The 288,358-nt window shown below is 41.5% G+C and overlaps 2 protein-coding genes and 1 long non-coding RNA gene across 10 annotated transcripts; all 3 read right to left on the bottom strand.

The window, feature by feature from the left end:
- Window positions 1-471: 471 nt before the first annotated feature.
- MOB3B (MOB kinase activator 3B) lies at window positions 472-146,506 on the bottom strand. Of its 3 annotated transcripts, none has more exons than XM_038403658.2 (4): window positions 145,340-146,506; window positions 92,418-92,996; window positions 27,820-28,022; window positions 472-3,853 (listed from the first exon to the last, which is right to left on the bottom strand). In XM_038403658.2, the coding sequence occupies exons 2-4, from the start codon at window positions 92,833-92,835 to the stop codon at window positions 3,824-3,826; spliced, it is 651 nt and encodes a 216-aa protein (XP_038259586.1). In that variant the 5' UTR covers window positions 92,836-92,996; window positions 145,340-146,506; the 3' UTR covers window positions 472-3,823. The 3 variants fall into 3 exon arrangements, with proteins under 3 accessions (XP_038259586.1, XP_043370873.1, XP_038259587.1); XM_043514938.1 differs by lacking the exon at window positions 145,340-146,506 and adding an exon at window positions 144,891-144,985; XM_038403659.2 differs by lacking the exon at window positions 145,340-146,506 and adding an exon at window positions 108,152-108,235.
- A 31,092-nt stretch (window positions 146,507-177,598) lies between these two features.
- C9orf72 (C9orf72-SMCR8 complex subunit) lies at window positions 177,599-206,323 on the bottom strand. Of its 6 annotated transcripts, none has more exons than XM_038403382.2 (11): window positions 206,157-206,323; window positions 200,414-200,900; window positions 195,429-195,488; window positions 194,373-194,468; window positions 193,624-193,688; window positions 190,534-190,606; window positions 185,521-185,637; window positions 180,875-181,110; window positions 180,268-180,325; window positions 179,548-179,657; window positions 177,599-179,450 (listed from the first exon to the last, which is right to left on the bottom strand). In XM_038403382.2, the coding sequence occupies exons 2-11, from the start codon at window positions 200,855-200,857 to the stop codon at window positions 179,264-179,266; spliced, it is 1,446 nt and encodes a 481-aa protein (XP_038259310.1). In that variant the 5' UTR covers window positions 200,858-200,900; window positions 206,157-206,323; the 3' UTR covers window positions 177,599-179,263. The 6 variants fall into 6 exon arrangements, 5 of the variants coding, with proteins under 5 accessions (XP_038259310.1, XP_043370613.1, XP_043370614.1 ...); XM_043514678.1 differs by having other exon boundaries at window positions 200,414-200,911; window positions 206,157-206,283; XM_043514679.1 differs by lacking the exon at window positions 206,157-206,323 and adding an exon at window positions 201,423-202,845 and having other exon boundaries at window positions 200,414-200,911.
- Window positions 206,324-241,292: 34,969 nt separating this feature from the next.
- Window positions 241,293-280,455, bottom strand: LOC122460371. The gene is made up of 3 exons (XR_006281635.1): window positions 280,305-280,455; window positions 277,629-277,744; window positions 241,293-241,367 (listed from the first exon to the last, which is right to left on the bottom strand). It is a non-coding gene; the product is annotated as an uncharacterized LOC122460371 (long non-coding RNA).
- Between the last annotated feature and the right edge of the window lie 7,903 nt (window positions 280,456-288,358).

Raw genomic sequence — 288,358 nt, forward strand, 5'->3', positions numbered from 1 at the left:
ACGTTAGCATTTGGCCCCATTGTCATTATATGCATCAAGGAGTAGTGCATGTATTACACCCAAAAGAAAAGACCTTCCCAAAATTCCTCATCACTTTGTGTTTTGGGCTGTTTTGGTCACACAGCAGCATCCCAAATCCTGGCATAAAGCCAGCAATGCTCTTGATCAACAAAAGCAGGTTCCTTTTCTTGGATTCCCCTGAAACTGTCTGTTATCTTTAGCATTAAGATAAGGGAAGCACTGGAATAAAGGTGAATCCTTTTTTAGAAGGCAAGAAATGGAAGACACAATGGCTAAAACCTGATTGAAGGATTTAGGGAGTTAATGGCAAAAGAACAGAAGCACACACATATTTGAAGTTGAGTTATGCCACAGCCCAGAAGAAAGTTAAGAATTCTGCATATCAGTGAAGTCTAGTGGGTGGACTTCCCCTCTTAGGATAAGTGGATTAGTTAGATTTTCATCCACTGAAGTTTTAGCTATTCTCTTGTTAAGTGTGCCCATGAAACTGTGTAAAACAGGGCCTGTGATGAACAACTGAAATAAGATTATATTTATCTCTGATGCTAAGTGGATTATCAAGGGTGAAATTAGAATCTCCTGGACTAATGTTTACAGCACCCTGACTCTCTGCTCTCTAATGGAAGGATTAATTTAAAACTTGTAAATCTGACAATACTCCACACTACACCCATTGCTGTTGTTGGGCTGTTAAACATCACAGAGATGGAAAGAGAAGAAAATGAGTCACGCCACATTGTTTGAGGCACCCAGGCCAGGGATGAATTAAACACTTATACTATCTGCAGAAAGATATAGAGGACTCTTGTTGGCAATAATCCACCAAGTCAAACCCCAGAAATGACGGGTACATCCAAAGTGGTCATGCAATAACATGCACTTCATTATTTTCTAGCATTGTTAGCTTTGGGGATGAAGGTTTGCATGGACTTTTTGTAATAACAAACTTAATTGGGCTGCTGTGAGATGCTGTGAGATTTCATAACTGCGCTTTGGGCCAAAATGCGCTTAGCCTTGCGCATGAGAACAAAGAAGAGGGAACTCAAAGAGCCGTTCCTTACCTCTGGTACCCCTTATACAGGGTTCAGGCACAATCCAGTCCTGGTGTTCCCGCAGCACAAGGATAAGACTAGTATTAGCAGCAGCAGGACTGTGCCTAAAGAGGATGGGCCAAGTGTAAGGTCTATGTCTGCATCTTTTTTCTACATGGGCCAGTGTAGGAAGCAAGCACACACTTGCTGGTGCCGCTTCTGTTCTGCAGTGGACTCTCCTAGTGCCACCCCATAGCCATTCTGGCTGAGACAGCCATGATGTCTCTGGGGTCTCTCTGCTGCAGAATCTATAACAGCCATTAGGGAGAGCACAATAGTTATTAAACTGAACTAAAACCCAATTTAAAAACAAACCAACCATTAAAAAAACAGTTTTTCAAGTTCCATGAAATTATCACAATCACAAAAAAGTTAATCAAAACAACAGGGAACAAATCCTGCACATTTTAGAATTGCACTATGTTAATTAGACCCAGACAGTATATAGTAAGTGGCTTTAGTGAAAGCTAGAATAAAAATGACTTTGTAGATAAAATATTAGGCTTTTCAATTTTATCTAGTCATGGTTTGATTTTCTGCCTAAAGATTCCACAGATTCGCATCTTCATATAAACTTTCATTGCATAATGCAAAGCTGTGGAAATATTGCAAGTGAACTGCCATTTATTTTACCCCTTCGAAACACTAGAAATTAAGAATACAGGGTTTGCCATACCAAACCAGCAGTTCTGTCGCTGACAGTGGCTAGAACTAGATGCTTCAGAGGAAGGTACAAGAAACCATGTGATGGGTAATTGTTAATATTCTCTCTAACCATATAACTATTTTTTTTTTAACAATCCTACTAAGCTCTTGGCCTCAGTGATATCTTGTGGCAATGAGTTCCATAATTACGCAGTGGGTAAGCACCAGCCAAATGAATATTAAGAAGATTGTGTGTAACATAGTCCCTGTAGTGCATTCAAGAGGTAACTTGATTGCAAAAGAGCAGTGAAAGAAGAAGGAGTACTTTAGTTCAATGTAACAAACTGAAAGTTGAACATTCCTTGAAGGCCAGGGTTAACGCTATTTGCATAATTCTAAAGATACGGAAAAACTTCCAACATAGCAACATTGAATTTTCATAAATCAAACCCTTTGTCCCTGCATATATGTAATCATTGACTTCCGCACCTCTGCTGCAGAGCCTATTAAATCAAGCAGGGGAATAAGACATTATGTGCAACAATATGAGCTCAGATGTTTGTTGTTGTTCTTTAGTGTCTGCTATATTTCAGTCTATTATATATCATCTTTAGTACTCCATCATTAGATACTCTGTGGATACTCTGAGGTATTACTGGAGCTTCCAATACTACCTCAGAAGAAGCAGAGACGGTTAAAATCACTTTGGTGGGAACAGATGCTTAGGGGCAGCAGGAATCAGCACATGATCTGAAAGTATCATCTTTATTATATAACAAAAGGTCTATGCCAAATTCCTTAGAAGGCACAGAATATATGGGATGATTCTATATATTTTCCACTTGTTAAAATGTGTCTCTAGAGACCTTCTCTGAGTAAATACTATTACAAATATTTCTTATGGGCCCATCACCATGGCACCTCGCACATTGTACATAAGTTAATGAGTTTACAATGAATATCTTAGGCCAGATATTGAGGTCACTGATTTAAATTATACTGTATACTGGGAACTGTTATATTATATCTTTCTAGTGTGGAAGACAGACTGACTGTCTTATTAGACACTATTTACAGACAATGCAGTCATGCATTATGGTTTTGACCTCACCTTCTCCCTAATCATCTTTGTTAATTTACAACCCCTTTTCCCTCACAAAAGGTATATCCTCACTTTGAAAAGAATGACGTGGGGGAGAAAAAGAAACAGGACAGAACATGTATTACATGCATGTACCAAACCACTGTGGTCACTGGTACATAGGGCATTTTGTTCAACTCTCATTACCACCACCCTTCTTTGTACAGATACTGGGCCAGACTGTGTTGTCAGTCACACTGGTGTAACTCCAGAGCAACTCCATGGAAATCACTGAGGTTACTCTGGGTTTACACTGATGTAGCTGAGATCAGAATCTGGCCCAGTGTCACCTAACTGAGAATTGAACCAAGAAAACAAGCAAAGTACACCCTGTCAGATCTGCTGGGGAAAGCAGCTGTGTTCCTATGGACGTTGAGGCTCAGTGGCATTTTGGAATATTTACCCACAAACCTTTGCTGGCATCTAAAGTCCTAAGCAGACACGGAAGGCTCCATCTGAAAATCTTGCTGAAGTTCCAGAATTCTTAATACTGTGCTGAACTTGGAAAACAAAGTACACACAATCAAAGTATACAAAATATTTTCAACTAACGATACAGGTTCATTTCAAAAGTACAAATACACAGGCCAGCCTAAAAACTTGAATTCCAGTAAAGCTTGAACAGCAGGACCATGGAACGTCATTGTGACCGAAGAACTCCTCCTCAATAATTCAGGAACCAGAAAAAAATTCCAAATCAATTTTTTCTCACTTGGTAATCCACATCGTTCAGAGGAGGATCCTAGCAGCATTTTCAGGGTTAAGAGCACACAATGTTGGGAAGCATCTGTGAAAGTAACCTTCTGTCCCCGACTTTCCCACCCGTGGGAATGAACAAGCTGGTTCAGCCCTGGAGGTCTCTCATGACCTCTCGCTTTGCAATGAGGAGGAAACTGGATTTCTCTTCTGTTCGACAGGTGGCTCTTTAGTGACACATCCTGGTTGTCATCTCTTTCTGTAAAACAAAGGAGGGAATTAAAAATCAAAAGGTCACTGGTTTTACAATATGCTCACAGCTTCTGCACATCTATTTGCACATTTCATCACACCAGAAACAGCTGTGTAGCTTCATAAGTCATGTATCTGTGCTATTCTTTGTTATCTTCAAGGTCAGTGCACGTAATTGGCAATTAGCATAAAATCTTTTATCATTTCTGACATCTTTAATACCATCTTAATTCCCTAACTATGCCAGCTAAATGGCACTGTGTCCTACATAAAAGAGATAAATCAACTGCAAAAGTCCTCTTCAGCTACACGCTTGAAGCATTTTAAGTTAATGTAAGAAATGGGATTCCAATTTGTCATTGAAATTGAAGGCAAGAGGAATAATCCTCAATTCTGAAATATAAAGGTAAATATTTTTGCTAGTTACACACACAGACACACAAATGTTAGATCCTCTCTAGATTTAGGCCAGAGCTGCAGAGTTTGAATTCAGAATTGGATCTGGGAAATTTTCCAAACTTCAGCAGTGTTCTGATGTGGGATTTGGCTCAGTCCATTATAAAGGTGGATCCAAGCCATGAAGTCTGAATCTTGACTTTAGTGGTATTCTGGTACATGGTTGTGGTGTGGAGCTACCTCTAATTCTATTCAATATATCAGAAGAAGAACATTTTACATTTAGATGGCACCTTTCATCCTGAAGGATCACAGAGCATCAGTCTTATCCTGCAAACTCTTGCTGCCAGGTATAGCTATTACTACTATGAATAGCCTCCTTGACATCAACGTACTAACATCCATGCAGTGTACTGCAGGGACACTGACTATAGTGGGGTTACTACTCACGACAGTAAGCAGTAAATAATGTTTGCAAGGTCAGGCTCTACTGAGGGCCAGCACTAGTGAAATGCAGCCAGATGGAGGGTGGCAGTCACCTTATATAACAAATTACAGTGAAAGACAAACTATTACCCATTAAAATTGCTGCAGGATCTTCAGCACCCATACAGAGCACACAGGATCTCAGATTATAAGGTTGCATCCAAAAAAAGATTCCACATGTGATTACAGGTACTTTTTATTATACAGCTAAATCATAATACATACATTAATAAACCAAGTGTATGGTCCTCAATTAATCTACCTCTGAAATATCAAGGGCTGAGAACTGAACTTGAGTGGCCAGAGAAGCTAGCTGTTCCAAAGCTGAGGCTCAGATCACTAGCTATCCACGCTGGCCTGCAGTTTTTAATGACTCGTGATATGATTGGTTTATACATGTGTAACTAGGAATCTAAGTGTTCATGCATGCTAAAGTATACTGTGCAATGCATAGATACAGATTAAAGAATATAAACTAATTCTACATGGGATTAAATAACACTGCTGAAACGTAAACGTAACATCTCACTTGCAACCATGTCAATTTAACACCTGATTGGGGAAGTGGATAGTTTAGGGTTTGGGAATGAATTATGGCATCTCATCTCCAGAGCACTGCTTCATATCCAGTCCACTGTGGTAGCACCCACTAACACATGACCACTCTTTGGGGTCTGTCTGAAAGGAGTTTGGTAGTCTCAGTTCAATTCCTAGAAGGCCAGATTCTAGGCACTAGCAGTGTTAGCAAAAAGGCCAAGGATTGACTAGGTTTGGAGATTAAGTTGCCCTCTCAGCCCTAACAGGGCTCTCTCTGGGTCAGGGCTGAGGCACATTGGTACAGTCACTGCCTTTATGTATCTCGTCTCTGGATAAGTAGCGGACTATAATCTATCACTACAGCACCTTTCACAGCATGCGCTAAATTCACTTAATAAAACTGGACCAACTAGTAACCTTGTTACCTTGTTTGGATCAGGGACACTAGCCCTTAATTTGCATGGGTGGATTTTAGCATTTAAATAATATCTAAGGGACACATCTTCTATGTCTATCTGAAAAGTGGAACCTGCACCCTCCTGATACAGGGAGTTCCAGAGCTGTGACATGTTCCACCTTCCTCCTCAAACTTGCAGATGCCCTTGCACAGTTTCCAGCTCCATCAAGCCATCTGGGCCCCTGCAGATTCTCCTCCCAACCTGTGGAGGACTAATTTTGCAAGTAAATAGAGCCTGATATCATAGTAACTCTTCTTGCTTCCCCCTCTGAATTGTGGAACACATCAAACTCCTTGGAAATGTGGCTGAGCTGTGTTTCCAAGGGTTAGCAGGAGCTGTGGGAGCAGCACAGTGGTGCCAAGAGGTATTTGTGCAGATGCCATGTAGATGACTCTAATCATAATGTAAAGAAACTGAAATGTAAACAAAGGTTATCCAATCCATTTTAAGGCGCTGTTGGAAAGCTGTGCTGAATTCAGTGATATTTCTATATGGATAAGCTAAATTCAAGGCACCCCAACTCTGCTAAGGGACCTCACAATCTAAAGATTTTAGGTTGAGAACCTTCCTCCATGGTGGAATTTTCTTTCTTCTTTACTTCCCTCTGTAAAAACGACCCAGCTGAGGAGTCACCTCCACAATGAGAAACCTGGGGGTCCATGTTCAGAAGGCTCCTCCACACATGGATTGAGGGGACATGATCATTCCTATTGTTTTTATTCATGTCCAACTCTCAATCAGCAAATACCCATCAAATTAAAATTCTGGAATGTAGTCAAGAGATTATTTAAATCAGCCTCCTAAATCCACCCATTTTCTGGAAAATGTAAGTTACATTAAAATAAAAAAAAGCTTCTTATGAGTTCTTAAAATTCACCTTATTTTATAATTTGTTTAATAACATTAACATGCTGATTACTTCCCAAAATAAAGGGTTTCCTGACAATCCTGTAACTGAAAATTATCCTGTACTTTTACAGCTTATTCCTTCAGGATGCTTCTGTGTTCTGTAGCACTGCACAGATTTTATTCCACATCTGTAATCAGCTTCTAAATCAGCTTGTTTTGGAATTTCTATAGCATCCTATATATTGCTCTGAATCAAAATGTTGGATGATAAAAGTAACAGTACAGAAGCTGGTCCAACAACAGATATTACCTCATCTTTCGTCTCTAGTATCCTGGGACCAACACAGCTACAACTACACTGCATAAAGTATGGAATGCTGTTATTTGGGGCTCCTTAAAAGCAAATCATAATTAGCAGAGAATAAGAATGGAGTAAGCTGTTTTGCTATCGATATTAGAGCTGGTTAAAAAACCAGGATGAATGTTTCATGAAAATTTTCATGAAAAAAACCTGCAATTTTTCAACTACCTCTAATCAATCCACAGGTTTTTCCTCCAGAACAATGAAAACTAAAAAGCCACATTCAATGTAATTCACTACACAGCTGTTTGCTTTCTCGTACACAAGTATGATCCCTGTAATCTTACGACCTTGGAAGGTCAACAGAAATTTCTACCAGCAGACACACAAACAATCTTAAGTAATTTATAGCATATTAAAATCACTCTCTTGCTGCACATTTGTTTCCTGAAAGAACAGATTTTAGGACTTGAGGGGAATTCAGCAGCATCAGGGTTTTTTTATTTTAAAGGATCACAAAGCACCAATTCTTGGTGGGGACAGTCAAAAGGAGTTGAAAATACTGATCAGCTTTGCTAACTCTCAGAAGTCTACTAGGAAGAGCAATCAGAGTTCATAAAACTCGATTTTTCCAGACAACACAGTGGCTCAGTGCAGCTACAGGCCCTTCCAGGCCACTTTGTATTCTGTGTCATCTCCACTGAGTGGAGCCAAACACACTGATATTAAACTAGCAGAGTAAATTCTAGAACTTAGCTTTTCCATCTGTACATTATCATCATCCTGTGAAAACCTTCCACATTCAGAAATTCACCCACAGGCACTCAGGAAAAACAGTCTACTGAATAACTTGTTGGCAGCTTATTGCTGCAACGTCAATGTCTTCATCCAGCCCTGATGGTGCTTCCCCCGTCAGCAAACTGTTGATGCTTCCAGAAGCAGTGTTAATCGCTGCAGATGCTTAATTTATGAATTTGGAGTCTAGATACCATAGTGATGGGTTCTCTGTAAGCCTGATAAATGGACAGGCAGACAGATACCTCTCCTTCTTCCACTGCTTCCACACAGCTGCTAGACGAATTAGCCAACAGTCTGTGTCTTTTAGGAAGACAAGAAAGTGGTTGTGCAGAAGCCGAGAATTGGTGTCAGTAAATCCGCCCATTTTGCAGGATGAGAGGGAGGCAAACTCTTCCCTCCCAGATCAGCAACCATTTGAAACTCAAACTTCCTGTTCCCTACTCAAGAAAAAACAGAGCTCAGATACTACAGTGAGGGGCTCATTAGAAACAGCTCAAGAGGCAGCGAGGAGACCTATGAGATATGGAGTTCATGCACAGTGTGTCCACTGAAGGTTTTGAAAACACTTCCCACATTAATGCCTGAAATATAGCATTTGCAAAGCACAACTGTGAATGCTTCATCTCTAAAGTATTCATGGAGTGTAAGCCTGCATTACAACATCTCAGGTTTTTGCTGAGGCAGAATTTTTCCTCTACACTAATGAAAAAATATCTCATCTTGTATCATAAAATATGTAGGGTTTTGTCTGGCTGCATAATTATTTTCATGGTCCCATCCATCCTGTGCCTTTCCTCCATCCTCCACTTGGCTGTGTTGCTGCAAGCTGCTCTGCAGTTCCATCCCTAGCTTCACACTCCTATTTAAATGGCCTTCTGTCCTAACACCTGTTTGGCTTTGGAAATGTTTGTGGGAGTCAGAGATTCAGAAAACGACACTTTGGCTGACAATATCATCATTGCTGAAGCAGAGAAGAAGCCGTTTCTAAATGGCTACACACTGTTCCCCGCAAGTTAACAACAGAGAAATGGTCAAAGACAAGCAGGGCTAAATTTAATCCTATGCGTAAGTACAGGTTTTATTGACTTCAGCTGACCTTCAAGTGATATCAACAAATGGAAGATATAGATTATTTTCTTTAAAGGGGTGAGTGTGAACTTGTGTGTGTGTGTGTGTGTGTGTGCGCCTGCGTGTGAGAAAGAGGCGGGAACCTTATTTTCTATTTCTAGTTGTTTCCCTTAAAGGAAATTTACAATAGGGAAGAAAAATAACCAGGAAATGGTTTCTAAAATAGAAATGATTATGAAGAAGGCAAAATATGTTATCCTCAGTCACATTTTTGATGGGGTGTTTTTGGGGAGGAAGGGCTGCACAAAAGGAATGTGACTAGAGATGACTTCTTGTAGGAGCAATGTGGAGTATTCCATTATAAAATGTGTAAACAATTAAAGCCTTTTGTTTGGTGCTTTCCACAACAGTCAGCTTTTTCTTGTCAAATTCATAGCACTGTCTTCAAAAAAGCAATATGATTATCCTTCCTTCAAATATTTTAACACAGTGGTTTTAAATCTTTTTTCGTTTATGGACACCTAAAAAATTTCGAATGGCAGTGTAGACGCCTTTGGAAATCTTAGACATAGTCTGCAAACCCCCAGGGGTCTGTGGACCACAGGCTGAAAGTCACAGTCCTATAGAAACCGCAACCTTTCACAGACTCCTTAGACAGATTGCGGATTCCCAGCGGTCCGCGGACCACAGATTAAAAACCACCGTTTTAACACAAGAAACTGTCTTGCCAACTCTGGTAGACACTAAGAAATATAAAGCCAAAGCCCGGTTCCATTTAGGTCAATGCAAAAATCCCATCTAACTGTGGGAGATTATGCCTCTATAATCTCAATGATGCACGGAAAATTTACACAGGAAGCTGCCATTAGCACAAATTGGAGTCTAAATCCTCCCAAACTTTGAGAATAAACTCCATAGTCTTCATAGTACCGTACTTATCTAGAAACTTAAGTGTTCATTTTAGCTGGGGGACAAGGGTTGGGGAACATTCTTGACAAGTAAAACCTATCATAGACAAGGGAGGTATAAGAGGGAGGAAGCCTAACTGTGAAGAGAGTCAATCTGCTGGCTAAGAACTCCTTCTAAAGAACAGTAACACAGGAATTTGCTGGTTTCAGAGTAGCAGCCGTGTTAGTCTGGACTCCCCGATCTGTGGTGCTATAATCTTGAGCCCCAGTTGGGAATTAATAGATATGCAGATAGACTACCTAGTCAGACAAATTAGAGTCAGGTAGACAGAGGAATAGAAAGTGAGAGACTAAAACCAATTTTAAAATATATTAAAGCTTATTCCTGTGCCAAATAAATGCTCCCACAGCCTACTTAGTGGGGACAGTTAATAATGAAGTCTGGATTTAACTCAATTTTTATTTTGGTTTTGCAGTTCCCCTTCAACAGCGATTGCAAGCAGTGATAGAGTATTGACTTGCAATCACTGTGTGGCCAATGCATCAAGAATTGTTGCTGCCCATGCTGTTGGATTATATAATTAACTCAACAGCTGATGGCAGAAATGATTGGTGGTGTTTAAAGATGCCATGCAGAGCAAAACCAGAAATTGATTCAAGATTTAATTGCCGAATACGCCTAGGGACCAGGCTGTTGGGGCATTTAAACCGAACTAATTTGTAACTAACTTTTTAAAAAAAATCCTTTGTTCTGCCCTGTCAAATCATTTTGGCACTTCCTGGTTTGCTGGGAACATCCCAGAATGCAATTTCACAAACACCAGAAGTCTCACTGCAGTCCCTGGTTTCGTGATGTTGCAGAACAATGCCTTATAGGCTATTTTTCATGAAATACTAAAATGATTTTCCAGATGGGACACACACATTTCTAAAAGGTTAGTTCATCTTTACCTCTCTGATGAATGCCTTCTCCTCCCTCCAACATTAAGCACATACATCTAGACTTAAACCAATTTTTATTTTTGCTTCTCAGTTCACCTGTAAAGAAAGCAAAAAACCCAAAGAAAAATCGAGCAGTTTATTGAGTCTGTGAGGACATCAAGAGCTTCCAGCAATTCCCTTTGGGGAAGTTCCAGAGCAGCCTGAACAGAGTTACTCCAAGGAACAACATGGTCCCACCAATATGGCTTGGCTGCCCCAGTAAATAATCTTCTTCTCCAAAGGAAACTCTGTTTCTATCCTCACATGAATCAAATGTAGAGCATGCAAAACATCAGGAATGATCATTGAGATCTTAGCTCAATCTGGGTACTTGATGGAGGCATGGATCTATGTTTGTCTTAGAAGGGAGCTAACGGGAAACTAGGCTAAGTGTCAGAGATGATTGAAAAAAAAAAGATGGCAATGCTATAAAATCTCACAGGAAAAACAATTAAAAAATAATCCCTTCAGAAATACTGGAACTCCTGCAGAGATTCAAATCCTCATTCACTCCCCTTGTAATTTCACAATCATGTCAGACCCAGCACAGAGATGAGTTGGCCATGTTTTCCCATTACATGATGCTACAGCTGCTAGTTAAATCATGGGGCAAATTGCTCCTTTTCACTATCCTTTGATAACTGCCCTGGCTCTGGAAAGGACAAGAAGAGACAATTATGGCTGCCCCAGCGTAGGGGTGCTACTGAGGGAAGGGAGGAAAGAGCACTGGAAAAAAATGGTTACTCACCTTCTCGTAACTGTTGTTCTTCGAGATGTGTTCTTCATGTCCATTCCAATCAGGTGACTCACAAGCCCAAGTTCAGGAGGTGGGGTCGGAGTCATCCACTGATTGGAGCACTGCTCTGGCCTGCTGGGTGATTGCATAGTGTATGGCGAAAGTGTGGATGGAGGACCACGTTGCCGCCCTGCAGATTTCCTGGGTGGGAACCTGAGTCAGGAACACTGTTGATGAAGCCTGTGCCCTGGTGGAATGTGCAGTGATCGAAGGAGCAGGCACCCCTGCCAGGTTGTAGCACTGCCGGATGTAGGATGTGATCCACAGCGAAATCCATTGAGAAGAGACAGGAAGATCTTTCATTCTGTCCGCCACTGCCACGAATAACTGGACCGAGTTTCGGAATGGTTTCGTTCTCTCGATGTAAAAGGCTTGTACTCTGCGGACATCCAGAGAGTGCAGCCTCTGCTCTCTGCCGCTTGGAGTGCAGCTTAGGATAGAATACCAGGAGGAAGATGTCCTGGTTGATGTGAAACTGAGATACAACCTTGGGGAAGAAAGCCAAGTGAGGTCTGAGCTGGACCTTGTCCTTATGGAACACAGTGTAAGGGGGCTCTGATGTCAGGACCCTCATCTCAGGCACCCTCCTGGCTGGGGTTATTGCTACCAGAAACACTGCCTGGTATGAGAGATGGAGCAGGGACCATGTCACCAAAGGTTCAAAGGGTGGTCCCATGAGTCTGGGAAGGACCAGATTGAGGTCCCAAGCCAGGACAGGCTGCTGGATATGCAGATGTAGCCTGTCGAGCCCTTTAAGGAAACGGCTGACCATAGCGTTGGCAAAGACCGAGCAGCCATCTGAACCTGGATGAACCCTTATTGATGATATGGACAGCCCCTGCTGCTTGAGATGGAGGAGATTGTGCCACTTATATAAGACTGAGGCAGGCGTCAAGGATGAAGGATGTTGTATCGACCAGACTGAAAAACTTTTCCACTTACTAAGGTAGGTAGCCTGGTGGGTTCAGCCATGGAGCTTCCACGCTGTGAGGTGCAGCAACTCTAGGTTTGAATGTTGTAGACGGCCATGATCCTGAGTTAGTAAGTCTGGGAAGAGCTGCAGGGTGACTGGAGCTTCCACGGACATTTCTGGGAGTGATGTGTACCAATGCTGGCGGGGCCAGGATGGAGCTATCAGAATCACTGAAGCTTCTTCTCTCCGTATCTTGAGGAGCACCTCATGAATGAGAGGGACGAGCAGGAACGTGTACAGGAGATGGCCTCCCAATGGGAGGAGGAATGTGTCTGTGATGGAGCCTTGGCTGTGACTCAGGAAGAAGCAAAACTGCTGACACTACCGGTTGTGTCATGTGGCGAACAAATCTATCTGGGGAAAAACCCACTGATGGAAGATTGAGTTCACGATATCCGGGTGAAGGGACCACTCGTGGCCATGGAACGACCTGTACCTGTACGTGTCAGGGAGGTACAATGTTTACAGGTGTATCGAGTGCTCTACACAGAAGTCCCACAGCATGGGGGCTTCCTGGCACAGGGGAGAGGATCGCACACCCCCATTTGTTGATATAAAACATTGCCATGGTGTTGTCTGTCATGACTTATACATATCTCCCTGCTAGATATGCTCGGAAAGTCTGGCACGCCAGGCACACCACTCTCAGCTCTCTGACACTGATGTGTAGAGTGAGATCCGCCTGAGACCAGAGGCCTTGTGTTCTGAGGTCTCCCAAATGTGCCCCCCAGCCAAAGTCTGATGCGTCCATCACTAACAAGAAGGATGGCTAGGGGCTGGTGAAAGGGACCCCTGCAAATACTACCTGTGGTCGAACCTCCACAGGAGGAAGTAGAGTACCAGGTGAGACGGGGTTACAATCCTGTCCAAACTGTCCCAGGCTGGCCGATACACTGACGCCAGCCGTGACTGAAGAGGTTGAAGTCTGAGTCTGGCATGCTATACTACATAGGTACAAGCTGCCATGTGTCCTAGAAGTTTCAGGCAGTTCCATGCTGTGGTAGTGGGGAACTGTCTGAGACCTCGAATAACGTTGCCCAGGGCTCGAAATCTCGCTTCGGGAAGGAATGCCCTGGCATGTGTCAAGCCCCTACAAATTCTATCCTCTGAACCGGGGACAGCGTTGATTTCCCCTTGTTCAGTAGCTGGCCCAGTTTGCTAAAAGAAGCTCTTATGAAGGCGACCTGCATCTCTACTTCAGTCCAAGATCAGCCCTTGATCAGCCAGTTGTCGAGGTACAGGAACACTTGTACCTGCACCTGTACCTGCCACTTGTGTAGGAACGCGGCCATGACTGCCATACACTTGGTGAATACCTGAGGTGCCACTGACAGGCCAAATGGGAGGTCTGTGAACTGGTAGTGGGTGCTGTTCACCACAAACTTGAGATATTTTCGGTGGGACTGAGTTACTGTTATGTGAAAGTATGCGTCCTTCAAGTCGAGGGCAGCGTACCAGTCTCCTGGATCCAATGAAGGGATGATGGAGGCCAAAGAGACCATGTGGAAATTGAGCTTCTGCACTAACTTGTTGAGTTCTTGCAGATCTAGGATGGGCCTGAGCCCACCTTTGGCTTTCGGTATTAGGAAATACCGATGGGAAAAAAAACCATTGCCCTTCTGCTCCTAAGGAACCTCTTCCACTGCCCCTAGTGAAAGGAGTGAGTTCACCTCGTGAGAGGGGCCCCTGAAGAGGGACGGGGAAGGGGATGGAAGAGCACAAAATTGGATGGAGTATCCCTTCTCTACCATGCGGAGCAACCAGTGGGCCAAAGTGATTGGGGACCGAACACAGTAGAAAGGGGACAGTTGGGACAAAAAGATAAGGCGAGGTAGATTCAGCTTTTGTTCTGGTGTGCCGTCCTCGACCGCACTTTCAAAAGGCCTGTTTTGGGCCAGAAGGTGGCTTGGATTGGCCAGAGCCCTGGTCTGATGACAGGTGTGGCCTTTTCCTGACACTCCCGTTCCTCCTCCAGGAACCGTCCTGACGGTTCTGCTGATAGAAGTGCGGGGGAGGTTGTGGTTTAAAATGCTTCTGCGGTGTAGCGGGAGTATGGAGGCCAAATGATTTGAGAGTGGCTCTTAAGTCCTTTAGGCTATGCAGTCTTTTGTCTGTTTTCTCAGAAAAGAGAGCCCAACCCTCGAATGGGAGGTCCTGAATAGTCTGTTGGACCTCACACGGCAGGCCCGAGACCTGAAGCCAAGAGCCCCTTCTCAGGGCTATGCCCATAGCCATCACGTGGGTAGCCGTATCCACTCCATCTAGTGTGGCTTGTAGCAAAGCTTGCGAAATGAGCTTCCCCTCCTCCACCAGAGCGGAAAACTTAGCACAGGAGTCCTGCGGCATCAGCTCCGCAAACTTTGCCACTGCCCCACACATTTTGTAGCAGTACCTGCTGATTAGAGATGTGGCGCTGCAATCCACCAGTGGAATAGACCTTTCTCCCATAAAGGTTGAGTCATTTTGTTTCCCAATTCTTCGGGGAGGGTCCCTGGAAGCCCTGGCGTTCACCTTGGTTGGCAGCATCAACCACGAGAGAATCAGGTGGGGGATGGGTATACAAATACTCATAGCCCCTGGATGGCACAAAGTAGCGCCTTTTGTTGCAATTAGCCATAGGGGGCAATGAGGCTGGGGTCTGCCACCAAGGTTTCGTGCTGTCACACATGGACTTTATAAAAAACAGGGAAATACGTGCAGATCCGGAAGGGGTAAGGATGTCTACCACTGGATCTGTGTCCTCCACTACCTCCTCTGCCTGAATGCCCAGGCCCTGAATGCCCTGGGCAACCTGATGCAGCAATTGCTGTAGCACCCTGCTGTCCTCCAGGGCTAGGGCTGTAGCCTTGCTCACCAGCACCTCATCCGGTGAGGATGCGGAAGAGACCCTCATAAGGATAGATGAAGTTTTTGTTGTTGTTTTCTTTTTCAAGACTTCAATGTTCATAAAGGGCACACAACCATTTAGTGAACAAAGCCCTTAGTATCTTGGTGACAAAGAACAGGCTGTTCACTGAGGAACACGAAGAAGAAAGAAGAGCACCAGAATACGGACCCTGGACTTCAGAAAAGCAGATTTTGACTCCCTCGGGGAACTGATGGGCAGGATCCCGTGGGAGAATAACATGAGGGGGAAAGAAGTCCAGGAGAGCTGGCTGTATTTTAAAGAATCCTTATTGAGGTTACAGGGACAAACCATCCCGATGTGTAGAAAGAATAGTAAATACGGCAAGCGACCAGCTTGGCTTAACAGTGAAATCCTTGCTGATCTTAAACACAAAAAAGAAGCTTACAAGAAGTGGAAGATTGGACAAATGACCAGGGAAGAGTATAAAAATATTGCTCGGGCTTGCAGGAGTGAAATCAGGAAGGACAAATCACACCTGGAGTTGCAGCTAGCAAGAGATGTTAAGAGTAACAAGAAGGGTTTCTTCAGGTATGTTAGCAACAAGAAGAAAGTCAAGGAAAATGTGGGCCCCTTACTGAATAAGGGAGGCAACATAATGACAGAGGATGTGGAAAAAGCTAATGTACTCAATGCTTTTTTTGCCTCTGTCTTCATGAACTAAGTAAGCTCCCAGACTACTGCACTGGGCAGCACAGCATGGGGAGGAGGTGACCAACCCTCTGTGGAGAAAGTAGTGGTTCGGGACTATTTAGAAAAGCTGGACGAGCACAAGTCCACGGGGCCGGATGCGCTGCATCCGAGAGTGCTAAAGGAGTTGGCAGATGTGATTGCTGAGCCATTGGCCATTATCTTTGAAAACTCATGGTGATCGGGAGAAGTCCCGGACAACTGGAAAAAGGCTAATGTAGTGCCCATCTTTAAAAAAGGGAAGGAGGAGGATCCTGGGAAATACAGGCCAGTCAGCTTCACCTCAGTCCCTGGAAAAATCATGGAGCAAGTCCTCAAGGAATCAATTCTGAAGCACTTAGAGGAGAGGAAAGTGATCAGGAACAGTCAGCATGGATTCACCAAGGGCAAGTCATGCCTGACTAATCTAATTGCCTTCTATGATGAGATAACTGGCTCTGTGGATGAGGGGAAAGCATTGGACATGTTGTTCCTTGACTTTAGCAAAGCTTTTGACACAGTCTCCCATAGTATTCTTGCCAGCAAGTTAAAGTAGTATGGGCTGGATGAATGGACTATAAGGTGGATAGAAAGCTGGCTAGATTGTCGGGTTCAACAGGTAGTGATCAATGGCTCCATGTCTAGTTGGCAGCTGGTATCAAGTGGAGTGCCCTAAGGGTCGGTCTTCGGGCCAGTTTTGTTCAATATCTTCATTAATGATCTGGAGGATGGCGTGGATTGCACCCTCAGCAAGTTTGCAGATGACACTAAACTGGGAGGAGTGGTAGATACGCTGGAGGGTAGGGATAGGATACAGAGGGACCTAGACAAATTAGAGGGCCAAAATAAATCTGAGGTTCAACAAGGACAAATGCAGAGTCCTGCACTTAGGACGGAAGAATCCCATGCAGCGCTACAGACTAGGGACCGAATGGCTAGGCAGCAGTTCTGCAGAAAAGGAACTAGAGGTTACAGTGGACGAGAAGCTGGATATGAGTCAACTGTGTGCCCTTGTTGCCAAGAAGGCCAATGGCATTTTGGGCTGTATAAGTAGGGGCATTGCCAGCAGATCGAGGGACATGATCGTTCCCCTCTATTCGACATTGGTGAGTCCTCATCTGGAGTACTGTGTCCAGTTTTGGGCCCCACACTACAAGGAGGATGTGGAAAAATTGGAAAACGTCCAGCGGAGGGCAACAAAAACGATTAGGGGACTGGAACACATGACTTATGAGGGGAGGCTGAGGGAACTGGGATTGTTCAGTCTGTGGAAGAGAAGAATAAGGGAGGATTTGATAGCTGCTTTCAACTACCTGAAAGGGGGTTCCAAAGAGGATGGATCTAGACTGTTCTCAGTGGTAGCAGATGACAGAATGAGGAGTAATGGTGCACTGGATCACAGCACCACTCAGGTCTGGCCAGATGCCCCTCTGTCATGACCTGAGTGGGAAGCTGGGCCAAGTCCTGCAGGACAGGAACGGATGCTGCAGGGTGAGTGCAGGCAGGGTGAGCCTGCTCTCCAACCCCATTCCCCCCAGGGCCTCCCCTCAGCACTGGGCTGGGATTATGGTTGTGCTGTTGGGGAGGAGTGTGCATATGTGTAATGCAGGGGTCTCAAAAGGGGTTACCTTAGTAAAAGATTAGGAACAACTGCTCTAGACAGCACCAGAGATATACAGATCCAGACAAAACAATAAAACATCTACACATACTTCCCTGCCTCTGTTCCCTCACCCCTTCTGACCATTCTTTGGGCTTAGGTCAGAATCCTATAGGGGGTCCAGATCCTCTCCTTTCTTCTCCTGCACAGCCTTGCCTTCTGCTTCTAGTCCCTTCTCCTTCCCACTAAATTGGCTCGGCTAGTGAGAGTCTCCTCCTTTTATAAAGTTGCAGGCCTCATTATCAGGTGACCTCAATCAACCTCATCAGGTGATCCATTGCTCAGTTACAACCCTACCTGGCTGGACTAGTTTTCCTGGTCTGGCCACCTTCTTTGACTAAGGGGGCTTCCATTTCAATAGAAGACTGTCAAGGATTAATGACCCTCCATTGTTAGCCCTGTATTGCCAAGCCTTGAAATTTTATCCCTAGTTAAGTAAAAAGTCACCAGAGCTGGCAGGCTAGTCTTACAGTCAAAATGGAGTTTGCAGTTTGATAAAAAGATCAATGCAGAGAATCAATGCATAATCTCAAACTGGAAGTCATAAATTGTACACAGATTCCCCAAATCAATATTAGGCTAGATGAAACAACTGGAGGCAAAAAAAAGTTTCAGACAGAGGTGCTATATTTAATATGACTGTGCCCCGTTAAAGCTCTTCAGCATTTTATGTATTTGGAGGAATAAAATACCTGCAGATTTGTCTGAAGTTTCCCACTGATTCCTACTGCCTTTAGTTTATCTTCATTAGACTGGGAAATTGTAACTCTTGTTTTTATCATGTCTTAATGATTGCCTTTGAAGCAGATATATTTATTTTTTAACAATTTGTGAAACATGGACTCATTTAAAAGGAGGACAAGTTGCACAGTAGCCTGTAATTCAAATGTTAATGGAGCAAGCTTTAAGGCAGGACCTATTTAGTACGCTCCCCACAAGCAACTGAAACATACATTTATGCACCCACAAGAGAGACAACTGCATCACAGCTTAATACAAGTCAGCTTTGTTGTTAGTTCAAAACATTATCAAAATCACAAATTGAACAACCCAAAACCTGGCCTGATTTAATTAGACAAAGGAGATCATCTACAGGAACATTCTTGATGTTTCCTGTCCTTACCATTATATATTTGGACACTGAGCAATCAAAGCATCAGATGCACTAACAATAATCAATAAAATATGTATGCAGAAAATGACAATTTTGAAAACTCTGGCACCATTCCATAGCTCGGGCCTTGCCTTTTCTGTTCATCACAGTTGAGAGTAAAATTTTTCAGCCACACAAATCCTTTAATGATAATTTTTGTTCATTTTTTTAATACATAGGATGGAGAAAATTGTAACTGTCAAATTCTGGTCACTTTGACAATATGTAAAATAAAATATTGGTCAATATGACTAATGCTCACAAAAGATGAACTCTAATCGAAAAAGATTTTTAAGAAGGAGATTCTTCGAAAAAGAAAAGAAGTACTTGTGGCACCTTAGAGTAACAAATTTATTTGAGCATAAGCTTTCGTGAGCTACAGTTCACTTCATCGGATGCATTTGGTGGAAAATACAGAGGGGAGATTTATATACACACACAGAGAACAACAAGATATATAAATCTCCCCTCTGTATTTTCCACCAAATGCATCCGATGAAGTCAGCTACAGCTCACGAAAGCTTATGCTCAAATAAATGTGTTAGTCTCTAAGGTGCCACAAGTACTCCTTTTCTTTTTGCGAATACAGACTAACACGGCTGCTACTTCGAAAAAGAAGAACAGCTGGGTTAACAGCAAGGGGTCTAGTACTGAATGAAAACGTGAAATTTACACATAAAAACATTTAGTCATTTATATTCTCTTGATATTATTTCAGACTAGCAATATTCTGTTCTTCCACTTTTGTATTTGGACTTATATCCACAATATGCAACAGGCACTAAGAGGAACACTTTTGAGAGATCAGTACTGTAAGCTTGCATAGTAACATTGTAGCATATGTGCCTAACTTTTAACAAGTTACAAATGCAAGTAGATGTCTAATTTATATGCCCAATAGTAGTCAAATAACCATTATTATCCAGTTGTACAAACAATTAAAATATCTGCATGCTAAAGTACTATAATGGTGCATGCAAATTAGGTGTGTAATTGTATATACATTTTGCATACTCAAAATACATAGCAAATTTGTTCTAAAAAGAAGTGGACTTTAGTGGACCAACTTTAGTGGACCAATCTGAAATGATCAGCTTGTGGATGATGCATTCCATCCAGTAGAGGTACCCAATTTTGTGAGAGGGTAGACAGAGATTATTAGAGAGAGGCCAAGGAATCAAGATTTCAGTTTTTCAAAAATAACTAGTTGGATGTTGGTTTGGCATACCCCCAACCAGGGCACTTTGGATTCTGTTTCCTTTTTATCTGAACGACCAAAGCTTGAGCATTAGGGAAGGAATTAGAGAAAAGTTTCCAGTTTCTTGAACAGATTTTAGTTAGAAGTTGTTGACTGTAAATACTGATCATCATTCATCACCATCATCATGTTTCCATTTTGCCTGTGGCATTTAAGGCAGCGATGAAGCTTCTCCACTCCTGTCTGTTTCTGGCAAATCTTTCAACAGTTCACCAGCTGTGCCTCAGTTTTTTCAGCTTGGCTTCCACAGCTTTTTGCCATGTTGTTTTCGGACAGCCTCGTTTTCGCTTGCCTTCAGGTGTCCATCTTATTGCTACTCTGGTGAAGGAATCAATTTCCATCCGAAGCACATGGCCAATCCATCTCCATCTCCTGGCAATGATGATGCTCATATCTTCTTGGCTAATTGTGTCAATAGATCTTGGTTTGAGATTGTTCTGGGCCAAAAGGTACGGAGGATTTTTCTGAGGCAGGTTATGGAATGAAGACAGCTTTGTACATATCATTTATCATCATTAAGCACCAACAATGTACTTGGACCCATACAACACCAAAATACAGGCTGTCTCTCCCCCAAACAGCTTACAGGCTAAACAAAGCAGAGAGTGTACAGGATATTTTTTAAAACAGTATGTTACTGTTATTGTTGACTCACTTCTTGTGGGCAGAGCAGGAGGAATGAGTCTTCAGGGAGGATATAAGTGAGGACACGGAGATACCATGGTGGTTTTATAACATCAAAATATACAGAGAGAGGGGATAGGAGATATAGATATATAGTTATATAAAGGATTTGGATAATGACAGCATGGTGGCTTCAGCGAAATGAAGTGGCTTTCTCACCCTGCAGGCCAGATTCCCCTACAGCTGCACTGGCAGTGCAAAAATATTTCTGGTTTTTTGATCTCTCAGTCTATTGCTCTAGCGATGACCATCCCTGGTATATATGTAGTACCATTACTTCACAGTGGAATGCAGTACTGTCAAGAGAAACAATGGACGGGGAAGGTGCAAATCTTGTTTCAGCAAAAACTTCAATAAGAACGACCAAAGACGATCAAAAAATCGAGTGAATTATAAATGGATTTATATTTTAAGCTAAGTTTGAAAACTCCCCAGGATGACAATCTTGTTTAATCATTGATTTTAACCAACATACCTTTCAGTTCAATGTAACTGGACAAATGTAACAAACTTCGCTGGTTGGGACTGGTTTTTTTTTAAAACATAAACAAAGCAAATAAAAAACTTCAAAAGCTTGCTGGTGCAAATTTCAGATGGGGCTAACAACAGACCAGCAGAGGAGATATATTTTTAGGATTTCTGAATAGTAGCAGTCTGTTAGTAAGCTGCATGATTAATAAACACTTTATGTTACATAGATAAACATGGAGCAAAACTGCCAATTGTTTTGTGAAAGGAAGAACTGTTCGCAAACTGGAGAGTAACAGTAGCTGCTTGTGGCTTAGGCATAGCGACGATAGCGTTGTGTGATATAAAAGCAAAGTGATACTTGGTATGCACCACTGCGGTCTGGGGATCATGCTAGTCATGCCATGGGTAAGCCAACAATAGGAGAAGAGAAATGTTAGTGTTTAATGTGCATTGTTTGCCCTGAATACCTCTCTAATTAATACACCCTAATAAACATGAGCTGGCATCAAAAGTACAGTTGAACTGACAAAGATATGTGGAGAAATACTGACTCAGTGTAAGGAGGATGTTGGCCTGACAGCCCTGGATACTGAAATACTCTGTCCACAGAACAAGGTATGCAACTCCTGCTTCCTGTCTAGGAGCTGCAACCCTGCTGGAGGACATGGAGAGAACATTTCTTCAGTTTCCCTGTCTGTTCAAATCTCTGGCTGCATCTCCAAAAAGCCTACCAATTAAGGGCTAATTAGCATGCATTGGACAAAGCACACTTTACAAAGGAATACACAATAGTGCATGATTTTTTATTAGCATTATTTGAGAAATGATCGCATACTTCAAAACCAGTGAGGCTAGACTTCACTAAGTTACATCTGTGTAAATCTAAAGTAATGACATTGACTACAAGAGAAATACTCTGGATTCACATCAATGTAAAGATGAATAAAATCTGGCTCTATGTCATCACATACAAGGGACAGAGATAAGGCCAAGTTACGCAATCTGAACGGTGGAACTTCCTGACTTAAGTGCACACAACTATAGGTGCTGGGGGTGCTGTTGCACCCCCTGACTTGAAGTGGTTTCCATTATATACATGGTTTATGGTTTGGTTCACTGGCTCTCAGCACCCCCACTATACAAACTGTTCCAGCACCCGTGTGCAACTGGGAAAACATTAATGCTGCTCAGTATAGTATAAGTTTTTCTATGTAGTATATAGCATTGCTTACTGTAAATCAACAGGACATACAGAGATTCTGATTAGGTTAATGTAATAAAAAGCCATTGCCTTACTCTTTGGTTTGTCTAGTCAAACTCTTAGACTTGTATTCAGCAAATAGCGTTTTCTATAGAAAAATGTAAAACCATTTTCTTTCAGCAATTTTAGATGCTTATTTTTTAATTGCATCAAAAATTAAGTGAAAATTTATTGGAGCCCCTGCCTGTTTTGAAATCAATGGCAGTTTTAATACTGAATATAATGGAGCGGATAAGGACATTTGATATTTGATCACTGGGGGACAAATTTAGTCCTAGCATAAGATGGTACCAACTCCACTGGATTCATTCCATTAATTCAACTCCACTAATTCTACTGGAGTAGCTATTGCTTACACTAAGGCTGAATGTGTGCCTGTATCTTTAAATGAGAAACTGTTTTTAATACATATGGTAAGTAGACACTTAGAAAATATCTTGCTTTAATTTGCTTCATCTACACCCCATTTTATTACTTTTTGTTCTCATAAAACAAAGTAATTGTAAGAAATGACATCTGGGAGAAAGCACAGATTTCCCAAGGGAGGAAGAGAAGCAGAAGCCACATCAGGATGAAAAGAGAGCCAAATTCTGCTATCACTTACACCAATGCAAATCAGGAGTAACTCCACTGATGCCAGTGAAGTTACACCAGTGTAACAGATCAGAATCAGACCCATAGTTTGTAAGGCACTTTAGGGTCTTTCTGTGGGCTAGTCTACCCTAAAAAGGCATTGTTACTATAGCTATATTGGCAGAGTTATACTGGTAGAGCCCCCTATCCTGCAACTTATGCTGACCTAAGGAGATCTTTTGCTGGCCTAGTTAAAGCAATTCCCTGAACAACATAAGCTCAAGGACTCTTTTGCCAATATAGCTGTGTCTATCTACAGGGTTTTGCTGGCATAACTATGTTGGCTAAGAGGTGTGGATTTTTCACACCCGAGGGACATAGTCATGCCACCAAAAATTGTAGCATAGTCCTGGCTGTATGAAAAGCATTATGTAAAACATTACTGTGCTTATTAAAACAGAAGAATATATGCACATTGAAATATACTGCTACCTATGGCCAATAAGTTGCCCAGCACTGGCATAGGTATGTTTACAGTTCAAAAGAATTGTATCGAGATTTGAATATAAGCTCATGTGTGTGCTGGGATTTCCCAGCTCCTAGCACATGATGGGAGAATCAGAGATAGCAGGGTGGAAGAATCACTTTGTTCATCCCCTGGCATTTTGCAGGACTGCCCCATCCACCACTCCCATGAACCTCAAGTGTAACTTTTAATGGAGGAACTCATGGGAGCCCTGGATCTAGTAATAGCTCAATGACATTGTGCCAATGGAAAGCTTGAGTGGTTTTGCTCAGGTAACCTGAACCTTTAGATTAAAAACACTGGTTTCAAAGTACGCTTTGGGTACCCAATCGCAGCATATGTTCTTACCATCTCTGTGACCTTGCACAGGGTTCCAGAGCAAGGAGACTGGACGTATTTTTTGATTCATCTCTCCTCTTAATGAAATATATTGTTACTGCATGTTAATCAGTAAAGTTCAGTAACCAAAAAGTGTACTTTTAAAAACTCTTCTGCCTTTGAGGTCCTTGTTCCTTCAAATGAACTCCACCATATTCTGAAACTAAATTTAGCCTCAAAATTCCACCATTTAAAACAAATTCCTTTTAAAATGCTAATAAATCTAAAGAACAGGAGACAGCCCTGCCTGTAAGTTTCAGGCCAGCTCAATGCATTGAGTTAAAAAAAAACAAAAACAAACAATGACAACAAAACAAACACTGCAGTGCATCAAAGATTGTGCTCAAGACGTCACAAGACGGCTTTTCAGGAACAGATTTTATTGCACGCCCAAGTCACTGTTATCCAACAAAATGCAACGTACTGGGAACAGACCCTCAAAGCTCACAGCATCTATCTATGACAGCTAGAAAGTAACTGAACTGACACTGTTGCTACAGCTCACCATTTTATGGTGTACTTACCATGTGCAACTGCCACTGTCCTTCAAGGGAAAAAATCTTGAGGTACAGGGCTGGCATTAAATATAATTCTTGTAGGCGGCCATCTAGAGCACTAATTTTTTTTTTCAGGAGACCCTGATCCAGCCACACCAATCCCCAGACAGGGGAGTTTTCAGGAGCAAAAGTGAGAAGCTCTCCTGCCAACACAGCACTGTCCACAGTGGGGCTTATATCCGTGTAACTTACATCGCTCAGGTATTCAGACCCCTGAGTGACACAAGTTATGCTGACATAAGCTGTAGTAAAGACATAGTCTAAGATGTTTATACATTTGAATTTGATACTGGCGGAAGCACCTAAACTGGCTGGAAAGCAAATCCAAAAAGGCCTCGCTAAAAGGCCAACAGTTTTTTGTTTTGGATATCAACACAGCTAACTTGAGCTGAAGGCTCAAGTGCAGTGTGCCAGTTTCAGGGTCTCCTCCGTGGAGGAAGAGGTGATAATCGTCATATAACCACCACTACGGGCATTTTGCACTTCTAGAATACCTTCCATTTAAGGATCACAAAACATTTTGCAAGCATTTATTAATTTAGCCTCACAACCCCCCTGTAAAGCTGGTATTATTATATCGGTTTTATAGATGAGGAACTGAGGATAGAGATGTTAATTGGCTTGTCCAATGTCACACAGGAAATCTGTGGCAACAGAGTGCAATTCACTTAACAAGTTTGGGCTTGAACCACAAGACCATGAATGACTCAAATTAACGGTTGTAAGTCACTCTAAAGATGTAACGCGCTATACAGTTACCTGTTATTTATTATGAATGGCACTTGGTTCGCTGCAGGAAAAGAGAACAAGTGCCAGGAGCGAGGCATTATATATATAGCAGGGCTGTCATTTGGTCATATTGCAATCTCTCTGGAGCCACATTAGAATTTTTACGAAGAATCAAATTTAAATTTCAAAATATTTACAGTAAGTCTCAGGGCATCCTGCTTATCAGCTGTTCTGAAGGGCATATTTTCAAAGACTTTCCCTATGATTCAATCATCCGTCCTTGTATTTCTCCGTAGAACTGTCCCCAGTGCTAGCAAGTGAGTCAGCTCTACCTTTTGCCACACGGGACAAAGAACTTTTAGAACTCTGTCAAAATAACCAGGTCTCGGGAGTGGAGGGGAATGACCCACTAATCAGCAGGGCTTAAAAATACAGCCCATCTTTTGGTTGACTCAAAGAGCTAATCAGGTAACCACCTAAAGGAAATGAGCTATGTACAACCCCAGTTTGCTCTTTGATTTTACAATTGCTGTACTGGGATTTAAAAGTCGGGTAAACCCCATTTTAAAAAGCCAGCATCCTGCCTCCAGACTAGTATTTGTCAGCTTTATTATTATTAATCCACTACCAGCATTTGGAGTTGCTTCCCTTTTTCAAAAAAATTTTGATTCATCAGTTGGCTTTTGGTTTATAGAGCGCATGGCAATCTGTTTATTTAATCAGAGCTTGGCCCATTTTCTAATTTAGTGGGATAATTTTGGCTCATTTCCTGCAACGGTGAACTTGCGGGGGCACAACTCATCCTTAGCGGTTGCATTAATGTTTAAGATGATTTGTCACGTCTGTGTTCACTTTGGCAATCAGTTCCCTCCTCTCTGCCCAGAAGAAAAGGAAGATACAGACATATGTTTTTATGCATTTCCATGCTGTGGTCTAGGCTGATAGTTGCCAAGAAGATTCTGGAAGAGAGGCAGCAAGAGCAGGTGAGGCTCCATCAGCCTGCTGACATGGTACTTCCTGATGCAGGTCAGGGACATAACCTCTTTGAAGCTGCTGTATTCCATCAGAATTCTAAACAGAATTTCCATTCCCAGGAACAGATTGCTGGAATGCAAGAGGATTTGCACACAATGGACATATCACCAGCTGGATTACATTCCTCGCTCTGCAACTGACTCACTCTGGACTTGGGCAAGCTCCTTCGTCACTCTGGCCGAATTCAGGAATAAGGGAGTTTTACAACTAAAACTGCCTTTACTCTCTCTCTATTCTGCAGCCAGCACAGACCTCAGGACTGCTCTAACTTGTGGAGCAGTGTTCTCCAAACACGCTCTGGTCTACCTCTCATATCTCTTGCCTCTGATATGTCCCCCATGCTGGGCATAGAGATGGGGGATGAGGTGGAGCTGCTTTAGCATCTCTATGCCAGTGGGAAAGCCCTCTCTTCTGTAGCTGTATCCTCAAGGGCCTGTTTTCACCCCTTTAAGGCCCATTTATGCTGCCAGTATGGTGTAAAGGAGTCACAGGGCAACAGAGAATCATCCCCTCTGTGCTTAAGCTTTCCCATCTGTAACACTGGCATAACAGGTACCTACAACGCAGGGATGTTGTGGATTACTTAATATCGTAAAGGGAAATTTCTTAACTGGTCATTCCTTTCTGGGGACCATTGGGAAACTTGCGTCTCCTTTGTCTCACGCCACATTTCCTGCTCCAGTCAACATAAACACATAACCCTTCCTTGACACACAAACAGAGGCATCTACTTTACACACAAATACACACAAAGGCTTCTACTTTTTGCACATGTGCATACATGCACACAGAGACACAGACACACATGCAAGCATCTGCTTTCTACACACACAGGGTCACATTTCTGGTCAGCCATGCTCGTAATGTGCATTTAACCATTAAAAAAGCAGAACAGTGCTAACACTTATTAATAACTTATAGGATACAGAATTGCAACTTCTGACTTGTGGAGAACCCTGAGCCCCATCCATTCTAAACGTGCCCACGGGCCCAGTGCTAACATTTGCACAGAGAACCCCTTTCCAAATTGAACCTTCCCTCTTCTCTCTTTCTAAGATGTTTTTAAACCTTCAGGAAATAGTGAAAGTGTTTCCCATTTCTGGAATCTAATGTTTGGAAACAATAAATTAAACACTGATCTATCTAGAGCCAAGTCTCCTAAGTCAAGGGAAGTGTCTGGTTTTGTTGTGCTTCAAGTGTCTGAACCTCTGACTGAAAGTGAATAAATCCAAGTGCAGCACACCCACTACTTTCACAAACACCTACATAATTATTACAAAGGAAATCCAAAGTTCACCATTATACAGGTCACCTCTGCCCTCCCCTCCCAGTCCCCCCGCACACACTGCACTCTATTCTTACTACTTCCCCAACTGTAAATGCTGCAGCAAAGGGAACTGGCCCATTGACAGAGGCACGAGTTCATTTATTTAAATGGTCTGTCTTGAAACACAGACATTTCATTCCTAATGGAAATCAACTGTGACAGGTTTGGAAAAGGCTCAATGAAGGGAGAGGAAAAGGAGAATTCTCCACAACGTTAGGCTGTATATTACCACTTACCAAAGGCTCTAGTTCCTTGCGGTCTATGACGTTGAGCTCTGTTACAAAGTAATAAAAGTGCTTGTAACAGGTATTGACATGGGCCTCAGCTCCCATGATGATGATGCGGTCGAAGTGATGAATGTAGACATGAACGAATACCCGGAACAGTCTGCACAGGATCTTCTTGCAGATCTGAAGGAAGTTCTTTGGAAAGGGAACACCTGTGAACAAAGAAGGGAGGATAATTGCTTTCTGAAAGGGAGTTCTGAAGATTCAGACATAGGCGCCAATCTAGCAAAGCACTTACACCTAGAGCTCTGAGCACATACAAAATTTCTATCCACATCCGATCCGCAAACACGGTCTGTGGATATAAAGCGGATATCCGCAGATTTTCAGGGCTCTAGATATAACATTTGGATCCTCATCCATCCACGGTCCATGGAGATCTACATCTACAGATCCAAAGTGGATATCTGCAGATTTGCAGGGCTCTATTTATGCCTGTGCTTACCTTTTTACCTCAGGTACTGTGATTACTCACATGTTTAAAAGTGACCATGAGCTTAAGTGTTTTGCTGGATCAAGATCATAGGTACTGGGACTGGTCCCACAGACAACTACAAGGGCTTTGCCATTTACTTTAATGGGGGCAGAGCCAGACTCGTAATGTGTACGAGTATGAATCTGATTCCCAAGCGTACTATCTTGCTTACACAAATCATTTTCAGCTCCAGGACACGGTTCTTTGTGCAATGAGATTAAGCCCATGATACATGTGATGAGTTTGGTTCCAGGGGATGGATCTTATTGACTGTGTTGCCATCTTTATACAAAGTCGAAGGTGGAAGAGACTGCTCCAGTCACTTTTCAACCTTCATCCCTATTCTATGCACCTTTTACAACTGTTATTTTAATAGAATGTCTCTTATAAAGTTGGGACAGCTGTCCCAGTGTCCCATGCACTATAATGAATAGGCGCACACTCCAAAGCAAGTATTGCTGCTGCAGCTACTGGCAAGGGAACAGCCAAACATCCATAACACAGTACTGAAAAGCACCTCAAAATTCTCTTAAACGAAACCTGATCTTGCAAGGTGCTCTGTATCTTCAGTTGTCATTGGACTTCAGTAAAAGCTGAAGGCATTCAGCTCTTCACAGGATCAGGTCCCTAATGAGCAGATGTAGAGATAAAGCAATTTTCCAGCACCCCATCTAAAAATCTGACCTAGAGCCAGCCTTGCGAAGTATATTAGTGTGAACTTTATCACATAGTCACTTTGCATGGCTTTGCGCGCCCTCCTGATTTTTGCTTGGATTCTGGGGTTTGATCAGATCCAACAGCAAAAGTTATATTCACTGTGTTTTGCAGAGATATCACGCAATGGCCAGGTTCATTTCAAACGTGGCCGGGCTCATCTGAAACTTGGTAGTTTCCCTCTAAAGGTTCACAAATGCCTGGTCTAAGTTTCAGGTTCAGAATGAATGTCAACACCAGGGGTATACTCACCTGGGCTTGGGGTTGTGTCATGAAAGTTTTGCACAGCTGTAATTAGAAACTCTGCAGCTCCCCTCACAGACTTTTGTTCCAACTGCGCTAGAGTTTTCCTTACTATTCCTTTATACCCCTTCTGAAGTGCTTTACGGTTACATTTGCACTTATACAATACAGCAATTGATGTGAAGGCAGCCGCTGTGTACGTTTCGAATTATTTCAAAAGGGAGAAAACACTAATTTTTTTTCCTTTGCTTGATTTATTACCAAATGATTCATCTGGGCACCGAGAAACAAACCAGGCATTTATATAAGGAGATTTACTCCTTTTTAAATATTTGGTGATACAAAATATATCTTCTCTATAAGTAACTCAAACACAAGGCTGACAAAACCAAATAGGGAAAAGCCCATGTTCAGGATCTCCTTCCTCCACTTCTAAACACAAGTGTCCAGACAGCACTCTCAGTAATGTTGCCACTTATTTACATTTAATTTTAGTTGAAAGCATCTGTTCTTCTCCTTTAAAATATTATTCAATCCTCACATCATCCTTGTGAGAGTGCTATAGGAAAGTATATTATCCCAATTTTACAGATGAGTAAACTGAAGCACACAGAGGCTAAGGACTGCCAAATAAATAAGCATGGAAGAGTATGAAAGAGGCAAAAGAACATATGCAAATCCAGAAAGCAGAAACCACTTCTGCAAGAGCAAGTTCCAAGCTCGTGGAGGGAGAAGGGACATGGCCACATAAACCCACTGAACAGATGGGAAAAATATAGACATCCTGCAGGAAACCTGTGAAGGCACATTGCCAGCCGATCCACTGTTTGAAAAGAGAAAGGGGTGGACTAATTCCCCTTCTGATGGAGCTCATGTTGGCGGCTGGTCTGTTGCAACTCATCAAGACATACTGAGACTCCAGAACAACTGGAGCCATTTTCAAATGCTTGAATCCCAATGCACAGGCTGCTCCACGTTAGTTAATGCTGCTGTGGTCAGCATTAATTATAGGGAAAATCGCACCTCACTTCTACTACCTTGGAAAACAGCATAAAGTGGCTGATCCCCAAGTCCTTCTTCATTTCTGCCAGATACACAGCATAGTGTTTGCAGCATTTCTCATTAATGTAAATGGAAAGGAGTTGGTGGCAGCTGTTACAAAAGAGCTCTATCTTGGTGTATGTGTAAATAGTTAATAGATACAGTGACATTAGATGGTGCTCAAGAATATGCAGTATAGCTCCAAGGTTTTGCAGAACTCAAAAAACCTGGTGTATGCAGTTATTTATATGAAGCTCTTAACAGTGGCGATGTAGTCTATGTTATGGTTGCATAGCTCCATTTTCCCTCCACAGCCACCTTCCCTGGTCCTTTGCTGTGTAAATTAATGCCCATCTGTTATCCTGCATGTCACATGAACAAGGGGAGCAGATAGGTTTAAGTAACTTGTACAAGGGCACAGAATGGGGCCTATATCCAGGACTCTCAGGAATAGAACCTAGAAGGGATCTTGATCCCTAATCCACTGCTCTGACCACTAGAACATGTCCCCTTCCTACCATATGCATTGATGACCTACACTCAGAAATGGTTAATCCAAATCATTTGTCAAAATGTCATGTCTGTTCAAATTTAAATGGAACAAAACCTTTCAGATTAACGACTCAGTAATACACATGTGATATGAAGCTGATAACTTCAGAAAGCTTTTGGATCCCCAGGCTGTGGCTAAACCTGGATTAACAAGATTGGGCTCCATTAAATCAATGGGAAACAAGACCACTGGTGAGGTCCTCTCTATTTTGTCTCATGCTTCCACCCACCGATCACAAAATCTGGCAAGACAGGAATGGTTCATATCAATGTTCATGAAAAAAAACATCACTACAAGTGAGAGAGCTAGGGATTGGGAACGAGAGAGAAAGCCGGATTCTGCAAGATGGTGGAGGTGGAGAGCTCCCTTACCTCCCATTATAATTTTCCATGCACCTAACTGAAATGTACCCATACTGCTCAATCCTTAGCTGTCCTGAGTTTACAGCTGGCACAGCTGAGAAGGGGGTTCCACATCACCTTTCCATTTGCCTCCACCATCCCAGACCAGTTGAAAGCCCAAACACGTGCTGATTAGGGATGTAAATAATGTTTAAAAAAGACCAGCAGCCTGTAGCAGTTGCCAAGAATCACAGTCCTTTACTCCACTTCTGGCACACGTGGACACGCACGCGCGCACACACACACACTCTCTCTCTCTGGGTGCCAAAGGCAGGGGGTTCAGAGCTGGCTACCATAGGCTTATCAACTCATAACTGCCATCCTTCTGTAAAAAGTGCTGGACTCCGAATGCACAGAGCATGCAGTGTTGGAGCTGTGAATTCTGACCCCACAAAACTGAGATTTTGAGGAAATGGCACTGTATCGGACTGCCTCAGCAATATCTGAATCAAAATGGGTAGAAAGAAAAGGAGTACTTGTGGCACCTTAGAGACTAACAAATTTATTTGAACATAAGCTTTCGTGAGCTACAGCTCACTTCATTGGATGCAAGTGAGCTGTAGCTCACGAAAGCTTATGTTCAAATAAATTTGTTAGTCTCTAAGGTGCCAAAAGTATGCCTTTTCTTTTTGCGGATACAGACTAACATGGCTGCTACTCTGAAACCTGTCAAAATGGGTAGAATTATCCAAGGGCCCTTAAGAACAGCCATGATTATTTCAAATGATCCCAATTACTTATCTTCTCAGGCCAAGTGAATACAATGAATCAGGAAATGAGAGGGACATCAATTAGCCACTTGCTAATAAGGTGGATCAAATTTCAGCCTTTGGAGTGTTGCCTAACTCCATGAATGACTGCCCCACTACTGTACTCCAAAAATTAAAAAAAACCACACAGATCTCCAAAAGAAAATGTTGTAAAATATATTTATGAAACATTAAGGTCTGAACAGGAAATCACCTAGGATTGACTTGTGTTATGACAGGTTTGCTCGGATGGATTAAGCGTGAATTCTCCATGGCCCCGTATTCTGTTGTTTCGACATGCTCCATAATAGAGAGTAATTAGTTCCCTTTCCTGTGGGATTGAGTGTTACGTCATTGCTAGCATACTGTCAAAATGAAGGAAGAAACTCATAGGCCATTATTAATTAGCTACCATTAGTTTAATAAATCAAACCAACAAAGGCAAAGGGCCTGATTCGCTACTGCCTTGCACCCTGTGTGCCGATTTACAGATGTGCGTGTATAACCCTACCGCTGGTGTGAGTGGAGAATTCCTGTTGGTGGCATTTTACATGCACTTTGCACTCGTTTTGTAGAGGTGTAAAGGACAATCAAGGGGTAGAGCAATAGAGAAGTAGGCCATAAGGTCGCACACGTTCAGTGTTACCATAAAACTACCTACATGAGGCCAATTTTCACAGCCCTAAGACACCTGCAGCTCCTCTGGACTTCAGTTGTGGATGCTCAGTACCTCTGGAAATCAGGTTGCCTACAAAATCCATTGCACTTACTGTAGATGTAAAATGGACTAAGGCATCTAATTTCCATCACAGATTAACACATTGGTATTATTCATCCATTTCTAGAGCGTCAGGGAATTCACAACACTGTATATTAGAAAGTGAAATCATTTGAATTCCACTTGCCAAGCCACAGGTCTGTGTTTTGGTTTGCAGTGTATGATCAGATCACTGGCTTAAGCTTGCTTTTATCTAGTGGCTTTATGGCTATACTCCCTCCCACTAAATCCTTTTCATGTTAACATGCAATACTAGCATGTTAAATATATTTCTTCCTACTTCATGGGCCATTAATTGTGGTCTTAGTCCTGAGGTCCTTACTCCTTGGGATTTTGCCTGACTGAGGGCTGATCAATTGAGTAGGACCTCAGGATTTGGCACATACCAATGTAAACACTCAGTGGATAGAGGTGGCTGCAGCTTTACACTGAACAAATGTCAACCGCCTTCCTGCTCTGTTTTATCCGAATCAGCAAAAAAATGAATGCTCCCAGGTTTCAGCGTCTGCCTAAATTTGAAGATTGAGTAGAGTAACTCCACTAACATCAACATTAAAAAGCCAGTGGAGTTACTCCAGATTTAAATTGGGATGTGCAAGCACAGAATTTGGCCAGATGTTTTGATCCCATTGCAGCATCCGTTTGTTTAGACTTAAACCAGCTGTGGAACACTATCAGTTATCAGGAGTCACTTGTACTGATTTCACTTAGATCTCTGACTTGGTAAATCACCATTTGTCACTAACTTGGCTTATCAACAACACTATTTACCTTCCTCTCCTTCACAATCCTCTATCTGACACACAGCCCAAATTCAATCATTCCTTTTCTGGCAGTTTGTAGTAAAAAAACCCCCAAAAACAACAACAACAACAACAAAAAAGTATTTAAACAGTTGGACACTATTTTTTAATATAATAAATTCCAAAAGAGGAGATTACGATCTTAATATAAGTGAAAGGATATTGGAGGCAGAGGAAGCACAAAGGCACTGGATTAAATTGTTGAACTATGGATATTAAAAAGCAGAACAACAAAAAGACGACAGTGGAACTTCTGAGCTAGCTGCTACTTGCTGAAGAAAAAAAAAAGGATTTTTGGATGAGCTAACTGGCTTCAATTCAGCTGCAAACTGAGCCAGGGCTCAGTGCTGTGTGAGAAGGGGAGCAACAGAAAGATTCTCTCTCTTAACCTAGAGTTCAGAGTCCCAGGGCTCCCGATTATGTCCCAAGAATATGCCAAGTTATGCAAACGGCTCTCAAACATTCCAGCCACGCAGTTCAAGCTCCTTTGGTTCTATCCTTGCACGGATACACACAAAACCCATAAACAATTCTCTGGGGATACAAAGGTCAAGTATATCAGAGGCGCTTGGCTACCTCGGTGGTGGGTGCAGTATAAAAACAAGATAGTTTTATTTTATATCCACTCTCTCTTGTCCATACTCCCCCGTTTTTCTGTTGCTGTTTGCTTGCACTGAGAAGGGCCTGATCTGAAAAGCTCCCATTAACTTCAGAGAGGCTTTGTAAGAACTTCAGAGCCTGATTTACTGAAGAACAGAGTAAGAGCACTACTTCTCTCTTTTTTTGAATTTGAAAAAAGTTTTCTTCTTCTTTGCAAACACAGCCTCATCTCTCCTTATCTCTACAGGTTTTATCCAAAACAGGACACAACTTCACGGTTTGCACAAAGTTACTTTGATCTTGTAGCCAGGCTGGGTGAGTGCACCTACACCTGACCCCCAGATTATTTAATACACTGGTAAAGTGAGTGACACATTCCCTTCTAATAGCTGGTATTCAGGTTTTTCCAAATCATGACCTAATGTTACAACAACACAAATTTCAGTACACTTTTCCCATTTAATCATAAAGACTAGAGGATAACAGTCTAGTACTGCTACCAGCTAATGAGATAAGTGGTACCTCAGATTATATATTTCAATGGAAAAGTGTGTAACACATCCCTTGCCGGGGAAGGGTCAACTAGAGGATAGCAGCCTATTACTCCCACCAATTAATGGTCTGTTAGCTCACATGATAGAGGTATGTGCTGTGGTGAGGAAGAGCCTGGGTTCAAACACTGCTGGTGTCCCCCAAGTACCACAGGACCAAATGTAGCCAGGGTGAATAGAGGCCCTGAGCTGAATGGGAAGGGGTTCCATTTTAAAAACTCAGACTAGACCTTCTGATGCCTCTCCCTATCTCAACTTCTGCAGAACTCCCAAAGGGCCTGCAAAATGTCAAGTCCAAAGGTCTACAAAGTCCTTAGTCTACATGGGAAAAAGAGCCACCCTCCATACGGTCTGACATTTTTGTTTTTGAGGAAACCGGCTGTACATTTCAGACTTGTTACATAGATGGTAAGTCTGTGTAAGGTTCCTGAATGATGTACACCTGCCACATGACATGGAATGAAAATAAATCCCCATTCCAGGATCCCCATTCTGGGATCCTAATAGTATGTTTGCAATGATCAAAAATGTCTGTTTCTGTGTTTGTTGTTTTGTTTTCATTCTAGTTCTATCTGGGAGAGTTTGGCGAGTCCCTTGGTGATTGTGCACAGAAATAACACTGCATAAGTGAAAATCCTTCCACAAGTTGTAGAAATCATTCATTCATTCTCAATACTTCACTTAAAAATATACATAGGAAAAGAAAGACGCCCCTTGTCAAAGAGACTGAGAACATGCCATTTCAAAATGCTCAGCTTTGTAACGAGGAGCAAGGAATAATATTCCCGTTCCCCTCCTTCCCTTTCCTCCTACCACCAGCCCCAAACAAGAGTCTTGTGAAAGATGCCCTAAGCTATTGCTCCTGGAAACTCTTCTGTGAAGCATCAGACCTTCCAAGCAGATGTTTCATGTTATCTCTGTGTGTTACTCAAGGAAGCGTCTGCCCCAAGTGCCAAGGAAAACAACCCCAGTGTTGCGGGACTTTGTTCCTCCCCAAAATGAGCTGACAGCTGCAAGTGGTTAGAGATAAACCAGGCTACTATGTACTTGCATCCTTCTCGATGTTGCCCTCTTGCCTGTTATCACAGCAGCTGGGCCAGAAGAAAGAAAAACAGACTAATCTGTGATCACCATTTCTAAACAGATCAATAATTACTACTACTTATTTTTACAGGAATGCCATTAGCAGGCAGATGAAAATGCTGCTGCTCTCAAATTACATCTGATGTGCCTTCAATGAATGAAATCACTAGTTGGGCTATTGTTTACTCCCGTACGCTAATGATGCTCAGATACCATACTGATGGGCTACAGAAACGTAAGTACATTAGACAGATGGATTCTGTTCTCCTGTTGCAGATAGAAGAACAAAAGGTCAGAGTTCCATTAAATGAAACCCGTCTATATCCAACCAGCAAGCATCTTCTCTGGTTGGTCTTACAGTAGATTTGAAGACAACTCTGCCGCCACAAGTCAGGAAGAGGATGATGTACTTTTCTTTCGCTTGTTCAACTAGCTTAACAACAATCTAGTCAGATGTGTCTTCTGGGTAAAACCTAAAAACACAAATCCCACTGAAGTAAGTGGAATCAGGGCTTAAATCCTCTCGCCTGTGTGTGGACTCTGAAGATTCCCTGGCTGTTTTCCTAAGCAAATTTAACCTGGTGTCCTTGGCCAAGATTTCACCTTCTCCCAGTTGCACTGTGTGCCAGTTGGTTGCTGCCCTCTCAAATGAGAGCGGGCTACATTTCAATGGATGCTGTATATATATAGGAAGGGATCTTCAAAAGCTTGTAGCAAGGGGGGCGGCAGGGTCCTAGCTGAGCCTGTAGCCACTGTGGAAGCAGAAAAACTGAAGGGAACTTGAGAAGGAAGGGCATTTCCAGGCTACCAGTGACTGACAGCTCTGGTTCAAGGCTGTAAACAGGCTTAAGTACCCATTGTAATGGATCTGTGGACCTTAGCACAGTAAAGGCACTGGGTGCAATGAAAAGGAAGGACAGAGCCATGTATCCATGTCACTGCAAATCATAACACACTAGCCCCCACAAGCAGCTCTAGATGCATATTAACTAAGCAGGGTGACATGATGGAACTCTGTGGCACTCCGCATTTGAGCGCCTTTATACAGCATTAATATATTATTCCTCTTATTCCAATTGGTCCCAAAATATTTCACACACACACACACACACACACCCCCACCCTGAATCACTCACTACTGAAATGCAGCCACCTGGGGGAGGAATGCAGTAACCATTTAGCAGCACCCAGCATAAGAGAAGCGCATGAAGCGCATGAAGAGAAGAACAGCATCTTCAGATGAACCTGCAGGGGGAATTTAGGTAAACAGAATGTAATTGCCCCACGAAGGACTTTGGGCAAGACATCAAGATTAACATCCCCACTGCATGAGGAGCCATAGGTTCATTAAATAACTTTGTCCTCAAAATGCTTCTTCTGGCACTGTGAGCAGTAACACTGCCTCGACGTTCCTCTGTGGTTGTATCCTTTGTCAGCAGAGTCTTTATTTTTGTTAGTAACACCCAGTATATTTAGAAACAAACATTCTGGTTTTCCATTTAGTGCACACGCAGACTAGAAAATGAAGCCATTTCAACAGCCCTTTAAAAAAAAAGCATATCATAATTTTAAATCAACATGTTTATTTTCATAAACTTGTCTCTTTCCTGGTACCACATTGAGATTTGTGACGGTACAGCTGTCAGTATGAATTCGATGGCTCCAGACTGGGAGTGATACAAGATAAATCTCAGAAGTAGCTGTCTGGGGGCAGGGAGCTGGGAAGGATTACCTCAGGCCCTGATGCGATACCAGATTGTGCTAACTACTCTGAAACAGCTTTCTGAGGGAGCCTGCAGGTACCATACTGTTCAAACAATGGATGGAGGAATAAGTCTTTAGGAAGCCATTCCCCTCCTCTCTTTTTTATCTGTCAGAACCAATCCCTGAAGAATTCACCACACTGACACACCCTGTCAAAGGATATAAAACGTGTCCAACACAGCCACTTCTAGTGTTTATAAGACAGTCATAACAGGGAGTGAATCTATAATCTTCATCCACAGGGTGGTTGGGACCAGTGCCCAAACATGAACTCACTCAGTCAGCAGCATCTTGGAATTGGTCTCATTTTGAGAAAGTTAAAGGGAGGGGAAACGGTCAGATGGAAGACCAAAGTTTCATGTGTCCTCTTGGACTGTCCTGTCTCGCTCCCAACACGTGACTGGGGAAGTTCACTCACACAAGAGGCTTTGTGTTTGGGGACACCTCAGAGTACAGCATTTACACCACAGAACTTTAACTACTAAGACAGGAGTACCCAAACTTCCATGACACTAAGAGATGCTGTAGTAACTTACCTGTCAGTACTCTGTTACCATGGTGACGAGCACAATTTCCACCAAATGCATCCGATGAAGTGAGCTGTAGCTCACGAAAGCTTATGCTCTAATAAATTTGTTAGTCTCTAAGGTGCCACGGGTACTCCTTTTCTTTTCACACAAAGAGGGAAAGGGCTACACTTTTGCAAATCAATAAATATTATATATATATATATATATATAAATATAAAAGCTGCACACATGCACGTATGTAGCCTTAACATTTGTTTGTACTTGTATCTGCCTTAACAGAAGAAAAGAAATTGCTTGAGTTCCCCAGTGTTAAAAACACACTATTAATCAGCTATTTTCATCCTGCAGCTAGAGGAAAGGGGCCCACATCTAGCCTCTGAGTGGCGTTTTCAGAAGGCAAACCTATTGTGATGCCAACTCCTTTGAGTGTAAAAAAACAAACTTTAAAACGCATAGAGAAGAGCAAACCTCAGCAGTCCAGGATGGAGCTGCCGTAAAAGGGGATTAACCTTCTAAAAGATACAGTAGACTAATATTTAGCCTTTTAATGTGTTTACATCATTTATCTAGCCTATTTCTAGTGCAGCCATCACCACAATATTTACATACTAAACAGAAAATTAAAGGTATACCTATACTGCAAAGAAAAAGCAACTGCACCAAGTCTCAGAGCCCAAGTCAGCTGACTTGAGCTTTGCATTGCAGGGCTTAAAAAAGCAATGCAGATGTTCCCACTCAGACTGGATCCTGGGTCCCCCGTGCTGGATTTCAGGGCATGGGCTCCAGCCCAAACATCAACACAGCCCTGCAAGACTGACTCAGTTTTCCCGGGCTCTCAGACTCAACGCTGTGGGTTGTTCTTTGCAGCGTACACATACCTGAGGAGTCACTTTAGTAATATTTGTTAAGTCAGGGGTTCTCAACCTTTTTCTTTCAGAGCTGCCCTCCTCCCCCCATATGTTATAAATCTCCATCGCCCACCTGTGCCACCACAACTGGTTTTCTGCATATAAAAGCCAGGGCCGGCGTTAGGGGGTAGAAAGCAGGGCAATTGCCTGGGGTCCCCATGCCACAGCAGGCCCCTGCAAAGTTAAGTTGTTCAGGCTTCAACTTCATCCCCAGGTGCCAGAGCTCAGGGCCCCAGGCTTCAACTCTGCACAGCGGGGCTTTGGCTTTCTGCCCTGGGCTCCAGTGAGTCTAACACTGGCCCTGCTTGGTGGATCCCCTGCAACCTGCTTGTTGCCCCCCAGGAGGCGCCAGACCCCTGGTTGAGAACTGCTGTGTTAAGTGATGACACTGTGTTTGGCCATGTACAAGACAGAAGACAGACCGTCTGTTCACTTATAATCTAAACAAGACACACTGTTATCAGATCACTTGGAAACCCAGAGTTGGGAATAATTAGGATTTTTCTTTCACCATTATTATTATGCTATTAACTGTCTGTTAAGAAAGGGGCAGATAGTCAGCTAGCATAAACAGCACTACTAAAATCTACAGGCATGAGGTGAGGATCTGGCTCTTTGTCTTCGGAGAGAGGGTTGGGCCAAAACTGGGAACCAACAATCAAGAAAAAATCCTGCGCTGTCCATACGTTGTTTCTTTCTCTCCCACTATCACAGTTTCATAGATTATTAAGGCCAGAAAGGGACCATTCTGATCATCTAATCTGACTTCCTCCATAATTCAAGGTATAGCATTTCACCCAGGGATTTCTGTATCAAGCACATAACTTGAGACAATAAACAAGTGTCATAGGTCCAGTACTGATGGGCCTAGGGCTAGATGAGTTACATCAATCATTAAACCCCAAAGTCTTGCTGGGTGGACAACCTTAGCCTAAATCACAAGACCGGACTATGATCAGCTACTGTTACTTGTTTCCATCCAGTGTCCCCCATCTTCAGTCTTCATCACTGCACAGGGGTGCTTCTATTTTCCTGTTTTGCATTTTCCTCTCCCCCAGGAAGGAGTTCCACCTTCCAAGCAGAATGCTTTGTGTCCCTTCCCCTCTGAGATTTTCACCATGGGCACAACCACTAGACGTTACATCATTAGTCCTGTTACATCATTAGATATAAACATCCTAGGCTTTGCTAATCAGAGCACCATAAATATTAAGACCATGCCATATGAATCTATACTGAGCTTATTAAGTGGGCATAAATCAAGCTCCACATCAGAGAATGGTGATATCTTCTCATGTTTGGTATGAATTATCACTTTGCACAGTGGGACATTTTCCACATGTAGAAGGACTTTTTGTTTTGTACATAGGCTTTCTAAAAACAAACAAACAAAAATTGACTATTATGTAACTTTTTTATGGTGCATTGAGCAGTTTCCCTCCAGCTGATCTGTGCAGGTCATGGTCGACTCAGATAAACCCCAGGTCCCCTAAAGGCAGCAGAATATATCCTGTTATATAGATCCCAACCTGAAAGCACACAACCCCAGCCAACTACTCATCTTTCATTTTATTTTCTGCAGTATTCCTACATTTAAGCAGATTCTCTCAGTTGAATTCATTTCTATCCTTATTTCTATCCTTATCCCTTAGGTCATGCTTGACATCTGTGACTGAGTTAGAATACTAGATTTTCTAGCAGCTTGTTCTGGAGGTTTTTCGCCTTCCTCTGTAGCATGGGGCACGGATCACTTGCTGGAGGATTCTCTGCTCCTTGAAGTCTTTAAACCACAATTTGAGGACTTCAATAGCTCAGACAAAGGTGAGAGGTTTTTCGCAGGAGTGGGTGGGTGAGATTCTGTGGCCTGCGTTGTACAGGAGGTTGGACTAGATGATCATAATGGTCCCTTCTGACCTTAGTATCTAAGAATCTATCCACTTCACATTACAGTACAGCATCACCACCAAGGAAGCACGGGGATATCTATACAAAGAGAGCTCTCCACTTAATATAGATGGTTCCATATGTGAAACCCTCCTATATCAGAGGGATATTAAACCTCTAAGGCCATAAACAGAACCACAAGACAAATATAAATCCTGGCACGACTCAACAGGTCCTCATTTTTTATTTATTACCCATTAAACTACTAGATCCATGTGGCAAAAGGCAGCTCCAGTGCTGCTCCGCTTGTCAGATTATGCTGCGTTTGCACTGCTAATGACCCACTGGAATAATAACTTTTAAAGAGCAGCACTAAACATCAGTAATTCACGTGGGCTGTGTTATTTTTCATCATCACAGAAAGGATTAAAATATGCTCCTGCTACAGATGACTTTTGCTTTGCTCAGTTATATTCTATCCATCCACCCATAATTATCCCCTGAGAGTGGAAATAGCAAACATTTTTATTAGGGCAGTTGAAAAAATTTGTCTAGTTTCCCCCTACATTTTGCATGAACCTGTGCCCCCCCTTGGCTGCACTGGTGAGTTTAACTGTTCATTGGTCTCCATCTAGTTCAGTGGTTCTCAAACTTTTGTACTGGTGACCCCTTTCACAGAGCAAGCCTGTGTGTCTGGCCCCCACCCCTTTAAATTAAAAACACTTCTTTACATATTTAAACCATTATAAACGCTGGAGGCAAAAGGGGGTTTGGGGTGGAGGCTCACAGCTTGCACCCCCTATGTAATAACCTTGAGACCCCCCTGATAGATCCCAACCCCCAGTTTGAGAACTCCTGATCTAGTTCCCAGGGGACCTGGGCTCACAGCATTATCACAAGTGGCAGTCTAAGCAGAGGCCAAAGAATGAATGGGGATGGAGATTGATCTTCCCTCTCATTCCTGGAGGTTCTTTCCAGACGAGGGGTAAAGCAGTGAAGCACAGAGACAGTTTCACTGCAGCTGCCCCTGCTGCATCTGCTTCTGTGGATAAACAGAGGACTTTAATCTTCAGGGCTATATGGCCAAACCCTTTCACCAGCACTAAATTTGTACAGTTTGTTTGCAAAATTAACTGCCCCTGGACATACTTCTCATGGCATCACAAGAGACATGCCTATGTTTCTGACAGCAAGGGCTGGCCTTACCATGAGGCAAATTGAGGAGGCCACCTCAGGTGCCAGACAGGGCACCACTAGGACCCAGAGTGTAGAAAAATGTGTCTGCTGCTGGTGCATATGGATTCTCTCTGCTCGAGATGCACAGAGATGGGGGAGAGCTGGGCTGGAGGAAGGAGGGCACAAGACACATAACAGGCAGGCAGGAGGAAGGTGAGAGGGAGTAACAGAAAGCAGCAGGAGCTGCAGGGAGAGAGAGGAGGAGGAGCCTCTTATGTACCTCCTAGCACCCCCAGGAGCCTGGACTGATTAACACCAGCTTCTCAGGGAGCTTCCTGTTTCCTGCTGCTTCCCTGAACCCACTTGAGGAGAACAGGCCGTCAACTGAAGTAGTAGGAGCCAGTTAGGCCCTTAAGACGCTGATATCTTCCCTCACTTAGGCCCTGCTACTAGCCTGCTTATTTGTCCCCTTCAACTGAGTGTTGAGAGCCACTATAGCTGGCACAGAACAGCAGTCATGAGTGAAAGAAGAAAACGCCCTGGGGGGGCAGCATTAGAAAAAGAAAGCAAGCAAAGGAAGCTTTTCTGTCTAAGCAGGAAGGAGCTCTCCTGAGATACATGGACACAAATGTTCACGGGGAGCCTTCTAGCCCCAGTGAGGATGTGAGTGGTGCGGAGATGCCTGATCTTCCAGTTAGTCAGAGTGCAGGTGGCCTGGCAGCTACTGCAGCATCCATATCTGCCTCTCAAACGGATATAACCATGCACATTCCTGAAGTATAATTCCACTACTATAATGCAGGTGCTATTCCCATGGATTTCAAAGGGAGCCACACCAGAGCAATATCGTCTGCAGTTATTTTATCAAGTAAGGGTATGTCTACACTGCAATAAAAGACACACAGCAGTGAGTCTCAAAGCCCAGGTCAACTGAGTTGGCTTGCAGGGCTCCGGCTGTGGTACTAAAAACAGCAGTGTAGATATGCGGGCTCAGGCTGGGGCTCTGAAACCCAGCGAGGACAGAGGGTGTCTTAGAGCCTGGGTTCCAGTCCAAGCCCAAACATTTACACTGCAATTTTATAGCCCCCCAGCCTGTGAGCTCAAGTCAGCTGACCCAGGATCTGAGACTATGCTGAGGGCTTTTTTTTTAGCCCCGGATACACACACCCAATGTGTCATCTTTAACAGAGGTGGAGGGGGGCATATGACAAATCAGGGGAAGTAGCCGAGTACGAGCATGGAAGGAGAACTACTCACTACACAAGCTCCAGGGTAACTGCATGTTATTTTAGGCTTCTTTTTTTAAAAGCTATTCTGCAATTCTTTTCAGAGTAGCAGCCGTGTTAGTCTGTATTCGCAAAAAGAAAAGGAGTACTTTGAGCTGTAGCTCACGAAAGCTTATGCTCTAATAAATTTGTTAGTCTCTGCAATTCTTGTGGCTGAGAGAGTCGTGGGTTAACAACTGTAGTCAGTTTGTCAGAATCTGCTATGTGCATTATGGGGGTATTATGCATCAGCTGATAGCTGCAGGACATTGCCTTTAATGAACCAATGATCTGATCTAGTAAATCCTTTGTTCATATATAACTTGATTCAGAGAGAGATCAGCTAAAGCAAACAAGTTAAAGATTGCATACAAAAGTTAATGATTCATACAAATCTTCTCCCCTGTTCTCTCCCGTCCCATTCCCCCCATAGCCAGTTTGCTGCAAAAGCAAATATTCTTAACAGCTTATTTGGGATTACTTCTCACTGCAGTTATGAAGGAGATACAGATCTGTCATCGGAAACAGTGTTTCATTTATTTTTCTAAAGCCATCTCAGGCCTAAGGGTTGACAGTAACCTCTGGAATTGTTTTTACAATTTATCAGATGTTCCCTGACATATTTTATTAGCTCGTTGTGGCACCTAATGAAGTCTTTAAAAGCTGTCTGGCATGATAGACTAAAGGAACTTCCAGAATGATCATTCACCGTGGAAGTAGCAGCCACGGGGCCTTCAGAGAGAAAGCCAAATTGGACTATGGTTTAAGTGGCGATCATCTCAGAAAAGTCATGCCAGGTTTGAATTCGACCCAACCAATGTTCTCTGACGCTTTCCTCTATCACAACCACATGAGTGCATGCCTCCAGTATGCAGAAAGTAAAAAAAGGGAGGTGATGTAGTGACGTATTTTGCTGAAGTAGTCTCTAATTTTGAATCCATCATTTACTGCAAGTGCAAATGGCAGTATTTAGATACATGAAAGGGCAGAAAAAGAGGACACGTGTTATCAAATCTTCACTGTGGACTAAAGCCCAAGAGAAATTTCTAGTATGCGTGAACAGTATATTGGTTATTCAAGTGCTTGGTTTGTCTTGTCTTCTGTATGGAGTATTCCGATCAATTTCCTTTTCCAAACCAGTGGCATCTCTAGCTACTACTAATGGGAAAAAAAGCAGCTTTGATTTTGATTTACTGTGTGCAGTATTTGCTACACACGGATTTTCTTCTTATGGTCATAAAAAACAATGGAGACATTTCATTGCTGGGTAATGGAGATGCTTTTAGATACATTCTGCTGGAAGCAACTCTACCAACTTTCACATAAAATATTTTTATTACGTTTTATGGCAGCAATACGAAAGAATCAGACAAGCTGTATGCAGAGGTTTTCTCCTCCCGAAATATCCATATGGTGATTATTTCATTTATGGGCATGCTGTAAGAGTGGATTCATCAGTCTCCTATAATGCTCTGCGTTACAGATAGAATTCATAAGGAATGCTGTATTTACTTTAATAGGATATTTTCTTTTTTGCTCTCCAAGGCTGATCCTACCCATAAGTGCTGCTGTCACAGGGTGCTGTAGTATTAAGGATAAACAGTGTGAAAATTAATTAAGTAGCATGAGCTCTCCACTCTCTCATGGAGCAATGGGGCTCAAAGACATAAATCAGTGGGGAAAAAAAATTACTACTGTAGCCCAGCTAAATTACACCTAAATACGTTAGATGGCCGTGCAGCTATGGTCAGTCACCTTTCTCGCTGACTCAATTGCATGAATTATTAAATTATGTTACTTACTCACATCTCATTTTAGCTGCATAGTAAATTTTATGATCTGCCATATTAGTCTCTAAATAGATATGATTTTTCTAGGTCTCTAGTTTACAATGAAAAAGTAGAAAACCCTTAGCAACAAATTGCTATTTACTAATGAGATTTAAAAAAAAAAAGATTTACTTATCTTGCCAATGTTACCTTACAGAATGATATATTATAACCCATCAGAGCCTGGCTGCGTGCACGTACACACACACACACACACAAACATAAACAATCAAACCTTGCTTATCAGAAGACAACTACAAAAATAATTTTAGGTCTGGAAAATATGTCCCACAATGAGAGACTTAAGGAGCTCAACCAATTTAGCCTATCAAAGAGAAGATGAGGCAGGGAGCAGAGCCATGGCTGGGGCCGGGAGCAGAGCCATGGCCAGAAACTGGGCTGGAGCTGGAGCTGAGCAGAGCTCAGGGCAGAGCAAGGCTGGGTGGCACTCCCCTCTCAACCCTCACATGGGGGTGGCCAGGGCTCCGCCCCACCCCGAACATTCCTCTGTGGCCCCCTACGTGGGCATGCCCCACAGTTTGGGGATCACTAATCTGTAATATCTACACAGGAAGAAGATATCTTACATTCTTGGATCCTTTAATCTAGGCTGTATCTAGTACAAGAGCCATAACTTGATCCTATGGCTAGAAGCTGAAGTTGGAAAAAATCCAGTTGGAAATAAGATGAAAATTCTTACCAGTTAGAGTAACTAGTCATTGGAAAAGCGTACCAAGGAAAGTGGTAAACTCATCATCACTTGGTGTCTTTTCAAATTGGTATTGGATACCTTTCTGGAAGATATGCTCAAATTCAGCCATACATTACTAAATTTGATAGTGGCCACTTACAGGGCGGGGAAGAACACTCCAAACATACTGGCCAAGATTCTATGGCCTGTGCCATGAAGGAGGTCAGACTGGATGATCACAGTGGTCCCTTTTAGCCTTAAAAATTTAAGACTTGTTGTTATCCCATTAGTTCTTGAGATTTTTTAGAATACATATAACCCTGTGATTAAGGAGGAGTTGTAAGAGAGGTGAAAACAGATCTCTTTACCTTATCCACACAGCCTGGAGGAAAATGGGTGAGAGAAAATGATGATCGGGGCATCTCCTGGCTTCTGAGCTGTGGTCATATGTCAGACATTTGCAAATAAACTGAAAGGTCCCTTGCTTATCCCAAATATCTGAATTACTTTCACGTTCCCTATCTCATTGAGATGAACAAACTTTGATTTATATGTGAGGTGTGTGTAGAATTTTACACTCTGAAGTGTGTCTCAGTGTTTTAGGGGGAAAAGACTGGAGGAGGGCAGAGGAATCAGATGCAAAAGAGGATATATATGTAGCTTGTCATACAGGAGTTGAAAATCAATCAAGACGATGCCTTAGCTGACAGGGAGCTGACTGGACAATACAGTGTTCCTACTTTATTTACTTCATTAACATGGTTTACTTCCAACAATCTTGTGCCCAAAGCAGTGACAAAATAGAGTGTGCTCTGAGTGATCTCCTTTGAGGGCCTTGTTAAAACTCTGACACCAAACTGAAGGGACGGTTGGGGTGACTTTCACACCTTTGGTATTTTTCCTGCCTCTTTAGATACAGCTCAATCATCTCGACCTCCAGGGCCCATCAAAAAGCTTCCGGAAAGAATCAGATTACATCCAACAACAGCTGTACCAAAACAAAAAAAATCTTGTTCTGTTTATGAGGTCTTCACCCTTGTTTCAAAATTACAAAAGCGGAATACTGCACCATACTGTCAATATGCTCAGAAACTTCTCCAGATGACACACAGTTTAATAACTATTATCCTCTTGTTTGGTTATGGGGAAGAGGTTTCGTTTAAATAGTTCCCCATTCTTCCACTCTGCAGACATTCATGCCCCTAGAATGTGGGGTTTAGTCACACATTAAAGTAGAATGATTTTGCTGGGAACCCTTGTTAAAATAGGTGAAAATCACTTCCCCAAAGTGAACTGCAGGGCAAGAATAAAGGGTAGATGGCAAAGACCTGATCCTAAGCCCACTGAAATCATTGGAAAGATTCCCATTCACTTCAACAGGCTTCCAATCAAGCTCTTGCATGTTTTCACGACACCTTACCAGAAACCCATTATTTGTGGGATGAAAAGGCCAAAGAACCATTTGAGTGGTTGAGAAATGTCACCACTTTCCAAATTATCTCCCAAAATAATGGGTGACATTACTAAACTTTCACAGTCTCACTGTCTCTTGGGACTATCCCAGCTGGAGAGAAACAATATCAGAGGAAACAAGTTGGTACCTGCACCATTAAATGACTGCAGATGTGCTCAAAGCCAGGAAAAACATTTTGCTGTCTCTGAGATGCACTTAGCTGGTAATTAACAATAAGTATCTCGATTCTTACACCAGCCAAAATCCATTCTGTGACATTAATACTGGCAATTTCATTTAGATTCTTAATTTCACAAAAGCAATTAAAAATACAGGTCACGGAACAGGAAAAAGGAGATATCCCTACTGAAGAAATTAAATGTTCCCAACACTCGATTTTTACTCTTAGGATACATACTTGATTTAGGTTGATTTTCAGTAAGCAATTATGAAATATGTCCAAATAGTTTTAGTTACTGATTCAGTATCATAGCTCAGGTGTCCCCCTTGTGGTGAGTCTAGCTCCAATTACTCCTTTAGTTTCTCTGTTAAGTTCCACAGACTCTTATATGTATAAAAATAACATCTTAGGTCTACATGGGCAATTTCTCAGGACCGATCACAAGGCACGTTGCAAATTATAGAGGAATCAATTCACTCTCCCATGAAATGCAGCCACTTCCTGAAGTGGAAGAGACAGCTGTTTAACAGTACCCAGGAAGTTTAGAACCAAGAGCAGGATTAATCCAAATATACACCAGTGGAAATGAGAGAAGAATCTGGGTCATTGATTTTGGTGGATTTAATTGGCACAACTGAGACCATCATCTGGCCCATGGGTTTGTCATTATGTCGTCTGATGGCAGAGAATTCTACAGACTGCCTCAGGCCTGAAGGGTGAGGGCTACTAAAGGCTTTTAAAACTTTATATTATCTGTTTAACTCTCTGTGTTTTTATAGTAGCCTGATAATAGCATTGGGATTAGGTGTAACACAATGAATGTTTTCTGTAAAAGAAAAGCATTAAAAAACATCCAGTGGAAGAGACCATAAAACTGAATGAATCCACCAGCTGAAGACCAAAAAACCCCTAAAATATCAGACAACTGTCTTTAAATTGTATTCAAGTGAACAGTAATTCTATTTATATTTAAAGACCTCCTCCTTGCTGCAAATGCATTATCCCCATATGATTATTTGGGGTGCTAGCCTACCTGTTTCTCGTGATGCCTCTGGTGCATAGACTGAGGGTCAGATAAAGTCCTGATGCAACCAAACTAGCTGGAGGAAGAGAAGGTGCTGTGAACTGTTTCATTGTATCAGACATTTCTAGCACCATCCACAACACTAAGAAAACACCATTGCAAACGTACAGGGGTCTCCAAGTGGACCACTTGAGCTTGAAGAACTAAGGGCTTGATCCAAAGCATAGAGAAGTCAATGGAAAGACTCCCATTGACACTAAGAGGCTTTGGATCGGGTTAAAATGCTGAGAGACAAAATGTAGGAGCTAAATAAGGTGTAAATAAGATGATATAACAAGTGAAAAATGATCTTAAGTGTTAAGTGTATATTTCTGAGCATATGCTGAGATCACTCAGTTCTGTTTTCAGTTCCGATAGCTATCGAAAATCACTTTCAGATTTGTAAGATTTCCCTACTGATTCCTTACCAACTTAGGCTAAGTCAGCATAGGGCACTCAAACCGATTTAAGAGTGCCCACTCAAAGGGGTGGTGACAATTTTGATACATTTGTGCGACATATGTCTAAAAGGAAAGCCTCTAACTTAAAATACTAAGGGCTCCTGAAAGTCAACAAAAGCTTTGAAACTGATTTAATGGGAAGCAGGCCCTGAAAGTCATCAAGCAACAGACCATCACCTTTATGGCCACGGGGTAAAATATAATGGCTCTGAGTGGAATTTCTTCATATTCAAATCTCTAGAAAAAGGAAAAATGCAACTAATCTCCAACGTTGTATTAGCCTGACCTTAACCAATGATTTTTACTAGATAAATAACTCTACACTCTATTTAAGGGTAGCTGAATAAAGGGGTCGCCCAGCTGAGTTAGATGCTCCACAGGTCAAGTGAATTTCAACAGCAGTAAACAATATATGTAAATAAATACAATTATAATTATCCAAAAACAAGTTACCTGCCTGTAGCACCCAATTATTATAGAATTTTGAGCCTCAGAGCCAAAGTGAGCCCTGAAAGAAATGGAGTTGTCCCTGCTTAATTCAAGGTAAGAAACTCATCCTTAAAGTTCTTTTAGTACTAGATGTGAACATGAAAATACTTCTTTTCTGCCTTTCCTTCAACAACCTACCCAGCAACAAGGAAAAGATTTTTGAAGAATCATTGGGATTATCTAACAAAGGCAGAAAAGTCTACCGTATGTGGAATGTGCCTGGTGCTGAAAAGTCATTCAATAGCACATCTAAATGGAAAATTCCTCCGTAATAATAAGGAGAATAATTTCTGGCTTCCACAAAAACATAAATACCATTTAATTGCCTGGGGACCTTGGAATTCCTGAGAGCCTTGATTACTGATTTTTAAGTAGAAATTCCTTGGCCTGTTCTAAATGGAGGTGGCTCAGCAGCATCAAAACATGGGTCATGTCATCACAAGTTATTTTAATTATTAAGAAAAAAATATTTCTGCATGGCAACAGTTATGAAAGAGATTCAGTTGCTTGACATCTCTCCACTCAAGTTCTCAGAAAACGCACTTAGAAACCTTTATTGTAATTCCTACCAAACTTGGCAGATCTCCAGGGAAAAGAAGGGAGGGGGAGAGGTTGCTTTTAAGCCCCGTCTTCTTAGTCTAAAAGGTTTCAGAGTAGCAGCCGTGTTAGTCTGTATTCTCAAAAAGAAAAGGAGTACTTGTGGCACCTTAGAGACTATAAGTCTCTAAGGTGCCACAAGTACTCCTTTTCTTTTTTAGTCTAAAAGTTATCTCTTCAAGTAATTGGTGTTTTCTAAAAGCCCCAGCTCCTGGAGTCACAAGATTACACGAGAAACTCCGTTTTCATTAAAAGCAAAACAAAGTGAAGTTTCTAGCCCTCGTGGCTGCAGATGTAACCCACATACCTCCTGGGTGTGGTGCTCTGTCCCATCTAGTGGCACCGAGACCACTTAAAGAGAGAGATTAATGAATCTGCTAACAGCAGCTCATGCACTTAGCTCCAGAAGCTCCAGGTTTGATCCCGACCACCGACGACCGGAGTCTGTTGAGGTTACAGAGATAAGCTTGAAAACATGAACCCAAAGGACTCAAAGAGCAGAAAACAAGAAAGAAGAAATCAACATTTTTTTTTAATCTCTCATAATTTGGGGGGGCCTGATTCACAATTTTGAATGGTGATAGTACTGTAAACCCTCACTACAATGCAGTGGGCAAAGAACAGCTGTTTGAAATTTAAACAAACGGTAATGAGAGAAACCTTCTCTCACTTGGTCACCGGAGTCAGAGGTGACTAGAGCCAGCAAGGCATCCCCAAATCCTTAATGATGAGTGGCAATATTGTAATAGCTTGGATTTTTTTCCTTACCTCCACACCCACATACATTCACTAGCCTGACAGCTTTTTCTCTTCACTTTTAACTAACACTGATATCACACCAAAAGAGCAGAGCAGGTTGAAAAGTTCCCTTTGAAATTTCTCAATGGAAAATTAGGTTTTTGACTAACCAGAAATGTCTAGGTAAAGTGTTTGATTTTCCTTAGGATATTTTTGGTCAGCATAATTAAAGGGTTGTTTTGTTGTTGTCTGGTGGGGTCTTGTTTTGTTTTTTGCTTTTTCAGCACAATTTGTTTTTGATGAAAATTCAAAATTTGAGGCTGAAAATCTGATTTCTTTTAATATTTGCCATAATTTTCTGTGGGGGGGGGGGAATCCAGTCAGCTCTAGACAAAGTAGCTGTATTTTTTTTCCTCTACGTTTCTATCATGTAACATATTCCCACCCTTGCAGACAACCAGAGACATTTTGCCAGCTTGCCACCATCATCCCAATCCCCTTTCCTGAAATCTTAAATGGAAACCTTCTTTCCAGCATACCATTTTAAAAATTACTCCAGGGCAACTTTATTTACAGTGCTGCAGGAAGGTGTTCTTTGTTCCTTACCAGGTCTGTTTACTACTACACTGTTTGAGACCTACAGTCTAGCTAAATGCACCACTACACTAGAGATGACATTGCTTCAATTCAGCAATAGTCTGAAGCACATGCTTAAATACTTGTTGAACAGGGATTGATTTAAACCTCTGCTTAATGTTACACAGATGGTTAAGTGTTTTGCTGGGTCAGCGCCCATATTATGAGCAACAACATGGCTTCCTTGTGAGATTATGTGCTAGATATTATTAATCATTATTGGTTTAATGAAGTTTAATGTTTCAATAAGGAAAATCCAGACCTGCTAACATACTTTGAATTCTTACCCTAACCCTTCACTATTGCAGCCCTGAATCTCTCCTGTACAAAGACAGCCAAATATGCGGAATTATGTGATAAATAACAAGCATGGATTTGAACAAGTCTTCACTGTAGATCAGAGTGAGACCTATTAATCCTGTTTCATGTGTATTCTAAACTAGACTGGAACTGAGGCAAAGACAAAAAATGACAAGTGTCTTGACTAGCTGAGTCACAGAGAACTCTTTCTGTTTGTTATAACAAAACTTAATCCCTAATGCAGTGAAGGCAACATAGAGTGCAGCTATGGTGCACTAATACCCTTACCAGAAGGAGCTGGCAGCTGTGTCTAACACTGCTGAAGGAGGAACGAGATCCTATGGTGGTATTATCTGATATACCGTAGAAAAGGAAGACAACTCAAGGAGCTCAAACTATTTAGCTTAAGAAAGAGAAGGTTGAGGGGTGACTTGATCTGTCTATAAGTACCTATACATGGGAACAAATATTTGATAATGGACTCTTCAGTCTAGCAGAGAAAGGTATAACATGATTCAATGGCTAGAAGTTAAAGATAGAAAAATTCAGAGTTGAAAATAAGGTGTACATTTTTAACAGTGAGGGTGATTAACCACTGGAACCATTTAGCAAAGGTCATGGTGGTATCGACAATTTTTAAGTCAAGATTAGATGTTTTGCTAAAAGATCTCCTGCAGGAATTATTGTGGGGGGAATCCTGTGTTAGACAGAGGTCACACTAGATGATCACAGTGGTCCCTTTGGTCCTTGGAATCTAGGAATCAGTGACTTATTGTTATACAATACAAACGGAAAGATTTGAGTAACTAAAATCACTGCTAGAAGAGAAATGCCAATTTAGAGCCAAAGTTTCGAAAGGCTACCCACAAACAGGGGCCAGAGTTTCAGGGGCATCCATTTCCTACTTTTCAAAAGTAGGACTCTGCTGAAAACCTGGCCCTTCATTCCCAAGAGCAAGCAAATGTAAGTAAATCCTCAAGGAAACAGGATCTGTTACTTTTGATTGCTTTGCCACAATAAGATAAGATGCCTTTTTGCGCAAACCACAGCCCCCCTGCTCATTCCCAGATATAATTTGCTAAAATCTTCATCGCAGGATAATTAGGAACTAGGGTCTCTTAACCCCTTTACCTTCCAAATGTTCTCAGTTTAACCTGCTAGAAAACATTAGATCTCCCTGACAATAAAGACCTCAACCTGACACACATTTCCTCTAGCCGAACACCATTGAAATAATGCCTAATGAGGTGTAATGTGCTACAAATGTGTTTTCAAAGGAGAACTCCACCGAAGATGCAAGATGTAGAGAAACTCCAAAGCACACATGCCCATGATATGCTCTCGTCTTCCTGTTTGAGAGCTATAAGCAACAGTAGCTGTAGTTCTGTTAGCAAAAGTAAAGGACAGAGCGGGCTTGTTCAAAAAGAGTGATTTCAATAACTGTTTAGATTTTTGCATCAAGAAATTGCATCAAGTAATTCCTACATCAAGCCCGTGATGTCTGGGATGGTGCTGTTAGTCATTCGCTCACTGATCAAAAGCAAACTTCCCCTTTGTAACAAGGTTGAAAAATAACCCAATACTACAGCGCTCCAGCAGCAACAACACATCTACATGGACAATACAGTCTCATCACACAGGTAAATGTCCTCCAGACATTCTAGTTGAAGAAAGTGAGCCGAATTCAATCTAAGTTAATTAACTCTATTGCCTTCAATGGACTTGTGACCGCTTACCACTTCAGGGCTAAAATTAGGCTAGTGTATTTCTCTTTGAATAAATAACAATGGTTAGATTCTGTAACCCTAACTCATGATGGTGAGCACTTATTCACACAATAGTCACAACTACTCATGTGAGTATGTGCTCACCTTTAACACCTGTACAAGCTTGTGCTAGCAGTGTAAAGTCTGCACAAACATTTCACAATGATTGAATATTCCCAAGACCCCTCTGAGGTAGTTAAATAGGTGATATTATTTCCATCTTAAAGATGAGGAAGTTGAGGTACAGTGGTGAAAAAACCTGTGCAAAGATACAGAACAGAGGTTGAATTAGAAATTGAGATGGTGGGGGGGATGGAGCAGGGGTGACTCCCAACCCTGTGCATATTGGACAATGCTGTTTCAGTGCCCATCCAGTGTTTCCAACTCTCACAAATTTTATCCAGTCTTGTGATATTTGGTGTTTTTCTTGAAAAGCCCCAGCCTCTGGAGTCATGTGATTGTGACAATCTCAGCTTTTTTTTTAAAAGTAAGGTTCTAGATCTCATAATTGCAGATGAAAGCTTTAAAACGTGAACCAGAAACCAGAAGATCCCAGAAAGAACCCAAATGTTACTTTTTAAAAAGCTCATTATTTTTAAGCCAATCTCATGATTCTGAGCACTTAGAGTGTACTGCCATATTGCAAACTCTCTCACTGTTGGTAGCACACATTTTGGGGGTTGTTCCTATCACAGATTTATGATGACTGAAGGAACTTTTTATGCTGTGCCTCCAGATGCGCACAAAGTGCAAAATCATTGTAAGATATCAGTCCTCCTATATTGTGTTTATTGATCTGCGGAATCTCTAGGATCATCCTTTTTCAAAACATTTGCTATATTTTCACAGAGATCGTGCAGGTCATCCATAATCCTCATTAAAGTGTTCACAATGCTCCAACCTCAGCAGCGTGGCTATTGTGGGGGGGATGTCTCTTCACACCCAGGAAAAGAGAAGGACTAATATAAAAAAGCCCATGCTGTTGGAGATGATGGAACAGTGTGTATAGTTTGCAACACTTTCACTTCCTTCCTAGCAGGAAACTTTGGATTAAAATGAAAACTGCACCAATCCCTGAACCATGAGACATCCGTGGCACCTCGCCAATCTCACTGACCGGTCTACAGCTCAGATGTTTTTCAGGATGTTTTGCTACGTCACGACTCCAGCCAGCAGCCCTGCTAGCTCCACAGAGAGCTGCATGCTGCAGAAATGACTATATGAGGCATCTCCAAACACAGCTTAGAATTATATATATATTAAAAAAAAACCCACAACAACTAAGGGCAAATGCACAGCCTGATTATTTAATACACAAATCTTCCCTTGCCAAAACACACAACCAAAAATGACCTTCCAAAAGCAATTGTCCTTTCTGAACAGCTCAAATAATGATCACCTCCTACTATACTTGAACTATCCTAGTTGAAGTCACACACCTAAAAGATTTTCCTTAATTTCACTGACAAAAAAATTCTGCATTGCAGGAAAGGTTTAATATCTTACCTGTTAACTTAGTTTTTCTGCCTCTCTGAGCTAAAATTTGAACCTGAAGTTTCTCTGGCCAAATCATAATTCCACGCCCTTATCTGCAAGAACCTACTCAGCTTAGGTCCCGATTCAGCAAAGCACTTAAACATATGCTTAACTCCACCCATTTCAAGCAACGCATTTAAGACGTCCTAGGTCCCACTGACATTAATAGAATGCTTAAAGGCCTGATTAAAATCTCTCTGAAGTCAATGGAGAGATTTCCATGGACTTCAGTGGGTTTTGGTTTAGGTCTGGTTCTGAACAGGGATGGATTTCAGCATATGCTTAACTTCAAGCACATGCTTCAGTGCGTTGCAGAAACAGAGGTTTAGCTCCTGCCTACCTCTCTGCTTTCACTTCTTTTCACTTTCCTCCTCCATGTTTTTGCTCTGCTCTCTTTGCTTCCTTCTCAGCTCTCACCTCCAGACCTTACTTCACATGGCCCTGGAACTCCCTTACTGACCTGCTCTGCCATCCTGTTTTCTTTCAAGTTGGCCCTTCTCCCATGAAGCCCACTCCTCCATTTTTCTTGAAAAAGAACTTTAGAGACAAAGTGCCCCAACATGGCGATTTGTTTGATGTGGGACCGACAGTATTGCAACGTCTTGCGATTTTATTATAAGTCTTGCAATATTTGGTGTTTCTCTTAAGGCCCCAGCTCCTGGAGTCATGTTAGTGTGTGAGAATCTCTGCTTTCTTCTCTCTCTCTCTCTTTTTTAAGTAAATTTTTAGCCTTGTATAGTTAACAAGCAAAGCCTGCAAATATGAACACTAAAGGATCAAAAACCAGAAGGCAAATAAAAACATTTGTTATTTCTCACAATTTTGGGGCCTGACTCATGGTTTCTGAATGTTTGGAATTGGCAATACTGCGAACTAATTTAATAAAACTATCCCTAGAATCTTCCTGACCTACAAGGGGCCTGAATCAGTTATCGCTACACATCCTGAATTTGTTAGTGCTGTCTAAAGAAAGCATGAAGTTTTTTTATTTCTACTGAAGTCAAGTGACCATAGAACGTCTCTTGTTTTCAGGACAACCTGCTTAAATGAATGAACACTGCTCCAAACTGGAAGTGGGAAAATGAGGTGGCTCTAACAAAGCATTTGGAAAAAGAACAATGGATTTCTGGTTCAGAACTTGCCAAAGACAGACAGACTGAACATCCTGCCAGACTGTCTAGCTAGAGGGCCTAGCTAGAGATCGATCCAGGTGATATTCAATCTGCGAGGAGGTTGCATCCATTTGGGATGCGTCATGAGGAGGAGGAGGAAGAGCTTGGAATGGGATAAGCAGTTCCAAAAAATTAAGAACACAGAGTTTTTGTTTAAAAAGTTTTCACCAAGCCTTTGTAGAATGTTGGTTCTAGTACTTCAGGAAGCACTTGGGAGAAACCTTTTTCTCCTGCCCCAAAAGGATGAGAGTTTGTCTAGTGACTACATTAGAATGTAACAAGCAGAGGACAAAGATTGCATCACACACCGTGTCTGCAGACCAGACTCCCCAGCACCTCCTCAGGGTGTCCTGGAAAGTGTCTGAACATCAAAAGAGAACTACTTTGCTCTCTTCATCCGTCAGATATAGTCTGGTAAAACCCAACACCTGGTATAATACTTCCAGTGAGGCAGCAGATGCCTCAAAAGATTTTCAGAGTAAAGCTTCAATGCTTCAGTGCTTCTCTTCTTTAGCTGTCACATTGCCTCCTGCAGAATAGGAGGAACAACTAGGCAGGCAGTGACTGCCATGCAGCTACCTCTCTCATCCATTCCAGAACTATAAAGTCTCTGAAAAGATCTCAGTGCATGTAGTAGGGCAGCTTGAGAAATGAGAAAATTTCCACTCCTTGAGAAAAGGGCTGGAACAGGCAAGAGAGGCTGCACAGACCAGCAGCCAATCAGCAAAGGCCTGTGGAGAACCAATGAGGGCAAAGGAAGAGGCAGCCAATCAGGGCCGGGCTGGGCTCTATATAAAGGCTGCCTAGCAAAGAAGAGGGCAGTGTCTCCCTAACTAGCAAGGGAGGGGGACTGGCTTCTGAGGTAAGGAGGCAGCACCTTGGACAGAGCAGTGCTGGGCAGGCTCAAGGGAGCAGAGGAGAGCTCCAGCCCAGCTACCTGCCAGGCTGCGGCCCCTGTTAAAAAGGGTCGAGAAGGTGCACAGGGCCAAAGGGGAAGTGGCCCAGGGAAGATAGGCAGTCAAGAGGGGAGTGAAGGAGGGCAGAGAGAGAGGCTGCCATTAGAGGGTCCCTGGGTCGGGACAGAGAGTAGTGGGTGGGCCTGGGTCCCCCCTCTTACACACTACACCTGCCCACTGAGGAGCATGGCTGAGACAGACTGCAACCTGCTCCTGAGGTGAGGGGCTAGACTTTGGAGTTGTGGTTGGCCACTGAGGCAAGTACAAGCTACTACAGAATGGAGTAGTGGGCACTGCCGGAGGTCAGCGTCCTGAAGAAGACGCCTCTGCGCAGAGTAGCAACGCGAGTCCAAAACCAGCAGAGCAGATGACAGGCAAGCCACCACGCACAGGGGGTGCCTCACAGCTGACAAGAGCTAATTCCTGGAACAACCAGCGGGAGGCGCCAGCGGTGGTGAGTTGTGACCCTGTTACAGTGCACAACAACTAGAGACCAGCATAACTCAAGCAGGACCTCTGGTGTTGCTGACATATCTCACAAGGGTGTTGTGGGGATCTGTTATCTATTGGGGTAATTCTTTGAAGATATAAAATAAGCACTATTATCATCATCTACATTGCAGAGAGAAGGGGGGAAATGGCCAATATGTGGTCCAGATTAGTAATTACACCAATAACTTGAGAGGTGTAATAATAGGTTTCCTAACACGGTCTCTCAGTTTGAAGCCCATGACCAAAATTCTCTTACCTGAATCTTATCTAGAAATGAGACGCATCCTGTCCTCAGGACTTGCTGAGAGATTTTCTTAACCTGCACCAATTTGGTTCTATAGCTTTGCAACACTAGCCTTTAAATTTGCTTGAGTGCATCCATCTGACTCCACAGAGGTTGAAAATCAAGGGGACAATTTTACAGGAGGGACCAATCACAATCAGGGGCAAGAAGTGGAAAGGTGAAAGCCTTTGTGCACTATGCTTGGCAGGCATTCATTTGCTTTGGACTCCTCAATGGTCTTATTTTTTTTTTTTAAAAAAAGGGGGGGGGGCAATCAAGTCAGGAGGTAAATCAACACAATGAGCACAAGGCCAGGAAAGAGAGGCATGGAATCAAATATCCCTCAGGCAAACCTTCCAAAGGAAGAGGGGTGGATGTGCAGTGGGAGCAAAATGACCCCAAGGGAGACTAGGCACAATCTGGGTATTCTGCCCTTTCAAACCCCCCGTTAGCCATAAAAATAACCATGTCATCAAGAAAAATTATTCTGGAGATGGTCAGAAGGCAATCAGATGTCTGAGGAAGAAATCCAATGGGGAGACAAGAGTTGGAGACAAGGCATGAAACAATGTGCAGTTAATATTTACAGTATTTGTACAGCCACAAGTGCAATACTGGAGAGAGCGTGGGCCTGATTTTCCTTTGCATTGCACCACATTCAGTCATTTGTACCTGTGCAAATGTATGAAAATCAGGGCCCTTTAAAAAGGTTTCACAACTGGGCACCCAAAAACTGTAGCACCCAAATCACTAATCACTTTTGAAAATTTTGGCCAAAATGATTACAATTGGAGATTTTAAAAGCTACAATAGATACAAAAGTTGAGCCCTTCTTTTTCTCTGAGATTAAAGCTAAAGACAATTTCTCAACGTATGCGTCTCTGCACTCTAATTTAGTTATGAAAAACATTAAATACTAAAACAAATATGCAATGTTCAAGACAAAGTAGACGACTGGAAACGTGAACTTGGAGCTCTTTATGCTCGTCTCTCTTGTGGTAATAATCCTGTTGGTATGTGGCAGTAAACTGATTTCAAATGTGGTAAGCAGATGGAAAGCTTTATAGGTATCTTTAAATATCTTCAGATGACTTTACAGTTGATTGTCCCTGGTAGGGGAGGGGAAGTAGCTCATTAAAGACCCAGTGCTAAAAAGAAGAAACATCTGCTGAAGCCAACAGAGGTCTGTTGGCAGAATTCAGCAGCTGGAGTCTGCAGCTAATAGTCTTTATGTTCTGTTCTTAGTCTGTCTTCAGTCACTGGGAATCACTATGGAGAGTTTAAAAGAAAGCAGTGCCCCTTGACTTAGCAGAGTATCCTGGAAAATCATATGGAAAGATAAACTTGCCTCTCAGTGCATATAAACTGACAAATAGGTTACAAATAAAATATTTCAGTCAGGGAGAATGGGATTTGTAACAGGATATGGAGCACTGTGCCTCTGATTTGCTGGTTTAAATCTGCTCCAGGTGAATGTGAATGCTTGTCAACTCTCAAACAAATGTGTGCAAGACCTAGCACCCTAAGAGAATTCGGAGCTGATCAAGAAAAGAACTGACTCCACAGCCAGAGGCTGGAAACATTTTTCCATTTAACTTTTAAGGATAAAATACTATTGAACCATAAATATTTGCTGTAGATTAATTTTCAACATATCCACTGATGTGGAGAAAAAAAATCAGCAAAAAATGATCAACAGCCATTGGGCCTGATCTCCATTGCCCTGCATTTTGTGTAGTCACTCACACCAGTGCAAAGTCATGTAAACTAACATTATTCTGATTAAGTGGCATTTGATATCATTTTCCACTGGTGTAATGACTACACAGGGCTCAGTGCAACAGAGAAACTGACACAGGATTTCTGGCAAAAGGGAAGCAGCAGAACACCCCAACAGAGGGAGGCTGAGAACATGAAAATGATTTATAGAGCATGTGTAGTTGACCTCTTTTGTACTAAAATATAAAATGCTACAGAATGAATTTCTGGGTCCTGGACTCTGCTCAAACTCTATCGGTTTAAATTAAAATGGACCTTACTGTTGCTGTCAGCTAGTGCTAATGGTGAAGAACTGTTGGCTTCAATGATTTGTGATCTGTTGTCACTGTTCCAATACATAGTTACAGAGCATTGATCTACCAGGAGTTTAGTTACATCAAGATACATTTCATTTGTCTTCATCCTGCCTTTTTCTCTTTGTTTCCAAGACATGGGCCTATCAGCTGAGGTACACTTCCTGTCCCCTTAATTTTTCACTGGAGGGATTTTATATATCCTTATACTCTTATCATGTACCTGTGACACCCTGGCACTCTAATATTCACCACTGTCATGTAATAAGGATACGTCTTGTACAAAGTATGTCTTGTGAGGTATCATTCTAAAAGTCTTGATCTGCAAGACAGTAATATATCATTGGATGGTATGTGCTACCATCGTATGTGAAGTGATGAAGTTTGGCTATGATGTATGTGTGACTGAAACATGTTGTGAGGTTGAAAACACCCACAAGCAGCCTTTGGGGTACAACAGTAAAAAGGCCAAACAATGTTAATGGCTTATTGAGGACATGCACACAAGCACAAGGATTAACCCAGGGACTGGGTACAACAGAAACCACTCAGAGAGAGCCCTACACCATGGGAACTGTTTGACCCAGGTCACAGCACAAGAGCTTTCCAGCAAGTGGGAAGAAAATATAAAAGGGAGAAATGACATCGTGATGGTACCTCACTCTCCCTGCAACAACACACCTGGAAACACCTGAGGGGCAAGTGATGGTCCCAGGCTAAAGGGATTTTTAGCCTGTGTATGAAAACCTGGGAAAGCCAAGGCAGCTTGTGTCTTAAGAATCTGCCAGCCTGTTTATCTCTCAGGGTGAGAATTTGCTCATTCATATCCTACCTATTTAGTGTGTTAAACTCAGTTTGCGGTTTTGTTTATTTATTAAGGTAATCTGCTTTGATCTGTTTGCGATCACTATAATCACTTCAAATCTATACTTTTGTAGTTAATAAACGTGTTTTTTTTTTTTTTTTTTTTTGCTCTAAAACCAGTGTGGAAATCATACTTGGGGCAGAAAGCTGTTGCATATCTTCCTCCAGATTGAGGGACGGGGTGAATTTCATAAGCATGCACAGAGAACTGTACAGTGTAGCGCAAGACAGTACAATTTTGGGTTTACATTCCAGAGGGGGTTCCATGCCTTAGCAACTTGGAGGTGCCTTAGCTGAGCCTTCCCAGGCAGATCTGATCTCAGCATCTGTGTGTGAAGCTGCAGCTGGTTGTCCCTATCTATGTGTATGCTAGTGAAAGAGCAAGCTTAGAGAGCTTGGCAACTTATCACAGCACTACTGTGTGAAAGGGAGCCCAAGCTGGTGGGTCAGGTGGGCTCAGTGGTACCCCAGTTCCAAGTGGCACCCTGGAGGGAACCCATCAAGTACCCTGCCAATGAGTCACATGACTGTACCTCCTAACAACGCTCATAGCCTTTCTGCCTCACTATCCAGTACATCTGGAATTAAAATGAACAACATTCTAGAAGACTTAAATTCCCGTACAGTGGTTGTGCCATGTAATAACACTGGCTTTTAACTGGACAGTGGCATTAGCAGGCTAGTTTACCAGATAAGATTACACTGTTCTACTGGCAAAAAAAAATCATTAAAGAGAAGTAACTATAATCACAGTAGTGACTATAATACTAGTTTTAAGTGAAGGTATCATAGGACTCAATCCTGCAAGGTGCTGACACTCCAGCCCTGATCCAACAAAACACTTAAGCATGTGCTTAACTTTGAGCACAGGAGTGCTTTGCTGGATTAGTGCCAGAATGCTCAATACCTGGCAGAATCAAGCCCATGGTCCCTAATGAAAATGTTTTTACCCTACCTGGTGCTGGTAGAAAGGCATTACTCACTATCCTTTGTGACACAGAGACCCCGCTACATATTAACTGGAGACGTTGTTCACCGTATCTGCTTAAAAGTTTTTAAAAACATATTTTTCTTTTCAGAACTAGCCCCTCCAGACAATTACGGGCACAGGAGCTATTGCCGGCTCAGCAAAGATGGATCTAGGTGCATGAGCAGGTTGAGAGAGAAAACACACACAGTGCACATACTTCCACTGCAGAAACTCAGTTTGTACAGCAGGAGTGGAAGCAGGTTCAAGCATGGGGGGCCTGGTTTTATGGCCTACTCTGAAGCAGCAGTGGGAGCTGGTTAGTAGAAGGGGTAAAATATCTTCTCATGGGGAAAGATAAGGTGGGAGATATAGCCTCTCACCCATCCCAGGGCGTGGTAGGAATCATTAGGCTAACACCCAGCTAAAATCATGGATCTTACCAGAATAAGAGACATAGCCTCAAAAGGAAGCAAGCAAACAAAAGCTTAGACCCAAATGCTAACCTCAGACCTGTGCATAAACCTCACCATGAGCTCAGGGAGAGCTGTGCCTGACCAAGGGCAGAATTTGACTCTTGGACTGTACAGTTTCTTTAAGGCCAATCTGACAATCGGAAAATGAAGATGGACGTCAACTGACACTGCGGACTTTTTGAAAGGCTCTGAAAGCAAGTCCTGCTCAATCCTCTTGGGCCAACAGCATGGCAAGTAGTGAAGACATAGGTTCCATTCCCACAACACAGCACAGGGTTTTTAGCACCGTAGTTCCCCAGAGGCATTGCCCAGCTAAAACGCCACTTTGAAAGTGTACCCCAAAGACCACAATGTGGGATAAGGAAGACTCTACCCTGGGGAAAAAATAATAGCACAGTGCAATCTCTGATATAGAAATACTAACTAGATCACTAACTGCACAAATAACCTCAACAGCAGCTCCTCTCTCTGGCATGAGAGTATTACAAAGGAACTGTCAGGTTTATTAAAGGGTCTAAAATGGCCCCCAGGGCTGCTCTAATTTATGGCAACTTCCTCAGGGCTACCTACGACCCAGAATGCTCAGCAGAGCTAAGTGATGCAGCTAATCTCTGTTCCTCTGACACGGTCTCATAAGACAGAGTCTGCAAGGGGGCAGTGTAGTGCCACTTTTGTCGGCCCTACATAACTCATGCATTGGGGAAATTTTCTCTGGTGTCCTACATTTCATTGCCCAAGGCATAGAGATTGGGGAGGGGGCAAAACCAACCATATTTTTGAGACATATATGTATGCTGTCCAATTGCTCCTGGCACTTTGCTCCCATATTCTGAGATTCTTGAAAGAACAGACTTCATTATTAGCTCACCTCTCCCCAGATTATGAGACGCAGAATACTTGTTTTTAGGGGAAATTTTCTAAAGTGCCCAAGGGGTTTAGGTGCTCTAGCCCCCACAGAAATTCAATGAGTCCCGCGCTCTTAAATCCCCCTCTCCCCCATATTTTTTTATCCCGACTAAGAAGCCCATGTGATTCTGACAATAAATAGCAAAAGAAATAGAGAGGAGAGAAAATAAAAGCAACAAAATCCAAATGGAATGAATACATCTTTTGTAAATAACCCCTACAGGAACAATGGGTGTACATCAAAGTCTGCTTAAACACTTAAAAAAAAGCATCATTCTCACTCATGTTAGCTTTGATAATGGAAGGACAGAGATTTTTGGTTTTGTTTTAGAAGCAGAACTGGCAAGACACGTATTAATAAAAAAGAATGAAAGGAAGTTTTGTCTCTGTTAACAGCTGAGATCCCATAATAGGAGGCATGCTAGGATCAGCTCAGGCAGATGACAGGAGAGATAACAAGTATATCCTTCATTTCAGCCGAAGGCTACATTCCACAGGAAGATTTTTTCAGCCTGAACATTTATGTCATCACTTATTTCACTGTAAGGCTTCCCAGCTCTTGTTCAGGGCAGCTGCTTCTTCAAAGGGAAGTCCCGAGCGCTCTGTGATCCAACTGCACAAGGCATGGAACCTGCAAAGCCAAAGTCTTACTGTGGTTCTGCTGACAAATATTTTACTTTACACAAAGTGACTGATTCTTTAGTGTCTACAAGCTGCAACTTATTTGTTTTCCGTTTTCTTCTCAGAAAACAATTAAATGGACTGCAAAATTCACTTCAGGGTTGTCTCCGCCAGAGATTTTGGTCATGCTGAAACTCAGAATGCGAATGTGTGTTGAACATCTACGTTGGAATTCACAGATGTGTTAGTTAGCTCGAGTTATTGGCGGTCTATTAGCTTGAGTTGCAGCATAACCAAAAACTCTAATGTACCTGTTTATTGCAGCCTCTTCATGTGTCTCACCACCTGGAAATGATAGGCATGGTTATCTTAAGAGCCTTAAAAGCTCCACCGTCAAAGTAAGCCAATTTATGAAGAACACAAAGGGCCTGTATCTCCCCTCATTATGCTAGTTTTACACCCATAACATGCCACTTACATCAATGGAGTTTGCTGTTCACTTACAGTCCTGTAAAGAAGAGCAGAACTGGGGCCAAAGCCTTGAAATCGTTGTCGTTCAGTTGAAGAAGAAAAGAGGAACTGACTTGTTCCAAATAGGAAGCTGTCCATTTCAAATTGGTTCCAGTCTAGTGCGCTATGTCTGACTGCCTCCAACACACTCCTTCCTCATCAGCATTATTTACAGGGAAGCATCTGGGTAGAGACACTCATTGCAAAAAAAAAAAAAAGATGAAACTAAACCAGCTGAAAACTGAGCTTCCTAAAACACTAAGAGGGTTTTGTCAGGGTAAGGAAGCAGCATGCTCTAGCAGAGAGGTCATGGGACTGCAAGACAAGACACCTTAGTCCTGTTCTGTATTTCCAACCCCAAGCATTCAAAAATCATGAATCTGGCACCAAAAATCATGAGAGGTGTATATGAGTGTGGGTTTTTCAAAAAAAAAAAAAAAAAGAAGAAGAAGAATACAGGTGGGTTTCTTTTTATTTATCTTCAGTTTTCTCTCTGCAACCAGGGCTAGAATCCTATAGTTTTATTTTAAATGAAAGTTGAAACCCTCACATATTCACATGGCTCCAGGAGCCAGGGCTTTAAATAATACCAAACATTATGAGGTTTGGTAACCATTTATTCCTGGCTCTGCCACTGACTTACTGTGTGACTATGAGCAATGGCTTAGGCCCATATTTCCAAGAGAGGCTGGATACCCAAAATTAAGGCAGAGCATTTTGGCCTTATAAATTATCTCTGTCTCCATTTCCCCATCTGTGACACAAGGATAATCATACTTACCTTCATTTGCAGAGCACACTTTGAGAACCACAGTTTAAAAAAAACCCAACCCATATATGACTTCAGTTTAAGTATAAAGACAGCCTGGGATGCAACTTAAAAATGTATAAATTTTAAATTGCCTTATTGTTCTAATACCTAAAAATTTGCTGACACTTTATAAAAGGCCTGACCTCATCCATACATGTGGTTTGGATCTTCCTCAATTGCTATGCATTATAGCTCCAAGCTTTACAGATTTGTCTATTACCGGGCAAATTTCTTTATGTTATAGCTTTTTAGGGTTAACAGTATATGAACATTATTTCCCATTATTACACTAAACTAACATTGGTATAAACGTTTTATGGTAAACTATATAATACAGTATCTGGACTCGGGGGACCATCTGGATATTGAAATAGGACATTTTTCCCTTACCGATGCTGCAGTTTGGCCTTTAAAGAAAGCAAGATGAACTGTTTTTTAAAACTTCCATCTATTGTCAAACATTAGATTTCTCTCATCCTGGATGTTTCTGACTTCATATGTCAGTGCTGGGTCTACTTCCCTTGCCCCAATTCTAAGTGCTGCTGATTCATGTTATGGGAAGAAGGGGCTGAAAACTTCTGCTGTAGCTTTGTAAACAGCCATGACTGCTGGTGCTCCTGAGGCACGCGGCTAATTGTGAGTCACGAGGAGGAAGAAACAGTGCGTGTCAGAGGTGGGGTAAACCTGACTCATAACAAGCTGCAGGTACGTTTGGCTTTTTTTTTTTTGGGTCATCCCTTTTTCCCCACTTGGAAAGTGGGTTCTCATCCAAAGTCACATCCAACAGTCATCAGGCAGTCACATCAGCCATTCATTTGTTCATTCCAGAGATTTTAAATATGCCCAGAGGATCAGCCAAGTAAATGATGATGCCTTTGAAAAAGGAGACACTTTTATTCTTACAAGGGTCTGTGTTCGAAGAAACTCCCATCACTTATTTGAGAGTGGAGGAACTGACTCTTGTGGTTTGGAGCGTGCCTTCTATAAGCCCTTTGGGAAACAGAAGCAGTCACAGCTTGGCTTCATGGTCTCCTTCCCCTAAAAGGTTCAATTCATAACCACAAGACTTTTGGTCTCACCTCAAGTGCATCTGAAACGAGGAAAGTGATTTGATATTTCCCTACTCTTGCTGTATAAGTAAGCTTTGTGGTGGAAAAGAAAACCCACAATAATCAGAAGGTTCAGGGGTCTCTCTCTTGTGAGGGATGCCCGCTCAGTTCCTTTTTGTGGTACCCGAGTTATCAGTCCAGCTCAACAGTGACTGTGTCAGACTCTCTAGCTCTTCTCCTGGAAGTGAGACAGCAACATGGGCTGCAGCCTATTAGCACCTGGCTTACTTCTAACTCTGCTCTGGCATGTGGAGGCAACTTTGCCCAGCAATAGCGGGAAGGGAAAGTCTGGTGCTTGAATGGGCACACCTAAAGAAGGTTAACCTAGGTTGCAGCAGGATGGGGAAAATAAAGATAATCCTAATACAGGGGGAAAGCCTTCTGGCACTTAAGAAACGGGAGAGGATTATTTCATTTTGACAGCATGACAGCCAAACAGTATTTCAGCAACCCATCAGCTCTCTTCCTCAATTAAATGGGCTTGCTTCGTCACAGCCATACAGCTGTGATTGGAAGCCTGCAGATGGAACACAACAACAAGCTGCATAGGCGGAACACAGATTCTGGTTCTCGTCTCACATTGTTCTGTGCTTCTCCATTGTTGGCTGGTGGGTTTCAGTCACAGCTGCCCAAGCACAAAAGCGCTCCCAGGAGCTGTGTCAATTCAGAGATGCTTACAAACACAATCATGTGCAACCACAACGCAAGGGAACATTCAGCCAAATCACAGCCCTAGTTACACTTGTGCAACCCCATTGCAGTCACTGGGTTTTGTGGGTGTTAACAAGTTGCACAGATGTAACCAAGGACACATCCTGGTGTTCTCTTTGGGGAACTGAGCGTTGTGAAGGTGAGAAGTAGTTCAAAGGGCTGTGTATATTTGTCATGGTCATATTTTCTATAAGGCCCAAGTCATACAGTAACAAGAGATGCAAAAGGCTTGTATTCAGCAGTGAACTGAAGAAATATGGCACACAAGTATCAAAGGAAAAACAACCCTTTTGCTCATTACTGGTTGTCTATCTCCACGGCGCTGCTCCATATAGTGGACATTTTTAAGAGGTATTTGCATCACTGCTTTCAAATGCTGACAGCCAGCTGTGCAAAACAGGACCCCATATGAAGACTATGGTGCCGTGAGCTGCAGGACATTAGTGAAGACAGATGGAAGAACCTTTTCCCAGAGGTCAGCCTTCTTACTCAGCAGACAGTGCTGTCCAGTGAAGACTTCATCATCAAGAGACAGAACAGGAGGGTGGTGAGAGAAAGGAACTGATGGGAAAGGAGTCCCCGAACAGAGGGCTAACGTTTATCTATCGTTGGTTTATCTATCGCTGATGCCCATCACCACAGTGCCTGAGCACCTACTATGAAACACCAACAGCAGTAGAATTTACGAAGACGGATGCTTGGACATAGCAGTCAGTGATTTACCAGGACCATGGAGTGGATGGAGCAGAATTTAGCGAGTGTAATGCACAGGAGATGGCAGGCCTGATTATAGCAGATTTATTGCAATATGAAACCACTGAAATCAACGGAGTCAGCGTTCATGTTGCGCTCCCCGTCAGTACCCGGACCAGGCCAGGGAAGCTAATGATCCAACCAGCAGACCAAATTTGGTGATGAATCCTGGTCATGTGCCACCTGAGGCATGTTGCACATATGCTAAGAAGAACAGAGTCACTCCTATGGCAAACTAGTATAACAGAGAGGAGAATCAGGCCCTAACGTCATAAAAACTTAGGGCCAGATCCACAACTGGTGTGCATCGAAATAGCTCCATTAACTTCATAGGAGCTGGGCCTACTTACCCCCACTGAGGATCTGACTGCTGGATGTTAGAGATGGACTGGACCTAGTAACAGGTTTCAGAGTAGCAGCCGTGTTAGTCTGTATTCGCAAAAAGAAAAGGAGTACTTGTGGCACCTTAGAGACTAACAAATTTATTAGAGCATAAGCTTTCGTGAGCTACAGCTCACTTCATCGGATGCATCCGATGAAGTGAGCTGTAGCTCACGAAAGCTTATGCTCTAATAAATTTGTTAGTCTCTAAGGTGCCACAAGTACTCCTTTTCTTTTTGAACCTAGTAAGGGTCAGCTAGTCCTCCCTGGAAACACAGACTCTCTCTCTAATCTAGTTGCTATGTTAGTTTAAAACACCTCTCGAGATGGTGCTTATACCCCTTCCACAGCACAGCCTAATAGGGGATTCATCATTAGGAAGTTTTTCCTGATATTCAGCCCACATTTTCCTCTTTCATCCCATCACAATTCTAATGACCCCAAAGAATTCATTTCTCTTTGTGATGTTCAGGCCCATCAGACAGTGACTATCCTCCACCCCCTTAACTGTAATTCGGCCACAGGTGATAATAGTTCAACCATCAAACACCGACAAAAAGTTAGTGGCCAGCTTTAAAAATGTTTAATTGTTTTGGCCGATATTAAATCATAAATGTGAGATAACTTTTATAACATTGAGCTATATGGAGTTGGGGAAATCAGTTATCTTGGAAAAAGCCAGGAATTTAATGCTTCTAAAACTCATATCTACAATGTTTGCTCCAGGGAGATGAGCGGAGGACACACTGGCTGCAGGAAGTGCAAATGTCTTTAAAATGTTTTCCCCCTAGAAAAGGTCAAAGAAGCCAAGAAATTCCCATTAAATCGTACAAAACAACAACAGTCAAGAAATACGAGAACATATTGTTGGGAAGGAGACCACTAAACACACAGTTCAACCAGCGTCCTTTTCATTCCGTACACCACACACCATCATCTCGGGCATTCCAATACTATTGTCATGGGCACGAGGAAAGAACCAAAGCAGAACAGGGGGGGGGAAAAAGACAAACAGAATAAATAAGTGTCGTTCATGTGTGCCGGATTTGTCTTAGGACAAAAGTAAATATTATTGAAAAGCAAATATGTTGACAAGGAGGAAGGATGGTCTTGTGGTCAATGAACTGGGATTCAGGAAACTGGATTCAATTCCTCTATCACAAACTCCCTGTACGATCATGGGATGTCAAATCTCTCTACCTTGGTTCCCTGTCCATAAAATGAAGATGATAGCACTTCCTTTCTCTTACACTTTGTCTGCCTTGTCTGTTTGGATTGTTAGCTCCTCACGGCAGGGATCCTTACTAAGTGTGTGTACATCAACTGGGCCTCGATTTCTGTTGGGGTTTCCAGGACCCCACTGTTATACAAACTACAAATAAATAATCATGTACTGAAATCCTTTGAAAAATGGCCAGATATTATATTTACACTGATGCTGCCCATTGCTCTACCTATGATTCTGGATTGCTATCGAGATATCTGGTGAGAACCCACAGAATATTAAAGCACCCAGAGCAAGGGCTGTGATGTTACACCCCATATTCTTAAAAATATGGTTCTGATATGAATATGAAATAACTAAGATATACTTTATACAAGATGGCTCATAGAAGGTATCATTGGAAAAGTTATGATTTACTGAATGTGATTATCCAATTTGTATGCCTGTATCATTTCTGTATGTGATGTGAGGAATATTGACTATGTAACAATTACAACTGGGTGTGTATTTGGGAGAGACCCATCAGACAACAGGCCACCAGCCTTGATGAGCCGCTAGGAAGAAACAGGTTTCAGAGTAGCAGCCGTGTTAGTCTGTATTCGCAAAAAGAAAAGGAGTACTTGTGGCACCTTAGAGACTAACAAATTTATTAGAGCATAAGCTTTCATGAGCTACAGCTCACTTCATCGGATGCATTAGGTGGAAAAAACAGAGGAGAGATTTATATACACACACACAGAGAACATGAAACAATGGGTTTATCATACACACTGAATTGGAATTAATTTGCAAACTGGATACAATTAACTTAGGCTTGAATAGAGACTGGGAATGGATGAGTCATTACACAAAGTAAAACTATTTCCCCATGGTATTTCTCCCTCCCACCCCACCCCCCACTGTTCCTCTGATATTCTTGTTAACTGCTGGAATTAACCTACCTGCTTGTCACCATGAAAGGTTTTCCTCCTCCCCCCCCCCCCCGCTGTTGGTGATGGCTTATCTTAAGTGATCACTCTCCTTACAGTGTGTATGATAAACCCATTGTTTCATGTTCTCTGTGTGTGTGTATATAAATCTCTCCTCTGTTTTTTCCACCAAATGCATCCGATGAAGTGAGCTGTAGCTCACGAAAGCTTATGCTCTAATAAATTTGTTAGTCTCTAAGGTGCCACAAGTACTCCTGTTCTTTTTAGGAAGAAACAGTAAGAATTTGAAGATACTAATCTCTCTCCTTCCTGAGAGGCATCTTGGGACGTAGTTGTGACACTACTAGGTCAGGTGGTCCTGTCACCTGGTACTAAACACTACTTTGGACTTCTCGTAATTTTCCACTAAAAGGAGGGGGAGGTCAAGACTGGGAAACAAAAGATTCCCACCTCAGGTAAATCTTATTTAAGGCTGGGGAGTAAGGTAAATAGGACTCTCTCCTCCATTGCCTGCCCAAGAAGACAGATTACTGAAAATACCTGAAGAGACAAAGGAACTAATGGGAGGGAAAAGGTGGAGTGAGTCCAGACTGAGACAGTGGTCCAGTCTATAAGGAGAGATAACTGGAACTCTTAGCTACAGAAACTCTACAACTTGCCTAAAATAACATTTAGGGTGAAAAATTACTTCTTGAAACCAGTCTCTTTAAGATTTTAAGTTTAGTATGCATGTTTTGTTTTATTTTATTTGTTTAGTGATCTGCTTTGTTGTGTTTGCTATCTCTTATAATCACTTAAAATTTACCTTTTATAGTTAATAAACTTATTTCTTGTTTATAACATAACCCAGCTTGTTCAATTTAAACTGGGGGAGCAAAGGGGGAGAGAGGGAAGAAGTTGTGCATATCTCTTCACATTGAGGGAGAGGGCGAGTTTTTATGAGCTTGCATTGTGTAGATCTTTCTATACAGCGCAAGACAATATTATCTTGGGTGTATTTTGCAGAGGGAAGCTGCACTTGATTGCTGGGCAATTTCCTAGCTGAACCTTCCCATAGAGAGCTGTTTGCAGCCTCTGTCTGATTCTACAGCTGGTGTTCCCTACCTGTGTGTATGCTGCCAGAGGCCGGAGAGCCTGATTCAGGAAAACAGAGAGAGGGAGCCCAGGCTGGTGGAGCAGGCAGGCTCAGTGAAATCCCAGTACATCAGGTGACATCCCAGAAGGGGGTTCCAACTCATCATAGGGGGCATAGACATCAATGATAATTTAAAACAACAGAAGTTAGAGATGTGAAAGACCTAGCAGGTCTAGTCCAGGCAGCTATCATACCAAGACTGTTCCTTTTAGTATATTTTTTCATGCTGCTTTGTTCATTCTAGTTTATCATGGCGAAGGGTGATAAATGGTGTGTATTGAGAGTATCACAAAAAATGAATAACGCCCTCTCCCCCCACCAGACTTTATCAAGGGAATGAAAAGCTCAAAAATCAAGGGCTTCTCAATTTCTTAGGTTGAGATTATTTCACTTGGAAACTGAAAAACTGACTGACCATGAGACTGGAAGGTGTTAACCCTCTCTGTACTGCAAAATGCCATCACATTTGGTTGCTGCCGATACTTGTGTTGGGAAACTGGAAATGTCAGATTGGAAGAGGTTGGTGAGTGGGTGAGGGGCAGGGGGACAGGAAAGGAGCTAATATTAAGTATTTCACTGCAATCTGTGAAAGGCTCCTAAATCTTACCTTTGCCCTCTATTCCATACATGCTGCATTTTTCTCTAGAGTGGGGAGAAAGATATTTCATGCTGACAAAATTTAAGACCAAATATCACTACAATTCTCTAGCCAGCCCTAAAGATCTCTGGTGACATTTCAAAATCAAAATATTATGTTTTTCAGCAGAAATGTTTGTTTGGGGCCAAATCTGGGGACAGATTTATATTTTTCAGTGGTTAGTTTTTCAACAAACAATAAAAAAATGATTTTTCCCACAGAAAGCAGATACTTTTAGTGAAAAAATTCACTTAACCGAAAACTTAATTTTCTATAGAAAAACAGTTTTGATAGACAATTTTCAGCCAGCCCAATAGTACAGTATTATACTTAATTTACATAGTGTTTTCCATGTTTGGAGCTAAGATACATTACAAATATTCATTAGTTGAGCATCAGAGGACCCCATGAATTACGTAAGTATAATTATGCCCATTTTATAGATGAGTGGATTTGTGATCTCTGTATAAACCAACACAAATTTTAATCTTTATTAGTTTCTGGTTTACGTGCTGAATTATCCAGTGTTGTCACTGATTTTATCATGAGTTTTAGTACATTTGCTATTTTTCTTAATGCCCCAGCTGCTAGAATAAGATTATTCTGCAAAAATCTTAGCTTTCATTTAAAAATAAACTTCTAGCCCTCTTGGTTTCAGTGAAAACCAAGGATCCTGAAGGAAAATAAAAAGAACCCAAAATTATTTATTAAATCTCATGATTTTTAAGCCAATCTCCTGACTTTTAGGGCCTGGCCCATGATTTTTGATTGCTTGCGGTTAGCAATTCTGATGACCTCATACATAATAACTAACAGAATTTTGCCTGTGTTATGACCTTAGTTATATTGACCAAGAGAGATCTGCTCTGTTTATAGAATGGACAGACATTCATTTGAAATGGCACCAAGGCTTTTGGGGAAAGTAAACTTTCCAAATCACCGAGATGGAAAGCACCAAACAGTTCATTTAAAAATGGCATGGGTTAAAAAGCAGTGAAATCAGTCAGCCAAATCAACTTGATCCTCATCCCTAAACATAGAATCCTCAGGATATATCTGTTCAATTTGAGGACTGTAAGGATTACGCATTCATGTGGCCAGACAGTTTGCAAGCACCAGCATCGCATGGTTTAATGACTAATAACACTAAGAATTCAAACAGTCACTCAGCTGTAACAGCACTGAGTTCCCCTTCTACATTGTTCAGCCATCGCACCACACATCTCTTTTCATCATCCCCAAGGTGTGCAAAGCTAAATTCTTTCTCCTTTTCTGGAGCAAAAAGCCAAAGCTATATTCAGACAGCAGACATGGGAGGCAACTGCTCTGCTCAGCATTGGAGTATTGGGACCAGTTTAGAGCACCAAACTTTAAGAAAGATTTGAACAAATTGGAGAGAATCCAGAAGAGAGCAACTAACATAGTAACAGGTTTAGAAAACATGACCTAAGAGTAAATGTTGAAAGAACTGGGCAGTTTAAATACTACAGCACTGCAAGTTATTGTGATTGACAAAGCATAACTTTTTAATGGCCATTTTGAGATTTCTGAACTGATCATTTTACCCTCACTAGCAACATACAATGAAAATGCATATTTCATTAGTTAGAGGTGACCCAGCTCATTTAGTGGAGTGCTCCTCACTCTAATACTGCTTTGTCCGACATGCTGCTGGTGAACACACACTGCTTGTTAATTTGACTTCATGAGCAACAAAAACCCAGGCATTAACTGGGTGACATTTAATGGCCTGTAATATTCAGTAGGTCATATTAGATGATCTAAGGATCTCTTCTGGTTTTAAACTCTATGATTCAGAAACCAGAAGTCAATTGGCTAGACCCAAACAGAGCAGTTACAGGCACGTTAGGGCCCCGTTTGTCTCTCAAGACCACATCTCTGTATTCCAGCCTATTTTCAGCAATCTGTGTGCCCTGTATCAAAGCTCTCAGTGATAAACAGGTCGAGGCTCCAATAAGAAGGGTCGGCATGGTTTCCCCCTTATTTCAGCATTTGCCAGATGACTCTGTGCTTTGTGTTGCTGCTGAACAAAGAACAGCGGTGGATGATCAGTTAAAAGCTAATGAAAATAACTTGTCTGCTACAGAGTTTCTATTGTTTTTGTTCTAACAGCTGGCATCTACGAAACCTCCGATATCTGGTTCCCCCTTCCAACTGGGACTTAGATACAGCAACTTGAGACAAGTGCCTATTAAAATTACATAGGCACAGGTAAAAGTGATCCCAATGCACAAGCCGACAGCAGGCACACTTTCCTTCCGCCATCTCACATATGGCATTAGTCTCTCCAAACGTCTTTTCTTTTCTCTTAATAAATTTGAGTGCAAGATTGTTCCGCTGCCTGCCAGAAATCTGTGTGTCCAAGTCTGATCATCTTTTAGGCTTCTGAATGGTGCTTTAATTTTGATCTCCATCAAATAATATCCAACCTGGCACAGCATACCCTAACAAGAGGGAATCTTACATCAACACTAGGATATTAGGCCAAAGTCCGTTCTCAGTTACACTGGTATTTCTCTAGTAAGTGGAAGTGGCGTTACTCTAGAATTATACCTGTGTAACACAGCAGAATTTGATCCACTAATTTTAGGAAGGTTTAATATGTGATATGCTGTTAATTATTATAAATAAATTATAATTTATTTTTCAGAGTGTCACATCTGAACCCAGAATTTTTGCAGATGAGTATTCACTACTTTTTAAAAAAGTTACTGATCTGTGGCTGAATTTAGGGCCCGATGCTGAGCATCTAACACATTCTTAATGAAGTCAATGGGAGTTACACATGCTCGTCACTTCCCAGGATCAGGCCTCTCCCATTCATCAGGGGCTGACAAGAAGTGACCTGAGCCTGAGTGCAAAGCAGGCAGGCTCTGGTGTTAACTGTCTTAAATGCTGTAGCATTGCCCATGAATTTCAGTTCAGACCTGCAATAACTTTGGCTGTTCCGGTGCCGGGCTTCTGTTGAACAGATACTGCCTTCTGTGATGCACAAGTGCTAAGCTGTGCAATAGTTCTGTGACGTGTCAAAAAGGCACTACACACTCATTTTCATTTGTGCACCAAAAGGCCACCTAGGTGTCACTAAATGTAAAAGTGCACTCAGCCTCACGCTCTCCACTTTAGTTACTGGCTGACATGTCTAGCACAGGAAATACAATCTCACAGAACAGAAACTACGTCTAGAACCACTGACCAGATGAGAGTGACTGAGAGTACATCTCTGGTATACAAGAGTTATTCCTATGAAATGACTGTCACAAAGGACATGCTCTTCTTCGTTTTCTCTTTTGCTGCATTCCCTAACCAGTGTTTCCTTAACCTAACTCCGTGTTTAATATAACACTCGGTGTTATGCTTTTACATTTGGGTCTGCAACTCAACTGCGTATCGAGCAGACAAATACAGGCAACACGGCTCCTTCAGTACTTCATACTTACATCAATTAAGCTATAGATTCATAGATACTAAGGTCAGACGGGACCATTATGATCATCTAGTCTGACCTCCTGCACAACGCAGGCCACAGAATCTCACCCACCCACTCCTGCGAAAAACCTCACCTATGTCTGAGCTATTGAAGTCCTCAAATCATGGTTTAAAGACTTCAAGGTGCAGAGAATCCTCCAGCAAGTGACCCATGCCCCACGCTACAGAGGAAGGCGAAAAAGCTCCAGGGCCTGAGCATATGGGCAAGATTCACTAGTCAGATACTACAGAAAATTCTTTCCTGGGTAACTCAGATCCCACCCATCTAATATCCCATCAAAGGCCATTAGGCCCATTTACCATGAATATTTAAAGATCAGTTAATTACCAGAATCACATTATCCCATCATACCATCTCCTCCATAAACGTATCGAGTTTAATCTTAAAGCCAGATAGATCTTTTGCTCCCATTGCTTCCCTTGGAAAGCTATTCCAAAACCTCACTCTTCTGACGGTTAGAAACCTTCGTCTAATTTCAAATCTAAACTTCCTGGTTGCCAGTTTATATCCATTTGTTCTTGTGTCCACATTGGTACTGAGCTTAAATAATTCCTCTCCCTCTCTGGTATTTATCCCTCTGATATATTTACAGAGAACAATCATATCTCCCCTCAACCTTCTTTTAGTTAGGCTAAACAAGGCAAGCTCCATTAGACTGTCATACACATTTGGAAATTTCCAAAGTGATGCATAGCGATTGAATTGCACTGCTCCACTCAAGTCAAGTTCAAGGTCATGGTCCTTATCTTCAAGCCAGGGCCCAGTATACCTAAAAGATCACCTAAAGCTCTGGGATGAACACTGCAAACAATAACTCCACTCATCAGGCACAATGGAATTTTCTAGCACCAAGATAAAGCTAATCTGTGCAGGAGACGGAGCTTTCTCGGGGAACTAGTCCAAGACTACGGAACTCCCACAGGAACTAAGGATCCACCATCACAAACCTCACTCCCTTCCACTCCAACTGCAAGGCTCACTGCTTCAAGCTGTCTTCTCTAATATAAACATACAGCATCGTACACACTGAACTACAGTCTACCAGTAAAACACTACATTGCATACACAATTCTCCCCGAGGGAAGAGGATTAAAGAATAAGCCACACGTGACAGATGTTAGTCACATCACTCAATGCACTACCGGAAGGTGCTCAGACACACTGGGAATTACGATGATAGAAGAACCTATACAGAATCATTCTCTGCAGCACCGAGGAATCCAAGAGTAGTGTGAACTAATGTTTTAAACTATCCGAGTATATGGTTCCTGATATTTTTTTTAAAGCATAAGGGAGCACACATGGCTTTTATGATCAGAAGTGGTGTTTAACCAGTTACTTTTTAAGCACATACTTGAATTAAGTCCAAAAATGTCTATAAAGACATGTGGGTTGCCTTTAAAGTAAGCCAATAATGACTTTTGTCTGTTTGATTTCTAATTCTACCATTCCGTTTGCAAAACAACCCAATAAACAAACCAGGTGCAAGTTCAGACCTGGTGTAGCTGGTGCAACTGTGGTGTAAACAGGCGCAATGAAGTTATACCTACTTACAAAGCTTTGGAATTTGATCTGTAGTGCATATGACAGAGGCACCCAAGCAGCTCCATGGGGAAGAGTGTACCGAGACTTGCACCAAACACCGGATTAAAATTCCTTTATTCCTTAATGATTACATTGTATTATGACTATTATTAGCGCATGACTGTAGCATCTGAAGGCCCATTTACGATCAGGGCCCCACTGGGATAGGTTCTGCACAAACACAAAAAGACAAGGTCACTGCTCTCAAAAGCTTGTATCCTAATGTAACAATAAATAATTCCGCCAAGTACAACTGAATTTTCCACAATATTTGTATGGCAAAATATTTACTAACCTTTGCAGAGGAAACATGGGAAAATGAACCCTGTTTGAAAATTTTCTCTGCGAGTTTTACTTTCTTTGGGTCTTTGTTGCTAAACAACCAGAGACACCCCAAATCCAAAATGTCACAGACATCTGAAGTCTCATAACATCTCAGACACAAGCCACTTCTCAAAGGTTTCACACAAAGAGTTATTCCCCTTATTCATAATAATGTCATTCAGCTCTGCAAAAGAAAGTCACTCACAGAAACTTCAGCTCACTAGCAAACTTGCTTTCCATTCTTATAAATAACCAACCCCCACGTAAGCATCTAGTTCCTCACACTCAAAACAGACCATGTGAACTCCAGCACCATGTACAAGCAATACTCTGCTGACTTTACCCGTGCTGTACTAATGTACAGCAATAGATCCCAGTCTAGGTGAGTTTAGAGTTCAGGTTGTGAGTGTGATTCTGAGTCCTCCATGTGACTAGCCCTAGTTAATGCAAGAGACATCTGACCCTATGTGATCAGAACCTGTACGGCAGCTACTTCCCGCTGGAACAGTTGAACTGGCAAGCTCAAGAGTGAAGACCTATGTATTCAGGAGACAAAGCTCTTCTTGTGACTGGCCCACAAATCTGCATCTTGCTCCCAGGAGAGATCAGATTGAGCACAAGTCTGAGCCCCTTTGGAATGAAATAGAAAACCCACTTACTGGCCGTAACCCTGAGCTTTCCCTCATTAATCCCACCATTAACAAAATATCCCTGCAGCATGGAAAAAATGCTGAAACCTTCTTAGTTCATTGTAATAAACTCTCTCAGATACCATGGTGATGGCCATGATATAAAGGAATTAGACAGATGGGAAGCCAGTCCTGTAATATACACTCTCCAGTTGAGAAACAATTCCACCCTCATGCCAACTGAGCGAAGGATTCCCTTGTGAAATAATGCCAAAGAACTGACCGTTGTTTTCTGCTGTAGATTCTTGTCAACAGAGGATTGAGATAAGGTGTAATTTACATGTCTGAACTGGAAGCAGACTTTGTCCTCCAGTAAACTGCACACATGGCAACAAGCCAGCAGCATTTACTGGGGAAGAGGACTCTGGTGAGCCACAAACCCTTTTGTCAATGCGGAGTTTGCACTTGAAAAAGGTTCTCCTCAGCTAGATCATTAGGCCTTACATGCTATACCACTAAATGTGCTTATTTGAGGTTTACTACATTTGTACTTACAGTGAGGGGAACATGAGACCTTTTGATTCCTAATTTTGGGCAACATGGTCGTTTTCCAATCTGCTCTATGCAAGTGGAGGGTGCGGGGGGCTTGCCAGTCCACCCCAGAGGCAGCATAGGGAAGGAATCATGCTGCACAGAGGTACTATTCCTTCCCTCCTTCCACTTTACTCCAACACACTGCCTCTCAACAACAGCAAATTACTGCCTTGAGCCCAAATCAGCTCATCTGGGGACTACAGCAAGCACTGCTGCTGATGGATTGTTGATGGTCACGATTTAAGAAGTGGGAAGTAGAGTCTGCTTTTCAAATTTCAGGTTGAGTGTATATGGCTGGCAGTTCAAAAACACCTTTTGATTTAGAAATGGTGCAAAGCTGCTATGAATGCCACTGAGAAAGAATAAATCTGGGACTCCACAATGTCATTTATAGAAAGCTCCAATGATGATGACAATGGCACTTGAAAGTATTGAAGACTCCTCCAAAGGACCATTTTACACTGAGCGTCCAAGTGACAATTTCTGCTCTCAGTAACTCCAGAGCAGTCCCACTGAAGTCAATAGAGTTACACTGGTCAACTTGACAGCAACAGTTGGTCAAAGCTGTCCTGTTTCTGACCATAACTTGCAGCTGTACACGAGCTAGTCACTTAAAACTCACAATATCCAATCCCTAAAGAACACTGTTTCCATACTGGATACTTACAAACTCAGCATTAGCCAGTGTTTTGAGTCTTGGTATTAGTCTACTAACTAAAAGAGCAGTGCAATTGCTCCTGATTAAAATGGCATGACAGATGGGATGGTGATAGTAAGGAGCTGTGGTGATCACTATTACCCCAAAGTAATTAAGAGTGATTGGGCCTGGAGCTTGTCTAGACTACTTCTACATTTTGGCCCTTATTCTTTCATAGGCCTGAGGTAGTTAAGGCATGCTATGAAACACATAAAAACAAGGACCCAAATTGCTCCCAGGAATAATCAGCTATACAAGACAGGCATTAGAGTGGTGAAAAGGCCAGGCTTCTAATTATCCTGTAAACTGCATTGTTCACTATCCAGAGGGGGCTAGTGGGATGCTTCTCAGCCCTGCTGGAGGAGGCGGCAACTGTCTTTTTTTTTTTTTTAAGTTTGTGAGTTGATTTATCTTCTGGCCCAGTTTATGCAGAGACATCTGTTAGCTCCTGAACAATAGGAACAAAAAACAGGGTGGTGGTGGAGGAGACTTTGACATATAACCTAGGTCAGCAGGGCCTTAAAATCTTTCTTGAAAGCGGAAATGTTCTGCAATTTTCACACACACACACACACACACACAGAGTGGTTTAATGACTGGAGAGATACAATGACCATACACCTGTTCGTGCCCGGTTGATTTCTTCACTCATGCAGGGCAAAGAATGCAGAAGGAACCTCCCTCTTTTAACCTATCTCACTTCCCAAACAGAGAAGGAGAAACCTATGTTTTCCTGGATCAGAGAGTTAGGATACTCTCCTGCCTTATAGAACTGGTTTCCCCAAGTGGTCCACCAGAGTCCAGGGCACTCAGGTCTTTAATTAATAACCAGTACCAGGACAGGATGAGAGCCTATAAGAAGGGAGACACGGACGTACAATATGTTTTATGCCTTTAGTTATAGTTATCCTTTATAGCCAAATGGAAATTGTTAAATTAATAAATTCTATTTAAAGAAGCCAATTCTTCCTAAATGGAAATTCCCATGTAATTTAATAGGGATTAAACTGATAAAGCATTAATGAAATTTAACAGGACTAAAGCTCTCTTACTCAATCCTGAGGCACACTGGAAAGAATCCTGGGATAAGCGAACGTCTCAAACAAGCACCTGATTGCCAGCCTGACAAAAGACCTTCCAGGCTTCAGCCTACCCTGGAAACAATGGTCCATATTGAACCATTTCAGAACATTGCGTGGCAGATGCTATCATCTCGTATACCCTCGGAAGATGAGAGATAACCCACAATATGACTGTGGACATTACTAGGAAACTATGGACTACACCATAAATTAGTGTTTGCTTTGATTGTTTGCCAGTGGTGTCAGATTTACACCAAGCCTCTTCTGAAGCTACTTATAGGCTGACCAATTTGGACTTGGTTATTTGAACGCTGCTAATCCCCTCTCTTGCCATCCTAAAGAAGAAAAAAACTGGCTTCTATAGAAATTACTCTTAAAACCTGACAAATTTAATAGAAAATTAAATCCTTGCTATTTTGAGGTTTTTTTAGGATTCAATAGTAGAGTTACAATTCTCTATTAAACTGTATAGGGCAGCCACAAAACAAATATTTTTATATTAATTCTATAGGATTTTCTCAAAAAGTTGTTACTGGAGCCAATTGATTATTTGGGTCACTACTCTTTTTAACATTACCCAACAGCCTTAACAGTGTTGTCACTTCCATGACAACAAATGTGCTGTCCCAAAGGCCAAAAAGAAAAGGTATGTGCGAGTGAAGGTGTAGGGGTTGTAGTGGGAAGAAGAACGTGTGAGGAGGAAATGGATTATGAAACATAAAGCTCTTCTTTAAACCAAATCCAGCCTTGGCATAAGCAGATGAGGAGCTAAAATACAAGGGACCTGCTTTAACTTACACTCTCTTGTTAGTTGCTTTCCTGCCCATTTGGAAAAGTCTTATACCACTACTGGAAAAGTAAATAGACAACTGTAACTATTTATAGACTTTTTGAACCATTCTATGCAACTTAATAGAGAATCACATCCCTGTCTTAAAATGCTCCTCAGTGATCCCTCAAGGTCGAGGATGATCTCTTTCACAGGTTTTATTTTCCATGGGTCCTTTGGTGATGGAGGAGTCTGATCCTTGAGCCACAGGCTCATTGGCAGATGTTGTAGGTGTCGTTGGAAGACAGGGTTGGACACGACTGCTGCGTGACAACTGTCTTTCCTTTCTTCCCTTGCGTTTTTCTGCGACCAGAGCAAGGTGATTTTCCTCAAAAGTGGATGTTCCTTCTCTGACAAGTCTTCACCGGTTATCCCTGTCCTGGGCTGCTATCTCCCAGTGTGTGGTGTCGATGACACACCCTTTTATGTTTATCTCGAGGGTGTCTTTAAAGTGTTTCTTTTTACCTCCCCATTTCCTTTCTCCTTTGGTGAGTTGGGCATACAGCAGTTGTTTTTGGTAAATGTACATCAGGCGTGTGCACACAATGCCCACTCTACCTGAGCCGTTGCTGGATAATCAGGGCCTCAACACTGAAGATGTTGACCTCTGTGAGGACACTGACATTAGTACGATGATCCTCCCATTTTATGTTGAGGATCTTCCATAGAACGTGCTGGTGGTCCAGGTTTTTCAGGTGTTTTCTGTAGGTCACGCAAGTCCTACAGCCACAGAAGAGAATTGGGATTACCCTTGCTTTATAAACTAAAAGTCTACTGTGTGTTTTGATGTTGTGATTGTTGAACACCCTCCTGGCGAGACAGTCTGCAACAGGCAAGGCTGGCACAGCAGATTCTGTGCTGAATCTTGTCGGCTATGTCTATCCTCTGTGAGAGATGGCTGCCAAGATAGGCAAAGTAGTCTACATTTTCCAGTTTCTCCTTTTTTGAAAAAGTAACAGACTTTTTAGATAAAGGAAATGCAGTGGATCTAATTTACCTAGATTTCAGTAAGGCATTTGATACCGTGCCACATGGGGAATTATTAGTTAAATTGGAGAAGATGGGGATCAATATGAACATCAAAAGGTGGATAAGGAATTGGTTAAAGGGGAGACTGCAACGGGTCCTACTGAAAGGCGAACTGTCAGGTTGGAGGGAGGTTACCAGTGGAGTTCCTCAGGGATCGGTTTTGGGACCAATCTTATTTAATCTTTTTATTACTGACCTTGGCACAAAAAGTGGGAGTGTGCTAATAAAGTTTGCAGATGATACAAAGCTGGGAGATATTGCCAATTCGGAGAAGGATCGGGATATTATACAGGAGGATCTGGATTACCTTGTAAACTGGAGTAATAGTAATAGAATGAAATTTAATAGTGAGAAGTGTAAGGTTATGCATTTAGGGATTAATAACAAGAATTTTAGCTATAAGTTGGGGACGCATCAATTAGAAGTAACGGAAGAGGAGAAGGACCTTGGAGTATTGGTTGATCATAGGATGACTATGAGCTGCCAATGTGATATGGCTGTGAAAAAAGCTAATGCGGTTTTGGGATGCATCAGGAGAGGCATTTCCAGTAGGGATAAGGAGGTTTTAGTATAGGTTTTAGTTATACAAGGCACTGGTGAGACCTCACCTAGAATACTGTGTGCAGTTCTGGTCTCCCATGTTTAAAAAGGATGAATTCAAACTGGAGCAGGTACAGAGAAGGGCTACTACGATGATCCGAGGAATGGAAAACTTGTCTTATGAAAGGAGACTTAAGGAGCTTGGCTTGTTTAGCCTAACTAAAAGAAGGTTGAGGGGAGATATGATTGCTCTCTGTAAATATATCAGAGGGATAAATACCAGAGAGGGAGAGGAATTATTTAAGCTCAGCACCAATGTGGACACAAGAACAAATGGGTATAAACTGGCCACCAGGAAGTTTAGACTTGAAATCAGACGAAGGTTTTTAACCATCAGAGGAGTGAAGTTTTGGAATAGCCTTCCAAGGGAAGCAGTGGGGGCAAAAGATCTATCTGGTTTTAAGATTCTACTCGATAAGTTTATGGAGGAGATGGTATGATGGGATAATGGGATTTTGGTAAGTAATTGATCTTTAAATATTCAGGGTAAATAGGCCAAATCCCCTGAGATGGGATATTAGATGGATGGGATCTGAGTTACTATAGAAAATTCTTTCCTGGGTATCTGGCTGGTAAATCTTGCCCATATGCTCAGGGTTTAGCTGATTGCCATATTTGGGGTCGGGAAGGAATTTTCCTCCAGGGCAGATTGGAGAGGCCCTGGAGGTTTTTCGCCTTCCTCTGTAGCATGGGGCATGGTTGACTTGAGGGAGGCTTCTCTGCTCCTTGAAGTCTTTGAACCATGATTTAAGGACTTCAATAGCTCAGACATGGGTGAGGTTTTTCATAGGAGTGGGTGGGTGAGATTCTGTGGCCTGCGCTGTGCAGGAGGTCGGACTAGATGATCAGAATGGTCCCTTCTGACCTTAATATCTATGAATAAACATCTATGAATAAACAGTTCTTCTTTATCAATGTAGATCTTCCTTGCTGGGTCTCATGATTGAGCAGGGACTGGCTGGTGGAGAACTTTTGTTTTGCTGATGTTCAGAGTTAGCCTTGGGCTTTTGTAAGCTTCAGAGAAGCAATTAAGGGTTGTTTGTAGAGCCTCCTTTGAGTGTGCAACCAGAGCACTATCATCTGCCTACTGGAGTCCGGTTATTGTTGCCGACATTACTTTAATTCTGGCACGGAAACGAGAAAGGTTGAAGAGGCTGCCGTCAGTCCGATATTGGATGCCAGTGCCCTGTGGTAGACAGTCTTGGGATAATGTTTTCATAGCTGCTAAGAAAATGGAGAAAAAGGTGGGTGACAGTACACAGCCTTGTTTTACGCCAGTTCGGATGACAAAGGGCTCAGAGGTGGAGCCACTGCACTGGATGGAGGCAGTCATCTGGTCCTGGAGGAGTCTTACATTGGTGATAAATTTGCTTGGGCAGCCAAACTTTGACATGATTTTCCACAGAGCCTCATGGTTGACAGAGTTGAAGGCTTTGGTCAGATCGATAAAGACCATATACAGCTCCTGTTGTTGGTTAAAAAAAAAACCAATACAAACCCTATTGAATGTCTGTTAGGATCCCTGGTTTCATCCATATGACATTCTATAGAACTTTTCCCATAGGATACTATACAACTACCTCAACTCTCAGGCCTTATTGACGTTAGGATCTGGAAGGTGTTAGCTACCACGCATTAACACCCTACTATACACAGGGCAGTACATCTTTTAAGATGTGTTAAACTGGTCAAGTGAAAGCCTACGTAGGACCCTCAGTTTTAACAGTGCATTGGCTACACTAGACCGTTCACATGTGTTAGCTAACACCTTCCAAATCCTACTTTAGACAGGCCGAGAGCATAAGTAACTTTCCACTTCCACTGAATGCCAAATTGGTGCTCCTTTAGTACTTATCCAGTTTCTGATCAATTTATACCCAAGGAACAACTCACACCACCACTTAAATAACTTATTAGTGCTGGAACTACAAAGCAGAAGTTCTTGGCTCCCAGCCCATGTTCAATCTACCAGAACATACTGTCTCTCACATGGAATTCTCATTGCAAGTTACGTACTTGATGCTAAGTCACTTGGTGAAGTTCTCTGGGTTTTGTTATGCAGGAGGGTCCTTTCTGGCCTTAAAAATACATGACTCTGAATCTTTTTTTCAGTGACTCTTCAAAGAGAAACATTTCCCCAGTAAAATCTAAATGAAAAATAATTATGCCCAATGTAAGTCTCCAGCGGGATGTGGGAGTGCGGGGGAGAGAAGAACCATTAGTAATTTAATTCATTTTGTGCAGGAGTCGGGGCACACAATGAGCACATCATCAAATTGCAGTTAGATCACCCAGTTCCCCTCAGCACTGTCTACACACAGCATGTTGTAATTAATCGCTCTCAAAGATGAAAACTGCAACTCACCAAATACAGCAATTGTTCCCAGGATCTACTATTTCCTGATCCTCAAATATAAAGATCTACAACCTATCCTGAAGGACGACCCATCACTCTCACAGATCTTGGGAAACAGGCCAGTCCTTGCTTACAGACAAATATTCAGCAAATATTCACCAGCAACCACACACCACACAACAAAAACACTAACCCAGGAACCTATCCTGGCAACGAAGCCCATTGCCAACTGTACCCACAAATCTATTCAGGGGACACTATCATAGGGCCTAATCACATCAGCCACACTATCAAAGGCTCATTCACCTGCACATCTACCAATGCCCCTCTGCCATGTACATTGGCCAAACCGGACAGTCTCTACGTAAAAGAATAAATGGACACAAATCAGATGTCAAGAATTATAACATTCAAAAACCAGTCAGAGAACACTTCAATCTCCCCGGTCACTCAATTACAGACCTAAAAGTCGCAATACTACAACAACAAAAAAAAACCTTCGAAAACAGACTCCAACGAGAGACTGCTGAATTGGATTTAATTTGCAAACTGGACACCATTAAATTAGGCTAGAATAAAAATGGAATGTATGGGTCATTACACACAGTAAAACTATTTCCCCATGCTTATTCCATCCCCCCCCCCACTGTTACTCTCACCTTCTTGTCAATTGTTGGAAATGGGCCATCCTGATTATCACTACAAAAGTTTTTTTCTTCTGCTGATAATAGCTCACCTTAATTGATCACTCTCATTATAGTGTGTACAGCAACACCCATTTTTTCATGCTCTCTCTGTGTGTATATCTATATCTAGATCTTCCTACTGTATTTTCTACTGCATGCATCTGATGAAGTGGATTTTAGCCCATGAAAGCTTATGCTCAAATACATTTGTTAGTCTCTAAAGTGCCACAAACACGCCTCGTTCTTTTTGTTTTTCAGACTAACACAGCTACCACTCTGAAACCTATTTTATTACTGTTATTCCCACCCTAACATGTTATGTTTATGGTGTCTGGCTTTGTGTTGCTTGGCCTTGCAGCTTTGACAAGTTGTAAAATTGCATCATTCTATAATTCTGCTGGCGATCCCATGCAGCGTATGGTATTTGGAAAAGTATAGAAGTTGAAAGCCATTTAGCTTTTTGTACTTTTTGTTGTCTGGTTTTTTTTTAGGAAAATCATTAAAAAATTAATTACAAAAAAAAAATACCCCCGCCAACAAAACCAGGGTTGATGGTCTCAACACAGTAGCCTCGAGTGGGCATGGAGACGGAACTATCTTTCACACTACAGATATAAATCCTATAAACCAGGATTGAGGTATATAATTAGAGGAATGCAGGGAGCTTGAAGTTTGTGGCTATATAATTTCAGTCTCTAGAACTGTTAGCTTCGGACATGCTATAATCTCACTTCACAAAAATTCAAACTGAGAACAGTGGGGAAAAATTAAGGAAACCACTCCTCACTGCAAGAGGCTATCAGAACAAGAGACCCTTTAAGGCTTTATATTGTCAGAAAGAAGTGCGCAAGTGGTTTGGTTAGTCACTCACCACTCTGCTATCAGCACCTCAATTCCCATACCAGGTCCTGCTCTCATCCTCCAGTCATTCCTGTGTATTAGCAACAGCAGATGCTAGCAGGAGACGGAGATCAGCAAATGAACGGCTCAGAATGATTGCAAAAAGTACAGAAGGAAATGGCCATAGACCACAGGAAACACACAGACTGACCCTGATAGGGGGCCCAGGGATGACAGTACAGTGTAAATATATACAGATGTCCATGTTATAAATTGGTAACAATCTCATTTTAACTCACCCAGTTCCTAGTTACAGTTTTTTAACCACAAAGGAAAGGAAAGGAAAACAAAAACAAAAAAACCCCCAAAACCAAAACAAAAAGAAACCCAATAGGACTGGCCCTTCTGAAACTATTTTTCGACCCCTTCAAGTAGCTCCTCAGTAAAAGCTGTGTTTAATAGCAATTATGGAAATTCTACTCTAAATAGTCTGCATGATGTACATAAAATTAAAGAGGGCGTTATTTAATAGGATTAGTTTTGGAAATGTGTACAGTTTCTGTGGATTGCCATTACAAATTCCTCCCTGAATTCCCTTAAGTAAATTCATTTGCTAATGGAAATGGCAGCTCAAATCCTGTAAAAAGGACACAAACTTTTTTTTAAAGGAATCTATGGGGGACTCACTGCAGAGATGCACAGCAGTAAATTAATCCTTCCATTAATAACCAGATTTTTATGATGCAGAGTTTCTTTTTGCAGACCTTTTTTTGATCACAGAGGTAGCTGCAGCCTAAAAAGAGGTAAAATAATGCTCGCTGTGCTTTAAAACTACTGTGGTAGCAACAACAGTGCATAGCACAAGACAAACTTCTTTTGGTCAGATATCCATTTGTAATCAAGTTCAGTTGCTTCAAAGAATGAGCATTTGCCATTTCACTGTGATTAATTTTTCTGAATGAAAATAAGGTTACTCGAAATAATAGAAAGGAGAACGTGCACAGATCCCTTAGGGGAGCTGTGACTCAGACAGCAGCAACCAGGGCCAGATTTAGGGTCAGGCGACCCAGGTGACCCGCCTGGGGTGCTGTACAGTATTAAAAAGTTTAACAAATGGAGTGGGGAGGTGCCAAACACACTCCTTGCCTGGGGCACAATTTGGTCCAGGGCCAGCCCTGGCAGCAACCATGGCACACCACAGTCCCAAAGCTTCTGTCTCGTGCAGTGGGGACAGTGAAAGGTGGAACATGGATGGAATGTGCCAGCTAAGCACAGCTATTATTCTAAGAGTTTTCCAAGCAATACCTTAATCGTTGGGTGGCAATTATCTCGATTTTACATATGCAGAAACTGAAGCACAGAAAAGTTATATAACTTGCTCAAAGTTTCCCAAGGAGTCACTATTTGATCCTGGAATGTAACCTAGAAGTTCTAATGCCTGGGCATCCACTCTAACCACTAAGGGAAAACTGACTCTCATGGTAACATTTAGGTCCAAACTTTCACTGGGCTACGAACCTGGGGTACCTAACTTGGGATGCGTAGGGCCTGATTTGCAGAGGTGGCAAGCATCCGTAACTCTAGCCCAAGTCAACTGATGCTCCGCATCTCTAAATGTCAGCACCTAAGGTCACTCAAGTTGGGCATTCAAAATCTGAGCCTTAATAACCAATCCAAAACAGAAACTAGTGCCTGCAGTAGATACTGCTTGGTCCTCGTGTACAGACGTACTCAGAGCAGGAGATATTTCTGGTAAGCTAAGAAAAAGGCATTATTACGCAATAATGCTTCATTAGGCTATCCATAAAATCTCCTCCTGAAGTGCCTATGTCTCAGAGAAGTGTAACCACATGTAGGAGCAGAAGAGAATCAACTATGTGAACAAGTGATGGACATTAGTCTGGGAATTGGTACCGTGCCCTTATAACTCACCCCACAAGTGATCTGCATTCCTGGCCAAATTAACAAGATCCAGGTAGCATGGAGCTGCTCCACCGTTACCTGAAATTCCATGCCCGGTGCTATGGGGCAAGTGGCAGGTCAGGTCCCCCAGCTCATGTTATTGATAAAAATTCTAGGCTGCACAAGCGCAATGATGTCAGCCTCATTCCACCATCCTTACTTCTGACAATCATCAACCAAAAAGCTTCTCCCTCCAGTCCTGACCAACCGTCTCTTTCCTCACCTCCCTGTGGTGCGGAGGAGCTACTTACTGCCATCACTCCCTTCTCCCTCTCATCACCACTGCCTCCTGCCCTCAACTTTCATACTTGGCCAAAGTGCAGACCCACCAGAGGAGCAGCAGCACTACGTGTTAAATCCTCATTGACTTTCATCACCCCACTCCGTCAATAGCTGGGAGTGCTTGCGAAGCGAACAGGTGCATTGTGTGCTGTGCTCCCATGATGCCACTAGGACTAAGAGAGGGATGAACATCGGTGGTCTGATCCTAAGCCAACAAGAATACGTACATTTCGAGACTTTTCTCCACTATCGTTAACATTTTTCTCCTGCGTCCACCTCAGAATACAACATGGTCTGGATGAACGAGCACAGAACTGGTTCTCTATACTAATCCTGGTCCTGCTAGTGACTCCCTGTGTGACCTTGGGAAAGTCATTTTACCCCACCTCAGTTTCCCCATTGGTAAAGCGTGGACAGTACCTATCTGCGTATTTCACAGGGATGCTATGAAAATTAAATTAGCCAGTAATTGCACAGCTCTTTGAACATGTAAAGTATTATTATTGACCTTCTTTTGCCTCTTTTCTCCTCTCAGTCTGCCATTGGCTGCAACTGCACTGATCCCATGGTTGCTCCAGTCCCAGCACATTGTGCCCACACAGCAGGGAAATTAAGTGAAACTTAATGATAATAAGTCTCACCTTGCCTTGGAACTGGTGCAAGAGTACAGAGAAGAGAAGCAAGGATCCAGCTGTATTTCCACTCCCGCAGGGTAAGGGCAACAATTAGGGCAGCATAAGAACCCTATGTTGTTGGGGTGAAAGAAGGCATACATGGGAGTGGAACTCTCTGGTCTCAGGCATGAGTTTTCACAACCTCTGCTATTGCATCCCTGTTCTCACAACATATGTGCACTTTGACCAGAGAGGAGAACAGTCACGCCAGGCCCAGAAGCGTTTGGCTCAAGTATTATAGAATGCAAAGCTATTTTACAGATGAACCAGAAGGCTGAGACCCAAGTTTGGGGTTCTGCGGGCTTCCTGCAGCCATGGATTGTGTCTCTTGACCCACAAATGTGAAGGGAGATACATTTGCATTTCTGCTTTATGGGCTCAGTTTTACCTGCCTGGGGAAATACTCATAGATGGCAACAACTGCTCCAGAGAACTGTGTGGAGTTCACCTCAGAGATTCCTTTGTAACTAACCCAATAGAGGAGGTTGCTGTGCAGGCCCAAGGATAAAGTATGTCTGTCTGAGTCTATCTTCCACCCATGGTGCCTAGGGATCCAGGAGAAAGGAAACTCCCAGTCCAACGGCAGCTCAGGCTCCAGCTGTGCTGCTACTCTGTTCTCTCAACACCCCATGCTGGAGCAAAACCCTCCTCGAAGGAGTGCAGTGCAGGACTACCTTGGCTGTGGTTACTCCCTCAGCTCGCACTGGAGGGCAGGCACAAAGCTTGATTTGCAGAGGCGCTGAGCACTGGCGGGTCTCATTTACATCAGAGTTGTGCTTGGCACCTCAGACTTTCAGAGCCACGTGATAAGCAGCAGCCTCTTTCCTCTCCCAGAATGTTGTCTTCCCCAGTGCAAGACACAAACTGGAGCTGGTTGCTGGGAGGAGGAAGCTGGCTGGGGGGTATTATGGATCCCCTTGTTTGTTTGACTTTCATCCTGGAATGGACTGAAAATGATAGGACTTGGCACTGTCCCACAGAGCTCTGAGAGGTTTGCCCTGGACTAGGCAGTGGGGAATCCATCTCCCAGACACCGCTAACGGCTTTTATTAACAAGGAGGTGGCTCTGGAAATTTAACTACGTAGATGAGGATAACGAGAAGATTCCTCTCATCGGACCAACAAATAATTCATAATCCACAAGCTTTCAGGACAAAAAGTTCCTCCGGTCACTTCTTCCAAAGAAGGAGATTATTAGCACTGAAAGTTTGGGTATTATAGACTATTTCTTGGTTCAATAAAAGCTGTCAACATGTTATCTGCCTCTCCCAAAGCCACAGAATTGACCATAAATATTTTCTGCACATATAAACAAAGTCACTGATATTACCAAAGGGAAGTGAAACACTGGAACGAGCCATCACACAACCACGGTACAACAAAGCCCACATACATTTCAGTGAAAGTTCAAAAATCAAGGAGACCTGGAGAAATCAAAGCCACTTCCCACTGCTCATAAAATGAGGCACAGCTTCCTTTGAAACCTGCCTTCTTCCTGCTGTGCGATAAACTAGAGGAGTTTAGATTACAGCCTGTAACCTCCATCTTTCATACCGATATGCAATGAGAGGAAAGGAAGAGGGACAAGCCTCTGGAACACAAACCCACAACAAGTCTGCCCACCCACATGATGATCAGAGCTGGACAGTCGGCAATCCAAAGGTCAGCAGAGCTTACTGATATTTGCAATCTTGCTACATGCTCTCACCTCCCAACAAACCCTTCTAAACTAAGCCAGCCTGCGTAATCTTCTAACCACTTGATTTCAGTATCGCCCTCCCCTTGCTACTCCTTACCTCACTTAAGCCAGATCTTTTCTGAACCTCACGCTGATAAACACGACGTTCCCTTATCCCTTAGGATAATCACACAGCTTTGCGATTTGCAAGAAGTTAGAAATAATAAAAAGAAATTGTTAAATCAAACTTCCTCTAAAGTGCAGTTCTACCTTGAAAAGTGACTAAGGAAAAATGTCGCATCCACAGTTAGCAGCATCAGTAGCCATCATAAAGACTTGGGCACAGATAAGATTTGGATTTTTTTTTCCCTCCAGAGGATAGCTGCTCACTTTCCTCACTCTTCGTCTTTTCATGGGGGGGGACAGGAGCGGGGGCAAAGGGACCATGGGTAACAGTCCACACTGTGATCCTGATTCTCCACTGCCTTGTACTATGCACAGCCATTAGAGAAGTGGATGTAAAATGCCACCATCCTGATTAGGTAGCTTTTTATGCCCACTTTGTATAGGTGTCAATGGCTACTTAAGGTGCAAGGGAGTGAAGGTTCAGACCTGATTGGCCTCAGATAGGCTACTATGCTATTATTGCCCTTGCTGTTGCCACCCCTAAATAATTAAGCTAAATGGCTTACCAGGGCTGAGTGGCTGGGCTGAAAAGATTTTAATTTTTTTTTTTTTTAAAGCAAGCAATCATTTCATCTTTTGACGTGCTACTCCTGTGGAATGCCTGACATCTCCCCAGCAGCACTCCAGAGTCTAACACTCTGAGTTCAAGAGCCATTACTATTAGGAAAAGAAGTGGAGCATTCCAGGCATACAGAGTGAAATACGGTTTATGGCTCTAGGCTTTGCTTGGACTCACCCACACTAGTAGGAAATATGTCCTCATTGTTGATCTGCACCTCGATCCAGTCCATGAGAAGGTTCATATACTGGGGTGCTGGCAATGCAGTGGGCTTCTTGTACTTCAAGTCATCCTGCCACCGGTACTCATACTTAGGGCCCCCAGACATCACCGGGCAGGTCCTCTCTGTGCAGAACTCACAGATAGTTCCATAGATCAGGTTGATCCTGTTGAAAAAGTCAACCACGTGAACTGCCACCCAGTCATTTAGGTCTTCTCCACTGGGCAGCTGCACAGCTGCTTTCAGGTCCACTCCCGAGTTCAGTGAGGCCTGTGCTCGTTTATGGAGCTCAAACCTCTGGGTCCCAGGTTCAAATTTGCGTTTGGGACGGAAGGTCTTGTCCTTATTAAAAACTTGCTTGAGGGCTATGGACATGTCTGGTAATTTTCTGCCTTCTATCAATTGGAAAGATTTAACGTATATATCCAAAGCGAAGACTTTCCTGTCGCAGGTCCCACTGTCGTCACACAAATTGTTGTCAATGTCTATGCAGTCCACCAGCTCTTCCTCTTGAAAGCCCAGAAGACCTCATGTTCCTAAAGACATGAAAAGGTATGTTAGTGTTAAGCCCAGTTCGGGCCTTGTCAATTTGCTACTGTTTTATCATCACACTCAAAACCACGGGAAGCATATTTTTGGGAAGCTGAAAAGCAAATTTCCAAAAGATATCAGCCAAAATTTTCAAAAGTGACTAGGTATTTTCGGTGCCTCCATTTTTTAGTGCTCATTGTGAAAACCCTTAAAGGGGCCTGATCTTCAGCATGCACTGAATAGCTGACCACTTTAAAATGTCTCAAATTGGGCACCCAAATCCCGAGGCTCTAAAAATCACTAGTCATTAGCAAAAGGGGAACGAAATGTGTCATGTATAATATATTCCCAGGCTCTTATTGCATCCATAATTTGGGAACATACCTTTCAGTTGTGCTTAATTTTACAGTGATCATGTCTCCTTTATTTATAAATTTAACCAAGAGTAATATTGTATCTCAGTTTAGAATGTAGTGTCTAATTGTTCATAAACAACACACAGTATCTATACAAAATCTTAATGATAAATCCATGCTCTCCTTTCTGTGTCTACAGATTACAAGTATGCATTTGCAGTATTTGCTGAACTCTGTATTTTTAATAAGTGAGCCTAATCATTTTACATATCCTTTAGGATCTTATGAGGTGAAACCTATACGACTGTATAGAAATAATTCTTAAAATGTGTACAATGAATGGAGAATTACATCCTTTATATTGCTCTTTTGAACCATTCTATGTAACTCTATAGCACAGTCTTAATTTTCTATTAAATTTTTTACTGTGGTTTAAAAAAAAATCTATGAAAAGATTGTCACTTTCTAGAAAACTCTGTAGGACTTCTCCACAAGAGAATGCTACGCATATTGGTCCCCAAGAGTTTGTGGTGTGTTTTCTGAATAGGTCTGACAGGACAACATTTATGGTTTTCATAGTTAGCCTGAGGGAGAAATTATTCCTCCCATAACTGCGTTCTATGTACGTGTGCCCAGGGATTATCATCATAAGTAAATGAAGCATAGTAATAGCTGATGTGGTGGTTAGTAGCTAATTTAATGGGAGTTTTCCTTGAGTAACAAGTAAGGGCTTTACAAATAAATCTCTAGACAGGGGGCATTTCATGCAGTGTGTTATTCAAATACAACAACAGGCTTCAAATATGCATAGAACTACAAAACTCTTGTACCATTAACTTCTAATGAATTCTCTTTAGGGGATTATACTGTTCCACTGTTTTCCTCAAGACATACACACAAAAATTTTGCTAGATTGCATGTGCAAAGCACTAAATCTACATTCTTCTGAAAATTATCTCCCAGGCCTTTGCCAACTGGGTAGGAGGAGAAAGCAAATACCCTCCCCGCCTTTTCTAACAACAGCAGGATACCAACAGAGACCTCGACAGACAGCAATCTGGTGTGTGAGGTATCCTCTCCATAATGGAGCATTTATAGCCATAAAGAAAACAAAAATAGTCAGAGATTGGTGTCCTGCCAATTTGTCAGCGAGACCAGCTAAGCAACACTGGCACACCCTTGTCCTGCTTCTGGCACATCCTTGCACTGCAAGGGGAGCTAGCGAACAGGGGATCGCGAAGAGGGGAGTTTGAGAGAGAGTCATACTAGAATTGCTATGATTAGGAAGGGCCGCATCACCAGTGCCAACACTGCTCCTGTCTCCTCCATTGGTATCCAGACAAATAGCCTAAACATGGATGCCTCTACCCAGATCCTGGTGTGGATTTGCGGAGACTGTGGCCTGCATTTCCCACTCAAAGAAAGCCAAGCTGGGGGGACCATCCAATGTGAAAGGTGCCTGCTGGTGGAATCTCTCAGGAAGCAGGTGGGAGAGGTATAGGAGGAGGTAGCTAGGCTGAGGAGCATCCATGCCCATGAGGAATTCCTCAAGAGTATTCATATGGAGACATCCAAGGCTGAGAGAGCTATCCAGCAAGAGACAACTGCTGTTATGCCACTAGGGGAGGAAGATATGGCTCTGTCACAGGGAGGACACTGGCTGCTGGTTATTTCTGGCAGCAGACAGTGCTCCACCCCTGCTCCCAACCCACCCACCATGGTGATGGAAAACCGATATGCTGCCCTGGCAATGAGCCATGAGGAATCACCCCAAAAGGTGGTGGAGGAGAAGCCATGTACCCCTAAGGCTGGGACGATCACAGCCACCACCCCAACAAGTGACTACAGGGCTCTGGAAGTAAAAGTTGGGAGTGCAGGTGGTGGTCTCTTCAGTCCTTCCAGTCAAGGGTAGGGGGCCAGGCAGAGACAAATGCATCCTGGAGGTGAACGCCTGGCTGTGAAGATGGTGTCGCCAGGAGGGCTTTGGCTTTCTTGACCATGGGATGCTGTTCCAGGAAGGACTGCTAAGCAGAGATGGGGGTCCATCTAGCGAGGAAGGGGAAGAGCATATTTGGATACAGAGTGGCTAATCTAGAGCTTTAAACTAGGTTTGAAGTGGGCAGGTGACCAAAGCCCACAGATAAGTCAAAAACATGGAGACGTGGGAGAAGGGTTGGAATTTGGGAGGAGCATGGGCTGTTATAGCAGGAATAAAGGAGAGAAAATAGAATTGGGGGAGGAAATAAAACCAGTATCTTAGATGTCTGTATACTAATGTGAGAAATATGGGGAATAAGCAGGAAGAACTTGAAATGCCAGTAAATAAACACAACTATGACATAGTTGGTGTCACAGACCTGGTGGGATAATACACATGACTGGAATATTGGTATAGAAGGGTACAGTTTGCTCAGGAAGGACAGGCAGGGAAAAAAGGGAGGAGGTGTTGCCTTATATATTAAAAATGTGCACACTTGGACTGAGGTTGAGATGGAAATAGGAGATAGACTTGTTGAAAGTCTCTGGGTAAGGATAAAATTGATTAAAAAAAAACAAGGGAGATATCATGCTAGGGGTCTACTACAGACCACCAAACCAGGAAGAAGAAGTAGATGAAACTAACAAAATCATCCAAAGCACAGGACGTGGTGGTGATGGGGGACTTCAACTACTCAGACGTCTGTTGGGAAAACAACACCATAGGGCACAGATTATCCAACAAGCTCTTGGAATGTAGTGGAGACAATTTTTTATTTCAGAAGGTGGAGACAGCTGCTGGGGAGAGGCTATTCTAGATTTGATTTTGACAAACAGGGAGGACCTGGTTGAGAATTTGAAAGTGGAAGGCAGCCTGGGTGAAGGAGATCATGAAATGAGAGAGCTCATTATTCTAAGCAATGGTAGGAGGGAGAACAGCACAATAAAGACAATGGATTTCAAGAAGTCAGACTTTAGCAAATTCAGGGAGTTGGTAGTAAGATCCCATGGGAAGCAAGTCTAGGGGGAAAAACAATTGAAGATAGTTGGCAGTTTTTCAAAGAGACCTTATTAAGGGCACAAGAGCAAATTATACCACTGCATAGGAAAGACAGGAAGTATGGTAAGAGGCCACTCTGGCTTAACCAGGAGATCTTCAATTATCTAAAAATCAAAAAAAGAGTCCTACAAAAAGTGGAAACTAGGTGAAATTACAAAGGCTGAATGTAAACAAATAATACAAGTACATAGGGACAAAATTAGAAAGGCCAAAGCACAAAACAAAATCAAACTAGCTAGAGATGTGAAGGGTAACAAGACAACATTCTACAAATACATTAGAAGCAAGAGGAAGACCAAGGACAGGGTAGGCCCGTTACTCAATGAGGAGGGAAAAATTACAGAAAACGTGGAAATAGCAGAGGTGCTTAATGACTTCTTTGTTTCGGTTTTCACCAAGAAGGTTGGTAGCAACTGGATGTCTAACATAGCGAATGCCACTGAAAATGAGGTAGGATCAGAGGATAAAATAAGGAAAGAACAAGTTAAAAATTACTTAGACAAATTAGATGTCTTCAAGTCACAGGGCCTGATGAAATGCATCCTAGAATACTCAAGGAGCTGACTGAGGAGATATCTGAGCCATTAGTCATTATCTTTGAAAAGACAGGGAAGACGGGAGAGATCCCAGTAGGCTGGAAAAGGGCAAATATAGTGCCAATCTATAAAAAGGGAAATAAAGACAATCTGGAGAATTACAGACCAGTCAGTTTAACTTCTGTACCCAGAAAGATAATGAAGCAAGTAATTAAGCAATTGATTTGCAAACATCTAGAAGATAACGTGATAAGTAACAATCAGCATTGATTTGTCAAGAACAAATCTTGTCAAACCAACCTGATAGCTTTCTTTGACAGGGTAACAAGCCTTGTGGATAGGGGGGAAGTAATAGACATGGTATATCTTGACTTTCGTAAAGCTTTTGATACTATCTCGCGTCTCATAAACAAACTAGGGAAATGCAACCTAGATGGAGCTACTGTAAGATGAGTGCAAAACTGGCTGGAAAACCGTTTCCAGCGAGTAGTTATCAATGATTCAGAGTCATGCTGGAAGGGCATAACGAGTGGGATTCTGTTCAATATCTTCATCAATGATTCAGATAATGGTAGAGAGAGTACATTATAAAGTATGGGGACAATACCAAGCTGGGAGGAGTTGCAAGTACTTTGGAGGATAGGATTAAAATTCAAAATGATCTGGACAAACTGGAGAAATGGTCCGAAGTAAACAGGATGAAATTCAATAAGGACAAATGCAAAGTACTCCATTTAGGAAGAAACAATCCGTTGCACACATACAAAATGGGAAATGACTGCCTAGGAAGGAGTACTGTGGAAAGGGATCTGGTGGTCATAATGGACCACAAGCTAAATACGAGTCAACAGTATAAAACTGTTGCAAAAAAAGCAATCATTCTGGGATGTATTAACAGGAGTATTGTAAGCAAGACATGAGAAGTAATTCTTCTGCTCTACTCCATGCTAATTAGGCCTCACCTGGAGCATTGTGTCCAGTTCTGGGCGCCACATTACAAGAAAGATGTGGACAAATTGGAGAAAGTCCAGAGAAGAGCAACACAAATTATTAAAAGTCTAGAAAACATGAATTATGAGGGAAGATTGAAAAAGTTGGGTTTGTTTAGTCTGAAAAAGAGAAGGCAGAGGGGATATGATAACAGTTTTCAAGTACATACAAGGTTGTTACAAGGAGGAAGGAGAAAAAAATTTCTTCTTAACCTCTGAGACTGGGACAAGCAGCACTATGGGATTCAAGTGCAGCAAGGGAAGTTTAGGTTGGACATTAGGAAAAACTTCCTGTTAGGCTGGTTAAACACTGGAATAAATTGCCTAGGGAGACTGTGGAATCTCCATCATTGGAGATTTTTAAGAGCAGGTTAGACAAACACCTTTCAGGAATCGTCTAGATAATACTTAGTCCTGCAGGGGACTGGACTAGATGACTTCCAGTCCTATAATTCTATGATAGATGGCTCATGGGTTGAGAGACACTTTCCCAGTGGCATCCAAGTCAGTCCAAATTTCATGTCCAACACACCCCTTGAAGCGATGTTAAACCAAGACCCAGATAAGCCACCAGACAGGGTAAGGAAAAAAGAAAGCTAAATGCAACTGACTTTGGAACTCTTTAGCTAAGCACAAAGCAACAGCAGTTTAGAAAACAGCTTCCCAACACAGTTTAATGCTGCTAAGCCACATCAGCTGCAGCTCACCCATGCTAAACAGCACTGGGCTGTGTTGGTATTTGGATGGAAGACTCTCAAGGAAGAGCCGAATGCTGTGGGAAGTTGCATTAATAATTCATTTGATAACATGTTCCCTCTGAGCCAGCACTGAGTCAGTGTCCCAGCACGGAGTTAGAGCGTGCTGTGCGGCTGGAGACGCCAACTTTTAGATGAAAAGCAAAATCAAAAGTTACAACCACTTCAAGAGCCCATTGTGCTTTCTGCAAGAGTAGGGATGCTAACCCTGGTGTCCTAGCTCATTCCAGCTCAGGTTATTACATTACACCCACCTAATGCCCTTGGCATTTCCATTCCGATATTCAGTTTTCCTTTCTGACCTACACTGGTAAGCAACGACTCATGCTCAAAATGCTTTACAAACCTCAGGCCCAGTCCTGCTCTCACTCACAGCAACAGGAGTTTGGCCACTGACTTCAATAAGAGCAGGATGAGGCTCTTGATCTATTTAAAATACAGGCTGAAAAAAACCACCTCTTCCTGGGACACAAGCCGAGACAATTCTCAACAGACTTATATTTCTATGGGAGAATCAGAGGATTTTTTCTGATGACTCCTTTGTATTCCAGATAAAACGTTATTGATTGTAGTAAAACATGTGCCCACGTAGCAAAATCTGTGAATTTACATTGGTGTAAAACTGGTGTAACGGGGCAGAGAAACAGGTCCAAATTATTCAGCATAGACAGAAGCAAAATTTCTCTGTATTTGTTCTCTCTGATCTTCAGTAGTCTTCTGTGTATCAAGAGTTACAGTTAAATTCTGCCCTTGGAAATGCAAATCCGATTCCCTCTATGCCAAATTCTACTCCAAGTTACCCAACTCCCACTAAACTCAATGGGCCAAACCCTCCCCTCAGATACAAGCATGCTGCTGGAGGAAGTTGTATGTGAATACCTAAAGGCAGAATTTAAACAAGCAAGAAATGCCTGCACATATCTTAAGTGCAGAATTTAGTGCTCAGTATTGTGCGATATAAACCCAGGTGGTTCTTCATTCATCTCCTTGCCCCTTGATTCAATGTTAAAAAGTATAACTATACTGACTCTGCACGTCAGATTCATGGTTCATGTTCAGTGAAAGGCGATTTTGATCTCTGCTAAATGTGACTGAAGCAAAGAATGTGCAAAAGGCAGAAGAGGCTATTTCAGTAAAAAGACTCATTTTTTTCCTCTTTTTCCCCTCCTGTGAAAGTGCAATGGGAAAGAATATCATCTGACTTCCACGGGATCCTGTGGTGAACCAACCCAACTGAAATAATTCTGTGAGCCCTGCCTGCTGTGGGTCTCTGCCAGCTTATTCAACACCCTCTTAACCCAAAGAGCAGCACAGAAAGGAGAGCGTTTTCCTCTTGTGAAACAGCCAGCATTCCCATTTTTGTTACATTTCCTGCCCCCTCATTAAAACAACCAGCTCCATTTGTTTTCCAGAATTTACCTTTTCTAAAACTGAGTACTCATGAAAGGCAAAACCTTAACAGCCCAGGAGAATGAAGCTTTTACATCACGTACAGGCAAGGAAGGAGCACTGTCCCACACTGCCACAGATCGCCTCAACTGCAGCCTGTAGGGATGGTCCCCTAGGATGAGTGATAGTTTAGGCTGGGATTTCCAAAGGAGTCTATGGAGTCTATGGGAGTAAGGCACCCAACTTGTAATGGGATTTATGGAGACGTGCAACTCTTTTAGGCTTAATTTGAAAATCCCACAGTCTCTAGGCTCAGTCCAAACCTAAAACCCCCCTAGCTTCCGTGTTCAGACAGCGATCAAAGGCTGCTAGTGGGGTTGGGGGTTAGGAGTGAGGTACAACGTGAAACTGGAGTGACACCACCAAGCCATTTCACACAGGCCACCCAACGGCCATTAGATGGCAACACATTTCAGCCACTACTGAACTACACTGGAACGAGTGATCTAGCAATAGCAGGTCCGACATCCCCTCTACAGTGTTGGGAACACAAAATAAAAACTTGTTGGTGCTTCAGAATCCAACAGTATAAACAAATGGGAAACCCCTCAGTCTAATTTCAGGCAGCTTGAAGCACAAAAAGTAACATTAAAAAAAATTAAAGTCCTATCCTCAGCTGGTATAAATCAGTCTGGCTCTGTTTACTGTCAATAGCGAGAGGCCAGTTTTCATCTGCTGAGGAAGCGTTCTCAGTTTTAATAGAGTGAAGTATTATTGGTAACACAGATTACTTAAGCCATTTTGAGCCTGGCTTTCCTCTCGCTTATACCATTGTTACTGCCTTGACATCACTGGAATTACTCCCGATTTACCCTAGCGTCAGCAGCAGCAGAACCAGGTCTATTATTTTAAATAGCAATATCCTTTGAAAGAGGTGTGTCTCAGTTACCGTCAGCTATCCAAGCAGTAGATTTGGATCTGAGCAATAAGTTGGTGTAAGTTGGATCAGTTCATTGCATGTTGATAAGTGTTAGGGGTGATGACACTAACTCTGTTAGTGTTTGATAAGCAGATGCTGAGATCTCCTCACAAAGAAGAGGAGGGATCCTTACCGACTTCACCGGTGGCACTGACTGCTCTCGCTGCATTTATCATTCAAATACGGGACTCAGACAAACTTTGAAGCAGCTTTTAGTGAGAATATCAGACAGATAAAGGTCACAAAGGAGTAGAGAGCACTTCTTAACCACCCAGTCATCACAAAGAAATCCATGTACAAACATTGTCTGAGTGACTAAGGACAAAAACATATGCCATTTGTGTACACACTTTTAATTAAAATTGCACAATTCCAATGAGTTGTAATTGCAGTCAATAAAAAGAGGATACACTGTGTTTATGCACACACCTTTCCTACAATGGTGTCAACACACTGCAATCATTCATCAAGCCGGCAAGGCAGCGCAGTATTATCCCCATTTTACTGAGGAAGGAATTGGAGCAGGGTGAAGCGACTTGTCCAGCGTCCATCACACAGCGAGCCTCTGCTGGCACCCGAGTTGGCAACATACTCGAAAATTCCTCATCACCAGCCCTAATACTCTCCTCTGCCATTCCAAATGCCATTCTCTATCTTGAGTACTCTACTGGCCTGATTCAAAGCCCAAGGAAGCCGACAGAAATACATGTTGCCCTTAAGGGGCTTTGGATCAAGCCCTTTATACACTTCTCAAGTTCAGCCTCCTGCCTTCCTATCCATTCAAGCAGCTACATTCATGCCTGGCGTCATTCCAGGATGTAATGGACTTAAACCAGGAAAGAATTTGGCCCACGAGTGTGTGCGTAAGTGTACATTTATAGTATCACCAGATTCCTATTTGCAAACCACAGGCTTTCACTAAACGCATTCTCCGTTTGAAACATCTAAATGCAGCAAACCTACCAAATAAGAAAAACAAAGTGCTGTCCTGAGTGCAGAATAAACTTTTCCTGGTTATACAAGGGGGCGGGGGGTGAGGAGGGGTGTCTTAGTAGCTAAGGACAAAAACATACCACGCCATTTGTTCATATACTTCTAAGTAAAAATGTGCAATTTGAATTACACTCAAAAAACAACCCATGTATCTATATCATTGTCACAGGGAAAAAGATTCAACATGGAAAAAATTCCCTACTCATCTACAGTGTAGATCAGACAACAGAGATTCATACAGTAGTCATGGTTGTGCCTGTATTCAACTGTGCAGGTAACAAGAATCAAAAGGAAATCCTAATCCATTGGCGAAAGGGCCCTAAAACGGGCACACAGATGTGTGCAGCTCAATCATGCACGCAGGTTCTGACTGCAACATCCACTCTCTTCCTCCCCACCCATGTCAGACACACACACACACACCTTCCACCCAGATTATTTGAGCTCCTAGCAACAATAGTAAAAGGTACGTCATTGCCATTGTCAGACTAGGCATACATACAAATGCATCAACCGCACCTCTGGCCCTTATGTGCTGGCCCCTCTACATGCCTTGTGGGGAGAGGTTTTGGGAGCAGGCAGATTCAAATGTTTTTTATTTTATGCTCCTCCATCCCTTTGTCCACAGTTTGTGAGACTACTTGGCAGCCAGTATATGCCCATACATAAAATATAAACACTGGAAGATTAATACGTCGAGTGAAAGGAAGTGGTCTGCGGCTTCAGGGCCAGATTCTGCTGGCATTTACAATGGTGTAAATCCCACTGGAGCCAGTGGAGTTCAGATTTAGTTCAAAGCCATTTTCATTAAGGGATTACAAGATTTATTTCACCCTGCATTTTTCCCTTCTTTCATAGCTGTTGGAAGGCTAGCTTTAAATCCTTACATGACAACAAAAAAATCAACACTTCATCGAAGTGCTGACTGGAAATAAGCTTTCCCAAATGTTTAGAAGTGTTTGCCATGTAAACCAATATCTGATTAGCAAGCAATAATGTGCATTTAATTCTGTGTGTGCAAGGAAAAAAACGGGGAAATTGACTTTACTGACTTACCCCATTACTCCCATGTTGTAGGATCATACCAACAGTGTAAGGGACCCCAAGAAACCCTCCCACAATATTTGATAATTTAATTCTCCAAGGATCAATAGAGTAATTCATAAAAATGACATAGGATTTGAGTCTCATCTTATTTACACCAGTATAAAATCAGTTGCCCAGTGATGTAAGATCAGAAATAGGGCCACAATATGTAGAACAAAGTATTGAAGAATGTACAAGGAACTCCGGTATTTTATCTACTATGGACCTGCAAATACCCACATAAGTAACTTTACTTATGTGAGCAATCCCATTGACTAAAGTTACTCAAAGGTGTTTGTAGAATCAGGTCCTCAATCCTGAAGCCTACCAGATCCACAAAACCTACTAACCCATGCACGATGGGAGCAGCAGGGTTTCAAAAAAATCACATCTAAACTCCTGATACAAAAGCCTAATTAGCCTACGCTCCCTGTGGATTACTGAAGAAACAAGGAGGAAAACATTAAATAACTTCAAAGTAAATAATGACAAATAAAAAAATATTAAGAAATTGGATGCGACTGTAATATAGCTAGAAAATATCAGGTAAGCAAGATACAGTCAAACAAAGAGACAATAAATCCATTTATTTTGACTGTAAACTCTCTAGGGTAGGAAGCGCCACCTTCTTGTTTTGCCTTTGTACAGCACCTAGCACAATAGAGCTGAGGAAGCATTGTTCTAAGTACCTGCTGTAGAAGGGAGTTTGTTGCTGTAGTCATCATGAAAAGGTCGGATTATGAACAGGAGGCTGCCAGGCAATTCTCCAACACCACATTCTACAGACCACTATCCTCCAGTCCCACTGAGGAGTACCAAAAGATACTACACTATCTGCTCAACAAACTCCCTGCTACAGCACGGGAACAAATCTACATAGACACATCCCTAGAGCCCCAACCAGGGGTATTCTATCTGCTACCCAAGATCTGGAAATCCTGGACGCCCCATCGTCTCAGGCATTGGAACTCTACAGCAGGATTATCTGGCTATTTGGACTCTCTCCTCAGACCCTCCGCTACCAGCACTCCTAGCTATCTTTGAGACACCACCGACTTCTTGAGGAAAATACAATGCATTGGTGATCTTCCTGAAAACACCATCCTGGACACCATGGATGTAGAAGCTCTTTACACCAATATTCCACACAAGGATGAACTAGAAGCTGTCAGGAACAGTATCCCCGATGAGGTCACGGCACACCTGGTGGCTGAGCTTTGTGACTTTGTCCTCACCCACAACCATTTCAGATTTGGGGACAACTTATACCTTCAAGTCAGCGGCACTGCTATGGGTACCCATATGGCCCCACAGTATGCCAACATTTTTATGGCTGACTTAGAACAACACTTCCTCAGCTCTCATCCCCTAGCGCCCCTCCTCTACTTGTGCTCCATTAAGGACATCTTCATCATATGGACCCATGGGAAGGAGGCCCTTGAAGAATTCCACCTGAATTTCAACAATTTCCACCTCACCATCAACCTCAGCCTGGACCAGTCCACACAAAAGATCCACTTCTTGGACACTACCGTGAAAATAAGTAATGGTCACATAAACACCACCCTATACCGGTTAAATTAAAGTTCAGTCCCTGCCCCTTTGTGTTTTTACAACCTAAGGCCTCGATGCTGCAAAGATTCATTCACATGGTTAAATGAATGCATACGAGTAGCACCATTTGAGTTTATTGAGATTACTTGCATGCACAGCTGTTTAGTAACTGTTAGCAAATGCTGAATTTTTAACAACACCCACAACAGATCACATCATGAAGCCTATAATTTGACTGTCCTTTTAAGCATTGCAATTTTGTTATACAGTGTGGAGTGTCCACCTCTCCCTCAATATTCTTTTTGGGCATTTAATGGTCTAAGTTGTAATTAATACAGCAGCAGCTGCAGTTATTAGAATATGCCCTCACAATAGAGGAACAGTATATGCTTTCAGTTTTCAATCCCATGTGACCAGCACCTCCTTCCACCGTTAATAAAATATGGCTATTATGTGCCGTGTATGTTTGGGAAGCTGCTCTTATGAACATCACTTTTATACGTTGTTAATATTTTTATACTCGATCTGATGGTTGGGCTTGGTTACTGTGGTACGCGTGGAAATGGAACTGACTTGCCGTCCCAGAATTCTACCAACTATCTCTACAGATGTAGTTTTCACCACAATAATTTTTGAATCTCAAGTGTTTTGCATTACACAGAATTTGGAATTTGCAGTAACTGTTTAAAAGGAAAGACAAAGGACTGTTATATTCCTGCCTTTCACCCTTTAAAGAATGGGATAGCAGGGCAGGTGAAAGGAGAGAAAGGATATTCACAAACACCTTTGAATTAACAGGTAATGGAATAATTATATACATGGTTTTCTACTAAATATATTTATTTCCTTCAGGTTTGATTTGGTCCCTTCTCAATAATGGACTCAAAACTGGCACTGGATCACAGGGGCAGCTTAATGCGCTGGATTGCGTTCTGGAAAGGAGCACACCAGCATGGGGGCTGCCACACTCTTTAAAAGGTGCAGCATGAACTAGCCCTGCTCCAGTGGCCAGCATGGAAGGGGCTGGTGCCAGAGCCTGCCTGCCCCCTTGTAATGAATGTTGTAATATTTAACACTTGTATACGGTTTTTCATTCATAGAGGAGCAAGTATCTTTAACCCCATGTCACAGATGGGAAGACTGAGGAACAGATTTCCCTAAAATCACCGAGAGTCAGTAGCAGAGATAACAGAACTGAGGTCTCCTGAGTCCCAGCTTGCAGCCTTATCTGCTCGATGACAGAGGCCCTCCCACTTAGAGGTATACAGCACCTGTCAGAATTTGACAAGCCAAGTCTGGGAGTGCATGACCAAGAATGTGGTTTCTATTTACAGAGGAGGGAGATGGATTCTGCCTGTTCCCATTAAGCACCTAAGCAGGGCTTGCCAAATCTAGTGCGAAATTTCTAGTTCCTTACAAGATTAATAGGTATGAAAGAAAATGATCAATTACCTATAAATATCATTAATTACGCAAGCTAAGTCAAAAACCTTGCAATTTTCTCCTACTTGTGAATTAAAAATGTTACTTAACCTGGTGACTGAAGTTTCCACATATGTGCCTCAGAGATCAAAATACTTAACTCTCTTCATAAAACAATGTAAAATCCACAGATGAAAGGCGTTATGTAAGTGTAGAGGATAATTACTGTTATTCCAAACTTTCTGATGCTTGTGCATTACTGTCCAGTGAAACACAGCATGGACCACTGCAGGACTCGATGTGGTGACTTTAATTGTAATCTAGATCTCCTAATGGATGCCACAACAGCTAAGGATCTGTCAGTACTGGCAGAAATCTTGTTTTCAGGGTTTTGGACAGAAATACTCAAAATGATACGTGGCAGCATCATTCTGAGCTGCAGTAATCTGCTGTATCACAAAGAATGTCAAACTCAGACCAAAGAGAACCTACTGCAAGATGCATTCATTTCAGAATTCCAAGGGAGAATTTATCTTTCTAAGTACTGAATGGAATAACTGTCTTGTACTTAAGGCCCTAGACTAGAACCTAGGAGATCTGGGTTCAGATTCTCGATCTGTCAAAGACGCCTATTATGTCACAATGTCTCTGTCCCTCTTCCCCACCTGTAAAAACCAGGTAATGTTACTTCCTATGTCCACCTTCTCTATTTACATTATAACCTCTTCCCAGCATGGACTGCCTCTTACTATGTTTATGTACAGTGCCTAGCACAATGGGCCCATGATCTTGGTTGGAACTTCTAAATGTTGCTAAATACAACACAATAATATACTTGATCCCTAGAGTGGGCAGCCATGCTAATACTGTACTTCACAGACAGCTGCTTGCTTAGAGTTCTTACAGGGACAGCCCCTATAGTCAGTGGTGAGGTCAAAGGCACGGACTGGTCACGTGCCCTGTACTTTCAACAATCAGTGAAATGAAGCTGCTACAATGTCTGAGGAAAGAACTCACTTCAGAACCTGGTCTTCCTACGCACAGCTAAACATTCCAGCGCTGAAGAGATTTTCCCCAAAAACCTCTCTGATCACCGCCCTGTAATTTCATCATTCATTCAACCTTATGATTTGGTTGAAATAACCTAGTATTACACAGCAAGAAAACAGCAAGTAAGCTAAATATGTACCTCCTTAAATAAGGATAGAAACATAGCACCTGAACTTTGTTAGTCACCTACATTCTAAAAGCCTAAATCAATATACCAAGTCTTGCTGGGTCCATCTCCAGGACCACACCTGTTAACTCAGAGCTTTCAAGAGTATCTACTATACCTGAAATCTGATCAGAGAAACTACATACAGATTCCTGCCCAGCACATGCACCCACACACCAGTAAAACCTACCACCTCTCCCTTCCAACAAAACTTCTATAAACTTCTTCCATTTCCTGCACTTACGTTCCCACCCAGTCACACTGAACACAATCAACATAGGAAAGAAGGTGGAAGCCTTTGTCGATTCCCTCCCATTCACAATCTCACACAGCCTCACGTTCCTTCCCATTCAGTCACATGACTAATACCTACAGTGAATGATCACTTGTAGAAGTCACCGAAAAAGTAATAAATATGTTCATCTGTCTTCTATGCAATTTAACAGCTGGAAAGAAGGAAGAGAAGCCAGCACCCCAGTGGCTTCCCAGACCTTGGTTCTGGGATCTCTGCACTATAAAATACATTGCGGGAAATAACTCTGCATTGATATTCTTCCCCCTCCACACTCAAGGGGAAGTCTATAATTCTATTTTATATTTGGATTGAATAGTTTAAGTTGCTTAACAAGCTTTCAAAGGCTCTTCTCTAGCTTTGCACATTGTTTAATCACTATACTACTTAACATAGCAGGGTAAGTAAAGAGGTGCCTTGCCCCACAAGCACCAGCATCAATCTGAGAACAGTTTCATCTGTCTCTGGAAACCAGTTTGCAAAAGTGGATCCAAACCTTTCTAGCCACTTGGAACAGAGGATTTGCCACACTAGAGCTAAAGGGGCAGATCCTTACCTGCGATAAACTTGCACAGCTCCATTGACTTCAAGCTGAGGATCTGGCCCATAAATACAAGTTTGCCCCACCAATGCCCAGTACCTGATGATTCAGAAGGAAGGAAACAAAAAATCCATTACATATGACTGTGAAAAACTGATCAGGAAGGAAGATTAGCTGGGTTCTTTCCTGCCCTTGCGGTAAACAGCTTATGTCTTGAAGCATAATATCTGATTACCCTTTGTGGTCTATGTGGTCACAGCAGCCAACCACCAGGGTAAGGGCACATGATAAATGCTATTTCACTGAAGCCAGTTTGAACTGGAATCAGCTCCCTCCTAAGAGGGAAGAGATGAATTTAGTCCTTGCTAAAAAGCAATTGATTGTTCTAATTTCAAATCTTAACTGTGAATCTGACACAATTTAAAAGTGGGAGTTTTAATGATGGCTAAGCCCTTGCCCCACAGAACTAGTTTGTGCTGCAAATTTCCCACACCATAATTTCACTAGCTCCCACACAATCCCTGACCAAGAAAAGAAACCCATGGCTTCCTATTTATGCTCATGTGTATGTGCACATGTAAGTGCTGTATATCTCTACAGGCAGTTTTCTATTTGTTCCAGGATTAATATCTTCCTCCAGAACAACAGTGACAGACAGGCACAAATAATAATCAGGAAGATGTGAATTCAGTAGCTCTGACAACAGTCCAGTCTGAAAGTGCATAGCACCAAGTGGAAACAAAAGAGTGACTTCAATTCCAGTATCTAGGGTTGCCAACCCTCCATGATTGTTCTGGAGTCTCCAGGAATTAACGATTACTCTTTAATTAAAGATTGTGTCATGTGATGAAACCTCCAGGAACATGTCCAACCAAAATTGGCAACCCTGCCAGAAGCATCCACATGGGCCCTGATACAGCAAGGCGCTTAAGCATGTGTTTAACTAACAACATGAGTATTCTGACTGATTTAACTCTTGGTAGCCAATGGGGCTCCTCACATTTTTGAAGTAGGGCTATCACGTGATTTAAAAAATTAATCGTGATTAATCACGTGATTAAAAAAATTAATCATGATTAATGTGCTATTAAACAACAGAATACCATTTATTTTAAATATTTTTGGATGTTTTCTACATTTTCAAATATATTAATTCCAATTACAGCACAGAAGACAAATGTACAGTGCTCACTTTATATTTATTTTTTATTACAAATATCTGCACTATAAAAAACAAAAAAATTTATTCTTCAATACACCCCATACAAGTACTGTATTGCAATTTCTTTATCATGAAAGTTGAACTTACAAATGTAGAATTATGTACAAAAAAAAACAGCATTCAAAAATAAAACAGTGTAAAACTTTAGCATCTACAGGTCCACTCAGTCCTACTTCTTGGTCAGCCAATCACTCAGACAAACAAGGTTGGTTACAATTTGCAGGAGATAATGCTGCCTGTTTCATGTTTACAATGGCACCTGAAAGTGAGAACAGGTGTTCACATGGTACTGTTGTAACTGGCGTTGCAAGATATTTATGTGCCAGATGCGCTAAAGATTCATATGTCCCTTCATGCATCAACCACCATTCCAGAGGACATGCTTCCATGCTGCTGATGCTCCTTAAAAAAATAATGTGTCAGTTAAATTTGTGACTGTACTCCTTGGAGGGAGAATTGCATGTCTCCTGCTCTGTTTTATCCGCATTCTGCATATATTTCATGTTATAGCAGTCTCGGATGATGACCCAGCACTTTCGTTTTAAGAACATTTTCACAGCTGATTTGACAAAACGCAAAGAAGGTACCGATGTGAGATTTCTAAAAATAGCTACAGCATTCGACCCAAGGTTTAAGAATCTGAAGTGCTGTCCAAAATCTGAGAGGGACAAGGTGTGGAGCAAGCTTTTACAAATCTTAAAAGAGAAACACTCTGATGCAGAAACTACTGAACTAGTTAGCTCAAAGCCCAGGACGTTGCCATTGTGAATCATATTGTTCAAGAATTCTAACTCTGCCAGAAGGAGTTGCTTCAGACACGACCTTAACAGAGAAATCAATCTGCTCAGGATTTTTTAAATTATTTTTTTTAAAACAAAATCTTATTGGCCACTTTTTATTTTTGTTTTGAATCTTATAAATTAAAAGTATAGGTCATGGATGCTTGTTTAAACTTCTCTAAACAGCTTTGTTCTCCAAATACAATTTTCAAGGTTATAATCATCCTTAATATAATAAGCTGCTTCCTTTTACCATATTAAAAATTATATATTAACACTCAAATTTTACTATTTGAAAATCAGATAGTTACAGTGTCTGCAAATTAACTTTAATGTATTTACAGCTACATATAAGAATACCTCAATGGCTCCATACTACGAGCTGATGCAAAGAGAACTTGATATATTCATAGCCCCGATCCTACAAGCACTTAAACATGGGAATAATGTTATATGCACTAGTAGTAGATAGTTATTGTTGGCTTCTTTGTTCTGAAAGCCCAAGTTCATAGTGTCTGACATCCGAAGGGATGTACTTTCATGCCGTCTTCCACATCACAGAGACAAATACTCCATAATACTCATGTGTCAGAGTAATACTACAGATTAAGTCTAACTGATGGCCGTTGACATCATGTGTCACCCTTGGATAAACTCTCTGCCTGAGAATCCTAGTTGTACATCCCATTTAATCTACAATGCAAGGCAAAATTCTGGAACCACCCTGTGCTATATCCCCCCTTCATTCTTCTCCTTTCTTCGTTTCAAATGTTTTATTATCCTTTTTCTTTTCCCTTCCCTATTCACAGTCAAAGTCCAGGAGAGGTCATAAGCCTTTGTGAAAGCCATGAAAGCAGCAGCCACCTAAGCAAAGGCTTTTGGCTAGATCTTAGGCCTGGTCTACACTACAGCATTCGATCGACATATGCCGCGTTAGGTCAAATTTATAATGTGCGTGTCTACACTACCAAGCCCTTTTGGTTAACCTAAAGGGCTTGTAAAATCAACACCTGTACTTCACCTCTGCGAGAGGAGTAGCGCTAGAGTTGACCTTCCCAAGTCGAATTAGGGGTAGTGTAGACACAACGCTGTGTAATTCAACGGGTTTGGGCTCTGGGAGGTATCCCAGAGTTCTCCAATGTGACCGTTCTGGACAGCACTTTCAACTCCACTGCACTTCAGCCAGGTTCACAGGAAAAGCCCCGGGAACTTTTGAATTTCATGTCCTGTTGGTCAGCATGGAGAGCTCACCAGCACAGCTGACCATGCCTGCCCAGGGCCACAAATGCGCTCCAGCATGGAGCATACAGGAGACACTGGATTTGATTGTTGTGTGGGGAGAAGAATCTGTGCAGGCAGAGCTCCGAACCAGCAGCAGAAATGCTGACATCTATGCCAAAATCACACAGGGCATGGGGGACAAAGGCTACACCAGGGACATGCAGCAGTGTCGCGTGAAAATAAAGGAGTTCAGGCAAGCGTACCAGAAGACAAGAGAAGCGAACAGTCACTCTGGTTTTGAGCCACAGACATGCCGTTTCTATGAGCGGTTGCATGCGATTCTAGGTGGGGACCCCACCAGTACCCCAACACTCTCTGTGGATACCTTCCAGGGGCCCCAGACAGCCACAGGCAACAACGAGGAGGACATTGTTGAGGAGGAAGAATGCACAGCAGGCAAGCAGAGGATCCATTCTCCCTGACTGCCAGGACCTTTTCCAAATTCTGGAGTCAGTCCCCTCCCAGGACCCACTGTTGCGGGACTGTGATGACGGGGAAGGCACCTTTGGTGAGTGCACACTTGTAGTCACACTACCGGGGTTAAATGCAATTATGGTTAATGTTTAATCTGAGGTAAACAATTGGGATACAGTGGCGGCCAGTCTAGCTACGCAAAGGGTGCTCCCCAGAAAAGCCTGTTTATGTGCCAAGAGTTTCCCCACCAAAAAATGTCCCTGGGTGTGCCCTGACACCACTTACCCTTTCTTGTGTGTTTACCATGCCTGCCTGAAAACCCAAATCTGCTGCCCAGTGCTCTGCCATGTGTTGTACTTTACTGGTAGGCACTTCTTTTAAAAGACAAAATGTGGCCGTGTACTTCAGGGAATGTATTTACTGCTGTGAGGTGTTTCATTCATTGTAAGAGTTAACCTTGTGTTTTCAACAATGTATGTTTTTCCTTGCAGCTGCAACTTGTCTGTGGGTGCTTCCTCCACACCAGCACAAAGGCTGTCCCAGATTAAAAGGAGAAAAAAGCGGACAAGGGAAGATTTGATGCATTCCTCCGAGACTGACGGGGCCTAGCTGAATGCATGGAGGTTTACACTATCGGAGAGCATGCGCACTGACCAAGAGGGCAGGAAAGCATGCAGGAAACAAGAGGAGATGTTGCAGTTTCTGGGGGAGCAGACAGACATGTTGAGGTGTCTGGTTGAGGTGCAGGAAAGAGTCCCCCTGCGCCCAATGATGAACCAGCCGCCCTCCTCACTAAGTTCCATATCCTCCTCTCGCCAGTCCTAGAATGCGGAGGGTGGGGGGAACTCCATTAGCCTTTGAACTCAACTCCAGAGAATGGTTCATGGAGCAGAAGGCTCTCATTCCCACAGCTTTGATTGCTAGACAGTGCAATTATAGTAAGCTGCGTGTCCATGTCCTTGTCCCTCCCCCACTGTGTCATCAGCCCCTTAGACCTGGGTTATCTTTGCTATTCATTACGGTCTCTGTTCAGTGTTTGTTAGCATAATAAAAATGCATGAATTGAGGACAAGAGGCTCTTTATTCACTGTGCACATTGTGGTTGGTGGGGGGTTTAGTTTACAGGGCAGTACATGCAAAAAAAGGGGCAGCTTGGTAAGGAACAACACACAGAACTGTTACATCAGTGTTGGATCATTCATGGAACTGGTTTTCAAAGCCTCTCGGAGACACAGTGCATCTCAATGTGCTCTTCTTATTGCCCTGGTGTCTGGCTGCTCAAAATGGGCTGCCAGGCAATCTGCCTCAACCCCCCACCCTGCCAGAAACTTTCTCCCCTTACTTTCACAGATATTATGGAGCACACAGCAAGCAGCAACAACGAGAATATTTCTTTCACTGAGGTCTAACCTAGTGAGTAAACTGCGCCAGCACCCCTTTAAACATCCAAAGGCACATTCTCCACCATTCTGCACTTGCTCAGCCTATGGTTGAACTGCTCCGTACTGCTGTCCAGGCTGCCTGTGTACAGCTTCATGAGACACAGGAGCAAGGGGTAGGCTGGGTCTCCAAGGATAGCTATTGGCATTTCAACATCACTAATGGTAATTTTCCAGTCTGGGAAGAAAGTTCCTTCTTGAAGCTTTCTGAAGAGATGGGAGTTCCTAAAGTTGCGCGCGTCATGTACCTTTCCCAACTATCCCACATTGAGGTCGGTGAAACTGCCCTTATAATCCACTAGCGCTTGCGACACCATTGCGGTTTAAGTACTCTTTGGCAAGGCAGTCTGGTGCCAAGGTGGAGATTTGTGTTCCGTCTATCGCCCCATCACAGTTAGGGAACTCCATTGCAGCAAAGCCATCCACTATGTCCTGCACAATCCCCAGAGTTACTACCCTTCTTAGCAGAAGTCTATTGATTGCCCTGGCTACTTGGATCACAGCAGCCCCCACAGTAGATTTACCCACTCCAAACTGATTCCCGACTGACTGGTAGCAATCTGGCATTGCAAGCTTCCACAGGACTATTGCCACTCGCTTCTCAACTGTCCGAGCAGGTCTCATTTTGGTATTTATGCGCTTCAGGGCTGGGGAAAGCAATTCGCAAAGTACCATGAAAGTGGCCTTACGGCATTCGAAAGTTATGCAGCCACTGCTCCTCATCCCGTACCTGCACAACTATGCGGTGCCACCAATCTGTGCTTGTTTCCCGGGCCCAGAAGCGGCATTCCACCATGTGAACAAGCCCAGCTACCTCTGCCCGCATCTGCCAATTGCTCCATTCCATGACTTCCAGTACGGCTATTTGCATGGCATCACATTCTTCCGCACGGCGGTTCCTGGCTAGGCTCTGCAAATACTGCAGGACCATGCGTGAGTTTGCGATGCTCACACAACAGGGTACAGCTGAGCAGGGTCCATGCTTGTTGTGCTGTGGCATCTGCACGACTAACCCAGGCTTAGGTGCGAAAATGATGGTTTGCCGTTGCTCTCAGGGACGGAGGGAGGAAAGGTGGGAGGGAGGAGGCAAGTGCATCATGGGAGACTGACGACATGTACCCAAAACAACTTGCGAAAATGTTTTTGTCCCATCAGGCATTGGGAGCCTAACCCAGAATTCCAATCGGCAGCAGGAACTGTGGGATAGCTGCCCACATTCCATGAGTCGATGCTAGCCACGGCAGTGAGGATGCGCTCTGCTGACGGAATGTGCATAGTGGGGACATGCAGCATTGACTTTGTAAAATTGGAGGCTAAATGTCGACTTAATTAAATTCAACCTAATTTCATAGTGCAGCCATGCCCCTAGTTTGTATCTCTGGGTTTCTAATCCTGGATTTAATTTTGAAAATATATGGGCAGATCTGCAATAAAATGTAAACTCACAACATTCCTTTCTTTTTTATCATGTGCATATAGATCCAGTTATTGTGTCTGCATGTATGTGCATGAACGTATGAGTCTGAGAGAAAAAAGCATTCACAGTGAAAATTTATTGCAATAATGGGACGACATATTACCATGCATGTTATATAGTCCTCAAAGGCCAACTTTTACTCCTTTACCCACTCAGGGGCTGATTCTAGCCTCACTTACTTTGGTACAAATCAAGATTAACTCCAGTGAAGTCAACAGAGTCACACTAATGTGGATATGCTATGAGATCAAAAACAAGTCCACAGAGCAAAGCCTTATTCTTTCAATAGTCCCAATGAAATCAATGTAAGTAATGATGGCAGAATCTGGCCCTGACTTACTACCATGATGAGGTTTCTATACATCTGAATTTAGAGCACATCATGGTTTAATGATAACTAAGAGAAGGGGAGAGGTAAAAGATCTAAAAGGAAAACAGCAAGCACAAAGAGATTAAATCATCTACTCTACAACTATAATGGAATAACCTTATGCCTCAATGAAATCAGGAGTTTCCAGACTTTAGTAAGTGTCATTACTGTTCCATTTCTTTCAGTAGCTACTTTTTTTCTCCCAAATGTACTAACTGCTATTTCTTCCTGGGCTGCACCCTCTGGAAACAGAAGTGACTCAAACAAATTGACAGCTCTGAAAGTCAGCCAACTGGAAAATATGCACTAACAAATATTCAGATATATTCATATTAACATATTTTTTTCTCACTGGATTTGACTTTGGAGGCCAAATTCTGTATATAATTCCCTTAGGGCCTAATCTAAAATCCATCAACTTCAATGGTCTTTCAATCAGGCCAATGCTGAAAAGTCTTATAGAATGTAATAAGCATTAAACCTATAGAGTTCTATGGAAATGTAACCGCATTCTACAAAAATTATTAAAAGCTATAGAGTTTTACAGTAAAGAATGAGCGCCTTTCTAAAGTTTTTTGAAACAGCCTGTAGAAATCTATAGCAGAGATCTAATTCTCCATTTAGTTCTATGGGCTAGTCCAAAAGGTATATAGAAAAGTAGATCTTTATCCATTAAATTTTATAAGGCTTTTCCATAAGGGGGTTACACATCCATGCAATCTCATTGTTTTTAATACGGGTGTAACTGAGCGCAGAACATGGCTCTCTGTGTCTAGTTTACAACATATCAATTCAATACCTGCTTCCATGGTACACAACATGGGAGAGATTTCAGTGCCAGGTACTAGGGAATACGGAGTAACCCTTCCTTGCTTTTTTTATTTATCATGTCCCTTGGCTGGTTAGCATCACTTCACTTTGAACTTCATTTTTCCATTAGCAGGCAGATGTTATGGAACTGCTTCACCCAAAAGGCACAGAAACTGTGTTTCAAGCATTTAATTTGTCATCCGTTTAAATCTTCACGTAGACTTGGCTTCCAGAACACTATCAGATGATAATATCAATACTGAATGAAAGCATTATTTGCTGCAGCTAGTGTTCCATCAGGCCTTGCTGAGATAGGTGACACTTCTCTCAAATCATTTGATTTCTCTTTCTCTCTCAGTGCCTCAGTCAAAACTGATTATTATTATTAGATAGATTCCTAATGCATCCATCAGCACCAAAATATGTGAGGGGCACTTAGTTAAGATAAGACAATACTTTGCAAACTCAGTACATAAGAAGGGATTGTTGGAGTACAAAGTCGTATACAAGGAGACTCCTTAGTTGCCCTGTTAAGACAACTCTCTCCCTTTTTGCATGGCACGGGAATGGCACAAAGGAGACAGAGGGAGACCAAAGATCTGGCCCTTAGTTAAGAGAAATTGTAGGCGTAAGTTAATAGGCCACTGTCAAAAATTTGCCTCCAAAAGATCATTTGTTCTGCTTTCCATAAAATATGTTTAAAAAAAAAATCAGATGGTTGACTCTAGACACTAGATGTTTATGAAAGGCAGCTTTCACACTGGATAAATATTTTGAACTATTGCATATTCCTTCAGTTAGTTACACTAATCTAATCAAACAACACTGCCCTGTGTAAGCAGAAGCTTATCTCAGATCATTAAAAATGGTACAGAGTGTAACTGGCTTTAATACTAATGCCTGACAGCATTAGTGCAGTGATATAAACACTGCAATTGTACCATAATTAAAACATACAGATGTATTACAAACCAGGGCATTACAAACAATATGACAAATTATAATGCCTATCAATTTAGTTTATTGCACTAATGATACAACCCCACATCAATAGCGGCTAATGGCACTATGCTATAAATTCAATAATTACATCCAAAACATTTAAAACTCAGCAATTTCACATTTCTAGATGAAAGATCAGAATCTAGACCTATACTGGATATAAATAATCACACACACACAAATACACAAACGAACAAGGAAACCTTCTCAGCAGCAATTAACGTTACGTACAGACACTGAAACTGGGTCATACATCCTGATTTGGATCTTAATGCTAAAGATGGTACAGAGATATTTTTCCCCGCCCTATTAGCATTGAATATGGAGAGACAATATCTTGGTCAAGATCTTCAGAAGTGAGTAGTGATTTTGGGTGCTAGGTGCCCCACTTAAGGCACTTGAGAGGTGCCTGATTTTCAAACATTATTGAGCACCCGCTGTATGAAAATCAGGTCCCTTGAAGTTGTCTATTCCAGAACCACTACCTTTGAAACTTAGCCCTTGCTTTCAGTCTCACCCAGCGAGATCAGGCTAAACACCACATCATGCAGATGGATGACCCAAATAGGCCCCTTGCCACAGTCAAATTCATAAAGTTGTGGAACTGATTTCTTTGGGTACATTCAGTCCCTTTCCTCCTCACAGGGAGGAAGTGCACTGCAGTGGTAAAAGCCAGGTAGTCAGGATCCTTGGTGTCTATTCCAACCTCTGTCACTGACTCACTGTGAGACCTTGGGCAAATCCCTTTGTTTATCCAACTCTAAATGAAGCATAATAATACTTATCTGCATTTAAGGTGAGGCTTAATTAATTTATCCATGCAAAGTGTTTTGAGATCCTGAGATGCAAGTAGTTTTAGAAACGAATATTTATTATATTATTGAATACTGTGTATGGGGGGGGGGAATGACACATAGGGTTCAATAGAAAATTAATACATTTTCTACAGAAATTACTAAAATCCTACAGAACTGAATGCTGAATTATATTATTGCTATAGGTTTCATGAACCATTTTATAGGATTATCCAGCAGGCATATAATTCTCTAATAAATTCTATAGGATAGCCCAAAAAGCTTCCAGAAATATTGTCAGTTTCTATTAAATTCCATTGGACTTCTCCATAAAAGGGAGGTCTCATGATGTAAAGCAACCCTGTCCGCACTCAGACAGACACATACAGTGCTGGCACTTTGATGTTACTCTCCCTTTCTCAGTTATTTAACTCATCATAAGTACATTGCAATTCCATTTGTTCAGCAAAGCAAGATATAAAATGTACCACTGACCAGAGAAATGGAAGTGTGCTGGCCTCTGTTAGTGGAGATATTGGCTATACAGCAGAATGCTATGCCACTGCCAGTACTAGAATATTGATTATTATGCCTATTGCCAAAAGCAGCTGGAAGGCCTTTGTAGCAGCCTTAGCATAAGTAGGCAGGCCAGGAGAGGCAGGGGAGTGACCGTGAGACGTGTGTGTGTGTGTGTGTGTTGGGGCTGCAGACTCTGCAAAAACACATCTGTATAACTAATGGCTTGAAACTTCTTGCTTAAACTGGTTGCTCAGCCGTTACTATGATTGACAAGCCATGTGACGTTTTGAGCATAAAAAGGGAAAGAGGTCTGCGTGATTTGGATTTGACCTTCTGAACATCTCTTGGAATCCCCAGCAATAGGCAGGTACTTGAACCCTGTTGTTTGACCACTCAAGACCCTTCAGACTGTGGGTAGCTATTGTTTGGGGGTGCTCTGCATATCTGTGTGTGCTTGAGATCTAATAAAATAGTAAGTTTGGATGAAAGCATGTTGGGTTTGTGCCAATATTAAATCAGACAGATGCGCTGTGTCCCCCTTTGATTTGTTCCTGACACTGCCTCAAAAAGAGTATAGTTACCCCGAGCTTTGGGTTGAGAGAACCCTGGGTAACAGCCAACCCTGGGTAACAGCCTCCGAAATTTTCAAACCTGGATGTCTAAAGTTAGGCTCTTAAATCCGTATTTTGGGGTCTAAATAAAAGTGGCCTGACTCTAAAAGGTGTGGAATACCCACAACTTCAATTCAGTTGGAGCTAATGGGTACTTAGCAATTCTGAAAACCAGGCCACTTATATCTAGGTTCCTAAATGTGAATCTGGAAACTGAACTTCAGGCACTATGCTTTGAAAATGTTGGTCTCACCAAAAGAATTGAACACACACAACTTTCCTCTGCTTCCCCACATCAGCTATCAACATGGTATGCTCATGCCTGCATTCCTTCCGCAGGAAAAATTCCCACCAAAATCAAATTGTGTATCATACAACTAAGGACTCTGGCTTTGGCCCCTAAGTGTACAATATTCCATCTTTCGCCCATCCCACTACAAAGGACATATTTGCCAGATCTGTATACTCAGTTACTCCAAATCATCCCTTCCAATCTTTTTTTTTTAATTTCACTTTCTGCTCCAGGTCTGGCTTGTTGCCAGTAGGAATCCTGACCTGGCATTAAAAGGTTGAATTTACTGTCTTTGCTGGAAAGCAGAAGAAATTCACATCTGAGCTGTAAAATTCAGAATTCACAGCTGGGATCCTGATTCAAAGAAATCTGTTGCATATTTCCAAACCTGCATATGCAGCCTTTTGCTCCATGTAGTAATTAACACCTATAACATACCCAGCTCTCTCCTAGCAATCCTCAATCCCAGCAAACATGATTGCTACCATCTCGTATCCTAGCCAGACTGCTAAATGGAGAACAAGATTATGCCTGAGTAAGGAAAACAAAAGCTGGACTGGTCTCCTTCCATCACTGAGCACTGGTACTGCTGTCTCTCTAGTCTAGGCCATTATTATGTGGTGAGGTCAGTCCTGTTGCCAAGTGAACTTCCTGTATCAAGGGATGATCTATTCAGAAGATTATCTTGTTATGACGGCCTTGTTGCTGGATATCCTCTTTGCCGAGTAATCTCATCAATAGTCCTATGTGGATTTTGCAATCTTTGGGCATGATACAGCAGAAAACACCCATTGCCTTCCAGACTGCATTAGCCCTGGGATGCTTGCTCTGCGCTGGCCGATCTGTTTAGGGAAGGAGAGCCCAGGTATATGAGCATCCGACCTCAAATGCTCCATTTTACTGCTCAGGATTGTATTATTAGTCACAGGCCTAACAATTATTTTGAATTGGCAATTCAGCCAGAAAAAACAGCTGGCACCAGGTAGATTAAAATTAAAAAGCAGCACTTCATGATACCCTGAGGTGTGATACTGCAGAGTGCCAAAAGAGGCATGCAGGATCTGCTACCAAAAATACTTCCTTGGAATAGGGAGCAGGTTCCCCAGATGCTTTCCAGGAAGGTCAGCAGAATTCCCATGGACCTGCAGCTGTAAAGGCTTCCAAATCCCTCTGCCTTCAGAATCTAGATGGATTTAAATAATAAATCCCATATACAGTCCTCTGTGTACTGCAGTCACATTTTCCAGTGGACCCCCTCACACTTCTCTTCCTTGTTTCCAGAGGCAACAGGCCTCAGTCCATTTCTCAGCCTGAACAGCTCCCTCTAGAAACCACTAACAACTTACAACATTCTGGCTCTGTGATAGCTTCAGTCTCATAACAGGTGTCTGATCACAAAAATTTTAGACACTACCTACGACAAAAAATCCTAATTATTCCCCTGGCATTGATAACTAAGGAACCATTATCCATTTCTGCCGCAATGAACACATATTGCCTTTGAAATCAAACACAATTAATGATACTGAATTAGCCAGTATCTTACCAATGCAAAGCACTAGAAGATAACGGATAGAAAACAATCTTGCATTTGCCTGCAGAACAAACGACATGACCTTTCTCTAGACATCTATGACTGTATAAATGCCATTAAGGAAATCAAGTTTCTTGGGGTGGAGTGGGAGGTTTCCATCTTCCTTCCCCATGGCTTTGATGCTGTAGCAGTTTACAAAGAAAAATGAGTCTTAACAAACATACATACACACACCAGACAGACAGACAGAGACAGGATACCCTCCAACAGCACTGTCTAGTAATTGGCATGAGGTGGGGAGATAGTTGGTCAAGAAAGGGAAACCAAAGATTTGAACAGATGGGGAAGGAGAGCTTAGACGAATGAATGAGAATGAAAAGGGAAGCTTTGCATTGTTTCTAATTCCCCACCCGCTTCCCTCTCCCAGCTACCCCTACACACACACACACACACACACACACACAGGCATCCCTCGGCAGTTCTGTGATTAATGCAGAAAGTTGTGGTTCTCGTTCACTTAGGATGCTGGAGAATAACAGGCTCCTGTTTTTAATATCTGTACCTCACATGATTAATAACTTCTTAAGCACTCGAAAAAATTCTTACTGCTTTTCACATCAATCACAGAGCGGTTGTTACTTTTCCCCAGCCCAATGTGGTGCAAGAAAATTGTTTAACTGGTTTTCATAATCCTCTCAACAGTGGAGCAGTCAGTGCTCTGCTCTAGTGAGCAATATTCTGGAGCCAAGGTCTCTGGGTCTGGTCATAAAATGCGGCTTCTTATCGCTGATTGAAACTACTGAGAGGAAAGGAATGAGACCTCTCTTGCTGAGAGCACATATGGGAAAGCAGCTCGTTTGCATTTGGCTCAAAGAAGTCGAAGAAGAAGCTGAAGGGCAGAACCTAAATGAGAAGGAAATTCCCCCAAATTAAAAGTTATTTCCCGTCTCTTCTTAATAGAAATGCTGTGTATTACTCATTTATAATAGTGACTGTAAGGAATTTAATTGTGCACAGCAAAATACCATAAACCTCCTCTGCTCAAGAGCTGTGCTCTACCCACATATCCCCCTCCCAATGCTTCAGATTAAGGATCAAGGACACAATTAAGTCCCAGCCATAATAAGGATGCCATGCATGAGGAACTCAGATCTGAATGTTGGGAGACACCCCTAGCACTGGGTAGGCGTGGAGGGAAGAGCTGGTGTATCATATAATTATTATTATTTATTCGGTAGGCATCAGCAGTTGCCCTACCCATCCCATAGAACACCCTAATTAAGATGCTGCTTAGCACACAGCAAAAAGAACTTGCCATACAAATTAATGGGACTTCTCTCTGCCACCATTACAAAGTTCCCAAATAAAAGAAACCAAAAATGGAGAGGGAGAGGTGTTGGGAACCCTGCAATGGCATTTTCACTCCACAGATAATGCCAATTATTCTGCAATTACAAGGACCCTGTAATAGGAATCAAGCCCATGTAGTTACCACTTCAAACACAAGCCTAATCCTGGAGTGCAACAGAGGTTTAAGCTTAATATAAAACTTTTAAAGCCAGCTACTGTATTACTTTGCCTGAAAAGTGATGGTCTCACAGACCCCTGAGCGAGAGGGAGCAGAGTCTGAAAGGACTGCTGTCAGGCATCAGCAAATCCTTCTCTGTATTCATGGAGGGAGGATCAAGTCAGGAGAAGCCTCAGTTTGCTTGTCATGCTTCTCTTAGTAGACAGCAGTTCTCACACTGCCCTGCCTGCCCACAGCTAACCTGTGCAAGTTCCTAAGGGACCCAGAAACTGATGTGCACTCCTAAATGAGAAACCACTTCAGCTCTCAATGGAGAGACTAATGAGAGATGGTGGGGCATGATGTGGGGGGAGATGGAGAAATATATACTTTGTCCAATCTCTCCCACAGATTGGGGTGGGTCTGTCTCCCCGGTCTCAAAGTGTTGCAGTGCTAGACTGAATAGGGAGTGACTCTCTTCAGAGTTAGCCCTATGAACGATAATTTAAATCCTTTCACCTCAAACTGAAAACCAATCAAGAAGATCTGGAAGAACTTCAAAGGATTACACTACCCCCACACTCATTATATCAAAAGTAAATGCTACTGAAGTTAATGGAGTTACATCAGCATGAAACTAACGTGAGAGGACAATCAGGTCCTCAGTCTGCGTATAAACCTACCAGCAACCTCACTGGGAGTTCTGCATCCAGAACAAGGACAGGCTTTGGCATCAGACACCTTCATTAGCAGCAACAATGGGAAGTTAAAACATTCTGAAGAGTTGGTGTTGAAACAGATCTGTTCTGATGATGCTGTGGCATTTATTTACCATACTATTTTTCCTTTCACTTCATAATTCTCATATACACAAACACAGCAGACACCTCCCACTTCACATGACCCATACTACCACTAGACAAAAAGAAAAGGAGGACTTGTGGCCCCTTAGAGACTAACAAATTTATTTGAGCATAAGCTTTTGTGAGCTACAGCTCACTTCATCGGATGCATGCAGTGGAAAATACAGTGGGGAGATTTATATACACAGAGAACATGAAACAATGGGTGTTACCATACACACTGTAAGGAGACTGATCAGGTAAGGTGAGCTATTACCAGCAGGAGAGCGGGGGCCGGGGGGAGAGAGGAACCTTTTGTAGTGACAGGCTCTCTGTCCCACCCAGTGTGGCTATACCATGTACAGTTTAGTTTATGAGTCTGCTACTGCCTCCCACAGTTCAGAACTAGTCCTTTAGCTCTGACAGGAGAGACTCATGCTTTCAGTCCCAAAAGTGCCAGTTTCAATCTCTGCAGAAGACCCAGCCAGCAATAAAGATGTAATAACCAAGTGAAGTAGTATGGACTCATGCGGCTAGGACTTTGTTACTTTTACAAACGAACTACAGTATAGTTACTTGTCTAGCATGAAACGTGAAAAAAATAATCAACACGAAACTGCACTTGTAAAAAGAAATGTAAAGGAAATTCTATTACTAGGGCCCTCCTAAATTCGTGGCCATGAAATACGTATCATGGACCATGAAATCTGGTCTTTTGTGTGCATTTATCCTATACTATACAGATTTCACGGGGGAGCATTTCTCAAATTGGGGGTCCTGACCCAAAATGGAGTTGATGGGGAGTCGCCGCAACATTATTTTAGGGGGGTTGCGGTATTGCTACCCTTACTTCTGCGCTGCCTTCAGAGCTGGGTAGCTGGAGAGCAGTGGCTGTAGGCCGGGCAGCGCAAAAGTAAAGGTGGCAATACCATATATGGCACCCTTACTTCTGTGCTGCTGCCTTGAGAATGGAGCAGCCAGAGAGTGGAGGCTGTTGACTGAGGGCCCAGCTCTGCAGACAGCGACGCAGAAGTAAGGGTGGCAAATACCATACCAGGCCATCTTTACTTCTGCGCTGCTGCTGGCGGTGGCTCTGCCTTCAGAGCTGGGCTCCCGGCCAGCAGACGCCGCTCTCCAGTTGCCCAGTTCTGAAGGCAGCGCCGCAACCAGCAGCAGCACAGAAGTAATGGTAGCAGTACCGCAACCCCCCCTAAAATAACATTGTGACCTCCCCCACAACTCCTTATTGGGTCAGGACCCCTACAATTACAACACTGTGAAATTTCAAGTTTAAATAACTGAAATCATGAAACTTATGATTTTTTAAATTGTAATTAATATATACTATATAGTTTTGCATGGTATCTTTGTGACAAAGGATAATTTTTAAAATTTGCTGATTAAAAAGCAACTGCAATCTGCACTGGATTCTTCATCATTAATACTAATCAATAAGGTTCTGTAAAACATCAGAGACATTCAACAGCACTTTGAGGAAGATCAAAATATGGAACTATTAATGTGGGGAAGCAACCAACTTTGATTTTTCTGGCATTTCTGCTTATTGCATTCATTGCTCAACATTCTGAAGAGCAGCCTCTGACATGTATCAGTACAATCAGTGGTAAGTTAAATACTAGATTCACTGAATATAACTGTCAAGTCATGAGCACAGCCCATTTTTCTTCCCTGACCATACTTAGAGATGTGCCACTGTGGTGTCTCTTCAGAGCTCACGCGAGAGGAGCCGTGTTGGCCTTCTCACACCGTCAATTGTCTACAACAGTGGTTCTCAACCCGTGGTCCAATCAGCACACAGCTGCGGCCCATGTAGATGTACAGGTAGTATATATCGTGTGTGAACATGGCCCACATAACACACAGAGAGCTACATACGTGGCCCACAATGGTAAATAGGTTGAGAACCACTGATCTACCAAGACCGGTCACTGTGTGAACCAGTTGCATAGGCAGGCAGCTGGAAGTGAAAACTCCTGGACCTGTGGCAGCAGCTTGCTACTTAACTGCCACAGAAGGATTTCCTTTCCTTGGTGATAATTCAAACCTATTTCCAAAGAGACTGCAGCAGTCCTATGTTACACCCAAGGGCCAAACATAAAAAGTGCTACACATACCAGGCCTGATCCAAAACTCACAGACATCAGTAGAAAGACTGCAATTGGACCAATGACTTTGGTTCAAGCTCATACTCTTTTGGGGAGTGTCAAGCACACCAGGATGAAGAAACTTACAGCAGAGCAGCACATTTTGGCAGCCCACCAATGACGCATAGTAGCCCACTTGTTTGCCTGATGTACAGGTTTCCAGCTAGAACAATATTTTGCCATATTTCTTTCTCTACCATGGGATTTAAAGCTGGCAGCACTGTAGGCTTTGAAATAAACTTTATGAAAAGCTGGTCTGCAGCCCTCTTTTGGCACGTCCACAGCTACTTGGTTCACTCACAGTACAAAATATTGCTGTGTTGCATGGAAGCCTGCTCTGCTGACTCTGTCACATTAAAAGCTGTGATGAGCCATTTCAAAATAAATCCTCAGAGCTAAAAGCTTGGGCTGCTCGCTTACCTCACTGCGATGGAAAGGTACTTGCTCCACGAACTCCTCCCTGCTTCAAAAGAGTTTCCTCTCATGGATTCCAACAAAAACACTTGAGATCCAGCTCCTTAGGTCTACAAATGGCTCAGGAAATCAGAGGGTGGCTAGATCGGTGTGTGTCTCTAGGACAGGGCTACTCTAACTCCCACACAAATGAGTTGCAAAGTGAGGAGGCAAGTCCCAAATCAGCATGCTGGATCACTGATTCTATTTTTATGCAAATCACATACATCGTGTATTTGCCAACAGTGCTAGAATCAGGACAGGGCTGTGCTCTGTGTATGTGAGCATGAACCAATTTAGTGTTAGTGCCAGAATGGTAGACTCAGACTGCAGTCCTTTGTTATGCACACAGCAAGCCAGGGCCAGGTGCTAATCTGGGGTGAATCAGAGCAGAATAATAATGTCAATAGAGCTATGCTGATTTGCACCAGATGAGGATCTGGCCCACAAAATGGACAGAAAAGGTACATGTTATCCCTTGCCACTCCACCAATATGAATCAATCTTCAGCGTGCGGCACAGGCAGCCAAGAAGGGAATAATGTATCCATGCCCATTCAATCTTTGGCCTTTTAGCCAAAATTATTAACCAAGTTACCTATTAGTACTGCTGGTGAAGGCTTGTTTATGCAGTGTGGACACCCGTCCAGTGGGAACTGGCCTGATAAACTTGGAGCCACAGCGCCAGATTCTCAGCTAGTGTAAATGGGTGTAACACCATCTGGCACCGCAAGCTGATGGTACCACCCATAATAATAAGTCAAATTAAGCAAAAGTGGACTTCCTCCTCACCTTACATCCTATTTGCTCACACACATCTAGCTCCAGCAGCAGTCCTGGGACAACAGTGTTGTATATTTACTCACTGACAAAGACATTCCATATAAGATTTGCTACTAACTTCTTAGTTATACGTGGAATTAATTCCTAGTGACAATTTTTCAATTTAATTTAGCTAGCTGATTGAGACTTGAAGTCATTTCAGCTGGGCAACAGCATGTCACTAAACTTAACAGTCCCCTCCTCTTTCTCCAACCATGATGGCCAACTTTTTTCTAACCCAAGCCCATTCCCATATTAAAACTGCAGGGGCCTGTCAGCAGCACAACGGATTTTTTTTCTAGAAAAGACAACCCCATTGCTGTGTATTGACTGGCAGCTGTTCTCCACCACAGAAGTGCTGTAAGCATATATTTTTTGATAACTCGAGTCTATATAGAGTATTATACATTACATATTACAAGATAATATTAACAATATAAATTGCTTTAATATTATATATAACATAGGATATAAATATATATTAACCTTATTCTATCTTGTATTATTACAGGACATAATAATATTGGATATAATGATACTAATATTATATTGCTTTGTAGGTAACTGGCCCCCATCTCTGTAAGAGAGGAACTATAGCTCACACTCAACAGGCTGCAATCTCAGCCCCAGCCAGTAAAATTTTTCTAAACAAGCAAATAAGGAACAACTCTTTCTTTACAAACTAAAGGAGCAGGTTTTCTATTTTCTTCTTCTTCTTCTTCAAATAGGTTTTGCTTGTTCAGTCCTACATTCTGCAGTCAAGCAAAAGACCATCCACTGGCAGTTCAGAGCAGTGGTGGAGGATGAACTACCACCACTCTACAATATTTCTAGGTGAAACTTCCTAAAGGTGGGATTCATAGATTCCAAGACCAGTAGGGACCATTACAACCATCAAGTGTGACCTCTTGCATAACACATGCCATAGAACCCAAAATACCAAGTTTCCTGCCTCCTAGTTTGGTATCTCCTTTGAATGAAGCACAGAGGGGCAAAGAGACATGTACAAGGCCAGAGAGTCACTGCTAGAGGTGAGAATATAAGCCAGGAGGCTCAACTCCCCGCTGTAATCACTAGCCCATATTTCCCTCACATTAAGGACCCCATAGGGCATCAGCAGGATTTGAAACTTCGACCTTCAGGCTTCGATCCCTAAATGTACAGAAGTTACCAAAGTCCTATTAAAGTATTCAATCCTCTCACAAGGGAAGTAGTGGAAGCCCCATTGTTTGAGTCATTTGATTGGGCAAAGATCTAAAAAATATAAATTTAGAGAACACTTCTACACTGGCAGGGGATAGACAAGGTTATTGAGTGGTGTTTTCCCTCTCTAGCTTATTTGATCCTGTGATTCAAGTCCACAGGCCTTCCACCTCTTTGAGAAGAAAGACACACAACAAAGTTGCTTGTTTATGGAAAGGGAAAGTCACTTGGTATGCAAAGTAATTACAAGAGATTATCTTTCTCTTGCAGAATCTATGAGGACATCCTGATTTTTTCCCCAGGGAAAAATTCCCCGGGATTTTATTCCCACTAGGGGATAATTTAACCATATGGATACATGATGTTAATAAGGCTAGACTCTTCCTACCCCCTAAGAAAGATGAAGAAAGACGACGAAAATCCAGATATCGCTAATTGGAAATAGGAAATGGGAAAATGCAAATAGGAAAGGATCTGGAACCTTATCCTCCCAGTCTAAATCACCACCAAGAATGTTCTGTTGAGTGCTAATTTTACTGGCTGCCAAGATGACCACTTTAAAGACAGAGCAATAATGTTAGCCCAACTATTTATAACAACTGATTTATGACATGTTTAACAGATGTTATGGTAACTGAAGCCAAGGGCAATCTAAGGCACAGCAGCAGAGTGGTCCACAGACACGTACATCTGCAAGGAGATTTCTGGAGATCTGCACAATCCTGTTTTTAATTGTGGACATTTGGAATGCCCCTGGTTTCTTGATAGCTTGTTATTTTCACAATCATTAATTCTCCTAGTGGAGACTTTGTACCCCCCCGTTTCCAGAGAGCCCGATCTTTGCCAATTTTGAGGCCTGTTCTATATTAAGGCTGAGGCAGGCAAGGTCAGAAGCCATGAATTCCCTCCAGCACACATCCAAGAGGTCTTCTCTACCCAGATTTTGTTGGTTCAAATGCATAAAGCTGGCAGACTGGTATGGACTCCGGCTTACGGAGCTGATGGCCTTCTTGCTCAAAAGGTCTGGCCAATATCAATAAATTTGACCCCCTGTGCCCACCAGGTCAGCCCTGCTGGCAGGGTTGAACCAACATCCACCCACTCATCACGCACCTGCTCAGGGAATTGTGGGAAACAGAAGGCTGACCAATAAAACACACAAAAGAGTTGTTAATAAAGCCAAATTGAAATTCTTTATTTGCTTGAATTCCAAAGAGTATTTTGTCCCTACTTTTTGCGCCATCTATTGAGACCTTATTATTTCCCCTCTGTAGATCCTCCATGCTCTAGATGAAATCTTGATTATCCCTCCAATTTTTTCCTTGACTGAACCAACCCCACTCTTAACAATGCTTATATACAAAGGAGACAAGTGCCTTATAAATACTTTAGATTACATTACAGGTTTTATATTGCAACCACTGGCCTTCATCTGAAAGGAAATGAAGAGAACTGCATTCAGAGTCCAACAATGTTACCACTTAACTAAACCACAAGGGGTTCAACCTATTGAATGGCACAAGACATTCCAACAATCAGAAGCATTTCTTTTTTGATGAACAGTGTGGAACCGAGGCTTGATAAAGTATATCAGTCCTGAAAGCATTTCAGTCAGACTGCAATATACAGAATCCTATCAAATCATGTCCTTCTGATTACCCATCTCAAGAAACACTCCAGTTCAGAAACGAATGCTTTGTACCATTTGAAAGCTGGGATCCCAAACTTTCAGAAAGTATAAAATCTCATTTTTAGCTCTACAACTCTTGAGACAGTGGCTGCTAAATTCTTGTCATAAAGGAAACCGGGAAAACAGTCAAGAATGAGAATGATGTGAATTTATGGGCCAGTGTCAGACAGTCTGCCAAGGCTACAAACAAACATGAAAAAAACACCACTCATCTATCCAAAGATACAGTCTAAAGCATTTATTTGTAGTCCTGGTAATTCATAAAATATCAGATCTTAAAACCATCACTATTTCCTCAGACTAGTCATGATTTTTCGGTCACCAGTTCAGGAATTAATATAGCAAATTTCCGCCCTCTGACCAGCATAATTCTAATACACCACCTCCATCTAACAATATCAAAGTGAAACATCTATTGAGCTTCAGGACATCCTGACCCATGAGACAACAATGAAATTACTATTATGCCCATTTTAGAGAAGGGTGACTAAGACAGAGAGACATTAAATGGTGTGCCCTTAGTCAGCATCAAGATGTCGTCGGCTTTGGACTTAGAACCCACATTTTGGGACGCCTAGTCCCCAGATCTAGCCACAAGACACCTCCGTCTCCACAGTTTTTGAACCCTGTAGTTTGGTCTTCCACTAGTGAAGACTGAATTCTTGACTTATGCAACATTCCCACTTTCAGAGAACATGGGAATAAAAGGGCTGGTCCAAGACCAGTTCCTAGACATCCTACATGGAAGAACATACTGCTAGTCCATGGCAACAGCAGAAGGGGATTAGGTATTCCTCCTTCAGCGTGAAACCAGCATAATGAGGGGAATAGGCCCTTTTGTTCCTGTATTTGCTGTTTAAAAAAAAAAGTGATCTAAAATGTGAGATCTTTTTAAAAAGTCATATTCTCTCTCATTTTATGGCAAACAAGTCCTTTTATAGAACACAGATCACTTGCCAAACTCCAGGGAGCTTTTTCAAAGGTGAAAAATTAATGTGGGACTTGTTTTATTATTATTTTTTAAAAGATCACAGAGAGTCACAGTTTCTACTTTGATCAGTGGAGTCCATGACACTACGCCCCATATTTTTCAGAGATATTATTATGATATGATTATGGCATAATTATGATGTACTTTGTGCAAGATAAGTAATAGGAGATGTTATTGAAAAGGTTATAAAGTATTGAATATGATTATCCTACTTGTGTGCATGGGCCCGATTCTGGTCTCCAATTGGCATAAATAGCTGAGAGGAGAATCAGACCTCAAGGAGTTTTGTTTTTTAAAGGAGAAGGGAGAGCATTTGTTCCATGAGCATAATTGAGACACATTTTCCTCTTACACTTCTTTTACACATGTGAAATTAAACTGAAATCAGCAAATTATTTCCTCTTTTACAGGCACAAGACAGCAAAATCAGTCTTAACTATCCCTAGCTATAAAGGCCCTGACTCCAGTTTTATGCCATTGTCACCCCCACTGAAATCACTGGGGTTGTAGTGGGGTAGTAACAGCACTGAATCAGGCCCAAGTTTACCATGGGATGGTTCAACTTTTGTTTATTTGTTTAAAGATTAAGGAGCTGATCCTCATCTGTTATAAATTGACACAGCCACTCCACTAATTGCAATGGAGCTACGCAGATTTACACCAGATGAGAATCTAACCCTGAGAGTTCCATTACAGTTATTGAGCCAAATCCAAGTCCAGATATTAGCAGGCACATGTTCACTGAACAGCGTTCTACCTGCTTATGCTAGGGCTGAATCTGGGCCATCTATATTGTGACTGAAACCTTACAATGAAGTCCTGTAACACTTTGTGTTAAAACTCTTGCACTAGATTCTGATTTCTGTTGCACTGGTGTGAAGTCTGCATACTTCCATGGAGCTACACTGCCTTTACACCAAGGTAACTAAGATTAGAATCTGACCTATTTTACTCACTTTAATACGCTGTACAATTGATTCAGCCCAGCATACTTAGCTAATCTCTCTCACCATATGCTCCTAGCCATGTATTAAGATTTGAATCAGCTGGTTACTTCATCTGCCCTAGTTATAATCTTGTGTCAATGAGAGCCAGAGTTTTCTGTCACTACGCCCTCTCAATTATACAAGGGGCATCGTACCACCATTCATACTGCTCCCTTTGTGTCGACATTTCAAATGAAAGTAAAGAAATGTATTTGCTGCTGCTCTGAACTGTGCTTAACTACTGACAAATGTGCAGTGTTTCATCAGACTGGGTCCTGGGACCCTTTTGGGAAGGATGCTATGTCAGTGGAATTTGTTGCTGTCCCTCTAAGATAAACTTCACTTACTTTTTATTACTTAAAAGTTCAGATTGATATTCCCATCAGTTTAACTCCGCATAGTCTCCATAGCAATAATAAGGCAGCTTCCTCACAGTTTGAAGAAAAATTGTAACAAGTCTTTCTAGCTTCAGAGCTGCAGAAAGACAGCATGTTTGGCCAGTACCCCACTGTCTACTAAGCATCTTTGGAATAATGGTTACTATCTTTATTTTCCCATTAGACAATAAAGCTGTCACCATCACCACTGAGGTACTGTAGCCATCCATTGCCCCTGATTTATGGCTTAGGGTTAGTTGTTGTAATAGGCTGCAATTTGTCTTTGAAGAATTTTAATCTACTAGTGGAGAAAAAACCTAAATCTTTGTTCTCTAGCTTCACTGCGGCATTTTGATTATTTCAGCTTTAAAGACCCTGCATATCTTAACAACAGGTGAGAAAAAAAAGAGAGGGAATAAGGTAAACCAGTGTCCAAACCTCATCCTTCACCTGCAGGACACTAACAGTGCGCTGCATAATAAATAATAATGCTCAAAACCCAGATCTTATGCTTTTCATCAGTGGATCTCAAAGCACTTTACAAAGGAGGTCGGTATCATGAGTGGAGAAACTGAGGTACAGAGAGGTGAAGTGTCTTGTAAGCCTGGAGTAGAAACCCTTGAGCCCCAGTCCAATGTGCTGTACACTTTACCACATTGCTTCCATATGACCACCTCCTAATGGAGGAAAACTAGAATCAGCAGCAGCAATAACAGGTATACCAGACTGGCCATAGGAGCTTTAAGTACTGTAATCATCAGACCCCTGATATCTAGATGACTAAGCCAACCCATTACTACCTGAAGAACAGCCTATCTTCCCGTATCTAAAACCTTTAGTAAGAACAAAAGGCCCTCTCCGAAATTAAATCTACACTTGGTCACTTTTCATTTCCAAGAGTGTTAGTGAGGTTTTTTTGCTGCTTAATTCAAACAGTTTCTTACCCAAGGATTTTGCGATTATTTTTAAGGTACTTCTGCTGTAAAAGCCGATTCCCCCACACTCCTGTAGCATTCCGTCCTCCAAACCATAATACACCTTATTGTCCAGTTCAGCAGCACGGCCAGGATAAAGAGTTTGGGAGCAAATGCCATTTCCAATCCCACGAGAGGGTTTTGTGTTTTGTGTCATGACTTGATGCATCACAGAACTTTACTGAGCTACAAGGATGGAAAGAATACTGCATTATGCTATATCTGAGTGACCTTTCAATAGCAGAGAGCTATTTCAGGACTTACACAATTCAGAGATTCCTGCAGAGGGTAACTGTCCGGGGAATAACCTGAAACTACTACTATAAAGGATGCATCTTTGCATGAATCTTTTCTGATTGTTATAAAAACACAAGCTTTATTACATACAATATATATATTACTGGAGGAACTAGATGGGAAAGGGGAACTGATAATGGTCTATAGAGCCACTATTAAACCACAGAAAGAATGAGGAATACTTGTGGCACTTTTGAGACTAACAAATTTATTTGAGCATAAGCTTTTGTGGGCTAAAACCCACTTCATCGGATGCATGCAATGGAAAATACATTAGGAAGATATAGAGATAGATAGATATGTACACATGAAAAAACGGGTGTTGCCATATCCACTATAATGAGAGTGATCAGTTAAGGTGAGCTATTATCAGCAGGAGAAAAAAAAACCTTTTGTAGTGATCATCAGGATAGGCCATTTCCAACAGTAGACAAGAAGTTGTGAGTAATGGTAGGGAGAAAAATAAGCATGGGGAAATAGTTTTACTTTGTGTAATGACACATCCACTCCCAGTCTTTATTCAAGCCTAATTTAATGGTGTCCAGTTTGCAAATTCATTCCAATTCAGCAGTCTCTCGTTGGAGTCTGTTTTTGAAGGTTTTTTTTGTTGTAGTATTGCAACTTTTCGGTCTGTAATCAAGTGACCAGAGAGATTGAAGTGTTCTCCGACTGACTTTTGAATGTTATAATTCTTGATGTCTGATTTGTGTCCATTTATTTTTTTACATAGAGACTGTCCGGTTTGGCCAATGTACATGGCAGAGGGGCATTGCTGGCACATGATGGCATATATCACATTGGTAGATGTGCAGGTGAATGAGACTCTGACTCCGACTCCTCGTTCTTTCTGCTGATACAGACTAACATGGCTACCACTCTGAAACCTATTAAACCACAGGTTACCTGTTCAAATTTGACACAGGTCAGTAGCGGCTGAAAAAGTTATATCATTTCCATGGCATCTGGCCAGGCTTCAGTGACCAACATGCAGCAAGTTGATGGTGATTTTAGCTCCTAGCAGATGATCACTTGCACCAGCCACCTTTTACAGCAGTTTCCGGGGACAAGCCAAACACTGGATGGTCTCAGAGTTAACTAGAATCTCTCCCCTTAGAGACGCGGTGACAGTGTGAGAAAATTCACACCAACACTGCCCTGTGTTGAGGATGGAGGATTTCCCCCATTCAAACGGGTCAATCCAGTCCCCTCAGGAGCACCACACTCACAAAAAAAACAAAACACAAACAAAAAAAGAGGAAGGCTGCCTATTATGAGGAACAAATGATAACTGTATTACTCCTAATCCAGATCACAAAGCTGTCTTCCTTAAACACTAATACTTTTTCCCCCACAGTTGCCAGAGGCCAGGTACTGTAATCAGCACTACACCTCTGAGTTGCAGTGTCTCGTCTGTATCTTCACAATCTCATAATGTCTTATTGTTAATCACCTGCCCCATATAAGTTTGCAAAGTGATGGTGGTGGGGGGGAGAAGAATACCAGTGATATAATTTATGGCTCGTGTCCAATCATAGTAAGTAGGGTTTATGTATAAACAAAAAAGATTTTCAAACACAGGGAAGTAGAAATTTATTAACTGGGAAATATTAGTGGTTGCATTTTTATGCATAAATGTAAATAATAAACACTTTAAAGTATACAATCATTCGCAATTAGCTCTTTAAGAAAGAAAGACTCTATCTAACCATTTCCTTGAGCCAATTCTGCAACATGAAGTCAAATTTGAAGAAATCAGGCACAGCATTTTTTGCCTACATACAATTTCTGGAAAGACTTGCTTGGTACATGTACATATATGCATCTGATGCATATATGTCATGCATACCCCAAAATAAACGACACATACATACACACAACTAAATACATGCATCCAATGTGAAACAAATGCAAACATGGGAAATGGTCAACAACAACGTTAGTTGTTGCAGTTTGCCATGTTGCATTCTGTTCTAAAATCTGCTCTCACGAGACACTGCCTACAGCTTTTCTTTGGCCTTTTTAAATAGCCCTGAAATTTTATATCTGAGTATGTGTTACCTGGCAACGTGCTAAGAGATATTCATACCTCTTTTGCACCATGCAGGTCAAGATGTATTTGTTCATGCTAGTATTCTTGTTTTTTGTGTAAGCTCTGGCAATGTGTGCAGTGCTGTACAATACACTAAACAGAGACAGTTCCTGCCCCAAAGTGCATACAGCCGGCTAAAAGACAGCCACACAGAGAAAGAGAAGGTGTACTGGGAAATACAGAAGCGAAGGAACCATCTCTTAAATAGTCCTGATCTTTGATGCACATATATCATGTTAATACTGATTTACAAAATGTAATAACTTAAGAACTGGTTCCAAGGACAAAATGCTTTGTAATCAATAGATCTGGAAATATGTGTTAATCACTGAACAGTATGTTGACTGTAACAGAGTATTTTAAGCAAATCAAACCACTCCATACTCAGACAGAACTTCCATTGCGATCAATGGGAGTTTCATCAGAGTAACAAGCATCAGGTCACACGGGCAGAGGCAAGCCAAGATGATACCGTGCAGCAAGTTCTGCTCTACGGCCTTAGTGCCTGGTATTCAGCATCTCTCTTTGTAACGAAGATCCAAAAATTGCTTGAGAATATAGACAAGAAATTATTCCCCTTATCTTTCTCCTAGGTATCTAAGGGTTTTAGACAGTGGGAGCGTAAGAGAAGCTGCAAATCAGCTGCTGAAAACTCCCAGAGCTGGAGGCTTCAGAGAGAGGCGTTCAAATATACACCGAGTCTGCTGGGAGGCTAAAGGACGCCGCAAGAATCTCCCGAAACTCACGATCATATGGCATCCTATCAAGCAGCTCTGCTGTCACTGCACATCTTTCCAATGGACTGGAATAAAAAGAGGGATAGTAACTCAAGCCATGTTAGAAACCAAGCCCTACCACTGCATTCCATAAAGGACCAAACTTGAGACACTGACCTGTCAAAACAAAGCGAGAGAAAGGCAGGTTCTCAACTGGTGTGAAGTGGTGGAACTACACGAATGTAAATGAATTGAAAAATCTGGCCCAGAAGCTTACTTCCTGCTGTAGTTTTATTTTGTCTTTTTGCACAAACTCATTCTAATATCATGTACAATCGCAATAATCAGTGGTACAGCTGGTCAGAATTCATTGAAACATTTTTTAAATTAAAAATCTTTTGAAAAAAAAATTTTTTTTTATTTTTGGTTTTCAGGCAACTGCAACAAATATTTTAGTTTCTATCATAAATTTTCATGGTAAAAAACCCCAACATATCCCAGTGAGCTCTCATAGGTGCCCAAATACAGAAGAATTGGGTAACTAACATGTAAAATATTTTTATTTACTTCTTCTCACTTTTTAGTGAAGAAACAACTCAACCCCTGGCTGAAATCTAGTTTTTTGAAAAGAAAAGAAAAGAAAAGAAAAGAAAAGAAAAGAAAAGAAAAGAAAAGAAAAGAAAAGAAGGGGGGGATTGTTTGTGTCAAAGGGTTTAAAACCATTCTTTTTTCAAAATTTTACAGTAATTTTTTTTACACTGAAAATGCTAACAAAATTATTATTGAAAGTTTATTTACTAGAAATTTGATCTTCAGTAAATGCTTAGGTAACATTTTCAAAAAAAAATTCTATTTCACAAATTCCACCCCGAAAGGAAAATTGTTGCCAAATTTTCATGAATAATTTTCTTTTCAAAAGTGGTAATTTTTCAATGAAAAATTTCATTTGAAAAATTTCAAACCCATAGGATCCCAACTTGCTTGCTATTGCTCATGTGCATTTCCAATTGAAATAAACAGGAGTGGCACATGCACATTTCTGGGCATGAACATACACAGTACATTTATTTGATTTGTACTAAGTTGTTAACTACAGGGGAGCATTCGGGGAGCTCAATTTTGGGATGAACTAGGCCCTAGAGAACAGACCTGACAGTCAATTAAATATTCATTTTTCTCCTTGCCCTCCACCCAGTTTCAACAGCATTCAGTTAAATGAGCTCCTGGAATGCTCCCCTGTAGTTAACACCTATAAATTCCCATAGCTGGTAACCAAACTCAGAGGAGACTAAATCAATAAGATGTCTCATCCTGTTAACCATCTGTGCTTTACTTGCACAAAGTAAAGTTTCGGTTAACTTCTGTCCAGTGATTGTTGGTACCAATAAACGGAGACCTGATCAAAAAGCTTTAATATGTTTAATGTAAAAAACCAGACAAGTTTTAAAAAGAACAGTTCAGCCCAAGAGCTATAAAAACCTGCTATGCTGTATTAGAAAGAGAAAACACTATCTTAACTCAGCCACGTGAATGGCTAAGCGTAAGAGTCTAATCCAGCCTTCCTTACGCACCAGAACACTCATCGATTCCAATTCTAAGTAGTGCAGCATTATGCACTTGGTCCCCACATGAAGGGTAATTAAAGCCAGACTTTGTGACCCAAAGAAACTGGGGTAAGGGCTCTGAACTGCAGATTGAAGATTTCTCTCAGTTTCAGAATATCATGGCAGCCTGGAAATTTGTAGTAGGCTGATCCTGCCCCTGCTCAAGCCAATGTTGTTTCTCCATTAACCTCTATAGATGAATGTGAATGTGCAGCAGAGGGAAGAAAAACATTAGATTAATGCTTCAATTACCACTTGGAAGCAAGGTCAAAGGTGAGGGAGGGACAAAAACAAAAACACAACCACCACTCTGAGCAAGAAACCACTGAAGATCTGGGAGCAAACAGTATGGAAAAATGCTTTACTCCAAATATCCTAGGGAGAGGAGGAGAGGATGGGACATGTTTGGGATCTGATTAATCTGTTATAGGATAATGTCTATTATCTGTCAACAGTATATTACTTAATATCATACTTTTTAACAGGGGGCAAGGTGGTGGTAAAAATGCCAGACAATTAACTCATTAAACAGAAGCCTCAAAAGCATTAAAAAAAATGAGAAAGCCACCACAACTCCCCGAATACAATTAATACAACTGTCTCATGCAGAATAAATAAATTTAGAGTCATGAAAGAGCAACCATGGAGTCCACAAGAGACATTTAACAAACTCTATTCTGGCTTACAGTTCTGCACAAAGACAAGGAGAGATGGATCAATAACTTCACCTGGGCTCAAAGACATTTCTTGCAAATTTCTCTTGTGCTGGTGTTCTCTAACAAACTCTTATCCTCCACCAAAATCTCATCTCCAGTCTGGCACTTCCAACAAGCCAACATGAACCAGAGCAACTTATACCTCCTGTGCAGAATGGATGAGCAATTTCCTGTGCAGTGTCTAAATGGAAGGACAGACTTCAGATTCCCCATGGCCATTCTCAAACCTAGAGAGAAGGTGAATATCGTGGTGACAATCCATAAGATCTTGCATGAGACCTTCAATTTATTTAGCAAGAATTTTCATGCTGCCTGGAATACAAGGTGCATAGAGAAATTCCAAAATGGACTTCATTGGCTAATCGAGCAGGTGGAGACCAGTCTGGGTGCAGAGACACAGAAGGCAATAGACAACTCAGGAAATGAGGTCCTACAGAGCACTCTGAACATGAAGAAATACTTCCAAAGAATCAAAGATTTCCTAAAAGAGAAGCACTACAGCCACTGTTCCTGGGAACAGTCTTTCTGTTTATTGACCATCTCGTTTAAAAAAAACGTAGAAATTAAATGTAATTTTTCCCCCCTTGGATAGAAAGTAGCAATTTCCCGCTTAAAAAAATGTAAAAGGTTTAGGGGCACATTTTCAAAAATATCATATCCCCATAACTGGGGCTAGCTTTCCAAGAGTTCAGCGCCCATTTAGGCAGCTAAAATTAAATGGCCAGAATTTCAAAAGCCCTCAGCATGCAGCAGTTTGCACTCGCACTGCTCTCAGTGGGAGCTGAGCTCTTTTGAAAATTTGGCCCTAACAAATTTATCCTAAATATAGGTGGAGAGTTTTTAAAGAGTGCTCCTGGATTCTCTCCCAGAGCTGGGAAAATGTTTTTTGTCCATTTCACTGGGTGTATCGACTGTTTTATGGCTTTTCGTTATTGTTGCCTTTTATCATTACACTGATTTTGTTCTCTTAAGAAATATAGGGATTTCTTCATTAATAAAAAAGACGTCGTCTCAGGGGCACACATGTCTGAGTCGAGAGGACAATACACCTTCCTAAAGTTCTGGTTTGGGTTACCGAGATCTTAGCTAGGTCACATAAGAAGATCTGACACTGTACCAGAATTTTCTTAAACTGATCAATTAAAACATTGGAAGGGCACAACATATACAAACTAAGAAAAGCTCAAGACTATTAGCTGGCAGAGGTTCTGACCTAGAAGGTTAGTTTCCAGCTACAATCATCTACTTTCAAATGCACCCGTCACTGTAATCTCTAGGGTTGTTTTCTCCCTATTTACTACAGCACATTCAACAATTGGTACAGATTTTTAGATGCAATGGTTTACACCAATACAGAAGACTAACAAGGAAGTTTTTAATTTATACTGTGTTCATTTATGTGGTCAAGTTTACAAATAAAGACAATGGCAGTTTTAAACAGTTCATACATTGGCACTAATGTAATCAAACCTCTCCCACCCACCCCTTTTTTCTTACATAGATCAAACAAATAATTGTCTTCAAACATCCATCAGATTATTCGCCTCAGAGCCCATACACGGTATTCAAGAAAGGACTACATGGCTTTTAGAGCAGCTCAAGTTTTTCCTCTCTGACTATAACAAAAGATCTCTAAATATGCATAGTTCTGAAAGAAAATTAAAATCAGGCAGAGTTAAAAGTTTCCATGAATTTAAAGAATCTGGAGGGGAAAAAAAAAATCTAAAATCTTTTGCCAGTCAGCTTTAGAAGTGCTGTTATTATTTCACACCTGTGCAGAGCTGTGGAGATTTTCAGAGCAGCGTAGGAGTTTAGTCACTCATCTTCCCTTCACCTGAATGGAAAACGTGTACTGCTTTGAAAAAAATGTCAATCTTTAATTCTGGATTGAGAATGCCTATTAAGATGGGTGTCGCTTCTGTGAGCAGGACTATGCCTGCCTAGGTGTGACAGAATAACAGTGAGGAACCACATCTTAAAAGTAGCAACAAGATCAAAGGAAAATTTAGTATTACATGCACTGCAGTTTAAAACCTTTCAAGATTTAAATGATTAATTAAAAAGAAAAAAAACAATTTGACTACTGTTAAACAGCTCTATGATGTTATATCAGCAAACTTAAGTACATGAGCAATCCCATGAATGAGACTATTCATGTACTTAAAATTAGGCACGTGCTTAAGTACCTTACTGAACTGGAACCTATGTGCCTGAGGTTTCCTTGTGTATATTGTACCATACAAGATATATGCAGGTCATATCTATATATTTAGATATATGCTGGACATATCTAAACCTCTGTGCTTAGACTTTATGGTGGACATATATCTGTAGTTAGACTATGCAGGACAGCTGTATTTTTGCCTAAGAAAAGTAGGCAATATGCAAAGCACTTTGTAGAAACTACAGGGTACAACCCTGCCAAATTTATTTAGGCAGAACTCTCACTGAAGCCAATGGGTACTTTGGCTGTGCATGGACTGCACCACTGGGACCACAGACTGTTATTAGAGACTGTTAGATTAGATTTACTGTTTTGGAGAAATACTTCTGTGAGATTTAAAGCAGCTCTGCCTGCTACTCTGTTTTCTCTCCAAGTGTGACTTGTCTTTGTTGTGTCACTGCGTACAAGATATAGCTCTCATTCTGGCAATGAGACTCAAAAGCTGACTTAGGTTTATATTGGCACAAGAACTAAGAGTTTAGTTACACTACAGGTTTTTCCTGTTGAGTTAATGGATTGTCAGGTGTCTTGAGGTAACTACGAGTTCATAAAGGCTGGCGTGTCCTGGAACAAATGTTTGTGAAATGTCCACTTTGGCCTTTATAAACACGTTGGCTACCTTGAGTTATAAGGTTAAAAAAAATAGTGTAAACAAGACCCACGTTAAAGATCTCCTCTCTGGAACTCCGTGTTCATCCGCAATGGGGGCTTGGAGAGAGTTTAACTGCCTGAGATCGTGGCGTGTGTGTGGACTTCTCTTCTTTGAGGTTACACAGTGTAACTCTTAAACATTTATTTTTAAAGGAGCACCTTCAACTTAAATATCACATATTCTAGTAACAGTGTTTAACTCTACTGTTAAAAACAACATCTAAAAATTACCATAATTGAAGAATCAGAGAAACAACAATACTTCTCTGTTTATTCAGGGTGGTTTTTTTCCCTTTGTGTATTTGACAGCTGAGTGTTGACCACTTCATTGATTCCTACATCAGTCATTTCCCCTTATCGCTTGTGTGGCTTTTTCCACCCAGCAACATGGAAAGAAGGTCATTTATTTAAAAAAAAAAGGAAATTTTGAATGCAAAACCACAATTGGTCAGAGGAATCCAGCAGCTGAAACTTCTTTTAACAAGTTTTTTTTTCAAAAACTGACCACATTTCCAGATGACAGTATCCCTTCAACTATGACATGGCCTGTGCATTTTGCTGGATTATTAGATCAGAAAGAAAGACTAAAATAAGGTATTTTTATGAGAAAAAGTTATACATCTGGATTATTCACTATTAACATTTAGACCATTCTGTATCAGTCCATAATGAGAGACATTAATTTAATTATTTTGTTATTTCAAAGTGATCCAGGTATTGCATGAGATGGAGCAGATGGACCGCAACTTTCTCAGCACTTAGCGTTTGCGCGACCTTTATATCTGCTTATATTCCTTCAGCTATTTCACAGACCTCATTAGGACTTGGATACCATCACTCGTTTGTGAACACAACAAAACAAGTTAATAAAAGGTTTTGCTATTTTTTAAAAATCTACTACAGTAGAGAGTGATGCATTTTAAGGCAAGAGGGGACCATTATGACGAGCTAGTCTAACCTCCTGCTTTAACTGGTCCACAGAATTTCACTCACTGATTCCAGCATTAAGACCCATAACTTGTGGTTGAGCTAGAGCAAATCTTTTAGAGAGACATCCAATCCTCATTTTAAAACTTTTAGGTGATGGAGAATTCACTACCTCTCCAAGTAAATTATTCCAATAGTTAATTGCCCTCCTTGTTAAAAAATGTGCACCTTATTTCTAGTGTGAATTTCAGTTTCTAGCCATTGGATCCTGTTATTCCTTTGTGTGTTAGATTAAAGTCCTCTGTTACCAGGAGGACAAGTTCTACCCCGCACTATAATTATGCTGGTGATTTTTACCAAGGTGTGACCAGGCTAGAGATGTATTTGAAACATTCTGTTTATTGCTACCCTGGGCCTGTGTTCATAATCCTGGGCGAAAATGACCCACACTGTACACCCAGGTGTCAAGTACACTTCCCAACACCAGCGGATTCTTTATGCCCCACTCAGAGGAAAGGCAGGTGGTCACCAGGGTTGGACAGCTGTGAACTGCAGTCAGGACTCCACAGGAGCCATGCCAGCAGAAGCTGCTCCACGCATGGCAGCTGTCCTACCCTTCTCCCAACTAGGCACTAGGCCACTTCTAGACTCTGCCGGCTCCTTGCACAGCACCTACCCCCGGCAGTCTCACTTCAGCAGCTCTGTGCCTGGGGCTCTATTAATACTAATAAGAGCTACCATAGGCTTGGTTAGTAACCAGAGCAGTTAACAGGAACAGCAGCACCTTTGTTCAAGTGTCATCTAAGAGTGGGTAAAATTATCTTAAAATTCAAGAACCAATTTAAGAAGCATTTGTGAATTATGAAAAAAATGAGAAACTGAAATGTTTGTACAGTGCTTTTCACAATGGAGCCCTGATCTTGGGTGCTACCCTCATACAAATAATCATTATCTGATTAGGAAAGTTTTCCCCAAGTCAGGCCAGCTACTATTGGCTGGTTTATAACCAAAACCGATCACTGCTTTCTGCATTGGGCCATAGAATTCAGGGTTAAACACTGATTATTCATATCTCAGCTACTGATCCAGCTCCAAAAAGCCTGCAAATCTGGCTCATCACACTATGATTCACAAGGAAGATTTTAATCCCTTATTTCATCACTCAGTAAAAATCATTCTTCATGAAAGAGAGATCATTTAAAACACCACTCGGAGAAGGAGTCTGTCTCCAAACGAGTGAGACTTGGCAGGTTGTCTGTACTACGCTGAAGCAGTAAAGGCAGCCCTGGTAGTAAGTATTGTGCAATTTCAAGTTGTAAGGAGTTGTGCCTGAAAGCTGCCAAGGAGGGGTGACAAGTAGGTCACAAATCCCCAGGCTTGGGGGCTCCCTTCCCCTTAGTCAGTGTCAGCACAAAAGTATGAGAGCAGCTATAATAGGAGTTCATTCCTTTGAGACTCCCGCCTTGCAATTTCAGACCCATCCATAGAGAGGGCTGGGAGCAAACCACCAACCAGTGCTAAGCATGGAAGGGAAAAAAATCTGGATCGCTTTGCTAGCTATCCTCCTCCTGGTTCCCTTATTCCACTCTGCCTTCCTGTACATTCTGCCCTGGAGTGGAACCAGACACTCCCCTTTGCACATGGCTGGAACAACAGGATCAGATGCACACACTTGTTGACCGCTTTTATTTTCATCTTCATTCACTTTCAGAGGCATCGATCAAAACCCCACGAGCCATGCACCCCGTTGATTCCCCAGTCCCCTGAAGGCAATAAAGTGGCAGCCACTTCCCCTAAGGGAAGCCAAGCAAACTCCCACAGGCGCTGAAGGAAGGAGTCATGATCATCCACCAGCACAAAAGACCTGCCCTGCTGAGCAGCACGGCAAGAAAAAGTCCCAGGGCATCCAAGGAGCAGGGAAACATGCTTTGCCACGGGCTTACCGCCCTCCGTATGATGTACTATTATACCTGCCTTGGGTTCCAATTATTTCCCTTTTGCCATTTCAAACCTTTCGCTCCCAATCTCCAGCGCAGCCTCCCAGCCTCTGATGCAAACAAAAGCCCAGGCGTTGTTTTGTCCTGGTGGGTATTTCCCCTCCTCCTCACTTCTTTTTAAAAAAAAAAAAAAAAAAAAAAAACTACGAACGCCAGAGACTTTAAAGGACAGCCAGGACCCGGCCTGCTTGGATGGGGTAAAGATTTGCCGTTTAATAGTTTCGTTAGCCTGGGTTGCTGGAGCAAAAGGGGAAACATCAAAGCAAACGAGCCACGCGACTTTTTTTTTTTTTTTTAAATTCTCTTTCGCTGCCTTGAAGGGAGGGGCTGCGACTCCAGCTGTTTGACGGTGGTCGCCCAGCTTCCGTGTCCCCCACCCCAAGAGAAATCAGGGTTTAGTTGGCATGGAGCTGGCGGGGGGAGGGGGGGGAGGTCTCTTTCAATACAGGGTGGGGCTAAAGAAATCAAGCGCAATCTCCCCGTTACTTTCCTCTTTTACACACAAGAACCCCCCTCCAGGCACCCTATGGCCCCCGCAGCCCGTCCATTACTGGACACACTTCGGCAGCCTTGCGGCTTCCCCCGCCAGGGCCGGCCCCGCGGGAAGAGCGGAGCAGCGGGGAGCCGGGCTGCAGGGATCCCGGCCGCCCAAGGCAGCGCGTTTCGTCCCTCACGCAGCAGGGCCCTTTCGGGAGGGCCGGTTAACCGAGGAGGGGGAATTGGCGCCACCCACAGCGGCCCCCGGGACGGGAAACGCCACCGCACGCTCGGAAGAACCCCCCCCCCCCCTCCCGCTCTTCTGTCACCTTCTGCCACATTGTTGCACCGCAATTCAAAGGGGGGGGGGGGTCCCCTGTCTGTCCTTCCCTCCCCCAGGCGCGGCTGATGCCAGGTGGGGGTGCGAGGGTCCAGGGGAGACGCCCCAGCGGGATGAGCGCCGCACGCGGGGGTGTTGGTTGGTTGGGTTTTTTTTTTTTTACCTTCAAGCCCTGAGCCCGCCGGGCTCCGCCCGCTGCCTCCCGCTCCCCGGCTGCTTCCTCGCGGGGCGCAGAGATCCGGGCTCCCCCCCCCCCCCCCGGCCACGCGCGCGCCGCGCCGCGCCGGCCCCCGGGAAAGCCCCGAGCCGCGAGACGAGCCCCCGCCCGGGACCTGGGCGCCCGCCTGGCGCGGCCCGACACCCCCCCCCCGCCGCCCCCTGGCGGTCACCGCGCGGCGCTGCAGCCCCTGCCCAGCGGGCCGGGGAGCGGCGCCAAAGTTTTCAGACTGCGCGAAAAGGAGGCGCAGAAGCAGAAGCCGGGGGGGGGGGGGGGTTCATCTCTGAGCAGAGGTGCGGGCAGACGCGTTATACTAGGGGGCGCGGAAAGCAGAAGCTACGCACGGCCCGGGGAGGGGGGGGGGGTTACTGCCGCACCCCGCGTTGCACCCTTACCTCCAGCCCATGCCCCTCGAGGAACAGAGTCGCCCTCCTGGCTCAAAGAGTGGCGCCACAGAGTCACCCTCCTGGGGTCCAGCTACTCCAGTGCCCAAAGACACCCCAGAGGGCAGGCATGGGAGCCCCGGACTCCCTGGAGACCCCGGCTTAGCAGGCTGGTCTCAGCGGAGCGCTCACAGAGCCCTGGAACAGACCCAGGCAGCCAGCAACGCCCTCGCTTCCTCCCTCTCACATACAGCCCTCGTCCTTCTCGGGCAGGAGACTTGCACGGATTGTAAGCGGAGGATTGATCCTCCTGGACCAGGCTGAGACCCCCCGTAATCTCAAAGGCAAGAGTGGCTCTTGGGCGCACGCAGCTCCCCCGTGCTTGCGCTCCTAACCACGCCAGGCATGTGGGACAATCCCAAGCCCTGGTTGCTGACCAACAGAGTCTCTCTCCTTTCCACAATAATTTCCCTCAATCTGGCGCGGCGGCTTATCACGTTTCTTTTACCACCTGGTTTGTTTTACTTCCCCCCGCACAAAGAACAGCCCACACTGGGGCACGCAGGGAAGAATTTTTGACATGGAACAAAACATTTTCTACTGGGGATCCTGCTCCCCAACTGCAAAACAAGCAAGGTCAGATTTATTTTTTTTTAAAAACCTGAATAATCATGAACAAGGCTTAGTAAGAAATTTATCTGCAGGGGGTGACTTAGGCAGCAAACACATGACTTCTTTGAAACTAAAGACCTAACAGGCAGCAAAAAACCTCTAACCATGAAAGTCTTTTACAGAGACCAAGCCTTGGGTTTACACACACACAAATGGTACTATTTTAAACCATATTAGAACCTCCTCCTCTAGCATGGATGCTTTTATACCAGTATAAAAGTGCTCCTACCACCTTAGCTTATTCCTATAAATCTTAATTTGAGTCAAATAGAACTGAAATAAAACTAGTGTTTCATTTCAAATCATTTTGGTGGAAACAAAAACCTGGAAAATTTCATACTATATAGAAAATGGCTTTCAAAAAGCCATTTTTTGTCACAAACACCCTCTTCAGCGGGCTCTGACCTTGCAGGATTGGGTCCTTAGCACTCATGGAAGGTGTTAGAGTGACTGCCATTGGAATTGAAATGCCTTATTTATCCACAGAACAGATACAGCATAGGCAGGAGCAGGCAAGCATCTCGAAATGTTCCTCTGGGGCACCTAATTTCCTCACATGGGAGAAATCACTACTAGGAGAGAAAAAGAGTGAGAAAGTCCAGTTGCTATTGCCATTCAACCCTTGGTTTCCCTGTTAAAGCAACCATCAATAGAACTAATGCTTATTGTAATTTTAGTATTGGGACATGTTCCATTAGAAACTGTGCTGAGACCATTCATTGCTATCCTGTAGATGTCCAAACAGATGTTAATGGTAAAAACTTCCACTCTCCACCAGCATTATCCTGGTTTAAATCACTAATTTAGGCACCTTTGAAAATTTTAGCCTTAGAGGCTGTGTATCTAATCAGCAATCTCTTGATTCAATCAGCACCATTTTTTACTCTGGTTATTATATTCCCAGTCCATGCAGGGTCTCATCTTTCCAGGTGCAAAACGGCCCCTAAAGCCAACAGGTGTGCATGAAGCAAGTTTGCAGGATCAAGTTCATTAATCAGTAAAATAGAAATCGTGCATGCACAAAAGTTACAAGCTAAGGGGTTACTACAGTTGTTTTGTTTTTGAGAGAACTATTTCCTCAGGTATTTGAAGACAAAGGTTTAAGGAATTATTGGGATACACCCATGCCAGAAGTCACCTGTATATTGCTCACCCAAAATCAGATCCTAGAGTGGTTTTCAACAATCATTATAAAAAAATTGAACCACCTACTCGGGCACTTGCACATTACCCATGTTATCCAAAGCCAGTTCAAGAACCCTTGTCACCTAGACACAAATGATGAGGGATGATCTAAAAATGCATCAGGTTAGATTGATAGAAACAATCTTGAAAACCATGTTATGATCTGAAGATTTGCTAGGGCAGATGGGGCCTTTGAACACAAGATTGTCTGCTTTGTACTTCACAGACATTCAACTATATCAAGAAACTGATATCAAGAAGTTATTTTTGGTATCAGACTGGAGCCAACAGAACACAGACTGTAGACACAATTCTTCTCCTCAACTTCAATCCATGACCACTTTGTTCTTGTGGTAGTAATCACAAATAGCTGCTAGTGGTGAGCATCTATCTGTTCACTTCACACTCTTTCGAAGTGTCTTACAATACTTCAAGGGGATCTCACTTTCTGAGGTAGAAGGAGTATATGTATCATAGCTTTCTACTGACTGGAATAGATGTGCAGATCTTACCTGCTCTGATTTAACAATGCCCTGGACTGGCTGGGCTCATAGAGCTGCTCCTTTAGCTCATGCAAGAGAGGCCAGTGTCAAAAATCACAGCGTAAAGTTCATTTACTTCTGGGGAGTTACATCAGGGATTGCTGTATTATATTCCCTGTTCTGTATGTATGGGGTTAGCTGTGATATGTGTCTCTTGTCCAGTGTGTGGGTCTCTCTCTCTTGCTCTCCACCTTAAAATTGCATTTTAAAATACGGAGCTGAAATGATTGATTGGCATGTCATATTGGTGTTTTGTCAGTAGTAGTTCACGGGGAAATGGAATGTCATTCACGGCAGCATTGAATTGATGGAAATTACTGTTCAGTTCCCAATGGGGAAAAGTGCTGAAAATAATTCCTCCTTTGAAAACAAAATTCTGAGTTTGCTTTTTCTCCAACTGTTTCCAGTAAATGTCACTTCCTAATATTGGAAGGGACTGTGTTAAGTTTGCAGTGAAAGATAATTTTGCAAGATGTGCTAATGATATTTCCAGTCTCTTACATTAAAACCTAGAGACTTCCTCCCTTGCTCAGGCGGATAGTCTCGGTGCCACCATCACCAAAAAGAGACATAAAACACCATCAACACCACAAGGATAGCCATCTTTTGTCATGCAGTTCCTTCCTCCATCACTTGAGGGTGCAAGTGAGGTGCCCAATTAGGGGTGCAAGTCTAGGCAAACACGATGTTCTTCCAGACTCTGCACTCTCCAGTCTGCCCTGGCAGCAACACGACACCACAGAACACTGGGAAACCAAACCTGCGATGGGCTGTACTGACACAGAGCCATTTCCAGCAGGTCATGTGACCCATTGTGGGCAAGATCCAGAGTCCACAGATGTCAGTGGAAAGACTCCCATTGATTTCAGTGGATTTGGGATCCAGGTCCAAGACTGGCTTCCTTTGATACTATACCCTGTAGTAAAGGACAGGGAAAGGGGTGTTTCTTGGGCTATATATCTGGGGAATGAAACCTACAGTTAGGGAGCATAGGGAAAAGTCTAGTTACAGATGAGCAAAACTGAACGGAGCTTGTTTTAGTCTAGAGAGAGAACTTAGTGAGTTCAGCTAGCCTTGTGCTGGGTGAAAGGACATTTTCAGCTAGCTCTCTGAGCCATATTGTCATGTTCTTTTATCATATCCCATTAATATCTGTTGCAACAAACAGCTGGCTGAGGAACAACCACCACACACAGTCCAATATCCCACGCACACCTATTGTACTAGGCAAGCTAAAAAAGGAAAGTGCTTTTGGACTTGAGTTGGTGACAATATGGCAATCTAATCTAAGCAGCCTCAGAAACGACGGCTAAACTACAGAGTAGAAAAACCATGCTCATACATCTTGTAACCTCTGCTGTAGCAAAATTGGGTTCTATTAGCCTTTGACCCACCACTGTGGACAGGGCCTAACGAATCTGTGATCTAACCAAGGTACACAGGAGGCGAGGGAATGGTTCTAATGCCCCATCTTGCAGCAAATCCATGCTTTAGCCATAACCAAGTTTTAAAAACACTTACCTAAGTTTTAAAGTCTTGACACTTGCTTATGTGCCTAAAATTACTCATACTTGGATGGTCTTTTTTAAAAAAAATGGATTTAGGCCCCATTTACACAAATTTGCACTGGTTTAACTAAAATCAGATTATAAATTGATTTAGTTCAATTGGGATAAACTGTGTGAACACACTCAATTCAACTTCGATTTAGTATTATTTTAAATTAGCATGGAATCAGTTTAAGATGAGGCTTGTCTAAAACAACATAAACCAGGTTTAAATCAAATTGAGAGTATCCACACAGGAGTTTGCATTGGTTTAACTAAACCAAATTAAAAAAACAATTTTAGTTCAACTAGGGCAACTCCAATGCCTGACTCTAGGCATCCATGTTTAACATGTTGAGGCAGAGCCTCAGTTGGTGGAAGTTACTATAGTTCTACTGAAGGTAATGGACCTACCCCCAGTTTACACCGGGTGAAATCTGGGCCATTATGTAAAACCAAACTGCTCAGATTTCCTGTGTATGAATGCTGCCATATACAAAAGAACGCCAATACAATTTCATTTTTAAAAAACAATACTTTATTTTGCAAGTATTAAGGATAATTTTATCAAGGACACAAAGAGTGCTTTTTGGTGGGGAGAGAGATTGGAAAGTGACTCACCATAACAGAATAAAAATACCAACTGTTTCATCATTTTGGGCTCACTGGTTTGTATGCTTCTGCAGGGGACAGAAAAAGGAGAGAGAGAAAACTCTTCGTACTCATAAAACTGATGGAGGATAAAAAACAAAAATTGGTTACCAGTTTTTAAAGCCCCTTCCTGCTTTCTTAGTCCTGATTTTTTCAGACCTATGGAAGAGTCTTGTGGTGTGCCAAACCCTCCAAATACTTCACATAGAATTAAAAAAGAAAAAGAAAAAAGAAAAAGATTATGTGTACATAAAGTCTCAGCTAGGGGTGCTCCTAATGTGTCTGATAGTATTTTAACAAACAAATGGTACACTCCTCAAGCAAAGCTTACAATGAAATTAACAGAATTTGCAAATAATGTCACTTGGTCTGACCTGGTTTAGATTCACAATGTTAGCAGCTGTTGGCCTAATGCCCTTATGTTCACCAGCGAGGCTCCTGATCCTATGCCTAACTCACACACTGGGCCTCACTGGGTTCTCACCACAGGGTAAATCAGGAACAATTCCACATAAATCAACGGCATTGCCTATGCCACTATAAGTGAAATATGTTTGGCTCCATTGATTGCTTCATCTTTGGTAATGCAGGCATTCCTCCCTTACCTCTTTGTACCACTAGGAATAGTATTAATGAAGCGATGCATGTCTTTAAAAAAAAAAAAATAGAACGGACATTGCTAATTGCAGCGTCTCTTGCGATGGAGAAGAGACGGGGCTTGAGAGTAGTTAGCACAAGGTTTCAGAGTAGCAGCCGTGTTAGTCTGTATTCGCAAAAAGAAAAGGAGTACTTGTGGCACCTTAGAGACTAACAAATTTATTAGAGCATAAGCTTTCGTGAGCTACAGCTCACTTCATCGGATGCATCAAATGCATCCGATGAAGTGAGCTGTAGCTCACGAAAGCTTATGCTCTAATAAATTTGTTAGTCTCTAAGGTGCCACAAGTACTCCTTTTCTTTTTGTTAGCACAAGGGGCATCTTTATATAAGATGCCGGACATACACAAACCCAGTAGCACCCTGTATCGCACAAGTGGAAGACCACAGCCAACAGCGTTACCACACAAAGCCTGCCTAAATGCTGGCCCACATGAGCTGTGCAAAGAATGGATTGCTGAATACTCGACAATTTAATCCTCATTTTTACAGCATCTAACACCAAATTGTTTGAAGAACAACAGGAAATATTCTCTGGATTTGAAAGGCCAGATTATGGCTGCTTGGCATAGCTGTGCTGGGAAAGGAGAGGTCACAGGGATGCCTTCCCTGCTCTCCCTTGGAGCACATAAGCCAAAGGCAACCATAATTTGGATATCAAAGGTGGGAGAAGGTCAACCCGTACTGGCAGCCCCATTCCACAGCCCAGAGGGATGTGAGAGGTGGCGAGGGCTCCTCCAACAGTTTGCAGTTCCAGGGCAGCGTTCAACTGACACCTACAGAATAGGTATATCAAAAGCTGCAGCTAAGCATGCCCCTTCCCCATCACAGGAGGTTTCATGGGCTTGATTCGGTTTTTGCTCAAGAATTCCAGCACTGCACAGGTATAACACCACCAGCTATCCATCTTGGAATGATGCCCCCTGTATTTAGTCTAATGCCTCTGTCACCTTGGTAGCTAAGCTCCAGTATTGCCAACATCAAGCATTCAATAATCATGAGGTAGACCCCCCCCCCTCGCCCTAATCATGAGGTTATCTTAAAAATTAATTTGGGGGCATCTCTTTCTTTGGTTTCTGAACCTCTAGCTCATATTTGCTTCACGTTTTCAAATATTTCTTGGTAGCCAGGAGGGCCAGAAACTTAACTTTTTACAAGTAAGAGCTGATTTCTCATTTCTCTCTTCCATTCCTCAGATGGGGCTTTAAGAAAAACACCAACTATCACAAAAAGAAAAGGAGTACTTGTGGCACCTTAGAGACTAACAAATTTATTAGAGCATAAGCTTTCGTGAGCTACAGCTCACTTCATCGGAGCTGTAGCTCACGAAAGCTTATGCTCTAATAAATGTTAGTCTCTAAGGTGCCACAAGTACTCCTTTTCTTTTTGCGAATACAGACTAACACGGCTGCTACTCTGAAACCAACTATCACAAGACTCAGAGTTGGCAATGCTGCAGCACCTTATCCTGGAGCTTCCCTCCCATCAACCCCATCCAAGATCTATTTTTTTTTAAAATATCCATTTGATCACCCGAAGGTTTTGGAAAACAGCCATTTTTGCAATGGTGTGAATATGCCTGGCGGAAGGCTGGTTCACGCTGAAACACTTTCACTGGGCCCAGTGCTGCTTCCAGTCAATGGCCATCAGATGTTAACTTTTGGTCTTCCCTGATCTTGGCTGAGCTATGGTGGCTGTTTTCTAACAAGATGCTAGGGCAGTGGCACATGTAATTCGGGTCATCATTATTCATTAAGTCCAACACAACACCCTAGTAATTGAGTATCTGCATTTAGGTTCTTGAAGGACGTAGTATTTGTAGTCAGGTTTCCAGATATCCAGTGGTAGCCATACATAACTGCTTCACTTCCCCACCTGAGCAGGAAGCACTGCTACCTGCTATGCCTAGGCTCCCACCACCAACTCCTCCCCACTGCCACCAGACATTTTCTGAGCGCGAGCCTGTGTCTCCTTCCCCACCCCCATCAGGCCCAGTGACACCTCAGTGTCATGGTTGTATTCCTTCATGCCCCTCCTACCAGTTCCAAGCCTCATACGCATAAAGGAAAGGGTTTTCCCCCTCCCATCTATTCCAGTAACCCCTCTCATTTCTCCCATTAATCCACACCCTTGCCCTCCTGTTTCCTCTCTAGTAGCCCCTGTCCTCTCCCTCCCATATGTGCCTTTCCTTTCTCAGCTACTCTCACCACCACCTCCATTTTGGGGAAAAGCAGTTCACATCTCTCCCTCCCCAGTTTTTCCAGGGGAAGGAAATGGTGATCCTCAGCCCAGGAGAATGATCCCATTAATCTCCTCCAATCAGCCCCTCCAAAACGGACAACTACAGGTAAAGGAGTAGGGGAGAGGTTATTCAGCCAAAACAAATCTTTTTTTGTGGAGGGAGACCCTTATTGCTCCTTTCCTGCTCCATTTATTTATGGTTCCTTGGCTGTGTTAAGATTAATTTAGGTGCAGATCTTTTTTTGCATCTCTTGAGTAGATCATGCGTCTATGCAGAGTTCCATTGAAGACTGGGGGACAGGCACAGGGGTAGACCATAGTGGATCCTTCCTGTTGCAGAGATGAGGTCTTCCATGGTAAGTTCCTTGTGGCCTGGATTGTCATCTTGTTCATAGGAAGTGACCCAGGCACCTATGAAGCTTTACAAGTAATAGCAGCCCTGCCCTGGATCTGCCTGGATGACTTCAATATCCTATGAAATGGGTCAAGCATTCCAAGCATTGTTGTTTTGATTTGGGTTTTTTGGTACAGAAAACTTAATTTTGTACCTGTACCATTACCTTTCATTTAATAGTTATACAAAACAATATTTGTAACTCTTTCTTATATTCTTGTAGCAACATAACTTTCAGCGTTTCTAAAATCATGTAGGTTTGCAGAAAAAAAGTGATAGAATGTCATGTTATTTATGGTAAACACACTAGCAATCTTAAGATTACGTTTTATGTAGTTCAGTCTAGCAAAGAGTCAGGTTGCTATCTTTGATATCAGAAAATCAATTCTTAACAAGGAAGTCGATGATGCTTTTCCAGATTTCTGCTGTGGTGATGGGGAGCAGAATCTGCCCCTTTTGTTTACATCTTGATTTTTTTTTAATTTAAAAAAAGATTCTAAAATTTGGACAACTTCCATCTTACTTACAGTGGTGACAACCAATAGCCATGGTGGTGATGTGGAAGGCAGTTTATCCTAGCTTTGTCATTCTTATCACTTCCTTCCAGAGCATCTAATACTGCCTAGCAGAAGCTTGACCAGCTCCTTCATCATGGCTGCCTCTCCAATCAGAGCTCACTGTACACAAATTTATTGTGAGTAAGGATGTAAGAAGGGAAATGGAAGACGAGAGAATTATGAATAAATTATACATAATTGAACTGCCCTGCCATCGTTTTCTTAGAACTACAGTCTTCGTGTTGTTGTTAGCCAGAGATTATAATGATCCTATAAAAAGCCTATTTTCTAGTTCAGTGGCTCAGAAAGACAATTTTTCTCTCTGCTGATTCCCCAGATAATTACAGCTGCCTGTAGAGCAGTTCATTACCATCAGCTGGCTGGTATTTAACAACAGCTTCAGTGGCCCCTCCATGGTGTGTAATGCAGTTGGAGCATGTTTCATTGCACCTTTGTCACAGGGTAGCCTGCCTTTATTCTAGGGTTCATATGCTTTTCTCAGTGACAGATCCTGGGCTGTAAATTGTGTCAAAGGAAAAAACAACCCTAACTGAATTGATATCGGACCGTCAATGCTATCTTACAGTTAGGATACTGTGATCAAGTCTGTTGTTTTGACACTAGAACACCCATTTTTATGGCTTGTGTACTGTATCCAAACTAGGAAAGCAACTAAACAACATCCAAGGACCCACTCTGCTCTTACGTACACTACTGTTAATAAGAAGTAACTCCACTGAAATTACATGGGTGTAAAAGCAGATGCTGCAACAACTGCTTCCTGTACCAAATATGCTCATTTCACAGTTATCTTACTTTACCTCCCTCAACACCTGGTCGTCCTCTCCACCTTGTGAGTCTAAGCCCCCTTCTCCAGGAGCTATGAACAATAATAATTAATTACATTTGAGGAAGTAAGCAACACAGTGACTGCAAGGGGAAAGCTAGTGTGTGACTGATTTAATAGTATTCTTCCTTCCCTACATTTTGTGGAGAAAATGACTTCTGTTACTGTACTAGGAAAAGCTCCCTAGAAACCTTGCTGTGAATCTGTAATCAGTCTTTTGATTTAGGGTAATACCGAAAGGGGCACCTAGATTCTGTCATCAAACACAGTGAGCCAAATTTTTGCTCTCAGTTATGCTAGCATAAACCCAGATCAACTTCACTGACAGTAGATGGTCCAATGACACTAGAATGAGAGGAGAATTCAGTGGCCTTTGTCCATTTGGACTTACGATATTGTTTGTTTTCACTGGATTGGGAGGGCAAACAGTGAAATCACCACATTACTGTTTCCTCTAAATCATGCACTGCTCAAGGCCATCTCTCTCAAGCATCAGCAATGTGCACACATCACTCTTTATGACACAGAACTTTTTTCTCCTCTTATAATGCATAGGTCTCCGTAAAGCTATTTCAAACCAATGTGCGAGCCAAAAGGCCCCATATCCTTATTGCGTTTATAGTCAACAAAGCTTTCCTTCCTTTTATTTGTGCTATCTGGAGAGCCAGCTGAATTTCTGTTCGGCATTTAAACTGCAGCCACTTATTCTGAGTAGCACATGCAAGACACAAAAGCCCATTGACAAAAGCCAACATTTTTCAGCCATGGGACTGTTTAAATAAGTGCTATGACCAACAAACAATTGTTAGTGCAATTCTAAAAATGTCTTGTTGGAACCAAGTTGCAAAATTCTTCATCCCACAACTGGGATTAATTTTACAGCAACCCATCACAAGGGAGGCATGGCAGATCTGCAGAGTACACAGTGATTCTGAATCTTTAAAAAACACAGTTATAAAGGGGGAAGGATCCCCTCCAGAGCAGTCAAAGAAACTGTCCTCGAACCCTGAGTAAGCAGGCAGGGTATACTCACACTGCATATAGTCCAAACTTGTCCCCTTCCTGGACTTTGACATCAGCTTAAAGCTTTCTCCCCATGTGAGTCCCCTTGGGCTTCTTCTGATCTAGTTCTGTAGATCCCTTTTCTCCAGCTTGATCCTCCAGCACCTCTCAACTCCTCACAAGCTAGTAAGATCCTCCCACTAACCTGAGTCAGCACTAATCACTCTGCCTCTAACGCAAGGTGCTACACCTGCACTAGGGACACCTTGTATTAGCTGCAGAGAAGAGTGGCTTAGCAGAGGAGCCTGCATTACCATGCAAAGTCCTAAAAACTGCCCCCTTGTAACCCTTGCTAGTAGCACCTGCACTGAATAATGGCGGTTACTAACACATTTTCAACCACACTGTAGATGGGGAGTTTATGAAATATTTCCATGACTGGCAGCATATCATCATACAAAAGACCTGAAAACCCAGCGTCTCTAACTCAGTTGTTATGCTGGCATCCAGTTTTGAGCCCTGAAAACACACACACACACACACACACACACACACACACACACACACACACGTACGTACGTACGTACGTTGGTTTAGTGAAAAAAGATTCAGCATTTTAAAAAAATTATAGGAATTCATACTATTCAGGAAAAGAATCAACTAATTTTTTCTGAATCCACCTTTACTGAAGATAATTTTGGTCGATGCAAAAAAGCCCTTAGATAACTAGAAAAAGCACCATGAACCAAACTCATCCATGTTGTACCTCCATGGAGTTCTCTAACACACCACTTGCATGCACAGAGCATATAGAAAATCTACACAATCTCTTGTATCTAAGTAATACTGTACTGTATTTGGAACATATTCAGTGTGAGCACACAATTTTATTCAAACACACACTCACTGCAGCTATAAAATATACATACATATTTTTGTTAGCACTTTATGTTATTTATTGAGTGGGACCAACATGCTCTGCACTGTTCAGAATATGGAGTAAGACAGTCCCTGCCCTCAGAGATCTTGCATATGTGTTTTCATATTGCTTCAGATGCAGACCTGGCTATACTTAGAATCATAGAAGATTAGGGTTGGAAGAGACCTCAGGAGGTCATCTAGTCCAACCCCCTGCTCAAAGCAGGACCAGCCCCAACTAAATCATCCCAGCCAGGGATTTGTCAAGCTGGGCCTTAAAAACCTCTAAGGATGGAGATTCCACCACCTCCCTAGGTAACCCCTTCCAGTGCTTCACCACCCTCCTAGTGAAATAAGTGTTCTCTAATATCCAACCTAGACCTCCCCCACTTCAACTTTAGACTATGCTCCTTGTTCTGAGACCTATCCCAGTCTCCTCAAAATCAGACTCTTACCATCTATTCTTCTTGAGGCTATATCTTGAGACCTTTCTGAAGCTGAAGTTAGTTTGGAATCCAGCAGGCCACTTATTAAATGGAGCTTTATGTTGAGAGCACATTACTTTGATCCTCAGACAGCTGCTTTGGCTGCCTGTGGGCTTCTGGGGAGACTTCAAGGCCTTTAAAGTGCTAAATGGTCTGGGTTGTTTTATCATCAGCAGAAGCACTCGAGCTGGTGCAGCCTCTGCATAGAAGAGGAGAAGCAGGTGGGAAGAGTCTTGACTCTCAAATGTGTTTCATCCCCGTGGCCACCACAACTCAGATTTTTTCAGCCTTTCAGACACGCGGCAAAGTTAATCTTTTAAATCTGGCATTTGAGAGAGGGCTGGGCAGAAGGTTGGATGGAGTTAGTTGTTAACAGAGTATAATTAATTTGTGGGACTGGAATGGATTATGATTGTATGGACAGCTGGTAGTGGATTTAAAGTGACCGTTATATAGTTTAAAATTATGTTGTCAGTTTGGTCAGAGCTTGGGATGGAGTTTCTAGTACTTATGTCTAGAAACTGGAATATACAATAACTAAAATGTGGTCTGAAAAACTTTCCTTTGTGTTCAAGAAATCCAGAAAACCAGAAGGTTACAGTTTAAACCAGCCAGATTTGAAATCGTAGAACAGAGACCTGAGAAGCAGGGGCAGCTCAGCTTTTAGGGAACCTGAGCTAGTCCCCCACTTTAAAAAAAAACGAGTTAAAATAAATGTACCTTTCTTCCAGTCCCATGTGCCATTTGCAGCCCTCAATGTAGCACATCCATCTTTCATGTGGGGAAGCTACCCTGCAGTCCAAGAATGCATAGCCCACATCCCACAAGGAGTTACCAACTCAGCAGTAGTGGGAGTGCCCATGCTGCACTGAATACCTGGCAGCTGTAGCAGAGGACTGACGTTATAAACTAAGGACCATTCCTGTGAGGTGCTACACATTCTCAACTTCAGTGGAGGCTGATGGAGCTCAGCAGAATGACAGAGGTGCTCAGCACCACATGGGAGTGAGCCCTTCATTATTAGAATATCAGGAGCTAGGATTGTTCCAGTTTTCCACTGCCACCTGCTGAAACACCTGGAGTCGGATACCATGGCAGGCAGATTTTCCCTGTAAGTGCTCCCTGTTTTACTGACTGCATTGATAGGAACACCCAGAATGCACAATCAGCTTTAAAAAGACAGACAGACAGACAGACACACACACACACACACACAGTCCTATCATTTTTGCAAGGACATTTTCACATTAGCCAGCTGAAGAAAAAAGTCCCATTCTGCCTTCAGATGCACATGCATGGCTCCCACTGAAATTAAGTGAGCCACAATTAGGCTTACAGTTTACAAGGTGACTGTCACTCGATCAAAGAGCGTCAAGACCTCACCTGAGTATTCATAGCTAGGACCTGACATTCTCAATCTGCCTCCCTGAACTCTCTCATTCCAGAGTAGATGACTTTTTAAAACGGTTATATTACTGAGCTAAAAATAGCGCTGCTAGAATCCACCACAAAGCCAAGTTTGTGATTCAATATGATATAGTTATTCCTTAGCGAGCAAGTAGCAGTGCAACTCTTTGAACTCCCTGAGATACATGAAGGACAGACTGATACATCACAAGAGATTATACCGTGTGTTCCAACTGGCGAAATATCAAACATGAATGATTAATGTGAATGATATAGTAGCTAGCCTAGTCATTCCAAAGCCTAATTCACTGATACTTTGTCCTTGTATCGTTGGTTTGAAAACATATCCTTTCTTTTCAAATTGTAGGAGGGTGGACGGACACAAGCATGAATGGGGCTTATCTCCACATAGAAGTTGCACCGGTTTAATTTAAATCTCATTTTAAAGCAATTTATTTAAATCAGTGCTAAACCCTGTATAATCATTTTAATTTTGTTTTAAGAGTGACTTGTACTTATGAATATTACATCTTAGTGTAAACCTGTTCCTAATCAATTTCAGCTAAACCACTTTAAGCCAGGCATATATGTATTTATGGGTGCCCACACAGCCTTTTGCACCAGTTTTACTAGATTGATTTTAAATCACATTTGCATGTAGACAAACCTGAAGTCCTTTTGTATATCGATTATGATCCTATATATCCAAGGAGCTAAAACAAATAATAGATATTTAACCTGAATATTACTGTGTTTGAATGTTACGGTCCAATTCTCATCTCACTTTCACCAGTGTAATTTGGAGTATTACTCCACTGAAGTCAAAGAGTCAGATTCTGATATCAGTTTCACTGGTGTATTTCTGGAGTAACTCAAAATGATGCCTAGGTCTTTTTCCTTTCTGAGATTTTAAATGGTCATTAAAAAAAAATCCTGATCTCAGGTGAAAGCAGAGCTGGAGAAGTCTGAGCTCTAGGGCATGGTTTAGAAAGATTGAGTAAAAAGGGAGTCTTTGTAGGGAAGCCACCAAGAAAGGAACATAGGACATAGCACTGGAAAGGTCATCAAGGCTAGCCCCTGCAAACACAGGCAACCCAATCTCATAGATATACATATATTTCCATATCTATGAAAGAGAAGAATTTAAGCATCTTCTTTGTGTGTGTGGAGGTAAGTAACAGGAGCTGAAACTGGAATATTGGGCTCACTCTTACCTTGTGTTCCCTCAGTCCATTTAGGCAGGCCCTTGTTCTGCACTGTGACTGTAAGCTGTTTGGGGCTGAGTGTCTCTTTGTTAGCAGTCTGTACAGTGCCTAGCACAACAGGGCTAGGGCTTCCAGGCACTGCTGCAATACAAATAATAATGAGTAGTGGCAATGGAATAGTATGGTGTGATAGATAGACATTGTTCTGATTATCAGCTTGTCCCTGCAAAGTGCTGAGCTCCCTCTACTCCCACTGAGGTCAATGGGAATTGGGGACCTTTTCCTAGCAGGACTGGGCCCTGTGTGCATCTCTGGAGTGAGATGGTAAATACACTCTGCTGCATTCTTGATTTTATTTTTTTGACCTTTAAGCACCTGTCTTATTCAGCAGGGATTGTCCATTCAGCCTTATGACCTTCAGATAAGCAGTACAGTACACTGTATTGCTCTATCTGGAGTATCTGACTGCATCTCATACAGCTTCACTTTCACATTGTGCAGGAAAGAGAAAGACTAAAGCAGAAAACCTAGCTTGCAAATGTAGTGTCTCCTTCTTTCCCATTGTCCTGTCATCACTGATTGTACAGTACCTGTAAAGTAAAAGTGAGACTGTTGTTACATGTATTTACCTCCTAGACACAACCCGGACACAAATAGGGCTGAGTTCCATTAGGTATTGTGAGCCCTCAATGCCAAGTGACTTCAGTGGGAGTCAAGCAAGCTCATTATTTAGAATGAGGTGTGCAACATGATGATGATGATGATGACGCATTTTCAGATACTAGTCTCCAAATCTCTACATATTATAGTTGTCTATATTTCCAATCACACTGATGTATGCTGTTCCGAGCTGGGTAAAACCTTGAGTTAAAACTTTGTTCTAACTGATGTGTGAATGTGCCCTTCTCTTAAAATAGTTGGAAGAAACTAGCGCCAGGTGTGTGTGTGTGATCTACTGGGTATTGTAACCAGGCGCGTGTGGATGTGAGAACACACAAAGAAAGTGAGAACAGACAAGAACAGAGAGAGGACAGAGGCAAAAAAAGCCAAACAGTAGTCTCCGAGTACAGTATGAATCGGAAAAATAAGCTAGAGATGGCTTTTGGGTCTGTTGCCTGAAGAGGGTTGGGGCAGTAAGCTTTAAAAAAAAAAATATCACTCCTTTTATTCCGAGTTCCTCCTGCATTCAGAGAAGCAGAACTTTGTACATTCCTTGTAAACAAACAAGAGTGCATCAAAGAATAGCAGCCTCCATCAATTATACTTCTAACTGGAACATCCCCAGGGCCCTGAAATTTGACTGGCTCTTTGGGTTGAAACGGTGCAAACATGTTAATTCTAAATTCTTCCTTCTCTTTGTGTATATTCTGTTTAGTGGGGTTTTGTTTGTTTGTTTTTAAATTCTGCCACTAATAGGTTCTGACCATAGAACAATGTGACATTTTTCAATTAAATCTGTAAATTGCCCATAATGCCAATCTCACATCTTTTTCTTGAGGAGTTTGAGGTAGAGAACCTTCTTTGTTCACAATGTGACGTTATTGACATGAACTGTGACTGTATAGATCATTGTTGCAACCAGGGTCCAATGGTTGCACCAGGTCTTGTACAGAGGAGGCCAAGAGGGGTGTCTATGGAAAGTGTGTAGTTTGCTGGTTATGATTATGCTGTCTGTATGTGTGCATCATTTTTGTATTTGAAGTTATGAATATTGGCTATGTACTTGTATCTCCATTTGTTTGACTAAGTAGCAGCAGTGAAGCATTTGGTCAGCTTCTTGAGAATGGGCACTTACTGAGAATAGTCCTATTAAGAAACACTTAACTGACAATGGACTTTTGGAGATGCCAATCCACATCTGAGCTTTCCTGGGAATGTTCAAACTAACATGTAAACAATGGCATTGGCCTACAAAAAGCCAAATCATTCATGGACATGTGACTTGCCAGGTGGCTACAAACTCCATCTTGTTACTGTGATTTTGCACAGAAGAACAAAGGGGTTTCCGCCCACAAGAGAGAGAATATAAAAGGCCCTGGAAGCCTCTCCATTTTGTCTTCAGCTGGCTCAAGAGATGGCCTCTCCACCCCCAAGAGATGCCTGAAAGAAACTGGAACAAAGGACAGTAACTATGGGGGTGTGAGTGATTGCTGGACCCAGACTAGGAAGGAGTCCAGTCTGTGAAAGAAGCTTATTGGAACATCTCTGGGGGTGAAATTTCATCTGTAATCAGTTTCTTAATGAATTAGGCTTAGACTTGCGTGCTTTGTTTTTGTTTTTTTTTTTTTTGCTTGGTAACTTACTTTGTTCTGTCTGTTATTACTTGGAACCACTTAAATCCTACTTTTTTACATTTAATAAAATCACTTTTGCTTATTAATTAACCCAGAGTAAGTAAATTAATATATGGAGGAGCAAACAGCTATGCATCTCTCTCTATCAAATTTATAGATATAGATGGCAGTTATAGAGGGCAGACAATTTATGAGTTTACCCTGTGTAAGCTTTATACAGAGTAAAACAGATTTACTTGGGTTTTGAATCCCATTGGGAGTTGGGTGGTTGGATGCTGGAGACAGGAGCACTTCTTAAGCTGTTTTCAGTTAAGTCTGCTGCTTTGGGGCATGTGGTTCAGACCCGTGTTGGAACAGACTGGCATGTCTGGCTCAATAAGGCAGGATTCTAGAGGCCCAAACTGGCAGAGAAAGCGAGCTCAGAGGTAGTCTATGCACATCAGGTGACAGTCCTGAGGGGGTTTCTGTGACCGAACCCATCACACACGACCAGGCCCCCGAGTGGTCTTGACTCCCATACAGGTGCCCAAGCCTATAAGGTAGTCATTTGGACTCTGGCTGGGCACTAAAGAAGCAGCATTTTTTTTTTGAGGCATTCTGTCAGTGGAGCCACTCGACCCAGGATATCTTGACCAGATTAAGTCTATCCATTCAACAGCTATCTAGGTTCCCATAGTGGCTTTCATCATTGGTATCCAAGCACCTTCCAAGTAAAAAGAAATAGCAAATGTCCATCGACCAGAAAGGTAGACACCAGAAACCTGGCTGTGAACTGCATTTCCCTCTCATATTCAGAGCTATAATAAAGAAAGAACAAATAAGAGTTACACTGGCTGTAGCTTGTGTTATTGTTCATCAAAGAAAACATTCCAAGTACATTTTCAGGAATGTGTCACTATACAATGTCATTTTTTGCAAGCATTAAATAATTCTCATAAATTATACAAAATTGTCCATCAGGAATGATTTGGGCAAACCTGCTGTATGGTCACTTCCTCTAAATCTAGTGCCAAAACCACGGAGAACTTCCCAAATCAGACACAGGCACAGAAGCAACATGTCTATCATGCAACAACAGAGCAAGTCCCCCTGGACATTTCAACACTAAAACAAGTCAGTCAGGTTATCACTGTTTAATATTTAAAGTTTATATTCTTACCTAAAGTCAAGTGAAACTCATTAAAAAAACATTTCTTCCAGTCCAATCCTTACAATGCTATGATCCCGGTGCAGGCTATACCAGGGACAAATGCATCAGCACTAACATGAAATGGCTTTTGGAACATAATTAATTTTTTTTAAATCCAGGCAGTTGAAGTATCACTCCAAATGGCAATCTCCAAAACTGAATTCTATTGTATATTTTTACACATCAATCTCTTGACTGATACTTGTTTTGCAAATACTTTGGAGATATCGCATTGAGCCCCAAATCTGTTTCCAAGTGTCCTATTGAAAAACACCACTATGGCAACTTCCCAACAACGCAATTAACATGCAACTTGCTGCTTAGTTTGTGTGTTAAATGCTTTGCTAGGAAATAAAATGTAACTAATTATGGACACCAAAAGAAGGAGGGAGAAACTGAATATTTAAAACACGCAACTGATGCCACATATGGGGTGGTCCAAATTTGAACTCTGAACGTGCTGCTTGTTCCAGGGCCACTGGGGGCTGAATACATTGTAAAGGCAGCACACTACGCTCCTTGTTGGGTGCGGGAAGGAAGAGAAGAGAGCCTCATGTTGCTCTCTAATGCCCTCCCTCACCCTGACTGATTCAGGAGCAGCATTCCCTTCTTATTCCCTTCTTTCCCTTCCCAGCAACAGGACAAGACCCCTCCAAAATAACTCCACCTCCAGGCCTCCCACTGAACACTCCTCTGTAGTGAGAGCAAGTAATTTCACTATCAGAGATTTCACCATCTAGAACGACAACACTTTTACTCCAACAGCTGCATGCTTTCTGATCATGGGAGCAAGCCAGAGTCATCAACCATTTGCATCCGATAAAGTGAGCTGTAGCTCACGAAAGCTTATGCTCTAATAAATTTGTTAGTCTCTAAGGTGCCACAAATACTCCTTTTCTTTTTGCGAATACAGACTAACACGGCTGCTACTCTGAAACCTGTGATCAACCATTTAGGCACCCAGGAGCATTTCTAAGTGGATTCTGAACTCAAACGTTGGGGCCAAATTCTCTGGTGGAGTAAGTGGGCTCTACTCACTTTAATGGCATTTTGTACGCTAATCCTAGCGGAGAATGAAATTCTTGTTTTTTTGTGGTTCATTATTTCTTTGGCACAAATTTGCTCCTTCCTCTTTCTATATTGTTTGGCCAACTGTGCATTAATGAATGGCCGGCCCACTGAAATGCACATGAGGCTGACTGTGGCTGTGCAAACCCCAGCTGTCTGTTAAAATGCATTTAGGAGTTACTCACATAATCAATTATGATGATGTCTGACGGAGCCCCTTAACTCACTCCTCTTGCAGCATCAGCCAAAGCCTGGGAGCTTGAGCAGTAGCCTGAAGTGATGTCCCCAAGATGCCTGCCTGGGATGTTTCTTTTTCAACCACTACATGTCTGGGTGCTGGTCCCTGGTAAAACAAAGCATACAGGACTGGAACTTGAGCTGGGTGGAAGCCCAGGTGTGACTATATGGTTGTTTTCTCTGATAAATTTATCCTATTTAAGTTGGAGTGCTCCTCCTGCCCACAGATTTGCTAGCCCTCCCCTCAATCAAAAAAGGGGAAAAAAGGTTTTCCATAATTGTTTTTAATTTATGTTTTCAACTCTGTCTCTACCCTCTACTATCCAGGTCTCTCTCTAAGGCAGCTTTTTTAGCATTCATCATAGGGACCCAAATAGACCTCTCCTAGCTGAGGACCCATTCAGTTAAACTGAACAGTCCACTTACTACAAGTCAATATGAAATGCTGCTCCCTCCTTTGGCTCTACTTACATGCTGTTGTAGGTGTTTGTCCCCCTCTATTGGCTGGTCTACATAAAAAATTTATGAGACGATTACTGCATCCAGCTAACAAAAGTAAGCATATAATTAAGGGTTAGAGGTTTATACTTTTGGTGATGAAGTCTAGAATTCAAATCTCACTGTCAGCTCAAATAGATTCAGTTATATTATGGACTTAAATATTGTCCTAATTTAGCCTAATACTGAGATTTATAGGCTTTTCACCCACCGCAAGGATGAGTTTGGAGCATAGGCTGGGTTTTTACTGAAAAGCAGTTACTCACCTTAAATTGACTTTGGGATTGTTTCCATGTTCAGGACACACGGTTGCAACCATCAAAACAGCATGTTTTACCTTGTGCAACTAACTACTCTACATTAATAACAAAAACAGATATATCTCAAAAGCGTTTTTCAACCACCCCTTAATACCATCATGTCTTTAGAAGCTGTTATTAGTGTTGGTATGTGACAAAACACATGAGAAATAGACCAAGAACAAAAAACAAACAAACAAACAAAAAACTGAGTGAGGGAAGACTGATTTGGAGAAATGACTTAGAGCAAAGGATTTACTAGCTGTACAAGATTGGATGTAGGCCAATTCATATGGAATCATGGAACTGACCAGGTGACTCTGTGGCAGGTAGAGATTCGACTGAATTGGGGTAATGGTCCCTGACTGGCAAACAGGGAGTGCCACCTCAGCCATTCCCAGCCCAGCTTTATTGTCCTGCCAGTAGTCTGATCTTTTCAGGACAGGATACTAATAGCATTGGGGGCAAAAGTATATATATGTATCTGTACGGACACATGTGCACTGCAAGAAGGATCTTTGTTCATTTCAGTTTGGAAGTAGATCTCCTAGGTTCAGATTGATTTATCTTCTGATTTTCAGATCTTGGACTTGGCAGTATTGTCATCAGTCCGTTGGGGACTCTGATGTGTTGATGTTCTATTAGCATCTCCCCGGCTTGCCTTCCAACGTGTGGATGCATCGCACAACACTGATTGGCAGGCTCACCTTATTACCCATTTGTTGTACTGCTGTCTGTCTATGGAAATGTTTGTTCAATGACTAAAGAGGAACCACCTCCACTGAGAAATATGGCAACAGTTTAACAGTACAAAGCCAACTATATAGGTAGCAGGAAAGAAAGGAAAAAAAACATTATAAGATGACTGTAAAAGATCCTGATATTGCTGAGCACATACGCCTCCCACCGAAGTCCAGATGCTCAGCACCTTTGGAAGTCAGGCCTCCATTTAATCCTTTGATGTTAGAAATTGTCATCAGACTTGTGGGGATACCATACCTTCTCACTCCTGGCTCTGAAAAAATAAAAATGAAGCCTCCTCTTTTATGTCTCCTGCACCAAAGAGATTTGAAACATTAAATGCTAAAAATATCTTCTAACATATAGAAGTCTGTGTTCCCGTGTCAGCAAAGAAAAAACTATCTACCTTCTGCACTGGACATGCTCACAAAAGTTGTCTTCAACAGTATATAAACCAGATGGGGCTTTTTTGTGGTTTTGCTGCAATTATAAGTTACAATGCTGTTTATAAGAAGGTATTTATTTTTCACCAATCACATGGGAGTTTTAAAAACTCAAAATAGTCAGCATTCCACAGTCCCTGCCCACAAGCAAGTGTGAGATGGCTCCAAGACTCCTCAACTTGTTTGCATTGCAATATGTTTCTAATGAGAAACCAAGTTTCTGAAATGTGAAGACATTACAAATACACAACGCTTGTATGAGGAAGTTGTGCAAGATGAAATAGAGATTGAAACCACAGAGCTGTACAGAAATGTAATAGGGTTCTATTATGCTAGAATCCTGTAGAAATTTAAGAGTATGAGATCCTTATGGTTCTATTTGAACCATCCAAAAGAATTCTATAGCAAGGATTCTATATAAAATGGGCAAATGAAACCCTAGAGGAAAGTTAGCTGAATTATGTAATTCCTTATTGGCCAACTTTTTATTTTACTGTTCTAATGCCCTTATCCAAACCCCATTGAAGTCAATAGTTATATTTCCACTGACTTCAATAAGCTTTGCATCAGGGCATATATGCTTACAAGCATTTGCATGCCTTGGCATAGTTAGCAAAATCTACAAAAAAAGAAAAAGGAGTACTTGTGGCACCTTAGAGACTAAAATTTATTTGAGCATAAGCTTTCGTGAGCTACAGCTCACTTCATCCAATGAAGTGAGCTGTAGCTCACGAAAGCTTATGCTCAAATAAATTTTAGTTAGTCTCTAAGGTGCCACAAGTACTCCTTTTCTTTTTGCGAATACAGACTAACACGACTGCTACTCTGAAACTTAGCAAAATCTAGTTACAGTAAAACACATGCAGAAAAGAATGGTCCATGGCATACTTCTTCCCAGCTTTTTAAACTCTGTGGATGATGAAGCAATTTTCTACTAGAAATAAAACCAGCATAAGTCCTGCGATTAGCACTGAAAACAATTACGCAACATAGATGCATCTAAACAAATTTCCATCACTTTAGAGAAAACTATCCTAATCTTAATCATATGTAGAAAAATGAAGAGGAATGTAAAACATAATGAGTTTGAAAATGTTTATTTCATTCCCCCCCATACAGCTGTTTTTTTTTTTAAAGTGTGAAGTCAAAGCACATAAATGATAAAAAACAGACCTTTTCTAACCAGAGGCCCAAGATCTGTAAATACTTGTGCTTCCCCCACCATCAGACATAGATTGATACTTCCTCTTTCCCCGATTCTTCTAGCTAACTCCTCCTTCCATTCAATCTTTGCTTTTATCTTCCTCACCCCCTTATGTTATTCCTGCAGCCTCTCCTTTCTTCCATTATCCTCATGTGTCTTTCTCTATTACCTAGCCAGACCCATTTGCTGATACGCTGCCACTAAGACCCATAAGACAACCATGCATTCACCAAACCCAACACCCTCGCACGTAACCCATTCACTAATTTCCTTCTTGCATATTTTCCTCTCTCTGAGATGCAGTTATTTATCACTCACTAGATATCCCTCCACATCCTGTTCACGGGGCTTCCCAATGCACCCACCAATTTTCTCCCCCTCCCCCACCCCACCAGGCATGCATCAGTCTACCACATATATGTGCACCATGAACATCACTGGTCCCCAAACTACTGCAGCTCTCTGGCCATCCCTCTTGTACAAGGCTGGGCTCTTTGGATGCTCCTAACCCTCAGATGTTGGACTTTCAACCTTCCCTATCTGGGAAGATTTTCAGGTCTAGCCATACAATAAGTTGCAACCTTTCATGGGTCCTCATGCCAATCCTTTGTTTGTATTAGCAGAGTGAACACTGTCGTGTTGTCCTTTAAATGTGCCTGTACGTCCCACTGCCGTTACCACAATTGCTTTTTGCTGTGTCAGTGTGCTGTTTTTTTCCCCCATTGTTCTCAGAACATTTTTTGAATTCTCTTTGCACTATACATATTTGAATCCCATCAGCTATTTCTTGATTGGTTCAGCAAGAAATGCTCAGTGGATTGCAGCAAAATTGTTTCCAGTAGGCATGGTCCGCAAAGAAAAAGGTCTTCTCTATGAACAAAGTAAAAGCAAAGGGAAGAGCACAGAGTGATATTTAAACCTCTGGCATGTCAAGTTATTTACAAGCCTCCTTTTCACAGTCCAAAGAATCGACCTTTCATTGCCCAGCAGAATAATAGTAACTTTTGTTCCAATTATGAGGGTTTTTTTTGTTTGGCTTAAAACAAAAATATTTTTAATCTTTGCACAATAAGGCTATTTGGATTTGAGACCAGAGTCTGCAAACAAAAAAAAAAAAGGCACTATTCTTCTTCTATACAAGCTTCTGAAAAGGGCACACAAGGAACTAATTTCTCCACAGGAAAGCTAGTATTTAAGATTATTGAGCCAGCCAGAGCATTTTGCTATGCTAGGTTACAGCACTGATCTGTACCATGGTTATACATAAAACAAATCCTTAGTCATTAGTTGGTGAATTGTGTTTGGACCCTGCTAGCTCCCCTGATCTGCATGCTGGACTGTGACTATGAGCAAAGGACTCCAAAATCCTAATACAGCCCCTAAAATCATCTCTCTCTGTGGTCTTGTGCAAGTCACAATCTCTCTGCTTCTGTAAAATGGGGATAACAGTGTTGAACTTAATTTTCACTTGGCATTTATTTTCACATTTTAAAAAATCTATAGCAATACATTCGCAGCAACATGTTTTACGTGTTCAATAATTTAGTCTAAAAACGGACACGTGTGTTCGCAGGGAAAAATGAACAAAGATGAAAATAAGCAAGACTGTACTCAGTGCTAGTTTCTCTAGTGTGTTTCAAGGATTAATGGTCGCAGTTCCCACAGTTGGCTGAATTGAGCTCAATTCTTGGCCTTAAAGATGAAATGTCAGATCTTCAGCTGGTGTAAAATCAGCACAGAGTTATTCACAACATAACTGCAATGGTGCTACACTAATTTACACCAGCTCAGAATCTGGCCCCAAAAGTGCTTTAAATTCTAAAATTTATAAACATGGCTGTTGCCAGCACAATCTCAACTATAGTGTGGACAAAGCTTTAGTTGGCTATTCCAATGCCTCTCTTTATTTTACAGAGTGTTTGTGGCTCCCAGTAAATTCTCCATACTGGAAATCAGCCGGGACAATTGGATTAGCAATGTTTAGCTTTGCCAATTTCTGACAAAATGCAAGAAAGTTATGCTACCATGTTTCATAAACCTGTGACCTGAAAAAACAAACAACTCCAATATAGTCAGACAATGAGCATACCAAACTCACATGGAGTACTGGACTTTGTAATGTAGGGTTCACCACCAAAATATCCATGCAGTTTAAAAAAAATGCAAGTACAGACAGACACTGCTCCATCATTGTAAATCAGCAAGCAAAGAAGTGAATACAATTTGTTGTAAATATTTAAAGCCATTTCTGCAGATTTGACATGAGCTTCTGCTAATGAACATGATGTTGCTTTTGATGCCAATGTTTTCCTGGAACTAATACTTTGGATCCTCATTTTGTCATATCCATAAGACTGGTCAGGCAAACCACACGTTTCCTTAAGCACATGACAGTGAAATAGCATGTTTGTTCACACAGACACAAAGAGATCCATTGAGATATGACAGATAGATGGGGTTGAGAACTTTGAAAAAAACCCCAAAAAAACAAAAAACCAAACTAACAACAATACACTGAAAGAAGGCTTGACCTGTTCTGGGAAAAATATATTTTGAAAGTGAACTGTGATTTTTAATTGGAATAACTGATTGGGAAAATTATTTTTCCATATTGCATCATAAGGGATGTCACTGTTAGCCATTTCTCTATCTTTCCCTGTGCCTCAGGTCAACATGCAGAAACAGTTTTATCTGTAGGTAGACCAACCCAAATAACATGAAAATTATTTCTAAATGTAAATACTTGGACAGAAATCAGAGTCTACAGTCACAAGGGCTGTACCTACCTAGATAGAAAGCCACCAGATATATTTTTTTTCCTTAAGCATGAAAGATACCTGGGTGAAATGTAGGTCAGTAGATCAAAATGGCTTCTAACGTGTAGTATGCATTAGTAAGACACTAACAAATGGCCTCTTGTTAACTAGCAGCAGCTCTTGAAGAGTCAACATCAAATCGAGTCACGGGAAGCTATAAAAGTAATTGAAGTGCAAGGTCCAGACAATGTTGTGATAGCATAATCATATTGTTAGCCTTCACCATCACATCAGAGCAACATCATGACAAGCACAGTTCAGCACAATGTCAAACAATCGTACAAGCTATTCTGTGACTTTCTGCCATTCCTCTTGGCATAATATTGCCTCTATCTGTCCTCTCTTCTCAAGAGCAGGACAAGCTTGAGTACATTCAATCAGCCCACAAGACCTCACAGTCCAGCCATGGGAGGGCACAACAGAACATTGTTTCCTATTGGCAGGGCCCTCTCTATACTTTGGCTGTACAAGAAGCCTGTGTAATCACCTGGGGCTGAAGAATTGTGCTCCAGAATCTAAAATTGTATTTTAAAAAGCCTGTTTCCAAGACCCATGATAGTGGAGGCAAGCTTAAAAATAACGAAGAGTACTTGTGTCACCTTAGAGACTAACAAATTTATTTGAACATAAGCTTTCGTGGCCTAAAACCCACTTCATCAGATGCATGCAGTGGAAAAATACAGTAGAATTATTATTATATATATCAGTTAAGGTGAGCTATTATAAGCAGGAGAAAAAAAACCTTCTGTAGTGATCATCAGGATGGCCCGTTTCCAACAGTTGACAAGAAAGTGTGAGTATCGGTAGGGGGAAAAGCAAGCATGGGGAAATAGTTTTACTTTGGGTAATGACCCATCCACTCCCAGTCTTTATTCACGCCTAATTTAATGGTGTCCAGTTTACAAATTAATTCCAATTCAGTAGTTTCTCACTGGAGTCTGTTTTTGAAGTTTTTTTGTTGTAGTATTGAGACTTTTAGGTCTCTAATTGAGTGACCAGGGAGATTGACATGTTCTCCAACTCGTTTTTGAATGTTATAATTCTTGATGTCTGATTTGTGTCCATTTATTCTTTTATGTAGAGACTGTCCAGTTTGGCCAATGTACATAGCAGAGGGGCATTGCTGGCACATGATGGCATATATCACATTGGTAGATGTGCAAGTAAACGAGCCTCTGATAGTGTGGCTGATGTGATTAGGCCCTATGATGGTGTCCCCTGAATAGATATGTGGGCAACGGGCTTTGTTGCAAGGATAGGTTCCTGGGTTAGTATTTTTGTTGTGTGGTTGCTGGCGAGTATTTGCTTCAGGCTGGGGGGCTGTCTGTAAGCAAGGACTGGCCTGTCTCCGAGGATCTGTAAGCGAGGGATTGTCCTTCAGGATAGGTTGTAGATTCTGAATAGGTCAGAATATGAACAAGAGGCTGCTAGGCAGCTCTCTAACACCACATTTTACAAGCCTTTATCCTCTGATCCCACTGAGGGTTACCAAAAGAAACTACACCATCTGCCCAAGAAAATCCCTGAAAAAGCACAAGAACAAATCTGCACAGACACACCCCTAGAATCCCGACCTGGGGTATTCTATCTGCTACACAAGATCCATAAACCTGGAAATCCTGGACGCCCCATCATCTCAGGCATTGGCATCCTGACACAGGATTGTCTGGCTATGTGGACTCTCTCCTCAGGACCTACACTCCCAGCAATCTTCGAGACACCACTGACTTCCTGAGAAAGCTACAATCCATTGGTGATCTTCCAGAAACCACCATCCTGGCCACTATGGATGCAGAAGCCCTCTCCACCAACATTCTACATAAAGATGGACTACAAGCCGTCAGGAACAGTATCTCCAGTAATATCATGGCAACCTGGTGACTGAACTTTGCGACTTTGTCCTCACCCATAACTATTTCACATTTGGGGACAATGTATACCTTCAAGTCAGCGGCACTGCGATGGGTACCCACATACCCAACAGTATGCCAAAAATGTTATGGCTGACTTAGAACAGCGCTTCCTCAGCTCTCATCCCCCAATGCCCCCACTCTACTTGCGCTACATTGATGACATCATCATCATCTGGACCCATGGAAAAGAAGCCCTTGAGGAATTCCACCATGATTTCAACAATTTCCATCCCACCATCAACCTCAGCCTGGACCAGTCCACACAAGAGATCCACTTCCTGGACATTACAGTGCTAATAAATGATGGTCACATAAACACCACCCTATACCAGAAACCTACTGACAGCTATACTTACGTACATGCCTCCAGCTTTCATCCAGACCACACTACACCACACAATCCATTGTCTACAGCCAAGCTCTACGATACAACCGCATTTGCTCCAACCCCTCAGACAGAGACAAACACCGACAAGATCTCTATCAAGCATTCTTAAAACTACAGTATCCACCTGCTAAAGTGAAGAAACAGATTGACAGAGCCAGAAGATTACCCAGAAGTCGCCTACTACAGGACAGGCCCAACAAAGTAACAGAACGCCACTAGCCGTCACCTTCAGCCCACAACTAAAACCTCTCTAGCGCATCATCAAGGATCTACAACCTATCCTGAAGCACGATCCCTCACTCTCACAGATCTTGGGAGACAAGCCAGTCCTTGCTTACAGACAGCCCCCCAACCTGAAGCAAATACTCACCAGCAACCACACACACCACACATCAAAAACACTAACCCAGGAACCTATCCTTGCAACAAAGCCCATTGCCAACTCTGCCCACATATCTATTCAGGGGACATCATCATAGGACCTAATCACATCAGCCACACTATCAGAGGCTCGTTCACCTGCACATCTACTAATGTGATATATGCCATCGTGTGCCAGCAATGCCCCTCTGCCATGCACATTGGCCAAACCGGACACTCTCTTCGTAAAAGAGACTTCATTTCTAAATGCAAATGAAGCTGGCACAGAATTAAAGTCGAGCTGATGCTGTTGTGTCTATTGTGCATTTTCTACCATTTTACCCAGTCTAGATTTGTATGTGCCAAGTGATGAAGCTTCTACCACTTCGAGATGATTCATAGCCTTATAAATCTCACTGTCAAGATAGTTTTCTTGATATTTATTCAGTTTAAGGACTCTTCTCTAATTCATCCAGTTACTCCTAGTTGTAGTCCTATGGTCCACCTGTGAAACATGTTACCTCCCTTCTTCATACAGCTGTCTAATTTAATACCCTCCTCCTCTCCCCATTCATCTGTCTATCCAAGGTGTATAGCTTATTTTACTCCATAAATTAATCCTTCTATGGCCTATAATCATTCATTTTTGGTGTCCCTTTGACATTCTTTCAGTTACTCAGTTATCACTTTTATCACTATTATTAAAGTGCCTAGATGTTGATAGGCTAAGACCAGACCGTACAGAGACTATTACATCTCCATGCTGTTATTACAATGCTTATATAGCCCCAAGTTGCAGTGACCTTACCTTGCAGGTATATTTCAACCATGAGTCATGTCTAATTTGCTGTCCAGTATTATCTTCAAGTCTTTTTCAGCATGACTGCTTTGCAGATTTTTCTTCTGTTGAATATACAAGTCTTCCAACTCTATTAACTTGCCCTTCCATTTTTCCCAGACATTATTATTGTCTACCCAGATTGTAAATGCCGCTATGTTCCTTCATATTATTGCTCTGCCTATCCTGATGGATGTTTACAGCCTTCCTTGATTCAGTGTATCTGCAAATGTAATTTGTGTTCAAGTTTACCCTAGAGACTAACAAATTTATTTGAGCATAAGCTTTCGTGAGCTACAGCTCACTTCATTGGATGCTGTAGCTCACGAAAGCTTATGCTCAAAATAAATTTGTTAGTCTCTAAGCTGCCACAAGTCCTCCTTTTCTTTTTGCGAATACAGACTAACACGGCTACTACTCTGAAACCATGTTTACCCTGCCATCCTGATCAATAATGAAGATGGTACATAAGATGGGAGCTAAAATATACTACGTTTCCTTAGGACAGATGTTTGGCTCTTTTACAACCTCTTCTGCTTAGCAGTAACAGTTCTTCCTCTATGTGTTTAGAACCTCTCTTTCTAGGGTAGTCCCATTATATTAGCAGGGATTGAAGCCAGATTTATTCAATTGTAACTGCCAGAATTATGCTTTTCTTTTCCACTCACTTCTGAAGATTCAAGGAAACTGATCAGATCTTCTACTTCTGGTACCCCTCTATACCCCACATGCACGTGACTTTTAATAAATATTAGCAATAACTCAGCGAGTAGGTAAATGCTCATCATCTTTTAGGACAAATACATGGACTGAAACATATAAATTTCACCACCCCGTTCACTTACTGTTTAAGAAACTGTTTGCCCATGAAAGTGGCCTTCTACACTTGAAGGAAATAAAGGACAAATATAAGACAAAGTCTACAAAGTACCCCAGAATGTTCTATTTGTGGTACAAAAATAATTATCCATTGTCTGTTCCTTAGCATATTTAATGCTGAAATACAGGGCAAAGGACAATCAATACTGAGATATATATTAGGCATTAAAGCAAGATCTCTCTCAACATAAATAGGGCTTTACCAAATTCATGACCATGAAATCTGATCTCCCCTGTGAAATCTGGCTAGTGTAGGAAAGGAGGTGGTCAAGGAGCTCTTACTGTATGCCCGATTCCAGATGCTAGTCTCGGCTGGGCTGGGGAGGGATCGGACTTCCTCTTCCCCTGCAGGGGCCACTCCTAGGGCCAGATCAAACCCATCTCTGGGAACTTCTCCCAGCTGCTGGCTGGGAGCCCAGCTCTGAAGGCAGCACTGCTGCCAGCAGTAGTGCAGAAGTAAGGGTGGCAATACTGTAACACCCCTACAATAGCCTTGTGACCCCCTCCAATGGCCCCTTTTGGGTAAGGACTTCTAGGGTTACAACACTGTGAAATTTCAGATTTAAACATCTGAAACCACAAAATTTATGTTTTAAATCCTATGACCATGAAATTGACCAAAATGGACTGAATTTGGTAGGGCCACAAACATTGGCTAAGTATTTGAGCTATGCTTTCACTCTTGGTCTTAAGCTTGAATTCCTCTTCTCAAAAATCTTACACTCCCTGGGCTGGAAATGAAACAGTTGTGGTGTCAACAACAGCACCCATTCCACGGGGTGTTACGCTTTAACCATGACAGCATATCCTTCTGGTGAGCTGAGGACAGAAACAAGATTCGTAAGAGTGCACATACAGGATTGGAGTCATGATAGTGCTCTGCCAAGCAGTAGCAATCCTAGATAAACGTGTGATGGAGAATGCAACTTTTTGTAACATCAAAACATGGGATGCCTTGCTGTCAAGCCTTGATGCAAACAGGGTGGGAAGACAGAGAGAAAGACCCCAAAGAAGTGGATATCAGTTGGGGGGAGGGGGAAATCAGGATGACTTAATGGTAGATGAATGCCATCCTCTTTCTTAACCACCACTCCCTCCCCCGCCCAGAGAAATCAGTAAGAAGTGTTGCGATTGTCTGGAATCCATGAGAAGCGTGTGAACAGGTAATACAGGACTTTGTAGAAAGGTGTGATAGTGGCTTAACAGGGATATGACTGAGCTGCCAGTATTCCCTAATATACATAACCCAAGTTTTCAAACCTGAAAACAAGATTTTCAAAAACAGGGACCTGGCTTTAGGCTCCTAAATCCATATTCAGGCATGTAAGTGGCAAGTACTGAGAGCCAAATAGCTCCCACTAATCTCAGTAGAGATTGATCAGGCCCCAGTACAATAAGGGAAATTTAAAATTTTAAGAAGTTTTCAACTGGATTTGGAATTTTTGAAGACTAACATTTTTAAACAGTTACCACAATCATCCTATATTTGCTCACAAAGACACCCAAAAGGGTTGGTTAAAAGTTTAACTACCTTTATCATGCCAGCCTAAGACCCTGCCTTCGGAAGAATAAAAATAATATTTTTCTTTTGTGAAAAAAGGTCTTTCCCCCATTTTTAAAAGGGCAAATAATTACATAATTCAATCCATCTTGAACACAGAATTATAGTTCAGCAGAAGTTCCAGAAAGACAAATAAAATCCACATGCAGTTTACTAAAAGGCCTCCCTTATCCCACACAATAAAATTTACAGCACATCATGCAAACGCATTAATAATTTATTCATTGTACAGTACGCATCCATGACAATAGTGCAACAAAACTAGCATTTGAATGAGTTCCAGCAGTTAGCTGTTTCAAAGTGAAAATGCACAAAAATGTTTTCAGTAAACAATAGAGTGTTGCTGTTAGTAGTTTCAGAGTAGCAGCCGTGTTAGTCTGTATTCGCAAAAAGAAAAGGAGTACTTGTGGCACCTTAGAGACTAACAAATTTATTAGAGCATAAGCTTTAATGCATCCGATGAAGTGAGCTGTAGCTCACGAAAGCTTATGCTCTAATAAATTTGTTAGTCTCTAAGGTGCCACAAGTACTCCTTTTCTTTTTGCTGTTAGTAGTGTCAGTATTAAGTTTTCAAAGCTACAATAATTAATTCCAGCACTGTGCCTAAAGTCAAGTGAACTTTAGCACCTTATTTCCATTTCAGAAATGTAACGTCATCTACATTTAGTTCTTAATGCCATCTGAGAAGCCAAGCAGTAAAAATATTTCATGAATTATGCCTTTTCTAATAGGCAAACTGATTTAAAATGTATAAAGATAAATTGATGACCCATTAAAATGGTCTCTGTATCATTGGGTTAAGTCAGCATAATTGTAACAATAGTTTTCCTGATGAGAAGCTGGCAGAAGGAAGCCCAACAGCATGAGACATTTTGCAGGGACTCTACAAAAAAAAAAAAAGTGTATTATACTTTTATTTTTAAGATTGGCTTTAAATTTTTTTTAAAGACAAAATTTAATTTGAGAGAGTCATTATGCACGTAATAAGGTAACTATGAATGCACACAGCAAGTTATGGCCATTCACATGTGTAACCTGCTTATTTTCATATGAAATTGTAGTAACTGCACATATGTATTAGGTACACAATGGCATACCTTACTTTTTTTCCAATTAAAAGTCCTAAACATTTAGACTATAGAATACATTTTCCTATAAAGAAAATGACAACCACATTTTGGACATTAGCAATTTGACAGTATCCCTTTTAAGGTCAGAAAGGAGGATATTTTAGAAAAATCCATTATTCTGAAGTGTTATGTCTTATGTCTCAACTAATGAAACTGAGTTAGAAAATGAGTAGTTCACAGAGCAAACACATCCTTAAAAAAAAAAAGGAAGTTATAACAAGGGCTTAAGTAGTAAAGCAACACTGGCTGCCTAGATCTCCAGTTACCAACCTAGTTTTTTAGCAAGGAATCTCTAATCATAGAATATCACTAACACACTACATTTACAGAAGTAGATTCCCGACTTTTTTTTTTTTTTAAAAAGGGGTGGAGAAAGGAAAAAGGGAGAAGACAGATTGATGCATCTGCTTTGTGTGCTGCTATCTCTTAGCATAGTACACCATGTAGCCCAACGGCAAAACCTGAAAAGCTTCTGCGGAATCTGAAAAATACATCCAACAACTCAGATTATTGAAGTAAGAAATGCTGTGAAAGCAGGTAAAATACATTTCCTGACTTCCTGCTGTTCTTTATCTTCTCTATGCAAAGCAAAACAAGTGGACTGAGAGGTAAGCGTGTTGGCGTGGAAGAGGGAGATTAGCATCTCATTGAACCAGAGTTTGTTTTTCCATCAACACTATTATTCTTATTATTTAACAGCCACATGGATTTCTTAATGAAGTTATGCTGAACATATGACAAAGGTAACATGAAAAGAAAGTGTCTATCTTGAAGTTTGGCTATATCCCATAGGTTATTTCCAAAAAGAACAAAGGCACAGGCGGTCTAGTGTTTTAATGGGGCCCTTGTTCTTACTCATAAAAAGAATAGGAGTCGATTATAAAAAGAAAGGTTGGCAATGGCTATCCAAGTATAAAACCTAATTTTCCTGTTTTGTTTTCTCAAAGAGCTCAATTATGTTGGGTCATTAAACACTGAAATGATGGGTTCAACATAGTCAGTGACAGAATATCCTGGTTAGCACTTATACATGCAAAGCAGCTTAAATGATGACCCCGTTATAAAAGCAGCATTCTACAGATCAGTTTGGCTTTACAATCCACTAAAAGGCAGCACTCTGGCTCCCAAGGATAATGCTGTACAGTACTTTTATCTTTAGTTTCTTTTTAATATCCTTTTAAATGCATCACAAAGTAGCACAAATATTTCTGGTGAAGTTGGAATGGGGAACAGGGAAGGTGTTTTTCATGCTAGCCCCACACATAGGAAAGAAGACAGAACACACACAAAAAAAAAGTTAAATCTGTCCTTCCAGTTTCTGTTTCACAAAAGGCAGTCCCCTCCATAATGGAGAGGACAAGTAGTACTGTTTTCCATGACAACACTAGGAAATACTGATAGCAGGACAAAGAGGGACACAAAATTGAAGGGAAATGGTGGGGAAGTTGTATGATCTCTCTAAACAATCAATACAAAAGCCTCCCTTTAAATCAGTTTAAGCCACAACTGTGGCAAAGTTTACACAACAAACCCAAAATATCATTAAAACTACTGCAATCTTTACTTTCACTGTAAACAACAAAAAAGGGCTCTTTTTAAGTGTGCTTCCCTAACTGAAGTGACTTTCCCTCTAATAATGCTCCCTCCCCACTTTTACTGGATTGTAGTGTAACTTGCTTTCAGTCGCTGCATTAGGGTGCAAGACTGTGCTTAACAAAAAGGGAAAAATGGTGTTTACATTACTAGCTTTCAGCAGCGTACAGGATCTTTAAAATGTCATTAGTACATCACGTTCTTGTACACTAGTGTAGAAGGGTCTCCCAAAGATAAACGAATGTAGACCAGGTTTGATCTTCTCAGCTAAAGCCATTATTATGTTAAGATCGCCCTCTGCTGTTAAGTCAAGGTCTATTTTTAAGCTACGGAGAGACTTAAAAGGCTTTTTTCCTTTCTGCCTGCAAAAGAGTTGAGAGAAAAACTGTTACAATATAGAACGATTTCCTAGTGACCAAGAAATTCCCACTCCCTCCCTTCTATTATCTTTCTACTTACGTATCATCCTCTATGTACTTTATGAGAGTTAAGGCTTTTCTATGAAGGACTAGCAGAAACTGGGCAAGGAAAGTACTCCTCAGAGACAAGCCAGGTTTCAAATGAAAGACCTGTTTAAAATTACAGCAGAAAACTAAATTACATACAACTCAAGTTTCATTCCAGGAATGTGGAAAACTAAAACAGTGAACTAACAAACATATATGTAACAGTTCCTAATTGTGCTAAAGAAAATGTATAATCATGAAAGGATAAATTTTAGACTCTGTTTGGACAGATGTGGTAAGTTAAGCTGTTCTGCCATTCTATTAAGACAAATCATGTTTTTGCTTTTTTTTTTTTTTTTTTTACACTACTTGAAATGGATCAGACACACACACATGCACGCTTTCACCCCAAAAAAGTCACTGTAGTCGTTCCTGGATGCTGTCCCTCCAATAAAGTACTTTCCAGGAAAAGACCACAGCATCATCAAGAATGGCATGTTGGCACAGCACATACTTGGTATTACTTTTTGATTATTATAGTCATAGAATGACAGCTATTTTATAGGAACTAGTAATTAGCAGGTCATTACATTTCTGCACATGTTCAGAGGAATCTCTCGTACTACTATTGTGTTTTCAAATAATGCAGAGAAGGATCTATTTGTGTTAAAATATTTGTTATACGAGAGTAGAGAATTGTTTTTCATCTTTTGCTTGTTCTGAAAGCTGTTACCTGCTCCAGGAAGGCTTTTACTAACGTATCACGATGCAGGACATCTTGAAAAACATTCCTGTGAAGAGACAACAAAGAAAGCATGGCATGTGATAAGGAGACACTAAATATATTATATTGGTGCCTGATAATAGCATTATAGTTAAGGGTCTGACAGAATTTAAAACAAATTTTTTAAAAAAGTCAGTTTTAGTGAATTATGGTATGGCTTTATTTAAAAAAAAAAAAAGTTACTTTGGAATATAAAACTTAACTTTTTCATTACAGATGCACTTAACAAAAACCAGGTAAGCCAATTTCAGCTGTAAATGTATATAGCATACTATATAGCTATACTTATTTAATGTTATTCAACCATAACAGATCAGGAATTTCATCAGGATGGCCTGCTAATGAAATACTGAGCAATAGGTACTACTTCTGAAGTAGTTTTAACCTCCTATAACCCATTTCCCAAGAAGAAAACACAAGCTGTTTACCCTGATTGAGAAAAGTGTTTACTGAATAAAACAAACTGTAATTTGTAAGAAAAGGTCTCACAAAATGCAACTACGCTGCTATGCTATCCTAAGCAGTGTAATTTTGAAAATATAAGGATAGTACATACAAATCAGGAGTGAAGCTTTCATCTGTGTGGATAGTGATATCCTGAGCCATCTCTTCATCTGAATTGGCTCTCCAAAATGCTGCCAGCTCGGACCTCATGTATCGCCGTTGGTTATAGATATGTTCATGGCAAGGAGGCATCTGCTTCACTGTGTTGACATCCACATCTATATGTGTAGTAGGATATGGAGCATACATTACTTGACGGAAGGGCAACACAAAGCTTCCAGTTGCATCCTGTTATAGCAAAAAAGAGTTAGAGAAGTCTCCCAGTTACAAAAAAATACAGGTATTTGAAACAACATTAAAGTTTAAAACAGCTTGTTTAAAAGCATTTCATCTTTGGGGTGTATGTGTTTATAATTCTAGTTAAACCCTGTTATAAAACAGGGTGGTTGTTTAAAGTGACAGTATACACATAAAAGAGACTTTTTTTGGAAGTGGTGTTGGAAAATAGTGATATGCACACCTCTGCATTGTTTCATGATAGTCTTGTTGCTGGTAACACCCTTCCAGCAACTCCCTTGCACCAAATGGCACATCATTCTCATGCTGCATGATGCTTGACATTAAAGTGAGTTACAAAGTAGTATGGGAAAGAGAACAGCAACATTACAGCCATGAATGCAGCTTTAAGTGAACAAATACCCTACCAAGTGAATTGAACAGAAGTCAGGAGATGCAGGCCATACAGCATTATACAATATTTATCATGCAGGAAGCATGGCAGCATTTAACTTCAGCCTTCTGAATTTGAGAAGTTTGAGCATGAACAAGTTTGGTTTCCTTAAAAATATTTTCAGTGATGGGAACATCATTTATCTTCACTCCTTGTAGAAAAGCTTTAGAAATTCTCTCAACACTAAGTAGATAGTGCACGTAATCAGCATTTGAAGTTAAGAACCCTCCCCCCCAAGTGCACACTTGCTACTGAGAACAAAGAACTACTTAGTTTACTTAGTTAGGAGGTATCACATCTTAGGCAAACAGGTTGAGCTTTTATTTGGTTTTGATAAAAGGCATTGTTCCCACCCAAACGATATTGGTACTGCTAGGTAAATACAATAAAAGTTAAATGTAAAAATGTGGCTCCCTCTGGTCCCTACTCCCCTCCAACAGAAGTCAGAATGGGCAGGCAGGGGCAGAGCACTGGCTCCATCTTCCTAATGTTCTGGCCAGCACAACTGAGCTGGCATGGAGAGGGAGGTAAACTATGCCAGATATAGGGCTAGCACAAGTTACTTCCCCTCTGGAGCAAAGGGGATGGTGGTGGGGAAATGGAGGAGAAGGAAAGGAGAGACAAGCGTCCAGATTATGACTCTGGGTCCTGGTCTGCTCCTGTAGAAGTGCAAGTACTCACACAGGGTTTGTGACTAAGTCATAATTAAGCCCTAAAAATTTTATTTTTTAACTACTAAAAAATAGTTTCAATTCCCTTTTGACAGCTTAATTTCTAGAATAATCTTATATAATAAGGTTCCACAATCTGTCCCTCAACTTCATATCATTTAGCTATAGTTTATCATCATCTGTCAAATTTAGTCTGATAGCTCCTTGGGACAGGGGCCTTGTAATATTATTTGCCTATGAAGTACCATCCACTCCTACAGCCCTTAATAAATATTGTGAAACTATTTTTCTTAGGATGTTGGAGTGCTGGAGACTAACATTCTTTTCTATGAGTCTGATTTAGCTAGCATATGCAATTTTTAAACTCTTGCCTGTATGGGTCTAGGATCCCCCCAAAAGTAGTAAATGTATAGATTTATTCGCAAAGTGAAGGAATAAGGACAAAAACTATTCCTAAAGGGAACAGACAGTACAGAAGAAAAATTAGCTTGAAATTCTTGCATCCCTAGAAACAGCTTTAAGCCATGGAAATATAGATAATTATTTATTACTTGCATTACCATAGCACCTAGGAGCTCAAGTCGTAGCCTAGGACCTCATTGAGCTATGAACTGTACAAACAGCAAACAACCACCACCACCACCAACAAACAAACAAAAAAACCAAACAGTTCCTGCCCCATAATGCTTATATTCTAAGTATAAGCCCTGGTCTACACTAGGCATTGGTCGAATTTAGCAGTGTTAAATCGATTTAAACCTTCACCCGTCCACATGATGAAGCCCTTTTTTCGACTTAAAGGGCTCTTAAAATCGATTTCCTTACTCTACCCCCGACAAGGGGATTAGTGCTAAAATCGGTCTTGCTGGGTCAAATTTGGGGTACTGTGGACGCAATTAGATGCTATTGGTCTCTGGGAGCTATCCCAGAGTGCTCCATTGTGACCTCTCTGGACAGCACTCTCAACTCAGATGCACTGACCAGGTAGACAGGAAAAGGCCCGCGAACTTTTGAATTTCAATTTCCTGTTTGGCCAGTGTGGCAAGCTGCAGATGACCATGCAGAGCTCATCAGCAGAGGTGACTATGATGGAGTCCCAGAATAGCAAAAGAGCTCCAGTATGGACCGAACAGGAGGTACGGAATCTGATTGCTGTATGGGGAGAGGAATCCGTGCTATCAGGACTACGTTCCAGTTTTCAAAATGCCAAAACATTTGTGAAAATATCCCAGGGCATGAAGGACAGAGGCCATAACAGGGACCTGAAGCAGTGCCGTGTGAAACTTAAGGAGCTGAGGCAAGCCTACCAGAAAACCAGAAAGAGGTGAACGGCCACTCCGGGTCAGAGCCCCAAACATGCCGCTTCTATGATGGGCTGCATGCCATTTTAGGGGGTTCAGCCACCACTACCCCACCCATGTTGTTTGACTCCTTCAATGGAGATGGAGGCAACACGGAAGCAGGTTTTGGGGACGAGGAAGATGACGATGATGAGGTTGTAGATAGCTCACAGCAAGCAAGCGGAGAAACCGGTTTTCCTGACAGCCAGGAACTGTTTCTCACCTTGGACCTGGAGCCAGTACCCCCCGAACCCAACCAAGGCTGCCTCCCGGACCCGCCAGGCGGAGAAGGGACCTCTGGTGAGTGTACCTTTTAAAATACTATGCAAGGTTTAAAAGCCAGCATGCTTAATGATTAATTTTCCCTGGCATTCGTGGCTCTACTGGATATACTCCCAAAGTCTTTACAAAAGGTTTCTGGGAAGGGCAGCCTTATTTCATCCACCGTGGTAGGACACTTTACCCCTCCAGGCCAGTAGCACGTACTCGGGAATCATTGTAGAACAAAGCATTGCAGTGTATGTTTGCTGGCGTTCAAACAACATCCGTTCTTTATCTCTCTCTGTTATCCTCCGGAGAGCGATATCATTCATGGTCACCTGGTTGAAACAGGGTGCTTTTCTTAAGGAGACATTCAGAGGTGCCCATTCCTGCTGGGCTGTTTGCCTATAGCTGAACAGAAACGTTCCCCACCGTTAGCCGCGTGGTGGGGAGAGGTAAAATGTGACCTTGTAATGAAAGCACATGTGCTATGTATGTAATGTTAACAGCAAGGTTTACCATGAAAGCGTACCCATTGTTCTATAAAAATGTATCTTTTAAATACCACTGTCCCTTTTTTTTCCCCTCCACCAGCTGCATGTGTTTCAAAGATCACAGATCTTCTCCTTCACGAAGATTAGAAGGTGAAAAAATGAATACAAAACAAATCTGGTCTATTTCTTGTTTTGAGCCACTTCATCTATCTTTATACATCATGCTGGCAGCAGACTGCGCAGTACGACCGCTAGCCATCGTCACTTCCTGGGTGCTCGACAGAAGACGGTGCAGTATGACTACTAGCCATCATCTTCTGCTAGCTGCAGATTAAAAGACAGTGCACTGCTGGTAGGACTCAATTGCCATGAGATGAAACAAGGGAAATGATCTTGCTGAGTCACTCCCATGTTTGCCCAGGCGCCCGGTTAAAAGAGCACCCAGGACTACGTCGACGACAGCTACCACTCATACTGCACTGTCTTCTGCCAAAAGGCAATAAACTGCTGCTGTGTAGCAATGCAGAACCACGTCTGCCAGTACCCAGGAGACATACGGCGATGGTTAGCTGAGTGGGTCCATGTTTGCCGTGGTATGGTGTCTGCACAGGTAACTCAAGAAAAAAGGCACAAAACGATTGTCTGCCCTTGCTTTTACGGAGGGAGGGAGAGAGGGAACGGGGGCCTGACGATATGTACCCAGAACCACCCGCGACAATGTTTTAGCCCCATCAGGCACTGGGATTTCTACCCAGAATTCAAATGGGCGGTGGAGACTGCGGGAACTGTGGGATAGCTACCCACAGTGCAGTGCTCCGGAAGTCGACGGTTGCCTCAGTACTGTGGATACACTCCACCGACAACATGCACTTAGAGCATTTGTGTGGGGACACACACACTCAACTGTATAAAAACGCTTTCTACAAAACCGACTTCTATAAATTCAACCTAATTTCGTAGTGTAGACATACTCTAAGACAAGAGGCAACAGATGAATACAGACATATAGGAGAAGTCATGGTTATAATATTGGCATCAGGAATCAACAAGTGAAGACGACAAACTTCTTAAGGAAACAATATATTCAGGTATTTTCAAGTTAAGATGATTATATTAAATTAAGAAGTTGTAAGTGTCTGGATACTGGAGAAAAGATTTTAGAAAGAAAAAAAAATCAAAAAAGCACAATAAAATTACCTTACCTTGAGCAATCCTTGTACAAAGAGTCCTGATTCATATTTGAAGGAAGATTCATTTCTACAGAGTCTGGAACACTTCCGTTCTGATGGAGTAAGAAACAGACACAATGTCCTCACTATCTGCAATACAAAAAGCTTTGTAAAAAAAAAATAGGCAGACGTATAGTAAAGAAAGTTTTCATCTTAGAACACAATTCAGTCCAGATTTCAAATAAGTGATTATCCAAGAAGTTCACCATACCTTTGAAAAAAGAATGCTATAATAATGTGCAATAGTTACATACTGACATCTAAAAGTAGAGGTATTAAAATTGAACCACACTGCTCAAGACTATATATTAAATGAAAACACAAAACAAATATTAAATGGAACATCTAAGGTGGCATAGTTTAATTGTTTACAGTCAAGAAACACAGAAGTTTAGGTTACTACAGCATCATCAGCTTTGGACATGTTGTACATCCAATATATGATATGCTTTAATAAGTGTTCTAGATGCTCTTACTCAGAAGATGAGAAAAAGCATGATCCATACTGCAAGGAACATACAACAGAAATAGATAATGAGAAGTTGAATGACACGATGAAACAGAGTAGCAAATCAATGATCTGAGTTGTTCAGCAAATGTCTTGCTCAAAAGATGCTCTTGCTGTAGAAACTTTGACTGCTAACACATGTCAGAAAATGCAAAAACCTGCTTTAAAGATGCAGTAATAGGTGTTTTTGCATTTTCAAAAAGACTAATAAACATCACTAATACGGAGCACTCCATCTAGCTGCACCATTAACAGAAACATAGTTTGAGGAGAGAGTATTTAGAAGCACTGCTGTGGTTGTTACACGATATGCTCTTAACCTGTTTTCAGACATACATTTCCCAAGCTTTTCTTTTTTTAAAAAAAAAAAAAAATACTGTGTATGCACAGCATGCAATTAAGATGTCCATAATTTGTGTCACTAATTCAGACTTCTTTTGCCACAATAATGCTCATTTCATGATATACATACATGCTCCTACTTCTACACCCCCAAATTATTTCTGAATAGCCCTGTTCAGCAGCTTTTGTCTGAGAGCTCAATCATTTTATTTTTTCCTCTGTTTAGTCTACTTCTCATTTCCTAATAAGGAAGCAGTTTCTAATTGTTGATCTAAGTATTAAGCACAAAAAAAGAAGAGCAACAGCTCTTTACTAATTAGTTATTTTAAATATTGTGTTTAGAATACGTGCATATTTTATCCAAACAACTTACATATAGATTATTATTTTATTTTGCAGTAGTGCCTGGGACTCCCAGTCATGGAGCAGGACCCTATTGTGCTAGGCACTGTACAAACCAATAAGATGACTGTACAAGCCCCAAAGTTTACGATAACCATGTCCTCTTGTTGTAAGCTTATTATATTAATATTAGTGGGTATTATACACACCCACTTAAGAGACGGACTCCCAGAACTAAAAAGAAGTCTTACAATGAAGGAAAGTTCAATCTTGTAAAATAAACTGGAACTCAATAAAAGGTACACCATTAATTCGAAGCATAATCAAATACAAAGACTGCATGTGGGTTTCTTTCTGATAAATAGAGTTCTCTGAATATATTGCCTCTACAGAGCCACACTGCAGTATCATGCCATAATTTCATGAGACCAACAGTAGTAGTAGTAAATATTTACCTTACTGTAGAACCCAGAGGACCCAATACCTATTGTGCTGGGTGATGTACAGACAGACAAAAGACTACCCCAGCTCTAATAGCGGTGGTACAGGTAGCAGTCATTAATGGCACATTTGCCTGACACCTAAATGTTATAGGACTACATGTTACTACAAAGTCCTTCTCAGCTCCTCTCTGACTTAAGGTGCATATTAAAGGGCCCCCTTTTGGAGGAAGGACAGAGAGGCAATTCAGCTGGAAAATTCAATTTACTGATAAAAAGAGCTTTATTTTCTCCATCACGAGTTGCCTCTGCAATTCTCACTGTAGGAGATTAATTAGCAGTATTCACACTACAGGGGGTGGACCAAAGAATGGCTTAATTAAATAGGAATCAAAGTACAGTCCTTCTGACCCAAGCATCTGATGTATCCCAAAAGAATGTAAGAATAATGTTTTGTGAAAGTATGAATTCAACTCCCAGCATCAACCTGCTATTTTAAGAGACACCTTTCTAATAGACACACAAGGTGAGTAAATGAATATCTTTTATTGGATCAACTTCTGTTGGTGAAGATGACAAGCTTTTGAGCTACACGGAATTGTCCAGGTCTGGATGCCTTTGTGTAGCTCAAAAGCTTGTCTCTTTCCCCAACAGAAGTTGATCCAATAAATGATATTACCTCACCCCCCCGGCCTCTCTAATATCCTGGGACCAACGCTGCCACAACATCATGCCAATAACCTTTCTAATAGAGACTCAATACATCTGAAACAGGCACATCTGCATAACTGTAAACAATTTGTACACACAAATCCATTCAGAAAGCCTCAGAGTTGAAGGGCTTTCTCCATTTCATTTGTCCAAAAACAGCTGAGCAGGTTTTCTAAAAGTATTATTCTTTTATATATGAAGATATGCAGGGTGGATTTGATTTAAATCACTAGTGAGGAAGATTTGATTTAATCATAGTTTTCTACATAAAAGTGCATTCTTGTTGGTTGTAATAACCTTAATACACATTCTTCACAACTCAGAGATAGATGTAGATTTCATTTTTAGAAGGTACACCCTATACATTTTTAAACAGTGATTTATTTTGAAAACTTTTCAGATGAGTTTTATAGCTATATCAGAAAATGAATGAGTGTTTGGTTATTTCATTTACCAAAGCTAATTGAAGCAGATATTTATGAAGTCATTGGGAGGTGAACTATCATTAATATTTGAAGGATTTTCTTGCAATGCTGTATTAGGAGGAGATCACCACCAGACAGACATTTAAATTGTTTTATTTAACTAACAAAACAACATTAAGTATTCTGGATTTTTTTCTTCAATAGCAAACATAATATTTTAACAAAACAAGCATATGTTCCTCACTTCTCACATTTATCTCCAGACTTCTTCTCTTTGTCCAGATCTATTATGCCCCCAACAATCTTCTGTTCATTGAACTTTTGAAACTTTGCACTTTTAGAGAGAGGTAAGGGATTGACTCTGTGTAAACAAATCTTCTGAGGGACAATAGAGGTCTGTTATTTCTCACCTCTATATATTATTTAAAAACATTTTTGCTGTTAACAAGCATGTTACCTCTGGAGACACAAATCCACAGTTTGAGAACTGCTAAACTAAGCATCTCTGATGGTATCTTCTAGACTGAGCACTGAGTAGACAGAAAGATTAACCTAAATAATCTACACAGAAACCTGTGGAACCCTATAAATTTGGGTCCCTAATCCATGAACTATTGGAACTCATTTATAAAACTTTTCTTAAACATTACATGAATATATTCTCATACTATAAAATTAAAATTTATAATCTCTATTCCATGATGAGATAATTAAGATACATTATAGCTCAAAGACCAGACCATCTTTAGACAGATTTTTTCCTCAAAAAGCATTTGATAAAAAAACCCTCCAATTTAAATAAAAGATATCCTATTTTTTTAATTTAAAAAAAAAATCATTGATTTTTTTATCCACCCCGTAGATATGTAATCACCTGACAAGTTAGTAGGCTTAGGAAGAAACAGTTACTTACTGTAACTATGGTTCTTCTAGATGTGATGCAGATATGTATTCCATTTAGGTGCGCATACGCCCAGCCCACCAGAACTGGATAAGTGTGCCTAGCAGGTGGCATTGGTGCCTCATGGCCATAGCTAAATGAGGTGGTACTGCCCCAACCCTCCCTCGGTTCCTTTGCACCTGTCTTTTTTTCCCAAAAAGTGGCAAGTGTGGGCAGAAGGCAGTTTGCCATAGGAGTCTGCAACCGGTTATTCTTCTGACTAATGGTAGCACCACTGAGAAGGCAGTCTTCAGAGAGAAATCATAAAGAGGATTATCCTGATATTCCTGGCCTTCTGCCTTAGTCCTCTTCCGTTAAGAAGGCATTCAGCCAATGCTTCCTATACTTTGTGATCGTGGAAGTGTAGGCAGCATAAAGCAAGCATCTTTTTGATAAGTTAGTTCCATAGACACTCCAGACAGCAAACATGCCAGTCTACCAATGGACACCTTACTACTGCAGGACTCAAATTTTATAAGTTTGCATCTGCACTTTGGATCTTTCATGAAACCCAGACCTCCACTGAAACCCAGAACCTAACTGAGTTTATTGACCAAGTCACTAACAGAATTCAGTTAGTTCTGTTTTATTTTTCACATTAAATTATTTAAAATGTGTTATTTATTTATGATGAAGGCTCTGAGGATCATGGGGAAACTGCAGCACAGAACAGAAGTGCAAGGAAAAATCAAAGAACTAAGGTTGGGGCTCTAGAAAGTTTGCATCTTACATACGCACAAGTGACTCAATTGTTTGGTGCTCATTAGATATTGTGTAAAGGCAATTTGTCATGCAGCAGCACAGCAAGTTTTACTCTGCAGTTGGGTATTCAATACGACAAAATTAGGCATAGACCGATTTATTTAGATAAAACTCATTGCCATGGCTGAATTGCTAAATATTAATCCAGATGCCATCAGTTTATGCATCTGGCTAATAAAAAAAAAATCGAATCCCCTAAAACTATAGCCTCATTTTCCATAATTTCATATGCACAATAAAATAAATTAGTCGCCAAGAACTGTCAGAATACAAACAATGCACTAGTAATTGGTAATTGAGTATGAAAAATAATGTAACAATCATACAAATAAAAAAGTTCAATAGCAATACAGTGCTGCCCCCTCCACATCAAATATATTTGTGGGAAATGTAAAATATTATTCAGTTAAATTTTATTTCTCATTAATTGCCACTTTTACATTACTGCAGATAATCTTCTGACAGTCCAAATACAGTAATCAGAATCCAATTTTGAGAATTATAAAATGCATTTACCTTATTAACTTTCTCTGCACTGCTACCTACAACCACAGAGCAACCACAAGTTTGTAGGTGTGAACTGATGGCACTGCAGATTAAAACAAAATACAAATTAATAAACACAATGGACTACTCCAAAAGAAGTGCTTCAACATAATTCTACATGCAGAAATGAAACACAAAACAAAAAAGCAGGCTTCAAACAGATTTTTCTTTACTTACATTACTAGACCTTTGGATTTTCATAATGTCTAAATTTTAGTTCAATTCATTTAAGAAATAGCAATCTGGTTTTTAAAATATTACTATGAAGCCATCCTGGCTGAACTGAATTAAGTTACCGGAGGACTAACTCAATTATGGGTTTAGTGTCTAAGAGTATAAGGTAATTTATTTAAGATAAGCAAAAGTAAAATTATATCTTCAAATTAAGGGAACTTGAATTATACTGTGATTAAACAGCTTTCATTGGTAAAGGAATATAGGCACTACAGTAAGGTTCCGAGTCTTGCTTCTTTCAATTACTAAACACATCAGGGCTTTGATCCCACAAGCATCTGCTACCACGTATCTCAGTACAAAAAACCACCACCACCACTTCAGGATCCAAGGTAGCACACAACACTGAAGAGTTCTTTGTATGTATGAATATATTTCTGCAGTTGCATTTTGGAATTCCATAAGGACGCATGACTGTGCTTAAGTTACAAGGTCAAAATTAGTATAGTCACTTTGTCAAGTCCACTTTTTACTCAATGAACAAAAAAAATCAAAATATATACCGAAGCCATGACAAGTTTAAAATTGTAATCTGGCAAAAGCCAGGAAGCTCCCCTATTCCTCAAGGGCATAACTGTGAGTAGTGCAGCATAAGAAGCTCAGCTGAACAGGCTATTTGCAATGTGTAGCTCTGGTGCATACACCATGTTTGTTTACTGAATCAGTTATAATGCAGCTATTCAGTAATGAGAATATACAGTGAACAAGTGCTATGCTCTGTACCTAGATCATAATCAAAAACAAAAGAGCAAGGTACTGTTATTTGTTGTACCAGAGCCATACTAATAGAATGCTACATCATCACAGGACCAATTTCTCTTGATGTGTATTGGTGGAAAGCAATTCACCTACTTAAACCATCTAGTGATATGCACTCAATGTAAAATCATGGTCTATGAAATCATGACTGGTGTGGAGAAAGTAAATAAGAAAGTGTTATTTAGTCCTTCTATAAACACAAGGACTAGGGGTCACCAAATTAAATTAATAGGCAGCACGTTTAAAACAAACAAAAGGAAGTATTTCTTCACACAACGCACAGTCAACCTGTGGAACTCTTTGCCAGAGGATGTTATGAAGGCCAGGACTATAACAGGGTTAAAAAAAGAACTAGATAAATTCATGGAGGATAGGTCCATCAATGGCTATTAGCCAGGATGGGCAAGGATGATGTCCCAAGCCTCTGTTTGCCAGAAGCTGGGAATGGGCGACAGGGAATGGATCACTTGGTGATTACCTGTTCATTCCCTCTGTGGCACCTGGCATTGGCCACTATCGGAAGACAAGATACTGGGCTAGATGGATCTTTGTCTGACCCAGTATGGCCATTCCTATATATTTCTAAAAGCTAACTTGCCTCAGGATTAAAAACCTAAATAAATCCTTGCAACAAAATGCTTTATGAACGCTAAATGCTATGAAACTGCTAGGTATTAACAACATAGTCAATATTTTAATTTGTGGTTTCAGAGTAGCAGCCGTGTTAGTCTGTATTCGCAAAAAGAAAAGGAGTACTTGTGGCACCTTAAAGACTAACAAATTTATTAGAGCATAAGCTTTCGTGAGCTACAGCTCACTTCATCGAATGCATCCGATGAAGTGAGCTGTAGCTCACGAAAGCTTATGCTCTAATAAATTTGTTAGTCTTTAAGGTGCCACAAGTACTCCTTTTCATTTTAATTTGTGTAATACTGTGGGTGTTTGGTGCTGTAGAACATAGTGACAGTTCTATGAGCTAGGTACAATCTAAATTCACCAGGCAATTACACAGAGACGTTTTGAGGAATGACAGACTATCAATGAGAGCCATTAAAGATGGAAGTGTATGTGATTTCCTAACACAAGAGACATTTGTGTACTAATTTACTAATGGTTAACTATTTTTATGTTAAAGAAAATGGAAGAATTAAACATTCTAAGTAGAAGAACGTGCATAACATTTATGGATTTGTTATTCTTTACCTGTGACTTTAACTCATGACTTTTCCTAAACTTCCTATGACATAACCACTACCCAACTTACTGTGTTAAGAAACTAAAAACCCTTTGTCTATGTACCCCTATATACTTTTAACAGTTTCCAGGCTCCTATGCCATTTTCAAAGTAATATAACCCTTATCAATTAATGCTTTATCTAAGCATGTCATTCCAGTGATAAGAAACAGCTATCCTATACTTATGCCAAAATGGGTCGATAGAGATCATCACATAAATTTTAAGAGCCATAAACCCACGACCATTCATTTAAAACGGAAACAATCTTAATGCTATCACTTAGGCAGACATATAAAGAAGCGATACCAGCACTAATATCTCCTCATCCCAAATTAACCCTTAACCACCAATACAACTAGACTTTGCAGAATTGGATTTTTTTAAAATTATTTTGACATACATTTTATTTATTTATTTTATTTAGTTAGTTTATTTTTAAGCATTTTTCTATTTAAATTTTCACATTGGTGGGAAATTATGAGGAGGGGGTGTCAGACAACAATTATTTAATGACAAAAGATACTGAGATTCAAAAAGTTAAAGCTTTGTAACCAGTAAAACACAAATTGTCAACATTTCATGTCAAAATAAACAGATCAAATATCAAATCAAATGCTTGCAATTTCTCAAGCAGCATTTTTCTTACTTGCCTATCAGTAAATTTTGATCATCGACAGATTTTTTTGTTGCTTTGTGCATAACTGGAGAAACTGATATTTACCAATAAAATCTAATCCTTCCAAGCCTAAACACAACCAATTAAGAGACACTGGCATCATTTACTTTTAAAGTGGTTTCACAACAGCATAAAACAGAGAACAAGACCGTACTTGAGGAGAAAACCTTCATGGCAACTGTCTCCAATGTCATCATCATTTAACACTGTATCACTTATCTGGAGTGCAAAGGAACAGAAAGAAGGGTTAGAGGACATGGTGTAACAAGCCATATTAAAAACATTTTATTTTGGATTTTTAATTATATGTGGTGATAGCTTAAGTGAATCCTAAACAATCTCAATTTCACAATTGCGAGGAATCAAGCACGTTTAAGACTCACAGAAATACAGCTCTTCCCATTTTAAGCCATTAACTTCTGAAGGAGGTCAACAGATATTAAGAGACATCTAATCCATTCCCCCCAGCTCAACCACTACTGATACCTTGTTCCCAACAGTATATTTTTAGTGCTTCAATCAAAATATTTTAAACTGGCCCATGTAATGGTATTTTCTCTCCTGTCCAGGAAAGGATTATTCCACATTCTAACAGATCTCACCATTAAAGCTCTTTCCCCTAATGTTAATTTTATTTGATGAATTATCTTTTCCTTTCCCTTTTTAAAAAGCTTTATACAGTTGACAGCCAATTTTGCTAAGTGTTGATCAAAAATTATTGCTACTGCTCAGATATTTATGAGAAACTGCTATTAGCAAAAATACGGTTTAGGAGAGTTTTCTGTGCCAACAGTTAAAGAGCATAATGACTTATGGTATGAATGACTTATTTTACTAAAGGCCAAATCAATAAAAGTGGCATAGTTGCTTCCTTTTCAAAAAGCAGCAAACATAAGGACTTACATCTATTTCTTCTGGCACACTGTGGGATTTCATAGATGAAAGAAGTTCCATTACAGGAATAACTTCTCCTGTCAGCATTGGAATGATGCTTTGGCCCTGTGCAATAAATAACATGTTGTGAAATAAAAGCATACCATGCAGTATAGAAAGCTACTAGTAACAGAAATTTTTAACACTAAAGACAGAACAATTTTAGCTTTTTTATTTTTTGGTGGGGAGGTTGGCAAGACCACAAGACTAGAAAGGAACAGGAAATTGATACATACGTTTTTCAGTTTTGCTCATCAAAAATAGCAAACTGGAAACAAGCAGCTGACCCAGTAACAAGAATGTTTATAATTCGTTTCAAGGCTTTTACGCTAAATACCCAATCAATTTGACTTGACTTGGACAGGGTAGATCTAGAAGCAGGTGATTGTATCATCGTGTATCAGGAAGTATTATATTTCGAAAAGTGCATGTTTTAAGAGACAAGGGACAGATACAGACTCATTCTTAGATTAGCATCGGAATCAAATGATGATTTCTCTGGTCTTATACTTTGCAAGAAGCTCTAGGGTTGTGCTTTCATACGTATTGCTTCAGAAACCAAATTCTCTTTGTAATCTCAGCCACGAAGTCTATAATGACTTCTCTCTTGGATAGTTACAAGATAATAGTTACCAAGCATCAGTTCTCTGACCCAGCTGACTAATGACCTAGCAAAAACCTACCCAGAAGTAAACTTGGGTAGAAGAGAATAAATGTAAGGAAGTTGCTATCTTTGGAGAACATCATGTTCAAGTAAGTGGCCCCCCCATTTCTGAAAGGTAATATTCGTCACAGATTTCCACTTTACCCATAAAGCGACGGGGGATATAATTTCCTTCAATTTGGTCAGAGCTTCCACCATCTTATCTTCACAAAGATTGCCTTCTGTGCATGGCAGCTCACTCTGCTAGTCCAAAAATATCTTCCTGGATCCCAAAAACAAACAGCAGTACCAACTTCTACAGTCACCAGTTCCAGTAATAGCTTTCTGACGGTATGCCATATGCATCAGTCAGTCTCTCTTACCTGATCCTCCATTCTCTCCGTGCTTTCCAAGACAATCTTCTGGAAATGTTCTTGCCTCTCCTGAGCAAGAGAAGCAGTCAATTTTCACAAAAGTTAAAAAACTCCAGTATTTGGCTATACAATTATGCACCCATCAGTCAACTGGTAAACTTTCTTCCCTGTAGAGTCACACCTCTTTGATTCACATTTTGATGTTCAATGCATTTTCCTTTATAGAGCTATTTTGTGGCAAATACTAACCCCCCCCGCACCCACCCCCCATAAACCTCTAACTTTCCAGGGGAGGTGGGGGAAGGCTAAAATAAAACAAAAATATCCTTCACCATCTGATCAAGAAAATACCAAATTAATCTGTCTCATGGTAAATAAAGATACTGAATTAAGCTACACTGATTTTTACTTACTCCTTTTGCAGTGAAAAAACTAAGTTGTTCCATCCTAACAAAAAAAGGGAAAAATGCAAAAGAGGAAACTTATTTGCTTTTGGGAAGGGGATTTGTTCCATATCTTGAGATACTGGCACATCTTCAATACATGAACTGTTCTAGAACTAAATATTGCAGACATCCATGGAAACGTCAAGGTACTTCACCACAGGATACACAAGAGATCACACCAAAAATTCAACGAGAACTCTGGTAGCTTCAAGTCATCAGAACCTCAGTAGCAAATATGATGGTGAACATAATCATTTACAACAATTCAGCATAATATGCTATGAAAAATTGGCCTTAATGAACGGCATAGTTAGAACAACATTCTAGGCAATGAAGATTCTGCACATTCCCGAGATGTCTTCTTATAGAAGCTGAAGAGTTGCCACAGCTTTCACAGGTTTGCTTAGTCTCCTGTGATTGAGCTACTCAAGGCTGATCAATTGCAGAACAGAAAGCTTGCATAACTCCTCAGAATAGATGAAGAAAGAAACAAGTTAGAGTAGATTTCCTCCTGCCAATGATAAAACCTAAATGAATCTGAAACAAGTGCCTGTGAAAAACAACATTGGTGCTATATAGATCCTTTAAAGGCACTTCCCCCTCCTTGACTTAGGCTTCAATGAGAAATAACTTCTTGACAAACAAGATTCTTGGTTTAAAAAAAAAGCGTCAGTTTTTATGTAATTGAAACTGAACAAATTACTATAATCCTTTTTCTCTTTTGAAATACAACTGCTAGGAATTATTGGACATACACATAACACTTCAAATATCTAGCTTTGTAAAAGCTAGACAGGATTCTAGACCCATTTGGAATGACTTCTAAAAGTTGCTTGTCTGTCTATGTCCATTATTCTAAACATTGCTCTGCATATATCTGACTCTAAGTGGATATTCCAATGCAGGATGCTATTTCAAATTCATAGCGAGTTTCTCCTTCCTAATACAATCTGGTTGGAGCTGCTGACCATCCTATAACAGAACTCTTGAAAACCTGGAAGACATGGTATCTGGTAGGAATGCCAACACACACTGGTGGCATCAATTAAGGCAAGACTTCGAGCCATTTGTTTTCCATTTTAACCTGGCATGTTGGGTTGATTGATAACTGATGTTTCTGCTCCAAGAGCCACAGTTTTACGCATTTTCCCATTTTAATAATTTATGTTTTAATGTTATATTATTATGCCCAGAAACTGTTAGGCACTGGTATCTAAAATGTATATAATGCTACATTTGTAAACAAATTTAGAGCATCTATCACTGAGGTCTCTCTATTGGGGGCAAGGATTGAGCTGGGATAGAGATAACTTATGTAGAAGGGCTCATAACTGCTCAAGAAAAAACAAGGATAAATAACTTTCTTTCAGAGCTTAGCACTCTGCTGCTGACTGAGCCTGTCTGTTCCAATAACAGCGGATGGGAAAACAAATAAATAAAGTCAAAGATCTCACAACTAGATTTTTGGGGTTGACAGAACATTTTCTGTAAGTTCCAGTGCAGCTACAACTCCATGATTTCATCATGAAAATCTTTAATTCTGTGCATCAGGAAACAAATATATGACTACTTCTAAAAATAAAGTCTCATGTTGAATTTGATCATTTTGTCTCAAAAACGTCAAAGCATAGAAACCAAAGCTAAACAACACAAAATGAAGAAAACATCTGTCCACAAGCACAAGATCATGATATACATAACTAACATATGATTTTTACAGAATTAACTGCTAAACAGCATATTTGAATGTTGGGAGATATGACTGGGCATGAAATATTTGTGACATTGCCCTCATCTAGAGAAAATGGGAGTTTAAATGCCTAGTCTTCCTTTAAAAAAAGGAGTACTTGTGGCACCTTAGAGACTCACAAATTTATTTGAGCATAAGTCTCTAAGGTGCCACAAGTACTCTTTTTCTTTTTGCGGATACAGACCAACATGGCTGCTACTCTGAAACCTGTTCTTCCTTTGTAAATCTGACAAAAATATCAAGACTAGATGTGCTGGAAGACAAGCTTCCACAGGTTATCCTATGGAATCAATAAGTTGAGTACTCTGACAAAATGGGAAATACAAGATAATTTATCTCCCATCTCCTACCTCAAAAACAGAATCAAGTAACTTTTAAGAGGTGCTCTTTTATAATTTTTTTTTTAAATTGTCTAGGTTCTAGTACACAAGATAAAACTAGAATTCTCCCCCTCCACATCAAACAGACACTTTAAAATAAAGTCAAAGTTTACCACTTTTTCAATCAAAATTATAAGATGGGAATGAGGATATGGAGGTAGATATCACCATATCCGAGGTAGAAGCGAAACTCAAACAGCTTAATGGGACTAAATCGGGGGGCCCAGATAATCTTCATCCAAGAATATTAAAGGAATTGGCACCTGAAATTGCAAGCCCATTAGCAAGAATTTTTAATGAATCTGTAAACTCAGGAGTTGTACCGAATGATTGGAGAATTGCTAATATAGTTCCTATATTTAAGAAAGGAAAAAAAAAAGTGATCCGGGTAACTACAGGCCAGTTAGTTTGACATCTGTAGTACGCAAGGTCCTGGAAAAAATTTTGAAGGAGAAATTAGTTAAGGACATTGAAGTCAATGGTAAATGGGACAAAATACAACATGGTTTTACAAAAGGTAGATGGTGCCAAACCAACCTGATGTCCTTTTTTGAGAAAGTAACAGATTTTTTAGATAAAGGAAACACAGTGGATCTAATTCACCTAGATTTCAGTAAGGCATTTGATACCGTTCCACATGGGGCATTAGTTAAATTGGAAAAGATGGGGATCAATATGAACATCAAAAGGTGGATAAGGAATTGGTTAAAGGGGAGACTGCAACGGGTCCTACTGAAAGGTGAACTGTCAGGTTGGAGGGAGGTTACCAGTGGAGTTCCTCAGGGATCGGTTTTGGGACCAATCTTATTTAATCTTTTTATTACAAACCTTGGCACAAAAAGTGGGAGTGTGCTAATAAAGTTTGCAGATGATACAAAGCTGGGAGGTATTGCCAATTTGGAGAAGGATCGGGATATTATACAGGAGGATCTGGATGACCTTGTAAACTGGAGTAATAGTAATAGGATGAAATTTAATAGTGAGAAATGTAAGGTTATACATTTAGGGATTAATAACAAGAATTTTAGTTATAAGCTGGGGACGCATCAATTAGAAGTAACAGAAGAGGAGAAGGACCTTGGAGGATTGATTGGTCATAGGATGACTATGAGCTGCCAATGTGATATGGCTGTGAAAAAAAGCTAATGCGGTTTTGGGATGCATCAGGAGAGGCATTTCCAGTAGGGATAAGGAGGTTTTAGTACAATTATACAAGGCACTGGTGAGACCTCACCTAGAATACTGTGTGCAGTTCTGGTCTCCCATGTTTAAAAAGGATGAATTCAAACTGGAGCAGGTACAGAGAAGGGCTACTAGGATGATCCAAGGAATGGAAAACTTGTCTTATGAAAGGAGACTTAAGGAGCTTGGCTTGTTTAGCCTAACTAAGAGAAGGTTGAGGGGAGATATGATTGCTCTCTATAAATATATCAGAGGGATAAATACAGGAGAGGGAGAGGAATTATTTAAGCTCAGCACCAATGTGGACACAAGAACAAATGGGTATAAACTGGCCACCAGGACATTTAGACTTGAAATCAGACGAAGGTTTCTAACCATCAGAGGAGTGAAGTTTTGGAATAGCCTTCCAAGGGAAGCAGTGGGGGCAAAAGATCTATCTGGCTATCTTATCTATCTGATAAGTTTATGGAGGAGATGGTATGATGGGATAATGGGATTTTGGTAATTAATTGATCTTTAAATATTCAGGGTAAATAGGCCTAATCCCCTGAGATGGGATATTAGATGGATGGGATCTGAGTTACCCAGGAAAGAATTTTCTGTAGTATCTGGCTGGTGAATCTTGCCCATATGTTCAGGGTTTAGCTGATCGCCATATTTGGGGTCGGGAAGGAATTTTCCTCCAGGGCAGATTGGAGAGGCCCTGGCGGTTTTTCGCCTTCCTCTGTAGCATGGGGCACAGGTCACTTGAGGGAGGATTCTCTGCTCCTTGAAGTCTTTAAACTATGATTTGAGGACTTCAATAGCTCAGACATAGGTGAGGTTTTTCGTAGGAGTGGGTGGGTGAGATTCTGTGGCCTGTGTTGTGCAGGAGGTCGGACTAGATGATCAGAATGGTCCCTTCTGACCTTAGTATCTATGAATCTATGAAACTGTAGGGGACGTCAGGCAAGTCATTACCAGCCCTGATAGAAGTTGCATGTGCTCCGGTGCAGGCCCTAAATTTGGTAACATTAGAATCAATTTTTAACATATAACTTCAGCAGTTGTATTGAGGTAGAGATATTATTTATATATCTATGAGAGTTTGTTTCTTGGATTGTTATGCAATGTGACTCAGGGAGATTGTTGCCTTTACAAAACATGTACCTATTTTCTATACAATGCTAGTTCTCTGTGTTGATTAAAGGTATTACCAGGTTTTTAACATTTGGTTGCAATGAACAACAAACCTACCTTATGCATCCATATTCTTCCTTTCCTTATAATATTCGTTAACCTATCAACACACACTCTGTGAAGAGGAAGATAGAAGCCAAGTTCACTTTGTGGAAGTATAATTGATAGTCCATATGTACTTCTGTCCCCATTCCAGTTTCCATCAAAGATTAATGACACAATAATTACTCCTTTTTCTGCCAAGACAAAAAACTTCACATCTATTGCTCCACTCTCTGCATTCCTAAGTATTTCCCCATTCAATGTGTGATTTGCAAGAAAAGTTATTTCTCCATCACTGAGAAGCATCTGTTCTGCCTTTGGGGCCCAGATGTGTCTGACTCTAGGTCCAAGAATATTGTCCCAGTAGGCAAAAGTAGCAGCTAGTAATGGTGAGTCCCCATTCAACGAGATCTCCGTCTTGGCAACTGCAGGAGAAGGAGGTGGACAGAGAGTTGACATGACTGCTTCTTAACTGTCACATCATAGAGATTTTTTCCATCACCTAGAAAAAAGTTTTAAAAGAGAAAATAGTGAGATTAGCACTGGTTATTAGTTTGCCCTTTTTCTTCTTCACTAAACAGAAGACAGACAAGTTTTGATTTCTACCTTACGCATTTGGGATTTTATTCTAATCTCCGTGTATGGATGAAGTCTAAAAGCACACTTTTGACTTAAAGTATAGTTGTGTGCAAAAGTCTATTACATACCAGTGGGATAATAAAATAAATTCTGTGCCTGAATTTAAAGACCTAATTGTTGACTAAGTCTCTTTCAATTCCCTATATAAATACACTAAAACCAATTAGTTTAAATCAAATGATACTACAGCTAATTTTTGAGAAATTACATATATCTTGAATATTTTTATGAAACTCACAAATCAAGTTTATGTGCCAGACACTTAATTTACAGTGTTGATTTCAAATTAGAAAGCTGTAAATCTTGACCATTTTGTGTTATTTTGTAAATGATATCTAGATACCATTACAACAATTTATAAATGCTATTTAATAAATACATATAACATACTATTTACAACGGCTAGACATGGTATGACTTTGGCATACATCGCCTCCCTGCCCCACTCACAAACAAAAGAATAATGAAGTTAAAAGCATTACTGATTTAGGGAGGAGCCACAACTTCCCCATATAAGAAAGAAAGGTCCTTTCTGAGCAGAAACCTATCACTCAACCACCAAAGCATCTCTCGAGTTACAATAGTTATCTATATCCTGCAACTTCTGCACATGAGCATCAATTGCTAGTACTGTTTATAATGTTCTACTGAAGAAGTTTCTTCCACAAAAGTCAGATTGTTTTATTCACCTCTGCAAAAAAATATTGTAAGTGCTTATACACTTAAAAAAACAGCACGTTTGCTTAAGTATTTTCTGGTCCTGCATGGAGAACCATGCAGGCAGATCTATGAGTCCTTGCAGTTTTCAGAGTATGAGTGGAGCTTAAAAGAAGAAAAACATTCATTTTCTAAGTTCAAATTCTTAAGAGAGAACATATAGCATAATGACAGATGCACTTCTTAGATACTGGTGAGAGCCTATTTTTTCACCTCCCTCCCCCAAAGTGTCAAACTGTACATGTCTCAAAATGTAAATAATTTTAGAAAATACAGACTTTTTTGTATTTGGACTACATATACATTTGAGATGTGCAAGAGAGAAATCATATATTCAACTGCAACATTCTTCATAGAGCCTGCAGGAAAGACACCAGCATATTCCAAAGAGAAAACTAAAGACTCTGAAGTTTAAGGTTGCTTGCCACAGAGCTTGAATTGGGATTGAGGGGAAACAGACGTTTTATAAACTGAAATCAATCAAGCCTCAAAACATGTATAAAGCAGGTAAATCAGGGTTTACTTCACAAATATGTTGGACTTGCTGAGTTCAACAAAATGGGGATCAACATATTAAAAAAAATGGTGAGTCAGAAACAAATCCCTCACAATGGAGAAGAATGCAAGATAACAGATATTAGCAGTACTAATGGAATATAGACAGTACCAACCCTAGGCGTTTATTAAATTACTATTGAAATTTTTTCATTCTTAAAGCACAAGACCCTAAGTTATCCAGGTGCTGACGACTGACTCTTTTTTGAACAGCTCTAGTGCTTTCTGGTTTTAGTGACTTATGCAAATTTCAGACGGTTTTTCTCTTTCATCCTACCATCTACAATCAGATCCATTTTATTTAAAACATAACACTTGAGTGGCTTATTATCATTACAGCTGGCTGAAAAAAAAGATACTTTTTCACAAAAAAAGTTTTTGATCAGCTCTAGTTGTAACATTTTTGCACTAACTGTATATTAAACAAAATTTGAACTTATCCCAAGTGTTTGTCTCTTCCCCCTACCCTTAGTTTGTCTACAAGTGAAATGCTGAACCGCTGTAGCACTTCAATTACTCCTAAGGATACTCTGCACAAAAATTAAAAATTCTCCACCAAAAAAAAAAAAAAATTCTCCATGCAATATTTTAAAATTCTCCCAATTTTATTTATCAAATAAATTTGGAAGCTCCAGCATGGCATTGGGGAGCACAAGCCACTGGCTGCAGAGACGTGGGAGACCACTGTGCAGCTCCCCCATAGACATGGACTCAGCAGTGTTACACCGCAACCTTGTTACACCGCAAGGACTGGGCCTGTCCCAGAAACACCCTAGAGCCCTGCCCCTGTGCCAGGTGCGGTCAGGGAGACTCAGCATAGCAGGATCCAATTGTGGAGGGATTGAGGTGTGGGTTGAGAGGATTCTGTGTGGAATCCGGGGGCAGGCAGCTTAGGATCAGGTGCAGGGGGGATCTGGATGCACAGGGTCTTGTTGCGGGGTTCTGGGTGCAACGGTAAAGGGACTCTGCAGAGGTCCAGGTGAAAGTGGTTGGGGCTCAGCGGGGAAGGGTATAGAGCTCGGCCGGGGGGTATGGGTGTGGGGGGCACACTCGCAGGGGTCCAGATGCAGCTGGTTGGGACTAGGTGGGGTGGGGAATCTGGGTGCGGTTGGCTTGTCTGGGTGATCCAGGTGCAGGGGGAGTGGGGCGCATGGGTGGGGTTTCTGAGTGTGGGGGGGTCAGGCTTGACAGGAGGGACTGGGTATGAAGGGATATGGACACATGGGGGTTGGGTGAATGGGGGAGCAACTACCTATATAGGGATCTGTCCCCGTAGAGCTGAGGAGCGATGGGTGCAGGAAGCAGGGGGTGGGATGGGGTGTGAGTTTGCAGAGCTTCCTCCAGCCGTGGGAAAAATCTGGGGATGGATCTCGCCCGGCCCCAGATACTGTACATGGGAAGAGGAAGTCCTGTCCTCCCCAGCCCTAGCGGCTGAGCCCGGTGCAAAGTAGGAGCCACCAGCCGGGTCTTCCCCCACCCTTCCTCCTGCTCCACAGTGATTTACCTCTCTGCCAGCTGCCCTGGGCCCCCGAAACATACTGTTGGGGAGCGTTGCATGACCGCTTTTGTGGCTTCCCTTTGCTTCCCTGTCAAAAAGTCATTTTTCTGCAGGGAAGCAAAGAAATCTGCGGTTGGACATAAATTCTGCGCAAGCGCAGTGGTGCAGAATCCCCCCAGGAGTAATTCAGTGTACTCTACCTATGCCAAAGGGAAGAGGTTCTCCCACTGGTGTAGATAATCCACCTCCCTAGAGGGCACATGAAAAATCCGCACCCCAATTGACATAGTTAACCCAATTAAATTTTCTGGTGTAGACCAGGCCTCTATCTATATCTGGGAGTCTCTTCCTCTCTGTATTCCACTAGCTATTGTCATTTATTCTACAATGGTAGTTCCATCTCTCCATTCCACTCCCTTTTCCTGTGTTGCGTGCACTTTACCTTTCAAACTCTCCCTCTAGTTTTCCCAAAAAATCCCCTTTCTTTTCTCTTAGCCTGAGCCTCTTCATTTTCTAGAAGCGTACTGACTTAAACCATAGCAATTTAAATTACCAATTTTAAATCATTATTTAAATAATAAATCTTAACTCGGTTTTGCATTTGTATGTTATTTTCCTAAAGAGAGATTTATTCTCATTGGTTGGTAACTATTAAACTGTGTTGATTAAAAACTAAATATAGCCTTTGTACTAAACTTGGTGCTTCTTAATGTTAACCAGGATACACTGTATTTATACACATTTACATTATTTAACATCACTTACATTTATTCATATTATTTTATACATTATGTTGTTAGAAAATGTTGTATGATTCATTTTTTACTTGATTAAATTCTCTACTTTAATGGAAATTCAAATAAATTAATTTTTTTAAATGCTGGTTTTGTGCATTTTAAGTGTACCGGGTACATAAGAAAAAAGTTTATCAAAACATATTTTGCATTTAAAACTAACATTTATTAAACAAAGGAATTATTAGCTGTCGTTGGTGAACTGAATTGATTGTTTCTGTTCACCATGTCCTCCAAGATTTTAGAACTATTAGATGTCGTCCTTACATCCAATTTTTATTCAGAGATTGGAAAACAAGTTTTCTTGCTTCTTCAACTCACAATTGGCTTTTAATAAACTACTCATTGAACAGGTCGAATTAACTGAAATGAAGAAAATATTCTCTCTGTACCAGCAGAAGAGGCTGCTGCTGTCAAAAAAACTGGCAAGTGACTTTTGCCAGCACTGTGGTTGGCCTTTCTTTAAACAAACACATACTTGCTTAATATTATTTTTTGTATTTAATTTAAATTTTGGTTTGAGCATTGGCTTGCTAAACCCAGGGTTGGGAGTTCAATCTTTTGGGGGGCCATTTAGGAATCTGGGCCAAAAGATTGGTCCTGCTTTGAGCAGGGGTTTGGACTAGATGACCTCCGGAGGTCCTTTCCAAGCCTGATATTCTAGGGCACTGTAACAAGGTTAGGCCTTAACGTCAGTTGTCAATTTCAAGTTTAAATTCTAAAGCGGTTTATTTTTAAAAAATAAAATCCATGTTTAAATAGAAAAATCGGAATGAACTAAAAACCAAAATTGTATTTTAATTTTTTAAAAGGAGTGACGCTACCGAGTTGGAACGGAGAGGCAGGCTAACAGGTTCCTTTGACTGGCATGAAATCTGCCAAGGTCAAGCAAATGTTCACCCAACAAGGAGAAGAAAGGCACCGCAGCGCAAAAGGAGGAAGCGGTGTGAAAGTTATTACTGCCCAGCCTGTGAGACAGATCCCTCCTTACCCCAGGGTCAAAGCCACAGAGAGAGGAAAAGACAAGCTACCAAATGCACTGACGGACGTTCCTGGAGAAGGAGGCTCAGCACCGCACTAAGGCGGTGGGTGACGACCACAGGTAGGCCCCACCAATACCACCGCCCACCTCCTGCGTGTCTCACTTCACCTCTAGAGCTCACGGCACTTGGCAAAGGCGGCCCCGAGCACGATCCCGGCTTCTCAGCTGGAGAAACTGAGGCACGGGCGGGCGACGTGAGGTGCACGAGGTCACCCACCAGGCTCGTGGCCGAGCCGGGGACAGATCCCGGGTCTCCCGTCGTGCCCCAATCCAAGGCTTGGTCCACCGAGCCCTCCCTGTAACCCCTCTTCACAGAGCCACCCCGCCGCCATAACTGCCGCCCCCCCCCCGGCTCTCGGCTGCAGCCCCAGCCCCAGCCGCGCGACGAGCCGCCCGGCTCCACGGCCCCGCCAGCTAAGAAGGCTCCCTGTAGGCAACAGCCGCAACATTCCCCTCAATCCCGGCGGGGGGGGGGGGAAGGGGGAGACTCGCTCCCGTTATCCGCCCCCTCACCTGCGCAGCCGCACACCCCTCAGCCACGCGCCGCAACCGCCACACCGTACGGACAAACGAGCCACGCTCGGCGCCGGCCTCAAATCCCCTTGCGCATGCGCCTCCGCCTCACTGGCTCGCGGCCCCGCGCTGGCCGCCGTCGCGCGCGGCCCCCCCCCCCCGGCGCTCCCGCAGGCGCATGCGCGCGAGGGCGGGGGAAGAGACGCCGCTCCGCGCACGTGAGCGTGCTGCTGCTGGCCCTGCGGAGTGGCCATGGGCGCGGAGGGAGGCGCCTGTGGCTGCGGGGTCATGGAGGGAAAGGGGCGGTTACATTGTAGCACTGATTTTTGCAACCCATCAGCTTTCAGACCCTGCTCACCATAAAACTATGCTAGTTCCTAATTCATTAAAAACAACGGGTACTTTTTACTTGCCGCCTGGATTTTGACTGTAGGTAGCTCTTACGTCACTATTTTACCAAGCATTTCTCTCTATCCCTTTTACTTTTTTTTAAACGACAATCCTATGTCATCCTATGACAGGTTTCAGAGTAGCAGCCGTGTTAGTCAGTATTCGCAAAAAGAAAAGGCGGACTTGTGGCACCTTAGAGACTAACAAATTTTGTCATCCTATGCAGCACTTCACACGAGGAGCTTGGCTTAGGTCTTCATGCACTAGGATGACACAAATACAATAGCACAGTCAATACCAAGCATTCAAAACTCATAATTGCCTTAAAAACACATTTTTATTTGATGTCTCCATTTTGACCTGTCAAGATTAAGGATTCCGAGCATCTATAACCATGAAGGATAGACACTTACTTTTCAAGTATATGATGATAGTCCCTTGTAATCACATAACTCCAGAAGCTGAATCTATAAAAAACAAACAAACAAAAAATGCACACCAAATACTATAAGAGTTGGAAATAGGGAAAACCAGACACCTCGTCACCCTATTTGGCGACACTATGATGCACTCCCTGGCCTGAAGATTTTATAGTCTGACCTGACAAGACAAATGGTCCCATTGAGAGACAGAGAGGTTACAGCTCTACTGCTGAAAACTGCCCAGGAGTCTGGACACTTAGTTTCAGAGTGGTAGCGGTGTTAGTCTGTATTGACAAAGATACAAAGGCAGCTCTCTCACACCACATTCTTCAGGCCATTACCCTCTGATCTCACTGAAGGTTATCAAAAGAAACTACACCATCTGCTCAAGAAACTCCCTGAAAAAGCACAGGAACAAATCTGCACAGATACACCCCTAGAACTCTGACCTGGGGTATTCTATCTGCTACCCAAGATTCATAAACTTGGAAATCCTGGAGGCCCCATCATCTCAGGCATTGGCACCCTGACAGCAGGATTGTCTGGCTATGTGGACTCTCTCCTCAGGCCCTATGCTACCAGCACTCCCAGCTATCTTGGAGACACCACTGACTTCCTGAGGAAACTACAATCCATTGGTGATCTTCCAGAAAACACCATCCTGGCCACTATGGATGTAGAAGCCCTCTACACCAACATTCTACATAAAGATGGACTACAAGCCGTCAGGAACAGTATCCCCGATAATGTCACGGAAAATCTGGTGGCTGAACTTTGTGACTTTGTCCTCACCCACAACTATTTCACATTTGGGGACAATGTATACCTTCAAATCAGCGGCATTGCTATGGGTACCCGCATGGCCCCACAGTATGCCAACATTTTTATAGGTGACTTAGCACAACGCTTCCTCAGCTCTTGTCCCCTAATGCCCTACTCTAATGCCCCTGTAATACTCTACCCTTGCGCTACATTGATGACATCTTCATCATCTGGACCCATGGAAAAGAAGCCCTTGAGGAATTCCACCATGATTTCAACAATTTCCATCCCACCATCAACCTCAGCCTGGACCAGTCCACACAAGAGATCCACTTCTTGGACACTACAGTGCTAATAAGTGATGGTCACATAAAAACCACCCTATACCGGAAACCTACTGACCGCTATACTTACCTACATGCCTCCAGCTTTCATCCAGACCACATCACATGATCCATTGTCTACAGGTCTCAGATACAGCTGCATTTGCTCCAATCCCTCAGACAGAGACAAACACCTACAAGATCTCTGTCAAGCATTCTTAAAACTACAGTACCCACCTGCTGAAGTGAAGAAACTGATTGAGCCAGAAGAGTACCCAGAAGTCACCTACTACAGGACAGGCCCAACAAAATAACAGAATGCCACTAGCCGTCACCTTCAGCCTGCAACTAAAACCTCTCCAACGCATCATCAAGGATCTACAACCTATCCTGAAGCACGATCCCTCACTCTCACAGATCTTGGGAGACAGGCCAATCTTCCCTTACAGACAGCCTCCCAACCTGAAGCAAGCACTCACCAGCAACCACACACCACAGAACAAAAACACTAACTCAGGAACCTAACAAAGCCCGTTGCCAACTCTGTCAACATATCTATTCAAGGGACATCATCATAGAACCTAATCACATCAGCAACACCATCAGGGGCTCGTTCACCTGCACATCTACCAACGTGATACATGCCATCATGTGCCAGCAATGGCCCTCTGCCATGTACATTGGCCAAACCGGACAGTCTTTACGCAAAAGAATAAATGGACATAAATCAGATTTCAAGAATTTATAACATTCAAAAAACAGTCAGAGAACACTTCAAACTCCTTGGGCACTCAATTACAGACCTAAAAGTCGCAATTCTTCAACAAAAAAAACTTCAAAAAACAATGAAAACCTGCAGAACTGGAATTAATTTGCAAACTGGACACGATTAAATTAGGCTTGAATAAAGACTGGGAGTGGATGAGTCATTACACAAACTAAAAACTATTTCCCCATGCTAATTTTCCCCCCACTGTTACTTACACCTACTTGTCAACTGTTTGAAATGGGCCATCCTGATTATCACTACAAAAGTTTTTTTTCTCCTGCTGATAATAGCCCACCTTAATTGATCAGTCTTGTTAGCATTGGTATGGCAACCCCCATTTTTTCATGTTCTCTGTATGTAAGTGTATATACGTATATCTGCTACTCTGTGTATATATATCTTCCTACTGTATTTTCCACTGCATGCATCTGATGAAGTGGGTTTAGCCCACGAAAGCTTACGCCCAAATAAATTGGTTAGACACTTAGTGAAATTCTTTGTGGGGTCCTAGCTTAAGTGACTTGCCAATGTGCACAAAGGAAATTTTAGGCAAAAGCATGGAGCTGAATTCCAGTCTCTTGCATCCTAGTCCACTACTGTAAGCACAAAATCATCCTTCCTCTCAAAATTCCTTTAAAATTAAAGAATATAATTCCAGTTTCATAAAGATTTAATACACCATGGTGTTATGCAACTTTTTGCCATACCATAGCAAGAACCAAATCTCTACACATACTTTTACACCACCATCTGTGCTTTTGTTACAAAATAGCCCTTTTTAAATTTGTTTTTATTAGTTGATGTGGTTTTTATTTTTTTACAAAATATTACTTAGAAAAACCGATATACATTTTTATTTTATATCAATTATGTATATTTATTGGATTATGCTATTGTTTTGTAAAATGTAAAATTTCAATTTAAAAAAATCACTCAAAAATGTGTACAACTGTTCTTTGAACAGTGGAACAAATTGCAAAACTAGCTTGTAGTGATAAAAGCTGTTGAAATTTAAACTGTCAAGCTAAAAATCAGGCATCAAACTCAAAGCTAACATAAACAGGCTCAGCGATTTTGACTACAGTGCAGTTGCGTTGCTTACATCAGGACTAAATTTGACCTTAAATATTTTTATATATTTTAAATCCTTTATGCTAGTTACTAACATCCTAAATTATTAAAATTGAAAGGAAGATATATTTATTTGTTCACTGTTTATGCAGTTTACTGCTTACATTTCACTCCTTTTGGACAGCACAAGTAGATTGGGGTAAACCCTACCTCTGATGTGTGAGCCAAACAGTCAGCTCTATAGGTTAGAAGCTTAATAGGAAATTTGAATCTAGCAGCATACAGCCTTCATGAAGCAGCAGAGCGGTAAAGAGGGTACGATACTGGAGGAGAAAGTTAGGGGGCCTCAGGTCTATTATTGTTTCTGACGTTGAGTTGCTATGCGAACTTGGGCAAGTAATTTAACATCTCTGTGCCTCAGTTTCCCCATCAGTAAAAGGGGACTGTGCTTTGAAAACTATGAATGAAAATTACTATACGAGTGTTAAGCATTATTATTAAAATAAGTAGACATTTTCTTTTAATATATATTGCTGTTTTGTTGCCACGCTGAGGTATCTGCAAGGGTGATTCATTTCTGTGGCAGCAACTCTCCCCTTTGCCTTTTTGTTTTTCCTTCAACTCTTTGGGTTTTCTTCATGCAGCCAACAAAATAGTAATCCCATTTTACATGATCTGAAAAGACTAATAATATGCATGCAGGTGCATTTTGCAGACACAATAGAGTAGTGGTGAGTGACAGGCTGCTATGTAAGCAGATATTTTTCCAAGCAGAAAATACAGCTGGTGGCAAAGCTCAACCCTGCATTTCTATGTTAAAGTTAATTATAAAGAGTATAAAACAAAGCAGAAAGGAGGAGGTGGTTCAGTTCAGGCTGTGGGCCAGGGCTTAAGCAAACAACCAAACGAAAAACCTTTTTAAAAACATTTGCAATGTCTCTTCTCCTGAATAATGTCATTTTTAAATAAAGGGAGGTTTGGGTGAATGGAAAAGAGACTGAATAATATTTACTAGAACTCCGCTGTGAGGACTGGTGGAAAAGCAGGCTTTTTCATTATCCTGTCTTTCCATTTGTGGTGTGAGATAGGGGTGGATATACTAAGTGATTTGACCTGGAAACACAAAAATGGATTTCTCCTCAGGTTCCATACCCTGGACCACATTCATCCCACATGTAACTCCATTGAAGTCAGTAATGAAAATGGATATGAATTCAGGGATGAATTTGCTCTGATATGCTCACTATCACAGCAGTGCAGATAGAACTCTATATTGTTAATAGGCTCAATAAAGAAAAAGAAAGTCTGCTTGAAGTATAAGGTTAAAATTTTTAAAATTAAAGGTAAAATCAAAAGGAAATTAAAAGTAGTCCATTACGACCTATAGCAATATGTTGTGGGGTAAATTGTTTACCCATGAAGGTAGAGTGGTCAGTTTATCTATGGTGACCTGAAAGAATTAATGTTATACAGGCCATCTCCAACAATACTACTAAAGCATTAATTCCACACCCCCAAATTTTGCCCTTAGCTTCCTATTATGCACATCTATGTTCTCAAAGATTGTGCCATAGTGATTTTCTTTGGTTTCTAATACTGTCTTACTCTGCAGACCACTCTCCAGCTCCTCTCAGTGGTACAATTACTGGAGCTGATTGACAAAACTGCCATTACCAGAGTAATGAGCCAACAAGTCCATCAACCCTGTATTTCAGTGGTTCTCAAACTTTTCTTCTGGTGACCCCTTTCACATAGCAGACCTCTGTGTGTGACCCCCCTTTTAAAATTAAAAACACTTCTTTACATATTTAACACCATTGTAAATGCTGGAGGCAAAGTGGGGTTTGGGGTGGAGGCTGACAGCTCACAACCCCCATGTAATAATCTCGTGACCCCCTGAGGGGTCCCAACCCCCAGTTTGAGAACCCCTGCTGTATTTGCCTCTTTTAATTGAGAGATGAGAGACACCAGTTGAAGAGCCCTGGAAATTGAATCCCTCTATTTCCCCAAAAAAATCACAGGCAGCAGCAGCATATGTTTCCCACAGTGCCCTCACAAGTGGGGTTTAGTCTGAGAGCAGTTTAGCCAATTATGACAATCTGGAAAAGCAGTGCCTCTATTACTGTTGCCAGTCATCAATCACAGTGGTGTTAGCACAAATGGAAAGATGAAGATAAAACAAAGAAACAGGGATGGTGTTAAAGTTGCTGAACATCTGTCAACAGCATTTAGACCACATTTTTTATTTATATATATAAAAACAGGAAGGAGCAAAGGCAAGGCGGACAGAGTGCTTGTTGTAGATCTCAGAGGTGTGATTTCTCAGATCTCAGCAAGACAGTAACTGCTAAGGTAAGCACCAAAGTAATCCTAACAGCTAAATAAGCAAACTTCAATAGCAAGGATGCAGAATCAGCAATCACTTATTTCTAGAGTATTCATCATCACTTTGAAAGAGCTTTATAGAGTTACAAAACTATATTTGTTGAAGAATCACTCCTCCTACCACTGAAAGAAGCCACCTTTGGTGTTTTTAAACAGAACCTACCAACCCTATACAGTCATTTAGGACAACAAGTGAAGGATGAAATCTTATTAAAGCAGTATGTAATTGCCTCAAAGAGAAATTGGCTATGAAACATAGAGACACATACCACACTAATTTAAAAACAAAACAACAGCAACAAACGCCATGGGATTTTTTTTAAGTACACAAGAGATGTTCAATCAAGGTTCTGATATCAATAGTTTGAGCAGAATTTGACCCATTTTATACAGAGATCACTTTACTCGTTATTGAAATGCAGCTGCCTCTGGCGTGGAGGCATTTAACAGCACTCAGGAATACTACACAACAGCTTAAGATAAGAATCAAAGACAGATACTGTATCATATTGAAAATGAAAGCAAGGCTGAATTTGGGTCAGCAGAACATAAGGACCCAAGTTGGAAATTGGGAATAAAGACCATGTTATTGAAAGAGATGCAGATTGGCCACCATGGTCAGAAATTCTATTGTATATCTTGGGAAAGCCACCATCTTCAACAGAAAACTGGCTAACAAAAGAAGCAAGATGCTAACAAGACACTAGCAAAATTCACAAAAAGAAAAGAAGTACTTGTGGCACCTTAGCGACTAACAAATTTATTTGAGCATAAGCTTCCATGAGCTATGCATCCGATGAAGTGAGCTGTAGCTCACGAAAGCTTATGCTCAAATAAATTTGTTAGTCTCTAAGGTGCCACAAGTACTCCTTTTCTTTTTGCGGATACAGACTAACACGGCTGCTACTCTGAAACCTAGCAAAATTCAGCGATAGATGTAACATATGTAATAGCATGTTGTGGCTCACTGGATGTATGCACAAAACGGATGCTCTACAGCAGAGATTGCCAAACATATAGCAATAACCTGGATCTAGATCTTTTGTCTATCAGCCATGCCACTGTTTTGGGATTTCTGCATAGGTTTTTTTTCTCTCAAGTTCAAAGACATCAGTTAGAATCACCTGACTTATTTGATTTACAAAAGCAAGCAAACAAAAATGATCATTGCAACTTAGTGTAACATTTCTAGCTAGAGGACATGTGGATGATAAGTTTTTCAAATCGAAAGACTCTCAATGAAATCAAGTATTTTAACTTTCATTATGAATTAAGAGTGATGGGAAACACTGCATGTTTCTGCTTAAGCAATAGCAGAACTTCCTCTTTATTGGTAATTTCATATTTGACCTTGTTTGTTTCTTGTTCAGTCTCATTTCCTCTACTGAGTTTTACTTCTCTTATCTAGGGAGGACCTAGCGGTTCACTTGTGACTGATGATGTGTTGGGAAACATGTTGGTTTGATTAGCCATAGATGGTAGGATGGCACAGTTGTATATTTTTTCCACGTGTTGTACGTTCATTTGCTTACAGCACCATGCACAGAATTTTTTTTCCCCAAGAGGCAGCTAGTTTCCAGCAGTACTTACCTATCTTTCTCATGATGCAAGGATTCAGATTTTACCATTGCAACGTTTTCCACTATGCATCCACTGCAAGCAGTGACATTGGCTCCAAGGAGTTAATTACATGGAGGAAACCCTGTTCCTTCCTCTGTGGCAATGAGACGCTTGCTTGCTATGCAGATGTTGCATTACTACATGGGAGAGGTGGGATTTGAAAGTCCATTCAGGGAATCTCTATCCCTTCAGCAGACTGCAGAATCCAGGTCTGATGAGACTCCTTCTGCAACCCCATGTAATTGGGCTTGAGGATGCTCCACTTGCCATGGTCTCAAAGAACAGAAGTGCAGTAACAGCAGGGCTTATGGCAGCCTCACAGCTGCAATGGAGTGGCTTCACTGACCCTGGAGCTTGGGAGAGGCACTTTTGAAAATAAGACGGCTGCTACTCTGAAACCTTTTGAAAATGTTGGTCTCATTGTTTACTTACCATTACTTGCATGTGTATCATTGGCAGTGCTAGAAAAGAAGCTTCGGAGTTGATGAAAGTAGGACAGGAAAGCTAATAAAAAACATTCACAATGGTGTTTAAAAAGCTGAGATTGTCTCATGTCAATAATAGCAAGGTGTGGTTCTCACAGTGTTTGGAGGTTTTGAGTTTTTTGGGGTCAGCAGCCCCAAGTTCATACATGCTTATTCAAACTTTATCCAAGCTTCTGAGATTTCCTCACTTGAGCTGTAACTCACGAAAGCTTATGCTCTAATAAATTTGTTAGTCTCTAAGGTGCCACAAGTACTCCTTTTCTTTTTGCGAATACAGACTAACACGGCTGCTACTCTGAAACCTAAAGCTGTTAGTGTTAAATTTGGGACCCCTAATTTGCAACCCATTGAACCTGAGTAGCATTGCAAGGGACCAATCTGAGGACAGACTTGTGCTCTTCATTGTTTTATTTGAACAGAGACCCCTGTGCTGCCATTGAAGATGCTGTGGTGATAAGGGCCACATAAGTATATAGATATTAGTAAGTCAATGTTAACTTTGCTCTTGACTTCAGTGGGGAAAGGATTAGACTATTAGGAGTGAAAACCTGGCTACATTGTCAATGGCAAAAACCCCCATCGACTTCAATGGGGACAAGTTTTCAATTGTAGTTACTGGGGTTTTAATTCCCTTTGTCTGTTTGGGAGTTTTTTGTATAACTATATAAGGATTAGACGTCAATAAAATACTCATGATGAATGCAATACAGCAAGATGCTGAGCACTTCATACAAGGTGATTAGATCCTTCAGCTCCCGTTGATTTCACCGCTCACAGGACTGAGTCCTCAAAAGTTAGTGTTGACAAGAATGAGCACAACAGTCTATGAATTAACTCTGGTATAAATACTGTCTAGAGTTGGACAGGTCTTTTAAAGCATATTATTTACTTGGCTCTGGTATTGGAAAGTCAATTTATTATAGGCAGCGGAGGGAGTGACACCTATAATTAAGATTGTCTGACACTTTCCATGATAAGATCCTGTTTTCAGCTGCTTATAATTTTGTCGTTTGATCTGAAGTTTTCTATGCCAGGTGTTTGCCTCAGGCTGCATTTTTTATGGACAGTGAAGCAAAAATGATTCAGCCCTTTCCAAGCATGAGTTTCAGAAAAAAGAGGTTTTGCTGATATTGGAAAAAAAAATCTTATACCTGTTTCATTGAGAAGCTCTAGCACCTCCTTGCTTTGGAGCAGGCACTTCAGAAAGGATTTGCTCTGGTGTCAAGGATGTGTGTTTTTACATCCCTGTGAATATCTGCCCAAGTTAGGAGTTCCTGAAAATCTAAATAAATAAAATAAATTTGTTAGTCTCTAAGGTGCCACACGTACTCCTTTTCTTTTTGCGGATACAGACTAACACGGCTGCTACTCTGAAACCTGAAAATCTGAGCATGCTCAGCAGAGATTTGTTAGAGTTTGGCAACTAAATTCTCAGATTACTGAATGAGGCAGGGGTCCTGTGGAAAAAGAGAATATGTGATCATGTAATTAAAGACTATCATAATACATATGCACAGCAAGCCTAATAAACATTGTATAGGCAACTTTAATTCATTTCCTAACTTTTGAGTGCTTGACTTTGTGAACTTAATGTTCTTGCAACATAGTTTTTTGTGCGTATGTGGTTCTAAACAGCAGCTGGAATTTATTGTAAAGCTGGGTTAGTTATAAATCTAAATAAATTAAAAACGTAAGAGTTACAGGGTATCAAAAGCCTAAAAAACAAAACATGGAGTCTTATTACCAAGTAAGGCAGATATTGACAAAATATTTGTTGGTAGTCATTTTGATTTCCAGATAAAAGCTTCTTATGAGCTACTCTTGATTAGGTATACAACAAGACACTTTAGGTCAAATCCTCAGTTGGAGTAAATCAGTGCAGCTCCACTGAAGCCAATGCAACTCCCCCAGCTGAAGATTTGTCCTTTCGCCTCTCATTTAAGCTCTCATAACTCTAGGAAAGGGCAAATTCTAACCCTTCCATCTCACATATAAGGCAATTCCCAGATCAGATATCATAGTGCCTTTGGTGCTGCTTTACTTGCAACACACAATCCATCACAACAAAATACTTTTAAGGAACCTTAATGGGAGCCAGTGTTCCCTGTCTGAATTTGCATTGGCTGGACCATGATCACAGTCATGGAGTTAATGAACATTGAACACTCCCGCTCAACAAATGGATTTTCTTTCTTGTTGCATAATCCCCAGCCATTTTGTGCTTCATATAAGGATTCCTTTGTGCTTATTAAGCAACTTCTAGACAGCGCTTGAGTCATGCCACAATGCTGCTTAATGTCATTTTGGCCGTTTTTTTGTGAAGCTGAATTGGTACTTCGGGTATTTGCATTCCAGCACTCCTATTTTTAGGACTGGAACACTGCTTGTGGATACTAGCGATGTATGTTATTTTACTTTGCCAAAAGCATTGTGGTATCCCAGACACAATGTGCTGAAGGGGTAGCGTGCAAGTCTCTTCATTGCTTCTCTGTTTTCATGAGCTTCCACATTTGGATCAATGGCAGAACAAACAGCTGGAATTTACGGATAGTTTGAAAAGCATTTTCAAATACTGTAGATCCTCAAATACTAAAATGTCCTTGCCCCTCTCCTATTGTGCTTCCAAAATCATTATGGTTATTTCACTATGACTCTAATTCTAGCTGTACTTGGTCACACCAAGCAATTATATAGCAAGAAGAATGATAGTTGCTCAATACCACTACAGTTGCCAGGAATCATATCCTTTCCATATGGAAAAGTGCTAGAACTCTGGATACAACTCAAGTATATAATGGTCTTTTGGAAACAGCCAAATGTGAGAGCATGTCTTTCATTAGAGTGAATACACTCCACCTGTAAACACATCTTAAGATCTTTAAGTTATATGTGGACTACTTATACTGCACTGTAACCTTTTATTAATAACAGTGCAGCTTGGATGCCTTTAAAACAATTACAGATACTGGCTTCTATCCTAGATATACTCTAGTAGAGCCAACTGCTGCAGTGCTACTCAGGCAAAACTTCCACTGAAGTTTGAGCCTAAAGTGAAAGCTAAACCTAAAGCTCTGGTCATTTTGCTGTGGTTGTTTGTTCTCCATGTGATCAGTCTTGTTCCCATAGAAGTCTGTAGCAAAAGCTCCCCTTGATTTGAATGAGAGCAGCCTTGGGCCCCATATGCAATAAGAAATTTCCCACTATAGCTGTCAGGAGCGAGTTTTCCCTTTGAATGAAACCTTGGGCCTGATTCTCCATTGCCCTATGCCTTGTACAGTCATTTACCCCACTACAAAAAGGGTGTAAAATGCTACCATGTTGATTAGGTAGCATTTCACACCCATTTGCCTTGATCTAAATAACTGCACAAGGTGCATGGTAATGGAGAATCATGGCCCTTGTCTAGGACATGCTACCTTGCTTTCATGTTTATTGTTTATCTAGGTCTGTCAGATACTATTCCTTCTTTATGCTTCAATTTCATGTGACCCTATATCAGAGGAGGTCTGTGTGCTAAAAAAATAGAAAAATTCTGCATTCCTTGACTGTATATTTCACTTATAATGTCTTCATTGTCATATGGTTGTAAACAATACCTTGTTTATGTTCAGTGTTCTGCATAACTATACATGCTCCTCTGTTTCTACCAGTGACTCAGTTAAAATGTATCAAACATTTAAAAATTAAAAATGAATACATCTCTGTAGAGATTTGATGCTCATGAGACTTCCCGGATCGGCGGGTAGTGATCAATCTCTGATCGCTCTGCCGTCGACTCCTGTACTCCACCGCAGCGGGAGGTGGAAGCAGAGTCGAAGGGGAGCGGCAGCAGTCAACCCTGCGCCGTGAGGACGCGAGGTACGTCGACCTAAGATACATCGACTTTAGCTACCAGCTATTCTCATAGCTGAAGTTGCGTATCTTAGGTCGATCCCCTCCGTTCCCAGTGTAGACCAGGCCTCAGATAGAAATTGAGAGTATTATCTGGATACCAATTCTAGTATGTAGGGGCCATGATTTTCTGTGAAATGAAAAACACATACAAACCCAGAAGTGCTTAGATATAGATAGCTATGGAGAAAATATATACTGCACTGGCATTTGCTGTCAAAAACAAGATAAACAGAAACTAGGAAAAAACATTTTTTCCATTTTGTTTTCTATCCACAAGGGAGAAGAATTAAGACTGAAAAATAGGGCCTTTAAGACTCTTCACTGAGTCAAAAATCCTCTTTAATTCTATAGGAGCTTTTTCTGAGCAAGGTCTGTTAAATAATGCCGAAAATATTGGCATAAATTTAAAACAGACATGAATCAACAACAAAACTGGTAATTAGACAGAATGGAGTAATCTTTTGCTATGGAGGACAGTGATTTGTCTGTTTCCCTACAGTAAATGTCACAGGAAGTTATTGAATATTTTGTCTCTCCACTTTCAAGACAATCCAAGGAGAATTCCATGTATCCTTGTGGATTAGAGTTTAATTTATAGTTTCCTAAGTAGCTGGCAGACTGTACAGAGCAGAGGAATAGAAGTATGTAGTATTATAAAAATAGTTTTCATAGGAGGAACACGAGAAATCTAGGTTCTGATGATGAATGTGGATGGGGTTCACAGTCACTCTCATTAAAAAGCCTAAAATACTAGATGGGACTTTGAACTCTAGTCCAACTGATTTTCTTTGTAAACACACTATCACTATTGTCAGGAAATCAAAGGAATGTATTAATACCACAGCACAAGCAACAGACTCTTATTGGAAGCAAGGATTACAAGGGTGCGATTGCCATCTGTTATTCTAAACCAAATTCAGACATCAGACAAGATCGGAAACTGCTTTTCAAATTTTTTTTTTGTTTTGTAAAATATAAAATCTATTTATCTGTTCTCATACAGTGGATGTACATAACCTGTCAGTCAACATGGAGTAAACAAACAGTGGACTTCCCCTTTGTCCCTTGGCCTATTCTCACAATGCCTGCCCTCTGAAGAAAGATTAAACAACATAAGGCTAAATCCTGCAGTCCTCACTCAATCCAAGGTCTCACTGAAGTTACTGGTGCTCTATAAATAAACACAGGAAGAGTGTCAGAGGATAAACCTCTCTCTCTATTGAAATCAATATTGGAGATGAGAAGCCACAGCAGGGGTTTGCACAGACTCTGCAATACATTTCTCTTGCTAATGATTTCGCAACAGCCCATTGCTGAGAAGTACCTAAGGGACAAGGATAAGTGATAGCTGCTCATGAGGAGTTAGCAGCTGACATTTGAGCTCTTGTGTTTAAGAAGGGTTCACTGAATTCAGGTGGGGTTCCTTGTGTGCTGCAGTGCAACTAGAAAAGCGGACTAATCCATTTGCCCCCATGGCCACAGCACACTCAGCATCGAGAGCCAAACAAGGCAACGTGGTAGATCATCTCTATGCCACCAAATGTATGAGCACTTCCAGTAGCTCAAATCTTCCCTGGCAGCTTGGAAGCTCTATTTTCTGACACGTTTTGCCTATGTAGCTTGTGAAGCACCACCTCCACCAACAGCTTGGATCTCACTTAATAGTTGCTACTGTTTTTGTTTGTCAGTCAGATGCCACGTGCATTTACATGCTGGAGTACTTTATACAGCAACGACGTCAATATCTCTGACAGAGGAGTTCACAGTTGAGCCAACTCCTTGAAACTCTCCAATGTCATTATGTAAAGTGCACTTACAATTTAACAGCTGCCATTCATTTGAAATTTCTAACAGGAAGAAGGCTTTTTTGGAAGAAATGTAGCTGGTTTAGTTTAATATCCTCTATCCTGCACTGAGGGCAGGTGCCATACACTCAGGATATGAGCCACTGTGGTGCATTGTGAAGAGAGAGTCTTATAATCTACCATATAATAGGTGGAATTCTAGTGCCATTTGACTTGAGATCAGTACAGAGCCATCAGCAAAAATTGCAGGGTGTGAATATCGTCACCATATACTACTAAGTGGTCTGTATAAAGTGGGTTCAACAGGCTCACACAATTTTCCAGTGGAGTGGTGCTGATTTCATTAACATTAATGTGTTGGTATGAATTTGCACGGTTGTCCGCAGAACCAGCAGAGAGTCCACAGATGCAACGATCATGGAAGCTAAACTAAACTACTCTCTCATCCTGAGAGATTCTTGGTCCAGGTCAGGGTTGAGGCACTCTAGCTCCACACTATGTGGGAGCCTGTCCTGCTGGTGCTCATGCTGAGCCTCTTTTGTGAGTAAATAGAAGGGATTGACTTCCAGGGTTATCAATTGAGTACTTTTCATCAGCTATAAAAATCAAACAAAGCAAACAAACCACTCCCACCATATTGGTTGGTTTCATATGTCTGAAATGGAACATATTCTTACAGAGGTTTAAATTAGTTGATCCACAGAATCCAACAATTTCTGCAGCATAGACAATTTAGAAAGCTTCATCAATGAAGACATTAAATTATTCTTCCCCCCTTTTTAAATGTATAGGGTGGCCATAGACAGACAGACAAATGTTACTGGTACAGACACTTTTCCCCCTAAAACTCCCCAACTATTCAGTTATTCCAACAAGAATGCCAAATACAACACCACCAGTGGCTTTTGTGTGGCGGATACTAGTCCTTTGTCTAAACTGAGCTCACCAGCTCATTTTACACAGGCCAGTAAACAGCCATCTGCTGTTGCCAACTTCTGCATTCTACTAACCTATACCAGATTTATAACTGAGATATGAAAGATCCATTACCAATCTCCTTGGCTATCCATTCTCTCTACATGTTCACATTTTTTGTATAAAGCGTTTATAAAAAGAACAAGTGCACCAAACATCTTTAGTACCGAAAGTATGAAGCCAGTCTTGCTCCTTTTCAGAGGTTATGCAAGATTTGTCTGGGGAAGTGTGTAAGAGAGGTGAGGACAACATTTCGGGTAAACAACATCCCAAGAGCAGGACAACACCAGGATAACTGTACTGCGGGTTTTTTGCTACTTTGCAGATTGTTCTTCTGCTGATGCATGGTTTTTATCTTTTCGCGCTGACACAACTGCCAAATGATGTCTGCAGGCCAAAGCCTCAGCTGATATCAATCGGTATCAAAGTTGATTTGAATCAGCTGAGGATCTGGTCCTGCATGTCTGCTCTAATGCTTTGAGATGTAATGCTGGCAGTACTTTTTGTTGTTGTTATTACATATTCTTAAATACAGTGAGTCACAAAAACAGGACTTCTATCTGTTTGCCCTGAATATTTGCAGGGCGCCAGTCATCTTACTATATAAGCAGTATCACATCTGCAGTTATTGACAAGTCTCACACTTTTATATCTCATTTCCAGTCACCTTTAATTTTACAACGGTGTAGTGTTTGGGAAGTGCACCATACTGTTTCACAGAAAATCTCTGCATTTTATTGTCTTATAGTTAATGTCAAGTGATGTTACATAATGTAATATGGCCTTCTTCTTCCCACCTCCATTGTATGTCCTCTCTAAAGACCATTCCCTTTATCTTCTGCTCATAGAGATGGCATGTAAATAGAGGATGGATCAATTACAGCAACCTTCTATTTAATCCGGGTGGGACAAATTCCACCCATATATCTGTCTACAGCATCTAGTTCACATCTCTACCACTCTGTTGTCAGCAGGATATAACCTTTTACAGAACCATTCCAATTCCACAACTGATACTGTAACTGTGAGCCTTCTCTGTTTTGGTTCCTGTGCTTTACAGGTTTTAAAATAGGTTCATCCTAAACAGTGTTCAAGGATGTACTCAGCATTCAGGCCTCCATGTGGTCTAGCCACTAGAGAGGGACAAAGTGCTTTATTTTATAAGCATTGTTTATATGGGCATGGAGAGAAGTGCCAGATTAGTAACACTGGACCCACAGCCTTTAAAAAAATGAATGGGTAAACGGAAGTTTTGATAAAACTTTTCCCCCCTAAAAGTCCTTAGTGCCCTTTCAAAATCTCATCGCTCTTGTGCAAATAGCATTTGAGGACAAAGTCACTCAATTAACATGCAATTGTATTATTGTGTGCACAAATTAGACAACATCTGCAGGTGGTGATTTTTTGTTTTTGTTTTTTTTTGTTTTTAAATCAGTCCTTGGGTATCTAAAGCCAAACTCCAACATGCAGTTTTTTATATTGCAGATATGCTGGTGACTCAGATGTTTATATAATGTAGAAATTTTTTTTCCTTCCCACTTCAAGCCTAAAAGAATAATCAGTACCTGAGTATCTGGAAACTTCCTGTCATGAAGCCTACAATTCACCATTTAAATTACTTGGAATAATTTAGGCTTTAATTGTAGTTAGTTTTAAAATATGAATGTTACTGTCATGGTGCCATCTGATAGATCTATAATTAAGTACCCTAGGTAACTAATTATGCACAGACATGCTCAGAATTAGTAACATCTGAAGCTAAAACATCACCTTAAGTGAAATATGTAACTTTAATCTACTTCCATATTAATGTTATGCAAAAAAACACACAGATGCCTAACGGAGCCTCATAACACAAGGCAATAGAGTAGAGGCATAACCAACTCAGGATGGCAGTTAAAAAGTTTTTCAAAAAGACTAAGCAAATTTATTTTAAAATTTGATCTGATTAGAGGTACAGAGAGTACACAGGAGATCCTGGTGTTATTAGTCTCCAAGGTATCATAAGAGAAAGGTAAGAGATCTGTACATGTTCTAGTCAAACTCCTTGAAGCAAGAGGTGAATAATGAAAAAAAAAAAACCCAGTTCATTGGAATCGCAGTAACCAAAATATAACAAATGCCAAGGTAAGAACACTAATGGGGAAATTTTAAAATAGACAAAGGGCAGTTAAGTGCCCAACTCAGACTGAAAAGTCCCTTTGTAAATATCCTCCAAAAGCCTCCAGAAAAATTAATCGAGCTAATCATGATTTCCAGGAACTCTACCTGACAGGGCCCTGAGGTGCTTACATTGTATTGTAATCACAACATTAGGCAGTTTTAAAAGGAAAAGCCTTAAAAAGATTTAATGAAACAGGGCGCTCATTGAAAAGAGAGGCTTAAAAACATAATTTAATGCAGGTAACCTTTCCTGTCATATTGAAAAGGTTAGAGAAATTAAGAAAATACACACAGCAGTAAACACCATATATTTCTCTAAGGAACTTTTTGCCCCCACCTTCCCAGCTGAATTGTCAGATGCAGTTTTTTAAATTAAATTCTCCAGGCCAAAGTAGGCCCTGGTATAAGTGGATGCAATGCCATTTGTTTGAAAGAGGACACACTGTTGCAGAGTTTTCAGTGTGATTAGCAATCTGGCTATCAGTGAATGCTTTGAAGATGGCTTAAGACGGTGGCCAAAAGGCTGGGTTGGCATCTTCCAGTGTGTTTTTTTCCAATTTCCAATACTGAAAATTCTATGGATGTATTATGATAGAAAGTTTTAGAGCACATCTATTCCTAATGAGTTTCTAAGGCCACTATGGTGGTAGCACTATGGATTTTACTTAAACACACACACACTTTACGTACTTGAAAGGGATGGCTTATGACTTTTGAAGTCCACTGTTGTCAGAGATTTGGTAGCAGTCTATATGTGCCTTTAGATACATGTATATAGTTCAGTCTAGTTCCATCTGTCCGCTTTACCCCCTTCTCAGGGCTGATATCCTATTCAAGAAGGCACTATGTTAGTTGAGATGAAAATTAAAAAGCAAACAAGCAAGCAAGCAAGTAGGCAGAATATACTGGAAGTTGAACCAGCCTCTTTGTTCCTCTCAGAGTAAAAATTAATACTCATACTACTAATACTCACTTTACATTTTCAAAGCTCTGTGCAAATATTAAGAAAGTGCTCTCACTTGGAGTAAGGTTTTTTCTCACGGCTTCATTTACAGTATAAATATAACCATGTTTGAACATATCTCAGTTGTGGGTAGGGCAGGAGCTTGTATGGTTGTGGCCAAACTGTTACAACCATAAATAACCCTGCTGTAGCCCTGATCATTAAGTGGTTCCATCCTTAACAGGACCATAACATGCGGCAAGTCCACACAAGCAAGACCAGATCTTGTTATAAAACTCTGGGGCACACCGCTTTAACAGGATAAACTGCATAGTGTAGATGAGGACTTAATAAGGCAGCTGCACATACTCTCTGCAGCAGAAATTAATTCTTCTTATTACTGTTTTACCATAGTGCCTAGGAACCCTAGTCATGGATCCCCACTGTGCTAGGTGCTGTATACACGCAGAACAAAAAGACTGTCCTTGGACCATTGTCTCTTTGCCCTCCCCTGTGACTGCCACACTCCTGCCAGTGCTCCTGAGTTCTGGCTGGCTAACCGTCAGGCTAGTCCATGACTTCTCTTGAGCAGATTGCTAATCATTCCAAACTCAGTATGGGGGTTGTGAACGGGACAAAACGAGGCTATAAATAAATAAATAAATAAAATTTATACCAGATTTCCAAAGGCAGAAAGCAAATGCACTGCTCCTCTAGTTCTCAAATATTTTACTCATTGGTGCTTGGGCCCACTAATGTTTATATACAAGTATAAAAATATTTCTGTTTGATTAGCAAAACGAATTTTTCCAAATGCTGCAAGTAATAACCACCATCTTGATCTCAGTAGACAGAGTTTTAATTGATCTTAGTGAAGATTACCCTGCCATGACTGTAAACATAAAACATCATGATGGCACTCAGTCACTGAGAATAAATTATTGATGTTATTACCCTGATACAACTGTAAAATACTCCAATCTAATGGCTGCTAATTAGCCATTGTTCTTTGAATCTGTTGATTAACTGTTGGGTATTTCAATCAATGCTTTGTAGTAAAAACTTCCGAGTTTGTGTTGCTGTTTTACAAACCTTTGTCTTGGTTTCACGGCTGGATCCCATTATATGTTTAAGCAAGCACCCACTACAACAGTTCCACGATAGTTTGCATTAGGGGGTCAATGTGGATAAGCTCCACCTATAATTTGACTAATTTTTTTTTTAAAAGTCAAGAGTTGTTGCTATCAAAGGGCTGGTTTTGGAGTAGTTCAAGGCATACACAACCAGTTTTGTTGGTGATGCACCAGTTGCCCAGTGAGGTGTGCACCAATGTAAATAATCCAATTCATGGCTACCACTCTTTCCCTGTGTGTGTTGGCTACTACTCTTTCCCTGTGTGTGTGTGTACCCCCTGGTTGGGTTGTTGGCAACAGGAACTGAACCTGGGACCTGTGATCTAAAAGCACAAGCCTCTACTGTCTGCATGCTGAGGTGCTCCTCCTGCAGCAGCCTGCCCCCAGAGCTTTGGATCTCCTTTATCTTTCATTTCCACATCAGCCCCTTCTTGGCTGTCACATAGGAGTTGAGCTCACTCCGGTCACAGTTCATGATCTCCTCCTGGTTCAGCCACACAAGCTCTTCGGTAGTGGCACTGATGAAGGCATGTCGGCTCTCCAGCTGTCATAGATACACCTTGGATGAATTCCGCAGTTTAGCGTGCTGCAGACCCTGCTCACTCAGGCATTCTTATTAGGCATCCTGCAGGGTGGACCATAGCTGGGCCTCATCAGCACATGCTCATTCCATTTTGGCTGGAACTCTTCGATGAGCTGATGGAGGCCCCAATGACTGCCCAGATGAGACTCCATATTTCCATCTCACTTGGAACCATTGATCAGCCTATGGTTTTCCCTGACCCAGGCCAGCTGGTCTTGGAGGTTTTGCAAGGTGAACTGTCCAGCTCCTGCTAGGGCTGCTGGGTGCCTGACAGGGTCAGCTGGATGACCTGTGGGGACCCTGACTTCAGGACTGATTATACTCTATGCTGATGGTGACCAGGCATTCATGTAGATGGTGAACATTGCAGGGAGACAGGGGAGCGTGGTACTGCCTGGCTCACACAGACATGCTGTGGGGCCAGGGTAGGGTCTCTGAAGGATGGGAGGGGAGTGCGGCACTGTCTGAATGCACGCAGGCCAAGGGGCCAGATGGGATAGGAGTCACGTGGCACTACTTGGAGTATATACATGCTGCCAAACCAAGAGAGGCCAGAGCCAGGGAGTCTTTTACATATCCCACTCGGATGTGCACTGTGGGAGAGGCAGGAAGATTTCTAGTTTATATTATTAATCCTTCAGGACAGAGGCTTTTCTTTCTATAAGTCTTTAAAGAACTCTGCATACCCATAACTCTCTATCAATAGGTAATAGCCATGATTTTGTACTCCTGAGTTCCAGGACCTCATGAACACCTGCAGCCAGCATCTCTATGGCTGTGAGGCTCAGGTGGTTTTGCAGACCTCTGTGGAGGAAATTTTCCCTTTGTTAGCAAGTCAGAAGACATTGCTGAACCCCATGGGGCAGAGGGGAGGGGAGGTATGCTGCCGTTGCTTCTTCTCCTCCTCTCCCTGCTGTGACCCTCCGTCAGACACTCTATATAACACGAGGACTAAGCCTTAAGTGTAGCCACTTTGGAATCTGCAGGACCCCGCTCCCGAACTTCATTTGTTCCTGGTGATATGCCTTCTCACAGTATTTCCTCTCCCTCCTTATTGGTGGTTCTGTGTAGGTGGTTCAAGCTATGTCACTGCAAGTTGCAGGTTAAATGAGCGTAAACTGCGGCCTAATCAAGTGAGTTCACATAGGGTTCCACGTTTGCTTAAATGGCTATGTATATAGATATCAGAAGACCTGATCTATTTCTCTCTTAACAGAGAGTTGTCAAGGTAAATTAGACCTAGATATTTACCAACCTTTCAACCACGCTTTATCAGAAGTCTTAGCTGAGGATTCTGCTGATACAACTTGTCTTACCACAGTACGTAAGATTTTTATCTTGGCAATGTTTCTTTTAAATAGCCTAATATCTTCTACTGGGTTTAACTGAGAGAAGGGTTGTATTTCATGAGAGTATCACATGTCAAGTGCAGCACTGTCTTTACAGGCACACAGCAAGTGTTGGCATGCTATACAATCAATCAGACAAACCCCTGCTGCTGGTGTTTTGTTCTTTTGAATCTTACAAGCACACATCTCCTCCTCCTCCAAGGATAATTAAAACTACACTAACCCTACCCACACAAAGGGCCAAACTCAGACTTGATGAAAGCAGGTGCTACTCCATTGCCTCTCAATGGAATTGCATCTGTTTACATCAAGACTGAATTTGTATCATGTTCTTACGGACTGATATTTTGTGGTGATTTTAAATTTTTTTTTACCTATGTTTATTAAATCTCTGAAATAACTACAAAGACCAGGAGTCAAATATTTCATATGTAGAATTCTATATAAAAGAAAAAAAAATGTCAATCCCTGCTAAGAAGGTCATAGCCATAAATTTTAGCTAATATTTATATATTTCAAAAATAGAATTGAAGAGTTCTTAGCATACAGAGAAAAAAACCAAAGAATTAAAAATATAGAGTATCATAAAATATTCATATTTGGAAAGCAAAGATCATCATGGATATATTACTTACATTCTAATCTCTCTGGGTCATAGTCTGTGTGTATGGTACCTAACACAATACAGACTGATCCTGATTAGGGCTTCTGTAATAGAAAGAATAAATAATAATAAAACGAGCATCTGAAGCTAAGGCTCCATTTGCAGAATTTGGGGTTCTTTTCATTATTATTAAACTGAGGCAACAGAAATAATTTTTCTCTGACTTCAATAATGCTAATGCTTTTAATCTTATTAATATAATTTGGGTGGGAAGTGATAGTGAGATCTTTGGAATCCAAATGAATGAATTTACAACATGAAGTTAACACTTTTCTGTGTTAATTATGGGTCATTCTAGAAATGTCAGGGGAAATTAAAGTTTTGTTTGTACAGATGTGCAGGTTTCTTTTCTGCATCCAGACTTCAATCATCATTCAACATTGTTCATCATCATTATTCGTGGAGGTCAGTGACCTACCAGGTGTTGAGGCTCAGTTGGAATCCCTTAGGAGGGCTTCTCAGGGGATAGAATCATAGACTTGTAGGACTGGAAGGGACCTCGAGAGGTCTTCTAATCTAGTCCCCTTCACTCATGGCAAGTATTATCTAGATCATCTCCCTCATCTTCTTGTATTCTCCAGTAGAGGAATCAGACCTGAGAAGCGGTTGATAGTAGCCAGTCCTGTGGTAGCAGAATGGGGAGCAGGCTACCAATGGGGCTCAGCAGCCCCTTTTTCTGGGGTATGGGATGTAGGGTTCTGAGTCTCTTCCCCCTCCATCCAGAAACTGCTTCAGGACAGCCCCCAACCATTACAGTGAGCACATGGCGGCCTAGTCAGTGGTTCCCTTCTTTCACCCCGACTCCCAGTCTCACCAAAAGCATACTATGTTCTGTCCCCCCTCCAGCACCTCCCTCCATTATCTAGATTAGGAACCACTTCTTGATGGATGGAGGTGTGAAGGAAAGGCCCAGAAGTAGCTTCCCTAATCCTGCCAGTCACCTCTGGGGCCAGGATCTCTCCCTGCAAGGCCAATGAAATCTCCTGAGGTTCTGTGCCATTGTTCCAGCTCCTGCTGAAAACATCTTTCAGAGCTGCTGGCCCTCTAATTCTTGTCCTCAATGGATGGTGTCCCTACCTCTATACCAGGTGTGGGTCTTGTAATCAAGAAAGTGGGGAAAGTGGGGGGAAGAGAGAATAAGCAGTAAAAAATTAATTTTATTCTTTCTTGTTTGACTAGGGAGCCAGAAATGGAGAAAGACACTAAAAGAAGCCCAGACCAAGGGGGCATAAGAGAGTTAGCCCTTCACAAAGCATTACTGATGAGGTTTCTGTAATGATACATTCATAAACTTAAAAGGAGACAGTAAGTGTTACAGTCTTTCAGCTTCTGGCTCTTTTTAAGCTGCCAGACTCGGTTGTTAGATCCCGTCTCTCGCTCCTCTGTTGATGAGGTAATTACCGTACAGTATTTGAACCTGATAATCCCTCTCACATAGAAGGCAACAACCCCAGATGTTGAGTCTGCAAAAGTAATGGTGACTCTCCTATGAGCCTCAGTGAAAAATAGGCCATTTGAAAAACTTACATCCAGAGGAGCTCAATGAAATAACTTATTTGTAAATGTTCATAGCTGTTGTCATGGAAACATGAGCTCATTCCAGTGACCAGCCTAAAGAAAAACCTGCTCCACAACATTGCAATCTACATAACATTTTCATTGGAATCTTGTTTACTCAGGTCAGGCCAACACAAAGTAAAACAAAATGCTGGTTTCTATTGATACTCCAATAAACAAAAAGGTCTTATATGGAGTAGATTGTTACATTTCACAAAGAACATGACAAGATATTTCACACAGCTGCTCTAAGAGTAAAAACAGTTCTTGTCTAATATGGCTCAGCAGTCAGTCCCTAAAAGATATATCAAGAGAAACCAAATTATGACATGCCTAAGACAAATGTTAATGTTGATCTTTGCAGACATGGTTATTATTTTGTTCTTTACTATAGTTTCAATGAGTTTGTCTGGTACTGAAGTCAGACTTACCGTTCTGTACTTGCCGGAATCACCTCTGGAGCCCTTTTAAAAAATTGATGTCACATTAGCTATCCTCCAGTCATTTGGTACAGAAGCTGATTTAAATGATAGGTTACAGACTAGAGTTAGTAGTTTCTGCAATTTCACATTTGAGTTCTTCCTATTACTCTGAGAGGTTCATCTTTAGTTTATGCAATTGTACAGTAAAACCCCTTTGACTGGGACACCAATCATTCCGATTAAGAGTTTTTTAAAAAGAAATCTGAAAACACTTTGAGACATTTAATAAAAACACACAAACAGAAATGTAGTTCATTTCCCACCTCTATTTGGCAACAATGTCAAAGACCAGTGGGTTTTTTTTTCCCACCAAATGCATCCGATGAAGTGAGCTGTAGCTCACGAAAGCTTATGCTCTAATAAATTTGTTAGTCTCTAAGGTGCCACAAGTACTCCTTTTCTTTTTGCGAAAGACCAGTGCTTACTGTAACAATCTCCTACCTATTTAACATCTGACTGGCCACCACTTAGTTTCTGAATGCACCCCCTCCAAGAGCATCATGAGCCAAGCAGCCATCCTTGGACGAATATCTGTGGGCTAAACCAGTTCTTTGGAAGTTATCCTAATAAAGCAGGCCCTGAGAAAGACCCTGCCATGAAGTTGGATGTGCACAGGTAGATTTTTGCATCCACAAATATCCAGTTACAGGATCAGGATCTAAATGTAGTAAACTTTAAAACTAAACATTGTAAATACTGAGAAGTAACACTTTCAATATAGTTATTACAAAAATGGATATATCTTTCTGTCCATTCATACTATAAAGGGGGGTCACTATTGAAAGTGAATAATCTTAGAAATTTGTGCTTATTCAAGACAACTTTACAGAGCCTACACACAGAGATTTATACATTCACAGGCCAGAAGGGACCATTGTGATCATCTAGTCTGACCTCCTGTAAAATTTCCCATAAAACAGGCCATTATTCCCCAAAATAATTCCTGGAACAGATCTTTCAGAAAAACAGCCAATCTTGATTTAAAAATCAGTCAGTGATGGACAATCTACCACAACCCTAGGTAAATTATTCCAATGGTTATTACTCACTCTTAAAATTTTACACCTTATTTCCAGTCTGAATTTGTTTACCTTCCAGTCATTGGATTATGTTATACTTTTCTTTGCTAGACTGAAGAGCCCATTGTTAAGTATGTGTTCCCTATATATATACGTATAGACTGTAAAAAAAGTCACCCCTTAATCTTCTCTTTGCTAGACTCAAAGAGCTATTTAGTTTATCATTATGAGGCATGTTTTATAATCCTTTAATCATTCTCATGGCTCTTCACTGAACCTTCTACAATTTATCAACAGCCTTCTTGAATTGTGGGCACCAGAATTGGTATTCTGGCAGTGGTTGCATCAGTGCCAAATACAGAGGTAAAAAAACCTCGAGGGAATATGTAGTAATTTAAAAATCCCATTAACTGCTCTTCTCCATCTTGCAATGTATAATGTTGTTTTTCCTCCAGTCCTGAAGTAGCTCTGAATGTCCAGTCTTAACTAAAATCTACATTTACTCCCTCTGATCTATAGCAGCTGTAAAAAGATTAAACAAAAAAAGGTTCCCTCATGATGTTTTTTTTTTATTGTGTTATGAGGACGGATTGATTAATGTTTGTTCTGTACTTTGAAATGATAGAGTGCTATATAAATCCTAAGTAGTATTACTGTAAGACATCAAATGTGCACAAAAAAACCCTTTAGTTTCATGTATAATCTCCTATCCTCCTCCACAAAAAAACATTTGAACAGAAGGGCAGCTTGACAATCTTTAGGAGACTATTCATGTATCCTGCACAAATGGAGCAATGGATTCATTAATATGTCCCTCTGACTGTGCTAGGAGATACACTTCCAGTATATGCTGGGAGGATTTCTGCAACAGTCTGCAAAGAAGTGGAGAGGAGGGTCCTTCGAAGGGTGATCTTTGTTAAATGGAAAACTCAGAACCACCTATTTTAAAAAGGAAACATATGCACAAAATAAAGTTGCCACAGGCATTTTACAGCCCAATGAGCCTAAGGTCTCACTGACCTTGGCAGTAACCCAGGTTTATGCTTTATATGATGACCAATGGTGTTTTTTTAAAAAAAAATATCCCTCTAATGTACATTATGCAGAAGCTACACAACTTCCTGTAATCAAACAGGCTTTTCTTTTCCAGCTTGAGGATACATATTGATTATGGCAAATGCAAGGGGGGGGGGAGATCCTATTTTTGTTTACAGGGTGAAGCCTGCTTTATGCAGCCATCTAAGGGGTCAGCAAAAATTGGGTCTTAGCAGAGCAGGTCTTTAGTCAAAGTTCAAAACAAAATTGTGTTTAAAAAAAAAACCAACCACCCCAAAATGCTTGGAAATACTTCATAAATTAATAGACTGTTAGGCCAGAAGGGACCATTGTGATCATCTAGTCTGGCCTCTTGCATAATACAGGTCATAACTTCACTGAATTGATTCCTGCTTGAATTAGATCTTCCATTTTAGAGAATCCTCCTATTTTATTAAATAATTTCCAGCAGTGGTGAATATACCACAATCCTTGTTAAGTTGTTCCAGTGGTTAATTACCATCACTGTTTAAAAATGTATACCTTACATCCAGTTTAAATTATCTAGCTTCAGCATCCAGCCATTGGATCATATACTTTTTGTCTATTACATTAAAGAGCCCTTGGACATCAACTTTCTACTCCTCCTTAATCTTCTCTTTGATAAGCAAAATAAATTGAGCTCCTGGAGCATCTCATTACCAGACATGTTTTCCAATCCTTTAATAATTCTTGTGGCTCTTCTCTGAACTCTCTGCAATTTATTAACATCCTTCTTGAATTGTTGATACCAGAACTGGACACAGTATTCCAGCAGTGGTCATACAAGTGCCAAATACAGAGACGTAAAATAACCGCTCTACTCTTACTTGGTAATCCCCATTCATATGTCAAAGGATTGCAATTAGCCCTTTTGGCTTCAGCATCACACTGAGTTCATGTTCAGTTGATTATACACTATGACCACTACATCCGGGTCAGAGTTGTTGCTTTCCAGGATAGAGTCCCCAGTCCCGTAAGCATGGCCTACAACCTTTGTTCCCAGATGCATACATTTACCTATACTGAAACACATTGTTTGATTGCACCCAGCTTACCAAGATATCCAGATCACTCTGTATCAGTGACCTGTTCTCTTCATTATTTACCAATCCGCGGATCTTTGTCTCACCTGCAGACTTCATCAGTGATGATTTGACGTTTTCTTCCAAGTCATTGACAAAATGTTAAACAACATAAAGCCAAGAACGGATCCCTGTGGGATCCCACTAGTAATACACCCAGTTGATAATAACTTCCTATTTACGATTACATTTTGAGACCTATTAGTTAGCAAATTTTTAGTCCATTAAATATGCCATATTGATTTGCATCATTCTAGTTTCTTAATCAATCAATTTCTTATGCAGAACCAAGTCAAATGCCTATTTAAGCCAAAGTGTCCATGTTATTACCTTTAACAACCAAACCTGTAATCACATAAAAAAAATCAGACAAGTTAGAAAGTTCTATTTTCCGTAAACCCAATTTGATTAGCATTAATTGTTTTACCCTCCTTTAATGCTTTATTAATCAAGTTGCATATCACCCATTCCATTATTTTGTCTGGGATTGATAGGCCTGTCAACCTGACATAATTACCTAGGTCATCCCCTTTACAGTTCCTAAATATTGGCACCACAAGAAATTTCTTCAAGTCTTCTGAATCTTTTCCAGTGTTCCAAGACTTAGTGTAAGCCACTGAATGCCAGATGCTGCGACTGGAAGACAGGGGAGGGATCACATGACAATTGCCCAACTCTGTTCATTCGCTTTGGTTGGAAGAAAGGATACAGGGCTAGATGGACCATTGGTCTGAGCAACTATGGCCATTCTTTTATTCTTAGAACAGCTCTTTTTAAACTATGACCCATAAAGGAAGTCAGACTACATTATGATGATGGTCCCTTCTGGCCTTAAAATTATGAATCTAAGTTATGCGGATGTGCTGATTTTAAAATGTCAGTCTTTAGTAGCTACTGTTTTACTTCCTCCTGAATTATGTTGGAATGAAAAGTATTTTATCCTCATTATCATCAGAGGTGAACACACCATCTGTCTTTTTCTCTCAAATACAGAACAGAAATATTTATGAACTTTTCTACCTTATCTGCATCATTGTGGATAAGTCTACCATACAGTGACGGGCCATTACCATTGTTAGGATTCTTTTTGTCCCTAATCTATTTGCACTCCTACTTTAAAGTGACAAGATGGGTGAGGTAATATCTTTTATTGGACCAACTTCTGTTGGTGAAAGAAACAAGCTTTCAAGCTTACACAGAGCTCTTCTTGAGATTTGAGAAAATTACTCCAAGCTTGTCTTTCATGAACAAAAGATGGTCCATTAAAAGATATTACCTTACCCACCTTGTCTTTCTAATATCCAGGGACTGACATGGCTACAGTATAACTTTAAAGTGTCCACTTAAGAGTTTTTTAATTTGCTCCTCACTGCCCTTTTCACTGTAATTTACACTAAAATCTCTCTCTCTTACTATAGGGTAAGGTAACGATGAAGTATACCAGAGCCAGCAGTGCTTTTTTATTTTTAAATATAGGATTCCTATTCAAATTTCCATGTGGTAGTGTTTAGTCATCTTCCACACGACTAGTTCTGTGCTTGGGTATCAAACTGGTTCCTTTATCTTGGCACACATTAAGTATCCAAATCATTGTGTGTTGCTTGCAACATTACATAGGCACGATCTGTGATGTAAACACAAGTGTTGACGCACGCAGCTGTTATTAGGAACTTGGAAGTGACAGCACAGCAGCATATTGTGAACAATTTATGTTTTACTGAGTCTCATACACCATCTTTAGTAAGTCAATCATCTTGTACCGACCCTAGAGATTTATTGCTGTAGAGTGTTCAGTTGGTGTTAAAATATGTCAAGTTCCCTTATTTAAAGGAGAATCCAGTTGCACGCTTCAAGTTCTGCTCAGGACTGAAGTCAAACAAAGTGCTCTATGAAGTTGATTCTACATCACTTGCAATCTTTACATCAAGTCTGAATGTCTTTCTAAAAGTGGTGCTATGGGCCTGATGCAGAAATCATTGGGTGAGGTTGTGTGTGTCAGGCAGAAGGTCAAATTAGATTGTCATAATGGTCCCTTCTGACCTTAAAAATCTATTAATCTGAATTACAGTTGTTTCCCACAGAGTTCAAAACTCAACCCTAACAAGGGAAATTGATAGTATAGTTTTAAAAGGAAAACTAAATACTTCATGTTGACAGCAAAGTAACTACTGTTTTGTTGGTATAGAGTGTTCTGGGTTAAGGGTGGTCCCCTGCCCCTCTGGGGTGTCACAGTACCAAATATCAAATGCAATAACAGCAGGCTACTTCCCTTTGTCTTCAGATCACTGTGCTCTTTTAACTGTGAACAGCAGGCTGAGGTTGAGGAGAAATTTTAAAAAGTCAGGCTTTTTCATACTTCTAAGCTTGTGGCAAAGTGACTCATCTGATTGTGCACTGCACTGTGGTTAGGTGCAGTGCTCTCTCTCTAGTCCTGCCGAACAGGTCCACCGTATTCCCTTTTGCCTTGTGAGTCCCCCACCCTCCCTCCCACCCCTTCCTAGGTGATTTTTGCTCTCACCCCTATCAGGGTAAAACAAGGTTTTCACCCAATAGACCCAGGACCTCACACCAGCTCCACAGCCTTGGTCAACACCGAGTAGTGCTTCTGGCCCTTTCTGTTTGGGGTCTTCCCACTAGTCTTCCTGGTGAGGCTGCCTCTACTATGGGTTCCAGCCCAGGGATCCTTACAGCAAGTGCTTAAGGTCTATCTGGCCAGAACTCTTGCTTCTTCCTTTGGGTACTTCCTGCACTGGCTCACTTTCTCTTCAGAGGGCTCATATTCTCAGCAGAGATCTGCCTAGAGTGACCAGATAGCAAGTGTAAAAAAATCGGGATGTGGGTGGGGGGGTAATAGGTGCCTATATAAGAAAAAGCCCCCCAAATCGGGACTATCCCTATAAAATCGGGACATCTGGTCCCCCTAGGTCTGCCCCAAGGTCAAGCCCCTAGTCCCAGTTCTTAAGGCAACAAAGGAAAGGAAACTAATTTAACAGAAATAAAAGGCAATACCAGCTCCTCTGTGCTACCAGATTCCTCCAGCCTTCTATCCTACCCGTCTGTGCTCACAGGCTACTGAAGGTAGCTTGGTCCCCTTGCCGTGTGCCTTCTGGGAGCAGAGGGTGAGAGCTCCATCTACCTCCCTAAGGTGAGGCTTCTGAACGGCACATCTGTGTTTTAAAGTCTCCTCCTTCAAGACTGCCATGCTTTGCAGTGCAGTGGGACAGGACTGATGGAGCCGAAAAAAGCGACTCTTTAACCCCTTCTTGTCTGGTGTGATGTCTGTACACCCTGTCACAAACCTATAAGAAGCTATTGGCTAAATGGTCACAAAAATGGTATTAGGAAATAGAAGCGGAAAACAGTGCTCCACCCTACACACTAAATAAGAGGAAAAACAATTCAAAATTAGGCACGTACTAATACCACATAAACCTGTGTGTAAGTTCTGTGATTGTACATTTAAATTAGATGCACCCCGAGTGGGTCACTTGTGCATCGCTACTTGATTTACGTTTGCAATAGTATGTCTGCTGAGCAGAGTAGGCAAAGGTGCATGCATAATTTGAAAAATTGGACCCTTAATTAGCTCTGTATTCCTGCACTCATATATTATATTGCAGTGCATAACAGATTTTATTTATGTATGAGGATATATCGAGGTATACCAAAGCTGGTTTTCTTACCCCACTATTAATACTGTATAGATTACCACCACAGATTCACAAACCAGTATCTTCCATTTTCTTTCCCCACAGAACCAGGAAGTGTCTGGGGAGCTACAGGTAGGATGGCGAAGAGGAAGTTTTTAAGAGGTAATTTAAAGCTTATTTCTGTGCCGTGCCCACCGCAAAATGGTTTGTGGGGGGCATGCAGCACCCTTGACATAGTGGCTTAAATAAGGGGAGCATGGAGTAGGGTAGCTCTCCTTCTCTGCTAAAAGCCAAGCACCAGTTCTCCCTCTTCGGGGCTAGGGGGAGCTTTAATGTAGGGTGACCAGATAGCAACTGTGAAAAATTTGGATGGGGCAATAGGTGCCTATATAAGACAAAGCCCCAAATATCAGGACTGTCCCTATAAAATTGGCATATCTAGTCACCTTACTTTAATCCCACCCAAACTTCTCCCTCCATCTTCCTCTTCACGGGCTTGTGAAATCAGGACTCAGTCAAGAGTATATGATGTGAAAGTGCCTGGGTGGGAAGTTGATGGGGCTTTCCCACTTTGTGGAGTAGCACTGGCACCTGTTGTCCATGCTGGGAGTCTTGTCTGCCTCCTTTCTTCCATAGGAGGCCAGCTTTTGTGATTTTATTGTAAGCCTTACAATATTTGGTGTTTTTTTAAAAAGCCACAGTTCCTAGAGTTACGTGAGAATCTCAGCTTTCATTTAAAAAAAAAAAAGATGATTGCCCTAATGGTTGGAGAGAATAGCTTGAAAATGTGACCCAAAAGCTCAAAAAACAGAAGGCAAATAAAGTGAATTTATTCGTAAATCTCATGATTTTTAAGCCACTCTATCTTTTTGCATAACTGGGGTAGTGTGACAGGGTCCACTCACTGCTAATGCTTCCTCCTTCTGGCCTTCTGGGGATTAGCTCTGCCAGGTGGTGCATTCTCCTCAGTGGTCTCTGTACCCATCTTCTCTCAGTCTGTAGCCTCTCTCGCTCTTGGAGCAGCAGCTTCCAGTTTGTGGCTTGGCCCTAAGTCACTAAGTTCCTCCCTTTCTGGGGAATCACAGTCCTTCTGGACCAGCTGTCTGGCTGATGTCTGCAATGCCCTGTGCCACTACCCAGTGTCTGGTAGGGGAACCCAGTCCTGTCCTCTACACTGGGTTCCAGCCAGGACCCTATAACATGGAGCCAAGGCCTGTACGGGCCTAGCCCTTGCTGCTTCCCCCCCCGGGATTCTTCCTACATAACTGGCTCCCCTCTCAATTTGGGTTTGCCAGTCCACTCTCCATTCGCTCAGAGAGTGACTGCAGACTTCTACCCTGCAGCCCCCTTTTCTGCTTGCAGCTCCTGGGCTTTATAACAGGCCCCTCCTGTTCCTGCCCAACTGAGCCTGTTTCTAATTAGGTTTCTGCTTTTATCTCCCAAGGGCAAGCAAACTTTAAGCAGACACACCATATACACACTTTTAGGAAGAAACCTGACTGTGAAAGGAATGCAAGGTTGTGTTATCAGAGCAATAAATCTACAGATAAAGTGGGCTTATACTAACCCTCTCCCTTCTTTTCAAAGGGAAACCGAAGTTTAAACCCACACAAAACTGTAGAAATATCCTCACTGAAATTTGTTTTTTTTGTATACACACTAATGTCTTTATTCTTTAAACTTTGAAAATGTTTATGATGGAAAATGTTTAAAAGAAGATACTGGTTACTTTCAGCTTATGTTTTCACTTGAAGGTGAAAACTTGTGTTGTTTCTCAAATGCTTAAAATGACATAAGCATCTTTTAATACGTATATTTGCAATCTAAATGCAAGCCTTCATATAACTGCCTGACAATGTTTTATGAATGGAAAAATGTTTTTATATACAAATATAGAAAGGTAATTAAATGTTAGACTAATTACTAGTGTAAGAAGCCATTTAAGTATAGAATATATTAGTGGAGAGTTAATTAATTAATTATAGGAAGTGCGCAAGCCAACCTTCACCCAATGCAGGAAGACAAGAAAATCATCCTTCTGAAAATTGTCATGTAAAGTTAAGACTCTTTTGAGAACTAAGCATAATGACAGGTTTCAGAGTAGCAGCCGTGTTAGTCTGTATTCGCAAAAAGAAAAGGACTACTTGTGGCACCTTAGAGACTAACAAATTTATTAGAGCATAAGCTTAAATGCATCCGATGAAGTGAGCTGTAGCTCACGAAAGCTTATGCTCTAATAAATTTGTTAGTCTCTAAGGTGCCACAAGTACTCCTTTTCTTTTTGAGAACTAAGAACCTCTTAAATCAACAACAGGAGCATTTAGACTTTTCGAAAAGAGAATTTCATTTACTTTCAAACTCTAATAATGGTAAAAAAAAAATCAAATCTCAGAAAATGGACTGAATGAAAAGAAAGTTCTCGAAATCTTTTCTGCCACAAAAAGAACAAAGGCAATTAGGAAAAAAAAGGTGCATATTCATTGGACAGACGGCATATCCAGGTGTTCAACAAGTCACCTAAGTGAACCCCCAAGGCCTGGAGCCAATGCAAGAGCAATTGCAACCAATTTGAAGGTAAAAATAAGAAGGGTCTAAAAAAAAATCCAACCCATACTCACAACCCCTGCTACTCTGCTTAGACCGCAAACTCTCCACAACGTATCCTGTCCATGTCTACAAGCAAGTTTCCACAGACAGATAAGAAAAACAGAAGACTCAATGTTTTGTTCAAGGAAACCACTCAAAAACCTCAACATGGATTGGTGAAAAGAAGTTAAGACATAAGAGATTAGATTTAACACTCTTATTATTCCAACAAACTCATTGCAAAATACTGATGTAATTTAAGACTACACTGTTAATCTCCAAGTGGTTAACCCATGTATGCCTGGACAGGAGACGGATTAATCACTGGTAAACAGAAAAAGTGGGATTTAATTGAATTTAAAATTCTTAATATTGATTAATTGTCCTGTTTTAAGACAGCTACTTAAATGGCTTCTTCTAAGTGTCTGATTTAAATATTTCCTTTGGTTTCATAGGATGGAGTTAAAATTGCTGACTTTACTCTCTATAAACTGGCTGGTTATTTATTAATAGCCAATAGGGCCATCTGCTCCAAAACAAAGCCCCCCTCACCTATAAACATCCTTGGTTATCTGACTCTACACTAAAGAACAGATTCACAATAATTTTGGAAAACAGTATATTTTGGTTTTCTCAAACCAAGAGAAAAACAAACTAAGATATACTGAAGAAATTGTAACAGAAGTAACCAGTTAATCATCTGTGTTCTGTCATTTGTGTTGAATGTTTTCTTTTCTTTTAATAATTAAATAGCCATGGTTAATAACCGTACTTATTTTGCTTGGTCTTGATCATGCTGTCACTGTCACCTAAGCTATGTAAAAAACTCCCATGACTGAATAGTGGAAGCTGCATGCCTGAGATGGCAGCAAGGGAAACAATTACTAAAACCTGGCCTACTATTTCTTATTTCTTTAAGCTAAATATTATTAATTTTTAAAACAAAAATACTTTGCGTTCAACAGTTTAAAAATGCTCCTTTCAACCCCACAGTGCCATCATCAAAGAGGGAAAGGAAACATTAAGAACGGTGCAGGAAAATGTAAATTGCCATTACAGTAAGAAATTGCTTAAAGAAAACCCCCAAGATTGTGGAATGAACTGCTAAAGTCAGTTGTGCAAGGTCTATCACTACAAATATTTAGAAGTATTCTAGAGTAGGATATATTCAGTGTCCTTCTTGTTTACACAGAGCCTTATCCAAACTCTGTTGAAGTGAATGCAGAGATTCCCATGGACATTAAGAGGCTTTAGATCAGGTTCACATGATATTGGAGTAAGTCTGGGTTCGGATTCAGGAAAACACCGTTACTCATAAAAGCACTTAACCACTTTTAAAATTAAACATGTGGTTAAGTGCTGTCCTGAATCAGGGCCTAGATGAGCTATTTTTCTATCACTAAATCCCAACTTTCTATGATTTTAACAAAAGACGCCACCTCCCCGCAAAAGACCTTTTATGATAAAAAATAAATATACAAGATGTTCCTCTGCCTATTATTTCCCACAGCGCCCGAAAGTGTGTCAGGTGCTTTACTATACAGATTAAAAAACAAGCCATTATTGCTGCCTAAGACACTAACAGGAGACATAATGAACAAGGATAAAAAACAGGACTGTAGATGATTGCTGGGGAAAAGATGTTGAGGTAACGTAAGATTATGCAGTTACTCTGTGAGGATTAGACACTCCGATATCAGAATGACAAGAGGAGTGTATGAACCTGTATAGACTAGACTAGAGAGTTGGTACAAAAAATAAAGGAATAAGGACTTACTTTCTTGTAAATGAAGGCACAAAGCAAATGTATAGCATAAGAGAAACAACACCTCTCCCCAAATACACCTGAGATTTTTGGGTTTAATTTGCATTTTAATGTCAAGACATTGTTGATGAAGGGCAGTGGAATGCAACATAAGAGAGCTTTGCTAATCATCACAGAGTTCACCTAACTCATTTGCATACTTGCAGTTCTTTTTGTTTAAAATGTGGCAAAAAGTTGTCTTGGACTTTTCTTCTTACCTAGGGAAAAAAAGAAGTTTCACAGCTTTATTTCCATAGTCATGAAATGCAGCCTCCTGATGACATCATTGCTATCAGATGTGGTTTTTATTTTATTAGCCAGCAGTGGAATTTCTGCCATTGCTATCAAATAAAAACATATGTATACACACACACACGTTTTCTTATCTACTTCATTAGTTACAGTGATTACAGTATATTAAACATATCTGAGGATGCATCATAATCATAGTCCATAAGTGATTTCAAGAGTTCCCAGCATTATATTTCATCCATCTTGCATCACAGCACTGTTTCCTGACTGAGAAAAGATAGGCCAATTGTTTATTTACTAATTGAATTATGGCTGGTGCATTCTAAATAACTCAGTAAAAATCGTATTTATTAGGTGCATCTATTTCCAAGTAAGTGACTGTAAAAACCTCGATTACATGCTGAATAGGAAATACCAAATTTGTTTTAAATATCTGGACCCAAAACTCTGCATAACGGACATGCTCTGGTAAGGCAGCCAAGTGATATTTATCTTATGAGTTAGGTTCTCACTTTTCTCAGTGGATAAACTGAGCACAATAGATATAATACAGCTATTTTTAGTCATACATTTGATACATCATCTCCTGAAAGCTTACTTGCACAGATCAAACTTGTCCTCTATTCTCTCCACTAGTTTCCCCTGAGAGTCAAGTTCAAGGGCTCAGTGGCCTTGGCTCAGCATAGCTAAAATCTCTCTTAAAGGTCTGGGATGAGGCCTGTAGTTAACAACTCTGCTCCTCAGGAACAAGGGAACACCATACCACAAGGGTAAAGCTCATCTCTGCAGAAGACAGAGCCCCAGGGACAGACTAGAGAACTCCCACAAGAACTAATAGCCATTTCAAACCGCACCTACCACCTTCCACTCCAAATGTACTTCTTTGACCTGCCTTCTAATATAGACACACAGCAGCATGTACACACATTTGTAACAACCCCTCCTTCCCCGCAAAAAAACTCAAAAACAACCCCACCCCAGCCAGAACATTGCATTGCCTTGGAGAGAAAGAGAAAACGTACCACACTTGACAGACATTAGTCACCCCACTTCATATATTACTGGAAGGGATCAGATACTACAGTGATTGGCGCAATATAAGAACCTATATAAAATAAAATAGAATATGAGCACTGTTACATGGATGGACAACTAGGTGCAGGAAAACAAAGAAGGTAATGATAATTGGTAGTATATTGACTCTGGGGCAGAATCAGGGAGAGGTGCAGTACTGCAAGGATCTTAGTTAAGTGTTATCTAACATCTTCATTAATGATCTGGAAGAGGCAGGAAAGTGCAAGTCAATGAAATTCACAGGCTATGAATTCCAATCACCAATAAGGGCAGAATTAAGAAAGGAAAATTTTAGACTGACTATCATCAGGAAAAAACATTTGGATAGTGAGCTCTACTAGTCTGTAAAATATCCGAGGGAAGTGATGAAAGCTGCATCACTGCAGTGATACATACAAGTGTGTTGGAGAAATCCCTAGACAGAGATGATCTTGTATGTCTGCTATCTCTATTTTCCATGATTTTATGCCACTGGTGAAAACAGAGGAAGGAATATGTAGGATATCTAAACAAAAGAACATCCAGAAGAGAGAAGCGTAGCACATGAACTGCCTGGGTTATCAGTTTGGTATCTTTTGAGACCCATATGCACAAATACATACTGATGCCCATTTGCAGTTACGCACATTCACAATATATGAAAAAACTAATTAAAGAACAGACTTAAAAACTGCACTTTTAGTTTTATGTCTCCTTATTGAGTGTCAAGTATGGGAAAAGGCAGAAGAAAAAAACAAAACAAAACACATTCTCAGTTCCTTTCTATGTAGTTAAGTTGATAAGCAAAAGGAATATCGGGTATTAGAAAAGTAACTGGAGTGTCAACATCTGAAAGACTGCCAGCTCCATTCACTGACAACATAATATGAAGCACATTGCTCAAAGTGTAACAACCAATGCATTTTTATTACCATAGATCAAATTGCATCAGCGTCAGCAAGAAGAAAAATATTACACATTTTCAGGATGTATGGTCCATTTGTGTTCTGTTCAAATATCTGGAAACATGTTTAACATTGTCAAGAGGCAAGTGAAGAAAATAAAACCTATTCCCTCTCAGTTGCTGTGCAACATACAAAATGGGGACAGGTTGCTCTATTCCCTGCAGACAAAATAGAATCACTACACTTAGAGATGGTAAAGACCTACTGTGGCACAGTTTCAAAAGGGCAGCTTCAATTTTGCCAGGGCAATTTGTCTTAGGTTCATATAAACTTAATGCATTATTGCAACACAGCCACGTCTTCTCTGCTGTATTCAATCTACGTAGCACTTCCCAGAAACTCAGTCACACACCACCCAGTGAACTAGATAGGAATCACAGTGAATTTGTCAGTGTCCCATGCTAGACCCAATAAAATGGAATGCTAAAGGACTAACCAAAGTTTCTCCCCACAGGCCTCTCAGTTCTACAGCAAATTCCTGTGGTGCAAAAATGCAACATGTTTAGATTTGCAAGAAAAAAAAAAGTCCACAGCATTAAGAAAACAAAACAAATCTACGTCACCTGCACAACTCATGTCTCGAATACAGCATAAAAGTCATCAAGCAACAGACATTTCACAACATGCATGCTCTACACTGTATGCATGTGGATGGCAAGTTTCACAATTCGCTCATCAGCACAATAAATTACATGGAGCTAGAATGAATTGGGCTACCGTCCACCTCTGCTTCTAAGAGAGCTTCCTGGACTTTGGGTCCTGGCACACAGGAATAAGCAGAACAAGTGAGCAGAGAGGGGTGGGGAATGGGCCTTGGCTTCACCCTGTCCATTCACTGGCTAGTTTGCAGTACACTATGAAGTCCTCTCCGTTTCTGGAAGAAAACCAGGAAGCAGAGGAGAAACTGATTCTGAGGTCTGGTCTGCATTACAGACCTATATCAGTATAACTACATTGCTTAAGGGTGTGACAGATCCACACCCTTGACCGATATAGCAATCTACTCACGCCCTTTCCACCCCACGTGTAGACAGCAGTATGTTGGCAGGAGAGCTTCTCCCGCCAACATAGCTACCGCCTCTCAGGGAGGTGGATTAACGACACTGAGAAGAGAGATCTCTCCTGTTGGCTTAGAGCAGGGGTGGGCAAACTTTTTGGCCCGAGGGCCACATCGGGGCTGCAAAACGGTATGGAGGGCCGGATAGGAAAGGCTGTGCCTCCACGAACAGCCTGGCCCCGCCCCCTATCCATCCCCTCCCTTCCCGCCCCCTGACTGCCCCCCTCAGAACCCCCGACCCATCTAACACCCCCTGCTCCTTGTCCCCTGACCTCCCCTTCCTGGGACCCCACCCCATCCAACCCCCCCGTCACCTGACTGTCCCGCCCCCTATCCACACCCCCACCCCGACAGGCCCCCCCAGGACCTCCGACCCATCCAACCCCCCCTGCTCCTTGTCCCCTGACCACTCCTTCCATGGACCCCCCACCCCTAACTGACCCCCCCCAGGACCCCACCCCCTATCCAACCTCCCTGTTCCCTGTCTCCTGACCACCCTGCCCCCCCCAAACCTCTGCCCCCTCCAACCGTCCCCTGTCCCAACTGCCTTCCGGGACCTCCTTCCCCTTATCCAACCCCCCTGCTCTCCGCCCCCCTTAACATGCCACTCAGAGCAACAGGACAGGCTTATTGGAAAACCTGGGAGGTGGGCGTGCACAAGCTGCGGGTGAGGGGGGACAGCCGGGAAGGGGCCGGGGACTAGCCTCCCCAGCCGGGAGCTCAGGGGCCAGGCAGGACGGTCCCCTGGGCCGGATGTGGCCCACGGGGCCATAGTTTGTAGCCCACGTAGTTTGTGGCCGTAGTTTGTGGCCCATGGGGCCTAGGGTGTCTTCATTAAAGTGCTACAGCAGTGCAAATGTGCTGATGAAGCTTTTTAAATGTAGACTAGCGCTCAGGCACAATGCTTCTGGGCAACGTCTGGAATGGTGCCATTTAGGCAAGATGCATTGCTCTATGCTGGTACTTAATATCCTAACCTAGACCAGTGGTTCTCAACCAGGGGTGCGCATACCTCTGGGGGTTTGAGAGGTCTTCCCAGGGATACATCATCTCATCTAGATATTTCTAAGTTTTACAACAGGCTACACAAAAAGTACTAGCAAAGTCCGTACAAACTAAAATTTCATACAGACAATAGCTTGTTTATACTGCTCTATACACTATACACTGAAATGTGAGTACCATATTTATATTCCAGTTGATTTATTTTATAACTATACGGTAAAAATGATAAAGTTAATTTTTTTCAGTAATAGTGTGGCTGTGACACTTTTGTATTTTTATGTCTGATTTTGTTAGCAAGTAGTTTTTAAGTGAGGTATAACTTGAGGGTACTCAAGACAAATCAGACTCTGGAAAGGGCTACAGTAGTGTGGAAAGATTGAGAGACACTGACCTAGACGATAATTTATAACTCCTGTTGCATTTTCTGCAGCTCCTTTGCACCACATAGGATCCACAACAATGCACCAGGCAATGTCAGCTCTAAAAGCACAACAATCAAAAACTGGAGAGCTGTTTTGCTTCCCTATTTTGAATCTCTTTCCCATCCTTGGTTCTGCCAAGCCGTCAGATTTGAGAGAACCGCGTCAGCCTTTTTAAGACCTTTCTTTGTTACAAAAAGAAGGTAAATCTCATGCACCATTTCTTGAGTGTGCCTTACAGTTTATATAGGGATTTTTTAAAAAATAGTGTGTTGGGGTTTTTAAAACAGTTTGTGACTTCAATGACCTAAACATAGCATATGGAATATGGTCATGTTATCACAAAAATACCCATGTACATGTATGTGCACAGCCATGCTAGCACAACCTATTTTTCTGTCTGACTATTGTACCTGGTGGCTGGGGATGGGGGGCGGAAGGAGGGAAGAGAGACAAATTAGGTTGTCCCAGAATATCCTAGTATATAAAATCCCAGGCCAGGAAGCAGGTCTATCTGTTGTTCCCTTAAACTACTTGTCCACCTGCCATTCTAATGTTTGGCTTGATTTTATAAAATAGTTAGAGAAATATATTTGTGATGAGCATTTTGATAGTAAATGCATACTTAATAGGAGAGACCTTTGGTCTGAATAATCATATCAAAGACTTTCCTGTTCACTAAAATGCAGTATGTCATTTCTCATTGGCCCTTCCAGCTTTGACATTCCGTGTTAGCTAGTTTCTCAAATCTGCCTTCTTGTCATACAGAACTTGCACATCCCATTCATTTTTCTCTGTACTTGCTGACAGATTCTGGGCTCCTCATTTCAGCATCGCTTTTCAGAAATGTAATTGACTCCAACTACTACTCCATTCTTCACGTAATTTAATTACGGCAAAGCCAATCTCGAAGGCGAAAACTCTGCAGATTCATGGAATTCTGATCAGTTCAAGACTTGCTTTTCAATGCAGCAGCATCTGTTTTCCTTAAAACTTATTTTATTTCCTGAGTACCAATTTGTCATTGATCACAGGCTTCCTTGTGTGTTGTGGTAAGTTTTTGAGTTCCAAATCTTTTTCACCTTCACTGCAAATTTCTCTTACTTTGTTTATTATTATTTTTTAATTCTTTAACCCCTTAATGATGTGGTCCTCCCTTCCCTCCCCCCACCCACCATCAAAAGTTACAAGCAGTGTTTGATCATATAGTGCAGAGTCTTGAGGCCAGATTCGGCCACCCTTACTCAGATTGTGTTGCAGCTTGATCATTTTGATAGTCCCATAGCAGTCAATGGGCTACTTGTGGAATAAGGTACCACCTAACATCAGTAAAGATGACAAAGTCAGGCCCTTAGAAAGCATGAAGGGCCTGATCCTGTATAGTACCAGGCCAGAGCAGCATAAAAGTGCAGAGTAAAAAGCTATGAGCAGGAAAAAAATGCAGAAGATGCTACATTAAGAGTGTTGCATGGCAACCAATTTATGTCCTTGTAGTAGCATCAAAGAGGGGAGCAAGCAGCTGATCACCTCACCAGCATGAGGAGGATAGTGTAACCCACACACCTTCTGGGTGTGGTGTTCTGTCCTAGCTAGTGGCACCGAGACCACTTAAATAGAGTTAAATGAGTCTGGTCTACAACCTTAGCTAAGAGTCAGTTGGCTTTTAGCTCATGCGGTAGAGGCTCATGCACTGAGCTCCAGAGGCCCCAGGTTTGATCCTGCCTGCCAATGACTGGGGTTTGTCAGTGTTACAATAGCACCTAAACTCATCTCTCTTTAGTCACATCCATTGTCCATCCAGAATAGAGCACTCAACTGCACTACATTAAGCAGTCCATTCTACTTTGCAGCCAGTTGCGTCTCCCTATCTTGCTGCATTGCCTAGTCTGGCAGTGGTGGTCATGGGACAGGGGGTCTGCTAGAGGAAGGAACAGATCTACCTCTTACTCTCTGGGCTTCCTGCTTCTGTGTTCCTCCCCTTCAAGGAATGGAGAAGGGTTTGCAAGGGAAGGAGGGGAGTAGCACAGAAGCAGACAGTAGATTTCAGATAGGAAAGGAACAGAGCAGATACTATTTACACAGGAAGGGAGGGAGGGTCCTGAGTTCCTAGGCTGCCTCCCTCTCCTCTCTTGTGCAAGATGGAAATGGCTCCACGCTACTCCCTCCAAATTTGAAATGTGTTGTCTCAATAATTCCTCTTTCCCACATGGGCCTCTCGTTGGAGTGGAAGAGAGGGGGACACAGGAGCAGGGGGCCCAGAGCTGCAGCAGCTGGGAGCTTCTGGGCCCCAGAACGGCAATATGTAGAGTACACAGTCTGACATACATGTCTTACATATACACTAGGAATATATAATATAGACTATATAATTGGGTGCAGCAGCAGCTGCCCTAAGGTAGGGAGGATTAACATCTTAGAAGATGCACTTTTCTTTTGCTTACTATGACCCATTTCAATAGTTACAGCTATTTAGGACAATTTTCAAATTGCAGCCTCTGAATTTGCTGCCATATTTTTATGCTTGCAAGTTTTTCTACCATCAAGATTCTGATATATGCATTCAAGGAGTGTGAAGGACATGGGAAATGCTGGTATTATTTTATCTTCACATATCTATCCATTTGTCATTTTGCTATAGGCTTACAAGGGGATGAACTTCAAGCAGAAGTTTACTGCACCTATGCGAGAAGGGAGACAATGACCAAACAGATGCCCGGCAAATACCCGAGACAATGAAGAAAAGCAACTGCTGTGAAGTGTGCCTTAAACCAGTTTAACCAGGTACAAGAGACACAAGGCAGACAAAGGACTTTGGTTACACTTCCTAACAGAAGGAGGCAGAGATAACTGTGGAGCAGTCTGAACCTCACTCCCCAGAAGTGCAAGTGTCTGGGCCAAATTTGAGTGAGTCGCATTGCAACCTGGTATATGGGAGCCTAACCACGTAGGACAGGAGCCACTGCTGGATGAGTAGAGGGTAGAGTCTATCTCCAGCCCCGTGTGAAAGTTTGTTATACGCCTTTTGTCAGTTGCCGAATAGCCTTGAAAAGGCTCCACACATACACCTAAAGGTGGCGGGGGCTGTCACCATTTGCTCCTCATTAACTCTGTCATTATACTGTAGCCTAAGACACAGTTTGAAAACGAGAGAATCCTGGGATTTCACTCCAGGACAAGTGAAGGCAAAGGGCCTGTCAACGGAACAGAGTGCACTTGGAAAGACTAGAGATGGCTCAAAGGGGTAGTTAGTCAGAACTGTGACATATATATTCATGCAAAGGGCATGTGCATATCTGAATGGTGTAATTAGTTGCCTAGAAAACCAGTATGCATGCACATATCTGAAGCCTGTACATCTGTGCATGCAAAATTGCAGGAGAATACAGTGGTCCCCAAGAGCCCATAATTCAGATGCTACCAATGAGGGGACAGTTGTAAAGCAGACGGTTGTTTGGGTTCCTGTCATGGGGTCTGCTCACCACTAGAAGTGCCTCCTCCTGGCCACTCTGGGGGTTAGCTATTTGCAGGTCTGACTCCCCCGTCTGCTGCTCCCTCTCTCTCACTTAGGGTACTCTGTCTCCATGGCTTGGCCCTCTGGCCAGGTCACTAAAGTCTTCCAAGTCTTTCCATATCAGCAATCTTAGGCAGTCTTCTCATGCACTGCCCTAATGGAGCCACTTCCCCAGGTGCAGATTGGGAACCCAGGCCCACTCATGACTCCGGGTTGCAATTCAGGAACCCTATACCTGGCAACTGTGGCTATACCTCAGACCCTATTGCGCTTTCCCTGGATTCCTCCCTACAGATTCTGGCTCCCCACCTCTCTGGGTGTACCAGTTCAAATGCTCTACTCCCAGAGAGGGACTGCAGACCACTGAACTCTGTAGCCTCAAAACACACCTCCCTATTTCCAGGAAGTGACTGCAGACTACTTCCTGTAGACAGCTTCTTGGCTTTTTAGCCTAGCCCCACCTGTTCCTTCTCAGCTGGATTCCAGTTATCATTCAAAGGATTACTCAGGCCACAGCTGATGGGAATTATATGGCCTATCTGGTTAATTGGCCCCATCTCAGACTCATTAACCCCTTTCAGGCTGGTGCAGGGTGAACACCCCATCATAGTTCCATTATTGCAAATGGCTTCCTCTTAGAAGGGTCTACCTGCAGTGTATGTTGTTTTTCCACATCATACCCCATATGTTAAATTTTAGGTATACATAGATTATTTTCTGAACCTGTCCTTTCTCTCTTCTCATCAATTCTGTTTTTACAGCTCCTGACCTACTCAATGAGGCCAAAACTAGTGAGGAGAGCTTTAAACTAGGCTAAAATAGGGCAGGCAGCAAAAGCCCACAGGTAAACAAAAAAAAGTGACCTTAACAGAAAGCTTGATACTGAGAGTTACATGGAAAATTACAATTGGGACATAGAAGCAACAAGACTGAAATCTGCTCAATATCTTAGATACAAATACAAGGAGTAGTATGGTAACAAACAGGAAGAACTGGAAGTATTAGTACATAAACTAAATTACGACTTAATTGGTGTCACAGACTCGGTGGAATAAGTCTCATAACTGGACTACTGGTATATAGAGGGAAATAACTTGTTCAGGAAGGAGAGGCAGCATAAAAAGTAAGAAGGTGTTGCATTATATGTCAAGAGTATACACCCTGGTTCTGTGGTCCAGAAGCAAATCAGTTGGAAGTCTCTGGGTAAACACAAGGAGTAAAATATAGGGAAGATATCCTGGTAGAGGTCTAATATGGACCACTAAATCAGGAGGTGATTGATGAGGTATTTCTAGAACAAGTAACAAAAATAATCAAAAGACAAGATCTGGGAGTTGACAAGGGGCTTTAACTACCCAGACATCTTTTGGAAAAGTAATACAGCAAAACATAAAATATCCAATTAGTTCTTGGAAGGTACTGGGATCAACTTTTTGTTTTAGAAAGTGGAGGAAGCAACTAGGGGGACAGCCATTTTAGACTTGATTCTGAACAACAGGGAGAAATTGTTAGCAAATCTGAAGGTGGAAGGCAATTTGGGTGATAGTGATCATGAAATGGTGATTTCATGATTCTAAGGAAAGGAAGGAATGAGAGCAGCAGAATAAGGACAATGGACTTCAAAAAATCAGATTTCATCAGGACCTGATGAAATTCATCCTAGATATGTAAGGAAATAGCTGAAGCAATCTTGGAACCATTAGCCACTATCTTAGAGAATTCATGGAAGATGGGTGAGGTCCCAGAGGCCTGAAGAAGGGCAAACATAGTTCCTATCCTTCAGAAAAGAGAACTAAGGGTACGTCTACATAGGGATAAAAGCCCTGTGGCATAGCCATGGTTCACCCAGGTCAGCTGACTTGGCCTCTGGCTGCAGGGTTAAAAATTGCTGTGTAGATGTTCAGGCTCAGGCTCCAGCCCGAGTCTTAGACTCTCCACCCTTGCAGGGTCCAAGAGCTCGGCCTCCCACTCAAGTCCAAGTGTCTGCACAGCAATTTTTCAGCCCTGGAGCCTGAACTGTGCAAGCCTAAGTCAGCTGAACCAGGCCAGCCATGGGTATTTTTTATCCTGGTATAGATGTACCCAAAGAGGACCCAGGGATTTATAGACCAATCCGCTTAACTTCAATACATGGAAAGATAGTGGAATACATTATTAAACAATGTATTTGTAAGCACCAATAGGGTTATAAGGAATAGCCAGTATGGATGGCAAGAACAAATCATGCCAAATCACCACTGTGACCTAATTGACCAAGTGGACGGGGCAGGGGAGAGAAGAGCAGAAGAAGTGATATATTTTGATTTTTAGTAAAGTTTTTGACACAGCTCCACATGACATTCTCATAAGCCAACTAGGGAAACATGGTTTAGGTGTGAGGTGGGTATACAACAACTGGTGGAAAGATCATACTCAAAAGAGTAGTTATCAATGATTTTCTGCCAGACTGGGAGGGTGAATCTGGTAAGCTCCTGCGGGGGTCAGTTCTGGGTCTGGTACTCTTCAATATTTTCATTAATGACTCAAATAATGGATGGAGAGTAAACTTATAAAATTGCTGGATGACATCAAACAGGGAGGGGTTGCAAGTACATGATTAGAATTCCAAGCGACCTTGACAAATTAGAGAATTGATCTGAAATCAACATGATGAAATTCAATAAAGACAAATGCAAAGCACTACAATTGGGAAGGGAAAAAAAATCAAATGCACAACCACAAAATGGGGAATTACTGGCTTGGGGGGTATTACTGCTGAAAAGGATGATGGGGGTTAGACTGGATCACAAATTGAATGAGAATCAATAATGTGATGCAGTTGCAAAAAAAGGCTAATGTCTTTACATCTTGGGGTGTGTTAATAGGAGTGTCATATGTAAGACACAGGAGGTAAATGTCCCGTGCTACTCGGCACCGATGAGGCCTCAGCTGGAGTACTGTGTCCAGGTCTGGGCACCACTGTGACCTAATGCACCCCTACACATTACTGTAATAATATTCCTACAAAATATGCCTTGTGAGGAATCTTTTGAAAACTAATAACTTGCTGGTCAATGGAGAAATGTGTGTAGCAACATTAGATGTAAAGTTATAACTTATGTTATATGTTATAACTTAAGTTATGAAATCATGACTGAAATACATTTACCAGACAAGTCTGGGGAGTGAGTAAAACCAGTTTCTTGAAGACAAAGGACAAGCTGGCGCTTTTAGCCAGGTGCCAAAGTTGACTGGCAGTCATCGGTCAAGTGGCTCTTCTTTTGCAGCAAAGGAGGGCAAGAACAGATCAATTTGCATTTTAGCAAACATCAAATGGAATCTCTTTTACTTTGGGACTCCATGTCTCCATCCTCACAGCTGGAAGGAACTTTATCTAAGGGTAGCCCTCAGAAAAAGCATTTCACAGGGTGACAGGACTATACAAGGGAGGAGCAAACCCACCCCAGGGATATTCTCTCTCTTTCACCTGAAAAGACAAAGGAACCAGTCTTTGGACTTTGGTGAGAGATCCTGAGTTGAAAATTTGATCAGCAATGTGGCTGGGAACCTGTGGTAAGAATTTTACTTTGAACTGAGTCTAGTTTGTTAAGTTTTAGTTACTAAAAAGCTTTTTATCTTTATTTTTCTTGTAACCATTTCTGATTTTAATACTTTATACTTGTACTCACATAAAAATCTCTTTGTAGTTAAATAAACTTGTTTTATTCTTTAAAGACAACAATGGATTAGTTTTGATTAAAAACTTAACCATGTGGGTAACTTCAGTTAAATTAACAAACTATTGTACATTGACCCCTTACAGTGCCAACAGACCTGCAATATCTGGACTATCCAGGAGAGGACTGGATAATGCAGAACACATTTTTTTTGGGGGGGAGGAGGGAACTGGGAGTGTGTTGGGGTCACCCTTTAAGTGCTAACCAAGGCTTGTGGATGCCAGAGTGTGACTGGACTGTGCTGGCAGGCTGCAGGTACACACAGACACACAGGATGTGACCTGCATGTTGCTTGTGAGGTAGGATATTACAAGAAGTAATGGGCTTAATCTGCAATAAAGGAGATTTAGGTTAGATACTAGGAAAATCTTTCTAACTATAAGGATAGTTAAACTCTGGAATTGGCTTCCAAGGGACGTTGTAAAACCCCCATCATTGAAGGTTTTAAAGACCAGATTGGAAAAACACCTGTCAGGGATGGTCTGGGTTTACTTGATGCTGCCTCAGTACAGGAAGCTGGACTTGACTTCTTGAGGTCCCTTCCAGACCTACATTTCTATGAATGTCATTCTCTCCTTCAGCTCCCATAAATAATAATGGACATACCACTACACACTAGTTAGGGCTGCAACTTTTTTGTTATTGTACATTGAGCCAAGGATGGCATAGATAAGGGAACAATGCATCTGAAAGGGTTACTGAATTTAACATATTTAAAAGCACTGAAAGAAACCAAAGAATGCAACACAGCACCACAGAGCAATTAGCAAAGGTGCTAAGTCAACTTGTTAAGCAATCTGTGATATCAGTCATGCAATCAACATGGGAGGCAATAGAAAGGAACTAATCAGTAATTAGTGGGGCCACAGAGATATTAAGCTCAGGAGGATCCCTCATTAACTGAGTTTGAGAGAGCAGATCTTTTTGTTACAATGCCTGTTTTGAAATCTAATATTTCCTCTGATATGATTAAATCCATGTAAAAAAACATTGTAGAAAATCTGAGGACCAGCAAAGGCTGCTCTCTATTGTACTTGTGCTTTAAAATTTGATTTGAGGGTAAATAGATGACAGTTATTTTTATGATGGTATCCCGCAGCAGAAGCCCCCAGAACAGTGGCATGCTCAATAGCACCACCACCCCTTTTTTGGCCTGATTCTCTTAAAGGGCTGAGCACACACTGCTTCAGTTGACTTCACCAGGATTTATGGGAGCTCAGCAGCTCTGAAAAACCAGGCTGTTGATGTAGCACCTTTCATAGCACAGGGTCACAAAATGTTTGACGGAAGTAATGTTGCTCCATTAAATAAAATGAATAATAGCTAAAGAATATAGAAAAAAAAATTCAGGAACAAAGTAACAGGGATTAAGAAATTAAGTATAGTCAATGGCTGAGTGAGTTTTTAGAAGAGACTTAAAAGGAAATGCATAGTCAGTGAGGCAGAAAAATACAAAACGTTTTGGCAGAGGCCAAAGGATGCAGAAAAGAGCACTGACCGGAGGTACCTCTTTACACATCTATGTACTAGATTTGTATTTGCAATCTTGCTAATTTATGTGCAATTGTGCATATAGTTTTCAAAATCAGACCTTTTATAGAAATGGTACATATAATCAAATGCACAGATACAATGACTTGCTCTTCTGGACTTACTCCAGTGTGACTCCTTTGACATCAGTGGAGTTACTTCTCACTTACACTATGGTAGATATACCATGGAAAGCATCCAGGTTAGTAAGAAAAGGCAGTGCACTGAGTCCATGGGACGCGACTCAGTATAGACTGTATTCCAGAGCACATCAAAACTGGCTTCTGAACTATGCTACATTTTTATACAAGCTCTGAAGCTAGGCCCACAATTGGTGGTGCCTCCCTATTCGAAGCAGGGAATTGAACCCAGATCTCCAAAGACCCCTAATCACAGCACCATACTTCCAGACCGAGTCAGAATAATGATCCAGTTTATTATCTGGAGCATCAGATTCTATTAGCCTTGTTATTTTAGCATGCACTAAACAACATGTGGGGTTTGCTGCCTGATAGCATTCAGTAATTTCAGGCTTTTGTTCAAACCCGTTATAAAGATTTGGTTTTACGAAGGTAAATGTGAAGTTCCCTCTCCTATGTAGGTGACTGCTGCTGCTGATTATTTTGTTTTTTGCATATCAATGACTCATGGTGTTGCACAGTATGCTAAATTCATGTTAACAATCAGAACAGCTTCTGTATTTTGAAGATAGTAGAATACTTCCTGAGAGAGGCCATATTACAAAAAGGGTCATACAAGGAAGTGATCAGCATAAACCCCCAGTTGGCCAATAAGGATCGACCCTCTGAACTTGCAACTATGGCACAGGACGAACACATCCTGGAGAAACTCCTTGAGGCCAATAATTATACCAGGGATGAATCTGGCCTCAAATGAGGTGTCTCACTTCACAGAGAGGGCCACCTAACTGAATGCTAATGGCAAAAAAATTATTAATGCTGTAAAATTATGAAGAGTACAATGGAGACAAGGTCATCCAGAAAAATCTCATCTTTTGTCTCATTGGTAAAACAGCAGTCAACCTGGTCATTTTCTACAGGTGTCTAGGTTCCATTCCAGACAAAGCTCTTTTTCCAAATGCTAGTCTTGTGAAATTTAGCAGTTGTGAGAGGTAGCTGAGCATTTTAGATCAAGGGTTCATCATGATAGAGCTGAACTAAAATTAGCATTTCTGTTCTACATGAAATTCTGACTTTTCAACATCTGTTTTTGTCCTGAACCAATACAAAAAGTGGAAGTAGCAAAGGTTTTCAATGGAATGAAAAATTCCAAAAAAATTTCAGATTAGCAAAGGGCAAAACATTTTGTTTCAGCATTTTCACTGGAAATAAAACATTGGTACTCCTGAAATAAAACTGTTTAATGTTGTACTGATGTTTTGGATCAGTTCAACAAATTGAAATTAAAATGCATTTACTTGTGGTGCCTCAGAGTTGTTGTAATTCAGGAGCCTCATACACTAATTATCCCCTATAAGCAGGGCTCCCTGACCAGACTAATTCCCAATCATGTGATAACCCCCGTCCCCCAGTGATATGCCATGCAGCTCGGTCAGAGGCAAGCATGTTGCATCATGGGAGATGTCAGGAGGCCTAGGCCAGTGACAATTAAAATTACAGAATTCTCAGCTCCATGAAAACCTACTTCCTCCAATGACCCACTCAGCTAGGTGCGCTGCTACTCACAAGAACTTTCCTCAGAACAGGATGTCTCAGATTGCCTTGCACAGAGTGTGCGTAAACTACTACTACTACTATGCATGTATATAGCACTTTACATACTCTCTTTGAAAATCTAAAAATTGAATGAGGCGATACCAGGATCTGATAGAAAGCCTGTCACAGCTCCTCAGTTCTGTAGCTTTATCAGTAGAGCAAAAGGTCTTTTGGGAAGGGTATGGAGCAATATACTTACCTGTGATCTAAATTAATACATGTTCTATTTAGATTATATTATGCTCACTAAAAGCATTAAACTGGCTTCAAAGCAAGGTTCAGCCTTGTTCTTAGTCTACCCAAAAATAGTTTTCCCACTACTGTTTTGTATATATTCTGTATTTTGTATTTTTACATATTTTGTATTTGTGCTATTCCTACATAGCAATTTTCTTCTATTAGAACAAACTTTTCAAACAAACAATTATGGAGTAATTGCTAGTATGTTTCATGTTAGCAGCTGCTTGCCAGGCTTCCTATATATAGATCACATGGCTGATTATGGAATAATAAGTGGATGTGTCATTACACAAAATACAACTATTTCCCCATGTTTGTTTTCCCCCTACTGTTCCTCATACATTCTTGTCAACTGCTGGAAATGGTCCACTTTGATTATCGCTACAAAAGTTTCCCCCCCTTCCCCCGCTCTCCTGCTGGTAATAGCTCACCTTACCTGATCACTCTTGTTACAGTGTGTATGGTAACACCCATTGTTTCATGTTCTCTGTGTATATAAAATTCCCCACTGTATTTTCCACTGCTTGCATCCGATGAAGTGAGCTGTAGCTCACGAAAGCTTATGCTCAAATAAATTTGTTAGTCTCTAAGGTGCCACAAGTACTCCTTTTCTTTTTGCAGATACAGACTAACACAGCTGCTACTCTGAAACCTTGATTCCCCTGTGTCATCACATAGGAAACCACCACCACAGTTCTCTATTTAACATGAACTTCCTGAATGTTTTTACTATGGCCCACCTTTCTACAGGGCTATTATAGATTGAGAATTGAGGCAAAATTGCAATTTATATTTTCTCTCTACAAAACAGCAGTAACTGAGCAAACACTTGACTAGCTCATCTATTGGTATGGCAGTTTTGGCCTGCCCTTGAAGAAAATATACCCTTTACAAAAGCATTTCTTTCTCTCTTCCTCTCCCACAGTGTAAGTCAAACATGCAGATTGTTAGAAGAGATGGAAAGGCAATGTTTTGCTAAGATAACAGGAAAACCATAATGACCTTTCACTCCCAGCAAACTAAGATGTGGATGGGCATAACTTCTTTGATAAGAAGCTAAGAATGGCCATGCTAAGTCAGACCAATGGTCCACCTAGCCCAGGGTCTTCCAACAGTGACAAGTGCCAGATGCTTCAGATGGAATCAACAAAACGGGGCAATTTATTGAGTGATCCATCCCATCGTCCAGTCCCTGCTTCCGGCAGTCAGAGGTTTAGGGATGCCCTGAGCATGGGGTTGTATCCCTGACTATCTTGGCTAACTGCCATTGGTGCACCTATCCTCCATGAACTCATCTAAATTCTTTTTTGAACCCATTCATACTTTTGTCCGTCACAACATCTTCTGGCAATGAGTTCCATAGGTTGACTGTGCCCTCGGGGAAGTGCTTCCTTTCGTTTGTTTTAAAACCGGCGGCCTATTCATTTCATTGGGTGACCCCTGCTTCTTATGTTATGTGAAGGGGTAAATGTCACTTTCTCCATACAGCCTTCATGATTTTATAGATATCTTAGTGGTCTCTCTTTTTCTAACATGACCAGTCCCAGTCTTTCCTCCTCATATGGAAGCCGTGCCATTCCCCTAATAATTTTTGTTGCCCTTCCTGTACCTTTTCCAATTCTAATAGATCTTTTTAGAGATGGCGCGACCAGAACTGCATGCAGTATTCAAGGTCTGGGTTTACCAGAGAGTTATACTGTGGCATTATGATATTTTGTGTCTTACTATCCATTCCTTTCCTAATGATTCCTAACATTGTTCACTTTTTTGAGTGCGGCTGCACACTGAGCAGATATTTTTAGGAATTACCCAGAATGACTCCAAGATCTTTCTTGAGTGGTGAGATAATTTAGACTGCATCATTTTGTATGTAGAGTTGGGATTATGTTTTCCAATGTGCTTTACTTTGCATTTATCAACATTAATTCCATCTGACATTTTCTTGCCCAGTCACTCAGTTTAATGAGATCCCTTTGTAACTCGTTACAGTCAGCTTTGGACTTAACTATCTTGAGTAATTTAGTATCATGTGCAAACTTGGCCACTTCACTGTTTATCCCCTTTTCAGATAATTTATGAATGTTGAACAGAACAAATGCCAGTGCTGACCCTCATGGGACCCCGGCTGTTTGCCTCTCTCCACTGTGAAAACTGATCATTTGTTCCTACCCGTTTCTTGTCTCTTAACCAGTTACTGATTCATGAGAGGCCCTTACTTCTTGACCCATAACAACTTACTTTGCTTAGGAGCATTTGGTGTGGGAATTTGTCAAAGGTTTCTGAAAGTCCATGTGCACTACATCCACTGGATTACCTTTGTCCATGTGTTTGCTGATCTCCTCAAAAGAATTTGAATAAGTTGGGAAGGCATGATTTCCCTTTACAAAAGCCACGTTGACTCTTCCCCAACATAGTCTGTTTATCTATACGTGTGATGATTTTGTTCTTTACTATAGTTTTTACCAATTTGCCTGAAATTCGGTTTACTGGCCTACATTTGCAAGGACTGACTCTGGAGTCTAACATTTTTTTTTTAAAAGTTGGTGTTACGTTAGCTATCTCCCAGTAATCTGATACAGAGGCTGATTTAAGCAAGATGCTATATACCACAGTTAGTAGTTCTGCATTTTCTGAAGGAACTCAAATATGAATTTTTGGATGAATACCATCTGGTACTGTTTAAATTATCAGTTTATTCTAAAATCTCTTCTATTGACCTCTCAGTCTAGGAGAGTTTCTCAGATTTGTCAACTAAAAAGAATGGCCTAGGTATGGAAATCTCCCTCACATTCTCTGCAGGGAAGACCAAAGTAAAGAATTCATTTAACTTAGCCATAACAACCTTGTCTTCCTTGAGCACTCCTTTAGCATGTAACTCATCCAGTGGCCCTCACTGACAGTTTGGCAGACTTCCTGCTTCTGATGTACTTAAAGGAAATTTGCTGTTAACTTGTGTCATTTGCTAGTTGCTCTTCAGAGTCATTTTTGGTCTACTTAAGTATACTTTTACACTTGAAGTTATGCTGCTTTATTTTCTTTAGTAGGATTTGACTTCCAGTTTTTAAAAGGATGACTTTTTGCTTCTAAACTGCCTCTTTTTCTCCGTTTAGCCACGGTGGCTTTTTTTTGTCATATATTTTTATTTGGGCTATATATTTAGTTTGTGCCTTTATTATGGTGTTTTAAAATAGTTTGCATACACTTGTGGATATTTCACGCATGACTGTTTCTTTTAATTCCCTTTAACTGGCTTCTCATTTTTGTGCAGTTCCCCTTTTTGAAGCTAAATGCAACTGTGGTGGATCTGTTTGGCATTTCTTTCCATCTTCCAGTGTAAAAAACAAAACAAGGTGTATATTGGGGAAGGGGGGAAATGTGAACTCTAGACACAAAACCAAAAACAAAATCCGTGTGTGTGTTGTTTTTTTTTTAGGCAGTAGGATAGATAGGGTTTCCATGCGGGGGGAGGGGAATATCTATTTTCTATTGTGAGCATAAAGTAAGGGGAATTTACACCAGTTGGAAGACTCTGCAGTACACAGAATGCTTGCAGAAAAGGCAGAGATAAGACATGCTTTGATCATACCTTTTTCGTTCAGATTTTTATCTTGTTTTAGTTCCTGGACCATCTTCAATGTATTTGGCTAGTGGGTTTTGTTTTGGTTATTTGATTTAAACAATATCAGTTTTTACTTAGCCCAAATAGGCTTTATTTGCACTCTTCTTTTTGGAATTGTAGCAATAGGAATATGCCCCATGTTCTCTTCTTCATGGGCCCACACCCTTGGCAATACAGAAAGAAATTAGAGCAACACCCCTCTTTGTCCTTCTCATCAACTAATTTCTCCTTCTTAAAGTTTTGGAAATATAACTGGGATGGATTTGTTAAGAGTTTATTTTATTTTTTTGGATTCCCATATCTCTTAAATTTTGTGTAGTGCTGAAGATTCCAAAGCAGTTGGTGCTAAGAAATACCAATAACTGTCATTACTTCAACTCTCTCATGACAACTAATTCAATCTTACATCAATACCTCTTCCCTGTTATCTATAATTCTCTGGTCTAGAGCAAAAAGGCAACAGGAAAAAAGTCTTCTACAAGTTCTGCAAGCACAATCTAATACATATAGTTCATCTAAGAGACTATAGTCCTCTCTAATCGCACCATAACAAAATAGACTTCCTTGGAGAAGCTCCGTTGTCACAAGCAGACACCTTTCCTTCTTTACCTTTTCTCAGAGGTTGTTTCATCTCTCTTGGACAGGCTACGTAAGATTCCCAAACGACAGTGTAAGGAGTCCTTTTATTCATTATAAAAAACCATTATATTACTCAACCAACGTGTTGCTATAGCAGAAAATGTATGCAGCTCTGACACATGCTAATGCGCCCTAGAACTAAATTAGTTTTGAGCTCTTTAGCGCTAATTAAACAGCACGTTATCACTTATGTATATATCCAGCAAGATGATACTATTTCAGAACACAACAAGGCAGGCATAGTTTGGGTTGGATGGTCAAATACAACTTGGTTGGGGTTCTGGGAAATAAGGGATTCAACTGTGTCGTATTTCTTCATATGCCCATTTCCAAAGGGGCTTATGCGTTGAGACTTTTTAAATAGGTAGAAAGAATAATTCTATTGAAATTATAATCCAATTTCAGCATGTTAGGGAAATTCCCTTGATATCTACTTGTGAAAACCTTTAGTGTTTGAAGTCCAACAAGAAATGAAAATTACAATTTCAAAGCAAAATGAAAATGTTTCATTTAGAAATTTTCTCACCACAGATTTTGTCAACCTCAGATTATAAATACATATCATGAAAACATTGACGAGATTGCATTTTTTGCTGAAAAAACTTCAGTCAAAAACATTTCAGTCAGCCTTATTCCTAATTAAGTATCCGGTTTACTAAAGCTGGGCTTTTTAAAGTAGCCTAAGGGGAAGTGTCTGGTCTCCAGTTTTTAATTAGTGGGTAGATTCACAGTTTAAAGGCACATTAAAAACTTCTCTGGAACAGAAATTAAGAGTGGGGTGTTGGCTGAAGAGTGAAGACTGAAATGGGACCTTATGTGAGCATTTCCAAGCCTTCTGACAGTTGGGTTCTTTAAACTAGTGATATAACATTCTAGCTTCCCAAGTCCCAAATATTTTCAGTTTTCTAACCCTTACTCAGAATTTTGCCTTCAAACTTTTGCTGTGTTTTTATAAAGGGATGTTTCAAAGGAAGAGGAGATCTATTTACAATCCTAGCTCCCTTAATGACAAAGGGATCCTGTGTGCTGCTGAGAGCATCCCATGAAGAGCTGAGTCCTCAGCTTTCAATGTCAGCGAAGGATTGACGACCCCCAGCACTTTGCAGAATCCAGCCCTTGGTCCATCTTCCTATGCTCCGAGACCAGAGTGGAAGCACAAGAAATATGCAGGCTGAACCGCAAACACTATTCCATTCTTGAACTAAGCTAGTATTTTAAGTCTGTCCTGAGTCCCCTGTTGCAGTCGTGGCTTGCAACTTTGACTCCAGTAGCTTTCTGAAATCAACAGCATCTGCCTTACCTAGCTGTCAGCTATAATAGGAGCAGACAGTCTTGATTCTTAGTTGTTCCCTGTGTAATTGTCATATTGCTAAGTGTTGTCCCAAGTAGAATCTCTTGGAAGGCTTAAATTTATGAAATTCACTAACCTTTAAATAGAGGACATGCACTCACTGGAGTTTTTTGTGAAGACAGATATTTTCTTTGTTGAGGAACATGTATGGACAGGCTAGCAGAGCATTTTGATGGAACAGAAAATGATGATTCATTTCCATTATCAGTCAGAATTATTATACCCAAGGAGTCATTTATGACACAACTGGCACCTATGTTCACAAGCATATACAGCATGGTAACACGCTGAGCGTATCACTCCAGACTGGCTCTAGGTTGAATTATAGTAATGCCTTCAAGAACTGCTCGTTACAGTAAGCTTGTGTCAGCATTTCAGTTTCTCCATAAAATCGTTTGTTTCAGGGATTATAACAACTCAACCATAAACATTATTCTCAGTTTGAATTATTATTATTAGCAGTAATAATAATACCTTACATTTATATTGTGTCTTTCCTCCAGAAAGATCCCAAGGCACTTCATTGACCGCATAAACAGTAGAATAATTTCAAGTCCCAAATGCAGGTACTCAAAGGTGGAACAAAGCAACTGTTCTGCACCAGTAGCAATACTGGGTTTTTTTTTGGTAGGGGTGTGGGAGGAAAAAAAATGAACACTCTTATGGACAAGAATCTGTGTGTAGGTGTGGATTTTTTTAAATAGGTATTAACTTGAGATCCAGACTGCACACATTAAAATATTAATGTCAAAGGTTGAAATTAAGGTGTGTGTGGGGGGGTGGGAATTTAAATTATAAACCAGAAAGTACTGCTGCTCATATTCTCAGCAAGACCAATATTACATACAATTAGCACCCTAGTAAGAGAAATAAAAATCACTTCTCTGAACAAGAAAGAACAGAAGCAGAAATATTCCATGTCCATACAAGTTGATGTTCAGGGGAAAAACCGATAGATATACAGCAGACTAGCAATGATTGGAGGATAGGTTGGATTAAGCTGAGAGAATAGAAGAACTCTTTAGGCCAAGTGGGGCCCTTAGATGTCTGCTTATAGCTCCCCATCAGACTCAGAGGCAGAATTTGGCCCTTAATGGATAATACAACTTCTGAACAGGTTACAAGAAATTACATACAATTATATATACTTAAAGCCACTGCTTGAAAGAGCCCGAGGATAGAAAGTTTCAGACCAAAAGGTAACTGTTTTGGAAAGCTGTGAACATTTGAATATGGAGGGTTATAAAGGAAACTGTTTAACTACCTTAAATGCATCATTCACTGCCAATGAACCTGAGGGCCAAGCTAAGGACTGGATTTCTGAGGATTTTCTCATGGAGATTCCCCCAAAGTATACTGTGGCAGGTCAGGGTCCAATTCTCGGAAAAGACATCTCCAAATACGGCAGCACCACTGGAATATGCAGGAGGCCAGAGCCATCTTGACAGAGGCCCTGAATCACAGCAGCTCTGTCCCCTCAATAGCGCCGTACCACATTACCAGAGACACCTCACTGGCCACAGCAGTTCCTAGGATGATACAATTCTGTCCCAGCCTAACTCCAGCCTCTCCCCACACACACAGACTCCAAAAGGTCTGGGGAGGGGAGTGGAGTGGAAGGGTAGAGCTATGCCATAGAGGTGTGAGAGCCCTTCTTCTCCCTGGAGAAGAGAACATCCAGTAATGGAGGACCCTCTTCACACCCCAGTTTTTTTTGGGGTGGGGGATATAATTTGGACCTAGTAGAATATTTTGCACTTTCCAGTAAGGGATTAACACACTTTGCAAACATCAATTTATGAAACTTCTCAATAGCCAGTCAAGTGAAGAAGTATTTTTGTTTCAGCTGTATAGGGGAGGAAACACAGAGGTTAAAGACACCATTTTCAGACTTGTTAGCTTAAAATTAGTCCCTAAAACTTTATTTAGGTGCTGAAATAAAAGTGATTCTCAGAAGTGCTGAGCATGGTTCTGTGACTGTTCAGCACCATTTGGGGGTGTGGAAGGAGCTGGGGAGTGACGGCACCTTATTCACATGCCTAAATATGGATTCAAGTGCTGCATTTTGAGCATCCATATTTGAAAGTGACATCCTAAATGACTTTCCTAGAACCTCAGAATGAGTCAACAAGATGGGACCTCAGAAATTCCCAGCTCCCATGCCTATGCTCCATCAATTATTCTATACGACCGCCTAATTTTCTGTCAGAGTCAAAACCTGACATATGGCAAGCACTTCATGTAAAGTGCTGTTCTTGTGATCCACACAAATCCAAAACCTGCATCCCATCTAGATATGGACCCACATCCAAACACCCAAATTTGCAGCATAAACAGATCCAGAGCTGAACTTTTCATCTTGGGTCCATCTCTAATTTAGTCTTCCTAAAGGGGGGTATTTATTATTATTACTACTACTACCACAAAATCATCAACATCAGTCTTAAAATATACACTAAACAAAGACAGCTGGGATAACATATTTCATTTGCACTGACAGCAACTTTTACAAATTGTCATCAGAGAAGTCCCAGAAACAGTATTTATCATAAACATAAATCATGTCGCTAAAGAAAGAAATGTTTTTTATCTACCACTTGTTCTGCAGCCATTGCAGTATGGGACAGCGTTTGTGCTTTAACTCACATTTCTTTGTCCTAAAATTTTGTCATAATCTTACAGTTACTTCAGTATAGCTTGTGTGTATTAGCTCTAATAATGAGTATCTCAGTGGTGTGGAGAATAAGTAGCATTTTATTGTAAAGGACATTCTGTTCCTGCTACTAGCAGGCAGTCTTTGCATATAGCCTACTATTCTATACCTTTAGGAAACCCTAAACAGCTAGCCAACATAATTTTGCACAGCATCTACAATGAACATTTTATACTAATTTATACTCCATATTTACACTGGTAATCCTCCCATTTGCAGGTCATGGAAAAAGAACACTAGACCACATGAACACTCACTTGCAAACAGCCAATATTTATATCTTAAGTCATTAAACTATTTAAGGATGTAAACTGTAATAAATTCACACATTGATTTCGTACTTTTATCCTCTTCATGTATAATTTGTCAAGCATTGACAGTGCATTCAAAGCAATGCAGAACGCAGAAGACACCATCCCTGTTCTAAGAAGCACCCATTGAAACTAATGTCAGAACTCCTCATAAGCTCAATACTGCTGAATAGGAGCTTAAAAATATATAAAGATGCAGATGGATGCCTGTCAAGGTTCCTTCCCCACTCTGAACTCTAGGGTACAGATGTGGGGACCTGCATGAAAGATCCTCTAAGCTTATTCTTACCAGCTTAGGTTCAATGCTGCCACCACCAAAGTGTTACACAAAGAACAGGGGAAGTGGCCACTTGGAAACGTCTCACCCCCCGAAAAATATCCCCCCCCAAGCACTACACTCCCTTTCCTGAGGAAGGTTTGATAAAAATCCTCACCAATTTGCATAGGTGAACACAGACCCAAACCCTTGGATCTTAAGAATAATGAAAAAGCAATCAGGTTCTTAAAAGAGAATTTTATTTAAAGAAAAAGTAAAAGAATCACCTCTGTAAAAATCAGGATGGTAAATACCTTACAGGGTAATCAGATTCAAAACATAGAGAATCCCTCTAGGCAAAACCTTAAGTTACAAAAAGACACAAAAACAGGAATATCCATTCCATTCAGCACAACTTATTTTATCAGCCATTTAAACAAAACAGAATCTAACGCATAATCTAACTAGATTGCTTATTAACTTTTTACAGGAGTTCTGACCTGCATTCCTGCTCTGGTCCCAGCAAAAGCATCACACAGACAGAGAGACCCTTTGTTTCCCCCCGCTCCAGCTTTGAAAGTATCTTGTCTCCTCATTGGTCATTTTGGTCATGTGCCAGCGAGGTTATCTTAGCTTCTTAACCCTTTACAGGTGAAAGGGTTTTTCCTCTGGCCAGGAGGGATTTAAAGGTGGTTAGCCTTCCCTTTATATTTATGACAGTGCCAAACTCCCACCGAAAATCCATGGTTCATTTTAAACTCCCATGAGGTGCCTATCTGCATCTATAGGCGCTCGAACACCTTTGTAATTGTAAATCTGCCCCAGGTGACTAGAGGGGGGAAATCCATCAAGTTTTGTTAACCCCCCTGCAACATTCTTAGCACATTGGACAGTAGATCAATTAATTACTAAGAAAAAAGTGAATTACTATGAAAGCCACCTTACAAAATTTCATTTACTCACCCCAGGCAGTGAAACTTTTGTTGGGTAAGTAAAATTTATTTTTATCTATTATTAAATCAGTTGTGACAAAAAGAGCACGTGAGACGAGTGTGTTTGTGTTTATGATGCCAAGCTTTCATGACAGTTTTGCAAGGCTGTCTCCTGAAGAATTAGACTCATTGAAGTCAGTAGGATACTAGTTACCATGGGTCAGATTCCACCACCCTTTTTCCTAACGAGCAATACCTCACTTTGCGGGAAGTCCCATTAAAATCAATAATGGCAGAATCCGGTCCATAGCAATTAGCATCAGATTCAGGTACTATTAAAGATCAATATTTTGACATCTCTCTTATGCATTTGTTTTAGAACAAACCATGCCCTAGGCAATCATCTCTGTCATACCTCTCTCAGGGCATATTAAACAGGAAGCTGTCACCTCTTTGATCCCAAGCATTAGCCAGTCTAAATGGAGCCCTGAGGACTTTTCATACATTTCAATTTTAGCCCCCCTGTAGGCTCTGGTATAATTTCCCTGGTCTTATGACAATCCTTATGAGTGTTGCACTGCATTCATAGCTGGGAGTACTCCTCTCCTAGCACAGGATATGTAGATGAAGCTTATTTAAAGGCGATATAAGTATAAGCTGAAAAATTCATATCAGGATTTAAACAAACAAAACAGACCCCCAAATCAGCATGAAGTTCAGGGGGTTTTGGATGTGTGATTTTAGTGTAGGTGCCATCTACAATTTGAAGTGACCTGCAGGAAAGCAAAGTAATATCATTCACCTAGTTGAAGTGTTATAGAGGAAACAAAATTGTACTGGAATCCACACAAGGACCATTTAAAGTTGGTGCTTAGGACAGTCTCAGGTGCCTATTTGGAAGTGGTCCTTAGAGTTTTAACTAATTATCTTCCAACCAATAGAGGGTGAAAAAGCATAACAGCTGCCCTCTCCTAGACTAAGAGTATCACCATTCCTTGAAACCTACATTAGCGTTCCAAGGTCACAACCATACCTGTCTTGCCATACATTGCTCTAGCCACTCATCCCCTAGAACGAGTCGGTCTTGCTAAGTGTTACAACGCTGTTTTTATCTGATCGCCAGCATATGGTTGGTGGTGAATCACGCTGCTATTATTTGCACATCTGTTGAGTAATATTAACTTAAAGCATTACATGCACAATTATGTTCAATTATATTAAATGAATCTATTTTACCTAATGCTAATTCTCCAGGGCTTGTGCATCTTTAGTTACAGGAAGTTTAGTGCAGGGTAGCAGATGGTACAACAAAAATTGTGTCAGCTAATAAATTTAAATGTCAAGTACACACCAATAATTTCATAGCAGATATGTGCTTTAGTCAAGTGATTTCAAGTTGGCGCTTATAAGTATCAGGGAAATTGCACCAAGTTCGGCACATTGGCTTCTAACCATTGGGTAGTGTGTGCTATTAGGCACTCTGCAGACAAGCAAGAGCATGAGGCAGGAAATTTCATTCCCTTATGTTTTCACCCGTCAGTCATTCCCAAGGTCAAGAATAAACAGAACAGATACATGCCCCCTTGCCCCTCTCTTTTGTTTAGAGCTTTCCCTTGTCTCACAATTATCACTCAACCATTTTCTCTTTGCCAGGATCTGTGTTTAGGGGGCTCTGGGACCACAGCATGCCCATTAGAACCAATTCGGAGAAGGCTTTAGTAATGCATTTTCTTTGTAAAGCCGGAGCTGGGTTGTAGTCATTCCTTTTAAGTCCTTCCCTCTTTTGGAAGCCTTCTGACTGAGCATTTGTTTAGCCTTCAGCCCATCCACAAGAATACAGAAGGGCAAATGTTTTCTATTCGACATTCAGGCCAAAGGAAAGTCTCTCACTTCCATCCCATCCTCAGTAAGAGCGGGGGCTTGGCTGGTGGCAGCATCGGAGGGATTGCTGTTCACAACTTACTTGCAGACTCTTTCTTTAGGACCCAATCCTGCAAGGTGCTGAGCACTCTTCTGTCAGCTCCCATTAGTGGGAGTTCAAGACATTCCCCCACCGCATAGGATCAAGCCCTTGTTTTAACATTTACTTGAAGGCTCTATTACAGGGGATACAGTCCTCATTTTTCCTCTTAATTCACAGAGGGACACTGTATTGTACTTGAATACCCACTACAATGCTGATCCATTCTCTGTTTTCCTTTAAACCCGTGTTCCCCACACATAATACTATCAACATAAGAACAGCCATACTGGGTCTGACCAATGGTCCATCTAGCTCAGCATCCTGTCTTCTGTCACTGGCCAATGCCCAAAACTTCAGAGGGAATGAACAGAACAGGCAATCATTGAGTGATTCACTCCCAGCTTCTGGCAGTCAGAATCTAGGGACAACCAGAGCACAGGGTCGCATCCCTGACCATATTGGCTGATGGCCATTGATGGACCTATCCTCCTCGAACTTACCTAATTCTTTTTTGAACCCTATTATTGTTTTGGCCTTTGCAGCATCCCCTGGCAGAGTTCCATAGGTTAACTGTACATTGTGTGAAGAAATACTTCCTTTTGTTTACTTTAAATGTGCTGCCTATTAATTTCATTGGGTGATCCCTGGTTCTTATGCTAGGTGAAAGAGTAAATAACATTTCCTTATTCATTTTCTCCACACCATTCATGATTTTATAGACCTCAATAATATCCCCCCTTAGTCATCTCTTTTCCAAGCTGAAAAATTCCAGTCTTTTTAATCTCTCCTCATATGGAAGCTGTTCCATACCCCTAATCATTTTCATTGCCCTTTGTTTTACCTTTTCCAATTCTAAGATACTGTTTTGAGATGGGACAACCAGAACTGCATGCAGTATTCAAGGTGTACGCGTACCAAGGATTTATATATAGGCATATTGATATTTTCTGTCTTATCTATCCCTTTCCTTATAGTTTCTAACATTCTCATAGGTTTTTGATTGCTGCTACATATTATCTATAGGCAGGGCTGTCCCTACCCATATGCAAAATACACAGCTGCATAGGGTACCAGGAAATTTGGGGATGGAGTGGAAAATACAGTAGCATGCATCTGATAAAGTGGGTTCTAGCCCACGAAAGCTTATGCCCAAATAAATTTGTTAGTCTCTAAAGTGCAACAAGGACTCCTCGTTGTTTTTGCTGACACAGACTAACAGGGCTATCCCTCTGAAACCTTTCACTATGTGTGTTTGTTTCCTTTTTTACATGCCAGCTACAATACAATCATATCTGCAGTGATCCTGCTCCCTGGGTTAGCCTTTTATACTGCCTGCTCTCCTTCCTGGGTTCTAAGTGAGCAGGATGCTGGCTCCCATAGAGCCCAAATGGAAGCTATTAACAGCACTCCATTACAGGCCATGAGATAAGTGCTTTGCCAGCTCATCTTAGGACAAGTTAACTCTTAATCAGGATCTAAGGAAAACAAAGATGGGAAACAGCCACCTTGCCTCTAGTCTGGATTTGCACCTGTTACATCTTAGCTGGTCCAGAAGGTCTGGGCCACAAGTTATAATAGGAGGGAATGGGAATATACACCTTTTCCTAAAGTCCTGGTGGCCTCACCTCTGGAAACCTGCGATATGGACATAGGGGAAATTGGCTCGTACAATAGCCCCAAAAAGCTTTTGGTCAAGGATCTGTCCATAGTGCTAGTAGCTCCCCAAGTAGGTCCTATGGAAGTGCCCGCCTTGGCTCAATACAGATTCTGATGGCCAGTAAATGTCTATCAATGTCCACTAAATCTCTGTCCTCCCAACAATTTTACTTCTCCTACCTCTACACCCAGTCTTCCTCCTTCTACAGCTGAAGCTTGGAAACAAACACTACATATTTCCCTTTCTCCTATTTTTAACATAAGGCGGTTTTCTTAAAACTAGCAGAATTTCAAGCCAAGAAGCCAATAGGTTTGATCACTACTGCAGATAAATCACGCTTCATCTCTTCACAAAAGCATGAGTAGAAATATTTATTCTTAAACGGAAGCTGGGTTGCTGTTGCTTCAGGAACTATAGCTAGGGACAGGGAAGCCAAATATAGTTTCAGAACAACAAGCTAGAGTGACCATTGACCCAGATTAACAACAAGCGATAAATGGCAGTGTCTTCTTCCGTCCAAATCTTCACAATCACAACTGCAGCTCACAGCGGTGGAGCTAGCCTGTTAAGTAATGGCAAACCCCAGTTATCTGCAGATGCCTTTTATTGCACAGTTAGAGCAAGCTGATTAGGAGGAACTGTTCCCATCAGCAATAAATTGTCAGACGGTGAGACACTGCCTGGGTCTCTCAGGCCTTCATGAATGTAAACAAGTATTTGGAATCTTGTGCTGTGAGATGAATAATTAGCCTCAGGAGTCATTTAAGGTCAACTATGTGTTTCTCACCAGTTGTGTTTTTGGACCAAGTTTCACTCCAGGTCTGGCTTCCTGCCTCCAAAGTTAGGTCCCTGTAGTTCTGCTGCTGAACACACTGATTGGCACATTCTTCCCTCTGCCATGATCTCAGAGCCATCCCTTCCCTGCAGCCACAAACTGGAAGATGGATAGTGCTAAACAGCAATTGTGGGATCCACATGGAATTTTTGAAAGGACATAGTTAGACAAAAGTGGAGAGGCTTGGTGGGAGGGGATAAAGAGGTGCTAACCAAGGTAAAGCTCAGCTCTTTGTCCAGGAGATGGAAGCACTATTTGAACTGGTGTACACACATAGGGGCATCCTTCAACCAGATTTTCAAATTGGTATGAATCCAATATTAGGAACGGGTGAACTTGTTTTGCCTAATTTGGAACCCACTGAAACACTGTGGGTTCAGAAGTTTAACGTGAACTCAGACTTGATTGTGTTTTTATTCCAATGAGCAGACTGGCTGAAGGAATGGAAAAGAGAAAATTGCTTATGACAGGATAGATGTGATTTTATCTCCCTCTCTCTCACTAAATATATAAACACACACACACACACACACACACACACACACACACACACACACACACACACACGTATTTATGCCAGTGGTTCTCAAAACTTTTGTACTGGTGACCGCTTTCACATAGCAAGCCCCTGAGTGCGACCCTCCCTTATAAATTAAGAACACATTTTTATATAATTTATATATATATTTAACACCATTATAAATACTGGAGGCAAAGCAGGGTTTGGGGTAGAGGCTGACAGCTCACAATCCCCCCATGTAATAGCCTCATGACTCCCTGAGGGGTCCCAACCCCCAGTTTGAGAACCCCTGATTTATACCATACTATTGTAGGAGTGAGTATCTTATACACAGCACAGGTTTCTCTATGGGTGGAAAACTTTGTTTTTAAATGAATCTCTGTTGCAAAAAGTGAAAAACAAAGGATGTCTACAAATCAAATCCAACTTTGCAAATGCAAAAACCAGCTCAGGAGATTGTAAAAGCCGCACGGTTCCAGCAGCCCCATACAAAAAGAAGAGACTTTGTACACCATCTATTGCTCAATATCTCTTTGGTAACAGGTAATCATACTTAATCAGGAACTTGAATAGATTTATGCCTTGTAGCAGAATGCAGAAGAAACCCTATTGCTCCTCTGCAGCACAATGCAAATGCTGTGTGAGCAAAAACACCACCTCCAATACAAAAAGCACACAGTAGAGGCTACCCAAACAAGGCTTAATTGCTTTCCTCTGTGATTCTCATTAATAACAATTAGTTGGTCAGTCAGCTGCAGCCCAAGTAGTTGTTTCTGTTTTGTGATGAGCAGATGAGCACAGATGACCCTTTACAGATGAGCACATGTCCATCAGCTGGGTTTGCTCTGGTGCTTTGCACTTCTCTGCTTGCAGTGAAAGCTCACCACTTGTCAGATGACCCTTTTTTTGTGCACAAGCACAAGCAGAAGCCAGCCATACATTTTGGTGCCATGGATGATTCCCTGGTTTGCAAATAGGCCCTATTCCAGTCAAGAAGATAGACAAGAAATCCAATGAAGCTTTCCTTTCTGGTGGAAGCTTTCCTTTGACCTCCTTGATTGTGTATCAAGAAGCCAGGGGGCTACATAACCTTGAATGTAGGTAGCAAAGAACAGGGCTACTGCCACATGTTATTGTGGGCCAGGCCCGGGGGGAGTCCAGGGCCATAAATGCCTCTGCGAGTAGGTCAGTTTAGACCATGTCAGCTGTAGTATACAGGTAGAAGTAGGATCCCTCTCGCTGCCTCTTGCATTAAGGAAGGCCAGCAAGGGGTGAGTGTAATTTTGGATATACGCGGTGCTGCTTGAGTACAAATGGATCAGCACAAGAGCAGAGGGAAGCACAATAGGGAATCATGGAGCTTTAGTGTTAGCAAGATTGCCAGGACCTGGCTGGTTGCCTCACTTGCATTTGGATCTCTTCGTAAGAATGGAAGGGGAAACATGGCTGAAGGAAAGGGGCATATGAAAAAAGAAAATAAAAATAAAGGAGGCATATTGGGAGTCAGCAGCAAGGAAAAGGGTGGGAGAGAGGAAGAGAAGCTGGAAAGAGTGGGAGAAAGGACAAGGAAATAAACTGGGGACAAATTGGAAAAATAGGTCTGAGTGGAGGGAGGAGAAAAAAAAATCAAGCTGGAAAGATTGCTGGTTGTAGGGAAAGAGAAAGAAGATGGAGACCAAGGCAGTGGGGCCTGCTTCTGTGTCTGTCTGAGGTCCTGCAAATCCCACCTTGTGCTTTGGTAAAGGGACACAAATTTAGATGATCTCATCTTCCCCAAGGACCTAATTCTGTCCCGAGATTGGTTGGATGCAGCTCTTCCTGAAGTCAGGAGAAGCTGTGTAGACACAGCTGAGGGCAGAACTTGGCCTTAAGTCGGTAACAAGTTACACAGATATGCTATGGTGAAGTGATCATCTTATCCTGCACAGAAACAAACAGAATACATTGCAAACAGCAGCGAAACCAGTGATCACCTGGGTATTGCTGCAAAGGTGAACCATGCTGGAATAATCCAGCAGATGGTGCTGCTGCTCCACAAGTCCCTGCTGACAGGGCGACCAGCCCTTTTTGCTGTGCAGAGATAAGAAAGTTGCATTTCAAATGAACAATAAAGAGAATTATGGATGCCTGCATGAGGATCTACCAGAAAGGAGAGTGCGGCATTGTGTCAGTCAAAAACCAGCTCTCTGTGGGAAGAGCTTAGCTTGGGTGACCTTGGGATCCAAGAGATACATGACAAGAACAAAAATTAGAAGTCAAAAGAACTACATTTCCACCTACCTGTGTCAGGAAACAACTCTTTAAATGTACATATAAAGCAAAGAACTGAGAATAGTACCTCTGGAATGCTTAGCACATGAAAGCACTTCGTTTAATATGCTCTAAAGACTCCATGAAATCACCTCTGATATTAATTTGGTTTATTATCCTCTTTTCACACCCGCAAGAGAACGCTTTCCCCACCCTCCCTCCTATAGAGATTTAAAATTCCCCAAGGCAACAGCGGTTATTGTACCAGGAGATTAACTAGCAAAGAAAATTATAGCAGCACATTTCTGCTGTTAGAGTTAAGGTAGTATCAGCATTTCTATTATAAAATTCTATTGTCAGGCGGTTTATGAGTTTGACCCAGGCATAAAAATTCACTGAAACTTGACCCACAGGGCCTCAATTTACAATATCCCCCCCGCCCCAATTAAAGTTATATACATATATTCTTTAAACGGGCCAATTTTATATACATACACACACAATAATAAAAAATGTGGTCCATTTAAAGAATTCAAAGTCAAGTTCCCACATTTCAAAGAAAAAAAGATTGAGATGTTAACATTTTAAAAGACTCATTCCTAGAGCACATGTTCAGTAACACTTTCAAAATTAAAAGGTGCTAAAGCTTTGCAGTGCATTGGTTTAAGGCTCCTGCATGGCTGCTGGTTAGACAGAATGCACTCTAATAGCTTTTACAAATTTCTTGGGCATATGATCCATGCGCTAAGATAGAGCAACAGGATAGAATGCAATGGCAGTGAAGGGTTTCTTCCCTCTGGCCTTCATACCTAGAGCTGTATCCCTCTTTTTGTATTCCAATAGACCACATGCTTCATTTGACTCCTCCCTTAGAAACCACATCTTATGCAGAAGCTTTTGGGCAGATCCTCATTTGCTGTAAGCTGATGTAGCTCCATTGACTTCATGTCTATGCCAGGTGAGGATCTGGTTTTAAAGTCCTAATACACCACTGAAAGGTGATTCTACACCTGCTATATACACAAGTTACATTTTAAAAATGTATCAAACAAGAAATCCATGAAGCAAAACCACTTTTCCATTCCGTTTTCCCCACAGAGCATTATTCCCCTGGTTTTGATTTTTTGTTTTGTTCTGTTCTAATTTTATGCTTCAATCCTGCGAACACTTACACACTTAAAGTTCAGAGCGTGTGTAAGTAACATCCCTCTGCTGACTTGTGCTTAATATTAAGTACATGTATGGTTGTAGGATCATGACTTTAGGTTGCAGATCCCCCAATGCAGGAACCTTGGGCCATGTCCTGCAATCAGTTATGTGGCCATAAATCTGGAATGATTGCAATATACATTTTCAAAATTAGTTAGCATAATTAAATACATATCAATCTGTAGGAACATTTACAGTTCACTGGATAGATATTCCCAGGCAAACAAATACACACTATAAAAAGATCTGAGCCTGTATCCTTAGTGCACCAAGATTTCCCGCTGAAGTCAAAGGGGCTTTTGGGTATGCAAAGAATAAGGAATTAAGGTTGTGGTACAAATTATCCAAAGCAAAGACAAAGTTCCAGGACTGAACTCTGGTCTTCATTGCCTCCCAGTTCAGCTGGCCATTTAGCAAATATGGCACAAGACATCTCTGTGCACTGATCTTTGACTCTTCATAACAACTAACCAAACAAAGCCAGCTAGGAATTTGAAGGGATAGCAGATATGGGGACCAATGGACTGACACTGAACAGTGAAAGGTTAACAACACCCAAGATGACAGAAAACACAGGGTGGTATCCTGGCCTCACTGAAATCAATGGCAAAACTCCCAGAAAGAGTCCAGATATACAGCCTGATTCGCCATTCTCCCATGCTGGTTTTACACTGTGTAACTCCATCAATTTCAGTGGAGTGACATCAGTACCTGGCTAATGTGACAAAACGGAAAGGTCCACAGAATGCAAAGACTCTTTTTGTGGTTGACTGTGTGGATAGAAAGCCTACTCATCTGTCAGGATTGGTAGATGGGATTCTACCCCTATGTACTGCATGCACTTATGAATATCCTGCATTTGTATATACAGAAGTGCATGTCTATGTAAGAGCTGGTGTGGGGGCATTACTCATTTATTGAGTCAGGTTATAATATACAGTTCCTTTGTTACTTGCTTCAAGCTGTGGAAGCAATCTAGCCATGAGGGCTTGTGTTACTGGGTCTATCTAGCCTTCTCTGCCTCCTGCTGCAGGCACCAGTGCCCAGACACCCGGGCTTACGGAAAACCTGCTCAGGCAGGGCTAGCCATGAGCCGTAGTCCTCCAGAGGCCCAGAAGGCAACACTGACCAACAGGAAGCTGGCAGGCCAGTTAAGTAAGTTTGCTCACTTCTTCTGAAGGGCACTGCCGAGTGAGCCTGGGACTGGAAAAAGAGTTCCTCAGTAATAGCCCAGGACTCCTGGCCAGATCAGAACTTTGCTTGAACTCTGTGCTTAAGCAGTTACTTTGTGTGTGTTTGGTTATTAGTTTAAAAGGCACAGACAGCTAAACTTTGAGTGTGGTTATCGTTAACCATTTAAGACTGACATTGAACTCACAGCAAGGGCTATTCTGCTCCTGCCCAGCTGTCACAGCCTCTTTACAGAATCATTAAAACCAAAAAAAAAACCCGAAAGGGGTGGGGGGTGGATTGGTTTTAAACTCTTAAAGTGATTATGCCCTGCCATAATGTTTTGATGTTTGGTAACATGCAAGAACATTTTGCAGTTTGACAAACTCAAACATAATTCCTTCTCCCCACAAAGAAGCACAAGGATCAACAAAACATCAAGTATTTTCACTCCTAGAATTAGAGTGATTCTAGGACAACACAGCTGTATCAAAAGGAAACACTATTGCAGCACTAGAGAGGTTTCTACATGCAAAGGAACCATGTTATAACATTGGTCTGAGTGATGGCAAACAGGTTGGATCTTAATGGCATCAGCATCTTCAGTAACAGCCAGAGGAGTAGTGTTTGCTGGTGTCCATTCCCACAGTTCCAAAGGCACTTCAGTTCATTTTGAGCTGGTTCGAAAAATAAATTTAAGCAAGATATTTTCAAACTAAATAAAAACCTTTTAAAAAATGCCCATTTTGACAATTTTATTTTGGAAAAAGCCAAAATGAAGCTGTTTTGACATTTTCTGACTGGAATGTTTTGAAATTTTGTTTCAAAATGAATTTTCAAAACAAGATTTGTTTAAAAAAATATAACAAACATTAAAAAGGTTGAAATTGGAACAAAAAGTGTTTTTCTTTGATCAAAAGAAATTTTGTTTGATCCAAAAGATTTTCACAAATTTGTTTTGGGGGAAATTTTTTGGTTTTGTTCCATTTTGCATTATATTTTTTTTGGTGGAAACTGCAAAATTTCCTGTGAAATGGAAATCTAGTTCCCACCCGATTCTACTCATCTGTTCAATGCCATTTACCATGGGTTCTCTCTCTCTCTCTCGATTGCCTTCTGCAAAGAAAATCTTCATGTTTAGTCTGGTTTTTTTTTTTTTTGGCAGAAAGGTTTCAAATCAGAATGAAATTATATTAACATACAGTCATTGTGTGTTTAAATTAATGCCCTCCCATTTCTACTACTTGAGGCTCAGGATTTCATTTGTTGCTGCACATAGATAGCCTGGAAAGCAAAATGCAGCCCTTCACACTTGAGCGTCAATAGACTATTTGAAGAAAGAATAACCAGTTACAATTATGAAGTTTCAGATTTACAGATCTGTGTGTCTTGTACTTTGGAACAGATCAGTTTTGTCGAGGTATAATCAATTTCCTTAGGGTGAAGATAAGCCTTTAACTGGTGCACAAGTGCACAGTTTCAACTTCAGTCTGAGCTTTTGGAAAAGGATTAGCGCTTAATTCCCATAAAACAAATCAAACCACCACACCAGCCCTGAGGTTCCAGTTACCAAGTTCCTCAGAGTTTCTTCTGTTTCCTCTACAGCTTTGACATCCTTGGCTTGCCTGTGTCTAGAATCCTCCAGGTACAGGTTGCTCCCTCAGCCTCAGTCTGTGCTTTATAGACCTGGCAAGACGAGGAGAAGGAGTGGTGGTTTAAAACATGTCAGCTAAAACATGTTAACACATATTTAAACACCATTTAGGATCCAGAGTAGACAAAGGCAGTGATGTTTACAAACGTGTTAGATAGTCATGGTCACACATAGGACCCACAGCAGAAATGTCCCAAGATTTTCAGAGTACCATAGAAGCAGCAAAACCTGAGTGGATCTCAAATAGACTATCTCCCAGCTTGCACTTTTCAGCTCAGACATAGACCAAGCTCCGATGGCACTGGAAGTTACCATCATGCAGGGACCTTGAATACATACAGAAAAGGTATCTTAGAACTTTCAGTATATTTCACTGCCCAGGAGGGAATACCTCCCCTGGGACCTGCACATCCATGCTCAGATAAAGCAGAGCACAATCTGACTGGACAGAAGTGGGCATACATTGGGTTTCTTCTTCTTCTGGGGTTTGCTGCTGCCTGTACCTGGTAGAACCTGCAGGTAGATAGAGCTTTCCAGACTGAGGCAGCTTTACTTTGTTTACAGAGGCTAGCACTACATACAGGAAGTTGCACTGGTTTAACTATATCAGTGCAACATCATATCTTGTGATATACTTGTACAGCTTCTGCATATAGATAAGCTCTTACAGGGACCTTCGGTAGGCTCCCCTCTTACTCTCGGGTAGATAAACAAAACACCATAATCTAGGTTTGGAGGCATCCAACTCCAGCTTCTCTGGAACAGGCAGGTTTCTAAAGGAGAGAGATTCTAACAATATTGGGTTTCCCTCCATTCTATGGGCCATAACCTATACAAGGAAATGCATGCCACTTTCCTAATGTTTACCTCTCTTCTTTCATCCAGAAAGCATTTCTGGACGTTTCTGTAAAACAGGCCTGCCAAGTGGACAGCAAGGTACTGGGCTATTGACAACCGTTATAAACACTTCTGGGTGATCAAAGGAACAGAGCGACTTTTTTTTTTTAAATGGCTCCCCTTTTGGGCCAGTGAACATTCAGGCATCCAGTGCGAATCCCAGCAAGCCTGAACTGGAAGGAGGGTTTAATAGTTTTCTATATTTAATGGAATCCTTAAGGCCCTTAACAGATGGACTGTAGCAAAGACAGGCAGTTTTAGACACTCTTGTGACTGCAGCAATCAAGGTATCATTCAAGTAAATAAAGCACTTTCACTCTCAGAGATCTTAGGACATGAATAACTCATTCCGTAACTCTAGTAAGTATTCTTGGGGCAATGCACAAGCCAAAGCCCAGTACATTGCAATGATATAATTTTCCTTTTCAGGAGGATCTCAGGAGTTTCTTTAGGTGGTTGGATGCAAGGGGGAAATGCTGAGGAAGGCTTTGCTTAGATTTGGTTTATGTCAGGAAAAATCTCCTCTGTGGACAATGACTTTATATCATTGAAACTGTCCATGTAGTACCATTGGACAGTCATAAAGAAGTTCAAAAGGAGCATGGTTTGGATTTTAAACAGGACCATATACCCTGGTACACTCAGAATCTATGGGGATATAGCTGGGCTTATACAGCACCTTTCAGTGTTTTCATTTGGCATGACCTCTAAAACCTGAGATCTAAGATCTCAGTCTGTTTTTGTCTTTGGAGGGTTGGGAAGGAACTCATGCACCGGGGACTGTAGTGCTATTTTATTGTAGGATTTAGTCTGAACCACATCTGAAAACAGAACTATATCCTTCCAGGCACTGGTAATGGCACTCTGGACTCCAAAGATAGTTTATCCTCATGGCTCAATCTTGCTCTTTGGAGGGTTAACTGGCTATTTCTGTGCATGCTGCAGTTGTAAAACAAGAAAATAAACCTATCTGCAATCTTTTCTGGCATAGTTTACATTAAATATAAACACTGAACTATTTTTGCAACTAAAACTTCATGTACAATTATAAAATTTGCAAGTTAAACAGGTGCATGCAACCGACTCAGCATTTGACTAAGCTTGCATCTGACTTTGCAAGGTATCCCTCTTGCTTAGTGTTGCACATTAACAAACTTACATAATAATACTCTTTTACCCTTCAGGTTACAAATATACTTACTTAGATTAGTTGATTATTAAATGAATCTTAAAGGGCCAGATATTTACCTGATGTAAATCAGCATAGCCCCACTGAAGTCAATGGAGATATGCTGATATGCACCAGCAGTGAATCTGGCCTATATACTTTGAACTAGTGAGAGCTGCAGGAGCTTAGCTGCTATACAAATAAGGCTATTATGGAGAAGACTAACTGTGGCCTTGGAAGCTCAACTTGAGGCAGCCAGATTTGAGAGTTTTGCCATTGGGCTATAAAAGCAGAAATTTGACAGTTCCTGCTTAGAAAGTTGAAAGCACATGGTTGCTGCCTCACTTAACATTTCACTGTTAAGTCTGTGATTCTTTACAACTTCAGCTTCTCACCCTTCTCCCTCCCCCCACCCAAAGACCCTCAGGAACATGTACATAAAATGGAGCATTATAACCACCACTCAATCTCATTTCTATACTAAGCCAACAGGATCCAACAAAGAGGTTCAAAGTCTGGGCACGCACCTGCAACACAGCAAGATTCACATGAGACGCAAATCGCCCTCCTTTGAGACCAGAAGTTTCGTCAGTCACATGACACTTTTTTCCATTATAAAAACTGAAAAAAGCAGCAACTTACACAGCTGCAAACTACTTTTGAGGAAAGGCATCTTTCTCTTAACTGAAGGTTTCTAAAGTTAAGCATATCATCATACCAATTGAATCATCTTTATGAAGAAGCCTGAAGTGGCAGAGGAAGGAAAAGAATATCTGCTTAGGGGTCCACTGGGTTGAACAGAAGAGGATGGGAAAGATCTTGCAAAGAGTTGCAGGCAGGTGGTGCCCTACCAACAGGATAGAGTCCTGAGCTTGCAAGTAAGTAAATAAGCTGCACTGGGTGGGATTCCATGAGGGAACAAGGGTCTGTTCTTAGAGGATTGAGGTCTTAGGGCCTGATTTTCAGAGATGTTAGCACCTGCAGCTCCAATAAATGTCAAATGAGTGTTCAGCATCTCTGAGGATTAGGCACTTAGGACTGCATTTTCAAAAGAATTCAGCATGTTGACCACCGAGTTCTTTTGAAAATCTGGCCCCAATATTAAGACCTTAACTTAAGATATATTCCACAAAACATAAAAGATACGCAGTGCGGCCTTGGGGACATTGCTATTGAGACCTGAACATGCCAAGGCATTTCCTGATATTTTTGTGATATAAACTGCACAATCAATTTTTTCCAGTTAATATGTAATTAAAGATGCAGATGACTGTTTTCAGGACACACAGTAGTGCAGCCTTGTAGCTATTGCCAATGAAATTTTAGCTATTTTATGCTTTAAGTTAGTTAATGAGAGGTTGTGTGCAGTTACTTTCCCCATCAGGAATAATCGAGAGCCAACGTGTGTATATATTTTCTTCAACGGCCACTCATCTTGTTGCACGCCAAAGACAGTATTGTTTGTGGTAAAGGAAATGGAATTAACAGACAAAGTAGATTTTAAAAAAATTCTACTTTATGAAGTTAATGTAGAGCTGTTGAGAAAATTGCCAGATTCCTTAGGGTTAGTCTTAATAAAAGATATATTCTTCTTCTGTTGGGGTTTATATTAATAATTAGGACAAATGCAGCAGCAAATCCCACTTCAGCACACACACTTCAGCAGTAGTTAATATTATCTATTCAGAAGCTTTCAGCTGAAAGCAATTAACCAAGAATGGAGGACCTTCAGCTGATGCTTCTGAGATTCATCAAAACCCACAATAAATATTTGCATCCATGTTGTGTTTAAACCAAATCCATCTCTGAAATAGAGGAAAAAAATACCACACCTCTCCACACATAGAAAGCAGAGAGTTTTTACATAGATGCTCCTGTTTCTATACTACCATTCATTGCATGTAATTGGCTTCTTAACTGCATCTCTTTAAAACCCAATATATAGAGGGCTGAGTAGTGAGGATAGAGTAGTGCACTCTACAGCCAAATGTGTTTGCTTATACCCAAGTGTTATCAAGATTCCAATAATGAACTCACTGAGATGCTTTATTAGTCCTTGATGAAAAGTAATGCTCAGGATGGCTCATTTCCTGGAGCATGTCTCACTCTTAAAAGATCACTGTGTTATTTGCATTACAGGAAAGTTTAGTCAGTTCAGGCCAATGGATGAAAGTAGGAATTGTGGCCGTTACCCGATTTCAGGCACAGGGATGAGGAAGAATGTCCAGTGGTTAGGAGACTCAGATTCAATTCCTTGCTTGGTTGTGGAGTTCCTGTATGACCTGGACCAAGTCATTTAGGCCCAGATGCTCAAAAAAGTATTTAGGTGCCTAACTTCCATTGAAATCAATGGGAGCTAGGTGCTTAAATACCTTTGAGGATCTGGGCCTTTGTGCCTCAGTTCCCCTTGTGAACAATGGAAATAGCAGCACTTCCCTACCTCATGAGGGCATTATGAGGAGGACTATAGGGTGAGCTGCTCAGGTACTGCGGGCCATATAAGTACCTTAGCATTTTAATTCAATTCACTCTGAATTCAAAAAGCAGCACTGGCACTTGTTTCCTTGCTGTTATAAGTGGTTGTAGTTTTGCAAAACATATCACAGATCTGACAACAGTTGATAGGGCAAATAATTCCCTCAGTTCCCCAGCTGGCCACTTAGCCCCTTAAAATGGCAGGTGGATACCAAGAAAGGAACTGGAAGAGGACAAGAAAATGTGTGATTTTTCATGGGGCCAGGCCTCACAGAGGAAGATTGGCACAGGGTAAAAAGAAACTCATGCAGCATCCTGGCAACAAAGCAAATTAAGCAGCCACTTCCCGAGTGGCATAATGCAGACTCGAGGGCCCTTTCCCAACATGTACCTTGTTTTTGTGCAAGTTATCTGCGGATTTGTTTGCATTTATCTGCATCTTTAGGCAGCTGAGTACCTTTGAAAATCTTGGTGATCAGAGAGAGGGCACTGAGCTATCATCAGGGACTAGTACAGATGAAACCTCCACTATCCAGGACTCAGACACCACTGGGGAAGGGTTAGGGAAAAAAGGGCAGGGCCAGTCCTTTGAGAGCCAAAAGCTGCAATAGCAGAAGCCAGAGCTGCTGCACAAGCAGGATGGGGAAAAGAATGGCTCAAAAAGGCTTGTAGCCTCTCGATCCCCGTGACATCAATGGAACCAGACATTGTGTCCTTTTGATCCTGGACATCCTCAGCGATGTTTTCGCCCCTTAGAAGGCACAAGCAGACCTCTCTTCCCCACCAGCATTCCTGCCACCTGAGGGATGCTGCCAGCTGTCTGTTCATGCACTCAGCTTGCTTGTCTGGGTATGTGAGAGAGTCAGAAAGGTGGGAAATGGGAGTTTATTTCACATCCCTGGAAGCCCCTGGTTTCAGGCTTGCTGTGGAGGGGACTTGTGCTGTGGGTGGTTGTCTGAGACAGACAGCCCCTTGTCCTGCGAGAGGATTTTAGTTAGTTTTGTACCTGTTGTAGACTATCTTGTAACAAGCTTAGCACACACAACCCCATCTTCTTAATCTCCCACCCCATTCATGTAGCTCTCACTTTTTGTACCACATCTTCCATCAGAATATACACTCTTTAGGGCCCAACCTGTGCCTTCCTATGTGTATACAGCATTGTTTTCAGCTCATCCCTTCTACCCAGGCACAGTGCTCCAGCTACCCTGTCTCAGTTTCCCCAAAAGCATTTCCAGCTAACAGTGGTAGATATCCTGGCTAGTGGGCTGAGCTACTATGAAAGTTCAATTCCCACCCCCTTCAGGGTAGTGGGCTCCCCATCCCAAAACAAACCATTTTTAGCCCCTCTGATGTTATGCATCTGCTCACTCTCTGGGCTCAGACCCTGTCCTTCCCCTTAGGTAGGGGACCTTGCCATAGCCTACCTTAAAACCCCAAAGCAGGTTCTCTGATCCAAACAGACCAGTGTCTAGCCTACTTTCTTTCCTGAGAAGCTCTTACCAGCCACAATCCTGCTCAATTTCTAGCTGGTCTGCTCACCTTCCTAGCCAGCTACCTCCTTTTCATCCCCTTCCTACAGGCCTGAAACCCACTCCAGGTGTGGCATGCAGGGCTGATTATGCTCACCACAGTTTGTTAACCCTTTCTAGTCTCTTCGAATTTTGTACCCATCACAAGCCCCTAGCACATTTTTAGTGAGATTGTAAAATGCATAACAAAAATAATCAAAGTACTCCATCTTTTCCCCTTTATTTCTACAGAGAGCAAATTGGATCTAGACACTTGTTTTACTGCTCCCTTTATACTCAGGCTGTGTAATGGGATAAAGTGTACAGATTTAGATTATTATGTTCAAAGCATGATTCCAACCCTCTGTCTGTCAGTCCTTCCCTAGTGAGCATTAAATCTCTTTGCTCTGGATCTTTCACAATGTCAGAGCAAGTTGCCATATTTGAACACAGAGTGTATTACACTGCAGAATTGTCAAAATGTGGTTTGATTGCACATTGAAGACTTGATTCTTACTAATTGGCTGTTTGCATGCACTGTTCTCCAATGTATATGCACAACTGTCATAATTGCATGCACACACAAATTAGACCTGCATTTTTGCAGCCTAACTGCATATCCGTGGTTTCAAAAACAAAAGCCATAATATTTTAGCAAAATTTTAGACTAGATCACAAGAATCTGCTAACATGATGCAGTGAATGAGATGTGTTCTTCCAAATGAGCAGCATAATGGAATATTCAGGAGTGATAGAAGAATATTAACCAGAAAATATTTATTCCTTAATAATTCCCAATGAACGGCAAGGGTTTTCTCTATTCAAGTGAATGGACTAGGTGGAAATCCTCATTCATCATCTTAGCTAAAAGGGTCTTCACATGGTTGATGACACACCAGGTGTACACTTCTTAACATGACTGATTCTCTTTTAGCAAGTAATATATCAGTCAATCTGCTTTTTTACTCCAAGGCACTCTAGGCTGCATAACACTGTTTCTCAGATTTCTTTCACCTGTTGTGCTGATTGCCCAGCTTTGCTACATATAATAAACATCAAAGCCCTGCTTCTCCCCACCCTGCACCTTGCATAGTCACTTGCACCTGTGTAAAATGCTGCCACATCAGACAGGTTGTATTTTACACCAACTGTGCACACATGTGAGCAGCCACAGTGCAGTGGAAAATGAGGCTCTAAATGTACTGCAGCAGGAGGCAAATCAGAGAGATGCAATATGGATGTAGGGGTAGCCCTCCTAGATCAGTTGATAATGTCCACATGGGCGCAAGGTGCTTACACATAGATGAAGTTGTGCCAGCCTTTCAGACAGACATCAGGAGGGGGTTGCAAAAGCATATGTCAGCTAATTCTGTCCCCATTGCAATCAAGGATAAAATTTCAATTGACTTTAATGCAAGCAGTTAGGTCAAAGGTGGTTTTGAAAATCCCACCTATACATTATAACTGATACCAGGGAATGGTGTGATGACTAAATAAGGAGATTTGGTGTAATATAAAAAGAAAAGGAGTACTTGTGGCACCTTAGAGACTAAAAAATTTATTTGAGCATAAGCTTTCGTGAGCTACAGCTCACATCATCGGATGCATTTGGTGGAAAATACAGAGGGGAGATTTATATACACACACAGAGAACATGAAACAATGGGTTTATCATACACACTGTAAGGAGAGTGATCACTTAAGATGAGCCATCACCAGCAGCGGGGGGGGGGAGGAGGGAAAGGAGGAAAACCCTTCATGGTGACAAGCAAGGTAGGCTATTTCCAGCAGTTAACAAGAACATCTAAGGAACAGTGGGCGGCGGCGGCGGGGGGGGGGAGAAATAACATGGGGAAATAGTTTTACTTTGTGTAATGACTCATCCATTCCCAGTCTCTATTCAAGCCTAAGTTAATTGTATCCAGTTTGCAAATTAATTCCAATTCATCAGACTCTCGTTGGAGTCTGTTTTTGAAGGTTTTTTATTGAAGGATAGCCACCCTCAGGTCTGTAATCGAGTGACCGGAGAGATTGAAGTGTTCTCCGACTGGTTTTTGAATGTTATAATTCTTGATGTCTGATTTGTGTCCATTTATTCTTTTACGTAGAGACTGTCCAGTTTGACCAATGTACATGGCAGAGGGGTATTGCTGGCACATGATGGCATATATCACATTGGTAGATGCGCAGGTGAACGAGCCTCTGATAGTGTGGCTGATGTGATTAGGCCCTATGATGGTGTCCCCTGAATAGATATGTGGACAGAGTTGGCAACGGGCTTTGTTCCAAGGATAGGTTCCTGGGTTAGTGGTTCTGTTGTGTGGTGTGTGGTTGTTGGTGAGTATTTGCTTCAGATTGGGGGCTGTCTGTAAGCAAGGCCTGGCCTGTCTCCCAAGATCTGTGAGAGTGATGGGTCGTCCTTCAGAATAGGTTGTAGATCCTTGATGATGCGTTGGAGAGGTTTTAGTTGGGGGCTGAAGGTGATGGCTAGTGGCGTTTTGTTATTTTCTTTGTTGGGCCTGTCCTGAAGTAGGTGACTTCTGGGTACTCTTCTGGCTCTGTCAATCTGTTTCTTCACTTCAGCAGGCGGGTATTGTAGTTGTAGGAATGCATGATAGAGATCTTGTAGGTGTTTGTCTCTGTCTGAGGGGTTGGAGCAAATGCGCTTATATTGTAGAGCTAGGCTGTAGACAATGGATCGTGTGGTGTGATCTGGGTGAAAGCTGGAGGCATGTAGGTAGGAATAGCAGTCAGTAGGTTTCTGGTATAGGGTGGTGTTTATGTGACCGTCGCTTATTAGCACTGTAGTGTCCAGGAAGTGGATCTCTTGTGTGGACTGGTCCAGGCTGAGGTTGATGGTGGGATGGAAATTGTTGAAATCATGGTGGAATTCCTCAATGGCTTCTTTTCCATGGGTCCAGATGATGAAGATGTCATCAATGTAGCGCAAGTAGAGTAGGGGCATTAGGAGACAAGAGCTGAGGAAGCGTTGTTCTAAGTCAGCCATAAAAACGTTGGCATACTGTGGGTACCCATCGCAGTGCCGCTGATTTGAAGGTATACATTGTCCCCAAATATGAAATAGTTATGGGTGAGGACAAAGTCACAAAGTTCAGCCATCAGGTTAGCCATGACAGTATCGGGGATACTGTTCCTGACGGCTTGTAGTCCATCTTTGTGTGGAATGTTGGTGTAGAGGGCTTCTACATCCATAGTGGCTAGGATGGTGTTTTTAGGAAGATCACCAATGGATTGTAGTTTCCTCAGGAAGTCAGTGGTGTCTTGAAGATAGCGGGGAGTGCTGGTAACGTAGGGCCTGAGGAGGGAGTCTATATAGCCAGACAATCCTGCTGTCAGGGTGCCAATGCCTGAGATGAATGGGGCATCCAGGATTTCCAGGTTTATGGATCTTGGGTAGCAGATAGAATGCGCCAGGTCGTTCCACCCCCATGAACATGATACACTTCTGTGGTGACCTAGAATCCTATTTTCTACGTCTCCGACTCAAGGAATATTTCTAACACACCTTTTCTTTTTGCGAATACAGACTAACACGGCTGCTTCTCTGAAACCTGTCATTGGTGTAATATAAGCTAGGAGGCCCTTGCCACAAACCCATCTTTGTCCTAGCCCTATCTGTTCCCTCAGGCAGAGCAGAATTTCAAGCACTTGTACCCTGCATTGAGTCTTTCTGAAAATGAAAGGTAGAGGAGCATGACAAGGTTCAGATCTGTGCTGCTCCCTTGTGGCCCAAGATGGCATTACTCACTGTGCCACAGGGTCTCCATTGATCAGTTATGACCTCTCGTGAGGTCTGATGCTTTAGCCCTTCCACCCCATCCATTAAACACCAAAACTAAGAGAAAACCAAGAACTCAAAAGAGAGTCAACCAATAAGTCTTCCCCTGGACCCTACACTTTTACTCAAGGCCTTTCTTAAAGCAACCAGTCCTTTGATCGGTCTCTCTGGACCCACTTATACCATCCACTGAGGGAGAGGTGCAGTCAACAAGCTGTCACATGCTACTGGCTGAAAACAAGGCTTCCCTCATCAAGGGAGAAAGAGAACTCTGATTTCCTTTCAAATCAGCTGCCAACTGCTAGATTGTCTCCTCTTAATGCCACTCTCCACACCTGATCTCTACTGCAGGTGTAACAGGGCAGGGCTAGCTGGGTCCATAAGGCCTTCATTAAACCCATCCTTGCCAGTGTGGGGCCTGCCTACCCCATCACTAAGGCTAAGATTTAGTCACAGATATTTTTAGTAAAAGTCAAGGACAGGTCATGGACAATAAACAAAAATTCACAGCCCCTGACCTGTCCATGACTTTTATTATAAATACCCCTGATTAAATATTAGCTGCTCCTAGGGTGCTTTTGCTCTGGAGGGCCCTGGGGGCCAATTGCTGGCCCCTGCTCCGGTGGCAGGGGCTTCCCCTGGGGCCGCTGCTCAGGCTGTCTCCAGGGCAGCCCCTGGGAGTGCTGCTGCTTCGGTGGTCCACGGGGCCGCCCCCAGGACTGCTGTTAGGGCAGTCCCCAGAGCCACCCACACCTGCTACTACACGGGCTGTCCCTAGGGTCAGCTGCAGAAGGCT

This window comes from Dermochelys coriacea, chromosome 5 (genome assembly GCF_009764565.3).
Source record: "Dermochelys coriacea isolate rDerCor1 chromosome 5, rDerCor1.pri.v4, whole genome shotgun sequence".
NCBI lineage: Eukaryota > Metazoa > Chordata > Testudines > Dermochelyidae > Dermochelys > Dermochelys coriacea.

Excerpts from the sequence above, each read along its gene's own strand:
- MOB3B (XM_038403658.2), bottom strand. The coding sequence starts at position 92,835 with ATGTCCATAGCCCTCAAGCAAGTTTTTAATAAGGACAAGACCTTCCGT. Across the intron at positions 28,023-92,417 it reads CATATTTCCTACTAGTGTGG|GTGTTCCCTTTCCAAAGAAC; the intron begins GTGAGTCCAAGC and ends CTTTGTTCACAG. Across the intron at positions 3,854-27,819 it reads GCAAGGAACTAGAGCCTTTG|AAAGAGATGACAACCAGGAT; the intron begins GTAAGTGGTAAT and ends TTTGTTTTACAG.
- C9orf72 (XM_038403382.2), bottom strand. The coding sequence starts at position 200,857 with ATGTCAACTCTCTGTCCACCTCCTTCTCCTGCAGTTGCCAAGACGGAG. Across the intron at positions 194,469-195,428 it reads CGGAGAGAATGGAGGATCAG|GGCCAAAGCATCATTCCAAT; the intron begins GTAAGAGAGACT and ends TTTATTGCACAG. Across the intron at positions 179,658-180,267 it reads TAAAAGCCTTCCTGGAGCAG|GTCTTTCATTTGAAACCTGG; the intron begins GTAACAGCTTTC and ends AATTTTAAACAG.